This window comes from Melanostigma gelatinosum, assembly GCF_949748355.1.
Source record: "Melanostigma gelatinosum genome assembly, chromosome: 8".
Taxonomy (NCBI): Eukaryota; Metazoa; Chordata; class Actinopteri; order Perciformes; family Zoarcidae; genus Melanostigma; species Melanostigma gelatinosum.
The window spans coordinates 12,389,681-12,678,038 of NC_136641.1; the positions used below are offsets into that span (position 1 = coordinate 12,389,681).

Genomic DNA, 288,358 nt, shown 5'->3' on the forward strand with positions numbered 1-288,358 from the left:
CACAGAGCCGAATTTACTTACTTTCAAAGAACACTAAAAATGATTGAATTCATAAACTTCATCAAATAATAAATATCAGAATAACATGACATTTGTAATAAAAACAAACACAGAGCAACAACACAGCCACTTCAGAATAAACCAACACATCCACGTACAATTAAAGCAGAACCTGGAACAATCAGCACTAAAGGCAAACACTTTAAAATGAAACCAGCACAGCGGAAGTACACAGTGCAGTGTACATCATGTGGTAAAATACACAACCTTGTTTACAGTGTAGGACTTTGTTGGCTCCATCAGGGGAAAAACAAAGCATGCAGGCCTCTCTTCACACCCTGGAGCTCGCCCTCTTGCTACAGAAAGCACACAAGCACAAAGAATGCATCATTAAAATGATCTGAGTCATAAATTCTCTCAAGACTGCATGTTCTGTACAGGCATCCAAAATGAGTGAAGGACACACAATGAAAGCTAGTCTAATTGTTTTGGTGTAATCTATGCTGAAGGGTCACCTGTGTCGTGTCTACTCACCATCTCGCTGAGGAGTCTGTCCTGAACTGACTTCATGTCATTTCGTATCATGCACATCTGAGGACAGCAGGCAGAGCAGCAGGGTTTTAGGGGTGGTAACATAGAATATGACAGTCGGGACAAATGGGACGAGTTGACACACGGGACAGTGAGATAAGCAAAATGTTATTCATGCAACTCAGGGAAAAATCTTTGAACAGACAAGCTGACAGACAGAGGTAATGGGAAAAAAAATAGATGAGCTATGAATAAAAATTCAAAGTTGAAAGCCACCTGAGCTTCGGGTTTACCCAGCAAATTAGAAGCTAACACTCGGGCAACACAATGAAGCACATATTAGATTATGGTAGTTTCAGTCTGAGGGGCACACCTGGGAAGTGAAGATCCTCTCCTCGTACTCCACACTGTGACACACGTTACTCTGCAGGGCGTTCTTCAAGGCCTCATGTCTGGAAGGAAGGCAACGGACAGTCACACACCAAATGAGGGAGGTGGGAAAACACAAACGCTCAAGGTAAAATAAAAATGGCAATATAATGCGATTCAATGGGAAACACTGATAAACATTAAGTGCACTATTTTCTAAAAACTGCACTTGGTGTGGAAACAATGTCTGGTAAAGCAGAGAGCCTATGATTAAGTCTAGGAATGGATCGGATCACGACTGAAAATCTACATTTTTGGCTATTTATGTGTGCGAGTTGCCAAAATAAAGCAGCTAACACACCTCACACATCACTTCTTTAAGTGTTTTTTTTAGCACTAATTGAGAGATTTATTAAGAAAGAACAATTGTAAAAAGAAGAACTTGTGAAGTTCAGAAATAATGTTGACATTTTCTGACCAGACTAACATGTATGACAGGACACTGATTGGATCATGGGGTTAACTGTCTTCGACAGGAAGTTCATGAGATCGGTCACGTGTGCGCCCTTCTGTGTGTGTGTGCACCTTTGTGTCTGTCCACGGCTAATCTCGCATTGTGCTGCAGCAAACTGCATAATATTCAGATTTCCCAGTTATGGCTGCATGCTCAAGGACCCCCGCGTGGTTTTGTTTTTGGCAAGATTGTATGAAGTGTCATATGTACGACTTTAAGCTGATTGCTTGCATTAGGTTACATCGTCGTTTTTTGAGTTTGATTGAAGTGTGTTTTACACTTTACATCCCACTGGTTGGTACATCACTGGTTGTTAGTTCGGCCTACTTTTATTATTTTGTATGGCGTTTGGCTAACCGCTCACGGAACTACCAGTGCACACACTGCTGTACCTCTCCGCAACTCAGCTGCAGTTTAATTTTGTTTTTGGCAAAATTACATGACTCGTGTTGTACAACGACTTGGAGCCGATTGCCTGCATGTTTTACCGCTTGTTTTGGAGTTTGTATGAAGTGTGTTTTACGACACCTTACAGGCCATCGGTGTCTAGACGGGGGGTTACTCGGTTGTGGGTTGTATTTATTCAATCATACAATACAGCAGTGATCAACACTGTACTGAGTGCACCTTTCTAGTTAAAGCATGGAGAGAGGAGAGGCATGTTGATGAATCAAATATCAGTGAGCGTTGCTTATGCTGGAGATATATGCGTTTTTGCATATGCACGACACTGCCTCGTGTATGCTGCCTCCGTTTGGAGTGTTGGTTGTATACATAGTCAGAAATAAAACATGACACGCACAACTAAAAATAAAGTATATCTCCGTTGTTAGTCATGAGAAGAAACACTGGTCACAAAAATAGCTTAGGGTGCATATCTAGTGTCTGATGATAAGCTTGAGGAAGAACTTATTGTCCAGGCTTTTCAATTCACGTTCCACTGAATAATCAGGAGTTATTCTACCTTTTACAGAGTATTTGTGTTCAAGCCTGTGGGAAGAGCATTGATCAGTGTGGCAGGAATCACCGCATCAAAAGAACAATATGGCTCTTTCATGCTCACACACACACACACACACAGAGGCGTAAATTTCACCTCATGGTTCCCCGCTGCTGGTAGGAATGGAAAGCCACGGCCTGCTTTTTCCAATTCATCTGTGAGAGAACAGAGACCAAACAACAACTGGTCAAATCAACACCAAAAAGGCATATTTAGTGGCATCTTCATTCAACAGAATACCGTATGTGGACAGTGTTTCATGAGGTCTTTTGAGACTAATAATGAATATAGCTTTTCTTTTGCTACTTTAAGTATATTTCAATGGAAATACAGTTGTTCTTTTACTTAATTGACATTTTGAACGCAGGACTTTTACTTGTAAAAGTATTTTTACACTGCACTCTAGTCAATTTAATTAAAAAACACATTGGCTGTATAGTTATGATTGGCATGAGGCATGGTAAACGGGACGGGTCTGTGATTCAAGGGGGGCCTGATGGGTTGCTGACATTGGCACAGATCGTGCACTGCGGAGAGTCCGCCATGTTCAAGAGTCACGCCAGTAAACAAGGGGCTCCGTCACTCCCGGTAAGGACAGAGGTACAGCGAGTACTGAGTTCATGGCCTCAGGAAGCGGTGAAGTCCCGGTGAGGGGTGCTGTAAAGCTGACATGGCCAAAGCCACGAGTCGCTTTTACTTTCCAAGCCAAACTACAGCCGGTTGCTGCACACGACTGAGGAGGAAATGTGTCTGGTGTGGGTAAAAATACTTTTGGTTCATTAAGAAACTGTGGCCACCAGACTCTAGGTCATTAATGTGAAACACTTGGATATTTTGGTTGATGATATTACTTGAGTGAGTGTGTGTAAGTGAGTGAGTTAAACTGAGGGACATACAGTCAGGTCTTTCTCCATGCTTTTGAGCACAGTGTCATCCTGCTCCAGTTTGTGGATCTCTTCCAAGAGGACGGTCTGAACCTGTTCAAGCCTCTGAGTCCTGTACAAAGGAGGAATTAATAAGTGAAGTGGAAATCGAAAATACAAGGCAGACAAAATAAAATACGATGTGTCCTCAGATTGCAGGGAGGCACAACACTGTAGACTTGGAGCATGTAAAACAAAGAAGTACTTACATACCAACAAAGTACACTTAGAACCGCTTTGGGAAATGAATACTTGGTATACCTGCTGACTGTTTAGTAGTTTCCTCTAAGGACCACATTGGCGGGCAACCAACCATCATTTTTGAAGTGATCAAAATATTCAGCGATAACATTGAAACTCTTTTAGACAACACCAAGCTACGCTCTCTTTACTCAAACACAACAAACCCTGTCTGGCCGACACTCACTTTTCCACCGTTGTCTTCCGGCAGCACATCACCTCGTGAGATTTCAGAAAGTGGTTTCTCTTTGAGCGAGACTCTTTCCGTAATGTTGTCAGACACATTTAATAACAATCAGAGCCTTTCAGTGGCACGAACAAGCACTTTTAATGGACGGTGCCAGCTGGCCTCTTGCAAGTCCGCTAGTGGCTGCCATCTACAGCGCACTCGCTCAACACTGGACCAATTTAAGAAAATGCTGTCCCTATTGGTCAGTTCAGGAAAATGTGGTCACGGTTAAATAATACCATAGTTACCCGTGAAGCTATATCTTGACGGTAAAAAGAAACGTAAAATGTGCATATAGATTTTGTAATGTATTCGCCAATATGACCAGTGGATGGACATGTTAGCTTTACAACACTAACTGACCTGTATTTGGCAACTTGAGTGTTGAGGGAGGAGACGTGTTGTTGGACGGTCTTCAAGGACTGCTTGTTGTAAACTTCCACCATATTATAACGGCTCTGAATACAAACACATTTAATAGATAATGGTTCAGCTAGGCCATTAGTCAAACAACATTTAAGTGGCTCAGGGTTATCAAACTAGAAGTGACAAGAGACACAAAGTGCTCAAGAAAAATCTGCCTTTTGAATTTCCGTCAGCAAAAGGGGAACTACTTAATGCAGAATGTCAGTAATGCAACTACTACGGCTCTTCTCTTTGCTATTTAAATGTGTGTCATTGTATGTGCGTGTCCTACCCGGAACTTCTTCTGCAGCTCAGCGCTGAATTTCTTGCATAGGTTACTTGGGTTTACAGCAATTTCTGGCAACTGGAAATCCTCATCCATGTCCATGTCTCCATCCCCCACTTCAGCCTCCCAGTGACTGGAGCTCATGGTGTGGGAGGAAGACATCACCCGGCTCATCTCACCATCAGCAGACACCTCAGTGACTGAGGATGACAGAAAGACCCACTGATCTGTTCGAGAAGAAAACACCTCAAAGAAATGTATTATTTAAGTTATACAGTTTGTAAATAAAAAAATAAGAAATATTTTGCGGTTGGTATACAGTTGTATATAATTAATATATAAAGAATTTATCCCACGAGCAACTGTAACATTTATTCTAAGACAACTTATCCTTTGTGCTTTTTTGGCATTTCTAATTGTGAATGCCAGACAACAGTCCAACAATAGGATACTGATCACATCTGTTCCTTGACAAATCACCGGACACTGAATGTGATGTGTAGTCGGGGAAACGGGTACCTGTGCAATTAGTTGTCTTATTCTTAATATTCTGATATTCTTCTCTTATTCTTTCCTTAACTTTGAAAGTTATATCCATTGGCCTGCTTTCCTCTTCATCTAAACTACTTTGCTCTCCCCAGTTCTGGGCTTGACCACGAGGTCCGGTTGCTGAAACAATGAGGAGATGCTATATGTGCATCATATCACGTAGGAGTCACTTCCAATATTAGAGGCAAAACACTCTCTATTGTGCTAATTGTGTAGCATATAGAATGTAAATGATGAGCTGATAAGTAACTTATCACTAAGATTCCTCATGGGCTCAAGCTTAACATAATTATTACAGAGTACCACAAAAATGGATCAAATCAACGAAAACAGTATTGTTGGTTTATGAAATGATGGCACAGACTCATGTTCAAATGTGGCGACAACACTTAATGAGATTAGTGCACATGTGTATTCCTCTGCATAGATAGGCACCGATTTCTTGATCGCTATTATTCTAGCCGGACATTTGGAAAAGTTATTCCAACCTGAATCGGCAGCTAATTTACGTAACTGCTGATTAACAGTTAACTGCTGAGTAATATGTCTTACAGGACTTGAACAACTTCCTCGGTTTCATCCGAGGAGAGCGCTGTCCGCTCATCTTGCTTTTCTTCCTCTTCTCCTTTTCATCTTCCTCAGAATGACTGGACGAGGATGTTAACTCAATAACGTGGCGCTTGCGACTGGGTCCTGTAACAAGAACCAACAGTTATAATACATTACTCGTGTACGACAGGAGTGTTCCTCTAAAGCAGATCAGTGATTGGACCGTGGAGCCCCATTTGAGAGAATTCCGAAACACAATGACTATTTCATTAGATTACACTAATGTAAAAGGGACCTAGCTTTGAGGACAGCCTGTATAGCAAGTAGAAAGTCCATTGTACACCCGTCAACGACCAAGTTGAACACAAAAGGCCTCTTACCTGAGATATGAAGCTGTTCAGACTCTCGGTCTCGGTCTGAAGATGGAGTTTTCTGTCAGGATGGGCAGTAATGCATTAGTCGTTTGTTTGATTGGTTACAGTTTTTAAAAATCACAATAACTCACTGTATCATTAATAGTGTTCTCATCCGTCCGTCCTTTATCCATCCAATTATAATCAATCAATCATAAAAGATAAAGTGTGTTAAAGCCCTACCTCTTTTTTACGAGACACAGGAAGGGCAGCAGCGGGACTGTCCTTAACTCCACTAGTGAGTACTGATGACTGAGTGGATGCACCCCAAGATACTGAAGACACTTTACTGAAGCTGTAATGGCTGCCATGGTTCACAGTGACTTCAAGGAACGGAGACTGACGAGGAGAGGGCATGGACGGCTTGTCCAGTTCCACAAACGTGGATGTCAACAGGGGCCGAGCGGACAGAGAAAAAGGAGACTGAGGTGCTGAGGGTAGACTCTGCTCGTTTGGACTTATCTGGAAACAAATGAAAGGAATGGAGAGAGGGCCAGAAAGTGATGAACAAAATAAACATGGCCACTCATTTAATGGTGAACTAATCACCATGTCTGTAATAGATTAAGCACAGTTAAATGAGAAGAACATTGTCAAGAATGCATGAAGAGGCACAGATGAAGTACTGCAGCGCTATTATCTGCTCTGCCTTGAGTGAAATAGGTCACTTCAATCATTCCACTTAATCATTCAGATCATCATGTGCAATTCCAACGTTTACTACTTAATTACGTTGAAAATTTATCTCGGACAGTTGAATCTCTCAAATGGACACGTCAGACTCATGGTTACAATGTGGTACTGTTAGCAGTGGAGGGTTTGGCAGTTTGAGATTCAATGTAACCAAACTGCTTACAGAGAGAATCTCAAATCTCAAAAATGTTTACGGAGGGAAGTGTTCATCCTTTACTTTCTCTGCACACATTTTCTCGGTTGGCCTGGGGATTTCAGCCATCAATGCTTAGGTTACAGACCTGCTTCCTTAAGTTCTTCGTTACTGTTTCTGAAGTCCTACAGTCACATAATAATTCACACCTCCATTCACGTCACTCTGGTGATTCTCATGTGATTGTTGCGTGACCTCACATGCCATGTAGCGTAAAGGTGTGTGAATCGCTTGAAGATGTAAAATACCAGTGAACTCTACACCAGTCATTAAAACTGATGAAGACTCTTGAGGTTTGCATTCGACTATCTTTAAAATAATCACACCCAGCTGCGATTGCCTACTACAATGACGACCACGGATGACTACAACATATTCTCGGCTACACTGCCCAGATGCTGAATATATCTTTGGGGTAAAAGGCAGCATGTGGTATTATGCTGCATTAAAAATGTGATTGTAACATTTAACACAGAATCCATATATGGCAATGGCACCTACATAAGTTGTCAGAGAAGTGCTGTTTTACCTCTGCTGCACTAGGTCCAGTGGGAGCAGCGGGTGCAGGGGTTTGACTGATGGGGGTCAGTGTAGGGAGGGAGGGTACAGACTGGTTGGATCGAGCCTTCGATGAGCTGCGCTTCTTTTCTGCACTGTAGAAAGAGGAGGGTCTGAAGTGTCCTTTACTGCTGACCGTAGAGCGAGGTTTGGGTAGCAGCAGGATAGGTGAGGGGGTGTCCTCGCAGAGTGGGTCGGGGGAAGCAGGGAGTGGGGATCCCCGCGGGGTGAGGAGAGGGGAGCAGGTCAAACTCAAGGTTGGGGCTGACCTCTCAGCAGCTGTGAGGGTCCAAAATAAGCACAGATGTTCAGGCAGCTGCCCTCAGAAGTTGGACATGGAGTAGAAGGTCAATATATATACATGCTTTGATAAATATCCATTTACAGTTAAGAGTTTGGAGAGCAATGGGGTCATTTATGTAACGGTTTCAAAACTCTCTGCATAAAAGGGAGTGAAAATGCATCTAGAAGAACAAATGTAGATAAATACACAATGTTTTACATTGAATACAATATCTCAAGGCTGAAACTTAACAGACAAAGTAAATGCTTTACGTACAATAGGTGCAACAATCTGGGTTTTAGGTGAAGAATAATATTTTGTATGTGTATCCATCTGACAAATTCAAATTTTCATTCTCGCCTTCAAAATAAAAGTGATAGTTTGTTCTTTTTTGACAACAGGACTGCATTATAAAAGCCACATGAGGACTTGACTGAGATGAAGTCAGGCACCCCATAGGCCTGAATCATTTCTAAAGACAGATGCTTTTACTTACGCTTGAACAAATTACTACACTAAGTGAAAACCAAACCATTTAAACCACTATGAGACATGTAATAGACATTAAGTGACGTCAAAAGAAATGAGTGTTATGTAATTGTTGGTGATTGGCTTTCCACAGTCTTACATCTCATCCTCTCGATCAAAGGAGGGGACGGACAGAAGACGGTCTGGCGGGCAGTCCAGGAATCCTTCAATCCGCTCATTTGTTCTTGGGCAGGGACGACATTTTTCTTATTTAACTTCCATGTTTCTGACAGAAGATTCTCAGGCCTCTGCTGCTGAAAAGCAAAGTGTTTCTGTTGTCAACAAGCATGAGGACAAACTGGGACAATCATGTAAAAGTTCACGTTCAAGACCAAGAATCTTTCCCAGCTTAATACCGAAAAAGTAACATCTCGATATTTGTTTCACTTTTTGGTGTGAATGACATTCAGTATTCTGTATCTAGATATGTATACATGTTTACTCAAACAGCTTTTGGGATGTTTATAATATTTCTAACAGCCATTAATAAATGTCGGAACAATTTGCATTGACCAGCACTTTTGCTCTGCATTATTTTAGAACTACATACTGTATATCAGCAATGACCCAAATGAAGGACCTTTAGACCCACCCGTGGCTTTTTCAGATCCGACTGGTTGTTGCTGTCCGATCTCCTGTTTGCACCTGTGGATTGCTCAGATGGAATGTTTTTTCTCCTCTTTACCTCCGGAACCTCTAAACAGGTCTTTTCAGTCTTCCCCTGTTGGCCAATAAGGAATTAATTGTTTTCAATAACAGCCATGATGTTAAAATGAGTTACATATTCTACAGAGCTCAGTAACGGCAGACTGACGTGTGGATGGGAAAAGTCGCCCGTGGCTGAACTTTTCTTAGTCATTGTGTGCCAAAAGACAATTTGATTTCCACCCCTTGTTATTTTCCAGCTGGTGTGATTTTGTTTAGAAAACAGAAGCTCTAATAACACTGAAGCTTGGAGAACTGCATCCACCTGGGGAGTTTAAGTGAGCTCTGATGTAATTGTTTTTGTTATATTCTGATAGATGCTACCTTATACATGCTCACAAACTAGATTTGTTTCTCATTAAAATTATGTAACATTGTCAATATCAATACCAAAATCTCATAAAATAAATTGTGAGCATGTGGTGATACGGATATGTTCACTGATATATTCAGAGTAACAAGATGCTTTGTGGCATGCAGAAAATACAATCACCTGATCACAATAACATGAGCTATAATCTCAATGACCTCTACCTTGGAAGTGGGTGGCTGCCCAAACATAGACTCTGAGTGGCTGCTGTGATGGCTGCCCTCTGGTATCATATAGCTTTTGGTGCGTTGTTTGCTGGCAGTCTTTTTCTTTGTCACTTGAGCAGCCTCGTGAGTTCTCTCAGCGTTCTCCAAATGATTAGCGGAGGAGTACTGTTATTATGCGGACAAAGACAGGATGATTTTAGTCTATTGGCAACAGCACTATAGCACCACAGACATTTGTTCCCAATGACATGCAGTGAATCCCAGCAGTGTTGTGTTGGGTAGATGTAGAATCCCAGGTAACCCCCCCCCCCCCCCCCCACCCCAGATACCTTGAAGGACTTTAACAGCCTGGACACAAATAACAGCAGGAAGAGTAGCTTCATCCGAAAGTCAATTATCATCGGCGGGGACACAATGTCGGATCAATCTATGATACCTTTTCACTGAGCAATACATGTGTGTAAGAAAGTGATCAGCATAAGTTTGTCTGATCAAGACAAACCTAGTCTCTTCACCATGTGCTTACACAATTCGAACAATAACTAAGTTATTTGTCTTTTAAAAGAGGATAAACAGTTATCATACTTTTAAAAAGAGAAAGTAACGTGAGATAAAGGGAAGTATTTTGCCTTGGAAACAGCGGGACTCGTTGACTCTGATAGGCTGTCATCAGTGTCTGGCTCCATGTAGCTCTTGGTAGAGATGGCTGCAGCTCTCTGGGGCCTCCTGCCGGCTGCATGTGGTCTACTGGGTGCTGGCTTCACTGCCTTGTTTGGCTGCTCCACTCTCCCCTTCACGTCAGGCCTCTTTTGATTAAACAATGACAGTGTCGCTGACTGGGATATTGCATCACAGAGTTAAAGGACAGCGTCTAGAATAAAAACAACGGTGCCTTACCTTGTTGACTTTGGTTTTGCCCTTTACAGCTTTTGGAGAGGCTGGGGGTAGATCTGGGGATTCAACTGTATTGAAAGAAAGACAATTTTTTTAATGGAAATATTGATGTCTTGAAATAATTGTATCCACATCCATTATTAATGAGATGAATTACAGATTGTGAGCAGTATGACTGTGTAGCTTTAATGGCCTACATGAAGTATGAGGTGACATTGCTCTAGGCTTGACAGGCGCCTGTCTGGAGTATTTGGTAGCTTTGGGTTTGGGTTTCCTGCTCGACTCCCTCAGCCAGCTGAAATCTGTCGTGCTATAGTCCGTGTCACTGAACAGATGCTTTTTCACATACCGCTTCTCCTGTAACACAGAAAGCAAGGTAGTGGGAGACAGATAGAGACGCATAGAATGAGATGGTTTACTGGCTTGCACATGATGTATTTCTATTTTGTGATTGCTGCATAATAATTGCATAGTGACTGTAAGCTATTATACCATTTGGAAAGTGGGCATTCCTACACTACACAAGCACACATGCAGTAAGCATTCACACATGCATGTCTACAGAGACAGATACACACACAGTGTCTTCAACTTTGAATACCTATAATTAAACACTACAGTACAAAAATGTATACTTTTGCCACAGGTTTTCCTTTCCTGGTTGTGCTGGGGAGTGCTGGTGGGTCATGGATGCTACTGTCAAACAATATAGAGAGTATGAAATTAGAGTGTTAAACAGAAAGGTTACTGTTTCAGAGGTTGCATTTCTTGACTGTCAGACCTACCTGCTTGATATGGCAGAAGTGTTGGAGAATGTTTTGTTCTTTCCCTAAAGAGCAATAAAACAGACTTCAAACACTACAGTGGCATGTCAAGTACTCAGGTATAACACGACCAGGTGTTTAAGTACAACATAGGTAACATTAGTAATGTTTACCTTAGCACTCAATGGTGCATCAATGGTGAATGCAAAAATATCTTTTCTGTACAACAGAAAACAAAAGCATTAATGACATCCAAAAATACAATGAAAGCCACTGAAATATCCAAATGTAAACCAAATATTTGAACTGAATTGTAGTACCTCTGCCTCGTAGAGTTAGTTGTGGTTTTGCTGTGTGATTTCATTCGGCTTACAGCTCCAGATTCTTCTTTCTATAGCAGATTAAGATCATGTTTAGTTAATCAAGCAGGAGAACATACAGTCAATCCTCCATATATGAAGTAATGATCACTTACTTTAGCACTTGATAACCAGCTCATATTGAAGATAGGCCTATTACAAAAACAGTCAATAAGCAATGTACTTATGTTAGCGATGACATTTGTTCATTAACATAATGTAGCCCTACAATTCTCAATCTGTGTACCTGTTGACAAGAGGAGGAATCCAGCTCTGAGGGATAACTTTTGCAGTATCCTTTGCTGTGGATCGAGTGTCAACGTCATAATGACTCGAGATGAGCTTCACCAGGCTGCCTGCAACCTCTGCATCTCTCTGAATAGAGACAGTAGGTATGAGAATCACAATATACACACAAATAGCCATAGAATCGACTGCAAAGGCCCAAAAGCACTGAAAGCATCCGACGTGTTTGGCAGGAAATATATTGTTTTAAATGGCCGTACATGCATCACAAGTTTAAGATTGGATATTGGATATTGCACAGATTAGCTGTTGCACCAGGTGAATGAATTAAAGTTAAAGTGTTCAGAGTGTTCGTGTTCAAAAGTTCAAAAGTGTTCAAGCGTGTTCAATCTACCTTCATGAATTAGATCACGTTAAAAGATTATTGGTATCTGTAATAAACAGAAATGTTGCCTTAATAGTGACCCTTTTCCTAAATACTGCTGTTTCTGTGGTGTTGGCATTGCAGCGCGCCACAGCAGCTTTAAAAGATGCCTGTCAAATGAGGCTTGTCCGATATTGCTCTGTGTGTTTGGGCCTCAAGATGCTTGAAGCTTACAGAATTCATACCTTCTCTTTGTTTGAGAGGACACTATCAGTTTCAACCTTCACATTGGGTGGTACTCTCTTCTGCTGAGCTTTGGTTGAGGAGGTCTTGGCTGGATCTTTGGTTACAGCAGCATCTGCCTCCAGTGACATCAGGCGTTTGCTCTTCCCTTTGGTGAGGCCATTTCTCTGGGTCTGCTGCTCTTTGGGGGTACAAAGTACTGAAGCACACTGAACCGCAGAGCTTCTGCCTTTAGAGTCCTCTCTGATTTCAGGCAACTTTCTCTGGGGTGCCAATGCAGGATCTTGGTTCCTCTCACTGAGGACCTTCTGCAGGCGCTGGGTCAGTTCGGTATGGAGTTGCTTTTGGCTGGTTGAGCTTAAGCCTGGAAGTGGCAATCTCTGTGCTGATGACGGGCACTCCTGCTGCTGTGCCAAACGAGGCTCTAAAGAGAATAAATAGTTTGAAAACCATGTTAAAGTTTGAGGACACTAGTTTTTTTTTAAAAGCTAGGTTTTATGTGTGTTCCTAGCTTTTAATATCATGACATCTTAGAGATGGTTAAATTATTTCATGACTTCTTTGCCTACCAGGTCTTGGCAGAGAATTGATTTTCTGTGTGGGCATCATTAGCGTTTCAGAAACTGACATTTTGTTCCAGTTAAAAGTTCTGCAATTTGAACAAACAGATGTTAAGATTACACTCATACACATACTGTATAAACACAAGATTTACACACAGTGTGGAAGTTCTTCACAGTGCTTACATGTTCCTCTCAGTTCTGGGTTGGGTGTCAGGCACAACACTAGACTCTGTAAGTAAAAAGATCAGTGGTGGGTTCAAGCTTTTCTGAAGAATAACAATGCAGCTATAATTCCTGGCTAAGCTAAAGTAGCAATTACAATACCCAGAGACTGTTCTTCTCCTTGTCCAGATAGAACCATATCCACTGCTTCTGCCAATGGTATGTTCTGTAGAAAAAGCAGAGACAACAAATGCAACGATATATTTTGCACCACAAGGTTTAATCATAATAGTTAACACTGAAATGATTCAAAGCAATATTGTCGAGTTCATAGTTCAATCACTTCATACCCTCATTCATGTATATTGAATACAGTTCAGAACGATTGTGCAAAAGTAGACGACAGATACGAGCTCAACTCTATTCACAAACATGTGCATTTGGTGATCATACCTTTTTGTGTTTGCCAACCTTAATCTTATCGGACTGTTTGGAAGCCATGCTCTGTAGAGATGTAGCCCTCTGAGACAGACACCATGACATTAAATAAAATCACATTTAGAATACTGTAATGTCACATTTTGGACTTGCTGAGCTTAAGTATTCAGTATATTTCATACCTGCTCTGTCATGCCACCTGCTATTGTGCTGTTAGGTGTTGTGCCATCACTGCAGGTCTTAGCAGTTGTCCTTAGCTCTCCCAGGTAAAGTTCACCTTGCCTATCACATGAACGAACCATCTCCAGAGATGGCTTCCCTTTACCCTTGGCTGAAGTGTTTATAAGGAAGAAAAGAACAAAAGAACAAAGTCATAATAAGATCTGAGTTGACAAACCTCTCTTTAATTCATCTTAATGGACAATAACAAAGAAAGACAGAATAAATAAATGAACTTAGTTTGATTTATTGTAAACTAATCACTTTATTTCTCTCAATAGATGTGACCTATTAGGATCCATCCCAACTGTTTCCTCCCCCCAAATTTCAATTGGTGTGACAGCAATTCTGGACAATTTCTGGTGACACCCACCTGAGGACATCACAGCAGAGAGGGAACCGGCAGCATGCACACTTCCTCCTGCACTGTTGCTGATGAAGGTGGTGGACTCTGAAAGCCTCATCCTGGTTGGGGTCACCATCTGGATGGAAAATCAGAATGTGTCTGTGAATTGTCAATTTACATGTAACACTAAAATGACAACTAAAACTAAAATCTTTTTTTAAATGTGCAATCCCTTTCAAATGAAGGTAATGGCACAAGATCACCAGAATAATGGAACAATTACAATTCTACATTGAATAGAGCGCAACCTCTTCAGGGTCAACAGTTCCTTGGTTGGGAAAATACTCGCCAGCAAAAAGGCTTAAACCTGATATGGCTGGTTCCCTCGCCCTTTACGCCACCTGCTGGCCTTTGCTGGTAAGACGTCACCTTACCAAAGACACTGCAACTAAAAATTGCACTTTTTGAGTGATATATTAAATCATAATAACTTGTTTTTAATGTAGCCATGACACTGAATGGTAGAGTTGTTACAAAGTACATTCATCACTTGACCACAAATGACCACTATTTGTCAACAAACTGCTGAAGTCAATCAAAATTATAATAGTTTGACACTTTAATGTTAATGTCTTCTTTACAATCCTTAATTTTCTTTCTCCCAAACAATCCGATCATTGGAAGGCATAAAACAGAGCGGTGTTATGTAATGTAATGTTACATTAAATCACTTCATACTAAATTGAGTAATACCTGGACAAAACGATTGTTTTGTCTTAACGTATATTTAATATACTTGGAGTAAGAAGAAAAATGTAATATTTTAACAATTGAATTTGCAAGAATTACTTCTGTAATCACAACAATCCAAAATACCAGGAGAGCCTGGTTATGTATGTTTATGAGCTCATTGAACTGTTATTGACAAACTTGTGCATGGTTAACACACTTAAGTATGTTTAACTGACACATATTTGACTTAATATGGAGTACAAAACTGTTTCACCTGCACATTTGCAGACCGGGCAGGCAAAAGGTAGGGGGCCTTATCTTTCTCACTTTCACCAAGGGACATCTGACTCTCTGGAACAACCTGCATGGAGAGTGGCCTGCATTCATTGATCACATGATAGATGCATATTGAGAACAGACTAGTGTTAACAGACCATTCTTTACCTGGGAGATGTTGTCTGTCATTATAATTCTAACTGTGGGCTTCACTACCGATGTGCGTGTCTTCCCTACAAAGCTCTGACAGGAAGAGAAGCTTGTTAAAACAAACAAACAAAGACTGACTAGAGCTAGAATGCTGTGATTATAAAAAAAAAAATACACTTTTCATGGGAATCCAAGTTCTTTTCAATATCATTTTTGTATCTAGAACATTTCATGGTTGTGTACTTTGGTGCCACAGGAAGACAGAATCTTCTTATGAACATATTGTGGTCATTAAGAATAGAGTAAATACGCCATGACCTACTTTGTTTTTGCACTGTCCATAAACAATGCGAGCAGCCTGCAGGATGTCCAGGGAGGAGCTGAAGTGGACGGTAAGACTCGATCCTTCTATCCCTCCCACAACTATTACCTCTGACAACAGTAAATGCAAGACTTTCCTCTTGCCCTCCTCTGGAAATAAAAAAACACACACACATATTTAAAATACATGGCCAGTCACATGATGTAAATCAAAAAAGGATATGTTATCTTCCAGAAGTTTAGTGCTCTTTGTAAATTCGTTATGCATGCTTCCTGACTGTAGAAAATGCCTTTAAAAGAAATAAATCTATCAGTGCCATCAAAATCAAGTTCCACCTATTTATCAATACATATACCGGAAGACAATATATATATATATTATTGCTTTTTATTCTTTATTATGTGCTTTCTTATTAGAAACGAATTACTACTTCTACCACCACTACTACTACTGGTTGACTGTTTGGGTGAACTTAGCAGCTCGAGGAGTAAATACAGATGCAGCGCTCTCTCTGCTTTGGTTACCTATAACAGTGTAGCTTTGGACTTCATTCTCATTGATACATATTGTTTCCCATTGGCCTTCCTACACACAAAGGAAACCACTCCACGTTAAAAATCTGACAGATATACATCTTCTGTGTATGATGTAAATGTTGCACTTTTTAGACTTTGATTTTCACTTTCATGAATGATTGAGAGGTACCTGTGACTCTCCATCAGACAAAGAGAAGTAAAAGGAGATGCTGTGGCTGTCAAGGTTGAAGTCAATCCAAAATTCTTCCAGCTTCTCATCAGCAGGCATCAGCAGCTGACAACAAAACCAAAATCCTTCAAACACATCTACGAATACACTTAAACTATTTTAACAATTTAACAAAGTTAACAGCATTGCCTTGAATTGACAGACAAAATCTGTATTTGTTACTTTGTTTTTTTACCATATAAATCCTGTTAATACTGACCTCATGCTTGTCCAGATAAACCTCCAAACAAGGATAGGAGTACACCCTATAGTACAGAGAGGACACAGTGATTATGTGCACAGAATTACACAAACATTTTTTGTATGAGAGAATGATACATCATCGGGTAAAAAGGCAGAACTATGACAAAAACAGTGCTAGATTCAAGGGTGTGAGATGACAGTTCAATTTAAATATTCCTAACCCTAAAGGCCCCTCAGGTTACCCAGACCATGGCTGCAGTCGAAATTAATCTTTTTTGCTTAGGAAGGTTCCTAACTGAGTGAAATGACCTGGAAGTATTCAAGTGGCTGCCATGATAAGAGCTGCACTAATTCTCTAAATTCTCAGTAAAGGTGCAAGAACATCTACCATCGCTCTCTAAATTAGAAATTGAAAACATCCTTCTTAGGGTTTGTGATTCTATTTTGAACAGGAATCCTTAATTGAATGGTATGGCATTTAGTTTGTCACTCTACTCATTTTCGAAAATAAAAAAAAAAAAAGATATGCCATTGCATCGTGTAAGTGCAGTTGGACTGCGGTTGTTTTTTCCTGAGTCCTTATGAATCGTTTTACACATCTTTTCTTGACATTATGACATTTTCCATCAAAGTCAAGGAAACGTGGTGAGGAAGACATGAGGACGTAATATTTTTGACTATTCGACTGCAGCCCATGTCTTGGGTGGCACTGCATTATGGTTAGTGTTTACCTTCTCCTGTCTCCCTGCATCCCATTCACCAAGTTCAGAAACTTGCGACAATCCTGAAATCACACACACTTATATTCATTTCTATGTAGCTGAGCTCCTGTTGTACTGTTATTACAATACATTACCATTGTAGTGCAAAATAATATAAATGCTAATGAAAGGCAATGGTGATGCATGTTTTTTACCGTCTCAAACTCAGAATCCTGGATCTTGACGAGGGCACTGGCCACGTGCTCCATGCTGAACCATCGATCGGCCAGTTCCTTCCTCTGGTCGGGAGTTGCCATTCTGCACAACGCCTCCATCAGGGCTGTCTGCAAGTCGTAATCTGACGCAAACAAAGTGTGTTGTACATTTTTGTGTCCATGTATGGTTCTGGGTGAAGTGAGATGGAACTATTCAAAAAAAGATACTTACCACCACCCTTCATTATCTGACCAGCCAACTTCATCCTATAGAAATGTAACGAACAGGCAAAAGTTCAAGAATGTGTAGTTACAAAAGTGAATAATAATGGTCCTTACTATGAGGAAACTACCATGACATACATGATATCTGAGTCCTCCTGTGATGTTAGGATCTTCCTCTCTTTCTTAAGCTCCTCTGGAATTTTGTCCAGAATTAAGTTAAATTTACGAATTGCCTGTCAAGACATTGTTTGCAAATTAATTCATAAACAAACACATGATTTACAGTTTGTAATGCTACTCCAAAAAAGGAGTTATCAAAACCATTTCAAACCTCTTTTTGGATCAGGATGTAGATTCTGGGGTCTACTGCCAATTGACCAACTGGATACAGGAAGGACTCTGTGATTTTGCATGTTCCTGCAAAAAATACATGTTGAGGCAACACTGTAAATGAAGAAAGTGTTTACTTATATCCCATAATTCTTCATGAAAGTTGATGTGGTCCTAAGAAGCTGTGTTGGATAACTAAAGAAGTTCTTAAACATTTAGCAATTGAAGTTTCCATATACTCCACTAGGGTCCTAAAAAGGGCTAACTGAAGATGAAACACATATTGAGGACAAATAAGGAAAAGAAAAAGTACAAGCATACCCTCTTTGCATGCTTCATGAACCACCTGTAACGAGGAGGTAAGAAATAAGTTTGACATTATGGACACTAACAGTGGTCCATTGTTGTATTATACAAGGTGTGTTTTACTGTTGGACATCAGCTCACCATTAAGGCATCAAAGAAGTCCTCAGACAGATTGAACAAGGTTTCATCCCACTGGGGGCCACACTGGATCCACAGCTGCCTGCATTTCCCAAACCACTGCACCATGTGCACAAAACCAGGTTTAATAAACAACTGACTAACTCACACACTGTGTGCCTGTGTGTATTCGATGTATACTTATCTTTTTCAGCAGGCCTTGGGCTATTAATCCTGACAGCCCTTGACAACCACCAGGTAGTTTCAGTTGTTTCCCACACTTGTAAAGGACAACAAGACCCAAACTGGCTGACTTGGAATCTTTTTGATCCAAACTCTACATAAACAGTAAATATATGGTTTAATTAAACCCACACAACAGAGCAAAGTGGCATATCAAGTGTAGCTGGGATACATCTTACCCTGCTAACAAGTTTATCCAATTTGGTGAGAAATTGTAAGGAACATTTTATAGGGGGCCCTTCATATATGTTCCTTTGCAAGAATACATCCAGTGCTTGGACATCTCCACTCTTCAACACTTCATCAAGGACTTTCTCCAACTGCACATGAAAACAGTTCATCAAAGTTAACTGTTCACTTCTACAACAACACATATAACGTAACGTGACAGGAATGGTAACTTGTGCTTTTTTAAAGGTTTGCATTCTCACCTGAGTGTCGTACCTCGGAGCCATCTGTCCGCTTGGCCTCTGCTGTCTTAAAAAACGCTGTAAAAGGTAATTTGCAAACAACTTGCCATTTAACGTTACTTGCGTCCGCACTTTGTACGTTTACTGACTTTGTATTTAACGTTAACCATTTACAAGCTAACCGTATCACATAACGTTATATCTGTCAAAACCATTTACGAAACGTGAACCTACATGAGCTAAAGTTGCTATATGAAGCTAACTAACTGTAATCATTGTACACAAAGGTTGAAATAAGCTAACGTTAAGCTGAGTTAATGTTACCTATAACTTAACGTTAGCTAGCTAACGTACAGTTTACATATGGCTCCGTTATTGGCTTCACCACTCCGTGGTTTAACGGTAACGTACCTGCTGCTAATGCCAGCTAATGTAACCTTTCCTCCCAACGTTCAGCAGGTGATGAATAGCTACCATCGTTGATTTTATTTTTAGAACGTAACTTACCGCGATGTCAAATGTCGCCTAGAAATATGACTTGACAACTATTTTACACTACTCAGCTCGAAACGCGCGAAGCATTTTCCTTCATTACGCATGCGCTAAAGTCCAGCGCGTGAGGAACGTTTTCCTTCATTGCTTTCTGCCAGAAAGGGTTTATTATTTGAAACAAAAACATGGTTTGGGCTAAACTTAACAAAGTAGTTTGTTACCTGCAGAAAGGGCAAAGCTATTACTTCTAATCCCGTGCTGGATAGTACATTTAGAGCAAGTCCTCGCCTTAACAAATAGAGGAAAACAAGGAAAATAAGTGAATACTCAACTACATTTCCCATGAGCTTTAGCGGCTACTGGGATCTGTTCTTGTCATGATAGCAGCAACTGAGTAGTTTAATCCCGTTTAGTTAAAAACATAGACTAAAAACTATGTTTTAGAATATTATGCCACAAATAATGTGTTTTGAACAGTTTTTCAGAAAGGCTAACAAGAGAAACTGGTTGGAGCTAGCCGGCAGAGGATCTTTTCAGCCTTCAATAAGAATATAAATTACACTGCTACAAATAATAACAACCTCACATTAATTGCAACTGTGTTTTATTGTTAAACATGATACACATCTGAGTCATTCAAATTGTAGATATTGCATGGTTATGGCATTTGGTTTGACAACATATGATGAAAAAATAAACTCTTGATTACAGGGTTAGGTTTTTTTTGCCTGTGTCCAGATCTTTGAATCGGCCCACTCCACCAAGTATGACGAGTTGACAATTCTGTCTGATAACAGCCAAGAGCAAAATAGTTCTGCAGACAAAATTCCTGCTGTGTATAAAAACTATTTTCTTTCTACCCAGCTGGAAAAAAGAGTGGACTGATGTGAAATAATTTAAATTTGACTCAATATGTATATACTGCTCAGTGGGTGTCACATCCATTCAAAGTGCCCACATTAAAGTGCTTTTTTTTTTTTAGACCAGTAAAATAAAATTGGAGAGTGCATTTTTTTTTAAAGAAAACGAAAAAGTGAAACAGTGGCATTAAAGTTGGCGTAAGGTAGAAATGCATTAGTGTTTGTGTTATTGTTCACTCTGACTAAGTCTATCCTGAGTTGACAGTTTATCTCTAATCTAACTTGATTCAAAGAAATCCTCTGTTAGTCTAACAAAATCAACATTACATGTCACAATGCAGTTATGCATATTTAGCCATCATCAGGTGCTCTAAATAGGTTTCATCTACAAGTCAGCATCCTAAATGAAGTGCACCATGCTATCCTCGCATTCTTTGGGCACAGTGAGCTTGTACTTATGGCAAACTAACTTATAATTCTCTCCATCATTGCTGTCCCAGTATTCAGCCCCACAGACTCTGTATTTAATGGCAAACTGTAACACTGCTCCTGGCTGCAAGAATGGCGGGACAGGCAAGTGGAAACGAAATGTATCACAGCTGACTTGGCCCTCTCCTCCTTCCCAGGTCTTGGTGATGGTGGACACCCAAGAGGCCTTAGTTTCTGTGCTGCTCTTCCAATCTGTAAATGAATAGCGAGCTACGACATCTTTCTCAAAATCCAAATTAAGGACCTGGGTGATTCCGATGACACCCAGTTCAAAACACAAGACTCTCTCGAGACACACTTTCTGCTCATAAAGGCGATGCAGGAATCCGTGCAGGTCACCAGGTTGTTGGGCAAAAACCGGCTTCAAGTATGGCAAGGATATCTCCAGATGTCTTCCATCCGCCAACTCTGCACCCATCAACAATCTATAGGCAACATGATGTGGTACAAATGGATCTTCTCCCGATTTGAAAAGCTTGATGTTTTCCAGGTCAAGCCCCAAAGAATCAATAAAGCGTACGCCAAAATTTCTGCATTTCTTCTTCTTCTCTCTAGCGGAGGGCAGAGAGCGGGATCGTTGTCTGATGATGGGTTTAGGCGGGGGTTCACAAGAGAGACCGCAATGGAACTCCTGTTCCTTCTGCAGAGAGACTCTGGGGCTTGGGGGGCGGATTCGAATTTGTTTCTTTACGGCACTAGGTTTGTCAGCTTGAAGCATTTCAGTAACGTTAATAGTAACGCAAGGCCTTGAGACACTGCTGTAAGAGGTGGACGTCTCCTCCTCTGGAGGGGGAATCCTCTCCTGTCCAATAAACCACCCTCTGTCCATGTTCGGTGAGAACTGGAGTCCTGCTTTAACCTGTAAAGAAAGTTGTGAAGCATTGTTTATTATCAGGCTCCCTTATGTCATATTCATTCCCAGAACATAATGCCATTCTTATCTAAAGCATAATGACCCAGTCGTAAAATCAATGTCCCCTTTTTACCAAATTTGACAATGTTGTTGTTGTAATTATGACAAACCAGAAACCGTCCTAGCAGGAAAGAGAGTCGTGTACTCTGGGAGTACGTGCCTAAATGCATACGACCCCTTTCTCTCTCTGTACAACTGTGCATTACTCAAACAAACTACATTTAATATGCTTCAATATAATTAGATCTTGATATCACCTCACCATATAAAGATATAAGGCGTCAGTTGCGAGCTGCAGGACGTAGCCTAAACTGAATCCTTCATTTAAAGTAGTATTTATTCGAGTTGCGCGTTTCCGTGCGTCATGCAGTCTCCGCTGTTGCCCACTGCCATATAAACTGATCTGCAACTGATCTCCTAAAGTTAATCATCTTCATAACTGTTAAATACACATACATGCCCGTAGCATGTCCTCGATGGAGATCGGCCAACCTGCGCACAGTTAACCGGAAGCTTCAAACGGTCCAGAACATCACAGAGGTTCCATGGGAAATTGAGTAATTTAAGATGAGCAGTTGCGTTTGTGTGCATTGTTTTGAACTTTTTCCTCAAACACAGTGTTGGACGTTTATCCACTTAACGTCTCCAATATGTATGCTACGTAGTATCACCAAAGAGCAATTGCGTATTTCGTTTGACAGAGCGAGTGGTAAGACTGTACTCCAAGTCCCATGATGCACCGGTGGTGCCCACTTTGACACAAACTGCGAGCCAGTAAGCAGCAGGTAAACAAACCTATCTCACTGGGACGGAGAGCCAAACAAAGCGTTTGCGCTGTCTTACCGTCTTGCATTTGTAATGGCGAGGAGGATGACAGTCGAGAAAGAGACACGTCTGCTGTCAGCCATTCATTAAAAATAATCGCTGAATTGTAATCAAACGGATAGGCGAGTCGACGGCAAAAGGAGGGACGAGTTTAACCTACAACGACTGTCGCTACTGGACATCTGCGCATGATGCATTGCACCACTTTTGATAAAATGGGTGTTTTTATTCTCATTCTCAGAATAGAGTATATGATCCGAGATGTCGGTTGGGTTCTTTAGCTTTAGGACAACATCCCCTGTGGCGACCTGCAACATGGGGCCCATCATGCAGGAGCGCACAGCATCCACGACACTGAAACGCGTCGTCTCCAAAGAGAAGATTCGGGTAAAATATACTGAAAACAACGCACCTGTAACCAGGTAGGCCCTACGTTTACGGTGACACGAATATGACTAGATTAAACCTCTTATGTTCTGACTCAGACATACAGTAGGTTAGAGGGGAGCCTGACAAACCACTATAATGTTTCCACAGTTCAAAGAAAAGTAACAAGATGAAGAAAGCAGTGGGCCAGATGAAAAACGGCCCCCCAGGACCAGGTCAGGATAAGGACACAGTGACAACAGTGCCGAAGGTGAGTAAATGGCATCCTGGTAAATTAAAGATAAATCATGTAAACAATTATTGTCCTTTTACAGGATACGATGGCTATGTAATGTATATCATAAAATTCAAGACTGAAATAATCACACAATTTCTATCATGATTGTTCAGGGTGCACCGTCAAAAGGTGGCAGGATGAAATCTGGCACGACACGCAATACAAGCAAACTCTCCAGGTATGTGTGGTGAGGGGTTTGAATTCTTACTGAATGTCTCCAATAGCTTTTCCTTACACTCGTGTGTCTCTCTTTACAGCCCTGAAGAAGGAGATGTGAGACCTCAAGTCCGCAAACATCTATCTGTGCACAGGAAAGAGGAGCAACTGGAAAATCAACGGATATCACAGTGCAGCAACGAGCTACACCAGAATCGTGGGGGGATGGGGAAAAATCGTCGAGCCCTCTCCCTGCCTATCTCCCCAATATCAGGGCTACGACACATGCCAGCACACCCACTAACACCCTCCCCAGCCCTCACCCCGGAGGTACTACAGCGGCACTACCACCAGAAGGATGAAGACACCGACAGTGCCAGTGATCTGTCAGATTCTGAGAGGCTGCCTGTACTGCCCTCTCCCTGTACCCCTTGCACCCCTCCTCACCTCAACCTGAGGGCCGAGGTCATCAACACTGATGACTTTCCCCCGGACTTCCCTGGACCTCATGGGGCTGTGGGTGATGAAGATGAGAGTGAAAAACCCAGCTACAGTTACCCAGACTTTCTCCCTCCTCCTTTTAACACTTGGAGCCTGAGACAGCTGGCAGTGTTTCTTCATACTGAGGGCCGTGGCGCCCCCCGGCCCAAGCCTGTCGGGCACTTAGAGAAGTACCTGGAGAGGCTGCTGCACCTGGAGTGGCTCCAGATCCAAACAGTGCAAGCAGAGAGCAGCCGTCCGCCTGGGAGCCGTACAAGGCCTCAGAGCTTCCCCGCTGCCACCACTGCTCACCAACCGAGGCCTCACACAGCTCCACCATCCCGACTCAACTCCCCTAAAGGGCAGCGGCAAAGCCAGCGAGCCTTCCCGTTTTCACCCGTCAACAACCCCCCATCACCTGCCTCAGTCCAGCAACAGCATTCCCGCTTTCCGGTTTGCCCTCACTGTCACATTCGCTACCCATTGTGCAATGGAAGCTGTTCCGCCAATGCCTACCAGCGCCACTCAAGGCTCAGCCCGCTGCTTGAGCGCAGAGCCAGACCTGGAGCACCAGTGAAGAGGAGCAGCAGTGAGACCCGAGCACCCTCAACGGAAGGTAGGAGCCCAGGAGGACAAGGCGGAGGACAGGGCGGAGGACAGGGCGGCGGACAGGGCGGCGGACAGGGCGGAGGACAGGGCGGCGGACAGGGCGGAGGACAGGGCGGAGGACAGGGCGGCGGACAGGGCGGCGGACAGGGCGGAGGAGGAGCCCAGACCCTAGTTAGCCCCTCAGCTGGAAAAAGTCATCTCAAACACATCCAGGCTTCAGGCAATGCCCGTAAGCAAACCCAGGAATCTGGAACTAACCCAAACAGCCGAGGTCAGGTCAGGAAAAGCCGCGTTCGAGCTAACTCTGAGACCGATGTTAAAAAAGAGCCGTGTGGCAGTAAAACAGCTGGTGCAGAGAAACGTGTTTTTGCCGCAGGTAAGAGAGGGGTTATCACCTCCAAGAGAGTAGAGAAGGACTGGCAGAGGATAGAAGCCGTAGGTCAGGCCTCTAAAACTAACATGAAAAGAGCTGCTAAAGAGCCACAGCCTCTCTTCAACGCTCCGCCTACAAGTAAGAATGGCAAAACAAAAAATGTGCACTTTGTTGCAAAGTAACGCCTATAAACCAGTACAAAGCTATACTTAGTGGTTACTTGGTGCAGGAACTTGAAGCTTTGCTTGCTTTCTGTGTAATCTGTGTAATACTAACACGTTGTAACTGTTGTACAGCAGTCTGACTCAGTCAGTGATGTACAGCCTTCTGTCGGTAAAAACTAACAAGAAGTTGTGCAGCGAGAATAAAGATATAACAGCAATGAGTTCAAAGCAAAATATGACACTTGAATAGAACACTGTATTTAATTCAAAATGCATAGCAAGTATACAATCATACTGTTGGATTATGTTTTGACAGAAGGCTCATTGCGATCCAAAGCACTACGAGGATATTAAAAACAGCTTTTATGTCAATTGAATTCTGCTGCACTGCACATCATCTCTGTGTGCTACTAATGTTGAAATAGGCATAAAATAAGCATCTACTCTTCCCTTGGACAGCTTTCAGCACAAGTAATCCATAGTGAAGTTCAACACAGATCATTACATTTCAGTCATCAAATACGACCATCGCGTTACTAGTGGAGTTTGTGAAGTTGGAATGTATTTGTTTCAATGCTTTTACTTTACTTGATGTTGCATTTGATCTTTTCTTTGGCGCCTCATGTTTTAAGATATATTTGTTCAATTAAAGCATCTTTGGCTGAAAAGGAGGCACAATGAGTGGCGGTGCGCTGGAGTGATGTACCGTAGTTTGTCTCAGTCATATTTGAGCAATGGTTTGAATTGTTGTGGTTACAAGGGCTTTTCATGTTTGAACAGCTTGAATTGTAGTCTTATGATATTATGTATTTTGCATAGAGCTGAGCTCTTTCTGTCATTGAAGACGGTGTAATGTTTGCTACGAATGTAAATGCATATTTTTCCAAATTTTATATGCCATAGTTATATTTATGAAAAGTGTTGTAGTTGACTTGTATTCATCATTGTCATTATTTTGTTTCCATTGTCATGCATAAAAAGAAACGATTTAGTCAAAAGAGCTGGATGTAACTTGGTGTCTACGGCGTTGGTCATCCCTGTGATTCAATGATTCCACACGTCATCGCTGTTATGCTGCAACATGGTAATGTTATACATATCACGTCCGTATCACACTGCATACTTGAAGTCTGTAGAACTGTGTTTACATTGTCTCATCTGTTTGTTGTGATTCACCATGTGCACTTGATTCATAAGAACACTACGTCAATGTAAAAAATGTGATATATATATATATATATTGAGATTGCGCCTCATTACTTAAACTCATGTAAAGTATCAAAGCCATAGGTAAGGGGCCAGGAGGGGCAATATTAGTGTACATTATGTTGACATGCACGCAGAAAGATTGTGCTGTGTATTTTCTCAATGTTCAAATGCAAGTATTTGTAAGGCATAGAAATAAATGTTTTGCACTCGAGGGATATTGATGCACTGGCCATTCTTTGGGACACATGAAGAAAGGATATACAGTTGACCTGTCCTTGTTTCTGAGACTTTGCTAAAATCCCAAACTCAACCAGCCTTAACTCTGCGATTAAAAGAATTACAAGGTTTGTCGTAGTTTAAAAGAAATGTAGATTTCATTCATTTGCATGTTCAAATTTCAACAAAAGTGCTAGGAATATGATCAGATCATCACAGAAAGCTAATTTTGTATGAAGTATTACCAATGTTTTTCAGTTTATTTGTGTTTACCGGAGCCTTTCTTCTCCCAGAAACATACAAAGTACTCTTGGTGGGACATACAAATGATACATGAGTTACATCCTCTTCTGTCCTGGAAATGGTTTTAGAAGCTGGCGAAGCTGTTTCTCCCTGTCATTCACGCACCCTGCAACAAAGAGCAGCTATGTATTTGCAGCTATATATTATTTATATGTAATAATAGCAAGATAAAGGCTTTTCCACACGATCAAATGCCATGGTCTTAATTATATATACTTTTGCACATTGTTGCCTCAGAAAGTTTACACCAGCAGCACAGTCAGGTTACCTAAGTGTGTGTTGGCAGTCAAACATGAACTGCCGAATATTTCCAGGTTGACGTCCTCTCTAAAGACAGGCCCATCGTTCCACATGAGGTCATAGCCACCCACCCTTTTCTCCTTGCCAGTCAGCCTAATGAGAAAAAACAAACAGTTAATCAGAATGCAGCACCGGTGTGACAGAAAGAGATAACAGGAACTCATCGTCTGCTGTGCAGCATTCACCTTGTGAGGGAAATTGTAGCGAGATGTTTATTGTTGCAATTGAAATGTCTTTCGCACCATGTTTTTAATTTCTAAATATACCACAACCCAAGATTTTAATTCCAAATTTGTATAGATTGGTGACCATCAATAAAGACTGATGACTGTAATGAAAGAAGGGACAGAGAGCCCTCGCAGCTGGTCTCCGGATGACAAAGAGATCTCTACCTTCCCTCCATATCAACAACATTCAAAGTGTCTTGCAGCAGCCGGCACTTCATCTCGTAATCCTCTTGATTACTGGGTGTGTGTGACGGGGAGGCGTTCACCTCAATCAACCACCTGCAAAAAGACGGAGGGTGATTACATTCACCAAACGTTTACTTATTCTTTTGAGCCGGCATTAGGCTAATCCATGAGCACACAAACATTGTTATTTAGGTACGAGCAAGGGAATGATTGTTACAACATTTGCATTGGGAGAGGCACTATAATTGGTGTGCGTCTTATTATTTACACCACATTTGTAGCATACCTTCCAATTTGTTCAGATATGCTGTGCAGATTTGCACAGCATATCATGCACACAGCATATCATGTTTGCTTGTCTGTGCTTGTCTTTGTGAGCATGCATGTCTTAGTGCATGTTTGCAAGTGGATATGTGTCGGTGATGATGCACTTTGTTGCCATGCGTACAGTGTATGACCGTGTGAGAACTTACGGTTTGAGGTTGTGATCCAGCAGAATGTCATACCCATAGAGCTCAAAGCAGTGTTTGTCATTGATAATGACCTTTTGTACACTCTGTAGACTGCGGACAAAGATGTTATCCATCTCTTTAAACAGGGATTCTACAGTCTCTCTGCCATGTTTCGCAGTCAGGTATCTTCGAAGCTGTTGCATCTGCCACTTACATCCCTATTAAGAGATTAATTAAAAAAAACAATGCAGGAATAAAGTGGACTAGTTGAAGGAGAGAAAATTCAGAAAACAAATGACAAAAATATGCAGCAAAATTATCATGTTCTTGAATTACACACCTTTTCGGGGTCATAGTCTGGCGCTGTTTTCTGAACAGCCACATTGGTGAGGTGCATATCTGAAGAGCGGTACTAAGTAGAATTTGGGAACTTTAATGACGTAAACACACCTTCCACAAGGATGTGGATGAAAGCGGCAAAATTTGGAACAATATCCTCCGAAAATGGGTTAATATAAACTAACTTTGAATGAATATTTCATTCGAAAAAAGGCTCAATTTGTGAAGGTATGACCCAAACAGATCACATACGTGTATCAACATTTAATTGAATGGAGAAAACATTTTTATGATGGTGAAAAAAAGGATACATTTGTCATCAATACTGCTAAGGGAGAAGCGGGTGCTTGAGAAGCGGCCAAACCCATCTCGATACAGCCAGGCCTTTAAGGGAACATACTGAAATACAAACACACGTTGATGCAAAAATGCCAGAATTTTTACAATTTGGGTAAATATTGTAATTTACAAGGTTCAATACGTACGGATGTGACCAGCACATAGACTCGCAGGTCAAATTTTCTGCCTGCAAGGACAAAAAGTAAAAAAAGTAAACAGGAATATAAATCTAATTATATTTGCTCACTCATCCTCCTGTTCCAATTTGTCCATTTTATGTTTTTGTTCATCATCTGTTAGCACATTCAATGGTTTTTAAATTAAATTATAATTATATTTTTCGTTCAGTTTATTCTAGCATAACATAAAATTATATTATTATCAACTGGATATAATTCTTGTATTTATCTTTCTTTAACTTTTAAATAAACCTTTTAACATTCTTGGTTTTACAACGCTGTATCGCTAAATCAAAATGTCTGTGTACATTGTAAATTTGGCAATTCTGATTGTGACAACCATTAATTAGGTAGGGGTTCTCTATGTAGCGTTGAGCTACATAGCTTTCCACTTGAGCTGCATCCTTCTGTTCCTCTGAGCGGGTGCCATCCTGTGTAAACACAATATTATGAAACTGAATATGTGGCTGTGAATGTAAAATATCCATTTTTAGTAATTTAATTTACACCTAATTCCTTAAATTAATAAATACACCTTTACCTTTTTCCAATCCATGATGTCTTTCAGTTTCCTGAACAGGAAAATGCCTTTCCCTTGAGATTTTGCTACCTAAATAAGCATACCGGGCCGGTTAATTTTCACGATTTAAATACTATGTGGTGCTACCTTTATTAAGTTATTAGGTCATTTTATTGCACTGGATCACATGCATGGTCTACTTTTGCTAACCGGCTTCATGATCCAGATGCTACCAGGGCTTCTTTTGAATTCTTCAACAAAGAGATGATATTCGCTGGGCAGTGTAAAGGTGCAGGGGAGGAAATCACATTTGGATGCCTCCATGCGGTCAACATCCCTTTCAAGATTTTTCCGGTATCTTTTGAGGTTTTTCACCATGAGGTTTTTGCGAGTCAACTGTAACATAAAAACATGGAAACACAGAAAAAGACAACATGACTTTAGATTATATGAATGATTTATGCTTATTACAGTTTCATCTCTCTGTGTATATAATTTATTGACCCTAGGGTCACATTGTGTTTTTTATGCTTTTAAATGTCTGTTCTGTTAAGCACTTTGTGATACTATTGTCTGTGAAAAGCGCTATATCAATAAAATTCATTCATTCATTCATCTCCAGTTTATAGTCTCCAAGCATGCTAGATTGATGCTGCCTCACCTCATAATGGTTGCGAAAGTGGTTTACCCTTACATGTTCCTCCATGTATGAATGATCAAAATTCTCCCTGAGCCAGCCCACATCACACCAGTTGAAGTCCCACTCTCCTTCACTGTGAGAAAAAGAGTAGATACCAGATTCAAGCCACAAATATGACAAAGAAAGCTGATATGATGATGAAGAGACAACACTACTCACTCTTTGACTTCAACCCAACCTGGTCTTTGGCGCAGGACATCCTGTATGGTGTTGAGTTGGCCACATTTGTAATGCACACATCTTCCCCCCCTGAGGAGACATTGTAACTTAGTGACTGTTACGAGTATTAGTTATTAGCTGTTCATTTGCAACCTTATAAAGAACAATACTCACCGCTCCTCACTTTTGTTATAGTCATAAGGACCTTTGTATGCAGAAGTCTGCAGTGGTGAAGAAAGCAAACCAAGATGTAATCTATTTAATGCTGCACTTTAATGCACAGCTGCAAACGACACATCTATAAGCAACTCCTCTGGTTTGCTAATGCTAATTACTAGCTAGCTTAATTCATTCAAACAGGTAACTATCTTACGTAGAACCTTGTACTACGTAACAGTTAGTACCCATAGGTTAATAAAGAGTGCTCTGTTAACGTTACGCTGTGACGCTAGTTGGAACTTTGCTAACGAGACAATCAAATTAGATTAGCTAACCTAACCTATAACATAACATAGTTAGCTAAGCTAACGTTATATCTCGTCAGTAAAAAAACCAACAACACAACAAAATATAACGTTACCGTTACACAGTGCGTTGTTTACCTTGTACTTTGACATGGAAGCGAACGTTGTGAAATATTTTAAAACTGTGATAATTAACTGACGTAGTGTTAAAATATGCGTAAGTAATAAGTGTAATCTAGTTAGCAGTTAAGCTAAGCTTGCTAGTCATGGTAGTGTTTTACAACTGATGCCATGGTAACCACGACAAACGGGGGATGTCCTGTTGTGCTTTCCGTAGAATTGTTGATTGTGTCAATTCTATCCTTGTCAGGTTATTTTAATATTCACAGTGTCAAATGAATCTATTGTGAGAAAAGAAAAACACCGTTCAAGAGCAGACGTTTGCAGTCATGACTATTTATGATAGCCTATTTTTAATTTTCAAAAGAATGTAAACATCTTGAATTGAGTTATAGATATGACAACCATGACCTGTGTATGTCAATTTTAGTGTCGATTTGGGTCTCGTTAATATGATCTATAAATGAGGTTGTCATTTTATTCAAAAGTCTACCATCAAAGCAGCTAGTCTTAATTAAACACATCTTAAAACACAACAAAACCGTTTCATCACTCATCAACCCTCAACCCTACTATAAAATCACCACTTAGTGGCGCCAAAACCTCATCCAATTGAGTGTCTCTATTAGTACATAATGACGATATATTGTTTTCTCAAAAATTGTTACTAGATTTTTCTTTCTGCATAAAATAATCCGTGTTTAATCAAAGCAATTAACACATCTACATATTGACTTATGTATGACATTGTATGTATTAACATGTTTCTTTCTTTTGGTTATGTGCATGGATTGCAAAATAGAATTCAGAATAGCTCTGTCCCCTTGTTGTTCTGTGAAGTGCCATGCAAGTAAAATTGGTTTAATTTCAGGCTGATAAATAACACAAACGGATCAGTTCGTGAAACTATGAAAGAGGAGCTGATCATTGCAGAGATGGCAAAGATATTTTTTTAAATGCTCAATTTATGCTCAAATGCAGACACTTAGAGACTTCTATTGTTATTATTAAACCTGCATATTTATATATAGTTCACATATTTTCACTCTGTCTGGCCATAGATATGCAATCATTGCATCAATTTGTTGGAATTAAAAATAGAATTTGCCAAAACTTGTTTTAACTTTGCAAATGCATAGAAAAAGGTCATTGCCAACCAGTGTCAACATGACAAATGTCAAATTAACACAAATCGTAACATTGTTCCGTATTAGTCCCTAATTTTAAATTTATTATTTTCTGAAATTGAAAGCCAAATTTGATCCACCAATGAAATAATATAAAGAGAGAACATTTCTATATGAATTAAGATAACAAAACATGGCTGAAGAACAAATGACCCAGTCACTGCATTCGGCGATTTACCAAGACAGGAAGATTTTGAAGGAAAACATTCTGGAGTGAGAAAGAAGGATCATCTTTGACCTTTGACCTCTGATAGACCCTCCATAGAACATTGAGAAAGTTATCATCCATTGGTCAATGGATTGCATCTCATTTGTTCATGTTCACTGTCTTTTTTTCTGCATTACTTTTCTTGAATAAATTGGCTTAAACATGTCTCATGGATCCTTTCATTGTCATTTATAGGGTAAAGCCATGGAGGGTTGGGGTACAGGGCTAGGGATTCTTCCTTCTTAGGGAGTCATGAAGCATAACAGCTGAATATATACCCAATTTGTAAAAACATTTACATTTATTGTTTCAAACGCCGTAGGTTCCATTCTGTAAAAGGATCTTACCCCTGAGTCAGATTCCAGTGCAAAGCTAAATTAATGTAAACATTACCGTTACATATGCTGTTGCTGTGCCTTTTTTCTTACTCAGCCATCCACAGATAATCAAACAATCAACCATAACTTTATACTCTGACATAAATAATCAGAGCAGGCTAGAGTAACAGGCTTTAGATTGTATTTGGCTGAATGGGTTAGCTAGCTGTTGAAGTGTCCATAGTAAAGAACATATTGGCCAGGCCTCTCAGCAGTCTGTAAAATGATTGATCTACTGAGCCAAAACTCTTAAGTCTTAAGACTTCCTACCATGCATACCAATAGAACCAAATACTTTATTTATGTAATTTCATAGAAATTACAGCTGTTACAAAACATAACATATTTGAAGAACAGAATTTATTGCTAGTGCTGTCATATAGGAATGTTGGTATTATTTCTAATGATGGCAAAGATAAAGAACAGACAAGAAAAGTGAAATGTGGCAGTGCTAACACAAAACAGCTGTATATAAGATGACATAAGTTTCTTTCAAACTGCATCAACATCATCTGCTTGGGCAAGCCTCAGAAGAAAAGCAATCCCTGGCATCTTTCCTTTGATCTTGTTTTTCAGCAGAGGAGATGTTCGCCTACATGCGTGTGTTAATTTAGTCTGTTAATATAGTCTCTAAAAAGTGTCAATAAATATTTCCATCTCCTCCAGATCAGCTAAACGTGTCATATTTAATAATGGCTGGTTGGAATAAACAAGAATGTGAATGTTGCAATCAATCAAAATATCAACTTTGGCATGTGTCTAAAGCCTATCCGAGTATCTCAGCCAAAAGTTATCATTTCTCAGCTGCTCACAGTTATTTTCATGACATATTTTTAATTGTACAGAAAAAGAAATATTTCAGCAAACCACACCATACCCGTGTTTTCAAACACAATATAGTAAAACTACTGCATTACCCTATGCAGGGGTTTCCCTTTACATCACCACCGCTGAGCAATATTCATTTTCAAGTTATGTGCTTTATGTTTCATGGTAGTGTCGAGAAGAGTTGAGCTCACAGAGAAAGCCGCCTTGGATACATGCATATGAATGTATATATATGCACATGCATTCAGGGGAAAGTCAGGATATAAAAGCACGAAGCATATACTCAGAAATCAATAGTTAAAGTATCATCGAAAGATAAGGTTTATGATCATTATATAACGAATGTTTAATGCATAGAGTGATTTAACAAATGTAAAAACTGATTATAATAATGATCTGTGTACCGGAGCTGAGATGTGGAAAAAGTGTTTGTCATGGTGTGTCAGCAGACCGAGTGAGTCAGGAACAGATGTTTTTGGGCGTAGGTCGGAAAAACAGACACGCGGCAGCAAAGTCTGTTGCAAGAGATGACTCATAGAAGCAAGAGGAGAACTCCGGTACTTTCCATACATAAGCACACACACATAAGGGTGGGATAAGGATCATGTATTCAGAATAGGAGGGGGGGAACAGACAGCCCAAATCAAGGATAAAAGGAGATGCTTGCAAGCCGCAAGCTGTTATTTCTGCACGAGCCGTCCAGACGCTCTGAGAAGAAGATACGGACGATCGCCACTGAAGTATTCGAGGACTTCGTCTCTGTTCACGGAAAGAAGACCGCTGTTCGTGGACAAAGATTGAAAGACGGATGTTGGAGCTATTTATTTGATATTGTATTTTGTTATTTCATTTATAAGTAGTATTGTTTAATTATTGTAGATGTTTCATATGTTAAGATTATTTTTCTCTTTAATAGTAATTTGTTTGTTTCTATTATTTTTTGGGTAATTACTGTGGGCACCTGTTGCTATTTAAACAAGTAGAAAGGTAGGACCAGCATGCACCGGGGTGGGCGTATAGTTTTTACCAGCTACACAGGACAGGAGAGACAGCACGACAGGAGTTTGTTAATTAGTTTGTTTTCTTGTTTTATTTGCTTTATTTAATAAATACACCAAAATTGAATCCTGCTTGGACATTTGACTCTCTTCTGGCTGCGTAAAGATACCGACCACGGTGCATCAGTGGCGTTTGATTATTATTTGTTTAAGTTTGATTTAGCCGACAAATGGCCACTACATAAAGTAAAAACTACGCCCTTGGACTAAAGTAAAAACTACGCCCTTGGACTAAAGTAAAAGCTTAGCTCTTGGACTCAAAGGACCGATCCCACCACAGCCACAACTGGTTGGATCGTTTTTGGATTTCGTATGGATGATCAAAGAGGATTGTTTCATTCATCACTCTTGGATTCAATATCAGCGGGACAACTGCTTTGGACCAGATCAACACAGCGCTGAAACATCTCAGAAGAAACGGGTACGTGATACGACTGCCGTATAGGAAGACGGTGAAACGAGTGGAGTTTAAAAGTCTGTATTCACAGTGATGTACGTGCTTCTGGATGTTTAAGCCTGACTGCGTTGAATCGCTACAAAGGACATTGCGCAACACCCGCGCACCACTATCGGCGGCTTTCATTCATTAAAAAGCCCGACTTCAGTGTGTGTGTGTGGTGAATTGGAGGAGCGGCCTGTAAGCGCCTTTGCTGTTTTTTGCTGCACTTTACCTGCATTCACGTCCGACGGATTTGATTGATGTGTGACAAGCAGTTTGGAAGAAGTGTTCAAAATGTCTGACGTTCAGGCAACGGATGTTGAAAGGCCGTCAGCAAGAAGAGACATTACAATGACTTCTAAAGGCTTGGAGTTCTACACGGAAATGTACCAGCAAAAGAGGACCGCAAAATGCAAACAAGCCAAAAAGTGTTTGAGAAACATAAGTGATTTAATGACTTCCAATAAAAATGTAAATTCAGTGAATGCTGAGCTTTTTACATTCATCAAGTGTTACCAAGATGCAAATGACATGCATACATCTTTTGTGAGCTTACCTGTACCTCAAGATGAAATTACAAGGCAAAATCTGTACTTCAAAGAAAAAATGACAATGTTCTATGACTTCACTGAAAAGGTAAAAGGCTGGCTGTCTGAAATGGGTTACCCATATGTGCAGCCATATAAAGATTCTCTCGACCACCAAAGTGTTGCAGATGAAATAAACCCTGAAGATAGTGCTTCTAATGTGTTAAGTGTAAAGATGAACTCTGTAAAGACACATTCCCAGCTATCACGGATTTCATCAACATCATCTGCACGCATTAGAGCTGAGGCTGACAAGGCAGCTCTGATGGAGCGTGTTGCTGCTCTAAAAAGGAAACATCTAATCGAAGCTCAGGAGGAAAAGTTGGAGAGGGAAAAGGAAAAGTTGGAGAGGGAAAAGGAAAAGTTGAAGAAAGAAAAGGAACAATTGGAACTTGAAACGGAATTGGCAGCTACAAGTGCAAAGCTGCATGTCTTGGAAATAAATTCATCCCAGCGTGGCTCAAAATGTTCAGACGGAATGAACTCTTATGTTGAAAGGAACAAGTTCAAAGAAGCAAGACTATTAAATCCCCATGCCTACACCTTTGTTCCTGTTGAAAAGGATGTTATGTCTGTGTCTGATCCCATAATGCAACCACAGGTTGTTAGGCCTAAACAAAGGTCAAACACACAAATTGATGAGATGCTCGTAAAGACTGATTCTCCAGGTCAAACGACACAAACTGTGAATGAAAGTCAAGCAGGACTTGTGCAACCTCAACCCCATCAGAATGACATTGTAAATGTGATGCAAAGACAAAATGACATCGCTGCTCTGCTGGTCCAGCAAAATCTGTGCTCTGTCCTGCCTGTAAGAAACATTCCTGTGTTTGATGGAGACCCTCTTCAGTACAGGTCTTTTATCAGAGCTTTTGAAAATGGAGTGGAGGAGAAGACAACTAATTGGAGTGACTGTTTGCACTTTCTCGAACAATACACCAGGGGGCAGCCAAGAGACTTGGTGTGCAGTTGTCAACATCTACCTTCAGATCAGGGATACCACAGAGCCAAAAGTCTTCTCGCAGAGCACTTTGGAAACGAATACAAAATTGCATCTACGTATATGGAAAAGCTTCTCAGCTGGACGCCTGTTAAAAGTGAAGATCTTAAAGCATTGCAATCATTTTCCCTGTTTCTTCAAGGATGCTCAAATCTAACAGAGCAAATGATGCATATGAAGGAACTGGACCTACCATCTAATATGAGGAGCATCATCTTGAAACTTCCTTATAAGTTAAGGGAACGGTGGAGAAATGTTGCTTGTGATCTGCAAGAGCGACGTGGCCAGAGAGCACTGTTTGAGGATCTTGTTGCTTTCATTGAAAAACAAGTCAGAATTGCCTCAGATCCACTGTTTGGCAACATTCAGGACTCACAACCTACCAACTTGAAGGTCTCCAACGTTAGTTACTTGAAGCAAAGGAAAAAAGGAAGCAGCTTTGCCACCAACGTTACTGCAGTGAAAGAAGGAGTCATCACTCAGTACACAGGAAACAAGACGTCTTCCTCTCTTCACAACTGTCTGTTTTGTAAACAAAGTTGTCACTCATTGGATAAATGCTCACAGTTTAAAGTTAAAGGACATCGTGATAAAATTAACTTTATCAAAGAACAGGGTATTTGTTTTGGTTGCCTGAAAGTAGGCCACACAAGCAAAGACTGCAGGAGTCGCTTGGATTGCAATGTGTGTCACCAAAAGCACCCAGGAGTCCTTCACATAGAGTGGCAAGACAAAAGAACAACCTTTCAACAAGCCCAACAGTCTGTGAGCCCTCCAAGTGTCTCAACCACCATGTCTCAAACCTGCGGCCATATCGGGGCTGGTTATGAAGATAATTCCATCTTTTCTATTGTCGCAGTCAAAGTCAAGAGCCAGAGAGGTAACAAAACGGTGCAGACATATGCCTTCTTGGATCCAGGGAGTTCCGGCACATTCTGTACAGAGGACTTGGCAAGAAAACTGAACTTGAAGGGTAAAAGGACTAGTATTCTGCTGAGAACAATGAATCAAAAGAAGATCGTAAATGCACATATTCTGTCAGGCCTTGAAGTGTCTGGTATGAGCACAAACGATTTCATTGAGTTACCTGATGTTTTAACTCAAAGGAGCATGCCTGTTTCTGCACTCAACGTCCCACGGGAGGAGGATCTTGATCAATGGTCTTACCTCAAGGATGTTAAGCTCCACGACATTGACGCAGGTGTTGAGCTACTAATTGGAACTGATGCTCCAAAAGTGATGGAGCCTTGGGAGCTGATAAACAGCCAGGATGAAGGGCCTTATGCGGTCAGAACCAGAGTTGGTTGGGTCATTAATGGTCCACTTCGCGGCGAGAGCAGTAGGAGTAAGAGTGGCTGCCCTGCTGTAACAGCCAACCGAATCTCTGTGGAACATCTGCAAGGAATGCTGGTTAAACAGTATAACCATGACTTTAATGAGAGATCATCAGAGGAGCAGATTGAAATGTCCAGAGAAGACATCAAGTTCATGAATGTTATGAGCAACACAACAGTCCTTAAGTATATCTCTAGTGAAACCAGACGATTCCACACTTGTGTGGCAAACAGAACTTCTTTCATCAGAGAAGCAGCAGATGTAGATCAGTGGAGATATGTGGGTTCCAAGGATAATCCAGCAGATGAAGCATCAAGAGGAATGAGAGCTGAGGATTTCCTGAAAGGCAGGAGATGGATAAATGGACCTGAGTTTCTCTATCAGTCAAAGAAGGAGTGGCCTAAACTTGATGGGAATCTTGATGTGATTTCTGCAGATGACCCAGAGGTCAAAAGGGACTTAATGGTAAATGCTATCATCAAGGATTTGGAAAATGCAACCAACCACCTGATCTACTATTTTTCATCTTGGACTAGACTAAAAACATCTGTGGCTTGGTTTCTGAAGGTCAAGGAACGTCTCTTGTTATTGGGACAGAAGAGAAAGGAGTTTTGTGCTTCTGCAGGCCTCAGAAAGGACGATCTGAAGAATCAGGAGCATGAAGTGGAAAGAAAAGTTCAAAGCTTTAAAGCCACACTCAAAGGACAAAGAATAACACCTGAAGATCTTGCTAAGGCAGAGCAGTCAATCATTCAATATGTACAACGACACAAGTTCAAAGCTGAAATTGCCTCACTGAAAGGATGCTTTAAAAACATCCACAAAGAAAGTCCGCTGTACAAACTAGACCCAGTAATGGATGATGAAATTCTCAGAGTTGGTGGTCGGCTGAGTAAAGCAGCACTGCCAGCAGAATCCAAACATCCAGTTATTTTGTCCAAAGACCTGCATGTATCCACGCTGATTTTGCGCCATATCCATCATCAGCTGGGACATGCTGGAAGAAATCACATGCTGTCAAGGTCACGGCAAAAGTACTGGATCATCAATGCAAATTCCGCTGCCAGGAAAGTCATATCTGACTGTGTTGTTTGTAGACGCAACAGAGGAAAGCTTGGTGAACAGAAGATGGCAGACTTGCCGGAGGAGAGAGTGTTGCCTGATAAAGCTCCTTTTACAAATGTTGGAGTTGACTATTTTGGGCCCATCAATGTTAAAAGAGGAAGAAGTCTTCTGAAGAGATATGGAGTGCTTTTCACCTGTCTTACCAGTCGTGCTGTGCATTTGGAAGTGGCATATACACTAGACACAGACTCCTGTATAAATGCAGTACGAAGGTTCATCTGTAGACGAGGTGCAGTCTCCACTATCAGGTCGGATAATGGCACAAACTTTGTTGGAGCCAACCGGGAGCTGAAGGAAAGTCTGGCTGTTCTGAATCATGACAAAATTCAAAGGGCTTTGGTCCAGGATGGCATAAAATGGAACTTTAACACCCCAGCAGCTTCCCATCAAGGCGGCATCTGGGAGCGCCTGATTCGTTCAGTGAAAGGTGTTCTCACCTCAGTTCTGCAACAGCAAATTCTGGACGATGAAGGGCTCCAGACTATTTTCTGTGAGGTTGAAGCAATTCTAAATGACAGACCCATCACAAAAGTCTCAGATGACCCAGATGACCTTGAAGCTCTCACACCAAACCACATTCTAATGTTAAAAGGCAAACCAATCATGCCACCAGGACTATTCATTCAAAGTGATCTGTACATCAAGAAAAGGTGGAAGCAAGTACAGTACATGGCTGAACTCTTCTGGAAGAGATGGATCTCTGAGTACCTGCCTATAATGCAAGAGAGACAAAAGTGGACAAGGCCAAGAAGAAGCCTCACTGCTGGAGACATTGTCCTTGTTGCGGACTCCACAGCTCCAAGAGGATCTTGGATGATGGGAAAAGTTTTGGAGGCAAGACCAGATACAAAGGGGCTGGTGCGGTCTGTGCGACTTCAAACCAGGACCAGCATTCTGGAGAGGCCGGTGACGAAGCTCTGTCTGCTTTTGGAAGCAGCAGACTAAACATCATGGACTGATGTTTTCTCGACCTCTATTTTCTCTCTCTCTAATCTTTCTTTTTGTTGTAGGAGTCAAGAAGAAGATTAACTTTAGGTCATGTTTATTATAGGAATAGCTCGTTTGAGAATAATAATTGTGATATTATGCACAATTAGGGGCCGGAATGTTGGAGCTATTTATTTGATATTGTATTTTGTTATTTCATTTATAAGTAGTATTGTTTAATTATTGTAGATGTTTCATATGTTAAGATTATTTTTCTCTTTAATAGTAATTTGTTTGTTTCTATTATTTTTTGGGTAATTACTGTGGGCACCTGTTGCTATTTAAACAAGTAGAAAGGTAGGACCAGCATGCACCGGGGTGGGCGTATAGTTTTTACCAGCTACACAGGACAGGAGAGACAGCACGACAGGAGTTTGTTAATTAGTTTGTTTTCTTGTTTTATTTGCTTTATTTAATAAATACACCAAAATTGAATCCTGCTTGGACATTTGACTCTCTTCTGGCTGCGTAAAGATACCGACCACGGTGCATCAGTGGCGTTTGATTATTATTTGTTTAAGTTTGATTTAGCCGACAAATGGCCACTACAACGGAGATTTTCCTCTCCCCACTGCTCGACTTTAACAACTGAACAACGGAGGAACGCGGCAGTCCTAGAAAGACTTTGTACTGAGCCTTGAGGACTGTTGAACGGACTCCGCTGCGAGAGCAGGAGGGCCGCGGGTCCGGCCGGACCTTCGCTCCTAAAAACTCCAAAAGCACTTTTTCACCAAACCATTGAAGATCCGGCTCCAACCGAGCATCAACCACAGGATATGTGTTGTCCCGATCTCTGAATAACATCCATTCAAATATCATGACACAATTTCATTCAATCGACCGTAGAAGCCTAGAAGACATTATACAACATCTGAAGTCATCCTCCTGCTGCTTGGATATTCTACCAACACACTTTTTCAAAAATATTTCAAACTGCATGACCACTGATCTTTTACAAATTGTAAACACATCCCTTCTCTCAGGTGTCTTCCCACAAGCCCTAACAACTGCAGTTATTAAACCACTCCTAAAGAAGGCTAGTTTAGACTCCGCAACGATGAAAAATTATCGGCCAATATCAAACCTCCCTTTTTTAAGTAAAATAATTGAAAAAGCGGTTTTCCAACAGCTGACCAACTTCTTGACCGTAAATAACTGCTTTGATGTTTTCCAGTCAGGCTTTCGACAGCACCACAGAACTGAAACTGCTCTTGTTAAGGTTTTCAACGACATCCACTTAAACATAGACAATGGCAGAAGTTCAGTCTTAGTGTTACTAGATCTCAGTGCTGCATTCGACACGGTCGACCATGCCATACTCCTAGAAAGACTAAAAATCTGGGTGGGACTCTCTGGCACAGCACTTAACTGGTTTGAATCCTACTTGAAGGGCCGAGAATACTTTGTGTCTGTAGCTGATTACACATCAGAGCTGACTAAAATGACATGTGGTGTTCCCCAAGGTTCAATACTGGGGCCTCTTCTGTTCAACATCTACATGCTTCCACTAGCTCAGATTATGGAAAACAACAAAGTGTGTTATCATAATTATGCAGATGACACACAAATCTACATAACTATGTCACCAGGGGACTATAATCCCATACAAGGGCTGGGTAACTGCATTGAACAAATCAACAACTGGATGTGCCAGAATTTTCTTCAATTAAACAAAGATAAAACAGAAGTAATTGTTTTTGGTACCAAGGACGAACAATTGAAAATCACCGCTCAGCTTCAGTCACTGATGTTAAAACCCACAAACCAAGCCAGAAATCTAGGTGTAGTTATGGATTCAGACCTCAACCTGAACAGCCATATCAAGACAATTACAAAATCAACAGGAAAAACTTGTCCACGCATTTATCTTCAGCAGACTGGACTACTGTAACGGTGTGTTTACAGGTCTCTGTAAAAAGTCCGTCAGAAAGCTGTAGCAGATTCAGAACGCTGCAGCTCGAGTCCTCACTAAGACCAGAAAGCTGCAGGTCTGCTGAGACCCTCAGCTCATTTAAATCAAGATTGAAGACCTTTCTGTTTGCTGCTGCCTTTAATTGAACCACATTCAATTAATATATTAATTAATTTCCTGCATTTCTGCATTTTACTACTGAATTTTATTTCTTACACTGTTTCTTTAATTGTTTTTAAATCTCCTTTTCTTTTGCCTTATGTTTTGATGCTTTTAATGGTTTTATGTGAAGCACTTTGAATTACCTTGTTGTTGAAATGTGCTATACAAATAAACTTGCCTTGCCTTGCCTTGCCATAGTGGGCTTCTTTAAGTGTCTGTGTGCACTGGTGACCTCTCATTTATTACCATATCTAATTAGATCCGTCTCTCTGATACGGAGGGTAGTAAATGTCAGCCTGGTCTTTACGAGGGTAGGACAGAAATAAAGAGGAGTGCGGCTTTTGTGGATGTTGAAAAAAGTTTCCATGTATCAGTGACTCTGTATCGCAGTTAAATCCACTTCCTTTCTGTGCTTGATTTTCGTTCATTTTACATCACAGATCCTCGTGTTCATTGCAACATATCTGCAGCCTCTGAGATGTTAATTCCACCTGTATATTGTTTCAGGAGCGCCACAGCACTCCGTGGAGTAATGACTCAGTAAATCCCAGGTTTTGAACACCCAAAATGTTTTCTTCTAAAACATACGAGGAGGTCAAGAAAAACAGGACAGAGTGGCAGCTGACATTCCCACATGCCTGCCAAATAAGCAGAGAATCCATCGTGATGCGTTTCCTGCTGCAGCCCTATAATCAGCACTTTACAAGCTGTGGCAGGCAGAAAGTGCACATATATATGTTGACAAATGATGTGAAGACATATGTCTTACTTCTTGAGATAAAGAGGGGAGAAAAACAGAAGGAAACACAAAAACAAAGATTCTGTAGGACTATTAGTATACTCCAGTAATATTGGAAATACCAGAAGTTTTGGGAAAACTTGGTGGGTCCAGAATTGATTTTTACAATGGCATTGCTAACAAACAAGACGTAAACAATTTAAGTTGTTAAATGTGTTGCATAATGCAATGAGTATAAAGTGAGAAAGATGGAATGAAATGAGGCCTGTACTAGCTTTCATTCCTCAATCCATTTCATTACTTTAGTGTTAATAATCATCCATGACCATATGGGCTCACACTGCAGATTCAGATTCACCAGACCAGGTCCTTCACAGAAAAAACTCCAGAATGATACCCTGAAGGCATGCATGTATCACATAACTGCTAAACCACACACAGTCAAATTTCTAACCGCATTCTGTTTCCACAACTGTGGTCAGAGGAAATAAAACAAAATATGATCTTCATTCATCTGGAATTCTCTCTTTTTCCCAGCGTGCGGAATGTGCCAGAGATTTGGGGTATGACACAAAACCCTGGCCTGAGGGAATTTGGAAAGAAACAGAGGGCAATCATGAGTCAGACATATTTAGGTTTAAGCCTCAGTAGCAAATCACAAATCCAAGACATTTATAGAGAGTATCAGAGTGAGAGTGAGTCTGGGGGACTTTGGATCATCATGCCAGAGCATCTAATGCCCCAATCTTTCCATGAAGGTGTATGTATTTGTTTCATGTCAGTGCATTTGTGCTTATATGTTCAAATATACCAATTTGTCTGTACGTAATCTCAAACTCAGCAGGAAAGATTTCATCTTTGAAATACTTTTATTGAAAGTTATTTGCATCCTACATCTCTTAGTTCATCTTTGGATAATTATTTCAACATGTTATGGAGTACGGTGAGACTATTACAGGTTTCCTCTGTTATCCTCTGTTCCAGTTGTTTATGGCAGTCTGGTGTTTGATGGTAATGATCGCCCCAGGATGCAACTCAAAGTGAAAGGAAATTGTAGCTAGAGGCTCACTGAGGTAAGTTTGTTTTCATAACAGCGATCTGAGAGCTTAAACTACACCTTCATATAATCTGTTGGTTTTATACTATCTGACCCCCTGCCCAAATATGTAGATTGCGCAGACTCCAGTTTCCACAGATCCCCCCCCCCCCCCCCCCCCCCCCCGCTACCTCGCACACCTTGTTGTGTGGCGCTTTTGGAAAACCGCAGTTTGCTCTCACTCCAATGTGCATGTTCCAGGTATGATTAATGGCACGAAGCTATGAATATGAAAGGAACCATTCTCTGCTCCGTTATTTGACACCTGGACCGCGTCGGATTAGCTGCACATGGACATCTACACAGAAGTAAATGGATTTTCACTCGGTGCTGGTGGGAGATTAATTTGACAAGCGCGCTGCATTCTTGTCGGGCTATGATTCATTTTGGGAATATCTGACATCGTAATATTATCCGTCGTCGCGAGAACCATGCTTTTCAAAATGCTTGCATTCATTATCTTACAAGGTAAGTTACGTTTTATGTCGGCAAGGTGCACCAAACTTTACCCCCCCCCCCCCCCCCCCAATATTTACTTAGTTTATCTATAACTTGTTTCTTTGTACAAGGCGTTTTGACGTCTGACGCCTCGGTGACATCCGAGGTCAACCCCGCGCGTCTGCCAGATTCCAGCAGGGCGTTTGGCTCCGGGAGATCCGCAACGGAGGCAAAGTCCAGACCCAAGCGCTGTACCTGTTATTCTTACAAGGATAAAGAGTGCGTCTACTACTGCCACTTGGATATCATCTGGATCAACACTCCCGAGTAAGATATGCTTTGTAAATACTATAAAATATATATTGCCTATTTTACCAACAATACACTTGAACGTGCTATTATTGTGCAAGCTTGGTTTAGACACTGCTGGGGACCCCCGACAATTTGAGTTAATAAACACTTCATTTTTTGCATTCTGGTGAATTTTTCTGCACTCATTTCGGCCTTTCCTCTATATTTTTCTGTTGGAAATGTCTTTATTTATGTAAAAGAAAACACAAAATTCAGATAGGTGACAATTCAAAATATAATAGAATGTAATGCAGTAAGGCTTTCAGGTATTCTTTCCTTCAAATATGTATTCTCAACTTCTCAACTCATTTCATATTATCCCTGCTAGGTCAACAGCTCATTAACTTTCCCATCCTCTTTGTGTCTTTTGTTAGAGGAAGACACCTCTTTAAATGTGCATGTGGCACTTATTCACGTCAATTATATTATTACATTTAAGTTAATTTACAAACCCCTGGACTTTAATGGCTGATGGTTTTCGGCAAGATCTCCACTCATGTTAAAAACTTTCTGCATATTTCAACATAACATTTCAGAACACTTGGCGAAGTTTCATTGTGAGATTTATTAGTCAATTCGTGAACTCTATTCACCTGTAGTGTATCGAAAATGTATGGCATTTTACAATACCTTTAAAAGCTGTTTCAGCAAAATTAGTTTTGACTCATAGTCTGAGTCAGAAATCTCCACTTCAGTAGCACTTACATACACCAAACTTTCCAGTTTCTTTCTTTTAGATTCCCTCTGTAAAAAGCTTTTGACTCTAAATGTCAACAAAATGAAACAAGATTGTTTTTAACCCGGCTCTATCCAATGTTCAGAATTATTTTCTGGAAAAGTATATGCAAATTAGCACATATTTAATAAGGTAATGCATCATTTGCATGTTTCAACATACCATTTCAGAAAACCTGTAATACAAATAATAATTGCCTTAATAAACTGGGGTAGTTTCATGGTGATATTTATTAGTTAAATTTAGCATCCAGGTGTCTCTCCTTAATGAGAATGAAGTCACAATATTTCAAGACAAAATCCACGTGCCCTATAGTCTTCTGTGCATTACCTTTTTCAGACCGCCTGACAGACAGACACACATAACCCTATTTGGGATGCAGATCTCTGCGTGAGACAGATCTCTGTGCTGCTCTTCATTGGAGGTGGAAAACTGAAACTAACTGAAAACACTCATGATCAGGCATGAAATCTCACTATTGTGTGGCTTATTGTCTACACACAAATGTAACTTCACCACTTATGATGAAGTGCAGCTCACAGCCGCTTCCCCAAGCTTTTCACTGGGAAGCATCTTGGAGTAGAGAGACAGTCCCTCGAGCAAAGGTGTGTAGTGTCTACAAGCGTCGGGGACACACAGACAGTGAAATGGAGCTACCAGTCGGAGGAAAGGCAGACTGATGTCCAAACCTTTTACCAGTCAAAACAAATGGAGCACACTGATCAGCTCTCGCCTCCTCCATGTCTGGCAGTAATCCTCTGAGCAGTAATCCTCAAGCAGCAGAAGTCTGATATAATCTGGCATATCTACGGGGGAAAGACATTTATTTCAAATGTCTTCAAAACAGACTTCATGGCTTTTTGCTCTGATCGGCAGAGCTTTCTCAGCTATGCACAAATGTATGGGGTGCTCTGACCGACCCTTCTTTCTCTTTGGCCTTTTGTATCTTTCTAGTTTACAAAATCCATTACAGAATGTAAAAAACAGATGAGTGGGAATAAGAGAAATCGGAGAGACGATAAGTAATGCCATCTGACACTTAACAGCATTACCAGTATACAGTCATGGATTTTGTCAAATGTTTATTGAATCCATGGAAGTTATATTTCAGGTGTACTATTTACTTAAATGTCAGCCTTAGTTTTTACATTACCAATACCTGATGGTCACTTAACTATAAACAAATGTTCACTGGCAAAAGGTTTCATCAATAACTGAATGCCAAGCACAAGCTGTTCAGTAATGTTCACTAATGTTGTAAATAAAGAGATGTTCTGCCTAGATTGAGAAGCATGTATCATGTGCATGTTTTTTTATTGAAACCTAAACTGAACATGATCTATTCAGATCTCTCACTCTATAGTGTGAAAGCCTATGACTGCTGGCTTGAGGGTGACTAGAAGATATGTTAACGTTTGGGCACTCTCTAAAACTAACAATATTTAATACCTTTTGTTTTTCTTTGTCCCCAAGAATATGATTTGTCTCACATTTTACTTTTACCGTCTGTTTTTTTTTTTACCTTCTCAGGCGCACTGTGCCCTATGGAATGTCAAGCTACAGAGGACCTCAGCGAATCAAACGTGCTGTCAGTGGAGAAGCAACTGACCGTGAAGAGGCAAAGACTCAGCGCTGCATTTGTGCTGCGCTTGATGCAGACCCTGAGTGCCATGATTTTTGCCTGTCAAGGTCAGTCTGATTCATCGGATCCTTCTAAGTCTCATTCTTTTTAGATCATAACATCATGCTAATTATAAGTGTAGAGTGAAATTAATTAACCCTGATAAAAACGCTGGAACTAGCCATTTGTTAAGATATTACAGGTTTAATGTGAAATATTCTCTTTAAAGCCCCCTGCGGACAGTGCCAATCAGGAGTCTCCACAGAGTCCCTGGTCCTGGATGACAGTTTGATACCTCTCCATCGTCTGCTCTTCTTCTCTGGAGAATGGACCTTTCCCTCCTCTTCACCCTCTTCCCTCTCCATTTGCAGCTCTTGCCTTTACAATTACACATTCAAGGAAAACAAAAAGTGCCACAAGGAGCCATGTAAAGTAGGAGCAAGGGAAGATATTGTGATATCTTGCCATAAGAATATCGAAACATGTGAACAAAAGAGGGGAAATATTTTGGCTTCCTGTGCTGTGCGGCATATTATTGAGCTTTGATTTATGACTATTTACAGTCAAGTCTGGAAAGTGTTCACACCCTGACATAATCTGGCTGAACACACTTTCAGCAATAATGTAGAATTTGTGCTCTTTGCAAGCAAACTATGAGTCATATTTGTTTTGGTTTTACCACTGGTACTCTGTGGAAACTGTATGACAGCTTTAGCTGTAGTACACTTTATAATGAGCCATCCATTGTTGTGTCCTGCCCAAATTAGTCCAAAAACGTCCATGTTGTAATGTAATAAAAAGGCATGCAGACATCCTATCATTAAAACCATTGCACGGAACTGTGGAATACTTTTATGTTAAAAAGTAACTTTGTGATATACTTTTTGAATTTTCAACAAATCCCATGAAAAGACCAAAACCAGCAATGAATTGTTTCTATTAGCAAGGTTTGCCTGTGCAGTCAAAGCCTTGTGTATCTGATCCCCCTGTGCCCGACCAAATTATGAAAAATAATCTGTTACAAGTAAAAGTCCTATCTTGAAAATGCAATTGAAGTAAAAGTATGTAAGTATAATCAGGAAAATATATATAGTATTAAATGTAAATGTACTTCATACAAAATGTCTCTGTCTGTATTGTTACATATTACATCATTAGATTATTACACTCATGCATGAATGTAAAATCACAAGTTTAGTGTTGTAGCTGTTTGAGGTGGAGCTAACATTTAGAACTATTTCTCTGCAATTAACTATTATTTTCATTATGGACTAATCTGCTGATTCTTTTTTGAATAATTGTTTCAAATGTACTTGTGTATACTGTTGGGTGGTTTAATTTATAACAGAACATCATATTTTACATATTTTTCTTCCACACCTGCTGCTTCTGTGGAGGGGCCCACACAAGACCAACCTGTCCCCACAACCCAACCAAGCACAGCCTGTGTAAGTATCTCAATACACCAATTATTATCCATGCTCAAGCTTCCGCCTTAAAGAACCACCCAGACCAACAGTTCATTGGCTTTATTTTTGATTGTTTAGCCGAAGCACTCTGCTGGATCCTGACAAACATCCATAAACTCCCATACGTCATCAACCTCTTAGATGACTTCTCCACCATTACACCACCTGTTTGTCACAGAGACGGGTAAAGGGGCCACACCGTCCTGGTTTCAACCCCACGTCCGCCATATCTAACTTGATATAGCAGGATTTGCAAAAGAATTGCAATGCTAATTAACATTTTTTTGTCTTTGTTGTTTTTTATACATTACTTATTTTATTGTAAGTGAGAGAATGTATTTCACGTCACAGAGCTGCATTTTTGCCATACGAACACTATTTCCCTCATAAGACAACGTGAGACCAACTTGACCCTTTGAGGCCTGATGGCAGGGAGGTGATGAAGGTTAACCTTGTTAACTTCTCCACACGGCATGTACCGCATATGCATGCATCCATAACCTTCACCGGTTTATGGCGCATGCGGTTAAACTCTTTTCTTTTTCCTGTGACCCGGAGTGGTTTCTGGTCTCCGGGTCCCTGCCATGCAACGGCTAGGGTGGTCGGCAGCAGGCAGACCACACAGTCATTCTTAATTTCTCTCCATTGCAACACTTCTTTTTTCTCCGGAGAGAAATCACTTCTTGCATAACCCAACTTCCTCAGGGCTCTTCCTGCCCAGAGCCCCATAGTACTCCTTCTCATGGTAACCACCCCTTTGACATTGGCCACTCTGACGTAGGGTGGTGAATCTTGTATGTTGGTGGCCATTCTTGAGTTCCTGGTTTTCTCCTAATGCGGAACTGGCTTCAGCTGCCCTACTCCTTGGATTCCTCTTTTCTTAATGGTGAGTCCTCCCCTCCCTTTGTCCTCTCCTTCCTGCGTTGTATCGACCACACAACTCACAGTTTTTTTAGGATTCTGCGGACTTCTTTTTCAGGAATCCAGAGTCGCTGCTTTTCCAGTTCCCTTTGCGTTGGAACGGTGCCTGCATATCCTAGTGCGCCATGCACTGCCTGCACCACCTCCTCCACGCTCTCTTCTGGGACTACCCTTCCTTTGGGCAATTCTTCCCACTTCTCGATCCCAACAAAGACAATTTGTGTCATCTGGACGAAACAATCCACTTCTTCGTTTCCTTGCCAGTGAATTTCTTCTCGCGTGTGGGCCCTCTGGTGCACCACTTCGAGCTCCATGCTTAGCCGTAATTCGGCTATTTTTCTCCATAGGTCTTGATGAGCCACTTTTTTACTTTTTACTTTTTCTCAAACCCATTTTCCTCCCATATGGACAGGTCTTCGTTAAGGGCCTGAGCACAGTAATAACTATCAGTTATGACTCTAGCTCTTTTCACCCTTCTCTTTGCACTGCTGTTCTACTTCTCCTTTAACCGACGCCCTACTTTCTTCTTGATGTAGGTTGGTTAGGTGTTGTTGGATGGCAGCGCCCCAGGTGGTCCATCCTCTTCCGTACAGGATGACCTGATGTTGGACGTTGCCGCTGTCGTCTTTATCCAGCGTCGGTCCTCCCGATGCCGCTCTGCGTGCTCCAGCGCCGTCCTCCTCCTGGTCCTCGCTGCCGTCTGCTGCCGGGTCCTGGGTCGATGTCGCTGGCACGTCCTGCTGAGTCGTCGTCGTCTGCGGGCTGCCTTCGTCGCCATCGGGTCCTCGCTGCCGTCCGATGGCGATTCCTTCATCAGGGCCGCTGGCTCGTCCCGCTGGGTCGCCTCCGTCTGCCGGCCGGTCCCTGGAACATCTGGTCCGTTCTGCTGCACTTGCATCTTGGACTTTGTCTTTGTCTTTGTTGTCTCGAGTCGCCTTCCTCCCAAAGCCTCTCATCGCGCGTTGAGGAAGGGATGGGATCAGGCTCTGGCCCCTCTACAGGTCGGGCGAGTCTGGTCGATGCTCCCCGTCGCCTGCGGCTTCTCCTGTGCTGGCTTGTAAATACCACACACAGCTTCGATTCATGGATGTCTCGCAATCGGACTTCTTCGAGGCTTGGGCAGCTTTACTTTCTACCCAACGCAGCTTCCCTCTTATGGATCCGTGCTCTTGGTAAATGCCAGGTTAGGTTTTAACGGCTAGGATTACTTCTAAAACCGTAAGGGATTGTTAAGTGGATTCGGTCTCTAGGATAACCTTACAGAACTCAGTTGTTAGACATACAATGGCTTTAACTTTTTACTGCCACAAGGAACTTTTTACTACTTGAGCAAATGAATGCACTTGAGAAATTTACTTTAAATGCAGATTAGATATTTATTGCAGGTTATATTTAGTTAGTTAGCAAGGGTTAAGCTACAGCTCACATAAAACGTTACTACACTTGATTCGTTACTTTAATTTTCTTCTTCGATTATACTCATTAGTTTTAGATGCTGACACGGCTCGGTTGGAGCTGGATGTCCAATGGTGCGATGAAAAGGTTATTTTGGAGTTGTTAGGAGCGAAGGTCTGGCCAGACCCTCGGTCCTCCTGCTCTGCAGCAGAGTCCGTTCAACAGTCCTCAAAACTCAGTACAAAGTCTTTCTCGGGCTGCTGCGTCTTCTCCGTTGTCCAGTTGGTAAAGGCGAGCAGGGGGGAGAGGTGATTCTCCGTCTTTCAATTTTTGTCCACGAACGGCGGTCTTCTTTCCGTGAACAGAGACGAAGTCCTCGGACGCGGCTGTCGAACGAGGTCCAGTGTTTCTCCATGGATGGCTCGGTCGGCGTCCCATCGTGCTGTTTGCAAGTTACTTCTTTTATCACACTTTTGGGCTGGTGTTCTGCCCCCTCCTGTCCAACACATGATCTCATCTCCCCACCCACTTGAGTGGGCGTTTGGTCCTGGACATGTCCAGACAAGTCCAGGCACTCTTTTTGCTAACTCATCCTGACAAAACACTTTTCCTACATCTCGGCTCCGGTCAGACAGAACATTTGTTAATCAGTTTTTACATTTGTTAAATCAGTTTACTTAGTACACATTTGCTTATAAAATGATTATTGATCTCATCCTTCATCATTATTGTGCTTTGTGTCTTTTCTTCTCAACCATCATTATTTCCCCATCCCTTGAAGCAAACACCCTGCTTACTTCCTCTTTCTCCGTACTTTCTACACTCAGACTGCACTATATTCAGATACACTTATTATTATTATCAGGTTTACATTTGTTAAATCACTCTATGTATTAAACATTTGTTATGTAACGATCATACACTTTATCTTTCGATTACACTTTAACTATTGATTTCTGAGTATATGCTTTATGCTTTTTATATCCTGACCTTCCCCTGATCGTGTATGCATGTTTTCGAGGCAGCTCTGTGTGCTCAACTCTTCTTGACAGGCCGTAATGCCACCTATTATCCTGGAATGTCGCGCTGAGTCGGCCCTAAATAAGCTTCCCCTGAAGCCTCAGAATGAACCTTCTTCAGTGTGCACCAATAATATTGTTTCAGAGAGGAAGCCCTCATTCCCACAGCTCACCCTGGAAAATATTTCCGTGCAGACATCCTGACCATGCAATGGCAGGTTCAGGACTCCTACCATGGTTTACAGTTTGTTGTTTATATTCTGGTTTATTAAATGAGAAGGCACCTTGCAGTGGACTTTTGCTGGTTTCTGACAATTAAAAGACAACCCTTGCCTCGGTCACATAAGCATTTCCAGACACAATAACATCCTGTTGATATTTGGCAAAGTGTGTATTCTGTTTTTGAGTTGGTGTATCAAACATGTAGCATTTACCCTAATCCATTCTAAAAGCATTGTATGATCCTGTGCACAGAGATAAATGCAATTAGGATTTAAAGCTGCATTAAAGTCTCTTGTGTTTTGAGCATCTAAGCTTTATCTTCAAATAATGTGCATGTGAAACAATTATGTTGTGTTTGCGTACATATTGTTATGTTGTTTGTTAATTATTTAGAGTCGTGCTTCCAGTTGAACACGTTGACTACACTGACAGAAATCACATAAAGGAAGCATATATAAGGTGAACAAGATTGGTCCAAGCACAGAACCTTGTGGAACTCCATAACTGACGTTGGTCTTCATCAAGGCTTCATCATTTACATAAACAAACTGAGATCGATCCGATAAATAGGATCCAAACCAGTTCAGTGCGGTTCCTTTGATGCCAATATAATGTTCCAGTCTCTGCAACAGGATGTAGTGGTCTATAGCAGGGGTTCTTAACCTTTTTGACCTCGGGGCCCAACTTTTCAAGTACAAAGTGTCCCGGGGCCCACTCTGACTATATGCATCAAAAGTGTCAGACAACCTGTAGGTCATACAGAAACAGAGCAGTGGGCCTTTGGAGTCAGTACAAATTTAAGATTTTTGTCCGCATAAAATAAAAAAGTATCTTTCAGGATAAATAACTGCTGGTGGCTGTATCTGTACAGGTAAAGGATAGTATAGGGCTGTAACTACACTATCAGTGAACAACTGCCTCAGATTTGAAGAAGATTGGACAAAGTATGACCATTCTACAGTCTTTCTTCCATGAAGAGATCCAGGCGGAGCTCCAAAAGGACATTTGGAGACCCAAATGGACACATGGTAACCACATGATATTCTGACACACTAAAGGTGTTTCTCCCTTTATATTTTGATATTATATTATTTTCCTTTTATTATTAGCCTTTGCAAATTGCAAAAACGATGTATATATGGCCGAAGACATGGTGTGTGAGTAGCGGACTTGCTGTGCTTAATGGCTGCGACCGAGCACACGAACGAGAATGAGAATAGCTCAGTTACGCAAACGTTGGTTAACGGCTTATGGAAGAGGAAGATACGGTTTGGACTATAAGTACTAGCGTTTTCTGAAGGCAGTAGCTCCATGGTAACATCCACTAGCACGTTGTCGGGTCTGTAATGTGTCTTTTTCCGTCGAAATGCTGCAAGATACGACTTGCAGCGGTTATGGCGACTTTGGACAGTGTGTGTGGGCTCCTTTTGTGGAGAAACCATAAGAAATGAAAGACAATCGATGATTTCTTTGCAAAGATGAGGATTTTGGGCATGCTGGGATACCAAACACGGACATGTTTTGTGACGTATTTGCGCAAACAAGCCGTAGGAACGGAAGGGGAGGGGATCGAGGATGCCGGTGTTGAACAGGCAAAACCCGTGTTAAATAAATGAGATGATACAATGTGATGATCACAAAGACATTTATTATCATGTGTATGGAAACCTGCATACACAACAAGAAGCCCAACAGACTTTCCCACGAGCGTTGGATGTTTCGTCGCTTGGTGTCGCTTTATTTTTGAAGGCTTCAGTGCTTCGTTTGATAGCATTAGCTCACATTCCACACACTGAGCCCTCTGCTCTGCCTCGTTGCCTCCGTTCACAAAGCCGTACTTAAGAAAGTCAGGGTTGTACTTGCGCACACATTTAGACTTTTGGGGGGTATGGCACCACTGTCGTCTTCATTTTTTCTTTTTAATAACTTATCCATAACTTTCGCTACAGGCTAGCGGCTAGCTGAGTGTCTTCTTCTGCTTATTGCAGCTTGTTAAACAACTGACTGACGCATTACCGCCACCAGGTGGTGGGAAGCTATATTGTAACTGAGCGTCTCATGGATAACAGTGATATCTCTGGTGTCTTCAATTGATAACCTATGCGGTCCCGCGGCCCTCGCGGCCCACGGGTGCAAAACTGAAAGTTTTTCGCGGCCCTCTAGGTGGCGCTCGCGGCCCAATCATGGGCCGCGGCCCTATGGTTAAGAATCACTGGTCTATAGTGTCGAACGCAGCACTAAGGTCTAACAGGACAAGAACAGAGACGAGTCCTTTGTCTGATGCGATTAGAAGGTCATTAGTTATTTTTACCAGAGCTGTCTCTGTGCTATGATGCTTTCTAAATCCTGACTGAAAATCCTCAAATAAACTATTGTTACACAGAAAGTCACACAACTGATTTGCAACTGCTTTCTCAAGGATCTTAGAGAGGAAGGGAAGGTTAGAGATCGGTCTATAGTTGGCCAACACCTCTGGATCCAGAGTGGGCTTCTTAAGAAGAGGTTTAATCACAGCTACTTTGAAGGACTGTGGTACATGACCTGTTACTAAAGACAGGTTGATGATATCTAATAAAGTTGTGCTAATTAATGGTAGCACTTCTTTAAGCAGCCTAGTCGGTATAGGGTCTAAGAGACAGGTGGAAGGTTTAGACGTTAAAATTGTTGAAGTCAGTTTGTCACCACTCTTAACCGGCCCTTGGCCGGTAGGGGCCGCAAGTGATAACACACCTGATTGCAGATGAAAGCGTATCTGTTGGGTGAGATGTGCAAGTAAAAAAGACGTCTGATACACTTCGGTCTAAACAGGGTGTTAGGCATTGTAGGTTGTATTCATTCAATCCCTCTGTACAGCAGTAGTCGTTGCAGAGCTCCACTCTACTGAGTGCACCTTTCCAGTTAAAGACTTGTGATTGGAAGTAAACTGACCACACACTGCACCTGGCATTTGCAATTTAGTATCTTTATCACAGGGTACATGCTCAAGCACAAACTTCCTGGCTGCATGAAGGATGTGATTTGTTTCAGAAAATTTGAGATTGCTGGCATGCAGCTGTAGGACGAAGGTAAATGATATAGTGCCAAGTCTTCCAAAACATTTGTGTAGTCAAGCAGCTGACAATCTCACTTCAAGGAAAGGAGTAACATGCGAACACTGGTTCATTCAGGTGCGGAATGTGAGGAGTGTTCATGTTTGAGTTATTTCTTCACACTCAGTGACCTCAAACTTATTTTCTTACTCATTTGAAGCACATGAGCGATGGGATCATACATGAGTACACAATTTTCTGCAACAGTTTTAACCGTTTTGGTTATTTCACATCAAATATTTATGGATTTTTATTCTTTTCTCACTGATGGGGTTTGGTTTGAAAAAGGTGATGTCATATACTTACAGGCAGGGTCAGGATTTAGCTAAATTTGTATAAGAACCTGATGACAGTATAGGGTAGTTTCTGTCATTGTCAATCAACACTGATAAAACCACATCCAGTCAGTCCTGACAAAGCAGATTAGTTGTGGTTTTTGAGTGTTAAATCTTGAATAAATCATGTTAAGATATTTCTTTGTTTACAGGGCATTTAAAAGAAGATTGAATGTTGGTTTGCACCCTGCTATCAGATTAATTTATTTCCACATATTAAATTATGAGGAGATTATAAAGTCTGGTATGTGGAAGATTTGAGTGTGGTAAAGTTGTGACAGAAGTAAGAGCATCATTGAAACCTAAAGTGAAAACATCTTTAATGGCTGCAATAAATAGGTTCATACTTGTATAAATAAGGCTGTTCTGGATGATGAGTACACTCTTATTTATCCGAATAGGCTTGTCTGTCACAGTCTTTGTTGATGGCCACAGGGAATTAAGAAGTGTATCAGTGCATGTTGTAACACCTCACCTGCTGCAAGCATATATAATTATGTGTGAAGATTCATGAAAGAATTTGATACCATGAGCTACTGATTTGTTGGCCTTTGGAATTGATTATTGTTTGCCTCTAACAGCTCTATTCTACAACAGGTGTCTGCCTAACACCTACTGTATTTTCTTCCATTTCACTTTAGCAGGACAATTCACAACTTTTAAGGAATTACATATTCCAACAGCTCAGAAAATAGATAATCTTGTTCGCTCAGACCCCATTTGGAGGTGGTCTGGGCCGCATATGACCACATTCTTTTAGCAGTGATACGCGAATGTGCCCTGGGTCATATTGAAAGGCCGCCTACTCAACTGACATCTTCTGCGTAAGTTGAAGTACATACTATATTTGCGTGGCAACGGCATCATATTTAAAGTGCTACAACAGGCAACAAGAATAACGACAAGAATAAAAAGAAGAACACCACGCAAAAGGGATTCTTATGGATAGAGCACACACAGTGACACGGTGTCTGATTTTCAATTGTGCCAAAGAGTCAGCACAACGAAAACTGGATGATTCATATCGCAACCGGGTGATTGAGGAGGAGTTTTCAGAGAAATGGAGTTACAGTCAATCATAGCAACAAGACCAACTAAAGTCAAACACCTCAGGAAAGCTTTCAGAAAAACCAAGAACGAGTGCTCAGAGGCCGAGCTGCATTCTGTACTGGTGAAAGTGACGCTTTGAATCCGAACTTGACTCTGACCATAGTGATAGCATGTACCTATTTTGAGAAACAAACTGGAGAGTAAAAAACTCAGTGAAATTCCCAGTAATTAATTGTCAATTGACATTTGTTTACAATAAAAGTATTCTAACTGTAAAACAGTAATTTATAAGTAATATATGTTTGGTTACATCAGTAGCCTTTTTGACAGTAAAATAAACCACAGTAATGTCCAAGTTACACTACATGCAATGTCTGTATTTATGCCTCTGGGTGGGACTCTTGACATGCTGACATCCATCTTAAATCTTAAATAAACACTGTAATCTCCATTTAAGCCTTCCAAAAACACATTCCACAGTCATGTATGCACAACTCAGTCTGTACTTGAAATGCCTTTGCTCTTTGGGGAGCTGTCCATTGTCAGAGAATCTCTTCATTAGCCGGCTCAAGAGAGGGTATGCAGGGTCTCCCAAGAGCATGATGGGCAACTGTAAAACTCCCATTTATCGTGTGTCCTTAATTATAAAAGCAAAGAACTGTCACTCTTGGGGTTAATAATTATGTTTTTGTTGCAGTTAATGCAAGTAGAAATGAATGAGCAGGCCACCTGTAGAACATTACAAGATTATGCCTCACCGGTAAAACAGGTGGTCACTCTCAGCGAGATCAAACAGTGTGAAGTTTCTCAGCAAGCCCATCCAACGTTGATATTGGTGAATCTGTTGATGGAAAAGAAACAGGAAACAGAAAAGCTTTGATGACCTACTTTGATTCTATGAGGCAGGCAAACAAGTACACAACTGTTTACATCATTTCGTACATTACAGTACAAACTCAATATAATGTTACCTCAAAAGATGTACAGTATTTTAAAAGAAGCAAGTCTTGGCCTGTGTGTTACTCAGCTTGTAGGATGAAGGGATGACTTCCTTTGTGATTTAAGTTATCCTTGGCATTCTTGGAGGGGGCAGTGATGGGGATGTAAGAGCCATCAACACCCCCCCCCCCCCCCCCCTGCAATGGTGGAAGTTGAAGCTGAAGTGTGCATATAGCATGTCAACCTCCCAAACATATTGGACACTGTTGATTTGCCAATACCAAACAGCTCGGAGAGTGTTTTGGAGTCTGTACCCGATGCAAGGTACCAAATTGCCACAGCTATCCCCTTTTCCTGTTGTGTGGCCTCGCGCAAATGTGTACTTCTTTTGTGTAGCAGAGGTCACAGTTTCCCACAAATGAAATCAAATGTGTGACGTTGCATGTGAAGATTAGCTAGCCATTGATTGTCAGTGAATGTCCCAATTATGAATCTGTTCCACCAGTCTGGACTTCTTACATGCATCCTGCATGCATAATGTCCTCTTCGGTCTTGTGGCTATCAAAGCAGAGGCTCTCCTTGTGTTCCTCCTTTTTCTTATCTCTTGTTGGTTCTCGGATCGCGTAAACTGACTTTTTCCATGATGTATGTAAATGTCACAAAGCCCATAGAGATATATTACGGGCTGGGTTTCCCTTAAAAAGGGAAAGTATATATTTATCACTGGTGGCATAGACCAGTGTCTATGTTTGTCCATCCAAAGAGAGGAATCCTTCCTATGCTGCTCTAAGGGATGGATACAGATGGAACAGCAGAGCAGAGAGTCTGCATGGAGACAGAGAACTGAACCAGGGGAAGTGAAGAACTCAGAGATTAATGTCAAGTTAACTACATCCACGCTGGTTGCGATAAAACCTTTGCAAGTAAAAAGCTAATCCTTTATCATTATACCTCTTCAAGTATAAAAATGTAAATATGTAGAGAAGTGATATTTCAATCTGCTCTATCCACCGCCTCTATGTTTACGCGAGCACAGTGCACTATAGCTCTGACAATAGTGATTTGTTACAAACAAGCAGAAACAAGCTGTCTGTAGTCTAACTGATTAGCTTAGTGTGCCTGTAAGAAATTTGAGCATATAACTGTGTTTAGTAGCTATAATAAAAGTGTTCAATGATTCATATTTAAGAATTCATAATTAGTCATAATCATAAGGGTTTTGGAAATGCATAATTAAGATAAGCATAAAGTGTTTTAGGATTAGTAGCTAGAAGTAGAATTTGAGACATGAAGCTTTTGCCAAAGTTGCACGATTATACTGAAGGATTATCATAGAAGGGATTAAACCGTAACTGACGGTCATTGAATGTGTTAGTAAACTCAGGGACAGAAAGGCAGACAGGCGAATACACTCCTGGGAGTTAGCCAATAGGAATTGGGATAAACGGAAGAGGAGGTGTTTCGAACGGATGTGGGTGGTTTAATTTCAAGTCTTTTTCTCTCTCGCGTGATGGCTCTCAGAGGACGGACGGGTTTTATACCTGAGGAGCTGAGTTGAGTTTTTTGCAAATGGGGTTTTATTGATTTAATATTTCATGAAATAGTGTACTTCACTGTAAATACTGTACTTGCATCAGTGGGATTAAATTCCTTTTAATTGTAAACCAGTCTTGATAGATTTCTTATTGCAGCGTGTCGACTGTACAAAGCAGCCGGACACGTGCTCTGGCCTCCTCGCTGTGGAACAGACTCAAACTTCCACAGCCACGTATCCTAAAGGTTGGCATATTCTTGTTACCTCCTCCCTCCTTCTTCTACCAGCCGCAGTGATTTACATCAAGCAGAGGGAGGAGGACAGGAGGAATGATACTGACAGACGTCTGTTTTAGACTTCACTCGCTGCTCTGGAAACTACATTTAGTTATATTGTAAATATAGATATATTCAAATTCTGTTATGAATCAATACATGTTTTTATATGTTTTTTTAAAAACAATTATTTAGTAAGAGTATTGATAAAGAACTGAACCGATAAGGAGTACCAACAAGAGTAGTAGTATCAATACAATCCTAATGATACCCATCTCTCGTTGCTCTGGTGTCTTCCATTTTTCCTCGTTAAAGTTTTTTGTAAGGTAGATCTTTGCAAAGAATCTCAGGTCAGCCTTAGATCAGAGTTAATTGTAGGTTATATGTTCCAACTCATCAGCCAATAACTGATGTCAATTAATACAGTGACGAGTGCCATAGCTATGTCTCCAGTTATAAATCTCAGGGCTGAATGGTAGACCACATTTTGAGGCTTGAGGGTGGATGTTGACGCATGTCTGTAAATCATGGTCGACCACTAATCAAAAGATTGCCTCAATCTTTTGTCTGCAAGACATGGGAAGGAATCAAGCTTTGTGCTTAATGGTATTATAAGTGCATCAATATGTGGTTTAACAGTGAATATTTAATAAATCCAGATGGCTAAACATTTATACTCTTTCAAGGACTTTTTGAACAGACGAGCCAGTTTTCTCCCAAAGGTAAAATATGAGCCGTCTTCCACACTTGAGGAATTTTGCAAAAGTTACAAAAGTTCTAGATCATGAGAAATACTCTGAGATTATGCTTGTCTTCCAAAAGATGGCTGGCTGATACAAATTGTTTGTTGACAGGGAGAGTTAATAACAGCTAGAAACATTGCGGGCCAATTCATTCATGTTTAGGATGTGGCTGTAGTCAGATCTCCATTTTGAGATTGGTAAAATTTGGTAAAATTTTGGGGAAAAATGTTAACAGCTATTGTTGGAATTGAGAAAAGATTGCAGGCCAGGTTTTTTTTTTCCTGTGCGTGACAGTGAAAGGACGTCGGCTACTGATTATGTATGTCCCAATACAACTTGAGAGCAGTATGAAGTATATGGACTGTACAGTACTATTACTATTATTATTTATCCTTTCAATAACTTTGAGAGTTTGGAATGTGTTGTAATGCTACTGTGATGTCCATATGAACTAAACTTAACATCATGCATCTGATGAATCTCAGAAGTGAAGTCTCATTCTGTAATATCAATTGAGACAGCTTCTGCGAAACCTGGGGAGGTAAACACAGATCAAACTACGTGTTGGTGCATGACAATTTCCCGGTGTGATCAGTTTATCTGCTTGTTGTCTGGATGTTTTTGTCTGAATTGATATTGGCACCCTTGAACAAGCTTAAATGCCAATGTTAGCATTCTAACATGCTCACGATGACAATGGTAACATCTTACATTAGCATTTTAGCATGCTGACATTTTCTATTTAGCACTAAACACAAAGTACAGCTGAGGCTGAAGGGGATGTCATCAGTCTGGCTGCTGTTTGGTCATAAAACTGAAGCACAGCCCCCACCCTCCGGTTCCCCCTCACTGTTAGCTCTGCAGCACTTTCACCATCGTTTTGTCAACACGTTAGGAGCCATTGATAGGCAACCTAAATGCTCCCAATCTCGGATATTGCACCTTTAAAAGTACACAGGAAGCAACAAAATGTTCTGAAAGTATCAAAAGTAACTCAATTTGCAAAATAGCACCATCCAGGATAAATATTATGATGGCATTTTGAAGTGCGGAGCTATATGGTTTTATCTAACAATATAAAATGATCATATATTTGGTATGTAAAATCTGGAATGTAACTACTATAGCTGTTAATGTAGTGGAGTAAAAAGTACAATCTCTCTCTCTCTTAACTGTTGTGCAGTTGAAGTACAAAGTTGCATTAATTGAAAATACTCAAGTATAAGTACCTCAATCTCACAGTTTAATATAGTACTTGAATACATGTAACATTCCGCCATATGGTCACGACCAAAGTGGTCGACTGACTAGATCTGGCCAACATACAATCCCAGACTTCTGGTTTAATTGAATCATTCTCATCAATAAAAAATACTTTCTGTTTTCATCCATTTAGCTCAGGTTATGGTGAATGGCTAAAATTCTTGAGAGCTGACGCCTTCCAGCTATACAAGCCCCACATTCTACAGTAGGAAGCCACGTACAGCACATTTTACTTTCAAAATGCACACATTAGCAGGTTGGTGGTCTGGAAACAAGAACATGTTGTGGGTCATGACGACCAACATGTTTAAAAGAGGGAAAACAGTGAATGCATGTTTCTTTACACACGTGTAAGGTTGGGATAAATAAAGCATCTCACTGTCAAGACATCTGACTTTCCAATCATAATTTCGAAGTCAGTTCTTCATTTGACACAATATCTTACAATTTTGTTTCAGAATTTGTACAAATGCAATACAACTACACACTTTATTGTGACATTGTTAAATTAAATAGTATACTGAAACAGGAACTTAATCTTATTAACCATGGTTCACAATGTTTTCATTATTATCAGGGGAAATTACCATGACTTCATTTGTATTAAAGTCACACAGCAAGTTTCCATCACATCTGTTGTCTTCAAATTACAAAAAGAAGGGTATTTGGAGAGTTTAAACTCTCAAACAGTGCATGCTGGAAGTCTGCAAATATGCTAATAAAGTCAATTTAGATTCAATTCAATGGGCGATATCAACTCTCAGTCGTAAATGTATGTGCAGAAGTACTGCACAAATGATGATAGTGTACATGTGAGACAAAGCTTAGCATGATGGTCTGGTGATGGTACAGTAAAAGTGCTGTAACTATAGCATATATATGTTATTCGATGAAAATGCACAAGCAAAGCATATGAAATGCTGACTGGAAACTATTGTGAGGGTGATGCATGTGCAGGCTGTATGCTACATTCTACACTGTCCTCATGGTTGTGATGGTGGTGTCTGACCGCCACCATGTGGAGAAATCTCCTGACAACTTAATAATTCTTATGTTAACAAGAAAATGTAATATTTATACCCGAATTGATTTTAATAAGGGTGTCTGGCTATATATTCAGTTTATTCAATATTAACCTCATTCATTACAGGGACAATCGTTTATATATCCCACAGCATTAGTTCAGTTTCAGTTCCACAGATCTTCCCCATATGGCAATGAAGTCATTTGGCTGCTGATTTTTGCATCCTGTGAGCAACGGAAGGAGACTCACTGAAGCGTGACTGGAATGGATTTTCCTGTTTGCATATTTGCATTTGAAAACAGAACACTTGTGCGTGAGAGCCAAAGAGGGCGTTCAGCACAGAAAGAGTCCTATGAGTCAACAATGCAATACATCACCCACTTAACCTTCATCCAACATGCTGCACTATGCGGTATCACTGTTTTATACTTAATGTGAGTTGAAGATATAGGCTTCTGAATGGGGATAAAGCTTGTCGGATGTGTGATACTCATAACTTAGTCGATATAGTTTCTAGATTTTCTAGCAAAATGGAACCGGATAGACGACATTTATCTTAACAAACAATACTGATCTCACATATTATATATTAAAGTACATTCCTTTAACATAATGTATTTTTCTAAGTTGTGATCAAAGTAAGACAAACGTTTTATGTTACATCTTCTTCCTCGGCTGGCCAAATCCATCCTGTCAACAACGATCAATAACACTCTACATTAGTTTTACGGACAGCCAAGAGCATTGATTTGCAATTAATTATGTATAATGCATATCAAATTTGGACTTTTAGAAACTGCCAGGTGCATAAATGGCATCCGAGGGCGCTCTAACACAGATAGGCAGCAGTAGTCTATTGTACTTTTTCTAAAAGCTCTGGAGCAGGAACTCAGCAGGTTTCCTCCCCTCTTCATTTTAAAGAGGTGGGGTAGGCTTATTGAATTTGAATATACAATTCGACATGAAATTGACAATCGGGAATCCTTCTTACTAATGCAGAAAAGTAATTCAAGGGAGAATATTTATAAAATATGACCTATTCAAGTTCTCAAATTCTGTGTTCAAGAAATTATAACAGGCCTTATTCAACTCGCAGTGAGACAAGGATACAAGTCTCTATGTGCGTTAGAGCATCTCTTTTTTTTTGCACGCGGTATGCCAAAAGCCCTCAACATCGTGCTTTATGGTGGAAAATAATGACCCGAAAACCAGTAAGGCAAGTGGTGAGAGGCGCTGCGTGGCATAAGCGGAGCGGTCCTCACATATCACGCACGACGTTAGGAGTTCCCTCGCGTTACGGTGAAAACGCCCCTCTATTCTCCGACTAGCCCTTCCCGACCGTAAGCATCCCTGCCGGCTTGAGCCTGTCTGCTGTCCCAGCCTGCAAGGGTACACCTCTCGTGGCAGAGGAAAGGCGCTCCGGGGCGGTGGCGGCGTCCGTCTTCCAGTTTCCTGCGATCTCAATGATCAGATTGTGGACTGAAGCTTGACAGCCGCACCTGACAGGACAGGTACATGCGTTGTATTTGTTTGTCTGACACAGTGACAGCGGAACAGGTGCATGCTGCATTTTGCCGGTTGTTGGGAAATGACATTGTAGGCGAGGGACGGGGAGCATCTTACCGGTGACAAGGATTTGAGCATAAACCGTGGTCTGCATGCTCTGCAAAGACACCGCTTTGTGCCTCAAGTGTCGCGGACGGATTGGGAGTGTTGCCACAGAGCTTTTTAATCTGAGCAATATGGTCGGCAGGCTGGTTTAATAGGCTGCATAGAACCAGGGCATCCTTTTTGTCCATGCATATCAAGGCCCAGTATGTCAGAAAGAGTCAGCAGGTGCACCTTTTTTTATCGTCTACTGGATCACATAGCGCCCGATCAGCCCTGTGTCTTTCCGCATGAAACCTCCATACAATTATTGAGAGCTATTCTTGGACACGCCAGTGTGTGTGTGTGTGTAAGGATTGTGATTTATCTATGTGGAGCTATAGGCTAACAGCTGATGCTCAAGATAATGAGCTAATTGAAGACGGAGTGTGTTCTCGCGGGTGTGGCAGAGGGGGCAGGCGTGGGCGCATCAGTAATCGGAAGCTTTATGTGGGAATTGCAGTGTGGGAAAGTGGGCTATTGCACTGGAATTCCTCTGGAACTAGAATTAGAGGAGTTCATTTAGAAAAGAAACTTCACATTTATCTGAATTATTTAAAGAAAGGGGGACAAACTGACCTTGATCTAGCCTATCAGATTGCTTTCCGACTATATTTTATTTTCCAGATAAATGTTTATTAGGAAATAGGTGTAGGTAAATGTCTGTTCATAAAAAAATCGCATTCATATTTCTGCAATGGGTTTGAAATATCCTCAATATTAAAAGCTGTAACTCCAAACTCACAGTCACATGGAGTCATTTTGGGGTGTAATTATTTGCCATATGCCCTCTGTGCAACATATTGGACAATGTTTTCTTGAAATGATACACACTTTGAGTTACAAACATATAACTCTAAATATAAACAAAAAATGAATATATTGAACATATTCAATTTTGCGGTTATCACAGATACAGTAGTCTGCAAGAGACAAAACTATGAAGCATACTCCCACATTTTGGAGACAGAAAGAAATGACTCGCAGTAAAAGTTCTGTAAAGAATGAAACAACCAAGAGAGTTTATAACTGCACCGTTCAGCAAGTTTTATTTCATCAACTTCAGACAAGTCAGACTGTAGAAGTTGCAATTATCAGTAATGCATCCTTCTGTTCGCCCTCATCCTACTCACACAGACTGTCAGTAGCCTAGTCGTGTATCTGGCTCCTTTGCAGCCACGCCACAGGCTAACTCCAAGACTGGAGGCAGAGTCAGGGAGGGGGCAAATTAGATCTAAAATGCATCCATCTCTCCGTCCGTGCCTCAGTCCCTCCATGCATCCTCCAGTCTCATTTTCCTTTCTTTCACCTGCTCCACTTCCAGCCTCCCTGGTGTGCGTTACAATGGTGCAACCACAAGCAGTGTGTGCCCCTCTGTTACGCCTCTTTGCTTGTTCACATCAAAGAGCAGAGTCTCTTACTGTGGATGCATGTTGTGTTAAACACCTTTTAGGAATAATTATTGAATACCTGTTTTCGAGGCTGTTGTCAAGGTGGTTCAAGGAGTCTCACTGGAGGTAATACAATAATGGAATTACATGCGACATTTCCAACGGAACAATTTGCGTCTAACCATGACAGCTAAGATGTAACAGATAGTCACGCAGACTCTTCAGTTAAAACAAGAAGGGATTAGCATGGTTATACGGCGGATACACCTTGTGTTTGCAGGCGGCGACTCCATCACTTTCCGGTCAATGCGGAACCTCTGTGCCATCTGTCACCGATGCATGTGCCATAAGGGTAATGGTCAGTTCCCATGTTGTACGGCTGCAGGATGCACTTTCATGCGTGCGTTTCTGTGCACGTTAATTCAGCGTGCTTGCTTGTTTAAGGTAGCACACTTAGATACAATTCTCCCTGGAGTCCTATTTCAAGTCATCCTGTGTTCGATTTGTAATAGCTCAGTGAAGCGGGGCCAGTGGTCTGTTCACAGCCAAATTGGAATTCTCCACAAGATAAACTTGCGTCGCTTGTGAGAGTGAGAGCAGCAGCTTTCAAAGGCGTATTAAAGATAATAGCATTGAATACACTGTCACCCGCATTATCACCACAAGTGATGTGTTGTGGGACGCAATGCCTAACTCAGCAAGACATCCCATATTCTGCCGATCTAACATGATATTAAAGTTATGACTGGTAAGTTAACACAGTTTGACATAGGTATATTCTATTGGCCTCATGAAATCCTAAACCACAAATCAATTGCAATCATAAATTGAGACAAAGAAAAAGTGCATTTTCTGAAGAGAATTACTGTGATTGCTGAGAGTTATTATAACACATATGAATACCTTAAGTTTGCCTTAAACTGTAGTTACCTGCTTAGTTCATGGCAAACCATTTTAGATCAGACTGAGCTGACATCCAACTTGAAACTGTTGGTCATCCCCTTCCACCCACCACCAGCGTCTCCACCGGCTCCCTTCAGTGTGCCCACCTCCACATGAACTGTCACGTTCTTCGGTACAGTGTGACACCATGTGATTGTTCACCTCTTCTTTAATCACACGCGTGTGATATGTGTCAACTAGCAAAATAATTCCTACATGCCATTCTCTGTCTCTCTTCTTTTGTCTTTTTTCTTTATCTTATTTTCGATATGCTTGGCAGACGATGTTAGGCGAGGGTTCCCATGGTAACTGAATTTTGAACAGGCTCGCCTGATGATGTCTCTTTGTTCACCGTCGTTAGTGGTGACACTCCTCTCTTTGGTGGAATTGATGGAAAAAAAATTGAACTGAGCTGCAGGCACAATGCGGTGCCTGTAATTTTCCTGTCATTGTGGTGAAGGCAGAAGCTGTGTTTTTGTTTTTCTTCTGTTTGACTCTGAAAGCCAAGAGGGAAGTGGAGGAATCTTCAGAGTGTACACTGTGAGCATGGGGGAGATGCGTTTACTGTGGGGATTAGAGAAAGTGGTTGCCCTCGATTTAATTGAGCGTGACTCTTGTGATAAAGTGTAATAATCTGGGAGTTGTAGGGCTGCATGTTCATGGATGAATTCTGCTTGATAGAGTTATTTTCCTAGGTAATTCATTATTCAATCCTAATTTATGCAACGTATTGTATTGTGTTCCTCGTAATTAATGAGAAACATGGACAATGTACATTTAGGTACTTCCGATACTTTCTCCTGTACTCCGTCATGATGATTACCAGCCTGCATAAATAGACTAAAACAAGTGTACCGATATGATGTAACGCAATACAGGAAATAACACTGAAAGAGAAGCTCATAATCTTCAGATTCTGTTGTGCCAAAGAGGTGCTGATTCCACTCTATGGTTCAGTGTTAAGGTCGAGAAGTTGCACACACACACACATTATAGACTGTTGTGTAAAAATAAATGGTATGACATGTAAAGTCTACAGTCTGCCTTGCTCTGACTTATTGTTCATGAGGTGCTGCAGCATGTTTGTAGGTCAGGACTGGTTTGTCGCTGAGTGTATCAACATGTCAACATGTCTCAGAATCAGTGTCATCGACACTTATCTGTACAGTGATGGTTGTTAGAATAATCCTATTTTTGATAGAAAAACAAATCTAAATATCCAATCTTAGCATACCAATCATGTTCTCGGAATTCAAATAGCTTTTGACCTTCAATACAATGTTCCCATGCCTTGTTACATATCCTGCCATGACCCCTTCAGTAAATGGATGTGAAATTACTTTGTGCTGTAGAATGGAGGAGGTTGGCTTTTCCGCTTGGGTAAACTGGTTCATATTTAAGATATTCATCTCATAAATCAAACGATGCATTCTGACAGCTCATTTTGAGAGATTTCACTGCCTGATTTGTTTTAATCAGTGAGGATTAACTCTACAATGACCCCCTCCTCCTGCTCTAATAATTTTGATATGCACATTTTCCACCTTCTATGGCTCCAAGCCATAATGAAGCAGACACCGTTTGATATCACACAGTCTGTCTTTTCATATCAGCTCAAGAAGGGGAACTTAGTACTGCAGATGTTGAAGTGTAGAAACTATCCTAACCCCTGCACTATCCCCTGCTGTAGTGCAGACCCTTCCCACGAGACAGTGCTGGTACTATGTCGACGCAGGAAGCACAACTTCCTCTGGGCTAGCGTTCTCTTGGGGAGGATGAACTTGCAGCCTCATTGGTTCCCGAGTCGTACCATTTATCTCTGTTGTGGCGTGACATGATTTGCAGCGGACTTAACAGGTCGTGCTACACAATCTGCTTCCAAGACTGCTGAGTGCCAAAGGTTTGGAGAATGTGTGTATGTGGTTTATCCTAAACAAGGACATCTTGCCACTCCCACTTCCCCAACCCCCACAGTCATTACCTGATTTCCAAGAGCCAGCCTCTGGCCAGCAAGGATTGATGGACTGGCTGAGAAGGGAGCACTGATTATAAAGCTGAGATATGGAAGGAGCTGCATGATAAAATGCTCATTGAGAAATGTTCAGTGATTGGCTGATGCAGTGGGTGGCTTCTGTGTCATATGAAACTCTAGTGTGAGTTCAGACAGGAAGACTTTACTCTATCACACCTGGGCCTGTTGTTTATTTCTTATACGTCTGTCATTTACTCCTCTAATGCATGTTCACTCATAATTTCCTTGCTGTCATTGTTTGGGGCTGTCAATCACAATATCAGATGTTCTGATCAGCTGGTCTTTTCTATCCTATCGCACAACGACACAATGACATCATTGGCCTATCATCTTGCTGCCGCCTCTTTTTAAATATGATTGTCTCTCTACCTTCAGGACGTTCATGTTGCTGTTACTCGCCCATCCACTTTCCCATCGCCGCCCAATCTTCGCAGATTCATCAGCTTCATCAACTTCATCAACCCATCATTCTATCAGCCTCATCAGCCACCACCACCCCCACCAGCGTCTGGACTCCACAGGGGGATTTATCTTGCTGCTGCTCAGAGCAGACGCCCCTCGATTACAAATCTCCCTGTAGAGTCTAAGCGCCAAAGACTCTGTCAAGACTTTATCAGCAAATATCATCTGGTAATTATAAAGAATTATATTTTCTTCTGGACTGCGGGCACTGTGGATGTTTGTACCTAATTTCATGGTAATCCAGTCAATAGATGTCAAGATATTGCATTAAAAAGTAAATCGTAGAGTGATGCTCGAGGAAATGTCTAGAGGGATCGCCAAAATCAATAGGATTTATCTTCTGCTGGAACATGAATGTTATCACAATCCCTCTAATAGTCCATGTAATATTTCACTCTGGACTAAAGTGGTTGAACAACCAGTATTGCAATCCTTAGAGCTAGTGTGGCTACAAAACATACAAAGTGATGGGTCATATAAAACAAAACATTCTCCTTAAGGGGGATTCTTAGACATTAAAATCAATTCATCAATTTTTGCATGTCAAAGGGCGCCATGGAGAGGGATTAACCTCCAAAAAGTGCTATGAATCAATTTGTGCGGCCAACCTGTCCAGTTAACACCCTGCAAAAGATCAAGGATACTTTTACACTTGGCAGAAAATGAGGAGGCCTCAATCCATATTTCTGGTTGATGAGAATTATCGCTTCAAACGTTCTGAAAACAGACAGATGGTTTGGTTGGAGCAAACCGCCTTTGTTTCTAGGGCAAAGTAATATCCCTTTAAATCTCCAAATTAACGAACAACCTAATTAACAGGAGAACAGTTTGGAGCATGCTCAGTTCATTTTTGTGAATGATGTACTCTCAAAAGACATTCTGGTAAAGGAAGAACACTTGCCGGAGATCACAGTAAGCACATTATCTGTGTGTCCCTGTCTACTACTTATATCACTACTTTGCTTTTACTTTTGTTACAAGATTGGTGATGATTTAGCTACTAAATAAAAAGAGAGAAAAAGCTTGAATGAGCAAATATTGATGATAAACATATATTTTATAAAAGCTTTTCTGTAAAAATTAGCATTAAATGTGTTATTATAACCCACATCCTAATTTTGTAAGCGAATCTATCCATAAACTGATGCACCTTGATGTAAAAAGACCAGAAATGTAGTGGACTTAAAATCGAACAAGCTGAACAAATCAGTGTCTTCATTACAAGGTCACTTAGCTCTAATTATATAAAAAAAACATCACAACAACACACCCTCATGGCATCTAGCCATCCAGTTCCTGTGTAGCCAGATCCTGTACCAGCATCACTAGTTGCTAAGCATTTGCATTGCATTTGAATTGCATTTGAATTGCATTTGCATTGCATTTGCATTGCATTTGTATCGCATTTGCAAATAAGATTACCAAGTGGAAATAGAAGTAATACTGCAGTGCAGTATGGGAACTAGAACTCTCGGGGGATGTTGTGAGAAATGCTTGAGAGGCTTTTCTTACAACAACAGCTAACTGTCAAGAAAGGAAGAGTACAAATAGGTCTCGTTGAAGAAATCAGGTCTCATCTATGGAGTTAAAAGCTGCACTTTGATCCAAAAGCTGTACAATATAGCCATCAGTGACTTCCACCGTGAGGGGGGAGGTATAGCTGATGAGAGCTCTAAAACCGGACACATGTTTGAGAGATGTTTTTAAAATCTCAGTGGGTTTTTATTTAGAGATAACACAGGTTTTCTACCACCAACAGTAAACCAGACTCCCATTTGTCTCCAGTAGGCTAGTGCAGTGCCAGTTCAAAACATGCCTGTTCTGAACAGGCGGATTGCAGCTTTGTCGAGAACCTCATCATACACGATTACTTGACAGCATACTGTGTTGGCCTGTTGGCAACTGACGCCTGCCTGAAGACGCAACTTTGCGATGAATGGTGCATGGTGGGCATCGGTCTGCCCTAGATGATCAGCCATGTGTCTTTTACTATCTGGCAATATATCTGAGCTGCCCCGCTGCAGACCATGAGTGTTTTCAGGGGAGACATTGTCTGCATTTGGCTTCCTTTTGTTGAAGAGGCGTTGACGGTCTGCAGTTTGATACCTCGTTCCTCTTCAGTGACTGCGGTTTCAAAATCTTGCAGTTGATCCATGCTTACATCAGGACAGCAGGGATGCTCAGTAATGATGACTGTGTATCTGGACGGACTCTGAAATGTAGAGAGCAGAGAAAATCATCTCCAGAGATCATGACATGGCAAGGCTGATAGAGACCCGAATGAGCCGACTCAGTGATTGGGAAGTCTATGTGTACCTGTATGTGTGTTTTATACAATAGAGGAACGAGGCTGAATCTTGTATATCTGTGTCTTATCTTAAAAGATGTTCACTAGCAGATCAGTTAAGCACCAGTTAAGCACCAAAGCAAATACTTTGTCGCAGAAAAATACAAGTTTACAGATGTCTCATATTCAGTCTTGGACCATCTGTACAGTCTTCTATGCTTTGAGAGTCAGCCCAGGAGGAGTGAATGACTCATTGCTCCCTCCCATGAAGGATAAATTGCAGGGTTTATGCAGGTGAATTTGTGCTGAATGTTAAGATGCAGCAAAGACGATCGGGTCGTTTCTTCTCTACCTCAAAGATACACATGGTGAGACTTAAAAGCTGAACAGTTAACTAAAGGAATGAATGACGTTTTTCCATATATGGTCACATTTTCGAGGACGCGGGGTTGCATTGGAAGGACATGGCACATCAAAAAACGTGGCTTCACCCCTGGCACAAACAGACAACAGTGACAAACTGACAAAGCTTTTTGGGTGTAACTCACACAGCACACACTAATGTGTAGACTGTATTTAGATAAAGAATGTATTCACCTCAGTGGTGACTTGTGAGGTGCAATGCCGTATGAGACAACTGACCCAGTCAAGATAAAATCACACTTTAGAAGCCTTTAAGCCTCTGAACTCTCACACAGGTGTTTTCAATGAATCTGGCTGATGAGACATCTTCTCGGGACTGTGTGGGCAGACACTAATTTATTAACATCCTCCTGAGTCTCCTGTTGGCTTTACTGCACCTGTAAGGGCAGGACATAACGTTATCAGTCTTATTGGTAGATGAATTCCCATCAAAGGTGAGGCCCGCCTTTAACCTAAGCAGACATCTGATCAGCCAGTATACACCTGTGTGGGTGTTCAGAGGCATTATGTATTGCAGGTATTCATGCCATTGTCTCCTACCCCTGCACAATTTCATTTATTGGGATTTATCACTGAAGAATTTAAGAGAATAATGATGTTGTTCCCACCTCTTTCCAACAGTACCCCGCCCACTTCTGAACTTCTAGCAAAGACAGCAAGATACATGATGTGAAATGGTTAACATTCTTGTGACTTTAGTTGAATAGGTTTTTTTTCGGGACCTTTAACATCGTGAGTAATGCTCATTCAAACAGTGAGAATGGGCTGCAAAGCGTCCCCTGTTTTTCTATCAATATCACATCGACTTCTGTGTCTTCATGCCTTATGCAATTACCATCATTGATAGTTTGGGACTGACGCGACCTTTGGTTCCTTGTAAATGCAATCCGTTTTCATCAGAACGGAAACACACTTAAAGCTCACCACACACACACACACACACACACACAGACACGTAAAGCACAATGCCCACACAGTTTGAGATGCATAGCTAAAAATAGAAGTAGACAGGAAGGTGTCTGGGATTATTTTGGTAATTTATGACTTAATTAAATGTGCAAACCTGTTGTACAGTATCACAGCTTTGTCGAGTGTTATGATATACACCAAATAGATAACCATCCACTATATAGGCATATTCTCAAATCTAGTCTGACACTGTTTTCATTTGGGCCATACACTTCTGAAGTATAAATAAAAAGTATTAATAAAAATGTATTTCCGTCTTATTTAAGTAAATTAAGCCAAGTAATGCAACTATTTTCGGAGGGCTTCAACCCTGCACATTGTTTTCAGAGCATCACCCACCCCGATGCTGTCATACTTCACAAAGACTTTCCTTCGCGTTTGCTCTTTGAAGTTCAAGAACCAAAGGAGAAGGACCTTCAATGGGAGTCTGTTTGAAGACAGTGACTGCATGTTGAGTGTAAGCAGCCGCAGCACCTCTTACTTCTTAGTCTCCATCATCTCCCTCACACAGATAATTAGGTGTGCGGAGACCAGAACTGATGTGAAGCAGGAGTGATTGAATCAAATTGACCCAAATGAAAGAATTGATCGGCCTCACTGTGAGGTGTGTGAAAAAGAGCGGCCATTGATCTATTAGGATTCTTCTCAGGTTTGCTTGTGATTCACTGATGCATTGTTCAGATAGCTGCTTCATTAGGGGGGGATCATCTTTATTGTGTTCCTTGGTATGTAACAGAGTGTATGAAATGAGCTTTTGTATCTTTTTAGTATCAACGTTGGTTAAGCCAGGTTAAGATTTGCAGCTAGGTTTAGCCAGTTGTAAGTAATTCAGTTACATGCCCGGTCACAGCTTTCGTCAACAGATCACAAGGTTGATCCCAGATACCTGTGGCATTTTAATGCTGGTTGATAAAAATAAGGCGAAGTACATATATAAGCTCATGTAATAACTGTAATAACCAGCTTTATCTGTTTTTGTGAAATAGCCCACTGCTTGGCTAAATAAACCAAGCTATACTCATTAAAAATTAGCATTGGGCAAAGGATAATTATGACGTTATCATGATGAGTTATAATGTATTCTTGTAAAATTTAGTTTGTACAAGCTGTTGTGACAAAACGTCCGTTTATCTGCCGATATGGCTCATTGACGATCTGCAATCGGTGGCAAAAACGTGATCGGGCCGTATTCAATTATTAAATTATTATATACCTTTTAAGTTTTGTTATAAACTTTATATTATACTTTTGGTTTAGACCAAAGTGGTGGACCACCCGACTTTGCCAATATAGAGCCATAATACTTTGATTTCTCTTTAAACAGGTATTGGGGAAAACATAATTTTACAAAACAATACCATTAAATTCTCAAAGCAATACACCAAACGTTGATATATGATAATATTGAATATTTCCCCAGCTCTAATGAAATATGCAGTTTCATTCTTGTTCGTATTGAGCTCGTGAATCGACACCGTGACTTTGAGATATCTTTGGACGAGCTGACATTCTTGAAGAGATACCTGAACAGGTTGACTCGTCGGTAAGCTCCATGCAGCTTTAAAGTTCACTTTCACAGCTTTTCTACCTCTTCAGTACCTTATATGCATTCATGTAAATTGTCTGCGGCCCTTTTCTGACTTTGACATCGTCTCATTGCATAAACGTGAGTTGCATGAGACAAAGATACACACAGAAATCCGCTTTGGAAAATATATAAACCTTCATTTTATTTTTCCCACTTAAACCTGAAACACTACAAAATGCTGTTGGTGCATATAATATACAGTCATAATGAGAATATCTTTTGAAATCAACTATGTTATTATTCATTAATTAGATTAATCAAACCCCCAGGCCCTTCAAAGTTGTGTAGGAACACTGCACAGTGTGAGTGTGACATCTGCAGCCTCACTGGTGCCAGACAGCTCGCCTCTTTGATCCAGCGTCCTTATGCAGAGGGAGGCTGACCTATCATGAAAGCAGAGATGTGCTGCGTTCCAGCTTCCCAAAGTGTAAACACAGATATGTAGTCAAACAGGTTGAGAAAAAAATAAGATAACTAGGACCTCTTCTTTGAGGAAAAATACCATTATATCTCTTCCTGGTTTACCAACACTTCACTGGCCGTTATTAGAACAAATCAAGCTTCTGTTTTGCTCCTCCCTAATGACAGTTTTCCCTGGAAGCTTTATTCTTTTTTTTATTTTTTATTAGAGCTTCCCATGTCCCCTCCTCACTAATCCCTTCCTCTCATTAACTTCTTGCCTTATTTATCGTCGGGCTTTAAGGTTTATATTACAAACACCGTCACAGTAAGTGTGTGTGTGATAAGGTACATATTTAGAGGAGTTGATATTTTCTCATGTTTAAATCAACAATTTTAGAGAATAGTTTAATATTAGATGACAGTTTACTTTGAAGTGAAAAGCTCTTTGTGGCTTTTAAGACATTTTACATATAGTTAGTCATGAATGAAGTAGGCTTTAAACAATATTACACATGCCTTATGCTGACACGTTTCCTGGAGTTACTTTAGAATAGATTGTTACATTATACAGTAGAGTTTGCACTTGTTGCACGCAACATTTCACTTGAGGCTGAAAAATGTATATAAACAATATACTTGAGGAAAGGAACTACTTCATAATTTGGCTATTGCACCTTATACTCGGAAAAGAAAGCACACGCACAACTCTGAACCCTTACCAACAGTCACAATCCAGTCCCTCTCAAAAATTCAAATTAATATCCGATAAATATAAAATTCAGCTGACATATGAGGAATATTAAACCTGTCACCATGTGCTCACTTCTCAAACTAAAGCTACAGATTGACTCTCGGATCATTAGTTTATCTGAGCTGTACCACCGAATCTGAATATCTGCTATTGTACTGTCACCCGCCGAAAGAGCAAAGGAGGAGTCCAGCTCGAGTATTAGCGGTGGTTACCTTCAAAAGTCAAGGTTCATCCAGATACTATATCAGCTTTGTTTCATGTCTCACTCTCCAGCCACGATCTCCTTTCCCTGGTGTGTCTCTCCTCATAACCTCTGCCTTTGATTCAGTGCTACTCTTTCCTTTACCCCCCACCCCTCTCGCTCTCTCTCTCTCTCTCTCTCTCTACCTCGGTGTGTCTGCTGTCTTGTGCCATGCCGCAGGGCTCTCTGACTGATGTAATTTATGCTATCTGCTTTGCTAGTGTGTCAGAGGAGAGCGCCATGAAGCCAGCACTCTTCATGCAGAGTGCTCCTGTGGGAGTCTGTGAGCCAGCACTGGCTGAGCTAACCCTCTTTCTCTCTTTCACCATCTCTCCATGCACAGTGCAATTACCATGCGTGTGAAGAAGACACTCAATCTGCATGGCAGTACAGTATAATTACAGATTCTATATCGCAGCTGTCAGCTGCAAAGCCGTATTGCATGTGATGTCCCGCCGCAGGTATCTGTTCTGTGGTCATTAATTATACCTAAAGTCAGTTTAAAGGAATACTTCAGCCACAACATGATCTTATATTTGTAAATTACTCACCCCGTGTTACCTTGAATTATTGAACAAAACTTTTGTTTTGCAGAAAAGGTGATGTTAACAGATGACAAATTGCTGAGATCCAGGTTGCTCATCAATACAGTTTACTACAAACTCAAAAGAGTTCGGTTACTAACCCTGAATGAAACACATTACATTGACATGGGGCAATACCGCTCCCAAAGAATACATGTTTATTCTTATTTAGAGCCAGATAACATATCTGTTTTAATATATTTGTTCCTATATGTTCCCAATAGAGTGTAAATTGGTAGAATATTTTTTTCAGTGGATTTCATTTTGTAATACTGTGATATGATACCGTCACTGCAAACACCACCAAAAATACTGTGTAGATTTTAGGTCATATCGCCAAACCCTATCCCGATCATGTGCATTTTTACTAAAACCTCACTATTCAAAACACTTCTACGTAAACAGTCTCATGCTTGAGCAAGCATGCTGTTGTCCTTTTGATATTATGCTGTTAAACGCATCATTTTCTTTAAATATTCAAGGTAACAGGTTGAGTAATTGATAAACAAATGGTCTTTTCTTTGGGTGAAGTATTGCTTTAAGTGAATGTTCTGTATGCTGTGTATAGATGGGGAAGTGTTTTGCTCATGTATCAGGAATCCATCGTTAGACTGGACTTACGGCAGCAGTAAACACCCAACATTGTTTTTTTGACAGGAAAATTGTTTATGTTGCAGGACTGCAATCCATTTCTATGACAACAGAGACGACTTTGGCTGGGGAACTGAAGAGCGCAATGGAAGTTGACGCCATGAGAACCAATCAGGTGGGAGTGCTGTTAAACTCACAGCAGCTGTAGATCATTTTACTCAGGCCTTTCAATCGCTCGGGGGCCTTCCGGCATGTTTGATATGCAAGGCAGCTAGCCCCGTCCGCCTGTGCCAGCAACTTAACATCTCAACATCTGAGAGCGGCAGCTCATACTACATCATGCATTTGATGATTGCCTCACATAATCAAAGATTTGGGATTTAAATCACTTTGGAAGACAAGCACATAATGCCCGTTGAGACTCTGAATTCAGACATTTAAATAAAAGTCAAAGCATGGTGATTTAAAGTTCACACACTTAGAGGAAGGATTTTCTCTCTCCAAGGTTCCAGAGGACCAGGACGACATGGATGATAGCTCAGAGAAGACCCCCAGCAAAGCCTCCAAATCCCCCCAGAAAAGCACCAAACGGCCCAAGACCGTCCCGGTCAAAGTCACTCTACTTGACGGATCAGACTACGAGGCTGGAGTTGAGGTACGCTACTCGCTTTTCATCAGCAAAGGATGGGGAATATGGCTGATCAATCCATGAGAAAAGATTACTATGATTAATACAGGCCTTGTATTCATTTATATAATTTATATCAGTAATATTAACATTTTACTTATCAAATTATTCGTTTGAGATCTGAGACAGGCAAGGCATGAGCAGTCAGACAATCACAGAGGTTTGGACCGAAACAACAGGTAAACAATAGAAACGTTACCCAAATGTTTTACAGACTGACTTCTTTGTCCAACTTTGACTTACTTACTTGCATCAGTTGTGCTCGCACACAGCATTCATGTGCAATGAGGGATTATTATAACATTTTTAGATCCTTATAATACTTATAAGGACCTTTTTTATGCATATTTTCAATTGTTGCATCAGAAAACCTGAGTGGAAACGCCAGAAATTTCAAAATAAATTACAATCTTGCAAACTATTTTTGCACTTGGCCCAGGTGGAATAGTTGATTGAAGAAAATACTGACTTAAAAATGGAAACAGACTTAGTTGATGTATCATGATGTCAAAAAAAGCCTGCATCACTCAAGCTTTCACTTTATCGAAGAGATGAACAATAGCAAAGGATGAAAATTGAGACTGTAACATTCATCAAATTAACACATGAAACACACTGACACACCATGTTTTCTACGTTGTATTTACTGGTTGCTCTCGCGCTCTTTAATTGTGTGATTTTGTTGCGCCCCCTTCTTCTACATCGGGTGAATTAGGGGCAACCGTGGCTCAGCGGTAGAGCAGGGTCGTTCTTCAATCAGAGCATCGGCGGTTCGATCTCTGTCTCTGCTAGTCCATGTCAATGTGTCTTTGGGCAAGACACTTAACCCCAGATTGCTCCCGCAGCCTGTGCCTGCTGTGTGTGTGAATGATCACATAGTCCTGAAGGTAGCACCTTGCATAGTAGCCCCTGCCATCAGTGTGTGAATGGGTGAATGATGACATGTAGTGTTAAAGCGCTTTGAGTGGTCGGAAACGAGAAAAGCGCTGTACAAGTACAGTGCATTTATCAATAGAAAATGAGTGCACCAATTGTTTATCTTGACACATCTCCTACTATTATCATAAAGTAGACGATGGAAATGCTTTAATTAGCTTTTTTTTTGCAAATGTCTTGAAGTTGATTTAAGATTTGCTCTACATATTGATGGAAACTTCACTCCTTAAACGTTTACCTCCAGATAAAATGGTTTAGATGATCTAGCTAACTCAGACTCAGACCCTGACTCAGGATTGCATACTAGCATACTTTACGGTCCTGCATGACTCTGTCCTGAAACTTTGACCGGCACTGATCTGCTTGGAAAATTTGTTCCGGGGAATAATGTTGAAAAAATAGGAAATCTTTCTTAGCAACCTATAAGCTGGGGAAAAAACGTGAAGATTGAATTCTGCAAACATAATTACGAATAACAATAATGTTGTTTTGCAGTGCTATTAAAACACAGTTCAGCTGTTTCTCCTCACTAAAATGCACACCGGCTTAAATTTCATATCTCGCTGTACAGGCTGACCAGGAATATAGCATTTTAAGAAGCTGTTGTACATTTCCCCCATTTAAACACAACCCTTGACTCAGCACACCACGGTACACCTTAGTGGGATTTAGCCTCCCTCGGTAATACATGCTACTGGAAATGCAGCTCTGACGGGTGGCGCGAGGTAAAACAAGCTCTGCATTGTGGGGGATGGAAAGGCTCAGATGAGCAATCCCCGGCTTCCATAAGTCGTGACTCCGTAGCCTTTTGTGTTTGTAAACAGACGGGCGTAGCTTTTGCTTTATTTGAATTTCACAGCAGCCCAAACGCTCATCACGATCATACATCGCAGAGAATTCATGTGGGGCGAAACGACTGGTAGAGCGAGGGATGTCGAAGGGGGTGTTTCACGTAGAGGGATATCCTGGCCAGGACTTACAGAGCAGCGGTGAATCACATTAAAGCCAGCACCGAAGCCCCATTGACTGCTGCTGATGATGGAGTGTGATGTGTGACGGGAATGATCTTGTTGGCTCGACCTCATTCATGTCACTATTCCTTTCATGGCGTACTGCCTCTCACGTGACTTCACATATTTGACTTCTGAGCGGAGAAATATGTCCCGAGTAGTGGCCGAGGCATCACACGCACATTCTCCTTCAGCTCAACTCCCCCATCTCTCCCTCTGTCTTGATTATTTGATCATGTCACCTGGCCAGTGACACTGGAGGTATTGGGCTTTGACAGGAAATCCATAGGGTTGACAGACGAGTGTTTGACGAATGTTTGACCGGGGAGAAAATAGAATGGGAGAAGGAAATAGGAGGAGGAAAAGATGAAGAAAGTGGGCGAGGAGGAAGAGAGAAAGATGGAGTGCTTGCTCCCTCGTGTACTGTAGTATGTATGTGACTGTGTATGCAATGGAGAAAAGGCAAGCGGGGACACTGATGAATGCAGTGAAATCATTGATATAATGACGGTCATGATGTCCACTGAGCGAGCGGGGACTGATGATAAAAACAAAGAGACACAGCCGGAGCCTCCTATTGATGTTTGGCTCACACCATTATAGATATTGATCGAGCGCAGTGCATTTGTCCAGTCCTTAACCTAATGCCATCCTTTAAAGAAAGATCTTAAGCACCATGCTTACAAACGAGCTATTACTTTTCCCTTTAATGAAACATCCGGAGATGGAGAATAAAATCCTGAGGAGACCATTGTACCAAATATTTTAACTTTGGCTGAACAGAATTTTCTCTGCAGGTCCATAAAATACGAATGCTCATTTCCACTCTTCACTCATTTCTGCCGGTTAACCACATGACAGTGATTCCACTTTATTGGCGAGGCATTGCTGTTTGGGGTCTGCAAAGCATTCCGTGCCAACGATATTGAAGAGCTCAGCTGCTGATGTTGACCAGCTAAGCTATTTATACCTTTTGTTTTCTTTTCTTTTTTTTACACAGTGATGGAAATAATATCTACGTTGTACTGGCACTGGTAGAATGTGATTTTTCAACCACTAGCTCCATAAATGTGAAGTTCTTGTGGTTAACGAGTTGAAACCAAATAAAAGATTCATGACACTGGGACTAAGCTCGGCCTCCTTAAAGAATAACAACATCACTTTATCGTCAGTATATTCAGTGTAATTTCTTCCCATTTAGTAGCACCCATCGAACTTGTTTCCCTGCAGCATATCGCTCTCTCGCGTCAATGGGTAGCTGCCAACGCTGGAGCACAAACTGTCTGGTTGAAGGGCAGCCTTTCTTAGAGCCAGCTCGTATCGGCTACGCTTCGAGCGAACGAGACTTTTATTGTTTGGGAACTTCAAAACCAATTTAATATATTTCTGAGGCTTTCTTTTCAAAGTGGTCATGAACCAGCCTTGGTGAACGAGTCATTGACGCTTTTAATAAAATGACTCTGGAACCAGTACCAGTATATGTTGTGTCCCTCTGACTTCAAGTATTGCAATTTGAATGTTTATTGCATTCACATGTTTTTAGCCTTGGCTGTAATGCTGCTGCATGTAGCCAGTGTGAGGTCTGCAACACTGTTCGTTTACTTCAACTGAAATGTAAAATAGTGTGATTGTGAAATGCAGAGTTTATTGAAGGGCATTCCACCTATTTCACACGTAAAGCTCAGTTTACTCATGACAAGGAGAGATGTCCAGTGAAAAAAGTTGTCGGACGTATTTTGTGGCTCTGGAGGGAGCTTTCTGAATTCTGAAAGAAATAGCCCCGGTGATGTCATCAGGGTGGTCTGAGCGCTGGCTTTTCAGGCTTCAAATTCATGATAGAAAACCTGTAATAAAAACTGAAGGTGTTGGATTTAAAAGATGATATCTAATATATGGGTTCCTGCATTTTGTGAGCTTTACCCATGATAGGGACTGAAATTCAGGATATCTTGGCCTCCGATGCTTTCATTTTGACCGTTTAAGAAAAAAACTGTCTTCATCAAACAAGTCAATTTTGTGAAAGTGCCTTTGTACATCACAAAACTCCTCTTACCGCTGAAATTGTTCTGCGGTGGGATTGTTTCTCATTCGTTTCACATAATAACCGAATAGTAAAGTTAATCACTGTAGCTCACAACAAAGCCGTTGCGTAATAGCAGCAACACCGACTCATGTTTACAGTTTTTCTTTAGTTATTTGATTCCAGTGTTTTCCCTTCCGCTTACATTACTTAAAGCGACTTAGTTCGACAGATTTACTTTCCCCTCGGTCAGCCATTAACCCATTCACGCACACTGTCTCTCCTCATCTTGTTTTCATGGGCGAGGCGATCAGCGAAATGGATTTCTAGGATTACACCAAATGGCTGCAAACACAATCAACCCACAGAAATAGCTAAATAAATGTGATTGGAGCCAATTGGAGTGACAAAGAAATCTCATCAGCAGATCCAATGCGTCAACTGGTTGCCATGCTTGAGGGACCACCTGAGATGTGCGTTACAATTCAATTTTGTAAGAAAAATCAAATATATGCGCTGCTCCCCGAAACAAATCCCTGAATCTGCCCCTGCCTGTTAATCAGCATTGTTCTCTCACTGCTTCACCCGTAGCAGCCTTAGTGCAGCAGGATATACATGTTATTAATATGACTGAAAGATGGTTCCCTTTATAATGGTTAATTAATTAGTCTGAAATATTTAGATGGTATGCTGACTGTACTGCTGGCGTCTCCTGCAGCAGATGAACAAAGCTCTGCTGTGGCCTTGTAGTAGCCGGAGATGGAGAAAGTGAGAGGGGGCGCACGCACATCCAGAAGGGACCTATTACTTCTGTTTCCATGGTAACAGCTGCTTGGCTGCTTTGTCGCCGTAGGAGCCAGGTTTCCCTAGGAGATTAATCTGGCCGTGTGTGTGTCTGTGCATGTCTCTGTGGAGATAGCATTTTGCCAAGGCCGTCGGTGCATCCCACGGAGGCCGTGTTTCCAGCCCTCGAGGGCTGGATGGAGAATAGGTGTGGTCTGTTGAAACGCCACTGATGCGAGATGCATTTCATCCCCTTATATAGACATGCGACCAGTGTAGCGCCTCCTGCTCCACATACTGGAAGCTTCTCTCACACCACATTTGGGGTGGATTTTTATGTCACTGATTTTTTTCTTTTTTTTATATACCGTCATGCTATGAAATATAATTAAAGACTGTAGTAAAATAACAGCTAGCTTTATTTTACTTGATAATTACCACATAAATATATAATGAATACAATATTGGTTTAGAATAAACCATTTTACAATAATTTTCTTCCTCAAAGATTTGCGGCTTGCTAATAGGGAAGGTGTAGACAGGAAATATGGGGAGAGACAGAAGGCTGTGACATACAACAAAGGTTCTCAAATGGAGGTGAACCAGAGACTGTGCATTTATACTGAATGGGTCTCAAGGACGAGGCCATCAGACACAGTCGTATACATCTTTATTGACTTGCATTATTACACTCTATCTTCTTCTTGTTGTCTTTTACAATACATGCTGTTCAAACAACCTGAACTTGCACTGTGTCACCTGCCCACTCGCTGTGTGTTCTCGTGTGTGTGTGTGTGTGTGTGTGTGTGTGTGTGTGTGTGTGTGTGTGTGTGTGTGTGTGTGTGTGTGTGTGTAACAGAAATTTGCCAGGGGCCAGACCCTGCTGGACATGGTGTGTGGCCATCTGAACCTGCTGGAGAGAGACTACTTTGGCCTGACTTTCCAGGACACGGACACCGCCAAGGTCAGACGCTGACACACAGAAACACAAAGACACACTCACACACACACACACCCACACATGCATTAAGATATCTTACTTGAGGAAATTTTACTTGAGGAAGTTGAATATAATCATTTTAAGATCCAAACTGCTGTAGCTTGAGGCAAATGCAGCTGCAATTGAAACAAATATTAGGACACCAATTTTGTCCCAAATTAGAAACTATCTTGAATCGGATTGTGTGAAGTTACAAATGTGGCTCGTAAAAGTCCTCTCACATACACACAGAGAAGGTGCATGCGTGTTTATAACATGAAGTTCTTACCCGTAAAATGTAATGAAATAAAACCCAAAGAATTCTCATCTGTGGTTTACCGGACAGCACTCTGGCAGAGAAGGGTACTGTCGCGCATGCATTTGTATTTGTTAACGATGTGTTTCTGGATCCATTATGGTTTGCAGGCATGCTTGTTTATTGTGTAACATTGTATAAAGTCACTTTAATCTTGAGTTCTGATCCTTTGTTCAAAAGATTCTTCTGTGCTGGGCTGATGATTCATGATATTTGGGGTAATTAAGGTTTCTCCGTGGTGAATAGCTTTGTAGAGTCCAAGTCCAAATCTATGTGTTGACATTGAATTTGCCGTGTTTCTTTATACCTTCTAATAGTTTATTTACTTTTTTTTTGGGTCACTGATTTCAGAGCAAATGTCAACCAGCCTTTCAGCCAAACAGCCCATTTAACCAGACTGTTTTTCCAGGTGTCATGAAGCAGTGAGTCCTCAGTTGCCCTTTTAACCGTACTTTACCACTTCCAGAGTGGCATACATGACCTTTATCCTTTTAAAATGTTATTAGGCCGTATGGCCTTTTTAAAAATGGTGCACAGGGTCTACAGTGCACCATGAAAGCTCTAGTGACATTAAGCGTAGGGAGCCGGACTCAACTGTCATTCATAGCCTCAATATTGATGCTTTCAGCGTTTGTAGAAGCCTTCATCCTTTTTATTGTATACGAATATATTTGTCTTTCAACTAGGGAATAGATTTGAAAAGAGAAGAGCAGCCATTGATTTATAGTTGTTAAAGGGGCACTTAAAATGTGAATATGGATGATTTTGCTGATGTTAAAGTTCTCTAAGGGGGATTGTCTCTTTCTTTCTTTATCAGCATTGGTTGGATCCCTCAAAAGAGATTAGGAAGCAAATTCGGGGTAATTGCAGCAAACACACACACACACACACACACCTATCCACACACACATAGAGCAGCCATTTGCAAAACAACCTTTCTGGTAATTTGTCCACAGTTTGTTCCTGGATCTTTGGATTTTCTGTCAAGTTCTACCCCCCAGACCCGTCTGTTCTTATTGAGGACATCACCAGGTAGGTGTGAATAGTGTGAATAGAACCAATACACCTTTTGGTTATTTAAATGAACTACCTTTTATTAGATGTAGATCAATTAGCTGGATCTATGTCCTGGGTTCCAGATCATCAATATAATGAATGCATAGGATACTGACTGAATCATGAGGCATGAGGATGACAGGATTGTCATGAGATTTGCTGATATGTTTTGTCATTGACCAGTATTGGTCAGAGTCAAATTTGAAAAATCTAGCAGTGGTTCTTCCAGATGTTTCGTGGTGATGTAGATTCTTGAAATGTCAGCAGCATTTCTGCCTCCGCCTCCCTCATTTCTTTAGGTACTACCTGTGCTTGCAGCTGAGGGACGACATCCTGTCTGGTCGTCTGCCCTGCTCATTTGTCACCCACGCCCTTCTGGGCTCCTACACTGTCCAGGCCGAGCTGGGAGACTACGAGCCAGAGGAACACGGCCCAGACTACGTCAACGACTTCCGCTTTGCACCCAACCAGACACGTGAGCTGGAGGAGAGAGTGATGGAGTTGCACCGTAACTACAGGTCCTAGAACATATGACTTCATTAATGTAATTGAAGGCCATTAGGATCATGGCAAATGCTGGTAGTTTTGATTTGTTGCATGAATATGAGAGAAGGGATAAATCGTGTTTGGTATAATGTGTCGTAGGGGAATGAGTCCAGCAGAGGCAGAGGTGGACTTTCTTGAAAATGCCAAGAAGCTGTCAATGTATGGAGTGGACCTGCATCATGCTAAGGTACAGAGACAAAACGTAGGTACTCCCAGACTGTTCATCTGGCAGCACACTTTTGTCTGAGGTTTTTCTAAGCTCAATGCCTGTGTCAACCAGGATTCGGAAGGAATTGACATAATGCTCGGTGTGAGCGCCAACGGTCTGCTCATCTACCGAGACCGTCTAAGGATCAACCGATTCGCCTGGCCAAAAATCCTCAAGATCTCCTACAAGAGAAGCAACTTCTACATCAAGATCCGCCCAGGAGAGGTAAATCAAATCTCTCCTTATCTTCTCTTTTGCACCTTGCTTTGGCGTTCACTGCGCAGTAACTGCACACACATTCCCAATAGAATAGCTCATGACAGTCATTCTGAAAGAGCAGAGGCAACTGGAATGATGGATCATTTTGTAAAAGCGCCAACTCCACATTTCTATTTCATGGTTTCACAGTTGTTAAAATTACATCATTGTCTCTCTTGACTCGTCCCAAACAGCATAAATAGTCATTTCATGGTTTGATAAAAGTGTTGCTTCTGAGATTTATCTGCAGCAAAACCATGTGACAACTGTCAAGGACATTATGTATAGCCCTCACAGATTCTGTTCAAAGATTAGGCTCATAGGTCATGTTTTCGTTCCTCTCCTTCTCTCTTCCGCTATGATGTATTTAAAGTGTGATTAGCCAGTCAAGAGGATTTGCACTTTCATCAAGGATTTTACTCGCAAATGTAGGAGCCACATTATGCTCGCTCTGGTTTTCAACTCCGAATATTTTTATAATTTGCTGTTTTTTCCCCTTCATTCTTTGGCCTTCGGGGTATCTGCAGTGTGTTTTACATTCACTGTTAAACTGACATTGACGTCTTTATAGCGAACACCAAGGCCATTCTGTGCATATACTTTGTTCTGCAGATCTATCCTCTTAAGTCAGCTGTCAATTTAAATTTGCCTGCAGGGTTATCATTGTGTTCTAAAACCCTTTTATTCTAAACCATCCCCACAGATTTTTTTTTTTTTTTTTTTGTGACTGGACTAGTCCTTATGTTTAAAGACCTGTTATATTGCAAATAACCTATTGATTTGAATGCGTCTTCATCTGCTCACACCACGAAACAGCTGATGGAGTGAGTGCATGAAAGGCTAATTTGTAGGTTGGTTAGAGAAGGAGAATCTCCCTGACATGGCAGTGTGAGAATATATTTCAAAGAGTTAACAAAAAAGCATCATTGATTTGTCCATTGCTGCAGAGTAAACACAATTCACCCTGCCACCATCCCTCCATCTTTCCCTGCACTTGCTCCCTTCACTCTCCTTTTCTTCTTCACCGCCTTCCTCCTCCTCCTCCTCCTCCTCCTCCTCCTCCTCCTCCTCCTCCTCCTCCTCCTCCTCCTCCTCCTCCTCCTCCTCCACCACCACCACCACAACATCACTCCTTTCCCTCACTGCTCAGTATGAACAGTTTGAGAGCACCATAGGCTTCAAACTGCCAAACCATCGGGCCTCGAAGCGATTGTGGAAGGTCTGCATTGAGAACCACACCTTCTTCAGGTAGGACCTGATAGCCACAGATACTCAGACAGACACACTTTTTCTGCACCGTAGCTGTTGGACCCTGCATGAACTGTTAACACTGAAGATACCCTTGCAACTCATTACATAAATGTGTTGAGTTCTTTTTACGGTAAATCCTCTTTTTTTTCTTTACAGGTCCCATAGTTCTGTATAATGTCCTTGCATGGAACAGACATGATATGTAACTGTAAATTCATAGGAAGGTTGCTGATTCTTGGTAATTTGCTACTAATTATAGGTTAAATGGGGACAGAGAACAGTTGGTACACTTCTAATTCATTTGTTCCTATTGTAAGCTAGAGAGTATCTTAGTCCGTGCACAGCAGGTCAGCTGAACTTGCAAACATGTGAAATTTGTCTCCAAGCCAGCACACAATTCAGCAGTTAGTGTAAAGATTCCAATTATAACGGATTATTTCCTTTATTTTTCCGCTGGCAACCTCAGATTCAGAGCCCAACTAAACTAAGATCTTTGTCTGTATTTGTACTACCAAAACACAGACTGTAGTTCTTCTCAGGAAATGATCAGAAGATTATTACCAGTAGAATAACCTTGTCGAAGACTCTAAACTGTGTAATAAAAGATGTCTACAAGGGGCAGCATCTGAGCACTTGTGGTCGATTTACACAATCCCGAACCTTCCTGCAGGTTGGTTTCCCCAGAGCCGCCTCCCAAGGGCTTCCTGGTGATTGGCTCCAAGTTCCGCTACAGCGGGAGGACCCAAGCCCAGACCAGACAGGCCAGTGCTCTGATTGACCGGCCTGCCCCACAGTTTGAACGGTCTGTTAGCAAGCGGTACATGCTGCCCCGAAGCATTGACGGAGGTAAGAACCCAGATGATTTCACCGTTCACACGGAGGGTCACCTATATTTCCCAGATTAGCATCTTTCAACTTGTGTATCATGTTGGAGCACAGCCTATTGATATATGCTGTACATGGCCCTACACTGACTGTGCTGTAGATTATGTCATGTAAACGCTTCATCACTTGAGTCCAGGTTGATTTATGTTTCCCTCCCATTGCACTTCACCAGCCTCAGCTCTAGGCTACAGTATGGACCAGCTGTCCCAGCGGAGCTCCAGTGAACGCACACAGTTCATGTCCAGAGAAGACCTGGACCAAGAGGGCAGCCTTGACCTGGACCACGATCAGTACCATTATCAGGACCAGGACCAGTACACAGAGCAGGAGCTGGAGCAGCATGATGGTCAGGACCAAGATCAGGTTCAGAGGCAAACTTGGGGTGCTCACATGTCAACAACCACCAAGACTTTGGAGCTCAAGGTACAAGATGGGAGGAAACATTAAAATACACAGACACCTGTTTTCATTGCAGCCTTTGCTACCTCAATGTATAGCTGGTAAAGAGATATTTTAAAAGTTAGTGATGTTAATCAACAAAGTCAATAAAACAAAAAGTTCTCCAATGAAGACAGTTTCATTGGTTCAATTGAAAAACTACCAGGCTTTGCACCAACTCTGAAAAATCCCTCATTCAACTTCTGACTAACGCTCCTCATCCTTCTCTCTCACATTCCTTGAGTGTAATCACCATCCCTACTTTTTCTCTCCTTGGCCCAATTTCCTCTATTTTCTGCTCCTCTGCAGACCTATAAGACTCCTCTACATTTCTTTAGCTGCTTCCCAACACCGAACCTAACCTAACCTGACCTCTTTGCTGCCGTTGATACTTTTTGTTTTAACCCAGAATCCTGCTTCTAACATATCTTCTCTTCTCCCGGCTGTAATGTTAACACACTCTGCTGACCTCTACTCTCCTCCCCGTCATCCACCTCTTCCTCTCCTACAGGGTGAGGAGGAAGGCTCGCCTATAGACTCAAAGCCAGAGGTATTTTGGCCTTGGACCTTAGTGTCTGTGGTTTTGGTTGTTGTAGGTCATGCACGCGTGCTCTGTGTTTGTTAAACACAACCTATCCTTTTTCTTGTTTGTTTGTCTCTGGAGGAAATGTCATTTCTTTTCATTGTCATGATTTCAAGGATTCAACTGGGTATAATCCATGAAAACTGCATGAATCGATCTTCAGATGAATAGACATGAAATGTTTAATATGGATTTATTTAGGCTCTTTCTATCCTTTTTCCCGCTGGAAAAATGATATTAGATTTTCTTCATAGGCATTAAGCTCGTATCCAGAGTGACTGAAACAGAAGGAAAAAAACTATTTGTCAACACATCTTCAACAGTGTCCCCGTGTGTAATTACAGGGATTAATTGTTATTAGCAGGATAAACAGAAGGTTGATTTTTCAGTGAATCAGTGGATCCCCAGTTGGCAAATCTCCTGGTATTTCAGCTGAGAAGTGTAAAGTCTCATTATCATGGGTGGCAGAGCTCCATCTACAGACGGATTTCCGTCAAAAGTGAATCATTTGTTCCATCATACTTATTTTTTACCGCTAACACAAATAAAGATTTTACATGTAATGCGGAACCACAAGAAATAGTTCCACCCAGAAACCTTTGACTGTACACCATTAGCAACGGGTGCTGAGGTTTGCACAAGCGGATTGGCCTGCGAGTTTGTCACGCTATGGCGACTGCAAATTTAAGGGTGAAGCCGGAAGACCCTCTTCAGGGTTCCCTGTCAAGAGCAACGATAAAGAGAGAATTGACCAATTGTGTGTCAGCGTTGCTCCTCCATCGCAGGGTGAATGGAAACGCATCAAACATGCACACTCGACTCTACGGCCTCATACGTGGTCATATAGTTTAGTAATCAATGTGTTTGCACTGCTACGGGTTTCAAGGACAAAACACGAGATGTAAGCAGACATCTCCTTCATAAAAGAGCAAAATGTGGAGTTATAACCGACCAGTCTGGTGTGTGTAGAGCTCTGCATGGTTATATTGTAGCAGCCTGGGGTCGTTTTCAGGTGTTTTAATGGAGGCAAACACAGTGAACATCCGTGCGTAATGGCACTGCGCTGTGACGCAGCACTTGTCGTCAACTTATCAGTCCTCGTATCCAGTCCGTCTGACATTTGATCGTGTGGTCAGTTGTAGTTGATTAATGTACGTGAACTTGCCATCGGAAAAACAGCCGTTACACAACCTTCGAAACGAGACACAACCATGCATACTCGTCATAGGTGCGCTCCGAATACATCATGTGCACTACTTCATAATATGCAGTCGGAATAAGAGCCAATGTGCAGTCACATGTTAACATGAAAATAGCTTTTTTTCTTTTACTGACTTATTGACTTAAATTATTTGATGAAACTGGTGGTGTTATTCCTGCAGGTATATGTTTGTTAGTATTATTAAGTACTTCAGGAAATATTGCCATTGCCTTTGTCACTAAAGGGTTTGCTCTTTTGTCGTTTTTGTAATGCCATCTCACCAAATCTTTGGATGAAGAAGTATGGGAATAATCCCCCTCTCCAAACACTTCTGCTCAGTCACTATATGACTGCATTAATTATCAATTGGCTGACACATGAAATGGATTGTCCCTGTCTTCTTGGCATAGCTTTAAATGGCTTAACAGTCTTTGTCAGAAGCCCTGGTGGTGTCAACTGTTTGTCCGGCTGTCTGGCCCCCTTGCCTTTTTGACTCACCTGCAGCACTTTACCTCTTTGTCTCTGCACGCATCTGTTCTCCCCCACCAATCCTCAACCTCCTGCTTTGCTCAAAACCCTTCACTCCATCTCACTTGCCCCACCTCGGATTTGGCCACAAGGATGTGGCCACCCATCGGCCCAAACAGGAGGTACTGCTTGCCCCCTCTTTTTGGCATGTGCTGTGTGTGTGTGTGTGTGTGTGACCCTCACCAGGTCTGATCCATAACTGTGACTCTCTCTTACTGTTAGAACACAGCCATCGGCAACAGCAATGGAGCGCACATAGTCTGAACACTATTTATAGTTCATGTGTCTGTTATCTTTCCAACCTTTGATCAGTGAATAATTACAAACCTCATGTGTGGGGCTTTGTGCTCAATCTTCCAAAGATTGCTCGGTGTTGACGAAGGCATTCTACCAGGGTATTTTGTAAAGTGCAGCAACAGCAAAATACCTTTGGAAATCATACAGTTAGAGTCTGACCCCCCCCTGTAATTATGATATTTTAAAACCTCCAGACATTTAATTTTATTTATTTTTGACTACAATGCTACAGCATCCAGTAAGAGACAGATTGTGGAAATAATCGTGATCTGTGTGTACAGTAATGGGGTCATTACATTAAGACCTCTGTTGTCCAACCCTGTGTGACAGCCTGTAATTCATCCTACAGCACAGTTACAAAATAGAAAACATAAACAAACTTAAATCCACATTTAGATCAGCTGTAGAAATGATTGTTGCCAAATTCAGAAGATCCAGATCTAGGATTTTCATTTAATTTGTTTTTAATTTGTGTTCCTGGTGTGCCCTTCACTGTGTAAGCAGCAATTCTTGGATAAGCCAGAAGATGTTCTTCAAAAGCACCAGGCCAGCATCAATGAGCTGAAGAGGGCTTTGAGGCAGCCCAACAGCAAGATGGCCCAGAGGGAGAAACGCCTCTCCTCAGCCACTCCTCCTGGAGGAACCCCCGAGCGGAAACCAGTAAGAACGGGATCCTACTACCAAGTTATAATACTCACTATTTTATACTACAATCAGTGTCAAACATATTAAGATATTCTAAATGTTTTCAAGTTTGTCAGCTCTTTCAATTCTCTGTCAAAAACATTGATCCAAAACAAAGAAAGCATCTTGAAATGCATCAAAGTTTGAGGTCCCTCACAACTGTCTACTCTATGTCAACATAGGCGACCGGTGATGGCAAATTGATTGACAAGCAGGATGCTTATGAAGGAGAAGTGAATACTTACTCTAAAGTGGAAAAGAGTAAGCCCTCTTCTTTGGGTAGAGACATGTTGTCTGTGACACCTTGGACTGAATCAAAGATGAACAACTGTCAAACAGCCAGGGACTCTTTAAAAAGTCTTCCTGGGACCTCTCCGAAACAAGAATCAGACTTTAGAGCGACGGGACGAATGGATATGAACACTGGGGAAAATACAGTAGCAACAAATTGGCATCGTGATTCTATATTAGCGAGGAATGCCATTCAAGAAAATGGATATGGATCTCCACACGACAAACAGAGGAGTGGAATGATCAACAGAGATATGAAGCATAGCCAATATGAGCACAACATTCATCAAGAGAGGACAAAGAACTTCGAAACTCCGGTGGCTGTGGATTCTCTCCCAAAAGGCAACAAATGCGATAATGAGAGTGACCGGAGACATTGTGAGACTTGGGGGGAAAAAGCCCCAAGCCCCACGGTAGCGCAAGATTGCAATAAAACAGCAAACTCACACTCCGAAGTCACCAAAATAGTTCCTCTCAAGCCACAAAGATCAAAGAAGTCTTTGAATAAGGAGAACACAGGTGTCGTAAACACTCAAAGTTGGTCTGATAGAGGCGTCTTTGGTGCAACTGGTGACGTACAGATGACAAAATCAAAAGACGGCTCCCCCGAGGCAGGAAGGAAAGTGGATGATACTGCTGTAGTGCAGCAGTCTGCTGTAGATGTTGTCAAGGAAAACACGGGGGCCTCCAAATACCACAGTGACGCTGCAATGTCATATCAACAGCAGACTGTACTACATCAACAGATTAAGAATGAGTTGTTTGGACAACCGGAGCTCAGAGACTGCAGAGGCACTCCAGGACAAAGTCTGCGGACGAGAGGACACGAAGACCATTTTCAAAAGAGCTCTGAGTTTAAAGAGAATTTCCTCTCTAGCTCCAAATTTCCAACAGCTCCCCCTCGAACTCTCCCTCTGAAATTGCAATGGTCCCGAGACAGGCAGAGCAACGTGGACAGCAGCCACATCCACTACAGAGCGCCCGGCCAAGAAACAGCCAAGTGGAAGCAAGCGGTAAAACCCATCTGCCCCCTAAACTGTTTGTCAATCATCGGAAAGTAAAGCATTGCATGAGCTTCAGGCGATGTCGTGCAAATCTTGTTTTTACCATCTAAAAACAAAAAAACAATCACACATACTTTCAGAACTCATGTGGCTGTGTATGAGAAAAGCAAAAGGTTCACGTTCCTTGGCATCGCATCATTGATCAACTCAGTTAATGTCCATGACCCAGAAAGCATATCGCTTTCCCTTGTTCCCCTTCGCAAAGCAATGCATCTGCTTGGCCATTTCAGAATGCCGCGGGCCTTTAAGCAAAGTTCCCTATGCCTAAGTTTCAGCCGTCCCCTTGTCACGTTCACGCCTGGTCTTTCCTTCCAACGCCCTCACAGAATAAAGCTGGCTGCTGTTGCAAGGAGCGCGAGACCTTTCCACCATTTTTCTTTGAAAAAAACCCTCTTTTTTTTCACATCTTTGAAATCCTTTTGGTAAATGGCTGTGAAGGACATTTAAAACAAATGTTTTGCCTTGGCACCTCAGAAAAACGAAAAAAGGCGATTTAGATGTTCACACAAGCTGCAGAGCTGCCAAACCTCTTCAGGGCTCAGGCATTCATATGCTGCATGTGCGGTTATGAATACCTCGTTCCTGAAAGGGATTTTTAAAAATCTAACCTTTCAGTGCATGGCATTACCATTGCACTTGCGGTCATTTCTGATGATGTCAACCTGTGAAATATACCCCGTGTGCATGCTTTTGACAGTAGCAGCAAGCTTTACAATCTCTGGGAATTCTCGTATGTGTGTAATTTTAACATAAGCCCTGAAGTTGGTGAATGAGTTAAGTGTTTACATTTATAAATAATAATGCAGAGAACTATGCCCAGTACAAAAGCAATTGGCTTAAAAGCTGTGAATAAAGAACATCGCACATTTTCAGATTTTCTCTAAATATGATCATGCGCTGTGTTGTGCTACTAACAGAACATCATGTCAATGCAGTGACAAACAAAGGCTCTGTTTCAGCTCTCTCCTGAATGATGCAATAACACTCATTGGCTAAAGTATAGATTGGTGTCATGGTTTGTTGTTGTTGTCATTTTGTATGACTTGACACGTTTTCTTCGTTTCACGTTAATGTTTTCTTCCTGTTTGTTCTTCCTCTATAGGACACACCTCCCACACCTGCTATTTTTGAAGAACCTTTCAACGAAGCTTCAGTGAGTCGTCTCTCAGCTCCACCAGTCTCATATTTGTCTTTCCCCCTTTTTAGCCACTTCTTTGTAAACAAACTGTACTTAGTTATGAACACATTTTCTTCAATTTTTGTTCTTTTCATTATTTTGTGTTTGGATGCAAAAATGTGGAATTAATGTCACTATTCTTGTTTCATCGCAGGCACAGTTTATAGATATATTACTAATTAAATTAACAGGGAAATCACACCAGCACAATTCAAAACACATGATTTTAACTAAATCTAATTTATAACGTATTCTGATTCTGTTGATTTTGTTTTTATGGGTAATTTTTTAGAAAGAAAAACACAAAAATGCTTTTGTTTGTTCTGCAGCTCACATTCTTTGGTTTTATAAGTAGACGTAGTTTACGTGGTCTAATGAAGTCTTCCCTGCAGAGAGATCTGTGGGAGAGACGCCTCGGCTCCGTCTCAGAGGATGACCAGGACCACGAGATCCTGTACCTGAAGGAGACCCACCTCGGCATTGAGCGCAAATGTTCCAGCATCACAGTCAGCTCTACGTCCAGCTTGGAGGCCGAAGTAGATTTCACCATCCTCACGGACCTAAACACGGGCATGGAGGAGTTCTCCAAGTGCATGACGGAGCTTGGGGAGAGGGATGGCTCACCCGATGTGGGTCTGTGCTTTGGCATGGACTTTCTCCAGCACCAGGGCCCCTCTGAACCACCTCCTCTATTGGTGTCAGCCCCTCTGTCCAGAGGCGCCAGCGGCAGCAGCCCTCCAGCCAAACACATCCAGGCTGAAGAAGTCCGACCAGAGGTCAGACGGCCCGATGTGCAGGTACACCAACGTTTTTACATCAAGTGTTGTTTGTTGCTCCTCCTACTTTAGTTTGATTTGTTTTGATTTGGCAGGTAAGAAGAACCATGCTATTTTTAGGCACCTAAAAATACGTGTCCTCTTTTAATCAAACTGCAGTGCAGTTGAGTGTGCGTGTTAACGTGAATGATCCAAAAATGGCCACAAATCATAAAAGTGTTTTATATCTCCATGTATTTTTTAACAAGAAGCATATGAGAACTAAAATAAAGATTCAGGCAAGTGTCCTTCCAAAACAACATGAAGTTGGACTGGATTTCCATCCTCCCCAACCCCCCGGTAACAAACTGGTGTGTGTTACTGCACCTGGAGTGTTTGTCAGACATTTCAACTTGTTTTTCTATGTTTAGTGTTTTTTTAATGTTTTGTCAAAAAGCTGTATAACCTAAAGGATTTGAATATATATTAATGCTTATAATGCACTGAAATTAAGTCTTGAGCAGACAAAGGACACAGTGATTGGCTCTTTATCGATTAGTGTAGTGTAATGTTCTCCTCCCTGTTTTTCTTTCTTCTTTTATCTTCATTTTAATACATAATATATCTCGTAAGCACTGAGCTCAAAATGCATTGTTCATCCTGTTTTACATTACAGTCACTTGTCTTTAAGCCTGTAGTACCCAAAAAACCAAAGAGGTCAGTGCCGGTGTCGTCATCAGTGGACAGAGAGTCGCACAGAGAAGCCAGCCGCATCTCTGCCGTCACACCGCTGAGCAGGGAGGCCAGCGATGTCATGCCCACACCGACGGTGAGGAAGACGGACGTCAGGACCGAGACTCAGCCCAATGGGTCAGAGGTCACCACCACTATCGTGGAGTTCACGGATCAGGTTAGCTTTGTATTTTAGCGAGGAAAAATTGTCAATTCAAAAAAAATATTTGATGCAATTAGAACTAAAGTATTACTAATCACACGATGAATGTGTCTGTTTCAGGATCACTGTATCACTGGCCTGAGTGAAGGTTCTTATTCTTCGAGACACAGTGTATCCCCTGTGAGTACAAACACGGGGACTTCTCCAATTTGAACTCGACCTGCAGCACACTCCCTTCTGCTCTCTCGGGTTTAAACCTACTTACCATACAAAGACCCAAATAAATGCATTTACGAATATAAGCCTGGATGTCCTTAAATGTCAAAAGATAATGACTTCTAATCTGTAATGATTTGTACATGCGTGTTTAATGTATTTGCTAATGCCGCCAGCTGTTCTGCTTTCTCAGGTGCATATGAGCAGTTTTGGAAGAGAGGCGTCGGGGTCGCCCATCCTCCTCACTGAAAATGTTACCTCGGCAACCACTCACGTCACCAAGGTAGAGAAGCTTAAAGGGGAATGAGGCCCATTTTCAAAACTCATACATGATTGCTGTTGTCAAGACGACCGAGACCAAGTCATGACCAGGACCAAAGTGTATCGAGATCGAGACCAAGACTTTGAGGGGGTTGAGACCAAGACCAAGACCAGGACAGTGCGAGTCCAACACTGCATGACACACTTGCGATGAAATGGGGAACAAGTGGGGATTATGCAAAGGCTCCTCAAATTTATCTAAAAGATCTACATTCCCATAAAAACACGCACAGAAAAGAGTCTCCTGATGAGTCTTAAAGTCCTTTGAGTCCTTTGTCTGAGACCGAGGCAGGACCGAGATCAAAATAACTTGAGACGGAGTACGACAACACTGCATGACACTCCAAAAATATTAATAAATATTAACAACTAGAGTTGTAAAACTCTGTGATGTCATCAAGTATAACGTGTGGAACTGCTTCATAGACAATAAATGGGGTAAGACATTATAGATGACACTGAGAGGACCCAGGGGAATGTTCTGAGTATAAGGGTACATGTTCTGCTTCAGAGCTGAGGACACTACAATAGAATAAAGCTCATTTGGGTAAAACAAAGAAAAAAGAAAGAGATTCGTTCATGTTCACAAATATTAACTATTGAAATATTAAATAACTTTCCTAGGCCATGGAAATAACGTATAGAAAATATCATTCTTAATTTAGGTGGTGTTTCCCCCTAACAACGTACAAAGTGCACAGTTTATTGTATGATGATGATAAAGTGGTATCATCTTTTACGTCTGAATACAGTTAAATAGCCGTACTTCTGCCATTGTGTGTTGTAGACGGTGAAAGGAGGATATTCAGAGACCAGGATTGAGAAGAGGATCATAATCACAGGAGACGATGATGTAGACCAGGAGCAGGTGAGCTGAAATGAACTTAGGAAGTCAAATCAAAAGAGCCATGCGCATTGTGGTTACTGGTTGTTAGCTTTGGGTGTTGTAGTTTGTGGGACATTTGTAGATGTTGCATATTTTCAGGTATGAAATGATGTACATTTCTAAAAGTCTATTCTCATTTTTTTATTTTTATGTTTGTTTTGGAACTGTTTCTAACCTGTATTCATTGAAGCACTTAAAATCCTTTAAATGAATTAATCGCCATGCCAAAAAGTCATGGATTCTTGCACACAGTATACCATGCATATATTTTTGTAAACATTAGACTATCTCAGATCGGCTCAACAAGCTTATTTCCATTATTTCAGACATGGAACAAAGACATAACATACAATACAAACAAGTGAATAAATCAGATCAGCACACACAAAAAAATTGTTCTTTTCAAGTAGGGCTGCCACTAACCATTATTTTCATTGTCGATATGTCAAATGTAAAAAGAGAAAAAAATGCCTGTTTCAACCCAATATCTAGTCAAACCACATATATTTATTTTACAATAATATTACAATACTACACGACAAAGAAAAGCATCAGATCTTCACATTTGAGAGGCTGGAACAAGACAATATTTGGCATTTGATCACTATTTTTTTAAGCTATATGCTTGATAAATCTAGCTCTATTTGCAACCATAAAATGTTTAAAATTGACTTTCCTAATGTAGAAAAATCTGTGCGTTTCTTAAACCGAAATCCTGTTTTGTGTGAATTTCAGTTCTATTCTATTATTGAATAAGACATTTAAGAAAACTCTTGACAAAAGTTATGCATTTATTCCTGTTTTTCACTCGATAGTTCACTCTTTCCTTACAGGCTCTGGCTATTGCAATACAGGAAGCCAAGCAGCAGCATCCAGACATGCAGGTGACCATGGCAGTTGTTGTCAGGGAAACAGAATCATCCACCGAGGATCGGCACGGCACATCAGAGGTATGGTGCCATCTTGACTCCAGACGATAATATCTAGCCAGGATTTGGCCTCACAACCCTCCTTTTGAGATTAAGGGATTTAAGGTTGACCATCTCTTCTTTCTTCACCTGCAGTCCTGATTTCTTGAGAGGAGAGCACCCCCGTTTGGACAGAAAGTGTCACTGCCCGACCTGAAATTGCCACCTGCCATCCCTACTGATAGACTACTGCCAGTGGCGCTCAAATGGAGACGCACACATTCACAAACACACAAAGCTGGAACAAGACTCCTTTCTAATCCTTATGCTTTATTGTTACTCAAGCATTTTACTCTTGAAATCATACATTTTGGATGTTGATTTTGGCAGTCATGCTGAAAAAAAACCAACATAAACGTCACTTCGATTGGTCGACAGTATGCCACCAGAATTCCAAACATCTGGAACAATTAAAGATATTAGATCTGAATCCAGCTAAATTCCCTGCAAACCTCTCAGGGCCTCTGTATTTAAACCACTTGCTTAAGTATCTCTCAAAGGTCAAAGGGCAATCTGTGCACTCATTCACACTGTGGAATAATCCAACGCCCCTGTGCAATGTTGGTACCCATCCCATGCAGAAAGTATTATTTGGAAATAGAAAAAAAATGGCCGTGCACCTAGGAGTGTCATTTACATGTCTGTGCTGCTGTACTGAATAACAAAAAAAAAAAAAAATCTGATTCCTGTTGTGAGTGCTCAAAAAAACCTACTGTGTGTGCGTGTACTTACTCTTGATAAGAACAATAATCCATTACATGTAGCTCCAGTACTGTTAGAACACATCTATTGAAGCTTAGGTTTAGTGGGAGCAGAGCAAATCCTGCTTTGGATTTTCACTCTTGCATAGCCAGTCTAATAAATGAGCTTTGTCCCGCCCCCGTCACCCTGACTGATGAGGATGCACCGAGTAGAAGGGATCATGTATAGCCAACAAGGTTCTCTGGTGGTGTTTATTCAAGTGTGTGTTACGGGCCAGAGCGAGTCTGATCACGATACTTCCCTCTGTCTGTGCCACCTTAAGGATTTTACTTCTGTAGAATGTATTTGACGATGATGTGTGAGTTGTTGCATCATGATGGACTTGATGGACTTTTTGGAGAATTCTTTTGCATATGTGTCTGGACATTAGAAGCTGTTAATATGCACAGTTTAACCAGTTGTATTTATTCAAATGATGATGATGTAGTTTCTGAGCATGCTGATGTTTCAGAATGAGCCCAGTTTCTCTCCTTTCCTGGCTCTTTAGATATGCTTTCAGAGTTCAGCTGGATAGAATACCACTTTGGCCATTTTGTGGAATCAAAACATAGAGTAGGCTGTCCTAGTTCTAACGATGCAGCAACCCGTTCTGTTTACTACGTCACAGAACGGTGTTGCCGCATCGGTAAAACTAGTATCTGAGATAATGTTTGCATGATCATATTTTTTACCTTATTGGATTATAATTGAGTAATATGTATATTACGGTAACTCATAAGAAATATAGATCAGGATGATCCGGATATTAAGGCCAAATTGTTCACAATCGGAAGTTGAATCTGATCTTTGACATTTCAAAAAGGAGATTCAGCTTCCTAACAGAAAATGGAGAGTATTCATAAGAAATGGGAAACATCAAGCACACAATACATTCAGTTTTGTTATTCCCAAAATGTAATCACAGCACAGTGGCTTCAGATTCCTCCTTCCGTTACAACCCTTTAACAGTTTCATCAAATTCAAGCCATTGGTGCTGTTATGCGTCTTTACTCTACATATCACTCTGCTTTTGATTTAATATCCCAGCAAAGAAACATGAAGTAGGCCTTTCATGCTTACAATAAGTTATGGTGACTGATTTTATGGTACAACACATATTCATCGTCTTTCAACATGCTCTGTAGAAATGGGATTATGCATCAGAGCCATTTTATTTATTTTTTTCAACAACTCTGTTAAGCGAAGTACAGTGTTATGAATAAATATACAGTAGGAGCAGAATCTCTGAACTTTTACTTTTGTGTTCTTGGGTTCATGAATGTTCGAGGGATGCCAAAGTCATCATGTGGTGTTCCAATTAAGGTAGCAGTTCAATTGTACAAACTGATTTTATATGAAAATATTTGAATGAACAAGCTACTTTTAATTACAGAGATGCCGGAGAGCCAAATGCATAACATTGACATTGCAAGGTTTCCCTTTAATTATGGTGTCTTTAACATTACCTGCATAATTTCTCTTTCCTTGCAAAAAGTCATATTTCATGTGTAAGTCAATACGGGAAGCATCAAAATGCATTCAGAAAAACAATGTTTAACTGTCATGTCAGGTTGATGAGGGTGTTACTGAGGTATAACTTTGCTTTTCAGATGTGTAGTGTACTTCTCATAGTATTTCATACTTTGGGTCTAAATCATTTAAAGTGATGATTAATCATGGATGTGGGTGTCAAACTGGAAGGTGAAAAAAATGCAGCCGTGCATACCTTGTCCTGTATAGTTGGTGCTGTTTGGTGGGTTGTGAAGACGTAAAGTAGTTAATGGCCTTGGGTTTGATGTACACTAGGGGGCACCAGTTACCAGAAAAGAGAGCTTTGCAAAAGCATACAGCATATCCATGTGGAATCCTTCTCACCATTCTTCACGAAGGGCCAAATATTATACAAATCATACTGGGATCCACCTGTAAGGTCAAACGTATCTTCCTCTGCCCTGGAATGAGCTGCCCATGGACGTCTGACAAGTAGGAACTCGACTGGGATTAATCAGAGACATCCTGGTGCCAAAGTCTGACCCTCAAACCTAGTCTTTTCCTCTCTGTGCAGAGTCCCTCTCCTCAGCAGCTTCATCTCTTCTGCTCTCCGTTGCTTGGTGCCGTGTCTTTGCCGTACATTGTACTTGCATTCCTTCAAAATGAATAAAGAAAAGAGAACAAGAAGAGAAGGGAATCCTTCCACATGTTTCTTTTATTACAGCTGGTGTCCTCTAGGCCCAATCATGAACTGCAGCTGCTGTATCAATCTGGAAAAAGTGCAGCCGGCTTTGCTTAGGAAAAGGAATTTATGAATACACTTAAGATGGCATGTGTCTGAATGTTATTTTTGCTCATTTATTGCTTAATTTAGATTGTTTGCAAGCAGGGGTGGAATTTTCATTTCAAAGGTTGGGGGGACACAGTTATTAGTACAGCCACAAATCTTCCAAAGGGCTCTACCCAAGGTAGAATAATTGTGATGATGAAATCATCAAAAACTGATTAAATTGATATCTTGACTCACCCCATAAGCTAAAAAGAGCGGAATAAAACCACTCTGGAGAGGATGTTGAAATTTCCCACCTATTACTTGGATTTAGTTCAAACTTTCATTTGGTGTGAACACGGCATGATGCAGTGTGCTTTCAGAAGGCAATAAACATGTCATTGTATGCTATGCTATAACAAAGCCATTAGAAAAGCGCTAGCCATAAAAATGTCATAAATATAGTATAGTATGCCAATAATAGTGTCATAAAAAGTCATTCAAACGTAATTTTATCAAATTTCATAGGAAGACACCCCATAAAAATGTCATATAGTATGTCGAAAAAAGTCATCGTGTACTATATAAGTAATAAAAGTGAGAAAGTAATATAGTGTGTAGAAATGAGTGATAAGAAAGTTGTATTGTAGGTCAATAGGTCATAAAGTATTCTATGTCTAGAAAGTAAGAGAAAAGTAAATGTAAAGTATGTTGAAAAACTTCATTCAAAACAATTCATATTTTAGTATAATAATAGTTAGAAAAAAGTCAGTGTAGTATGTCAAAAATAGTGAAAAAAGTAATATAGTATGACGAGAAGAATGAATTATAAAGTCATAGTATAGTATGTCAAAAAGAGTTTGTTTTTTATTTGGACTAATATCATTACTTTTTGCCTTGCATCATTCGGGTTAATTTGACTTCTAGGTCAATGACACAGTGGGTGAGAACTGTACCCACAACGTCTCTCTTAGATTAGAGCAAACATGACGTATCAGTTACCTCTTGTGAGGTTGCATGGTGGAACATTGCTCAACTGTTTATCATTTCTTTGTTCCTTTAATCAGAACCACCACACTGCACTACTGTTGAGGGGCCTGCACAGCATCGCCTGATATTTATTGTGTTGGACTGGTGGAGAGTTTTTCTTTCTTGTACGAATGTTTCTTTTGTTTGCTTTTTGCATTGTACAGTAATGTGTGAGTATTACTTCCCTGTTACCTGAACACGCTGTGTAGTCCAGTTGGGTTTTTGCTCCTGGAGAGGGTAAGAGTGAGGCCACGTTGCCATGCACACACACACATAAGTTTGATTTGCGTTGGAGTAATTTCCTTGAATTTGTTAGTTTGCCTGAGTTACACGTGGAATGGAGAGCAGTGTAAATAAATATTCACCTCTGGGAACTCAAAATGTCTGCCTACCACCTACCTTGACATTTGAGCCAGATTATGGTCGTTTGTTTGTTCATAGCTGGAGATGTTCGTTAAATAACACGGAGGCCTAAAATAATCCACAATGTCATCTATGGCTAGCTAATTTGAAGACGTTTTCCATCAGTGAGCATCCTTTATGTTACAATAGTGCCTCCTACTGGCTTTAATCATCCACTGTTATTCGATTATATTACAGCCTTTTAAGATTGCTTTCGAAGACCTAAGTATTATTTTTCGTCCCTCCTCTGTGTCTACACTTTTAATCACATTTATTGCTGGCCTCAACTTGTCATAGCCCCTGTTAGTCCTGCAATAATAGCCTCTTCATATTTCCTGCATGAAATTAGGATGTGCTTTATTGTCTCATTTTCTTGATTAAAATGACCAGCAGGATGTTTTCCCTGTGAGAAATAGTGTACTACTCAATTTGCTGTGACCAATTTTTAATCTACTCATAATTACTTGTTCTTTTCTGTTGGTTCCACTACTTCTTACTTCTTATGTTTAGTATTTCATCTCAGTTGCTTTCTTTTGTCGCACTGTCCCAATACTTTTGCCACCGTTTGATTATTTCCCTACAAACTCGGCTTTTCCCCTCTGATTTTGAAAGTTTAATATTTACTTTCACATATTCTCGACTGGCCTCCTTTGCTAACTTGTCTACTGTCATTCTGGGCGTGCTAACACATGCATGCTTTGTCTTTCCCCGGGCTGGTTAATATATGAATTCATGAACAGTATTTTGTATCGGCTTTCTAGGTCTTGATTTCTGGCTGATGCTATTCTAATGCTCGACAGCATTACCTAGTGGCTGCTGTTTCTCCTCCCTTCCTTTCCGTACTGTGACATTTTTTTTTCTGTAATCCACAACAGACACTTGTGAAGTTTAACACAACCCAATCTTTTCAGAGGCATGAAGAAACTCAGCATTGATGCTCACCTCCGCGTTAGGGCAGCTGGTGTGAAGATCACTGAAGAGTACCAAACAAAGCTCAAGAAGGCAACGCGGTCAGTTTACAGGTACAGTTGTGCAGATACTGATTGCACTTTTGAGGATCTGCTTTCAAAACATTGACGAGGAGCATCCATTTAGGGAGAACAAAGAAGAAACCCTGCTCTCTCTCTCTCTCTCTTGTATGATTTGAAAGGTGTTGGGACACAACAGTGTGAAGATGACCCCAAGCACAGAATGTACAACAAAGGATGTTGCAGGTGTGAAACACAGCTACAGGATATGTTTGGTTCAACTCAGTACTCCAGAGTTTCTTATAGTTTATATATTTCTCCCACCCCAAACTGTCAATACTTTGTTCATCTTCCACCGAGGTATGTTAAACGTATGATTTGCTTGTTGAGATTGCACTTAGCTGATCTGTTATCAGTCACTAGAATAAAACCAGAGCATGTCATTAGTAGTTTCACTGACTTTGTTTTACAAACTGAGTAGTAGAAGTTGTTGCAGGTTTATGTGCAGTAATACAAACTGAAAGTAACTATACTTTACTTGACTTTCATGGTAATTTTCAGCATCAACTGTAACCACTTTTTAAAGTATTATCTTCATGCCAAATCAATGAACCTTTGACGGTTCATTCCTACCTCAAAGTCCACTTACGAGCATCTTTCCAGAGCAAACTCCATCTGCTAAATAGCACCAAAAGATCTGTACTTTACAAAGCACGGCCTGATGAAGCTCAGCCTTTCTGTCTCTTTTGGCCTCTTTTGACAGCAAAGAAAGAAATGAGGAAAATGTCATTATGTTTATTAAATGCAGGTTGATCCATTCAGACATCCTAAGCAACGTACACACTGACCAATCTCATGCCAAATAGCAGCTAAACAGTATTTTACTAGATAGTAAAATACCATCCCTACTTTGTAATAAGCTACTTTAGAAAAGTCAGTTATCACTGCCACGTGTACTGTATTACAATGCACATCATGAAGACTTAGGAGAAAGGCATGTTGTCTCGGAGCCCAAAACGCCCAGAAATATGATCTAAAAAGTGAAAAATCAAACACATAGCATACAGTATGGTCAGTTATTCATAAATTATAGCATGAGTGAGCCAAAATACAGGAGGAAAATAAATGAAACTCTTGAATTATAACAACGTGGATCATAATCATAAGACTTAAGGCTCATTTGGGACCTGAGGATTTCATACATACAGTGTACAACAATGCGGCTCAAAATGCTCAGCATGCCACACTTATGATGGATGAGAGAGGACGGTAAGACATCAATTAATCAACACGACGCTGCTGTTTACAATGGAAGCCATAGTGGGACTGTAGGCGCTGCATTTTCTCACAATGATACAACAGGTGGCATTGAAGCAAGTTGGCTCAAAACCTTTGGTTACAGTCAGTTTAAATAGCAACTCTGAGGTTTCAATGTAATGTGGTGGAACATAACAGCATGAGTAAAATCCAGGTAAAGTTACAAAGGTCCCAAATTCTGGTTTGTCGTAAAGCAATGAGGCTGAGCTCCCTGTATTGGGCAGGGATTAGTAACAGGGTTTTTTTTTCCTTAGACAGGTCAGGAAGCTTTCCAAAGACTACAGTCTACAAAGAGGAGGGACATTACTTCATCCACTGCTTGTCTTAAACCGAGCATAAATATAACTTCACTCACATAGATATGAGCCATGTAAGGTCTCCAACCCCAGTTTAGATCCCAGCATCCAAGGAAAGTCCAGAGGTACATACGATATCCGCTTAAAGAAACCGTTAAAAAGCATAGTCCCGCAGAGGAAACACAAACACATCCTATTGTGCATCACAGACAGCTGGGCCTCCAAGGTTACACCCATATGAGAAGATCCACCGGCTAGAGGGGAGCAAAGAAAGAAACGTCTTCAAAGAGACTGCAGTCGCGTCACGGTGTCCTTTCACTGCCAACTTCTGAAGGAGCCAGTTCCTTTCAATCACTCTTAGAAAGGTGGAGGGGAAAGAGTCTTCCTCACAAAGAGATCTTTGTAGAAAAAACAGGAAAGACAGGAGGATGGGGAAGGGGAGCAGGTGGGAATGTGGCTGCCAGCCTCTTGTTGTCTCTGACCTGCCGTTTCTCCTCTTACTGTAATGAGCAGCTGGAGTGCCTGGTTGATGCAGATGTTTGTCATAGTACAGTCCTGGCTGTGAGGATTACCGCTGCAAGGTTGACCAAGGGAAATGCAGAAGACTCTGGGGCTGCTCCTGTGGCGATGGAGCCTGAAATACACAAAACAGGTCAAAATCCAACAGGTGTACGTCTTGTCTCCGCTAGTCTGCAAGTGTTGCTCTTTAAACATGGTTTGACTAGGAACTCTTGGCGTGAACGTCTCATTATCACAGTAAAAAAAATACAGCAAGCAAAATATAAAATGTATTCAGTGCAAAGGACTATAGTGCTGTGTGAGTACACAGATATGTCGATAGATGGCACTGGTACGCTGCGCTCAACTATGGCTTCCAAGGAGATGGCTGTCGTAATGTGCAGCGGACTAAGTTTGATAAAAAGGAAAAATATACTCTGAAACAACCAGCTACTGTCAACGTTCTTTTCATGTCTGAGCCCATTTTGTTGTTGATGATATGTATATTTCTCAGTCTGTGGATAAGAGACTTATGTTACAGCTGAGACAAACTGTAAACAAAACATTCATACTTAGCTTCAGGGAGAAAAGGCTTATTTAAAGACTCACCATTCTGCAGCAACATTTAATTAGGAGGGAAAAAACCCTCAGAGAGGTGTCAGGGATACCAATTTATCTAAAGACAGCAGCCTGAAAAGACCATAATGCAATGCAGCTCATGCTGTGTTTACAGTGCATATTTGTACAATTACAAACTGGTAGACAAAAGAAGTTGAGGGAAAGACACCAAATAATATCTTGTGTGCTCAAAACACCAGTTTACAGGTGTTTGCTGTTCGATTTTTCATGAGACTCAAAACTAACTGAACTGAACTGAACTGAACTGACGTCTCACAAACGGACACAGAGTTGATTGTCATGTTTCATGTCTCAGCGCTGTCCCAACCTGCTATCTTGGGGATGGTAATCTGGCGGCTGCTGCTGCCTTCCCCTCCCTCACTGAAGGGTTTAATCTGGATTACGTAGTCCTGGTTGACCGGTAGTGACAACTCCAAGGAGGTGGTGTTGGTCTCCACCACACTGGGGTGGCTGTGTTTGTCCTGGCTGTACATCACCTGCAGGAGGCAGAGAGGTACAGATGATGGCATGAAACCACTTCAGACACAATGAAACACACCAGGGGTTTCAGAGTCTCCTTGTTGATGCACTGACAAGAACATCTAAGTTCTGGCTTGCGTTTCTTTCAGACGGCTCTGTGAGATGCAATGTGCTACCACTGAAACTAACAAGATGGATCTTACTGCAGACAGCCGCACATGGCTGTGATGGACCACCAGAGTAGAGGGTGCAGCCGAGATAAGGGGAATGTGGAGATGCATCAATCCAGGCAGCTGCAGCTTGAATTAATCTTCCCAATTTCACTATACAGTAAGCCCCACACTCCTTTTATGTAGTGAGAATAATGTGCAGCATCGACATCATAGTTTGATATTCTCAACCTATGAGAACACAGATTTGTGTCTTTTTTTTATTGATAAACCTGTTGGGGCTGGATTTCACCCCAGAGAGAGGAGGCCAGAGCGCGTGGCCAGCTGCTGTCTGCAGTAGAGACGCTGCGATAATAAATCTACTGGTTTACAATTAAAAGGAATTTAATCCTACTGAAGCAAATACAATTATACAGTTAAGTACACTACTTCTATGGAATATGAAACAATAAAAACCCTTTTGCAAAAAACTCAACTCAGCTCCTCAGCTCGTAAAAAACACGTCTGTCCGCTGAGAGCCATCACGTGAGAGAGAAAAAGACTTAAAAGAAACCCCCCACATCCGGTTTGAAACTCCTCCCCTTCCGTCTATCCCAATTCCTGTTGGCTAACTCCCAGGTGCCCGCTGTAATCGCCTGTCTAAAAGACTCTCTGTCCCTTTTGTCCTTAACACATTCAATGACTGTCTGTTATGGCTTAACCCTTCTATGATAATCATTCTATAGAAAAGATAAGCCTGTGCAACTTTTGGCAAAAGCTACATGTCTCAAGTTCTACTTCTAGCTACTAATCCTAAAACACTTTATGCTTATCTTAATTATGCATTTCCAAAACACTTATGATTGTGACTCATTATGAATTCTTAAATATGACTTATTAAACACTTTTATTATAGCTTCTAAACACAGTTCTACACTCACATTTCCTACAATAAACCAAATGGCACTTCAGAATAATTCCGAACCTTAAATGTAATTTCTGAAGTAATCATTTAAAATATGTAATTATGCATATGATACTGCCATGACAAGTCAAATGTCACAATCTAAGAAGATGGCAGTCAATCTACTGGTAACATGTATACAGCACATTTCCTGCAACATCTCCCCTCTTGAGAAACAACCAGAAAAGTTGTGGATCTTTGTCTGTTGCTGAAATTAGGTGGCAAAAATAATAGGATGTGGGCGTTGCGGTTATCAAGGGACTGTTATTGTAGGAGAGCAGGCAATTTGTGGAGATCTTCAAAATTGAATGAATACGCAGCTACACATCATACCACCCCAACTAACTAAAAAAAACAGTGTTATCATCTTGAATAAATTGAGCGAGTGACTGTCTGTCATTCTCTGTTATGTTACAATCTACATCACCAGACTCTCCACTTCTTACCTTGTATCCTGTGACTTCTGACTCATTCTCCAGAGCGTGCACTTGGTCCCACCTCAGGATCACCTTGGAGTTGGAAGTGTTCCACATAATTTTGACCGGGGCTTGACTGGGCGCTGGAGGAGGACGAGGGGAGTAAAACAACAAGCCCCCCGGTCGATAAACAGTAAAGTCCAGAATCAACTCGGCATGAAGGAGTTTTCTCATTATCAGTTCATCACAGCGTCACCGTGAAATTAAACAGCCACTTACATCAAAGATTTGCCATGTCTCTCTTTCTATCAAATGACAAGTGAGTGCGACATGACGTCCCTCAGTTTCACACTATTCACGTTTGTAAGACGGGGGGGGGGGGGGGGTCAACAAGGGGCGAGGCAGCAAAATAAATAAAAAACGGCGGACAAACAATAATCCTCCATATGGTACCTTTACGGTGCTCTTGTGTGGAGACTATTCCCTACTTTCACTCTAATTGGTGAAACATTAATGTTGAAATGAAATATATACTGAACGGCCCATGCACCTTTAGCCAGAGGGGAAAAAAGAACATGCACAACAAGGCAGTCAGTCCCCACACTGTGTTGAGAGTCCTTACGTGGTTTCTTGGTTGTGACATTGACTATGATGCTCTGTGGACCCACTCCAGCGCTGTTATAGGCCCGCAGGGACATGTAATAGGTACTGCTGCCCTCCAGATCCCTGACGAGTACGGAGGTTTTATTCTCCACTGTCCTGATCACACTGCCGGTGTCCTGCTTCTTCCTCTCACCCCAGTACTGCAACTGAAACCACAAAAAAAAATACACAGATGATACTTTAACAGCTCGTATCTGATTTGTTACTCAATACCTCCATCTGTAACTGCACCAGTATGGGCATGAATCCTGGGGGGCTTCATGCTGCTCATGTACTGTAGTTGACTTCATGCACGAATAATCATGAAGACACAAACAGAAAAGGGTCATTGCATTGTTATCCAAGATAAGACACTAGCTGTTGGCACTGTCCACTACATTTATACAATTCCTGTTGTGTGGGCGTGTGTTGGTTTGACCTCATAGCCCAGGATGCGTCTGCGGTTGTTGCTCCAGGCCAGCGGCTTCCAGGTGACCTCTACCTCGGACGCTGATACGCTCTTCGCCCTCAGCCTCCCTGGAGCTCTGCTGGGCTCTGAAAGGCACACGGGACAGTCAGGATAAAGAGGAAGACACAGATTCACTACACCCACGTCTAAGGAATGGCTTTTTGAACACACTAGCTCCATCCAATCTATCCATATCACTGTGTGAGGAGGAGTGAGTGATCCAAAATGAAGTCCTGGACGGTCCACTGAATACAACAGTACAGCGCCTAAAAACTGAGGTCCAAATCTCTAGTATTTCTCTGTAACATTAAATATATAATTAACAATTTAACTTTAAGTTCAGAAGAAATCATTTGTAGTCATCATTTAAGAGTTTGCCAGACACAAATGTATTTGATCTACTTTTGATCTGCAGACTGTGTGTGTGTGGTTTGATGTCACTTTAAATATTAGTGAATCCCAATTGGTGCATGAAAATGTGTGACATCGTCTTTTTTTTTTTCTTTTCCATGAGTGCAGCCCACTTCAAACCAGTGAAAAGAGCGCAGACAAACACACAATGTGAAATGACCCAAATGCTAACTTGGGCAGAAATGTTTTGTGTTCATGTGGGACCACATCAGTCACATCATGAAACTGTGAGAGGAAATATGTTTTCTCAGGGCATCTTATGTACATTCCCCAAGCTAACGCATACATAGTTGGCTTTAAAGTTGTAATTGTACGCACCTTCCTCCGCTGAGTAGATGGTGGTCACTGGACTGAAAGGGCCTTCTCCCTTGTTGTTGTAAACCCCGACTTTGACTTGGTAAGGGGAAAAGGGAGGGATGCTCTCATTCTTGAAGACATATCTAGAGGCGTCCGGAGACGTGACAGCAGCCTGCATCCAGCCCTGCGCCCCCAGTGGGCGGAAAGCCACCACGTAGCCAAAGCCCGGACCACTCTGCAGCTCCTCTGGAACAGTCTAAGGAGGTAGGAGTCAGAGGGATGACTCAAGATGACTGATCCAACAGATGTAACATGAATACCTAAAAGAAATGCAGCTATGCATGGATAGGCCTTGAATGAACCTGTCACACTGTCTAGTTAAGTGGTTTTAGACTGAGGACAAATCAAGTTAAATCATTACTGTATGTTTCAATTTAACATTAAAATAAATGAATATAAGAAATATTCAAACATTAAGGCCATTACCGTAATGTGTGTGTGTGTGTGTGTGTGTGTATATATATATATATATATATAAATATAAGTCTACCTCCCAGGTGATGACCAGCTCTGAATGTCCCCCACCGCCACCGTTCACTCTGGACGGAGTCACCCTGGGAACTAACAGATCAAACACAGTGTTAGAAGGACCAGTTTGTATATTAAATTCGCTGCAATTTGAAATGACAGTATGGAGTATAATGCTGCTCACTATTAAATATCATGTAGTTCGAGATATTGAGCATGTTCAACATTTTCAAGAGTTAGACCTTTCTTAAATTCTGACTTCAAAGAGTGCTCCATCGGACTCATGATGGACAAAGATTTTGTATTTATTCCATGCATTCTTCTTCTTTGTGGAAACGTGGCCCCCACATTGGGTCAGAGATTCAGATAGCAGCTGACTGAGTGTCTTTTTATGGGTTGGTCATTATGAGACAATATATTGCTGTATGTTTTTATATTTATCCATGTTGGTGTATATGTGTGCACTTATCTATGCATCTGTATATGTAGGCACCTGCAGTTATGTATCATAACTCTGTATGTATGGTTACTAAATTACAAATTCAAGGTGAGTGATTCAATTTAATTGTATTTCATAATTTTAAATCTCTTTTAAATCCACTCTGTTGACTAGATTTGATTCATGTTGGTTCTGAACCAAAGATACTGTATCTCTTAGTATTTTCTATGCACTGCCCGCTCTCCACACACACACATGGATGAAACTGTGTGACTAGAGCTGCCAGGCATCAACATATTTATTGTGTACTTAATTCATTCATGTGTTGTGCGCCCTGAAGAAGCGGTGAATTCTCTGAAATGCACTGGTACAATAAAGGTCTTTGAAGGGATCTAATTGCTGTCCTTGGCATAATTCGCTAACAATTTGTGCCACTGTTGGCAGCAGAGGAAACGTAAGGCGCTTCTGATACGTACGCATTTCTTTGGTGCGGGCCTTTTTGGAGGGTTTGCTGGGCTCTCCTGTTCCTATGCTGTTTGTTGCCAGGACTCTGAACTCGTACTCCACCCATGGACTCAAGTCAATGACGGAGGATGACAGCTGCTTCCCCCCGAGCAGCTCAGGAACTGAGAGACATCACAGAAATAACCTTTCATCAAAACCCTGCAAGATCTGTCTCTGAAAGTTAGCCAAGCGGATGATGTGTTATTTACTGTCACTTCATGTGTGGTGTTTGAAAAGGATACCAGTCACATCCCCCCTTCCCTCTTTTTTTTATCTCATAACTTCACATTCACTCAACCTACAGTCAGATGAAACCAGCCTACCGGTGGTAACGGCTTGCCACCCGAGAGAGAAGGGCGTTCTGGCCTGGATGGTGTAGCTGTGGATGGGGCTGTGATGGTCCATGCCGGGTCCCCAGGACAGCGAGGCAGTGGTCTCTGTCATCGCAGTCACCTGACAGTCAACGGGGGGGCCCGGGGGACCTGGAAGGATAATCAGTTAGAGTTCATTTGAACGGGAAGATATATACTGTAGAGATTAATGGAGAAAAGAGGCAGAACGGAGACACATAGTTGGTGAGCCATAATTAGAGCAGATGTTACAAACTGATTAGAGAGTATTTGGACAGCTGTGGGTGCAATACCGAACTATGACTAGTGCAAACATGATATTAGTTTACACTAGTAGTAGTAAAGAACAACGTTTTTTGTTTTTCTGAAGTGCAGTTTATTGTAATACACTTAAGGAAATCAAAAAAGATCATAAGATGCCCTATAGCAAGTGTTCCCCACATGGCGGTTTCCCAGGTTAATCAGAGAGGGTATGAAGAAAGAAAGAAAATACCTGAACATAATTTACTGTTCTCTAATCTTTGCTTTATTGTGAATGACTACATAGTTTAACATTTTCTAAAGATTCAAATGAAACAATCTAAGGAAAAATCACAAATTCACAACTCCTGAACATATGTAAACGTTGATGAGGGGTCATATGTAAACCAAAAAGGTCGGGAACTAATGCGAGGGGTTTATGGGGGAGAGCACGGTGGAATATTACTGTGCGTCTGCATCGCGATGCATGCCGGTCCCACAAACTTTGCCTCCAACACTGGAATTATATATCGCACAGTGACTTTGTTCACATTCTTTCGTTCACTTTGTGATACACTTACAGTGGTAACAGGAAGGTTTGTTTCTTTCAGTAGGAGACGACTGCCATTCAGTATTTGTGTTTAAATGTTTTCATTTACTATGACAGATGGTGACATTCTTGGCTAGCAGAGGGTTTGTAGTAGGAACGGCTCTGCTAAATGAAGCTACAGTACAGATGTTGCGTGTAAACACCATCGTTGTGCCAGAACTTCTTAACACAGAACAACAAATCTGACTTTAAGGTTTGATACTTTCTTTTTTTTTTAACATGTTTAAGTTTGGGAGACATCCTCACCTCTGACTACCACATCAGTGGCAATAGACACACTGTCCACCTTGGTCTGAACAGCACACGTATATTTCCCAGCATGCCTCAGCTGAATGTTCCGGATCATGATGTCACCAGCGGAGCGCTGTTGGTGCACAAGTTTGGAAAAAAAAGACGACAAAAAGAGTAAGAAAGTAGAGTAGAAAAGCAGTAAAATGTTGCGAAATGAACTAAAAGGACTGCAGGAACGAGTGCAATGTCACAGTGATTTATTTTGGCATTCAATTTGTTACATTATGGAAGAGAAAGGCAAAGCACAAGTCCAGGGACGCACCAAATGACTGAGTGAAGGTTTTTGTGATCATTTATGAGGACAGCTCTTTGTGGGAAATTAAAAAGCTGTTCTCTCTTCTTTCAGCTCCATCCCTTTTATTCCTTCTGATTCAATTTAATCTGGAGAAAACCATTCAATGCCAAATGCATTATTAGCTTTGAACTTTAAAGTTAGAGCTAATGTTACATTGATGGCTTATCTATGAAAGTAAGGGACTGTGAAACAATATGAGCCTCGCTAATTACTTTGATGTATAATCAGGGACATTTTCTAAAGATAAAAATGCAGTTGCTGCAAGTCATTCACTCCCTGCCATCATTAAAATAATATAACTGGGGATGGAGCGGGTTACAGCTCTCTCACTCTGGCAAATTTGATAGACAGCATGAACAAAGGAACCTCCGAGCATGCTTATTAAAGCAAGTGAGACTGTAAGAAGTCCTGCAAAATACAGGAACCATCTGTTGTGTGGCTTCTAGACATACAATAAAAAGGCCTTTTCTTTCCATTGCAGGTAAAGTCTGTGTCTACAAAGCAGTGCTATTGCTTTGTGGTAATGCTGACTTGTCATAATTTATGGGCTGTTGGGTTACATGGGAAAAAAACATGATAATTAAATAGATGTACAGTAACATTCAGGTTTTTTCCCCCAGTATTTTTCAACTAAATACTGAACATGCTGACTGGGTTTCACTGGGGTTTACCAATGCATCCTTCAGTCAGCCTTTTGGCCTCCCTTTCATCTTAAGTAGTATAATCTCATATCACGCCAAAAATATTCAGCATCTCATTTCTGCTGGAAAGTATATTTCAGTTTATTCTTTACTGTTCTTAAAAATGTCTTTCAATTCCAGATGGACCTTTTTTCCAGAGACCATGAGCCCCATCATTTTATCAATCACAGCTCTGGCAGCAGCAATAAGCTCTACAACATGCAAGGAGCAGATCTCTATTTGTTGTTCAACACTTGCAGGATACAGTATATTCTTTCCAGCAGACTTAAAATTAGGTTCTTGCAGGGTTTTTTCAACGTTACTCATCATTTTAATTGTAAATTCTAAAATAACAAGCCCAAAATATATAATTGTTCCAAATCTGTTTCTATTTCTGAGCCCTAAAGTTTGTTGTTTGATGTTTACTGAAGCTTTAAAATGATAATATTACAAGGTATTAGGATACTCAGTTATTCTGCCGAATGCAAAAAAAAAAAAAAAAGCAAGAGGTGATAAAGAAGCAAAGACCTCATAATTGCTTTTACTAATTAAGAGAGAAAAAATGCGTGGTGTTCGATGATCAAGTGTAACGCATGGCTGGGCATTGCGTAATAAATTCCTCGGTTGCTGCTTTTGTCAATGTAGGAAGAGATATTAACAAGCAAAACAGGCAAACAGGGGCTTCTTGCTCAGTCAAGAAGAAAAATCTCATCTGTATGATTCATCATGAACGAGTGTTCAATACTTGGCCCCTTAAAAGATGAAGCTGAAATTAAGCCGTATAGAGGAATGAGACGTAAATATGTTCGAGATTATTTTAATGGAGTTCAAACAGCTTATTTCCTTATGAGTCACTTTAAACCAGGGGGTGTCAAACGATACGGCCCAAGGGCCAGAACCAGCCCACAAAAAAAAAATAATTAAAAATAATTATATATATATATATATATGCCCACCATACCAGCCAGGTATAGAGTAGATGTTAATTACAATTTTCTGATATTTGTCCACTGGCTGTCGTAATAAGAGTAGCAGGCCCGATGCTGAAGACGCTATTTTAGATCCCACGTGATTACATACAGGCTATGTAACGCACAACTGTCAAGACTCGGCTACTGTTCATGCAGGTTACGCCGACGGGAATAGTCTTTGTCAAAAAAGGAGAACAGTGGACTCAGACACACAGCATCTTTCAGTGCTCAAACAATATAATATGCAGTGCCGCTATCAGCGGACACATGAGTACAGAGAAGGTAGAGTAATCGTTGTCAGGTTTGAGGAAACAGCAGTCTGTTTTTAGTCAAAGCTGACAGATCAGCGAGACATCTCAGGTTGCTCATCATCCGTTTTGCAAATGGAATGTTTATGAATTGTGAACGTAATCATAAATTTGCTTTATGATTACGTTATGTAGATACTGACGTTCTGTTAATGATGTAACTGTTTGCATATGGCTTTGCTTTCAGCCATGCCTTCAGATACTGGAAGCTAAACAACACGTGTGTATGATTTCTGTAGCTCACAGTTCTCTTGCAACATATCATATACCGTATATCACAAAGACATTATTGCACTTACTCCACCAACTTTTTCAAAATACGCCCAGTGGCTTCCAAAGTGGATCAGCTGCTCGTTGAAGAACCAGGTAAACTTGAGGTCCAGCGTGGGGTCATGAGAGACCTGGCAGGGCAGCACGATGCTCTCCCCCACGGTCACGTCCAAATGACCGGCTGGACTGGTGATCGCTGTTGGCTCTGTAGGCAGACAGCACCGAGTTAGAAAGGTGGGCATGTAACAGTGTCGACATAACCTTTGTTCTGTATGCATAGAAAACCACTGTTGTTTTTTAGCAAGCTTGTTTTATACTGCTTTATGTTCCCGGAATATTGAGAAATAATTGCAATAACATGTCACACTCAAAAACAAACCCTGCCCTTTGTTCAAATCCTGTCCTGAATGTTAAAATAAACAAGATAAATTACTTTTGAGTCTGCCAGGGAGCTTATATTGCATCTCTTTCTTTGAGTTTAATAAATCAGAGTACGGTCTGATGTATCACTGAACAACAACAGAGTGAAATAAACAAACAAAAAGAAAAACTCAACCATTACGGCGGGTCAGATCCGAGACTATAATTTGGCTCTGTTTGTGCCGAGACAAAAAGCCATCCCATTTCATCCTCAGCGTGGTGCGCATCAACATAATCTTGCGTCCATCTCGGCTGTATGTCTCATTCAACAGCAGTGCGGCGCACAGAATGTAGCGTGGGCTGAGAGGTCCATACACGAGTCCACTGTGAATTATGCATGCATGTCATAAGCAACTAATGGACAGGAAAGCCAATGCAGCATGTCAGAGGGAGGAAAGGTCTATATTCAGCTCTGTCAAAACAAGCCAGCTTGTTTATCTCACACCCCCAAAGGAGAACCGACTGGTCATGGCGGTGCATTCCAGGTGAGTCTTAGGGAAGTTTGGCACCAGATGCAAAATGAGAGGGGCAAAACTTTCTGCTTCCGATTGCTCAGCTGTCACGCTCATCTGCTGTTATGACTGGAAGGACAATCACAAATTGGCTCCCTCATTCCCTTCAGCGTATTGTGAGCATGTCCTTGGTTTGTATCGTATGTATACATGCAGGAATTTTATGTTTTCAATTGAATTACCATGTGAATTGCTGAAATGTGTTGGTATGCCCATTTACTTTAAACATATTCAATATTTGATTGTATGAAACAATTTAACTGATTCATCTTAACTTTACATAAACTGTTTACTTACATTTTTCTTATCAGTTTAATCAAATTCAATAATTTGGTTGATTAAAACGTTACCTTGGGCTGTAGGAAAATGAGATGACATTTTATAGACAAAACAATTTATCAATTACTTGAAATAATATCTTCAAATATTCTGTAGTTGCAGCCCAAATTCGTTTTTTCTTTTTTTTATTGTTAATAATGTTTTCTTTCAGCGTTAATAATTAACATACACTGACATGTAAGCAGCAGGTAACATAATGGTGGCTAGAGCAAACTCACAATGACTAATATTTTGGGAGATCACTTTATGTTTTTTAAGTCTTTCTTACAAAGTAATGTGCTTCAATTTATACTTAAGTACAGTATTTAAATAAATATATAATTAAACTCTGTCCAACACTATTAATAGACCCACATAGCAAACACACCGTATAGTAAATGTACAGTAAGGCAAGGCAAGTTTATTTGTATAGCACATTTCAACAACAAGGTAATTCAAAGTGCTTCACATAAAACCATTAAAAGCATCAAAACATAAAAACAATTAAAAAAAAAACTGTGTAAGAAATAAAATGCAGTAGTAAAATGCAGAAATGCAGGAAATTGATGAATATATTAATTGAATGTGGTTCAATTAAAGGCAGCAGCAAACAGAAAGGTCTTCAATCTTGATTTAAATGAGGGTCTCAGCAGACCTGCAGCTTTCTGGGACTTTGTTCCAGATATGTGGAGCGGAAAAACTGAACGCTGCTTCTCCATGTTTAGTTCTGACTCTGGGAACAGAAAGTAGATCGGTCCCAGACGACCTGAGGGGTCGGGATGGTTCATAAGGTAGCAGCAGATCAGAGATGTATTTTGGCCCCAAACCATTCAGTGCTTTGTAAACCAACAGCAGGATTTTAAAGTCAATTCTTTGCTGGACAGGAAGCCAGTGCAAAGACCTCAGAACTGGAGTTATGTGATCCACCCTCCTGGTCTTAGTGAGGACTCGAGCTGCAGCGTTCTGAATCAGCTGCAGCTTTCTGACGGACTTTTTACAGAGACCTGTAAACTCACCGTTACAGTAGTCCAGTCTGCTGAAGATAAATGCGTGGACAAGTTTTTCCAAATCCTGTTGAGACATAAATCCTCTAATCCGTGATATATTCTTCAGGTGATAGTAGGCTGATTTGGTAATTGTCTTGATATGGCTGTTCAGGTTGAGGTCTGAATCCATAACTACACCTAGATTTCTGGCTTGGTTTGTGGGTTTTAACATCAGTGACTGAAGCTGAGCGGTGATTTTCAATTGTTCGTCCTTGGTACCAAAAACAATTACTTCTGTTTTATCTTTGTTTAATTGAAGAAAATTCTGGCACATCCAGTTGTTGATTTGTTCAATGCAGTTACCCAGCCCTTGTATGGGATTATAGTCCCCTGGTGACATAGTTATGTAGATTTGTGTGTCGTCTGCATAATTATGATAACACACTTTGTTGTTTTCTATAATCTGAGCTAGTGGAAGCATGTAGATGTTGAACAGAAGAGGCCCCAGTATTGAACCTTGGGGAACACCACATGTCATTTTAGTCAGCTCTGATGTGTAATCAGCTACAGACACAAAGTATTCTCGGTCCTTCAAGTAGGATTCAAACCAGTTAAGTGCTGTGCCAGAGAGTCCCACCCAGATTTTTAGTCTTTCTAGGAGTATGGCATGGTCGACCATGTCGAATGCAGCACTGAGATCTAGTAACACTAAGACTGAACTTCTGCCATTGTCTATGTTTAAGTGGATGTCGTTGAAAACCTTAACAAGAGCAGTTTCAGTGCTGTGGTGCTGTTGAAAGCCTGACTGGAAAACATCAAAGCAGTTATTTACGGCCAAGAAGTTGGTCAGCTGTTGGAAAACCGCTTTTTCAATTATTTTACTTAAAAATGGGAGGTTTGATATTGGCCTATAATTTTTAATCGTTGCGGAGTCTAAACTAGCCTTCTTTAGGAGTGGTTTAATAACTGCAGTTTTTAGGGCTTGTGGGAAGACACCTGAGAGAAGGGATGTGTTTAGAATTTGTAAAAGATCAGTGGTCATGCAGTTTGAAATATTTTTGAAAAAGTGTGTTGGTAGAATATCCGAGCAGCAGGAGGATGACTTCAGATGTTGTATAATGTCTTCTAGGCTTCTACGGTCGATTGAATGAAATTGTGTCATGATATTTGAATGGATGGTGTTCAGAGATCGGGACAACACATATCCTGTGGTTGATGTGGAGGCACTGTCTAATTTTCTGAATTGTGTCAGTAAAAAAGGAGGCAAATTGATTGCATGCCCAGATGGATTGGAGTTCAGCAGCTACCGACACTGGAGGGTTTGTTAGCCTGTCGACGGTAGCAAATAAGACGCGTGTGTTGTTCTTGTTCTTGGTTATGATGTCAGAGAAGAATGAGTGCCTTGCATTTCTAAGTTCCAAATTATAATTGCGAAGTCTCTCTTTATAGATGTCACAGTGAACCTGGAGATTAGTTTTTCGCCACCTGCGCTCAGCTTTCCGACACTCTCGTTTCTCTATTCTGACCAGCGTGGGATTTCTCCAAGGAGATCTTTGCTTACCCGAGACAACCTTCACTTTAGTGGGTGCAATGGCATCAATAATAGTTTTTACTTTAAAATTGAAGCCATCTACAAGCTCATTGACTGAGAGACAAGAGAGGGCTGGTGTGGAGAACTTCTGAATAAATAGTTCACTGGTGTTTTCAGAGATGTAACGCCTCTTTACATGGAAAAAAGCTAAGACTGTGCTTCTAGGCGAGCCAATTTGCAATTCAAAAAACCTGTGAAGTGGAATGACCAAAAGGCATTTTAATAGAGCACTGTTGTTGACTCCGCTCTTTAGAAAGACCTGGAAAAAACGCATTGCTCTGCAGAAGTGAGTGATTTAAATGGACTGAAATCTTAAACAAACCCAGCATGGCTATGAGCCACGGTGCAAAAAGTATGAATTAAACAGAGGCGCATGAACGCAATGAGCTTCATGGCTCGCTTCCTCCAGCCACTGCCTATCAACTAATTGGACTGTATATCCATCAGGTAAGAAGAGGGTCGTCTTTATAGCAACTCTGCTTCTCTGTGTTTGTTCATCAAGTGTGCGGTGAGGGTCAGCGTTGGTTAATCTTGACTGCAGCACTGGTACGGTTGTGCACACTGCCACATCTTGTGTTCTGTGTCCCTCCAAAATACTGACAAATGTAAATGATGTGCTAGTTTATTAAAAGGGCTGAATAAAACACCTGCAGGAGTCCTGATGTTCAAATGGATTATATATATACACACACACACTGTATGTATTTTTTTAACACATAACCAATCCCATTCCTAAAATACATGACAAAAAGCTGTTAATGTTTAATATCTTACATGTTTGGTGTCGATGTAATTGTACTGTTTGGTATAATCGCGATATTGTCTGAATCGATGGAGATCGTTGCTGTATTAGTTACTGTCTGTGTAGTTTAGGAGCAGTTATAACCAAGGAAACAGCATTGGGGATAACATAAACAATAAACAAGCAATATCCAGCTGCCATTTACAGTAAACCAACAAGTGCTGATATGTGAAGCAGAGTCAAGAAAATAATATTTTACCTTTAACCAAAAGGCTGCCAGCACTGCTCGCTACTCCAAACTGGTTTCTGGCTACACACGTGTAGAGTCCAGCATCCATTTTAGAAACATTGGAAATCCGTAGGCTGCCATTATCCAACACAGTAACTCTGTGGGTCAAACAAACAAACACAAATATCACCGTACTAGGCCAGTGCACCAGTGTTGGGTATAAAGATCTATTCTAAATGAGAGAGTCCAGTGTCCTAAAGCATTTGTACTTTAGCCTGAATTTATCTCAGTGAATTTTAATTGGCTTCCTGTGCGTCAGCGTGACATCACGACAAACTCAGTGTGAAGAAGTTACAGTTTGATGTCTCAGCACTGAGTTGATAAGAACAGTGCAGGCTCACTTTGCGGGAGGAAAGTCTCCTTTTGAGTTCAAGGGGGTTAAGACACCTTACCCTGAATACACCGTTAACAAAAGAGGCAGGTGCAGCACAACACCCAATAAAAAAAGACTGTGCCTAAAACAACATTTAACAGAGTTGCATCCCGAAATAAGACAATTAAAACCAGATTTGTTAAGAAGCAATAATACGATTTTTTTAGTTCATACTATTGTTTGGTTCACATACATAATGACAAGCAATGACCACTAAGCAGTCTGAAGCTCTTCATTTCTAACCTGGAAAAGAAAAAAAAGAGTTAACAGCAAACGACAAGCACTACTCCTCAGATCCAGCCCACACAGTTATTGGATTTTAACTGATAGAGTCTTGCATGTCAGTAAAATTTCACCAGCGGAGCAACAAACTCGACCCGCCGGTTGTGTGGTTATAAATTGAACCACTCGTACAGATTGCACCAGACTCTCATTTCATCTGTTGGTGACATCAGTCAAGCCTGACAGATGTCTTCCGACAGACAGAGATAGTTCTGCTTCTACTTCTACTTCACCAACAAGGTGCTTGAGTGACGTGAAGCCAAATATGAAAGATAGGTCAGCAACAAGGCACTGCCTGAATAAAGTGCTTATGCTTCCTGTCTTCCATGTTTAGATTCCATCTGAAGAGCATTATTTCATCTCACAGCAACAACCAAATTCATACATGAGCTTAGTTTGTTTTCTCATTTCACTCACTTGAACATTATCACACATTTGAGCTGAAAAACTAAACTGCACAAAGGATGATGGCCACTGTTGAAAATGTGAAGGAGGATGGATCCTTAAAAGCATATCAGCAAGGCGTCGAATACAGTGTGTACAAAACGACGTGCACAAAGAACACTTAAGGAGAAACACTTTACATTCATGTTGCCCCTTTTAAGCACAATGTGAGCAGTCAAGGATAGAGGATAAAAGAAGAAAATAGTTTAAGTGAAAGTAGTGAAATCCATACGCACTGGTTTATAAAAAGGAAATGAATGGCAGGGTCACAGGTGACTGAGGCAACAAATAATACAAAATAAATAGTTTGATTTATTATATTTACTAAAATAATTCTCTCGCTTTTGTGGAAATATGCCCACAGCTGTCATGCTGCACAGAATGCTCCGGTTAAAAGCTGAAAGGGTTTATTCAATCAATAGATCCATTCATTTTAAAACCTCATTTCATCAATTAATGATCAGATACAAATGATATTAGCTTGTTGTGATGTATCACAAAATGACTCATCTTAGATACCTGCTCATGTTTGATCATTTTGCCTTTCTTGTTATCAAAGGAATATCGCAGTGTTCAAATACATTCCCTGGAGCTAACAGGAAAGCCACTGCCTGTTGAGCTAATAATTCATTTGGCCTTGTGTTGTCAAAGTTATTACAAAGTAGCCTCATGTGCAGAGATATTTCCTGATGGGAAACAGTTGTCAGGCTTACATTGTGATCCCACAGTTTACCAGACAAAGGCAGGTTGTTCACGATCATTGCCGTGTGATTTATGTCTTGAAGAGTTATTTGTCAAAGACAGAAACTACAACACTCAAGTAAAAACATTCAATGCTCGTGGGAGAAATGTGTTATCGACTTGGTTTTGATGGACGCAAAGCACAAAGAGCTTCACCTCTTTTACAAAGTCGAGCCACGGTAGAAAATCTATCTCCAGTTTATTTCTTTGGTCAGAAAAGTCATGGCAGTGGATCGAATTGTATTTGACCAATCTTTGATACTGCCCGTCAATCGCGGCTGTACAGTGAAACAATTTCCTGACCACATTGGACTCCTAAGAAATAATTAGCGACTTGATAAATGCCGTGCCCTGCAAGTCCTCACTAGGAGCTCCCATCTCTTCTTCTCAACTGCACAGCAGTGTAATAGGGTTCAGCCGGTGTTTCAAACATAAATGGTTTGAAAGTAGAACTTGATCCCTTTTTTTCTTAAAGATCCCTTGAAGGCAGCCCTTGGACCTCCCACAATGATCAAAAATGACCTACATCGCCTTAAAGGCTGAAAGAATTAAACATACTCCCGTGGAGCCGGGGGTACATTCTCCTAACTGAACTAAGGGCCTTCCTTTGTAATGGGCTATAACAAAGAGTTATGGATATGAGATGTCACGGGGATAAGACTTGCCATTAAACTGTGCAGTAGCCTATATCAGGCCTCCTCCTCACCAAAAGCAAAAAAAAAGATAAAGATGTAAGGTGCATTATCTGTCTGAAATGCCTTTACTTTGTTTGCTTTCCTCTCAAAAGGTTGCCCTGGAGCAATTAAGATATTGGGGGAATTTGTGGGGTACATTAAACTTGAGCAGTGTGATATAAACAAGCACTTCACCTCAATCTTATTGACCGCTGTTCAAGTGAGCTATTGGCTGTCATCTAAAAGCCTTCTCTGCCTCTCCATGGTGTAACAAAAACCTAAGAGACCAGGCCGTCAATGAAAAAAACATTATTTTAACCACATAAGAGGGATTGCATAATTAACTCAGTATATTACCAGGAACTGTTTCTTTTATTCGCCAGCACGGCGCGTTCTGTATTGGCAACAGATCCAGAAAGCTATTGCTGTTTTAGTAGCAGGATTATAAATTGATTCACATTACATGATGAAGCAACACATGTTGTTCAGCAGAACAATCTTAAACACAGTGGTTCAATCTAAAGGTAATATTCCTGAGAGCTATTTCTTATATCCGTTTTGCAATCGCTGGCATCGGTCAGCAGCTAAATTTAATTAAGGTAAGCGTTTTATCGTTAACCTCATAGCTCCCTGCATAAGTGCACAGCAACCCTGTTATGAGGCAATCTTGTGATACATGCCTGGGATATGAGCTGATATAGGTATCACCGCAACGTGATTTCATTAACTAATCAGATCCTGCCTTGTTCTTAGTTGATTTGTTCTCCCCTGCTCCAGATCCTTGAAAACATTATCCCTGGAAGATTAGAAGGAATTATGGGTATTTTAGTTGAGCCAGTGGGATGGATTAGTGTTGTGCCACCGCTTTAATAGCATTGGTAGCAGCCCCATTTGCGATGTGGAGGAAAGTGAACGCTAACGAGCCAGGGACAGGGGAATAGGTTTGTGAGAGATGCTGCAATAATGTCAAAGTCTAATGTATTGTATGCAGCTCACCCACTTCAGGGTAAGGCTGTAACGTTAAATCTCAAATGGGAAATCTCACCATTATGAGCGCGATGTTGGATGCGTTTTCCTTTCAATAGTTAAGAGGAGGACAAATCTGAAAGATGAGCGCAACATTTAGCAGGTGTTTGCAACACAAAGTCTTTATGCTGATTCTGCTGCTCGCCTCAAAAAAGCCTCTCTCTGCTGTAACCAAATAGTCTCGGCCTGGCATCTTTACTAGCAATTAGATCGCACCTTTAGTTTCCCAAACATGCCGTCTGACAGGGTGAGTTGAGACGAAACTAAACCTGCTGGAGTCCCACCGTGTTGGTGATGGATATCCCAGAGGTTAGGTATAGAAAATCTGCTGAGCCAGTCGAACAATTAATCCCTAATCAAATGAGAAATCTGGACCCCCACTACGTCACCACATGTGCCCACAGGTGGGCTTTGCCTCCTGCTGCTACATTCCTGCACAAAATAAAGATGTTGTCAAACGGAATGTGGAAATGCATCATTGAGTGATTTGTGAAGACAACACTTTGTTTTATACAATGACGCACCAGAAAATGTAAGATATCCAACAAAAGTGTTCCTGACAGAGCAACGACTAAAAGTGCAATAGCACATCAGGGCATTTTGGCTCTTCCAGTTTGACTTGTTGAATGTTTTGAGCTCGTGAGAACTGCAACAGTGCAAATATCATCAAATGGCGACATTTCAGAAAATGGAGACATAGAGGTATACAGTCTATTTCCTGTAATTGGTTGTTTGTGCAAGTTGACTCAGCATTTGAAGCCGAGCAAACATACGTATATGTCCACTTCACTTCTAGTAATGCTGAAGATATGAAGGACATGTTGTTCGAAGGTGCATTCTAGCATCACTGCATATTTCCCTGATTGTTGCCATGTGAGAAGACACAGTATGAATCCTGATCAATCACTGACATCCCACTGGTTCTTTGAGGGGGGAGTAGGTGTTCCTTGTCTGATTAACATTCCTTTTTCCTCTCCTCTCCAGCACACAGCGGCATTGCATTGATCTGCACTTAACCTGATTTCTAAACAAACAAGGTGTCCAGCGAGTTCCCTTGGTGCACCACCACTATCACACTAGCATGTATGCTGTTCAGCGGCTAGCCATTGATCGGTCCTTTTGGGATTTTCACCTCCTTCTTCCTTGTCTCGATGGTGGCCTGGATCATCGTCTTGTGCTCTCATGACCTTCCAGGCCTTACACGCTGCTAATGAGCTGATGGATCAGTGCATTGATCCAAGTGCCGCAGTCTACGAACGGCCAATTACCTCAAATAAACAGCGCAGAGACCGGCTCTGAGCACAGCCAGGAGAGAAAAGGACAATGGAGTTGAGGGAAGAATTGTAGATAGCAGGAGGAGACCGTGTTATACAATTCAAATTGTATTGTGTCACACTGTGGTTCTGTTCTTTGCAGTTTGTCGCCATGAATACAAAGTAGGGAAAAATAAAACAACAAGTCGATGAAATACGATTCTGCAAGTAAAGCCGACAAAACTTAACAATTGTGGTCCCACACACACTTGTACTGACTGCTGTACACAAAGAAACCTGGTACCTGTGGCTCTCTCTCAGGGCTTCCTTCCCCTTCCTCCAAGAGATTACACCCCGAGGAGACATCCTGGGCTTGCATTCGATCAGAACGTCGCCACCCTGTCGGGCCAGAGTTTGGGCCTTCAACAAGTTCTGGGAGAAGTCTGGAGCGATGGCTGATAGGGAGAGTTGAAAGAGATGAATGTAAGTATAGTGAGGGAGACGGAAGGAGGAGAAAACAACAGAGCCGAGGTTTAAGTTGCCGTCGGAGGAGACAGAGGAGCAAAGAGGCCAGAGCTATCGAGGAAATGAGCCTGAAAGAGCGTCCTAAAAACATGCAGGTCACTCCATCCATTCGGTAGGTCAGCTCTCACATCCTTTTCTTTCTACACACATATGCACTTGTTTGCACACACGCAGACATCCACAAATGACTGCAGGAGAACAGACATGGTACATCATTTTTCAGAAGACATTTTATTTGACAGACGGTGGTGTTTTATTCAATCCCATGAATTTTCCTTGGGAGGACATTATGCATTAAGAATTAAGACGTGGCGCTCCGAGGCAGAAATGAGAGAATGTAAAACAAGAGGGAGGCTTTGTTGCTGCTCCTCTCGGCCTTAATTACTAAAGGCGCCGCCGTCTGGAGCTGTTTTGTATGCGTACCGACTCAGCGGAAAGCTCTTTAAAGTGAACACAGAGCCTGGCGCCAGTGACATGGCTGAGCACCTGCCAAGGCATGTAAGTGCACATCAATACACACTATGATACATATGTAATCATACACACATGGCATCTCACAATTATTCCTTGACACTAAGTGTGAAATGTCAGTGTTTTCCTCTAACAACAGACATTTCTCCTCTCATAACACATGAGCGGCATATATATGAACTCGTATCTTAAAGCAGAGTTGGAGGAATTGCAGCTTCAATAAGATCTGTTCCTCCTCGTGTATATTACGACTGTGGCAAGCTTTCAACAGATCCTCTAGTCTGTAGGGGGCCATGTACACCAAGTAAGACATTTATACCATGTATTCTTTTTGAGTTATGTTTTCATTTACCGTATAATAAAGAGACAATATGATGGTGGATGGAAAATTAGAATAGTTTAGCAACACACTCAATGATAGCAACACTAAAGCTTTACATCAAGGTTGAGCCTGTCGTATGACAATGTATTTCATGACTTTTGATTCAGGGATTAGCAGATTATCGACGAAAAAATAATTAATTCATTTTCAATTTTCATGATCTATATAATATATTCAAATTGATAGAATTAGGCCAAACATTCCCTTGTTCACGTCAACTAAGTGACGGGGATTGCTGCTTTTCTATGTTTTATACATTTTTATATTTTTGGATTAACGACTTCTGCTCAAGATGTCACCTTGGGCTCTGACGAATCGTAATGGGCATATTTCACAAGTTTTACTACCAAATTATTAGCTGCAGCTCAAACACACTATAAACCACTGTGTTTTGGTCTTAACCTTTAGCCGGTAGACTGACAGAATATCATTGTGAGGAGGTGAACATTCAGTAAATCATGAGGAATCGTGAAGTGCAGAGCTGTCAATCGATTGCTCGACAGAAGAATAATCGCTAACCATTTTGATGAATGATTAAAAAGAAATTCCTTTATTAATTATGAGGGTAGAACTAGTGCACACTTCTTCTCAGTCTTCTCTACAGAACGGCTTTGGAAGAAACAAACCTTGCTCAGTTTTAATTCATCCGTCAGATGTGCTAAACAGCCCTTTTTTTGGCAAGATTACAAAAACAATTAGCATTAAGGGAACAAATGTTTTTGTAAAATTATCTTGGTGATCCAACCAGCAACAATTGCAGACAAACAGAAGAACATGTGTAGCAAATGATCTGCCAATATGACTGTGGGTTTATAAGATAAATGTCGATCTTTAATTACAGCGACCCCACCAGGCTATTTTGGCATCTTTTGCACATGAATCATTTTCATGTAAGTGTCTTTCATGCACCACCTGACAGCGATTTAAGAGATGGCATGAGGTCAACTCCACTGAATGTATTTAGAGATATCAACAAAGTCTTGTGCGTTTGGTCTTACCTATGACTCGGAGCTCAGCGTTGGTGAAGATTCGGCCATGCTTGTTCTCTGCCACACACTGGTACATGCCAATGTCAGCCAGATTTAAGCTACTGATCGTCAGCACTCCATTATTCGCCTGAACCCTGTCCTGCTAAAGATACACACACACACAAACACACACACACACACAGAGACACATTTAGCACCACGATTGAAAACGGAATCTGCTGGGCTAACCTGTCAACAAACACTAAACAGGCTTAGACAAGCTGAAGAGTCAGCAGGAGGCTTGAGTGGTTGCCTTCAAGTACAGCCCAAGGTTTACATCCAATCAGAAAGAGGAACAAACACACACACAATATATATATATATATATTGTGACACATTATTGCCATATAAAATCAGTTCTATGTCTAACGTGTTGGTAACAACCGCCTATTTGTGAATGCACCAAACATAGAGCAACTGTAGCATTAATTTGGAGTCATGTTTGTGGCCACCTGGTTCCAATATTCACCATCTTTTTAAAAAATCTATTTAGCAAACTCCTTAGAAAGCTATTACCAGCTAGTCAGTAACTGTGTGTCTGCTGTTGCTGCGGAGGTCGTGTACAGAGGATGACAGATCTCTGGGATTTTGTCACAGACAGTAATCCACTTTATACATGCAGTCATTGGATCCATTGCCATCGTAGAAATATTGATTAGTGGAGCTAAGCCAGGAGTTTAATCAGCCTCTGTGGGAAAAGGAAGATACAATCCTCAGAGCTTCCATCCAAACAGCATATTAACAGGTTACAGTAACCAGCCTCAGATTCACATCAGCCATTCTGGCCCTTAAAAATGCTGTCTGAGAGACCTCAGTGGATGATCCCTTAGCAAAGCTGATATTAATCCCTAAAAGGGCTGAGACCTATTCATATAACATTTCCATTAAAAAAACAGAACACAGTACAAGCATACTAAATTGAAGGTTTTCTGATACACAGGCCGCTACAGGCGGGGCTTTGGCGTGTGTGACGACACGCACAACAATGGTGGCTCCTGAAGAGGTCAGCGTAGATGCTGCAATAGCATCAGTTATATCACAACTGAAGAGTACCTCTTCATTGAAAGAAGAGCAAAGAACGACCCTGGAGGCTTTTCTCGATGGAAAAGATGTTTTCACTCTGCAGTCATTTCATTGACAGATGGTTTATTCAATAATATGCCAAAGTGCCTGTCCTTTTCCAAACATGTTTTACTGACAGCTTCACAGATGGTTCCTTTTCATATGTCTAGTTTGGAACAGCATCTGGAGCATTTACCGTTAATTTAGACCAACTTAAAAGCCATGGTTAATCTCGTACGCTTGAGTCAGCGACCACTAAACATAGCATAAACATATTTTTCTATTTTCAAGACTTAACTTTATATGAAAAAAAAAGAGTGAATCTGCTTTAAGGAAAGCTTATAAACACTGCAATTAGTGACAAAACAGCATCACATACTAGGTGTTAACAGGAGAGACTACTGTACTAAAAAACCTTTGAGGTAGGCAATTATGACTATATATGGGCATGTTAAGTACCACGATGCCAGCTGCGTTCATTCTGATGAATGACCTGATCTAATTCAAGCTTCAGCCACACTTTTTCTCTCCTCGGGGGTGTTGATAATTGAAACACCGCTAATTTTCTGTGGTCTTAATAGCCCCGCAGTGACTAGTGTAACCCCCCTCTGCTTAACATAGCACTAAGACATTATCAAACCGGTGGTTGGAATAAAACCTCGGAGGAATTAGTTAGGAATAAGCTGCAGCAAGCTGCTTGGTTATACTCCATCCACCAAGTCTTGTGGAGTTTTAGGTGGCACAGGGAAAAAAATATATTCCGCATTAGATGGTGTTTTTTTTTAAATGACTCCATACAATTTTGAAAATGCCTACAAAGAGTACAAATAATAATTACACCCGAGCAAAGTACTTTTCTCCCCACTGCTTTTGACCTTTACAAGGATTGGCACTGCTTTCTGCTCCCTTTTTATAGTTGTGTCAATTTAAGTGTGGCAGCACTCATTGTTCTTGCCCTTGATCTTTTCCATTGAGTGTAGCCAGACCTTTTAATGTCACTGACAAAGTAGTCCAGAGGGTCCTGCCGCCAGTCCGTCTGTCGTCTGGAATCATTACAGCACTGCCACTTGAAAAGACAAGGACTGTCCCTGAACATCAGTCAGGGATACTGTTGAGGATCTTCAAACAGGGCTTTCTCTGAGGGTCGGGCACACTATGAACACATGGCTGACCTGGCGCTAAACCCACCGCCAAAGGAGGTCTCGTGTGAGGGATGTATGCAGCAGTTTTCAAGTGGAACACAGCAAGTACTTAGGTTTTTACTGGATGCGTATACACGTGTGTTCAATGGGATGATAGAGAGAAAGACAGAGAGAGAGATAGTGTCTTTGAATAGATGATAGATGGTCCTTTTCAGGTTACACAGTGGAAGGGCCCAGAGGGGGAGAAAGAGATGAACGAGATCTGTGTAAGTGCATGGGTTGGTGCCACACCACGCCATTCTGTACCCAGTGCCCTCCTAAAAAGCCCTCACGGACTCAGTGGTGACTCTATCTCAATCTCTTTATCACTGGAGACAAATGGTGGCATTTGGCTGCTTTATGGCATCATTAATTATTCTCGACTTTTCTCTGATACCATCACTGTTTTAAGTCGAGCTGTGAAAAGGCAAATCAATTCTCCCTGACTTTGGGGGTCAAAGGTAGGAAAAATCTCAAAAACACACTCGTGGTATGAAACTGAAAGGGGAGCTGGTGGTAAAGTGGAAAAATACAAGCGTGAGTGGGTCCTTGTTTCACCGGTATGACATTTTGAAGTGACAGCCCTCCTCTGCGCCATTTAATTCCCATGGAGGTGGCCCAAAATGAGTTGGAGAGAGAGGGAAACGAGAGAAAAAAAGCTTGAAAGAGAGTCAGAGATGTTGAGATAAATAGAGAGCGAGAGCGAGAGACAGGGAGGAGGACTGATCCATTCTAATGAGGAATAACAAATGGCCCCCTTGGCCTTCCTCGCCTTCCCTCTCTCTACATCGCTGACCTTTGGGTTTGGAAATTGATTTACTGTTTGCCGCTGTTGATGGTGGCATTTTGAAAATGGTAACACACCCCACCTCATTAATATAGCCACATGTACAGAGAAAATGTTACCTTGGCCAACCGCCAAAGGAATTTTTACAATGTTATTTACAAATCAATACTCGAGATGCACAGGTGGAGTGATAAGGGGTTCCTGTGGTCCAGGATGTGTGGCAAAACTCTGCAATCTTTTTCACCGTGTCAATTGTGATTCAGCTCTTTAATTTAAGTGCCCCAAATTTCTAATATTATCTCAACCGTCAACTCAAGTCACAGGAAACCTAAACCCACCTTCCTCCTTTAAAGACATGCCAAACGAAAACAGTCTGGTTTTGGGCTCATTGCCCAATCCAAACACTGAAAATATCAGATTCACAGGGAGCCGTTCTTTTTAGGCAAAAGGTACGCTCACTACAGCAGCACAATAACACCAAACAAGGCAAATTGCCTGACTGTGAAATGTATTTTGGACGATAAGGCATTTTCACCCTCCCCAGAGAGAAGAGACTTGATGACTAAATTGAGAGAGGCAGATAGGACTTATTGAGCGCAAAATTGTTGAGTCCCTGGTTGATGACAGGCAGAAAATGGCATCAGTTTGGTTTCTTTGCAAAACACATACAAATCCCCCCCCCATCCCCACCCACACATACACTTTTAATGCCACATTTAGTCCCAAGCAAATACAGACATTTCAAAGTAGTATATTCTTGCCAAGTATAAACCGTTGAGTTGTGACCATTATGTGTTTCATCAGCTAAACGGTGCAGTAACGCTGTGCATTCCTTTAGTAAGATGCTGCCGACTCTACTGTCATCTTATCATCTCACACATTGTGTTTATCTACAGCCACTCAGCTGCCTAAGGGCGGTTGTAATAAAAACAATTATTGACACTCAGTGAACAATACAATAGAAATACAAGCCTGTGAGACTGAGCTTTGCAGATTTCAGCAACTTCAACGTGTTAGTAACCTTCATAAGATTGGCTGTTGATTAAAGTTGGAGAGCACAAATGAACACACTTTGCATCGATTGTTTTCATACCAGGCACAGGTCTCATGGACCCAGATGTACGGTATAGTAAAGGTGTGCGCGTGTGTGTCTGGCTTCTGGCTTAAATGTGGATAAGAACAACGAACAACGAACAACCTACAAACGATGTTTGAAATGTCTACACCAGCTCAAAGTAGCAGCTGCAGTTCAAACATAGTATCACAGTGAAGTTGGCGAGAATCCCAGAGGTGAAGCTTTGGCAGCAGGTTATTTACACAACCAGAATTTGAAGTAGTTGTCTGGTTTGAAAATACAGTCAATGCATGATTATTGTACCAGACATACTTCATTCTTTGCTGCTGCAATAGGAAAGCGTGGGGGATGCTCTTGACTGATTATTTGACGGCGTTTCCTTCTTTCCTTGTTGGACTATTGTGGGTTTAGTGCTGCATGGGGGGTGAATTATGGATCATTCTCACATTCATATTCTCTATATTTGAGTTTTTGTCATTAAAAGTGATTGAGAAAAATCACTTACCTCCATGGGGTCCAGAGGCTCTCCGTTCTTCAGCCAGCGGTAGGAGGCTTTGGGCTTGGCGCTGGCTTTGCACTCCCACACCAGCGTATCATCAATGGTCATCTGAACATCTTGAGGCTTCTCGGCCAAGTTAGGTGCCGCTGTGAGGTCACATAGCACATACTGTAAATGAACACTTTCACGCCGCACCTATGCTTGAGTATTTCCAGCGTGCAGCAGTTTTAGAATAAATCGATGAACCAACCAAGCGGGCAATTAGGTCATTAAAGAGGCATCCAAGGCACAAATCATAAATCCACTTCCAATTAACCCAAAGCTCACCTCCAGTTGAAAAATATATAAATTAAAACAACTGCATGAACTTAACACGTGGAAGGATCGATAGCTTAGTAGAAATCCTTCACTGTAAGGTTGAAAGCTAAAATACATCTTGTGGATTTACTACAACCAGCTTGAATAAGTTATTTTGATGAAGATCTTTTACAATAATTGGGTTTACTGACTGTAATATATGCGATGCATACAGTACAATAGAAGGCTTGTATTATTTAGCAATGCTGTTAATAACAGATTATATTCTTAGTATGTGAATGAGAAAAACCCTCCATAGAGGAAGTGTTTGGCAGCCCCATATGAGAAGTGAGATAATATTTTGTACAAAAAAAACACATAATACGTTTGGAAACGAGCAAGCTACTGAATTGAAAAGACAACACTACACAGAAACCAACACTATAGTGCATGACACCCAGTTAACAATATTACAAATGAGACTGTCGGAGATAACATAATGGAAGGGAAGACATGATGCAAGCGGCTTCTATTCAAAGTCAATCTGATCGTGTCTAAGCTCATTCAAATGCAGTCATCTGCTAAACCATGATCTAATTTCATAAATCCCCTGGATCTACAGAAGGACAATTAAGTGGGAAATCGAAAGAGAGGCCACCCCTTATTGTTCCTGCGCCCGCATTGGTTGGGTGTCGCAAACACCACATCCCCATATTGATTCTCCTTTGCTTCTATAGAGTTGATGGATGTTCCTCTATGGGAGTTTAAAATGAGATTACAGATTTTTATCACCTGGCAGCTGGCCAGTCTGCGAGGCTTTCAGATGAGACAGGCCTTAAATCTTACACGGAGAAACATGACTTCCACACACAACTACAGCAAAGGAAATGTGCAGAGGCGACGCAACACCGTACCAAGACAGCGATAGCTACAGGTTGTTGGAAACTTATGACCTTGTTAGCAGAATGACTTTAACATGATCATGCCATTTTTCACTGTTTTAGGGCCTCTACGTCATCAAGAGCGATGGTGTGACGCTACACTGCTCCATGAATAGGCGCTTCCCTTTAAAGCAAAACATGTTTAATTCTGAGCCAACCTACAGGTACTGTGAGCATTTCTCACCAGACCCACAGGTGTTGCAAGAAACTCCATCGGCATTATCATATCAAAGGCACCCTTCTTCACAGGAAAGACAAATCTGGATTTGATGATTTCACTCAAGTACATCCCTACAGGGCCTTGTGGGCAGACATCATCAATGCGTAAACTGCAAAATAATGTAGAGAGAAACCATAAAAATCCTTCATCAAGGGCCATTAAAAGCTTTCCTCGGAATATGGGCCATGAGTCCAGTGTTGGTGAGGGGAAAAATCCCCCCTCCCTGAAAGGTAGTATAAATCTGTGTGCGGCCTGGGTTAGCCTCTGGCACAATAGAGAGCTTGTCAGAAATGAACTACTGGTAATAGGTTAATTTATTACTACATTGCACTATATGATGCGGTTGTATATGGGTTCTAATAAAAGCTACAGATTGCAAGACAACGAGTAAAACTTTTTTGTAAGACTCACACCAAAGCTACACTCTTATTCTGCAAGATTTTCAATCAGGCTCAGTTGCAGTGAAGCTTTAAAGGGTATGAATCAATAGCTAGAAGATTTAGTGAAAGTCTAAGAATGCACATGATATGTTGGGAAGAAGACTGACAGGTTAAAGGCATACCATTTGATTTGTTCCCAAGACAAGAGGTGTGAGGTAAAATCTGTTTTAGATCAAAGTCAGCAAAATCATCCTCCTACTCACCATAGAAAGAGAGCTTTCCTTTAGCAGAGTTTCTTCCTCTGCTGTTTTCAGCCACACATTCATATATTCCTGCATCCTCCTGCTGGAAGTAAGGGATTTCTAATACTCCGCTGGCTTTATTTATGTCCACCTTCCTGCCAAAAGAGGCTCCATCCACTCTCCTCCAGCTGATGGTTGGCACTGGGCTAAACGCATGGAAATAAAACACACAGCAAGGCCACAAAATGAAAAATACTCATGACGATAGTGTTATCTACACATTTAGCCCAGGCTAACACACATATATGTTACCTGTGAACACGCATCTATAAAGCATGCCGATGTTTAATCCATCGGAAACATTAACTAGTGAATGTTTCTTCTGTGTACTGTGGGTGTACAGCACAAGAAGGACTTCAAATGCAAAATCTTCTCCTCTCAAAATCACTTGCAAGGGTCCTCACACATTAGAATGATACAGTAAACAACGCATGGCTGTGGTATAATAACACACAGTGGGACGTACTTTCCAAGTGCAAAACATTCCAGTTTGACAGTTGAGCTCTTAGCAACAGGGACGACTTCAGGGAACTGCACTTCGATCTTTGGCTCATATTCACCCATCACACCTGGAGTTACAAAGAGAAAACATACAAACAATGACAAGCATGCCTGAAGGGAATTATTTCAGCTCAAGGCTAAAAAAGGTCACATAGAAACAAAATTTAGGTCACTCATGACTGTCTCAGCTAAAACAAATTAAAACTCTTTCTTTGGACACTAAACTGTGTCCAATGACCAGTGACCACCATTGGAATGCAATGCTTTTTTTTGTATTTATAAATCACACTCCAGTCCTGTAGTGATGGTCTACAGATCATCAAACATCTACACATCATAATTACAAGCCTATCTTGTTTCAACATGAGAAGAATCAGATGAAGTGATGCGGTGGCCTCGTGAGGTTGACACCAGTCCTCAGTCGGATAAAAGTCTACTTCAAAGGAAGCTTTGATGTCATCGGCTAGATTGTTTCACCAAGAGACTCATCACTCTTTCGGACGTATTGAACAGAACCACACCACCATAATAAAATGTGCTGGCAACAGTTGGCCAGCAGCCGGCAAAATTTATGTTTGCCAAATAAAACTCTCACCTCCTGAAACTTGTCAACTTGCCAGGCTATTGCTAACTGCACCAGCAATTTCAAAGTTGTACTGCTTCAAATTTGGATTTAAATAAATAATAATAAATGTATCACTCTTCCCCTACCTTGTACTCTATGTATAATAAGTAGGGTAAAAGTGTCATACCATCAACACGCAGCACTAGAGGAGTTGGCGGTCCTTGAACACTGCTTTTGGTGACTGTGTTGGTGACGACACACGTGTAGTTGCCCACATCGGAGGACTCCACTTTGGCGATGTAGAGGTTGCCTGTCTTCTGGGACACAAATCGTCGTGTGTCCCGAATGACAAACGACGGGAACTCATTGAAGATCCACGTGAAGGTAAGTTCTGAGGACAAAGTGACAGCGACGCGTCAAAACCACATTTATGCATCATCTATACCTGTGTAAAGATAATGTGTACTGCATCAGCAGTCTTATCACTTCAGTGTGAGCGGGTGCCTTCAGGGATAAAGCAATTTGTGGATTGGACTGAGTGCCAGCCTTCCGTGATTAAAAACACAATGTATAATTGAAGAGCAATTACTCTTACTCACTGTCGGATAAATGCCCCTAATATGATAAAGGTTTAACAGGTTCACTATGTTGGAGAGATGGTGTCGAGGACTTTTCAGGGAAGTCCATAGTTACATCCACTGCAGAAATGTTGGGTCTTTCTGCGGTGGCCCGCCTGTGTTAAGATGAGGAGTGTGGTGGTGATTTAACAACTAACACTCGCTTTCTTAAAACCAACACGTCAACCTTGTCCAAGGCATTTAAGTCCCATCTGTTCCAGTATTGCTGCTCAGTGACATCCGGGGTAATGCCATGTTCACACTGACCGCACGGCCCAAGTGAAAATACAAAAGCAGCCCTCTCATTCATTCTAACGAGACCACTACCTGTCGGTCAACAATCACGGACATGATCGCATGAACGATTATCGCAATGGAAGAAACGTAGGTTGCTACAGTGATAACTTTCCAGAGCTGTAACAGACTTTCCACTTTCCAGTGTTTTGGAATCTGGTGAGCCTTCCAACGCTTAACTCAAATCAGAATTCCTGGATCATATTTCCTCGTCTGTCTGGTACCTGAAGACAGCTAAAGCCTCTGGTGGTTCTGGTGGTTTCAAGGTAAATGTGAGGAGAGCGTTAGATTTGTACGAAGCAAACTCACCCAGTGTAAATTAAACTTAAGATTGCATGTCTGTGATTGTATTCGCATTGCATCATTCTATAATTCCCTGTTCAATAAGTCCCTGTTTATTTCATTTCATATATTTAGTTTCATCGACTTCCTTATCTCTTCTTGGGATTTGTTACCTAATTTGAATATATTTAAAAAAGACAAGAGACAGTAGTTGTACATAAAAACAACAACAACAAGCACCTCCCTTTGTGGCTGTCGTGTAGCAGCAGAGGACCTTAAATCAACCCTTAAGCTGCAGCTCCTGCATGAGAAACTATATAATGCCCAATAAAACCAATGTATTACAGATCATGTTATTCAGTATGGTACCACCTGGTCGACTATTCATCATCCTTGATAACAAACTTCTGGGAAAGACTCGCGGTACTATAAACCAAATGGAGTGCAGTCAGAGAGGCTTTGTACTAACAATGAGCTGCATTTTAAAAAGGAATGATGATGTTTTGACATATTGACACTCGGATAGATTGCTCTGGACCATATTGCATCCCTGTCCCAAAAGCAATCTTGGCCGTTGGTCAAAAACTTGTATAAGTGTTGACTCGGCACTATGGTACAGGGAATAATTGAGGCACGAGTTGGACACTCATCTACTGACTCAGTGTACTTCGCTTTTGCTCTTTGGGGGGCAAGAGGATGTTTGGGATTTTTACATATCACTGCAAACCTTGCAAATCATGACGTGGCAAAGAATCTTGAGATCTCGAGATGTTGAAAAGGCTCCAGTACAGAGTGGGTGTTTTTAAGTGGGTTGGACTGGTAAGAGGTGACCTTGTGATCATCCCAAGAACACAACACGAGATTGAAACTTGGACCACGCAGTGTAATCACATCTGTCGGTCTGTTTCGTGCCAATGTTGTTTTCTGCTTTCCAATGTGGCACATTTTGAGAGTGATGTGTATAACAACTGCGCGGTATTATATACAATCTAGCGCTGCTGTTAGCTTCATACGTCTGCTGGACCAGTTTTTGGCTGGAAGCAGTAACTTCCTTGAGGGTTGTTGTCACCCTGAGGTTGCCAGGCAACCAGCAGAAACTCCCATTGAAAATGTTTTAAGAATTCTTTATTTTTCACTTTAGCCAAAAAAAACAATTAATTGAATTATTTGCTTTTTAAAGTTTTTTATTTTTACCTTTGGACAGAGCCTGGCTAGCAGTTTCCCCCTGTTCCCAGTCTTTATGCTAGGCTAACAGTCTCCTGGCTTTAACAGATTGAGAGTGGTATCAATCGATTCTCTGCAAGAAGGCGAATATGCGTTTCCCAAAAAAAGTTTCCTTTAAGGACTAACATAGACTGATATAAGACAGGTAATAAGAGGAGTGGCATTTCAATTACAATGTTTATCTCTTGTGGTTTCCACTACTTTGAAGTCCACACTAGCCTTTGTCATTTGTACCAACCATAGCTTCTTGGTTCGACCCAACCGACCCACAGAGAGAACAGCTGTAATATCCTCTCTCCCCTAAATAATATATCCCAGCTCCCATCATCACAAGGTCATGTATATTTAATGTCTGTTTTTGAAACAATATCTTCCAAAAGGTGCATTGCATGACGAACTGGAACAACAGCAAATAAGAGGTTACTAATTGGTCAGTTAAAGATTCATGATGAGAAACAGGAAGGAGGAAATAGGAAGTGGAAAGTACCAATGGTTGTATTTGATGATTTGACTTGAGAGCCTCCTGCGGATGGGCGGTAATGGAATAATGCAATCATGACTGACAGTGAGTGGCAGATTTCCATTGTAGTTCCATTTAGCCCTTGTATAATGAACAGGCAGCATCAATTGCCCCTTAATGATCTGAGAGGAGGGAAGAGAAATGCAACATGACAGGCCAAGGACATACTGAATCCAGAGTGTGTATCGTATCAAAAAAAAGAAAAGAGTATGCACAATTTGTCTCAAAGTTGTACTCGCAAGTCTATTCCCTAGACAGTACCAGCCATTAACCAGCGCTAGCTATCTGTATTCATAACACAGAACAAGTTCACTCTATGAAATGGCTTAGGAAGAATCCCTGCAAGCTATGTGTGTTACTTGCCAGCGAGCAGCCTCTGTTTTGAGGTATATGCACTGCAAATAGAGAACAAGTGATTTCAGCCTTGAGTAAATCTAAAAGGCCCGATTCCATTCGTGAAAGGAGGTCAGATGCATTAGGTCCTGGACTAACCAAAGTCATTCAGACCCTCTCAACGCAGATCATGACACAGACTGACATCCAATGCAAATACAGTACACTGCAGTGAAACAACACCACCGGAGCTCCTCTTCGCACTGACAATATTTTGGTCAGTCTTTAAGTGCAACCTCACACTGCCTTACAGTTTCAAAGCATCCTGGCTGCACCAAACTACGTCCTGCAGCTGTCTTGAGGGTTTTGAGGCATCGTTAAAATGAAATAATGGCTTGCTGAATCATGCATGGGATACTGAAATCGTTTAAATGGGAGATGAGGCAGATCCTTGTCGAAGGCAGCATCACGCTGATCATGAATTGTGTCACACTTTACTTTATGAGAGCATGTTTCTCACTTTTCCAACACCGTGTGAGTCTATTGAAATGACAGTCAGGCTTTTCTGTGTTTCAAATGTGCAACAATACATTAATAGTGCTGTAATTAGAGTACAACATTTGTCACGTATTTACCACAACTTTCTTATGTATCCATATTTCTTTTATGCATGTATAAAAAGACTAAACTTGGATGCTAAACTAAAAAACATATGGAGGCAAATGTGTTGATACTTGAGCTTGAACGTATGAAGCTGGTTCAGATTATTTTTTCCTACTTTTTAAAAACCTTTCCTATCATTTATACTTGCATCAATATTACACATATATACACATATAGACATATATATAGACATATATATAGACATATATATATATATATAGACATATATATATATATATATATATATATAGACATATATATATATATATATATATATATATATATATATATATATATATATATATAGACATATATATGTATATATATATATATATATATACATATATATCGTGACCAGGTGCAGCATAGCCATTCATAGTGGTAGTCTAAGAAAGGGGCTTTAGGACAATAGAATGTGATTATAAGGTGTGTGGGTATATGTATAATTGTGTGAGCATGTCACTAAAACTAGATGTTACATTATTACCTAGCAGATATGGTCAGGCTAACCTTTCAGCAAAGATGTTAGAAAATTGGAGACAATTAATCCTACAGCACATCTCAGAATCCTCAACATCTCCATCAACAAGAATAATCTACGAGGACTGCTGCAAAACAATATTGTCAGAAAATGGATCATTGCAAGCACTGTGCAGGGTCTCCAGAGAAGAGCTATGATCCACAAGAAGGAGTTGAGGGGTGCTTGGTATAAAAAAAGGCAGCCTGAACGTTACTGGTCGGTCAGACAAAAGCACATGCCCTGAATGCGTTTATTTGTTATGAGAAAATCAGCAGGGGAGCAAACTGACCTAGTTTGAATGAATTGAACCAAAATTAGATGTGTCGACAGTCTGCATAACAGATAATGCATAACGGATTTTGAACATCCTTGTCCTACATGTTATGGTATCAGAGGTCTTGCATGTCTTTATTCATGATCAACATTTAGTAGCACAAAATCTGCCCCCTTATAAAGAAATAGCTATGTTGTCTATAACATAACCTTTTCATCGTTTTAACAGTATATTAAAATAACAGACTTGGAAATACTTTAATATCAGCTTGACCTTTCCCCAAAAGGTTTTATTATATTTTCCAAGGAAAATTTAAAAGAAGAAAAAATGACTCTTTATAAGCAAGGAAGGAATCTGTTCATGGTCTGTTGCAACTAATAGTTCCTGGAAAAAGACGGATGCATGCATTTGACATGCTCATAAAACTGCCATACCTATTTTGGTTAATGTTGTTAAAAAAAATCATATTTATAATTCAGTCATGCACACAAACTATCCATTTGCACTGCAGTGTTTGAATTGAGGATTATTATTATTATTATAAGAACGTTCCGTCTGTGAGAAAGAGGGTGAGACGACATCATTTGTCACATTTACACTGTAATCTGTAGCAGTGCAGATCTCATGACTTGCAGTACTATCTCAGGTTTGTTTGTCTTCAGCATTATTGATGGTTTTAGTTTGTTGACAAGGGTTAAGTTGTCCTCAGTTAAGCGGAGTTTTGTTGCACTGTGTAAATAAAACCTCTTTAGTCACGCTTGTTGCCTCCTACGGCACAGTGGTGTACCAGTTACCACTATCGCCTCACATCAAGAGGGACTCAAACCCCCTGGCCGGGTCCCGTCTGTGTGGAGTTTGCATGTTCTCCCCATGTTAGCGTAGGCTTCCTCCCACGGTCCAAATATATGCAGGTTAGGATAATTGATGGCTGTAGATCGCCCCTTGGTGTGAATGTGAGCGTGATTGGTTGTCTGTCTCTGTGTGTTGGCCCTGTGACAGCCCGGCGATCAGTCCAGGGTTTACTCTGCCTTTGCCCAATGTCAGCTGGGATCGTCTGAAAACGATGCTGGCAAAACATTTGGCAATTCTAGAGATTTCATATTAGCGTCGACGTAGTTCTCATTCCTTTTTGAGAGCAGGTACAGGCTTTGTATGAGACTGGGTGTGACAGATATGGGCCAGGTGCAATGTAACAGTGTTGGTTACTGACAACAACCCCCTCCAGTACTCTAGTCCCAAAAGATCAGTGTCATGTTGGAGGCAGGGTCCAGAGGGAGTTTGGAGTCAAAATAAAAATAGCACGTTTTCGCAACAAATGACAGACAAGACGAACATGAATTATTGAAGAGAATTATTGAAGAAGTCTATTAACATTTCCCTGCAGACGAAAACATCAAGACCCAGATAACATATCTCCAATGACTTAGTCAAATTCTTTACCCAAACACACTGTGGCATACATCTTAGTAAACATCTGTGAAGTGCGGCGTTGTCAAATGTGCACGATCGCAGTCAAAACAAAGGAGTTTTTGAGCAAAGTACGACATCAGAAGCTGGGGGAGTCTCCTGAATGTTGTGAAAATGAGTTCATAAAGAGAGATGTTACATTTTGAATGCCAATTTCAATAAAATGATGTCCTGATATCCCCTTATTGCACTAAAGTATAGCAATAACATATAGAAACCCCCCTGCTGGTTGAACCATCTGTTAGTTAAAAGGTTAAACAATACATTTCATCACCAATAAAAGAAGAAGAAGAAGAAGAAGAAGCTGTGCCATTAGTAACACACTATATGTGAGAGGAAATAAAATGGAAATGATTCACATGATTAGAGGAGGTGATTTTCAAAGGTGTGATGTTTCTCACAGGGGTGAAGCTCCCACCTGCTGTTAACTTGAATAAAATGAGATTCATCATCAGACGTGTTCCTACGCTATACAATGAAGGTGTGACTTTTACTCATTCGACACTTCCAGTCCTTCCCAGAGCCGAGCAGCAGCACTCCTGAATAACTCTTGAGGTTTGAAAATGTGAGTGCCTCTTGGCCCCGTTTTTCAATGCAATGCAAAATCTTCAAATAAAAACAAAAAGTGTTGTACTTGTCTCATACTTATATGTACTTAAACGTAGTATGCCATTATGTCCTCACTAGATCACATTTGTTCTCACACAATAGCAATACAAAATTAACAAATTCATCTTTTGCTCTGAATAGAAACAATTACCAGCAGATATTAAAAGTCCAAGCTATTACAGCTGTAACTCCACTTTGCTTGACTTTCCTTACATATATTTCATACATAACGGTTCAATACGAATACACGTATCGTTACACCCCTAATATATATATATATATATATATATATATTTTTTTTTTTTTTTTTTTTTGCTGCTGCCTTTAATTGAACCACATTCAATTCATATATTAATCAATTTCCTGCATTTCTGCATTTTACTACTGTATTTTATTTCTTACACTGTTTATTAATAAAATGTTTTAATGCAATGAATGTTCTTAATTGTTTTTAAATCTCCTTTTCTTTTGCCTTATGTTTTGATGCTTTTAATGGTTTTATGTGAAGCACTTTGAATTACCTTGTTGTTGAAATGTGCTATACAAATAAACTTGCCTTGCCTTTTGTTTTTTATGATTATGTGTTGCTAAGAAGACACCCCAGAAGATGGGTCACTCAGGTATAGTTCCATCATTGTTCAAAGTCAAAGAATAACTTTATGATGTTCGTTGTAATGAATAAATATATTTTAAAATCAAGTACATTTCTCTAAGTGAATACATTGATGCTTGGTTACCGAAACATCTCCCACTTCTTCAGACTGGCTTGCAAACAGCGCTTCCGGCCTGTTTGTGTATGTGTGCAAATGACCCAAAACATTTTGCAACATGTAATGTTTCCAAGGAGAAGTCAGTCAATGTCGAATCATTTCTGGACTCATCGCTAAAACCCCCAAAAAGGTTGGCCCGGGGAGCGCCACACTCCTCGTCAATGCAGTCACATAAAGGGAGCAATCTTCCTCTTCCAAATTACAAACATTAGCCCGGTGCGTGCACAATGGCCGTCACAACAGACAATGCATTGAGAAGAAATGAGACCGGATTTAGCATATGGGACATTGCCACGACTGAACTTGTGCCGTTTCCCTACGAATCACGAAGAAACTACTGTATTATTATTGCCAAAATCGTTGAAAAAAATATTTTTGGACCCCGTCATGACACCGCTACTACAGCCCAACACTCCTGACAATGCTGCGGTTTTGTTTTTAGCTGGCTGGAGTGCATGTTGGCATTTGGACACCTTCCACCGGGGGATGTGTCTAAAAAAGAAAAAAAGCCATTACACTACGAGGCTGCCAAAAGTGAGCATGTGGCTCATTGTCCCAGCTTCTCTTGTCAACACAAGATGGGATGTCTCATTATAACATATACAGAACAAAGCATTACAAATGTGAGCCTACGCATAGGTTTGCAAGTAAGTGTGTGATGATGATAAAAAACAAAAGCATCTCATCCTATTGTCAAACAAACAGCATTCCTTTTGCACAGTAGCACACAGTATGAATCAGTGGAATAAAGTTTCCCTAAACGACACGAACAACATATAGTTCATGTTAAAAATGACATCCAGCAGCAGAAGCTTGAAGTACTTGTTTTTCAGTTTGTATAATATTGTTTCAGGCAAGCCCTTATTGGGCTGGGCCACATGCACAACTCAACATCACAGCATTAAAAGGTGATACATCTGAAATGCATAGCATTAATAGAGCAGCAAACAACTCTTTGCTATGTGAAGACACAATGGAGTAACGTCTACTTGAGCAGAGATGAAGTCGCCCTCCCTCTGTTTGTGTTGTTAACCAAGCTTCTCTGCGCTTTGTTGACAAAGTCTGTCCGGCTGTTAGTGCATGCGAGTCCCAGTGGTTGCCCTACTGGCTAGCTAATCGCCGCCATTCTGCACTGCACTCATACGGCGGGTACTGCTGATAACCCATTCTGAATATGATGTATGAAGAGAACTGGATGCAGCATCTGACGTGGGCCCCTGTTCATTAAAAGTTAGACTTCTCAGTGTAAAATTCTGATAAAATGACCCGGTTAGAGGAAACACACTAGCGTTTCCTCTAACCTGTTATGGGAAAATATGTCATGGTCTTATGCTTTAGGATTGAAGAATGTAAGTATTTTAAAGTGCAGGCACAAAACCTATTTGAGTAGATGATTCTATCAGTTTTGCATCCAGGTGTTTTGTTATCTGTTATCTTGTTATCTGTTTTCCTGTGCATTGTTTCTGTCTTCAAAGACGGCGACACACAGGTCTAGATTACGGTACTTCCTGATCAGCATCAGCTGAAGAGCATGACCCTCTGTATGTATGTGTGATGTGTGATGGTAAAACAGGCTTATTCAGACTCTGTATTTCTTGTATCTGAACCCTTTGATTGGGTCACAGTGACCCAATCAAAGGAAGCAGTATAAATGTCCATGTATCTGACTATGTTGTCAGAGCACCTCTAACAGATGACGGCGATGTGTCTGTGAGACTGTGCTCTCTTTGCTTGCAAGACATGCATCTGACTGTGTTATTCAGAGCACCTCCTGCAGATGACGTGATGTGTCTGTGGGACAGTGTTCTCTTTGCTTGCAAGCAAATAAATTGACTATTACAACCTTGATCATTCATCCAGACTCTGTTTCATTTGACATTGATTTGATAACACTTTGACACTCTTCTCCCGACTTTTCATAGAAATATTCCACAACAAACCTCACCTCCATCTGTCCAGCCTTGTTCTCGGGCTCATTCACATGAACAGAGGAAGGAAAATAACTCTGGATTCAGCTATTAGTGCAGTATACAACTTTTAGGACCTAATGATTTAAATAATGGCTATTCATGAGTTCCTACTTGGAAGTTGAAAACACTGCTCTGTGAACAGTTACCTTCCTCAATAACTCATTTAGGTTGTTTTTTTTAAATTCCAGTTTGCCATTAATTGGGCAACATAATTGAGTAAGATTATAGGATCAAATTGTCATGATAGAATTCCACCAAACTTTGTGACAAGATAATATTGAATAATAATAGCCTTAAAAGAGTCAACTGGAAATACCAGTATGAGTTTTAACACCAGTTCCTTTTTAACATCACATAAGACATTGCCTACAAAATCTATTTAGAAGGACAATTTGGACTAAGCCACTGAAAAAACACTATCACTGAACTATCATATGCTGATCTTTAGAAATAATGGCTGAAAGGTGGAGAATTTCATTCAGCGCTGCTCGCTGGTAGAATAAAAGCCCCATCTCCAGACCCCTGTGTGGGAGTTAATAGCACTGGATGCTAACTCCCAATGATAATGTCATGGAAGCAAAGGGCTGATGTGAAGCACAAAAAGCGCCTTCAGAGAGAAGCTCTATTACTCAGCCTGGCAGGGCCCCAGCCACAGACAGCCTCTCCAGTCTGCATGACAGAGTTTTTCCTCACCCCCATTGAAAATCAGGCTGACAGGCCAGTGTCCCAAAGTAAAAATGACTCACTCCACTGACCCCAATAACACAAACAAACAGCCAGGAGATCTGAGGGGGAGAGCACAAATGTACGTGACTTCCACTTTGTCCAGATAAGCACGGAGCGGATCCGTTCTCACTGATGCTAAGCTGTTGTTGAGCGGCAGCGCAAATGACCGAATGTGTGACGTAGCAACTAAAATGAAAGTCTTGACAAGGTAAAGAACTTCGAGATAAGGCCGTCTTACCTCCGGAGTGGTGTGGTGGGCCACACAGTAGGACCACTCCTTGACCTTCACGGACCCTCACTGGACTTCTCTTCTGTGTCTTGAAGTTCTCCAAGTCTGTTGACCACAACACACACAAAAACAATACAGCTAAATAATGAATTATTCTCAAACGCCATACGCACACACACACACAAGACATGCAGAGTTGTTTACAGAAGTAAAAAATGCACCGCGGGTCATATCTGTGGCTGCTCAATAATTTAATATCTGGTCAGAACACACAGCTATACAGACCAGAGTTCAACAGTGGCACACGATGCAGAACTTTTCCATATTTCCATAAAGCCCGCTATATGTTTGCATAAATGCTGTAAAGACCTAAACACACCTGACTGGTGCAGAAAGCAATTCCTCAAGTATAAGTCACACATGAGTGAATTTAATTGGAACTGTGAATTGTTATCACTTTCTGTGTTTCATCCACTGCACACAGACCAGTAACAATTAAATGACTAAGACTGAAACATCATTTGTATGGAGACCAATTACTTGTTGACAACCTGCTGAGAAAAAGCAAATAAAGACAGCAATCCTCGCACATTCTGCCTTTTCTTGCTGTGGCTCTTGGAGATATCGCAAGCCGTGCAGCCAAATACGCGGCTGCCATATAATGACATAATCAAGACTAAATGCGAAAACAGGGAGAAAGAATGTAAAACTGACACCTCCTGTCTACAAGCACATAGCAGGATGAGGCACCGCATATTAAGTACAGAACGTGATCTTTTCAGACCTTATGAGTAATTGAAAACTGCACCCAGCAGCACAGCATGTACATTATCAAAATCAAAAGAAGATTTTTTTTTGGGTCCGCAAATGATTTAGTGGGAAAGCTTCAGAATGGCTTCACAAATTAACAAGTAGATCATTAAGTTCTGTTAATATTTGGTGCAGACAGATTGTGCGGATGCTTCAGTGGCCAGTTCTAAATCTATGGCCGATCCATGGGTAACAATAGCATGGAGCCTCTCGGTGGAGGAACAGATTGAGCACAGTCAGGGTCCCTCTGGCAGCAACCCATCTTTACTGCAGATCCCTCTGTTAAACTCCTCAGTGAATGTGAGAAATGTATTCATTTATAACTCAATATTCATTCATCAAAAAATATCAATTTGTAAGTTGATGCTTTGTATGTGAGAAATGTTTGTAAAAACAATGCTTTTCAGGCCTCTGCTGATGTTCATGCTCAACTTGATGTCTTAATGTAACATTCGCGAGTTAACCACAACATAAAAAATTTAAAAATCACAATAAAATGTTTTATTGAATCTTACTCGCAGATATTAACAACCAGCATTGGAATCCCAGAGCGGCAGAGATAACGTTGTCTTTCTGTTATTGTGGTATCACCTGCTAACAGAAGTCATTTCAGTCATGTTCATTTTTTCCATTAAAATTCATTATATTGGTGAGTTGTTTAATTTCAATCAACCATTTTGCATGAACTCCCACCATATTACCTGCTTGTCGTGGGTCCCTAAATACCTTTAACAATCATACTTACATATTTAGCTAGCATGCAAAATACCAGAACCCTGAAACATAAAATCATTAATCTTAAATTTAAATCTGTGGTTTTCTTACTGCGACAAGACAAAATGCCTGCTGTGAAAAAGGCCTACAGTTGTTGGGACATTTCACTCAAAACCACAAAAGTCAACCTGCATGTGGTGCTGGAGAAAAAAAGCCCAAATGAGTGCGTCGTATTAACTGCAGCTCCATGTTTTCCCCTGCCTCGACATGCTATTTTAGCTTTGTGAGGAGGCAAACAAGCTATCTTGGAGAACTATGGCTGCTCTGGCAGGGCCACTTGCTGAGTCAGACAGTATGTCCCAGCAGCTGCAGTGGCACTGCTTCTGAATGGTTTGATGTTGTGAATCGTTTGGTTTGAGTTATTTTTTTTTTCTGCAAACGGTTGTCATCATAAATGCTGATAAGAAATAATACAAGATCCACTGTTGCTCGTCTGTGGTTTCAGATTTGCTGCAATTTTTTTTTGCATTTTGGGTGTTCAATATGTGTGGTTCCTTAGACAGAAAATAGGTCTGTGTTTATCTTCTGGCTTCAGGAGTCTGCGGAGTTTATGGTTTTTATTGGAAAGAGAAAAATAAAGAAGAAACTAATATGTAACAATGTGCAGTACTTGTCTCGTAATACCAGACAATCGGAGATTAATGAGGCGGTTTTAGCAGCCAAACTGAGGAGACGTGCGTTATAAAAATTTAAAAAATCCTGAATAAAACAGACTTTTAATTTAATGTCAGTTTACCAACTGCACAGTCAAAGAAGGTTCTCAGCTTTGAAAAAAGAACAGGCTTCATTCACAGATGAAACGGTCTTCTCTGATTAAACGGTTTGCACAATTGCCATGCAACAACTCCTCTTATCCACTCTTTACCACCAAGTTAAACAGCTCACATGAGCCATCTACTCCAAACAAGCATGTGTGCGTGTGCGTGTGTGTGCGCGTGTGTGTGCGTGTGTGTGCGTGTGTGTGTGTGTGTGTGTGTAGGGAGCATTGGGATTGAAAAACAGTGTGTCAAATCAAAAATGTTACCAGAAATACAGGGCCAGATTTTGGGTGCCTTTTTGCTCACCATGCCCAGTCCATCATTAGGCACAACATACAGGAACAATTAACTCCTTTCTAAAATCTGACTCATACATTAGAAAGTAGCAGAGTTGCTCAACTCACACTGAGAGTGAAGCTCTCCTGATCAATATTCCTTTGGAGTATGGTGGAGCGTAAATGAGCGAGACACACTAAAAGCCGACAATGCCTGACAACCCAAGCTGTTCCGCACCCCGTGGATCATCTTATCAAGCCCATCACGGCTCTGCACCTCCATGTGCTGCTCCGTGGCAGGGTTTAGGCCATTTTGAGTGCTTTCAGATCCATGAAATTGGATGTGGATTTGCATTTTTGTGCTAGCGTCATGAATGTGACCCATTGTAATGAATGAGAGGTGATAGGGAAGACAAATTTAAACCATTCTGTTGGAGTGTGTGAGCTCGAGGGCGATTTGTGATATGGTTACATTTGTCACCTAACTATTAGACAAAAGGCTTGACTAGTTTAAAAAAACTTTCCTAAGTGGGCTTTATGTGACCTCTAGCTATGGTATAATTTGCCTCCATTCAGGGGATCGTTCATATTTCTGATGTGAGCTGACCAGTTTGGATATAATATACACAAAGCTAAATAAATAATAATAATAAATGACAAACCCTTAGGCTTTCATCCATACAATAAGTTGTTTACATGTATATTTAAGATGAATTAAAAAAATATTTAGATATTCAGAAAATATTTCGTAGAAAATTGTCTATACAGCAGCTCTGTCCCGCTATCACCAGATTCTATGATGGATTTTACGCTTGTTTATAGTTTTTATCTGTATTTTAATGTCATCTCCCTGCACTGGACAGCTATTTGTGCAGTTTGCTTGAAAAATGATTGTCAATATTATCATAATCATGACTTGATCAGGCTTTTTGGAGTCTTTTTTTATTCGGCTAGATCGTGATTTATGTAAATTCTGAAAGATTTTGCTGAACTTTATTTATCTCTTAAGTCTCTACTTTCTCATTGAAACAAATACACATTGAATTTGTCATGAAACATTTAACATCAAAGACAGAATGTAGGTTTGGGGAGGAACAGCAAAAAAATGTTCATGCGGTCCTAATAGAAAACTCTGACATGCAGCCAAGTACAATAGCCGAGTCAAAGCCTTTTGTAATTACGTGAGAATAAAAAAAATGATAAAACACTTGAACACACTGAAGCAAGCTTTAACAACTAAATGGGTAAACCCTCAACAATTAGAATGTAAGATAAATGATTGTCCTAATTCTTATAAAGTACACAACATCTGTGTGGTGTTACATTGAAACCCTTCAAAGCTGTAATGTACAGCTAACCCATGCGATACGTATTACACGTTATCGAGTGGTCAGTCAATATTCTTACCATGCAGTATCTAGTCTTTTGTTAATTACTGGATAAACTGACTGTGGTTGTAGAGTGAGGTAGGAAGGCTCACTAATCACTCAGTAAAGCTTCGTCTGCTTCTCGTCTTCCCTCAACTCACCTCTCCTCTGTTGTCAGAGAAGCATCATGCAGTGACCAGTGAGACATCTGAGGAGTGATAAACATCAAGAGGGGCCTAATTCTTACAGAGCGCTGCTGCCGTCGTCTCCTGACAGTTACAACACTGTTGTGAAGCGCTTCATTCAGAATATGCCCACTGTCACCCTCCCTCAAAGAGGATTTGAAGCCCAGATTGAGCACCTAGCATCGCAGTGCTGACAATAAACGCTATTGTCCCTTCCTCAGATGCTCTCCGGCTCAAAACAGACTTAATGTTCACCCAAGGCAAAAAGCAATGAATAAAGAGCACAGAGCTGATGGAAATCAGAGAGGCAGGGGAAAAACCAAAAACAACAAGCGATAGAAATCTTGCAAAGTAATTACACAGATAAGGCAGTTAGGTTAGACTCGAGCCGGTAAGAAAAATAAAAATGCAAATTATGTGCAATTACAGGACAAAATGTGATAGGAGAAATCATGAGAACCAAGATACAAGGGAGTCACATCCTGCATTGCTTTCATAAATACACCTATTTCACCCTTCATTAAACACGTGGTTACCCTTGTGGCTCTATAAGCAGCGCAGCATTCAGGCTGCAGCACATCCCCTCTTCAGGTCAGGCGTCCTATACACGTTGCCTATACTGCAGGCCTTGGGATCTGTTGTATAATGTTGCATCTTGCGTCAGTGAAAATCCTTAGTTACACCATAAATACCCCTTGGGGATTAGGAAATTCAATCTGGCTCGATAACCAACTAGATTATTCCTTCCAGCACTTCCAGCAGGCGAGCAGAACCTTTTAAATATTTAAGTCTGTATTGTCAACAGGATCAAGGACCTTTATACTTTCAGAGCTTTAAACTCCTACCAGATGGCAACAGACACGTTACGTCATCCGTCCTCCAGAGGATTAAACATGTAGGCTACGCACTGCACAGCCATGCAATACAAATCTGATGATATGCGACATCATTAGTTTGTGCAAATCGTAGACATTGATCTCGGTCGCCATATCAGCAAGGACTTCCAAATATAGATAAGACTGTTAAAGAAGGTGGTGTTTGATTATGAGCAGGCTGTAATCACTGTTCTACATTTGTTTTTAGCAGCAGTGCCCAAAAAGCCTTCGCTTTAGACTACCAGACCTAAGAAGATTACCCTCTACACGTTACTGTAGATCCTTGTGTTTTCCTTATTAATGGCCTTTGCTTTGGCCCCTTAGTGTGTGAAAGACCATACCGAGCTCCTCTGAGTCAGAGTCGGTTACCAATGACACGATACGGACTCTCATAACAGGCTGCTCCTCCGTGAATTATTCCCTTGACCCGAGACCCGCTCAATCATAGAGCAGACTTAATTAAGTTAAACAAGAGCAATAAATAAGACGCACGACACGTCGGCACTGATGTTTGTCCTCATCTGTTGACAACAGCAGCGGGTCCCAGGTCGGGGCCCAGGCAATGGATGACACCAATAACGATGACATACAGTTCAGGTCGGGGCCTCGAAAATTGAAAGGAAATGTGAATATGATCAACAGCTTGCCAGCAACTCAGGGCACCGATTTGCACTTTATGTCGAAGATTTAATGCTGCTTTGTGACAAAGAAGCACCAAATCGGGGCAAGATAGATACCTCTGTGCTCTCCCTGCCAAGGATCATCCCTGGGTCGGCTATGGCAGCGAAACAGACATCAGAATTCAATCTAGCTGCACCATCTGTTCACAGATATCAGGGCTGTCATTTGATATGGGCTGCCCATCAAGAGTGGAGGCCTCAAGTTCACCTTGCCATCAGAGATGCCTTAGACTCTGGTCTTATAAAATGTGATGGATGAAGGCTGTAAAGCATGAACTATACTGTCAAGGCCCAGCACACAATCATCACAGGGGTGTGAGACGTTTACTGGAGTAAACAGCGGCGCTGGATCTTTAATCAGGGTGAGAGAATAAAAGCGTGACAGGAACACCGCCGGTTAATTTGTGTTTTCTCATTGGCAACTTTAACAGTATCAGCCTACTATAAGTGTCTCTCGTCGCTGGTTGTTATTTTTAGTTCGAGAAGATCAGGTCTGACAACAAACACTTTCCAAAGAATCCTACTGGGTCATTATACTTTCAGAGAACCAGAACGTCTGATGTTTAATGAAACTTTTACTTTAAGGGGGAAACAAAGACGGAACTGATCTCAACGGAACTGTAGTTGAATTGAGGTGAACTAAACCCAAATGAAGTCAAATAACAAAACTGCTTTTGGTTATTAAAAATCATAGACGCATTACCACATGGGCAAAGTGGAAACTTGCCCAGGGCCTTGAGGGGCCCTTAATTGGCCTTAATTATTATCTTTTTTTTCATTTTGGTCATGATCGTCCGTCCATGTTGCAAATCCTTCTGATAAGACACATTGTTTGGTGAAAAATAATATGGACTTACATGCGATGTGCAGACTGGCCTGCCTGCTGACGATGGTACCAAAAGAGTTTGATGCCAGGCACTGATAGATGCCGACATCTTCCTCTTTATTCAGACGGCTGATGTGTAAGTTTCCTCCCATGAGAGAGTAACGGGACCCTGGTCTGGGCAGGACGAAGGAGTCATTGAGCTTCCACCTGTGAATATAACAGAAAAATCCTTAATACAGAGAGTAAAGATGCCCTGTATTGTATCTTGCCTATTGTTCAGACGAACTTGATGCTGTTGCAAAAAGTCAAATTAATGTCAAATAGAGAAAAGCCAGTAGCCTAAGCTGGATAAAAGCAGACAGAAATAACACAGTCTGATGTGCGTTGCTGCAAAACCCAAATTAATACAACTAAAAGGATAAGCAATCAGCAGCAGTCATTTCAAAAGACTGTTCATTTCTTTTCAGGCTTTTTCTAACTTCAACTTTTTCAACACATTTCTTACTCACCAAGCAAATGCTCTACATTCCTCTGACATCTCCTTTGTCTTTCCAGCCTGTTTGTCCATCAATGACAACCGCATGAGTGAGGCCCTTTCACCATGAATCAAAGTCCGCCCCTCCAATCATAGTGATTATCAGACAGGGGGGCCAAGCACCAGCGGCCAGATTCATCCAACTCTGTGCAGATTCACAACTAAAACTCTGTTCTAATTCTTCTTTCTCGTCAGATTCAGAAAGCTGATTCCGCAGTATGAATCTCAATCACTGTGGAACTGGGTGCACTTGTACGAGCCTCATTGCCACACGCGCAGTTAGCCATATATGGATGTAGAAACACTATATTAGACCTGTCGATGAGAAATATGCCACAGAAAGTGCAATTTCTCCAATAGCTTATTACACTCGGCTGTGGCTATTTGTAGCGTCAATACTGCTTATTCATCACATTTCTGCAAACCATCATTCTCGTAAATTCTCAATCATCAGTATTATTAAACGTCTCGGGTGATAAATGATTCACTCATAGCGCTCATATTGAAACAGACTGATTGCTTCACAATTCAGGATAAAATGAACCGACCATTAACAGGGAGATGATGGCTCGAATGTAACTAAAAAGAACAATGGAATTCAGCTCTCATGAATACCGTAGTTTTAAATGTTGATAAATGCAGCTTGACATTTTACAAAATGCTGCATCGCCTGCGAAAATAATCACGCAATCTGTGAATTTGTTCAAACAACCTAAAAATATTGGAGCAGGTCTTTGAAATGCTATTCAATCTCTTCCTTCTCAAATCACCCACTGCTATCTCAGCTAAACCTGGTTGATGCCTGCTCTGTTTTCTGTCCCAAGGACTGCTTAACACATATTTATATTGCACATTTATGGGAATCCAGCAAGTGTGTGTGTGAGAGAGCGAGAGAGAGAGAGAGAGCGAGAGAGCGAGAGAGAGAGAGAGAGAACGAACAGAAAGATGCAATTGCCAGCAATCACTTTTTAACTGTACGCGATTCAGGAGATTTAATGTTGTTCACTTTGCATAATTAAAGCTTATGGTCTAAGAAAACCTGCTGAGTTGTAGATGCCAGTTCAACCGAATGCAGCATGTGATCATATTAACAACCCAACTGATGATATAGACTACAAGACAGACTTTACACAAAAACACTAAAGAGTTAAACCTGTTTTGCAGAAAACTTTCTAAATGTATTCAGACACATTTCATCAATTTAATAGCTTGTTGAAATTGTCTGTATTATACCCAGGAAAATGGCAAATGGCACTTTCGTTCTCAAACCGAATCACAGTCAAAGGGAAAGAAAATTAGCAAAGACAAACAAGAAGAGTGACACTTTCTTGACTCTGAAGAAAAAGCTTTTCATCGGAGGAAATAAGACACACATTAAGTTGAATGTTAGCTCCTTGGTCTTGTTGATTCGATTTTCAGAGCTCTCTGAGAAAGAGGAGGCTGGGGGTTTCTATTTCTGACCTTCTTCCTCCTCCTTCAGTGGGAAGGATTAAGACAAAGACAGCGGCAGAGCGGGGCTGAAGGGAGGGAATGGAGGGACATATGCAGCAGAGCGGTGCTCAACGGCAGATTGGCTGATTAGATTGATTTAGTGATTTGGTGTTGCAGCTTGAACCGCTCCAAGAGCTCCAGATGAGACAAATCAAGGGTGCACGGTGACAACTTGGAGTGGGGGCTTTATGTTGCTAGGAGTCATTGGGTAGTCTTTGGGCAAATTAATTTGTCCTTGGCGACCCTGAAATAGACCTGCCTTCATACGCAGCAGTCAAGAGCCACTCGGCATATGGTGTCCTGCTGCTGAACCTCACAAGGACCCTCAACTCATTCCCAAATCTGGCACAAGTGACCTTTGGTTTGAAAAAGGAGAGTGCAAAAGGCGACGACAGCCCTATGATGTATGCTGACTGAACTAACGACACAGCAATATGTCCATCTGAATATCAGGCCCATCATTAAAAGGGATACAAGTATGAACTCATAACAGCTTGTGATTAATCTGAAAACCACTTCTTAATGTGCTGTATCGACTGCCACAGTCGGTGGCACTTGCAGTAATTAAAGAGCTCATCAAAGCCAAATTTGATTCGATTTGGAGTCGGACATGCTCTCAGAATTTGAACTTGCAGATATGAACTCGTGAACTGGTTTTCATTTGAGAAAGTAGGACGATCCAGATGGTGAAAGAGCGACTGATTGCTTCATACGTATTCCAGTCGATCCCAGTGATAAGATCTTGAACATTCATTTCAATTTGTGCCCATTAGGCATAACACCGAGGATCTTCAAGCTACATTAACGGCTGCATATGCTGATATTATGAAGGATCGTTTCAACCTATTACACATTAAATGCTTGGCTCTGCAATTTGCATTTAATTACACTGACAGGAGTACAACAGCTATGTGGCCTCATTTGATAGACTATAAATTAATAGCTTATGCGCTTGATGCACTTTAAAGCAAATCATTGTTTGTCATTTGTTTTCATTTGTTGTCATTTTAGCAGCAACTGGGTACCAACTCGTTTCTAACACAACTGCCCGCTCGACCTCATAGTGCAGGGGTCTCAAACTCCCGGCCCGCGGGCAGAATCCGGCCCGCCACGTCATTTTATGTGGCCCGCGAAAAAAAAAAAAAAATCTTTTTTTTTTTTAAGTTAGTTACTTGATAATAAAAATATCCCCATAGTCGAAATTATGAGATAGAAAGTCTAAGTTATGAGATAGAAATGATGAGATACTTAAACACAGAAGCAGCTCTTTGGCTGGCTACTGTACATTTGACATGGAAATGTATTGTGAGTACATTGAAGACTTTAAACGTGGCTTTAAAACACATGAAATACTTCATGTGGGATTGTGCAAACGCACCCTTGAAAGGATTTTAAGCATTGAACAAAGTTATTGTGATAACTTGTTTGATATTTGTCTTTGCTATTTTCTTCAATAGTTTGATCTTTGATAGAGTAATGTGGGTTTCTTAACCCTCAATTAAAAGAATTTAAGTTATAATAACAGAAATGTGCTTAAATATAGTTTTACATTTATATAACTACATGTACAATATTTTTACACTTGAATAAACAATAATCAAATGCAGAGACAGTTATTTATCAATATGTTAGGAGTAGTTACATTTACACCGTCTTACATTTACAACCGGCCCTTTGTGGGAGACCGTGATGCTGATGTGGCCCGGAGTGAAAATGAGTTTGAGACCCCCGTCATAGGGCCAGAGTGCCGAGCATCAGTTCCTCCGCACCTCCGTCCGTCACGTGATTACAATCATGCGTAGTGATAACCTCCAAAATCAGATGCCCTTTGGCAATGTGGGCACAGCCGTGGGCAGTGATGCTGCACACAAAATGTAACTAGAGCTGTCCCGAAGCGGTGATATGGTGGGGCATCTTCTGCCACATCATTTCTGGCATGTGAAATACACTCCACTGGTGTTTTCCTCCCCACTCCATCTCTGTCATGATAGCAGCAGAGGTTTGGTGCTGATGACAGGAAGCTCTACAGCAGATCAATGCCCCCCCCCCCCCCCCCCCCCAAGGCGAATATACAATAGACCAACAACTGAGGCCAATTAATTCATCATTCTCAAACTAACCATGACTGACAGGGACGCCGAGTGCTGCAGGCATGTGAGCAGCAGCGAGCCATAAGGTCCACAAATCTTCTCAGGGCAATAAATCCAATCTCACTCGGGGATTTTTTAAGGAAGAAATTCTGCACTTGAAAGCTCTGAGAGAGTTCTGCGTAACAAAACCTGTGTGCATAAAGCAGTGCCTGGAGGAGTTACCTGTAGAAGGGCGGCGGGTGTCCCTGGGCCTCGCAGCTAAACACCACCTCTTGGCGATTCTCACCCGCTCCAAGGGGAAAGACCACACTGCCGGGTTGTTTGGTGAACACAGGCCTCAGCAAGACTCCGCTTCCTGGGTGGAGAAACAACAAAACTGCATCAACTTTGATGTCCCGGTGAGCATGAAAAACATTTTTTTTTTTACATTTTTCTGCTGGCAAGTAGATATTGCAAGCTTAGACAGGAAGGAAGCAAGTGGGAAAAGAGTGCAGCGCAAGGGAAGGTTGAATCACTGTAAAATCTCTGTATAGCGTGGATCCATGTGAGCAGAGCCCATGAGCATTTTTCATATTCGTCGTAAAAGGCTGCGAGATCCCCCAAGAACTGCATAATCAGCTGGTAACCTTCATAAAACTTTAATGCAAACATCTGAATGTACAGACTTGTCAAAAGCACACTACGCTGCCACCGCGCTTCAGCACAATTTCATTTAAACCCTTCAAACGTATCACCATCTTCCCAGGGGGTGTCATCCAATAGGAAATTTGAAATAAAGTGCCACGACAAATGCTGAGAGCAATTTGGTCTTATTTTGAATCAGCTCCTCTCATTTGAGCCATCCACATGGTGTGACTCAGATGGAGAAATAAGCCAATCATTTCCAAAATTGGAGGAAAAATACTTGGAGGGTTGTTATCCTTCCTGAAGTACAAAATCAAAACAAAATTCTTGTGCTCTTTCCAAATAGTTTGTATTCCACTTCCTCAGAACAAAAAACAAACTGACTTCATTCTGAATGTCATCCGAACCACTTATTATTATTATGTATAATGCACGTTCGAGGAGCACTTTCTATGACGTCCATGTCTATAATGCAATAAAAAATACACTTATAATACCTGGTAATCTACTTATAGCACTCTATAATTAGTTATAAGCACTCATGAATATGCATAGTGCTATACAACTATAATCATAAAACACAACAAGCACAACTTCATGATTGCTGGGCATTCACTGACATTTTTGTTGTTGTTGCAAAGATCATATATTATATTTCCCATAGTTGTATATGCATTATAATCACTGTTATAATGTGATTAGAAGTCACTGTGGTCATTTAATGCTAAATGTAAAAAAAAAAGTTTTGTGTGTTCTTGCATAGATTTAATTAAACTTTTTTCATTCTACTTAAAAGAATCAAACGACTTTTAATCCAATATAATGCATTTTGAAAAGGGATAATAATGCATTAAAGCTATGGGAATTATAATACACTATGATCAGTGAGTGACCAGTAATTATGATGTATTACGATACTTTACCTAACAATAAGTTTATTTATTGGTTTATTTGAACGGGACAGTGCACATTAATAAAAACATTTCTGCAAATGTGCCAGAGTTAGCCAAAAGGCTATTTTTCATCTGTAGTCCCAAAAAATAAAGTCATTATAAAATGTTTTCTCATGTGTTTTGATTATTGTTATCAATAAAAGAGTATGTTTGAGTATTTACAACGATAATTATACAGTGCAATAAAGCAGATTATAATACATCATGAGAATGTTTATAATGCATCACAAACATGGGTGTTATAGTTTACAATTATACAATAAATCACCAGTGCAGCTTGCAAATACCTCAAAATGACACTGAAACAGTATTTCTGCATACATGCCATGTGTGTACACGTTATTAATATCAGTATTAATCATCGTGTGGTGTTCTGCAAGGAAGGATTACTTTTAAATATACAACAGAGCGCAGCGAATAGATTAGTACCATAACTCTAAATGTGAGTGACATACAGAATTGTCTTTGTAAGAAGAAAAAAAGAAGAGAAACAACAAAGACAGCAGCATGTCGAGTGTGACATTTGTTTTCTTGTTAATTACGCAGGCACAACAGTGAACGTATGTTGTGAAAGCAAAGCCCACAGTAACAGTGACCCATGGGGCAGTCAACTCTTCACAGAAGTAAACATTCCTTTCTGAGAGGGAAGAGAATTCATTTGCATTTCTGTAACGACAAAGAAGTGGGAAGATTCCGTAGGTAGGGTAACTCATGTATACGAGAGGCAGGTATCCTTTTCAAGTCTCTGGCGCCATGGGAGTACAAGTTTATCCTCAAGACTCAAAAATAACTCTCTGAGAGGGGCGGGGATGTTTGACAAGGGACCTTGTACGCTGATTGTTCCTCTCCACAAGGATAAACCTCTCGGAAAGTTACGCGGAATAAAAGGCCGCCTAATTATAATCGTTGTTAGATGAAGCGTGTCCCTCGAAGCAGCTTTGAGAGATGATTGATTACCAGAAGACACCTCTTCCATACTCAAACACAAATCGGATAAAGCCTGAAATAAACACGAGATGAATCGCTGTGCCTTATTACATTGATGAATGAGTCCAGTTATCAAGTCACAAACATTTACATTCTGCATCATTTTTTTTATAAACATGCTTGAATGCAGCTGGGAGCCCCAAAACATTACCCAGCCCTTTAGTTATTAATTAGCGCTTTAAGTCGCATCAATTCAAAAGTCAGAACCCAAAGACTAATCATTAGATTCAAAATGTATCGTTCATATCCCAAATGAATTATAGATTTGTAACTAATCATAATAACTAATCAATGTTACACGAACAGAACAGTATTTCTGTGTTTGTTCTCCCACGTGAATAAAAGCCCAAAGGTGATCTTGCATTCCCTGATGTCCAGTGTTTGGAGAACCCTGTTGAGTAGAGGATTCGTTCATCATGTATGGTCGAGCTTACTTCAGAGAATAATGTCAAAGACTGATGATCTTACAAACCCAATGAGATCTTTAAAAAGGTATTCAGTCGCATATTTGAGTTACTGTATGGCACAATTGTTAAAATGTACTGTTAAAGTGTGGCAATTATAAGAGTAACAACTTCGGGGTTATCATATTTAAAAGAATTGTAAACGATTGCCATACTGTTGTTGTTTATGAACAGTTGCTTTATTATTCAGGGCTGCTGCAGCAGTTTCGTGTGTCAACAGCTCAATGAATCCTTGGAAACTGTAAAAAGAAAATGCCCTGCTCTGGCTCGTCCTCAACTTATTTTCATGACCACCTGATTAAGAATGTGGCTAAACTGGGAACAGTGAGTGATTCATGGCGCTTATTTATCTGTTGGACCTCGCACTCATCACTTGCTTAAAGCACAAACAACTGCTCAACAGAACCACCTGCATTACTCCTTCTGCACCCACAAGCAAACACCCTGAACCATGTCTGTCAGAACAGTTCTTGCCTTGGTGTGCATTGCACGAACAATCAATCCCTAAAACGACTGCAATGCAAAAACCTAACCTGATATTCAACTGGAAAGGTTCAAAAAGGTTCAAAAACCAGCGGCGATGTTAGGTTATGCAATGGGCTCCAAGTTGTTGTATAAAACACAAAAGTCGTAGAAGCACTGAGCTGTGTTAACACTAGCGGCCGCTACTGGCCCGGGATCGGTTGATAGTGGTGAGTGAGGAATAAACTATATATATATATATATATATAAATATATAAAACAGGCTGTAAAAGGTGTTCTGAGAAAGTGTGAGCGACCCAACCACGAGAGGTCCTTGAGCATGCAGCCATAACTGGCCATTCAAAATGTTGTGCAGCTTGTTGCGGCACATTGCAAGAATAGCCGTGGACAGACATAAAAGACGCACGCTCACTCAGTCACAGGCTGTGTGCCACACAGGCACACAAAACGACCGAAGACATAACCTCTCCCAGGGCTGTAATACGAATGTAATCAACGTAGATATTTGGTTGCAGCCTATACTCTGAACTGATCTGATCTTTGGTAGCACCATGGCAACTGTTAGCCTATAATAATGGTGACTAAGTGTAATGAGAAGGGATTGAGCTCTGGAGGCTGTGCCTGGGGGCTCAGCTCAAACTGATGCAAACTCTCTGAAACCCTTGCGTTGCCTTCATAGGAGGGAATGTGAGATGCAGCAGGAAAAAGCTGAATCATTTCCGAGCCCGCTTTCTGGTAATCAAACACAGATGTGCGACACACTGCACCAGACATCGAGGGTATTTACTCTTTTTTCGGAACGATCAAATTTTGGTGGCATACCAGTTGGCTCAGCCAGATCGTAGATGCATACTGGAAAGACATCTGGTAAATGTTTTTTAAAAAATTAGCTCAACATGGACACTCCAATTGGACAGATTGGAGGGAATCAAGAAATGATGTTGAAACCAGAATATCAGAATCTGATGGCGGATCCAACACTGAGCACCCCAGAGCACAGGCAGCAACATAATGAAAAGCTCTATCACAGAAGTATACTCATCAAGAATCCTAACAGGAAGTCGACTGCACAATACCGCAGGACAGAGATGGAGGTTATTATGAAAGGGTCTTTAAAAAAAAAGAAAAAGAAAAGTGGGCCGTCTACATTCATATCTGTCAACTGCTGCCAGATGCAGCCGTTTTCTTTGGAAAGCTCTTCAGACAACACAAGACTCAGCATCGAAGCACAAGTTCAAGGCAGAGGGAGCTGTTTAGGAGGCTGAAATAAAAACTAATCTCAAATTCAATACTAGCTGACAGCAAATGAATTCCTCCAGCTTACCTCAGCATGAATAAACAGGCACACGGGGAGTCGGCTGTGGGGGAGGTATCGGTCGTTTGTGAGGTCCCAAATCCATTCGTTTCAGCTCAGGGTTTTATGCATCAAATAAAAAAATAAAAAAGCCAATCTTGCTTTTTAAAGCATCTTTCCCCTCTGTCCAGGCCGATAAGGTGCACCTTTAAGGTCTCTCATTCAGGGGCAGCAAATGTTACTCCAGAGCAGGAGGAACGTTGAGGTGGTTTTGAGCAAAGTACAGATTCAATCACTCCTCCAAATATTTGAAATATCCGTCAAACCTGTTTTTCAAGGCCCTTGAAATACAGCAACATTGGTAATACACACAATTATAGGCAATAAAACCCTCAATATTTAAACATTTCATCAGTAAAATTGGGGAAAATGTTAAAGAACTATTGGAGATGGACACATTGATGTGATTGCAGTACTAAAGAAGTAGTGAGAAGATATATTAGAAGCATAAAAAAGAAATAGCACAAGAGTCGAACATTCTTTACTGCTATGACTATCAGCTAGGGTGTACTGTTCTGTACTGCAGACTCTCGTTAATTAAATTAATTACATTTTCAGCGACACAGTCTGTGAGGAGAGGAACGCGGCCAACACATTCCCAACTAATAGCCAACCGTGTCACAGCCATTCTCAAGCTAATCAAAGCTAGCGCATGTGAAATTCAATAACACCCTTGTATCCAAGGTATCCAATGCCATGTTCGCTGGTGAAACACAGAATTGATTAGGTCCCACACTCCATTTGTGGGAAAGGCAAATTAAAGCCATTTCTTGCTGTTCTCTCTGTTGAATGTCTACATAAACCCAGAAACATATTGCTATTCGTCATCTAATTGTAGTAATATTGCAACCGTTTCCTCCTCGAGATTGGTTGGAAGGTTGTTTGTCACTTACCTCCTGCTATGGTCTGCACTAATGGAAACATTCATCATGGTTTAGAGCTATGCCACATTTCCAACTATAGTGACTTACAAAATGCTTGATTTGGCCATCAGTGGTTCCTTTCTTGAAAGTGAAGTTTGAATTCCTGTACTCGAGCTGCAACCAACGAGTATTTATATGTTTGTATTAATCTGTCAATTAATCGATTAGTATAAAATGTCAGAAAATAGTGAAAAATGTCTAAAGTGATGTCTTTAAATGTCTTGTTTGGTCAGTCAAATAACCCCAATCTATTCATTTTAATATCATGTAAAATAGAGAGAAGCAGTGAATCTGCAGCTGAAAACAGCTTTTTCTGCCATTTTTGCATGAAAAATTACTTTAACAATAAATCAAAAGTAGTTGGCATTTTCTGTCAATCGACCCATCCATTAGTCGGCTCATCGTTCCCTCACTGTAAATATCTCTTATCCAATGTCACGTAAATCTCATAAATACCATCCGTAATATCATTTTTATTTTGTTAACCACCACAACACACTTTTATATTCTCTAAATAAGCTACTGTGATAAATGTTTAACACTTTCTGATGAATATAAATCGTGAGATGAGAGCATCATTTTTGAGTGGCCTGTTCCCGCTTACATCTAAGATAAAGCAGGTAAAATGTTCACATTAATGATGAGTCATCTTTACAGACTAATAACGGCAGCATCAGAAGAATGACACATGCCAGGAAAAGCAGCTCACGGCACTGCGTCAAGCTATTGGGATGTATCATGGCGCTAATATGGTGTATATACTGCTGTTTAATTGATAGTGATGTATTTACAAGAAAAAATACACAGTACAGATGAATTATTATGAATCTATAATCAACACGCTTCACAAACACATTTAAATTGGATGATTTCTTTAAACCCTGGATGAAGCGAAAATACAGCCAGCCATGGGAGGAAGATTCACTGGGGAATATTCCTCATCTTCATATGAACACAACTTCAAAGACGCAATTAAATCCTTGCTTCTTAAAAGGTTTTGCCTTGTTCTGATGAATCAATGAGGGTAGTCAATATTTGAAACTCCAGTCGTCTCTGGGATGCACACGAAGCAAAGTAAAAGCAGCTCCAGGAGATGTTAATGCTGGCCAGAAGCAACCCTTCATATCAGTGAACAGTGGGGTGGTAAAAGTCATGCATTGTGAGTATTTACTTGGGTTGACCACTGGCTGTGTCACATTAAAAAGGATAGCATCACATTATTATAAATCAGTCCTAAAACTGTACTTGCACAACCACAGGTACACATTTTGATCTCTGTGATTATCCCTTCTGATATAATCGTCCTCCTGTTCATACAAATGCTATTTCAATGTGTTTCAAAGCGATGGTCCTCTTGTCTGTGTCACAATGCATCCCATCATTTAACCAAAGCTGATACGAGAGCACACCAGTTGCAATTAGACAAATTAAGGAATTATCTTACAAAGTTTGTACTCTTTTCTATAACTGTGCCTTCCTGCAGCTCAGAACGGAAACACCAAAATCCAGACAACTTGAAGATACCCACTCTATTTGACCAACTCAGACTGCTGAAGGCTCATATTAGCTTCAAAACACATTTTAATCAGAACAAAAACTTAGGATTTTGTCCTCCATTAATATACATTACCAAAGGAATTCTGATTATACCGAGGATATCTTCACAACCAGTATGGACACTTACAGCAAAGAGTGTCTCATAAGGCATTTAATGTACATGCAGGCAGTATTGTATTAAGGTAGAATTATAAAATGTGAACTTATCCTTTAAGGCTTACAGGAATCAAGTTGCACAACCACAAACTCAACTCATCAGTCAATGAAACCGTCAAGCAAGCGTTTTTTGTTTTGTTTTTGTGACTCATTACTGCTTTGTTGAATACTTAGTTCTGATTGGCCGATAAGCACTGCCTGAGGTTACTTCTGAACACTGGACATCTATTAATCATAGCCCTCTACTTTCGACAAGTCAGAGATTTTGTTGATTTTTTATCACACCAAAAAGCATCACTTCTCTGAAACTGTTGGCATTCACTGAACTAACCATGGAAGATGTTCGCCATATTCATTCTGAATTATTCTGAATGCACAGAACATTTGGTTGCTGGTTAGACCGTCAGCGATAATCTTACTGGAATTGTTTAAATTTCTGCTTGCAGTGTTGCTAAATTGTAGGCTTTCAATGCAAACGACAGATGTTTCTATGACTGCACTCCTGCAGATGCTCGTGCATTCAGTGAGCTTGTAGTAAAATGTTTTGAAATCAATGTTTTTTTGTATCAAATGATTACATTTTTTGGCAAGTGGTTGTGTAGTAAAAGGGAATATGGACAGCGAGCTGAACAGCAGGGGCTTATTTTTTCTTCACGACCAAATTGTCGTAAACGGTCTCTCTGATATAGATACTTTTTTCAACATTGCAGTGTGGTAATTGAACAGAAATCCCATCTCCTGTCTCCATTCTTTACAGACAATGAGTTACTTTCTAAGAATAAAATAAACAACATCCAGCTGTACCTCAACGCCTCTTCTTTGCTCCCCCTCTCTCTCTCTCTCTCTTACCCACACATTAACAAACATACAAGCAGAGCACGCCCCTGCATCAGGCCGTTCAGACCCTCTGGGAGCAATGGGGGGAGAGCCGGTTAACTTCAGATGAACTTGCTATGGGAATGACTTACTCTCGGCCCCATTGCTCTCTCACACAGCCGATGCCCACTGAAAAAAGAAAAGAAAATGTGCCTACTTGTGGATGAATAAACCACCTAGAAGCACCTATCTCAAAGTTCAAAGTTCAAAGTAGCTTTTATTGTCAATTCTTGCATGTCAGGACATATAAGGAATCGAAATACCGTTTCCCACTCTCCCACGGTGGAACATAAAGTGCAGCACAACACATAAAACATAAAACACTTCCTAGGCTAAGTGACGACAGATATCCTAGTTAAAACATATACTATACTACAATAAAACATTCAATACACATAAAAACGGGAAAAGTGGGCAATTGATATAATAAATAATTAATAATGTAGGGGCAGGTGGGCAATTGATATAATAATGATGGGAAAATGGGCAATTAATATAATACTGTGTGTGTATGTGTGTGTGTGAAAAGTGGGCAATAAATATAATATAAATATAAATATGAGTACATATTTACAGTACTTCTGTACTTTCAGCTTCAGCTTCCCTCAGGCTAGAGGATATGATTGGGGGGAGTGAGGGGAGAGAGTTCAGTGTCCTGACAGCTTGGTGGGTAAAACTGTTCTTTAGTCTGGTGGTGCGGCAGCGGAGGCTCCTGTACCTTCTTCCAGAGGGTAGGAGGCTGAACAGACTATGTGCAGGGTGACTGGTGTCGCTTGCAATTTGAATGGCTTTCCGGGTGAGGCGGGTGGTGTATATTTCCTGTAACGAGGAGAGTGGGGCACCGATGATCTGTCCGGCTGTCTTTACAATGCGTTGGAGTGCTTTCCTGCTGTGTTGGGTGCAGCTACCACCCCACACAGTGATGCAGCTGGATAGGATGCTTTCAATGGTGCCCCTGTAAAATGATTTCAGCACTGATGTGCTGAAATCACATCTAACACATCTAAATCACAATCTAACTTCCTCACACAAGCTCCCTCTCTCTCTCTCTCCCCAGCATTGCAGGTCTGCATACTAAAACGCTCATCAAGAACACAGAGGCTACGGAGGTCTATCGCTGTATTGCGCCATACTTGTCTTGCAAGCAGAGCATATGTAATGTAACCCCTTACTGAATATTAATGCCGAGTTACTTTGTTACACCAACTGTGAGTGTGAGCCTCAAGAGTGAGGCAAGGGCTGTGCAACACATTGCTTTTCAGAAGCCATTTAACCTCTGCTCCTTTGTTCAGCACCAATTTTCCTTGAATAAATAAGCCTGAATGCGGTTTCTGTTTCGTGGCTGGGATCTATGGTACAGACTGCAGCCTTGAATTGTGTCCTTGAAGCTGTCCGAGATCAAAAATTCCACCGATGTTGAAGACATTCTCTTGTCTGTATATGTAACAGAAATGCTTACGTTGGACATAATATGTGATCCGGACTTGTGCTTTAGTTCCTAACCCTATAGCGAGTCACAGTTCCCTGAGGAAAGCCTCGTTAGACGTCCACTGATGTGTATCGGATTCAGTGATAAGTGGTGCTAATTGCCATGTCGGCAAATTTAGGTGCCGACGTGTTGTTGTGCGTTTGCGGAGAGACACGCATGCACAAAGACATTTGTGTCAGTTTCAAGTACACACGTGCACACATGTGCGCACACTAATTATTTTAGGTCCCAGCTGTAAGGAGGGGCTGCTGATTTGGAGCGATACTGCGCTCATGCGACAAAGCCCGTACTCATCTTGTTCTCGTCTTCAGACTTTGACATTCTGAAGAGAACTAGCGTTTGACCCTAAACATTTTGTAAAGGGAGGAAAATCAGGTCTCTCATTAAAAGCAAGATCAATGACAAGATTTCTGCGCTGCTGCCGGTGCAATCTCAATTAGAGCAACAATTGAGGGTCTCTTTAAAATGAATGACTACACACTCAGCGGCTAGATAGGAACCTGGCTTATTCTTCTTCCAACAGGAGTCACTGCTGCTGTAAGATAAAGGTAGCTGCTATGCAGAACTGGAGGAATGTTAATTTGCTGCCTTGAGCCGACAACAAGGTGAACCTTTCCTGCCATTTGTAAAGAATTGGAGGAAAGCTTTGGGCGCTCTTTGTCATAAAGTCTTTTCGTTTTTTCCTGTTACTTTTAAGTGCTATCTGATATGTATGCCTCACATAATAAAAATCTATAAATAACAATTCATAACAATTCATAACCCCTATGCTAACAACATAAGAAAAAAAAGTGCACATTTGGGCGGCTTACCTGCCAGACACTCCGCCAATGACAGCAGAAGTAGAAGTTTCCATAGCAACTCCATTTTAATAGTCTCGGGTCAATAGAAGCTCACATCAAATCACAGGTGTGTAGAATCCTGGCTTGGTCTTTTCCAGCACTTTCACCGTTCCTCTGTCAAATGAAGAGAGGGGGGGGGGCATTAGACACAGCAGTCGTGGGCAGTACTTGTCCATGCTTGCGAGGCAATGACTTGTATGATATAAGACACAAGAGGATGGTAAAATAAAAAAACATTTAGTCTTTGCAAACACTTTTCGGGTCAGGGTGGCAGTTGACAACAGCAGCTCTATTTTGTAGTGCAGACACTGATAGTCTGGGTACAATCTATATTTGTAAGAATAATCAAGAAACCGCTCTGTCTCCCACAAACAAAACACAAAAATAAAAGATTTGCCCAAGCCAAGCACTCACAAAACACTTGTGCAGCAGCGCTTGCTTAAGTGTGCTTAACATTGCATAATAGGGATCATGTCTGCGAGAGAAACATAAAGGGATTGCTTGTACTCAAACCTGCTGAGACAAAACAAAAAGCAAGCTGCTTGTCAGACACTTCCCTGGCATGTAATAAAGCACTGTCCTGTCTGCTGGAATTCATCGGAGCTGGAGGGATTATGTATTTCTGACATGAAGAGATGACTGTAGGCAGGGCAAACCCATTTTCAGTCCCCCGGGAGACACACACAATTGATTTTCTCAAGGACTAAAGCGTAATTTATCCCCGCTTAGACTCAAATGAAGTCCCGGGAAAAAAAAAGTTGTGAAATGATAATGAGGCGGATTCCTCTTGTAAGAAATTTGAGTAAAAAAACTGTAGTTAGTAGATATAATAAAAGTGTTTAATAATTCATAATTAATAATTCATAGTTAGTCATAATCATAAGGGTTTTGAGAATGCATAATTAAGATAAACATAAGCATAAACATACATGCAGAAGCATGAAACTTCTGCCAAGTGCAGAAGTGTAGCTTTTATTTTGAAGGATTATTATAGATGGGATTAAGCAATAACTGACAATCATTGAATGGATTAGCTGCTCAGGAGAGACAGATGTGAAGACAGGCGTCTGCTGAGCTGAGGGTGGGTAGCCAATAGAAATTGAGATAGACGGAAGGGAGGAGTCGTGAATTAATATGTGGGAGGGGTAATTCAAAGTCTTTTTTTCCTGGCTCTCTCTCACCTGAATGCTCCCGGACGACAGACGTGTTACACCGGAGGAGCCGAGCGAGGTTTTTTGCAAATGGGGTTTTATTGTTTTAATATGTCATAGGAGTGTACACTCCAATGTATAACTGTAAATGTACTTACATCAGTGGAATTAAATTCCTTATAATTGTAAACCAGTTTGGGTAGCGTTATTATCGCAGCGTGTGTGTCGACGGCACAAAGCCGGCCACATGGCAGTCACATGTGCTCTGGCCTTCTCTCTTGTTGTGAGGTAAAATTCTTCCATAACAAATTTGGCGAACCCCAGATGGGACAGTCTTGCCGGCCTCGCTGTGTGTGCTGACGGCGACGTTAGTCAAGCAGACAATCCTGGGCCCACAATATCGGTCGGCAGAGCCGTTTCATGAAATCTGTGAGTTAGCTACTAGATCTTAGGGGAATCTCTGCTTGGCTAAGCGCTGCTAACGGCTAGCGCTGCGTTGCCGGTGGGCATGTTCCACGAGGGAGGCCATGTTCCACTGAGGTAAGTACGATTTGCTGTCTGAAGTATGATGAACTTAAGGGATTAGTCAAGAGTATAAGGATCCTAAGAATTAATTAAAGACGGACAGCGCTGTGTAAGTAAGTAAATCACCACATTGGAATCAAGCAAGCTGTGGTACGGGCGATACTGCTTTGCTCATGCTGGGAGCCTCCTTCGGCCCAACATAAGTATTGTTAGGCCTGCAGATAGCTAGTTTAAAGCAGTTATGTAGCGAGGCGAACTGAGATGTTGTGGGCTTTGAGGGGCTTAGGTGTGCAAACCTTTGTGGGCTTAGTCCACAAATGTCGGGTCACGTCGCATAAGTTGCTTAGGGAGCTAGGCTAGCGGGAGTTAGCTTCTGAGGCCGCAGGCTTCAGGAAAGACACTCTTGCTAGCTTTGGCTGTGAATATAATTAGTGGATCATGTGGTGATTCAGAGGGCGTAGAATAAGGGCTTTGGTGAAACTAGACAGACTGGGTGAGTGGTTTGTGGCGTTGGAAGTGAATAACTCGCGTTTCATATACGTAACAGTGAGCTCAGGTCCGGCGGAGCTAAAGCCCGTTAACCGGAGGTTTAAGGGTTAATAATAACAATAATACGTGTGACTAGTCTGTGTTTTAGCAGCGTGGAAATACGTTTAAAAGGATGACTAAATAAGTCCAATAATACGTGTGACTAGTCTGTGTTTTAGCAGCGTGGAAATACGTTTAAAATGATTGATATTGCATGACCGCGCTGTGGGGAGCTAACGCTAGCTACGTGTAGCTCCGGCGTTGCGGTACGATGTATGTAAAATAAGTGCTTATAAAATAAAATAACGGCTGGATTGAGAGAGGAGACAGAAGGCGTATGAGTGGAATTAAAGTGTGGGATTTTGGTGATACTTGTGTGTGCGTACGCTTTATCAGAAGCTCCGTTTTTTCGTTAGCATTGCGGATAGCATATCTGTAAAAAAGCCGGTTTCATGACAACTTCCGGTTTGGCGCAGAACAACTTCCGGTTCGGCGCAGACGGCAAGGCAAGTTTATTTGTATAGCACAGCTCAAAGTGCTTCACATAAAACCATTAAAAGCATCAAAACATAAGGCAAAAGAAAAGGAGATTTAAAAACAATTAAACAGAAGGAATAACTGCAGGTGACCGTAAAGAAGTGTTTAGAATCTGAATATTTCAGAGATTCATTGTCTAAGAGCTGTGAGCTTATATCCTGACCTTAGTTTTAATTAAGCATTATAACTTTAGTCGTTGACTTTGGTTTTAGTTCAGCATTTTAACAAAGATTAATGGTTTCAGTTGTGTTTCTTCAATTCTTGAACTTAATTGTGACTCAGTATTGTGCAGACCAGAGTGTAAGTGCAGTTCAACAGTTTGACTTACATTGGTATTTCTGGTTGAATATCTTTGAACACAGTTATTGATTTTTAAAGTTGAATTTAATATTTAATTGATTAATTATTCATTGTTTTTTAATTTCATTTTACTTCCAATTTTAAACCTTTCGAATTCTGATTTGGAACTGGATTGTGATTGTGATTCGGATTTAGATGTTGAGTTGATTTCGGAATTCCAGCTTCAATTTTGGATTCGAGATTCCTTCACATATCCAGTATTGACTAATTTTGGTACATTTACTATTTTACATAGTTCCTAAGAATCAATATTGACACGGACGGCGCAACATATTTGAGAGATCGTTGACCTCTCTTACACTACAGACGTATGCTAACATTTACTGCTGAACTTTTGGCAGTTCTGTGTTTGTTTCAGTCAAGGTGCGTGGCTGAGGGTCCAGACCTGGGAAGTGGAGCAGCGGATCCCAGTTTTGGAGTCAGCGGCCACACGCCATACAGCACAGAGGGTGAGTTGATTTTGATTCATGTGATGACAAGCATGCACATGTAATACACACATTTGAATACTCCTAGGCTGCATAATGTTTACATTAAAGAAGCAGAGTAAGGAAGTAGGAGAGTTGGTAAAATCCAACGGACAAGCTGAGTTTGTGCCATGGGGACATCGAGACATGGACGCACTGGAAAAGGCGTTGCCACCGCTGGCAGGTGGAGCCAATCCGTGGATCCGTGTCTTTGAAAAACTCACAGCAGCTGATAAATTGGCATTGGGAGACATCCGTGCCGTGATGATCCACACCGAAGGAACAGCCAAATTGAACATTTTGGAGGTAAGTACAGGAACGACCAACAGGGGGGATGAAACCCCATTTGACAACTTTCGAGGAGTTTTCTGGTCAGCAATGCGGAGAATCTGGGCCAAAAAACCAAAAACGAACTCTCTTTCGGGACTGAAGATAAAACCAGAGGAAGAAACCCATCAGTACCTGAGGAGAGCTGAAGAAGAGTGGCAGAGGGCAACAGGGGGGAGACATGACGGCAATGAAGCCACCACTGTAGTATGGCGACACACTGTGCAGATGGGCCTGCCTCCACCGGTACGGACAGCGCTGGGAGAAGTAGTAGGCTTGAGCAACATGAAAGATGCCATGTGGAGGAAACACCTAACTCACTACAACCAGCGACAGCTAACTGAGAAGACAAAAGGACAGGAAGACATAAAGAGCATGCAGCGGCGGCTGCTGAAACTTCAAATAGCGGCGGCTGACAGAGAGATAAGTAGAAAACATCTGGCCAAGAAACAGATGGCCGTAGACAAGGCTCAGGCCTCACAACAGCCCCAATATCCAGCTGCACCCCCGACCTCATACCAACCAAATCCAGCAGTACCAGCCCACACAGTGGTGTACTACCAACCTCCACCACATTATAGAGGCAGAGGACGTGCACGTGCATCCAACAGAGGCAGAGAATATGGAAGAGGCAGAGCTTACCAAGCAGGCGGATATGGCCAACCAGGAAACAGAGAAAACCCTGACAGGTTTGGTGAGTGCTACGTATGTGGGAGATGGGGCCATTGGGCCCGAGACTGCCCAAGGCAAATGGGAAGAGGAAGACAGATCAGTGCAGCACCACAACATGCTCCGTTCCCACCACAACATCAGCAGTACCTACGACCAGGTCCAGCTGGACCTCCTCCCGTGAGACATCAACAGATGCCCATGCTGTCACCAGGACCATGGGGAGGTTCAGGGTATAGCCAAGATACATAGATGGTTGCCATGTGATCCCTTACAGCAGAGATATCGAGGTGAAGGGGGAATATGGTAAGGTGACAAACATTTATGGTAAGGTGTCAAACATTTTTTGTAGATCCACATTTAGAATCGTTTTCAGTAAAGGTGCTACTCATAAATTTTGAGATTTAATAACGTCATGATAAACCACAACTAGACTTGCTAACTCTAGAAATTGAGAAATATACGGGAGCTCGAACTAACATGAGCCGAGTGTTGTTTCCTCAGGTGACAAACGCAGAAGCAGCAGCTGACGAAAGGAAGCAGGCTGATGTGTCACCAGGCAGTCTGGTGTGGATAAAAGTCCACAAACGCAAGTGGAGTGAACCAAGGTGGACCGGTCCATGGGAGGTAGTATTGGCAACCTCACATGACACCACCTCACTCACTGTGCAGCAGCGAAGGTAACGAGTAAGACACTCGCAGAGACAGGATGGAACATCAGACAGGAAAATTTGAAGCCAAAGACACCTCAAAAGAGGGGTTTAGACAGTACTGAAGATGACGTTTTCCCCACAGTTTAAGCGAGGGCGTCCATTAGGAGAATCTTAGGGTCAGTGGGTTATGGAAGTCTGTAATTAGTTTATTCCTGAGTTCAGTAGTTTCCCTCTCAGTATGTGAAATTAACCACAGACAGGAACCAGATCACATGCATGACTACATCAGGATTCGACATTTAGCCTCAGTAGCTAATCAAACCGATCTTAGACCACGTAGAGAGGCTTATCTGACGACACTCACCTATGAAAATGTAACTCTCACTCTTACGTTCAAAGAAGGTACAACATCAACGGTCCAGTTCGACTTCTGTGAAGTCGTTTCCGGTCCCAGGTATGAACACATCTACGGGTGGATGTCCAAAACCTTGTGCATCATAACTGACGAGTGTGGGCCTGCCACACAAAAGTATGGGAAGCTGTTATCATATTATGCCTGTGATGTGTACAAAGGGGGTGGGTAGATGTAATCCTTTAAGACTTACCTAAATTGACTGACTGAGGACTTTACGTAATACAGGGAAAGGCTACTGATAGTCCTGCCCCACAAGGGCTCATTAGGATTATTGTTAAGCCTGTAAAAAGACCAGGTTCGACATACGACTGACGCAGAGGATGAGGTAAGGGGTGGAAACTGGAATGGCAGATGGGAATGTATGGTGGGTACAATATACGGCTTCAAGCCAGTAGTACAGATTGTATTGTGTGTTTAGGATCTAGACCCATAGCAACACCAGTTCCTTCAAGATTCAGACTCCTAAGTCCTGAATTAGTTGTATTTTAACTCTGTTTACTGATGACACTTTGCCCCTCCAACACACTTGTCAGAGGCTACACTGGCATTACCCACCTGTAGAATATAATACCCCACCTCTGTTCAAAGTTACAGAGGGTCCATTTGATTGTATAGTCTCAGATACCGCTAAGGGCCCAATGTAGGTAGTATTATTGCAAATTAAAGCAAATTGTAGCAACAGTCACCTATATCTTGCCTGTCACTGATGCAACTTATGGAGAACTCATCTCTCCACGCCCACATGCTAACAGAAGATCCAAAAGAGATGCCGGCGGCCCGAAGGGGGCCTTTGATGACCAAGTGTACATAAGATGTCATAAGACTGCCAAGGGGGGTGTCTAATGACTTTCAAGCCAGAAATCAAATAGCAGCAGATTTAGAATCTGTTTTCTCTCAGAGGGTGATGATTAATAAAAATGTCGATTGGATCAACTACATTTACTATAACCAACAGCGTTTAGTAAACTTCACCAGTGACGCCATATCAGGACTGCATGCACAGCCGGCGAAGACTAGTTTAATGACCTTGCAGAACAGAATGGCATTAGAGATGATTTAGCAGAGAAAAGTGGCGTGTGCCAGATGTTTGGGTCTGCGTGCTGCACTTTCATTCCAAATAACACAGCTCCTGATGGATCGGTGACCAGGGCTCTGGAGGGACTGACAGCACTCAGCCAAGAGCTAGCAGACAACTCTGGTGTCACGAATCCGTTCACCGACTGGTTGGGAAGTATGCTTAGCCAGTGAAAACATACATTTTTGGCAATCGTAATTATTCTGTGTGCTGTCATCATAGACCGCCTAGTTGTCTGTGGATGGGGGTTCCCGTGCATCCGTGGACCTCTACAGGGGTTTATTGTTTCACCGATGAGCCAGACACCAGTCCAGGCAACCAGTTATGTGACGAGGATGAGGACGAATTGGAGCTTCTGATGGCCACAGTCTAGATGAGGCCACCAGAGGGACTTCACGAGCGGTTCCTGACCATCCAGATGGACTTCTAAAACATCCAGTGAGATGTTGGAAGTTTGGGAAATAGACGGATTGTTTTGGATGAGTATTTGGAGATTAAATTTTTTGTTTAATTGGGTTATAAAGGGATTTTAAGGTGTAAAGATTAAGAAATGCAATTTTGTCAAGTGTAAATGAACAGTCAAGGCTTCTCAGTATGTGTTCTCTAGCCTACAGGCTGTATCCTGATCCTGCCAGCCCCAAGACATGGAAGGCAGTGACTTTCAACGCACTCTATCTTGAAACGAACTGAACAGAAATACTTGAATTGATATCTGTGTGCATGAATTCTTTGCCTCTGTTTAGATAGATAGGGAGCCTCTCCCTGGATTGAGTAGGGGGGAGGTCTCCAGGGACATTTGCATAACTAACTACATTTGAGTAGCTAACTCACAGTGAACTGTGAGTTAGGGGGGAATTGTAAGAAATTTGAGTAAAAAAACTGTAGTTAGTAGATATAATAAAAGTGTTTAATAATTCATAATTAATAATTCATAGTTAGTCATAATCATAAGGGTTTTGAGAATGCATAATTAAGATAAACATAAGCATAAACATACATGCAGAAGCATGAAACTTCTGCCAAGTGCAGAAGTGTAGCTTTTATTTTGAAGGATTATTATAGATGGGATTAAGCAATAACTGACAATCATTGAATGGATTAGCTGCTCAGGAGAGACAGATGTGAAGACAGGCGTCTGCTGAGCTGAGGGTGGGTAGCCAATAGAAATTGAGATAGACGGAAGGGAGGAGTCGTGAATTAATATGTGGGAGGGGTAATTCAAAGTCTTTTTTTCCTGGCTCTCTCTCACCTGAATGCTCCCGGACGACAGACGTGTTACACCGGAGGAGCCGAGCGAGGTTTTTTGCAAATGGGGTTTTATTGTTTTAATATGTCATAGGAGTGTACACTCCAATGTATAACTGTAAATGTACTTACATCAGTGGAATTAAATTCCTTATAATTGTAAACCAGTTTGGGTAGCGTTATTATCGCAGCGTGTGTGTCGACGGCACAAAGCCGGCCACATGGCAGTCACATGTGCTCTGGCCTTCTCTCTTGTTGTGAGGTAAAATTCTTCCATAACACTCTCGTCACTGATAAACAGTGATGTATTTATTTGTTTGTTGTCGTCCCCGTCCCCCCGACATATTGATAGCCATGATCCTTTCTGATAAAGCAGCAGATAGATGTTTGCGTATGATAGGATGGAGAGAGGAAATTAGCCATCGTCTTTGCTCAAACCGACTCCGGTACATTTAACTGACTGATGGCACAGTTTCCTCTGACTACACACCATCAGCATGCTCAAATTAATGAGGAAGAAATGACTCACAACATACAGTATAGTCCATCAAAAGGCAAGTGGCAAGAAAAAAAGAAAGAAAGCAGACAACTGAGAGATTACACTTTCATAGTTTCCCAGTTATCGTTACGCCGCTTATCTTTGCACCACTGAGAGGCACGACAGAGCACACTGACACGTTCGCCAACACCCTCTCACTTCTGCGTGTACTAAAGCATTCAGAGGAAACGCTTTTCCCCTATGAATCCCATCATGGAGATTGGGTTTAGAGTGTCATCTTAGTTACCAATTTATCTTGCAGTTATTCGGATGCAAATGTCATGAGTTCACGTTGGCTTTTAATAAAAAATGAAAAAAACAAGAGTGACTTCAAATCCCTTTTTGTGCTCTTGGATATTTTTGGAGTGCTCCTCCTTCGAGGAAATAATTGAGAGATGCGCTGAATAAATTACTCTGCAAAAAATGACTTTAACAGAAGAAAAAGAGGCGAGTTTATATTCCAACTTCACACGTATGCCATGTTATCTAAATGTATGGTTAATGTCTAACATTTCTATGACACTAAATCAAACAATTCAAGTTTTAAATTTGACTTAAATACAAGCTGCAGTTCGCTCTTGCTCACTGCTTCGTGTTTCCAAACAGCGTTAAGCAATCGACTAAGCTTGTGAAGCTGGCTTTCAATGGGAGTCCTTGGCGCTCCCATTGAGTTACAAATCCTTTATGTGGAAAACCAAAACTTACTAAATTCAACATCACTAAGTTTCTTGACCCAGTGCAGCGCTCCCTATTTCCTTCTCTACCGGGTCATCTAAAATGAATTTATCTGCCTTGACAGCAGCACAAGCGAACACAACCAGGACATGTGAACCACTGAGACGCCCCATTCAGAAAAAGCAGGTATCAGTTGGCCTGTAACAGCAATCTCTTGATCTCTATTACCCAGCAAACCCTGAGACACGAGACATCAGACGACGGGTTAGCGAGGGATAAAAGACGGCCTTTTGATCCACAGAACTCAGATGGCGGCTGGGGAAGCCGGGGAGTGTCCGCGGCGGTATTTGACTTCCTCTTCATCCCAAATGAATTACCCTTGTGACCTTAAGTGGTAGTGACAAGGCCAATGGCTTACTTTCATCCCAAATTGATTGTCTCATTTGTTTGCTGTACGAGATGAAAGTTAATGATAGGGATTGGCGTTCTAACTTTGCCTTTCAAGTTCCACTCGCTTTCATGTCTCTGGAAAAAGCCAGCAGTTGAAAAATGGAATGAGATGAAAGCTGGAATTCGTTGAATACGTTAAGGATTTAGGACTGTTGGTCAGACAAAAGAACCAGTAGGAGGAGCTTACTTTAGGTTACCCTTGCTTTGGGAAATTGTGATGTGCTTCTTTCACCATTTTCTGAAATTTCATACACAACAATTCCTTATATGTCAGAGAGGCAGTCAGGGTTCATTCCTCAGTGTACTAATTGGACTTCGTCTCATCAAATCCAAAACCAACAATTTGACTTTTGAGGAAACGCAGCAGCTTTGAGGGAAGCCTCAGACAAAGCGCTCATCCAAATTTCAGTGTTGTCAAAGTGACACCTCTCTTTTTCCTCCTCTTCTTCTGCTCCAACAGCACCAGCTGGAGTTGATAAACCACAGATTGTAGTTTAGTCAGCCAGAGAAGCTGACAGTGATGTCAGCTGATTCAACCCTGTCCACTACACCCCATCTCTCCGCTGCCATTACATTTTCAGGGCTCAAAAAGGTATTAATAGAGGGGTACTCCAGGCCCCCTTGGTTGAAGAATCCAGATGAAGATAAAACTCACGCTAAAATACTTGAGAACCCCCCCCCCACACACACACACACACACACACCCGAGCTCTGAATCATGAATGAGACCAGACTCTCACACTCTGCAGGAACGAGACACGACCAGGACAAATAGCATACAATGATGCATCTTTAATCACCTGAGCTGTGACTGCATATGATCTGCAGACGCCGGCTCGATCAGTGTTTTCCTGCATGCGAGGCTCATCTCAGCTCGGAGTGCCTCCAGTCATTTAAAATTCATTATCTGCTAGTGCTCGAGTGGACTCGTAGTAGTCGGGAACGTGAAATTCCTTCCGAATCCTGCACACTTTGATTCACCACACACGTGAATCAAAGATTCACCGAGCAGCTCTGTGGAGGAGTGCCGGCGATAATGATATTGAGTCCTAATCAAATAGTTTTTTACATTAAATATTCAATTGTTGAACTAAATATACACGCCATCAACTAAAGTAATCATATTCTATTTTCTTTTTTGACTGTGAGATATATATATATAAAGTGACGAAGGCTATAGCTGCTTTTCTCTTGAAGGTTTGAAAATGTTTTAATTTTTCCCATCAAACTGATGGTATCATCTGCTGAACCCAAAACAACTTTAACGTGAAAAATAAAGTATTTTTAAGGTATTTTAAAAAAGGTGCTTACTTCTTCTCGTGCTCAACGTAGACATTGAACTCACGGAACTCTCAAAGTTGCACAGATGTGGAAAAAGCCACAAAACAACCTTAAACTTCCCTCTGCCAATCTCGCCCTTCAAGAATCTCTGCGCATATAACCGATGAGCTCAAAGCTTTCTCGGAGCTTTCATGTGTGCCAACCCAAGTATTTTTGCACACCGCGGGAGTCAAGGAAGAGCCAACGTGTTCCCTAGCCAAGACGCTACCTCAAATAGTGGCACAAGACAAAGAGACTGATGGTGTTTTGATCTGAGCACACAAGCCGCAGGGATGACATAACACATGCCAGCTTCTTCATTTCTCCAGACCACACCAGGGGCGCTCCACGAAAGCGCTCGTCCCAGTCTCCCCTGTGACAGCGCGTTGAAAGGTTCTCCCTGTGCGCACGCATGCTCCAAGCCCAGGTTTTACACAATGAGCACAGTATATGGGAATAATTATCAGACCGTTAAAGAGATATGGGTCTTAACTTTAGTTAACGCTTCTGAAGTATTATTTATTGAATGGTTAAACCTCTAGCGATGCACTCATTGTAAATGTCCTAATAGATTTAAGTGAACTGATAAATCACCGAGTTGATTTAATTGGAAATAAACTAAATGTGACTGGAGTGGACTAGATTGTAATTACTCTAATGAGGCACCTGCAGCAAACATATTGTGCATAAATTGTCTTGCGGTTGATGCTAGCTCTGACTCAAAGCGGTTGACAATTCCAGCGCACCTGCATTTACTGAGGCACTAATTAAGAATCCCATATGGATTTTAGAGCCTGCCAAATTAATAGTTCCTTAAATACACAGATTTAGATCTTTGGTCAAACACTTCGGTTGGTGGAAGCTGATCACAAAATAAAGGTTGACATAGAAAAACACAAACTGTGGCCCGATTCAACACTACATCGCATATGTGCTCTAATGTTGGCAGTTACAACGCAAGAAGTTCATTCATTTTCTTTTTTCGTGAAAAAATAAATAAATAATGCTTCCAGACATATCAATCAAACTGCAACTTGAGAAAGCTACTTTCAATTTCAAAAGTGAAAACGTCACAAGTAACAAGCAACAATGTATTTCCTATGTTTATTCCCTTACTTTCATGTTTTCTGTGCTTTCCCCTGGAAACTTCCAGCTGTAATGTCCATGTCCATGTCCATGACGAAAAATTGGAGAGGGAATCATTTTTCTGTGATTTGCATATTTCTCTTCCAGCAGAAAATGATGTTTATTGCTGGTCTGAAGATGTCACTGATTTAAAAAGTGGAGGAGGTTGGAATGTGGACTTTATAGACTTTATACTACCCCACTGAGCTGGTCTGCATGAGAAATGGGAAGAAAAAAAACCAGCAACACATATATAGCAAAAGACTGAGTATGGACTGATATCTGGTGCAAGGAAAAGGATCTGCAGTCTGATTAGTACAAATCAGGGTTTCAACATGTCCAGGTAATACTTAAGCAAAGGGTTCAGAAACAGGAAAACCCTACTTTCACCCATCAGTGAAACTGTTTTTGCCCGCATCAACCTTCGTCAGTCTATGTGCTGCTCTTTCTACTTCTTATGCAGACCTGGCTTCGCTCAGTGGGGTACGATAAACTTCATGTCCCACCCTCCTCCTCTCTCTGAGCCAGTGACATCATGGGAAACGTGTCCAGCCATAAGCACACTTCCCCGAGGAGACCTGTAGTAGATCTACTATTCCAAACCACTCGGGTACTAAAAAGGTAAGAAGAGTAAGTGCACTCCAAAGTATAGCGTTTGTGTAGGGAATTAAACCACAGCTTCTGGTAGAAACACTGTGCAGGGCACATCCAGCGTAGTAACTTGTTAGAAGAACCCCCTCCTGAGCCACTGCTAATTTACTTAATAGCAGAATCATAATGTGCAAGGCAGCTCCCTGTCAAACATATGGACACTTGATTGCAAGAGGAGTTATTTTCAAATGGAGTCCCACGCTAAAGGACTTTAGACAATCTGAACTGCAATCAGGCTCGGCAAGGATGCAATCAAAAGGAAGGGAGAGATGATGAGACTGGACTGAGTCCAATCCCCTGTTGATCGCCGACAACAAATGAGTGCTGCTAGAGTTTTTAAATGACAAAGAATGGATAGGTGGATTCGTGCCCTCCTACAGAAAACGTGCATGGTGTAAACGATGGTCGTGGCAATTACACACGGAATTACACACGGAAAATGTCATTATTTCTAATGGGTTGTGGGGAAATTGTCCAACTTAATTGGGAATTGGTATATCAACGCTGTTAGTATTCTAATTGGCAGGTTGGACACATATAGTGTATGCCTTGACGTGCAATTTCACAGTCAGTAGGCAGCGCACACATATTACACAGCATGTCCAGGATGTGGGACATAAAAAATAAATGAGCTTAGTCTGGAAATCCCAGGATATGACGGGCTGTATGTTGATACGTCTCAGTAAATGTCTAAAATATTTAGGTTTTACACCATTTGACTTGTTCATCCTCGGTGCCAGAAGTGGAAGTTTCTGCAGACTGAGGGTTAAGAGCAGCCTGATGATTGCGCAGACCGAAAACAGGCGACAATGTGTTCGGGATATTAAAAAGGACAGTTTACACAGACAAATAGAGGAAAGCAAACAGTTGTAGATATTTACCTGAGTGGGCTTATGTTCCCTGCGGTGTTTTCTGCTGTCTACCCCTTCTCGGATATCCATGTTACACCGCGCATATCTATTTACTCCGTCAAGTCGACGGCGACAGTGAAGTTCCGTCTCTTCTAAGTGCAGATATTGTGCTCTCGTAGAAATGGACCCAAAACTCTCCTCTCCGCTCCGCTCGCCTCTTCGGAGGCGGGCTGCTCTAAACGCAGGCGTTCACTCTTTTCCCCCTCTGAGTGCCTTCTGTGTTTTTAGAGTCCCCAGGTTCTCCACAGTCCAGTCCCCCCCCCTCCTCAGCACATTCGTGTATAGGGCACCGCGGCAGTCCCGCTCGCACCGCCGCCAGGCTGAAAGGAACCAAACCCGCAGCTGTGGCGTCCGACAAGGAGGAGGTCTGCGGTGTGAAGGTTTTTTTTTTTAGATGACGGTGTAGGAATTCATTTTAGGAGCAGAAAGTGCAGAAAGTGCTCACGGTCTAGTTGACGGTATGAGGACTGTAGTTGCCTGCGCGCGCGGGGCGGCAGTGGCACATGGGGCATCGGAGATTGGTATCCAGTGGGCTGCCGTAGGTAGACTGCAGGTTCACGGCACGTTCTCCTCCATGTCCCATCCTCAAGATGACACGAAGACTAACGAGTCTACACATGATCTGAAAGTTGTGTTGCTATTGTTTCTATTTTTTCATTTTCTTCCTAATGATTTTAAATATAAGCATTAAACATGTTTTACATGAAGTAGAAAAACCAATTTGTATAAATATGCTACAAGTAAAAGCCCTGCATTTAAAATAGAAGTCACGTGGAGAGTAAAAATACATAAATGTTATTGTAAAATGTCAAAAAGTAAACGTTATTGCCTCCACACCCATAGTCCACGCAGGTGTTTTCACTTGTCTAATTGGAGCTCTTCTCAGAACTGTATGATTGACATACTCCTGGCCCTTGTTGTACTGTATCTGTACCAAGTTATCAGTTATCTTATCAGTACATAGAGTTTCGTGGCATAAGGTTACCCAACGACATACACCTGGCAAGGCTTGATTAGCCAGAGGAATTGAAAAAAACACCTTTATAAGTGTGCAGCGCCTTTAATCTGCAAAGCAACTGGTTAATTACAGCTGTCAAGCAAATGCAGCAGAGTTAGTTGGCCAAGAACAAAGAAATAATCATGTAAATTACAGGTACCTCAGAATTGTACTCAGTAGTTATTATCAGTCTCATGCCACTGTCAAAGAATGTAACAGACATGGATGGGCAAAATTGCACAAAAAACATAAGACAAAACTGCAGCAACTAAATCACCATCACAGAGGTGGCAGTATAGCCTCTACAGTAATGTCAAATATTGACACTGTGCACTGTATTATTGTTACAGAAAGTAAACAAGACAGCTATAGTTTATAGTTACTCAAGTTACATTTTGTCTGGTAGCCTATTTGTTCCATTTTCATTTGGTAACAGAAGCCTTTTTTCAGCTCTGTTGGTTTGCCTCCTGCTGCTTTGAAAATCACAGAAAAAAAGTGATGATTAAGGTATTCCACTTCAAATAACCTGTACCTTTGTAGCAGAAATTATTCACAGCAATTCATCATGAAGTGTACGTGGTATGGCATGGTAACACAAACATTTGGAAGAAACAGATCTGTATAATGGGTGTGCATTTGTTTCTATCATTTTCTACTTCTACTCAACAAAACTGTCACCTCATGAAGTTTAAACAGTCAGAACTTGTTATATGCACTATGCCTGTGGCTCATAATCCACTCATAATGTTGAGTGGGATTTAAGAGAATCTACTTCAGTTTGAGCCAATGGGAGAGTGATAATTACAGCAGAAATCACTGAATGCCCCGCTGCGCCTTGGAAAGGCAAAGGGGGAAAAAAAGAGTATTTGGATTAACTTACTGAAGGAACAATTAGTAGAGTCACCCAGACACACAGCTAATAATGGCACATCAAAGCTCCTAGTATAGGCATCCTAAACACAAATAACTGCCACTGGGCTGGAACATTTCATGAATTCTTTAACTCTCAAGACTGGAGGGAAATTTTCTTATCATTTTACTGTGATGATTCCAACCAAAAGAAAAACGAATAGAATTTTACCTCATGCAGCTTTACTCATTTCCTCGGCGCTGCAGAGACTGCACAGCGACCATCCCTGTGCGACGATGAGCTTTGCATTGTTGTTTGGAAGATGTCATTTAAATACATGAATTACGTTTGTTCCGAGGCTGTAAATGAGATGCTGAAATGAGCAACTTGTCAACGCCACCAGGAGTCAGAAAGACCAGCATGTCTCTCTGAGAGCAAGAGAGGGCCGATTATTCTCTGCAGTGGTGTCACACTGCCGCACGCCCTTTCAGACACACTTAAACCGATGATCTTAAATAAAATATTGACTTTAATTTCAAACATTTTCCCTAACTTATTCATGTCATACTGTTGTATGTCAAGCTCCTTTTACATCCGCCTCTGAGAAAGGCTCGTTAGATCTATAAATCCTAAATGAATGAATTAATATGCATCAGATAAATATATAATTTGTAATCATCTCTTAATTCGATTTTCAACTCAGTTTCACTTCAGAATAAGTGTCAGTCTTGCAGACAGATTACCTTTATCCTTGTTGCAATTAGGTAGCTTCTTTGTAGAGGCTTATTTGGAGGCAGGGATTTGTCTTTATCCAAAAAGCTAAGTAGCCTGCAAATACCTGGTTCTTGACTCGCTAGTTGCTTCTTCACAGTATAGCAGCTGAATTGACCTGTTGAATCTGAGATTATTCTCGTGTTATGTAGCACAGTAAAATAAAACCTTGTTTTTACTTCTGAATTTTACATTTTTCTTTCTGCCTTTTCGGTGGGACTGGTTTAATCGGTGCTTGTGTGAAGCGACTGAGGTGAAGGGGGTAAGAAACTGGACATGAGCGGCCTGTCAGAGCAAAGTTTTTTTAGGCACAGATGGTAGGCTGGGTGTGAATTGAGTGAGTTAGGGCAATCCTCCCTGCCCTTGTCTCTGCATGGTGTCACTCAGTTTTAATCAAATGAAGGACAGTCAACAGCTCAGTAGCCTGCTCAGCAATGCAGACAGCACACTGGAGCCTGAGGGTCTTGGGCTGATGGTTGGACCGCATAAGCAATCCAAAGACATCATCTTGGGCCCTGGGAGCTTGTGGTGATAATTTTTCACTGTTTGTTGACATGTTATAGACTCACTGATTAGTAAACGAATCAACAATAACAATTCAGTAATCGTTAGTTGCGAATCTACACTGAAAAAAAATATAAGGAACATTTACTTGAAAAAAGCTAGGTAACAATTTGCACGCAGAAATTGTGAGTAATTTTTACTCAGATGTTCTCAAGTTAAGGTTACTTACTAGTAAGAATTGGTTTTTATCCAAAATATGCAAGTAACTTTTACTTGCAAATTTCTCCCTGAGACATAAAATGTACTTAGCCTTCTGACGTCACTCCCTGAGTACGCGCTATATGTTGCCAGGTTTCACTTGTATTACCCAAGTACAATTTACTTCGTTGTGTCAGGTAGTGCATTCAATACAGTAGTTTAGTAGATATTACTTAGTGTGAATGATTACAATGTACTTGTAAAAATGAGGATACATAATTACAAACAAACACCAAGTAACACATTAAATAAAAGGTGATATTTTAAAGTAAAAGCACTGGAATGATCATTTCTTGTAAAATTTACAAAAATAATCGAGGTAATAATTACAGGGCCAAAAAGTCTTTTTTTTCAGTGTATAGTCCCTAAAGAGTGAATTATCTTTTCCACAGTTTACAAGTGTGCTCATCTCATGGGTGTTGAGTGGTAGATTTTAGGAGCTGAAGCTCACAAGACAAGTGTTGTTCAGAAAGTAAAGAAGCTTGATGGACACATTAGGTTGGACATAACCACAGATGTTCAGTGTGTGTAGTACACTTGTGTTTGAAGCCTGGGATTTGACAGGTAGCTGCCTCCAGTCTGTCACAAAGTCCGATATCCACCCACTCATTGAGGGAGCAGTGTCGAGCTGCCACACATTGCCGTGTGGCAGGTCCAGGATAGTAGTGTTGAAAGCAGAGGTGATGATAATTTCAGAATATAAAGCATGATATTAGAAATGGAAATGTAGATTATGCCGTCACCAAATATATTTGAAGGAAGCTGAAGCGCTGTTTAGGTTAATTGGAGGTATCGAGTTAGAAAGAGGTACGAAGGTACAATCGCTACCTACTACTGGAGCCTAACACACCTGAATCTCCAAACAAAACTGTCAGCTGTCAGGCTGCATGACATGGAATATAAATGTTGTCATCTCTTGTTCTGCTGCATCGATTTCCCATTATGAGTTCAACAAGGGGATATTGTTGAGAAAACAAACACATTTATTTTTGCGGAAGCATTCAGTGGGAACATCTTTTGATAGCAGTGAACAGTTTCTATGTGGGTTCTACTGCAAATGTTTCCTCATTTTGTGAATAATAAACATAATCTGGGTGGCTCTGCATTTCCTCTAAAGCACATTTTCTGATAGAAGTTTGTTTTCAGGAGACAGGGTTGGAAATTTGGGTCAGCCACTACTCTAACATATTTTGGTTTAAAAGAGTCTTGCCTTCCCAAAGTGGAGGCAGCGTCATTAAACTGCTAATGAAAAGAGAGCCGCATAATGGACATATTCACACCTTCAGTACTGTAGCGCCTAATGGTCAAAGTGAGGCAACAGAGTTGAGTCCATTTTTATGATAGAATAATACGTAATATGTCTCTTTTTTGTATCTGCAGGAAATTTACCTCAATTTCGTAAGAGTTGAGCCACACAGATCTCCCTCGCCCACCCTCCCAATATTTTGTCAGTATTAGATGTAATTTACACGCCTGATACTGCCAAGTCTTCTGCCAGTTGTAAAAAAAAAATCTCCTAAAATCAGTAGCAGTTTTAATGAATACAGCTGACACTCAACACTCAAGCGTTTGTGGACATGTCTCTTGAGCCTTCCGTGGAATCTTGCTTCTAGCACCATCATCACTTGATGCTGGGGTGGATCTTTTCTTGGCTTGATCTTTTCTCACCCGACCCGCCGCCCGGTCTGCATAGCACCCGACCCCGATGCATGTCCCTGCGGGTGGTGGGTCCACAGGGTGGCCATGGTGTTTATTCGGGCTGAGCCCGACCGGGCCCCATGGGCAAAGGCCCGGCCACCAGACGCTCGCCTACGAGCTCCCCTCCTGGGTCTGGCTCCGGGAGGGTGCCCCACTTTCCCTGGTCTGGCCGAGGTGGCTAAAGTCTGTGGGCTAACTATCATAGGGGTCGTTTTGAACCGCTCTTAGTCTGGGCTCTCCCCTGAAACCTGTTTGCCTAGGGCTAATGCCCCGGACAACATAGCTCCCAGGATCACTGAGCCACTCAAACTCCTCCACCACGATAAGGTGGCGATTCGCGCAGGAGATTTATTTTTTTTATTTTTTTTTTTATTTGCCTCAGAGGGTTTTACAATCTGTACACATACGACATCCTCTGTCCCAGAACCCTCTCATCGAAACAGGAAAAACTCCCCCAAAAGCCCCTTTAACGGGGAGAAAAGAGGAAGAAACCTGTGGGAAAGCAACAGAGGAGGGATCCCTCTCCCAGGATGGACAGAAGTGCAATGATGTCGTGTGTACAGAATGAACCCTAGGGGCGTGGGGTGGGGGCGTGGGGTTATTTACTGCACGGGTACTTCTACTTTTAAGTACACCTTCTAGCAACGTGTATGTGTGTGTATGTGTGTGTTCAGATTTGTTTGTTTTTTTAGTAGATTATTAGAACATCTGTTAACTTCTACTATCACAGTAGAAGTTATCAGATGTCCTAATAACAGATGTCCTAATAATAATACTACTATCACAGTAGAAGTTTTTAGATTATTAGAACATCTGTTCACTTCTACTATCACAGTAGAAGTTATCAGATGTCCTAATAATAATAAAATTTCTACTATCACAGTAGACGTTTTTAGATTATTAGAACATCTGATAACTTCTACTATCACAGAAACCGTAGTCAATTATATTATAATCAGCAAGGTGTACTTAAAGTACCAAAAGTAGAAGTACCTGTGCAGTAAAATGTACCCCGTCAGTGTTTTACTGTCTGATGTTTTGACAGTAGGGAGCCGGGCATTAGAAGAATTTGAACCATTTTTTCTTCTTCTGCTTGTTCTTGATCTGGCTCTGAAGATCTTTTTCGGTGGCCTGAAGATCTTCGGTGGCCTTTTTGCAATTTGTTTTTGAATTGGATATCTATTTTCAGCAATGTTTTTGCGATTTCAGTTTTCAGCATTCCAACGCATTTTCAGCAGGAAATGCATTTTCTAGTTACTCATGTTAGTTTGAAATAGTCGCAACATCTGGGCTTTGATATTGACTTGCTTGGCTCCACGGGCCAAATTATCTGTGTAGGAGATATCTCACAGAAAATCAAGAGTTTTTTTTCTCTTTCCACAAGCCTTCACTTGCTGCACACTAATGACTGTCTAGCCAAAGCATTTAACCTTGAACCAATCTGTCTTCTCACTGAGAAAAGCTGCGTCCTTGAACCATGAAATGGAGGTACTTGTCCCTCTGAAAGGAGGTTACAACCCAGACTACTTCAAGTTTAAGCAATTATTACCATTATTGAAGTTGTCATTATCAGAACTTTGTTGTTTCAATCTGCTTTTTATGTTAAGTGTCACAATAAATTCCCAACATATCATTTTAAAACACTGGGCAGACAACACTTGTGAAATAAATCATGATGGTACACCTTTCCAAACACAGCAGATGTGATGACAAATAAGCAGAATTTATTTGTCACACTCATCCTGATCCAAAGTACTTCTGCTGCCAGTCAATGTATTTCTCAAAGTGTGGGTATGATCCAGTGCCTATGTATCCAGCTGTCTCAATGCAACCGGAGAGCAATGTGAAAGATTGATTGAAAGGGGATGAAGGAACGTGGCAAATCACCCACTGAATGTAACACAATCAAAGCAGAACCTGCATGAAGAAATGCCCTCTGCATTTTGATTTGTGTGTGTGTGTGTGTGTGTTTGCTCCTATGCAAATTAAATATTTTCTGAAACACGTCACACTTCTGAAGGAGGATCTGAAATACACCAAAAAAGATTTATATGATACATATCCCCTGGAGCCTTTAGTCACAATGGTATTTAAGACATATTCCAAATTTGAAGTGACAGCTATTTCTTCAAAGAACAAACTGACAGTGACAAAATGACAACCTTTGTATTTGTGTGTCGTGTGTTGCGTGCCCTCGAGGTGTTTTCACTAATTTGTATACGAGAGATGTATGGGAGATTTGCTATTATTTTGCGATTCTGTATTTTTCATATGTTGTTGATATTTGGCAATCTCCTGAAGCATATGAAGGCCAAATACTTGCGGGAACATTTTGTTTAGCAACATGATTAATACATTCATATATTCAGCCCGAACTCAATGAGCTTGGGTAATTCAACAATACATTCTTCTACTGCTGTGATGATCAGTGAATATGAATATGCTTTTATACGCAGCTTTTCATGAGATTCCTCGCTCTCATCTCACAGCTTGAAAATAAGTTATTCTCTGTGAGTGAAATGCAAATTAAAAATTTGCTGTGATGACACAATCAGTGAGAAATCATCAACGAACATCTGGATATTGGAGGACATGTGGGTATATATTTGCACCTGCAAATACATGAATTATTTCAAACGCTTGTCTCTGTGTCTGACTGAAAGTAAGCACAGAACCAGCAGAACCTCAAAACAGCCAAGTTAACTGCACATGGATCTAACATCAAGGGCAACTTCCCTTCCCTTTCTGTCAACTAGCGTTAACATTGTAATGTCGGATCACAGATAAGGAAAATGAATTACCAGTTAATATAGTGTTTATTGCTGATGGGTCAAGCATACTGCAGTTCCTCACATAAAGATGCTTCGAAGCCTCACACATGTAAACAAATCTGCGTGCGTGGATGAATATGCAGGGAGACTAAGTCGGAGACTAAATAGTTTGAAATGATTCACGTGAAAATCATGCTAGCCTGTCCACCTTTACCTTGTCCACATTTTGCCCCAGGAAAAGGCCTTTGCCCTTGTTTCCATTTCATGCAGGTTTACATTACCATCAGAAGCTGTATTGTACCCGCTCCAACAGAGGATGCGAGAGAAAGCGAAACACTGGGAATTGCAGCACTTGTGCTCTGAGATTTAGGGAGCGATATGGTTAAGCTTTCATATCCTTTGTCTCCAGTACACCTCTGCAGTGGCAGCAATTGTGTCTCTCCTGTCTAATGAATAATGCACACTAAGACATCCTGAGTTATCCAAAACCAAGTCCCTCTTATCCCTGCTTGAGTGCATTGATTTCCTACCTCTCATCAGCATCTGCAGAGGCTCAAAGGCTGCTCCCGTGCGTGTGGTAGGGGGATAAAAGAATAACAACAAGGCAAGCGTGGAGCTTGTAGTGCACTCGTGGATACTCTGGAGTTCACTACCTGGAGCTCAGATGAAAGCAGAGGCCGCGTCATCACGGTGCTTATGATATCTGTAATTAGATATTCAGTTGAACCTGATCTGTGGAGACTGTCAACTTTGCTGTGATCACCTACAAAACAGGTAGCTGACACTTGGCCCTGGTGAGGCTTACCCTATTTTAAGGCGAGGGCTTGCAGTAAATCCTTTGTAATTATCTACTGGCACAAGGAGAGAGCTTTTAATGAGCTGCGGACGAGGATGCCGAAACAGCCTCTGTACTACAGTTGAACCAACCAATTCTCATTTTTCATAATCGGTAACATCACTCACCCAAGGGAAATGATTATGTGCAACATCTATTGTAATCATAGCAGCGTATTAGTGAGGATGAGAGCAGCAATGGTTTATTAATTTGTAAAATATTAGAGTGAGGAAAACAACATGAATTCACACAGACATTTATTTTAGATCAACAAGTCGTACACGTTTTACTGTACTCCCCCAGGTGCAAGCAGTTTATCTTATTATACTACATTTTGCAGGAGCAGCATACATATTTTCCAGTTCCAATGCTGCATGACAAATCATTGGTCTCACAGTGTAAAGAGGTGCGAGAGGTGTACAACTATATGGTTATTTCTCACTACAGTCTCGCTCAGTCCGCTGAAGAACATGCTGCAGTCTCCAAATACCACGTCTCTATGCAGAAAAGAAGACAGACAACAAGAAAAAAACCCAGCATATTATAGACAACGGTTTCAAAATTCAAGGTCTTTCTACTGTCACCATCTGTCCCATATTTAACAATTTCAGATTAAATCAATATTAATCTTCTGCTGACCAAAAGGGACTTCACTCTCATTTAAATAAACCAATTCAATTTGATAAGGAGCCAGACTATTTGGATAAGCATGGCGAGCAAATCAGCACGAGATACTCTCTTGGAGATTGTCTATTTTTCTCCCCTTTCCTTGATTGCTTAAAGGACTTGTCGGCGCACAGGAAAGTTAGTGGAGTTTCATCACTGCTGACGACAAGGCGTTTCACAAAGGCTTGCCGAATACTCAAATAACGCAACTATTTAAAGGCCACCAGTGCAAGGTATTTGGTATAATCTCACCTCTCAAGTCAAAAAATATAGGAATCAGAGAAATGAACGCCCCATATAATCCAACTCAAGGGAACGTTTTTCACTGTGTTCCAAAATGCATAGAAATCAATATTTAATCTGCACCAAATATTGGAAAATGCACAAAAGAGCCCAAGATACTAAAAGCTAGACTGTCAATGGAATGACGAATCTTTTACAATTGATTGGAAATAAAGTTTGGAAAAGCATCGCTGTTGCATTAAGTGGACTTCAGAATGTCACACCTTGTGTTTACAGTCGAACCCAACACAACCTCAGGGACGCGAAATCAGTTTACCCTTGACAGTCACTGGATTCTCCGCTGTCAATTGATGAATAGGCATTTGCGGCGGCGAAGAAATACATTCCCGTGGCTAGAACAAAGCATCAGCGTTGCAGACAGAGACTTGTTGTCTTGTTGAAGGTGACCTCAGCATTAGACAGAACAATACGTTTGCGTGACATTGCGGCTGCTGTGGGTCTGATCAAGATGGTAATTCATGCCTGCGTTGTACAATGTGTTGTCTGCCTGAAAAGGGTGTGTGTGTGTGTGTGTGTGTATTCACAGTCTGAGGGATATGTCTTATGCTTGTTCTAATAGGCTTTGCTCCAGTGAGTTCTGGGCTTACAGGTGTACTGTCTCCTATACCAACAGGCACACACACACACACACACACACACCCCACACACACACACACACAAGGTAACATTAGATTTCAGGAGTCATCTCACCTTTCTACTTTGCATGCAGCTTAGTTTGTCGCTGCCTCTAATGGGAAGCCGTTTTCATATTACTAATCCGCTATACTGTATTGTCCAATGCAGCTACTTTTCAGGAACTATGGAAACATGCGCCATATTGTTTGTGATTTCACTGAAATGATGCCACTGATCACATATCATGTAATTTCGTGTAATAAGTATTTTTGGAGGGAAATCAATGAGCTGAATTTGATAAAAAGCCAAAATGAGCACATACATTCTGCTGAGGGGTCTGAAACTACAGACACAACCAGACCATTGCATTGGTTACCTCTGGCCCATTCAAATCTGCATCCGCACTTTAAAAACGGCTGCTTTAGCGTTTGCTTGAACATGCTCTATGTGGCATCTCTGGGCCAGAGCACATGAAAGCCTGGCCACCAACTGGGACACCTGGCAATCCAATCTGTCACAAATGTGTCACACACCTCATGATCTGTCCCAGAAAGGACCAGCAGAACCACAACATCCGATGTCACTAACAAGGTAGTTACAACGTCAGCATGAAGAAGATTATGTTTCACCAGAGGGGTCTCAATTTTCTTGCGGTTCTTAAAGTATTCGGTTTAATTTGGCCACAAAGATGTGTCATAATAACTTAATGACTGCATTTCCCTTTTTTTTAATACTTTTTTCAGAAAAAAAAGGAACGTGTTGGCAACATTTCCAGCCCTGTCTCTTAAAGAAAAGGGCCCAGTGAGAGACGGACAGTCGGCCTCACAGTTGGTCACTGCATCATCTTGCCAAGGTTAGGAAAGTTCAAAGTCGCCACATGCCTCCTAACCAGAGCCATATCACTGACGTACCTGTTAGATGCACAAACAAAAAGAAGGACATGTGTTGAGACCCGATATAAACTTCATGTCTGGAATTAGAGCAACATTATAATGTTGATGTCAGAATTACACGTGTAGTAATGGGTTCTACAAATCACCAAGAAAATAATAGTTTTAGCATACAAAAACACCGTGCCCACGGACACGTCTGATTTTTCCTGATAGCTCACGTCTGATTTTTCCTGATAGCTCAGTAATGACAAATTCACAAAAGACGCAAAGCGTTAAGACTTGAAACAGTCTGCAGGAGACTCGCTCCGAGCACAGCTCTGTCCCGATGAACACTTAAGCCCCCAACAGACTCTGTGACAGCATGTCGCCAATAGACCATGGATTAATATTTCATGCATATTAGGGCCCTTAAATTATAACGTGTCTGTAATTTAAATTAAGCAGAACACCAATAAATGAGAGGATTTTTTTGGCACTTATTTCGCACAATCACACACATACTGTACACACATAGTATGTAAATACAGTAGTAATTGCCTCTGCATTAAAATGGTATGAGAATATGTTTAAACATTTTCCATTTTTATTTGAATAATGAAAAGGCAACTCATCCACTAGTTTATCATCAAAATCATCAAAGCTTTCACTCCACATAATATAATGCTAACTCACTAAATCCTCTTTTCTGCTGGCATTAAGTCTCCACCATACAAATCAGCAAGACATGCCACTGCCCATCATCTATTGAAAAATACGTGTAATCCCAAGAAATATGTATTCATTCATGTAGTTCGCCTTCTTTGAATGAGTAGAGCATTGAGCAATATCCTACAATCCTCCCATTCATCTTAAATGATCAGGTATTCTGGCATCAATGCAATTTACATGTAAATGTAAAATGTCAACTATTTCTCAGTTGTTTAGATCATGGTGCAGTGCCTTTCTAAAAATGTAAAAGGGAAGAAACAAGAATCTTTTTTCTTCCACGTGTTCCCAGCAATTAGTCATGTAAGTGTCACCAGAGCCTCACTAACTTCTAATAAAAATAGGTGCTATGTCAGTCTTCTTCCCTCCAAAAAAATATTCCAGCTAATGCATTCTATTCTGAAAAGCAGGAAGGACGGGGGAGGGAATAGTGTGTGATTCACTGGAGTGGACGCTCGAACTGCGAGCATGCAAACACGGGTCAGCACATAGATCCACTCAGGAGAGGAGCCCCCCCCCCCCCCCCCCCCGCAGGCTACAACATCCAGCTAAAGGTAGAGAGCGCTCATTGAGGAACATTATAATGATGTTTGTCACTGCCAATGATTCTGCTTGAGTAGAGAACAAGAGGGGCACGAGTGGCTTTGTACCCAATGGAGCAGAAGAATGGCTGAGAGAGGTGGGGGTAATTGGGGGTACGCTGAGCCGGCCAACGCTGGCTGTGAAGTGTGATTGTGTGGTGTGGGAGAAGGTATGTATTATGCAGTAACATCTCTGCTGATGACCTCATTACATGAACGTCAGCTAATGATGTAATGGTATGCAATTAAACAGATGTTGTTTGTGATTGTATAGTGCGGTGGTTGGAGACTCCAGTGATGTTGTGGCATACTGGTCGTTACTGGCATGGATTTGTGTCTAGCTGTGGGAAATGTCAGACGCATCCTATTATGTTTCCTGTCCAGCTGCGGCCACGAAGTAGCCACAGGTCACACTGCAGCACGGACAAAAGGCCGGAGGAGCTGGACTTTGATTTAGTGTTCATCCCAATAACCTCACTTTTTGACCCAATTCAGTCCCATCAACTGTTGGCTAAGCCAGACTTGGGGATGTATAGCCCCAAGGCATTGTTGTGGGTCAGTGGCTTGACCCAACAATATCATCGTCAACAATACTTTTTCTGACCCACTGTAAATCCTCTGACCACACGTTAGACCCAAAACCACATGAAATAACTGACAGCGAAGCAATGAGCTGACAGCCACTGTGAAGCGCCGTAAAGCCAAGAGGAGCTGCAGGTTCTTCACGACAAACAACCCCTTTCACATTGACATTTGATACATTATTATAAAAAAATATATAGATTACAGCCACCCTAAGCTTGCGGCGAAAAAGGTTTCTCCACGAGTGTATCAAATTATCTGATGTATAAAGCCCAGTGAAATATGTTCTCAGAGACAAGGAAGAGGAGAAGGTCTCTTGCCTGTCAGTGTAACTGCCGGTAGCAAAATTTCAAAGAGGTAAACTTGGATTGCTGATTTGATGTTTTCAGAACCCGGAGTGTGAAAAAGCCCAATAATTTGTCGAATACGATTGTGGTATTGGTGAGAAGAACACAGTGATTGGAGGGCTGTTGTGTCAGCTACTCTGAAGTTGCTACAGCTGGCCACTTGTATTGGCCGGGCTTGAGGGTAGACACACGGAGAAGGAGAGTAGGATCAAACACCGAATGATAAAAACATCACAGAAGGTTTGGAGGTGCTCCCCTGAGAGGGTAGTGAGTTGATGTGTGTGTGTGTGTGTGTTTATTGTCCAAGAGTCCGTGCGCTTGTATGCGTGTCTTGTTGTTAATCATCATCACACCTCACCGGCTGTTTTGGTGTCATTCAGGTTTACTCGTCTCCAACATCTCGACACAACAGCTCCATTAGTTTCCAAATGGAAAGCTGTTGGACACATGTTGTTTTGCTGCTCACCACAGATTGACCAGTGTTTCTCTTGAAAATGACTTTCCAGCAGTGCGATTCAATGTGGCCGCCAATTTCCATCTGTTCCTCTGTGCTGTTAAAATCAGTGAAGCATGGCTCATGCGGAATTTGATTTTAATTTACATTTGTTCTTCTGCAAGCAATAATTGTGGGTGTTAACGTTGACTAAATGAGGTGAAGCTCACTTGTTAAGGTGAAATGAGTTATTCTGGGACTTTACCTTTGTCGGTCTCCACCATCAGCTTAATCAAGAACAATTCCGCAGAACAATCCTCATGCGTGAAGCTGGTAGACACAGTAAGTAGATCTCATTGTGTTCAATTGCAGATACAGACAATTGTTTCTTTTCAACAGACTGGGATCCAAAGGAAATTTATTTGACTCATCTTGACCAGAATGCTCCTCACACTGTAGTGCAGTCAACAGCGTATTGTACTTTCATGTTGTTTTTGAGTGTTTCCTTGTTATAGTTCAGAGCAATCTTTCCCTGTATCCAATCCCATGACACTACACCAGCAAAGCCATATTATCAAAACACCCGGAGCTAACGCTTTAAAAATGGGGATGTTATGATAAATGTGTTTTTGACTCATAATATTCACGCAATTTGCAATTTGAATTAGAAATCAGTCAATTTGTACTTGAATAGGTTGAACACATCTAATTGGGAATGAGACGATAATCGAACTACAACATTTACAACAACAATGTCGTGATAATTGCTACTTTGTTAAATAATGAATATATGATACTGAATTTGAATGTGTTTGACTTGATTACAGTATATTTATGCTGTGCACTTATTACCTGTGCAGCAAATGCTGCTGCTATGTAAATGAACATTGCAGTATCAATTACTTCTTCATTTTTAAGCAAAGCAGCAGACCATAATGATGTGTTTTTCCTGTGAGCATAGAAATGCTGATGGGCTGGGCTATAAAGACAGCAGCAAACTGCCATAAGGTTTGACAAACTACTATTGTGTTATTTGTGCATGTCTGGAGGCCCAGCCAATGCTAGGTTTATCTTTTTTAGACATATTAGTTTCCCTACAGTTTTCTATCTTTTGATGGATTGGCGAGGCCTCTGCTACTGTTTTAGGTCACAGAACACACACAGAAAATCAAATGACTTCTCAAGACAGTGTGACCATTCCTGAAGATGTCCTATCACACATTTTCAGCCACTCCCGGAGCTTAATGGGGTCTGGCCAATCTGAAGTGTGTGTGTGGATGACAAGAAATTGTATGTTATTATTTTGTATCAGAAGAAATAAGAGGGCAAATGTTGAAAGATGGTATATTCTACAGACTCATCTACTTCAGCTTCATGTCCCAGAAATAATGTTCAATTGAAACTATTATTCATCAGAAAAATGTTTTGGAGTTTTAGGAAAAAGAAGATAATGTTCATGACCAACATTTTTAAATATCTGTATGTGGAAACAAAATGTATAAAATGGAAATTTTCAAATTGACCATGGAAAGAATGGAAATATTTGTGATGATTAGCCAAAGTAAAGTAAATTTTCTCCCTTTAATTAATATTCTGTGTTAAATCAATTTCAAAACACATTGGATTGGATACAAATAGGAGCTACAAACACGGCCTCACTTTTTAGATCAGCAGCATTGACCGCTAGCCATTAGCGCTTTATTTTATTGTGATGATGGCGGTTTATTGCTTTCTAAGGTGCTTCTATTATATGATGAGAAACAAAAGTGGGCTGCCAGCTTTGAAAGTAAATGCTTATTGGCCATTCCCCCACCTTGACTTTCACACCCTTACTTTCACTGCACTACGAGCATCACACTGCTTCCTACATGAACATTTGGTTTCTGACTGTACTTTTAGTTTTCTTCGGGGAGGACTCAAACGCAAATAAATAGAGAAGCAAACAGTAAACAAAGGCAAGGTCCATTCTTGAAATATAATTATTGCTTTTAATACAAGCACCTATCATTTTAAATTTGCTATATTTTCGCAAGGAAACAATTTAGGCTTTTTGCTGACATCAATTTAAAATCTATTTGGAAGGAGCAGGTCATCTTGCATGTGGATGAGGGCCTGGCATACAAAAATAACTCCCTATGTTCCTTTAGAAAAACTGCTCTGGAGACAGAAGCAGCTTATTTTGACTCCTAGATTACTGGGACAGATGGTAAGACGGGGAAGGCATCTGTGTGCAGGTCACAAAAAAAGCTATAGTACTGACAGAAAGAAAAAAGGAAGGAAGCATTCGTCAGACATGCAGCCATAGGCAATATTACAGAGACTCAGCAGTGATGTTTCCAACAGAACCTGGAATGGCTAAATCGCTCCATACATAGAGGTGATACCACTGCGCCGCAAGTTCCAAAACTCATCTTGGTCTGCCAGAGTCAGGATTTGTCAAAGTCACAACCACTGTGGAGCCACATGGTCCTGTAATGCTCCTTATAACTGAGTGCTGATACTTCAAATAGCAGTACAAATCTATTTACTGGGCTAGATTGGTTCTAACCCTATAATAGTGGCTTTAAAAAGCACCTTTCAAGCTGTAGAAAAACAGTCAAGTGTCTGATCAGAGTACTACCACAAACTACCATCATGATATCATCCAAATGACATTGTATTTGGCCAGTATACCACACCCAAGTTTCCATCCAAATTTGGCGCGAATACATTTTAAACAAATGTGCAACTGTTGTGGAAATATTTAAGAAGTTGGAACTGTGAGACACATTTTTCTCCTTAGATACACCAGCTTTTCCACCTCACTCACTTGTTTTGCTGTTGTAATATTTCAACTTTTGTTGACTTTTTGATGTCTTAACGTGGTAGACATGCATAACAAAGTAGACTTTAACAGTATAGGGCTCTATATTCTATTTAAAATAGAAGTTCTTTCCAAAATATCTGAGGACATTTCTAAAATTTAGGGTATATCAGCTTCTTACTAACTAAATTCCAACTCCTGTATTTGTATTTGTATTCTTTAAACTGAAAACAGACAATAAACTGACACCACACAGTTGTTTGTGCCTTCACATCTACATGATCACTTGCACCATATCACTGTATATGTGCAGAGGGCTCTTAGATCCCTCTGATATGATTCACCAGAGTCGGCTTCACATAGACTGCAGTGTACTCCCAGCACAGCCCTGGCAGTGTTGGAGAAAGCCTTGTCATGTGTGTCAGGGTCCTGACGTGTTGCTTTGATACTGATGGACCCTCATGGGTGGCAGCGGAGGAGTCCTACAACCCACAACAAACAAACTAGCAAAAGCATCGCAAATGACAGAAGTGACATAATGAGGACAATGCGAGCACGTCTCTTGCAACTGAACCACCGGATGCCATCTGTGTCCATGAGACATGGTCGGAGTGTTAGAATTGCATCCCCTCACCTTTGCTACTTTGTAGCAACGGAAACAAAACAAGGTGTATTGACATTGTCCTGGCTCACATCTTTATATAAAAATCGAATCAAGTGCAACTTAACCATGAAGGATAATCGCAACCTGGACCTGCTCCAGAGCCAATTAAATGACCATTTATGTGGACGATGACTACATTAAGGTGCCGCCTCAGCGCTCCTGTCTGCTGTTGGGAAATGGGATTCCTATGGTATAAACCCTCAAAACATTCCACAAGTCTATAAAGTCAGACGTTGATAGTCTGGGGAACAGCTCCGGTGTGTGTCTGTATCAATCATCTGTCCCGTTTGCTTCTAGCATCTGAAAAACGTCTTCATGTTCACGAGCTCTCCACGATAATTGGGAAAACATACTGCATGTAAAATTTCATCACAATCCTTTTTCTTGTTTGACATCTCTTTCTGCATATTTTATGTCTACTGTGATACAATCATTTAAAACAAATGCACCTCTCTCAAGCTGCAAAGTTGTATTTGTACACAAGGGATAATGTGGGATGAGGGATAACAGCTCAAAACCCACCTTTTTAGGCTGGCGTTTGAGTAAAAACCCATGTCCTAGACCTGCTCTTAAAATATGTTTTACATTTTTATTTTATTTTTTATTGTTTTTTATTTTTCTCTGTGTATGTATTTTATTGACCCGAGGGTCACATTGTGTTTTTTATGCTTTTAACTTTCTGCTCTGTTAAGCACTTTGTGATGTTATGTCTGTGAAAAGTGCTCTATAAATAAAATTCATTTCATTTCATTCATTCATTTCATAACAGTAAGGCAGCATATTATTAAGGAGCATATACAGAGTGACATTGAAACCAATGCTACTCAGGGAATTTTGGCTCCATTTGTTTATTAGAATATTTTATCTGTTGAAAAAATAAAGTGTACTTTCAGCACAGCTTTCAAACAGTTACTTCAAAGGTTGAAATGTTGAAGTGCGTAAGGGCAACAGCGCATGAATCAAACAACCAGGCCTTTATTAAAATGCATGGAGTAATAATGACCCTTAGCAAAAAAGAGTAGAGACTAGGTCATACATTAACAGAAGCAATTGTTCAGCGGACGAGTCAGTCTTCTCCCACACAGGCGACCTACGCTCCCACGATTCTACTCGCCAACCCAGGCAGCCCAATCACATCAGACTGGGCCAGAAGACGGTGGAGGTTTATATTTTAACTTTTGTATATTCAAGCAAAATGGTCAACATGTGTTTCAATTTAAGGATAATTCCAAACAATGAGCAAACTTATGAAAATAAGTTTCAGGTTGAATAAATTAACAATTGAAGTCCTTCTGGAAACCTTGTCGGACTTCCACTGGTTTAACTTGTCACCTTGCTGCTGCGATGAAGCAGTGTGCTCCAGGTTGTGATAACAGGGTAGCCTCTAGGGAGTTAGTGCTTCAAAAACAAGCTTTAAAAAAAATAAAAAAGTTATTCTTTTCATTTTGTAGGATTTGCTCAAATGTGGCCAAACTAAATAAAGAACGAGCAATGAACGAAATACAGCTATTACAACATAAAAGACAAAAGATTACATTCTCTGATTTCCATCGTCTTCCCACTCTTCGTGAAAATGCCATTAGTCGATTGTATTTTACAGATGTCTTTTTTATTTTTTTATCTTGTTAGTTCAGTTTCATGCAAAAGCAAATATTACATTTCCAAGACAAAATGTTTCGACATAACTTGTGAAAACCTTCCCATTGTAAATTATTGTACAACAATGAACAAGGTGGTGAATATTGAGAAAATGTTATTGTGATACAAATATAATGAAATACACCATCAGAAGTTGTATTCTTTGAAAGTGAAAATTGACAGTGATGTTCTGAACTATTGCAAAAAAATAAAAGATGAGGCTGGATCTGGCAGTGGAATGGAGGAGTAAAACACTCCAACCATGAACAGCTCCTCTCAACAGTGTTTGTCAGCTTTAGAATTGGGATTTTACAACGCCGAGCGGCAGATGGAAATGCACTGTGTTTTGTGTGAAAGCCCGATAAGGCAGCATTTCATGTGGGGTTACAGCAGAGAGGTGGTGGGGGGTTGAGCAAGAGTGTGAAAGTTATGTTGTCAGAGGGGAGAACAATTGGAAAGGACAGGGGAGCCGAAGAAGATAAGAAGCACAACAAAAAGCATCATGTGTTTGTCAGGATGCCTCGCTGTAATGCTCCACTAAAACGTATCGGTTTCTCTCATGTGTCAGAAGCAAGGCAGCAGAGCGGGAGGGCGAAATAGAGCAACACCTGTTTGTGGTGTTGACACCCACAAAGAACTTTTTTTCTCTCTGTATTGACGTCTGTGATTTGATCATGAAACACTCCCAGGGGTGCAGCAAAACACACCCATAAGCTGCGACATAAACACTTACGCTGCTTAATATTACACCCTCACTTTATTGAAAATGTATCTGCACTCGCGCATATATTTGATTTAGTACCGAACCCAACCTAATCTTTATCCACAACTGCCATCATTAAAACCTCCAAGCGAGCCCACATGAGACCACTTGATTGGATTGAAGTGGTGATGTCAGTTTTGGTTTCAAGGGAGGATGTCTCGACTTTGTGTGGGGGGCAAATTGATGTCAGGAATGGTGGAAGGAGGGGGCAGTGGTGGAGGGGGGTCTCCTGATGCATGCTAAAGTGCCAGTGAGTGGACTGGCATCTATTATTTATCTCCCCCTACCCACCATCAAGCCTGTAAGGAGCTGGTTTAATTCACTGGGCAAACAGGCTTACAGCAGTCATGTATCAATAAATGTTAATTACCCTGGCTCCTGGTCGCGTCTCGGAGTGCCCCAACGCTGCAGTCCTGGTCTGATCGCTCCAGCATGGAATCCAATATGTTAGATGTCAATGCCGCATCAAATGAGGAATGTGGTGTGTGTTGTTTAGACAATCAGGGCTCCCCTCTAGTCCTTGGTTTAGAATAATGTTGCAAGCCCTCTTTGGCTCCAGCAATGCTAGTTCATCTGGATTCTCTTTCAGAACGGCTTTTGATCTGGTGATGCATCAGTGTCAAAACATTGTCTTCATGCGCTGAATTATGGATCAGGTATTTTGAATACACCATGAATCACTGGTGGAAGGGTAAAAAGTGGACTCAATTTAAGTTTCTAAAAATGATTTATTGGCAGTGAAATTGAGCATTAAAACTTAAAGGAGCAGGGTGTGGGATTTAGTGCCATCTAGTGGTGAGGTTTCAGACTGCATCCAACAGAATACCCCTCCACTCACTCCTCCCTCTCCAAGGGTTTAGAAGACTACGTTGGCCTTCAGCAAGGGTAAAAACACAAAAAGCTCTCTTTAGAGCCGGTGTTTGGTTTGTTCAGTCGGGGCTACTGTAGGAACGGTGCAACAGGGGGGGACTCCATGACGTGAACCCAATCACGATGTAGATATGAAGGGCTCATTCTAAGCTAACGAAAACCCAACGGTTCTTGGTTATACAGTAAAAACATAGTTATGAATAATATATTCCATGTCTATCAATAAACACTCTTAAATCCACGCTGGTCCTTTAAGCTGCTTATTAAAATGTGAAGAGATCCTTTTTCTTCTACAGTATGCTGATCTAGGACATTAAAACTGGGCGGATTACAATAAAATCCATTGCTTTTGACAATACTTCATGTTCTCATATGAGGTGTTCAGTAGATGTGATGTACGAATTAATCCTTAAACTGAATTTACTATGCTGAAACACCATTGACACTTGCTGAATCAGTATATTTTAGCCTTGGAGCTCTCATCTGCTAAGACAAGCTAACCAGCTGCTGACGGTAGCCTGTAGCCTCATATTGCAGCAGACAGATATATAACTGGTACAGATACTCTCGTCTCTCTTTTAACAAGAAAGCAAAATTACACATTTTTCCAAAATGTTGAAATATTTCTTTGTGTAAATGTTGTGTCTCATTGAGAATTGAGTATTGCGATGACTCTTATATCTTAATCTGATCTTGTAAACACGTAGAGAATCCCTCATCTGTTTCCCCTCCAACAGCACAGAGAGACGAAACAATAGCCTTGTGTGGAAAACAATAAATGTAACTCCGAGCAGTCCAGTGAGAGGACTCAGCTCTTGAGTCAGTAAAGATGTACAGCTCAGGCACCCACGGATCACATGCCTCCGATTTTTTCCGCTACATGTCATTTAGTTTAAAAAGAACAATGCCTTCTGCCACTTCACTCACATTTTGGGTGAAGACTGAATGTATCAAAGCGTCACTTCTGAAACAGAATGTGATAAATCTGCGCCCACTTTGCCTCTGTCAGGTTGAATCAGCGAGGGAAAAAAAACAATGTTTGGGATTAAGAATTACTTCAGAAAGAATAACATTACTAAAAAGGCAAGCATATCCTCTTGGACTGTATTGCCAGTGAGCCAGCAGCACCGCACTTTAATCTCTCTCTCTCTCTCTCTCTCTCTCTCTCTCTCTCTCTCTCTCTCTCTCTCTCTCTCTCTCTCTCTCTCTCTCTCTCTCTCTCTCTCTCTCTCTCTCTCTCTCTCTCTCACACACACACGGTTTTCTTAAGACATGTTGTGGTTCAGCTGGTCGTTGCACTGGTGCATTTTTCCGGTTCAAGTGCAGTTCAGCCCCCCTTATCCCCTCACCCTGGCGTTCATCCAGTGAGAGATGCATGGCATGATTAATGGGCAACAGAGGTGGTTGATGGGAGAAAAGGGAAACGCAGCATTAGGAGAAATAATAGATGAGGCTAGATGAACAGCTATAAAGTCAGTACAGGTGAAAACGTCCTTCAGTAGATTTGCACCATCACCTTGAAGAAAGATTTCTAAAAATGTTTGTTTTAAAAATGTATCTTTTTATTGTAATATTTGGGAACAAAGAAATTCATTCTTTTTCTGAAAGATGGCTTGTTCTTCGAGTGGTTATAGTAATAATATCTGCACATGGCAATATGGTAGTCAGGTCTTGGAGAGTACTGCTGCATATAAGAAATGAATTGTATAAAGCCATTCGTGATGACTGAAGTAGCGACGCTATATCTGAAAAATGTCACTTAAGTCAGCATCAGTTGGTCCTGAAGAGTACTAAGGGTCCTCTTTAGTACGCTACTCATCTCTGCGGCTCGAGGCTACATTAACCGCTACTAGCACGATTGTGTTGCATTGTGGGTAATGTAAGCGTCAGGTTTTGGCCAGAATTGCGTGGATTGATAAAAATACCTCTGGTTGTGCTGCATCGACTTTGATTCTTCTTATACTGTTGTAGTGCAATGCTGCATCAGTAAAGTGCTATTCTTAAGTATAGTTACACTATACATGCAGTTACAACACTCACAGTTGATAAAAACATGATAATGACATGCTGGTCTGTGACGAGAGGTGAACCCCAGTCAGATGGACCCGGATTAGCACTTCGTGTTTGCATTGGATTGTGAGGTGTGGAATAATCCATTACGGACTTCATTTCCAGGGGGCTGGTTTGGAGCTTTGCTGTGTTGTGTTGCACCGGTCTGTCTGACAATGGCACTGCAGTCTACCTCTCTTACTTCAGCAAATAACACATCCGAGTTCACCTTACCTGATCCAGTAGACGTAAAATAAGGTGAAACAGACTCACAAACATGACATCAAATCAAACGCCCCATTATCCTTGATGTAATCTAAACCAGCAGTCAGCATATAAAGAGAGCCAATTTGTCGACATCTCCAGCACAGATACACAGTATATGTTTTTGATGTTTTTGCCGCTGCATTATGTGTGTCTTGTTTGTGTGTCTGTGTGGATGTATGTGTGTGTGTTATATGACAGAGAGAAAGGGACAGGGTGAGACAAAATGTGTCCCTCTAGCCTTTGTAATTATCTGCCAATTTTCTCTCCATCAGTTGCCTTTATCATCCCTTTCAGATCTCACCTAGGGGTCGGAGACTGTCACTCTGTGGCACCTCCATCTCTCAATGTTTGCCGGATGAAATGTAGAAGTCCTCCCATTGACCTCTGTCTGCCAGCTCTCCCCTTATTTGTTTCCTCGTAACAGGAGACATTTGGAGATAAGGATAATTATCAATCAGCAATCTCAGCAGCTATTTATGCAGCCACTGAAAAGGAGGCAGTGGATGGGTGTTACTTTCTGACACCGACTCAAGATGGCACGATAGATTGTCTCTTTTTTTTGTCCACAGTTCTCCTCCACATTTTTCTTGTCGGAGATTTGGCCATTAGGACCAAGTAGAATAATAAGATTGCAGTTTCTTTCCACGTTAAGAAAAGCATGCGACGGCTAATTGAACCGAGCATGTATGCCTCGCGATTGCCTCCAAACAGTTCTGTTGCAGTTTACATCCACATCGGTCCAGAATATCATTTTTAAAAAATCTAACAACTGTGAAAAGCTCGACTTTTTGGGGTTATTTCTCAAGTCGCCAAGTAACGTGGCATTTTGCAGGCAGACCCGTGGGTTATACTGATGTCAGCGGCCTTAGACACATGAGACATGGCAACTTTCACCCCAGTACACCCCACCTGGTGTGACATTTGCACAAGAAAATAAAACAACAAACATATAAGGCATGAATTTAGAGCATACATTCTGGGGTGAACACAACTTTCTTTCCCATAATGCAACTCAGGGTCAGACATTAGGACGCAAAACTACTCTAAGCCTTAATTGTCTGACGTCCCTCATTTTAAAATGTCACAACTTTATTGTGCACAAAATATTTCTGTCAGCCAAAGGGGACATGGCATAATTAGAAAATATGTTCAAGCTCAGGAAAACATGATTACGCTAAGATGCCTCTCGAGGTTTTCAGCTTCACTTGTTTTCCAAGACACAGTCGGGGAATAATGTCTTTTAAGCAGCAGTTAGTTTTGGGGGTAGCTCATCTGGTTTATTTAGGGGTTTTTTTCGCCTTTTAAAAACACACCAAAGTTGAATTCCATAGAGGATTCATCTGAGCTCAAAGTGAGACAAGTAGTGGTTTTCTTGGTAACAGACATTGACATGCCAATTAGGTCAGCTTCGCTGCATGGTCAACCAAATGGGCCCCAACTGTTCCTATTACAACAGATTGATTTCTGTTTTGGCTGAATAGAAAGACCAATTGAGCTTAATAGTTTGTTGCTGTTGTTGTTTTCAGACACCGAAGGCAGTAATCCATGTCATATATTAGCCACTGGCCATCAATTCTCTCAGTTCTATATGTGATATAGAGTAAAAGATATTATTTCGTCTAATTGCATTCAAAAAGCCTAACGCAGATGTCAAGTGATGCTAATATGTTTGGGAAAAAGTCTCTTTTTATTCGTGATTCTGACAATAATGTGAAATATATATTCACCACGTTTAAATTCTTATTATCTTGCAGGCCTGCCAGTTAATGATGCATTATCAACAAAGAAATATTCAAATTGAGTGTCACAATTTTAACAATTTAGTTTGGTCACTGTGCGACTTGGTGAATCTCCATGATCTCCTAACTTTCAAATACAAGTTTGAATGCTTGAATAGCCGCGTTGCAGTGGAAGGAGTTATTAAAAGGCTCGCTGCCTTTCAGGTAGAAATGCCTGCCTCTGCACTGAGACGAGCCAGCGGGGTTTTTGACAGTTTGGATTACAACAGGTTGGTGTAGTCCATGCAGAGAGGTGGTATTATTACAACAACCAATGTTCGAGTCACATCCACCTACTGACTGTCAAGTAAGGGTGACAAACTCCAGACGGCAGAATTCTGAGTTTTAACTTTGTGTAAACAAGTAGTTTGCTGAAGGAAAGCAGCTACACAACTTTCTGTATACAAGTAACTTCCATTCTCCCAGAGCCTTTTAAATCAAGTGACGAGTTTGAGACTCAATTATGTCTTTACTTAATTCAAAAGTAAATAATAGGACAAGTTTGCAATATATTTTTGTAATTATTAGCCATTATTTCTGCAAGTCAAGTTTATTTGCATCGCACATTTCAGCAACAAGGCAATTCAAAGTGCTTCACATAAAACCATTAAAAGCATCAAAACATAAGGCAAAAGAAAAGGAGATTTAAAAACAATCACATTGATTGAAACATTAAAAACAGTCAATGGTGCTGCACAGCACCATCCAATGCATGTTTGTTTATAAATGCTGCTTTTAATTTGGTCAGAAAATCTTTTCACTCCTGCCCCACGAACCTGGATTTTGTGGGTCTATTCTCACCCCATGCTGTGACCTGTCGTAGAGCTACAGCATGTAGATCTCTGTCGCCTCCACCATCGTGTCATCGCCATCTGTTTTTACATCTGGAACCCCATTTCCCCACAGAAAAGCCGTCGAACATTATCCCGCCTATAGTTAGCGGGGCTAATATCAACTGCTGTTGACATTCCCTTCTCTCATTACACCGTTATCACAACCTTGCAACCTTTGAATTAATTAGTTGCTGCAAGTCAATTAGCTTTCTCCGCAAACGCACCCAGCCTGTCAAAACACCCTTCAAACCTCCGAGCTCCAAAGAGTTTAAAATAATTACTGAGGGGGTTGATGGTGGAAACTTAAATTTGTTGCGCATTGTTCGTTTTGCTCACCATGTGTGCTCACCGTGCTCGCAGCAGATGAGGGGAGAAGCATTTACTCTTCGCTATGCCTTTATCTTTTTAATGAAATACTTCTTTTTTTAATGATTTCAACAGAATTTAGAAATCAGTGTGTTGACAGATTTTGCATCAACATGCAGGATGCGTCTCTTGTTTTTTGATAGGAGCACATGGGTTTGAAGAAAGCCCCTGCTGTGAACTCGAAGCTTCACCTGCAGTAAACGTTTACTCTCAGAGGACACCTCGGGTGTCCAGCTGTGTCCTCGGTCGCTCGTATTGAAGAAGGTGCACAGCAATTACCCAATTTCTCTGCCGCTAATAAAAGATTCAGGACCGTGCTTCATGCTGCAATAGCTTCAAACACACTCTTTGAAAAGCTTTCCTGTGAGAAACGGCATCATTTATAAATATAACTGTGTCAAGGACATGTTTCCTTTGTGGTCGACATATTTTCACACTGTTTTTCATCCCACACGTGAACCTAATCACACGCCCCAACTGGGCCACTTGTGAAAGTCAGCATTATCAGGTGACTTCTGCGCTTTGCACTTCTACCCATTGGACTTGGAGAGTCGCGTATCGACCTTGTAAATTAGCGATGAGTTGAAAAAAATCTTTTTTGCCGTTTCAAAATACAATAGCCGAGAAGCCTGCAGTGACAGGGGGAGGAAAAAAAAAAGGCAGGAGTACAACTGTGAAAAATAAACCCACACAGAGAGGTGAAACTCAAATCATAAAGTCCCAAACCGAATATACTTTCTCCAGGATCTTCCAGGGACACTGAATGACTGCTTTGGGTTTCAGGTCATGCTTGCAATGGATTTTTCTCGCTGTTACAGTCACTGAGAACATGCCTCAACTGCCAAGAGCTGGATGAGAAATGGAACCATTTCACCTACAACAGCATAAAACAACTATTTGTTATATCACCACTGGTTTTACAGCTGGATTTATGATTCTTTTAACCTGTCTCTCCAAAAGGCAGCGCTGTCTGAACCCAGACATTGTAAAACCACATTACACTCTGTCGGATTCTCTGAAGTTGGGGACGGGCACAGATTAAAAAAAGTATATACAATGTAACAATCTTTAGCAGCCTGCCGTGGTACTTATATTACTGAACAATCTAGTGTCACTTGAATGTGTTCATTATCAGTTTTATACACAGTAAAATATGCATATTAGTATATCTTAATGTCAGAAATCATTTTTGAACTGCATGGCTATATTATGACTTTCTCTAACAACTAAAACCTCTTGTGCTTTTTCTCTTTCAGTGGCAGAATGTAACCGACTCAAGTACTGTACCTATACAACATGTATTTACACTACATGTTCACTTTTACTTGCTTTAGCTACTGGTTACTTTAAAAAAATAAGATAAAATCATATGAAGAGGTTATAAAATATGATGCTTTATAAACTACCCAACCGAAACTCAAACAGTTCGTTAATTAATCTATTAGTCGCTTGACAGAAAATGTATTTTTCATGTAAAAATGCCAAACATTGAACTGTTCCACCTTCTCAAATAATACGACAATAGATTAATAAAGAAATAGTATGCAGATGCAGAGTATTTGTTTATAACAGTTACCGTTTTTCTGCATTGAGAACTTTTAATACGTGCATTTTCCTAATTATCTTTACAGGCTCCTTTCAGAGCAGGACATGTATTTGTAAAGTACTATTTTGACATTATGGTATTACCGGTAGTACTTTTATTTAAGTAAAGGATGTGAATACGTCCTCCACTGGTCTCTTTTTATCAGGTTTTGCAAATCATGATATCATAAATATGATATCAGATATATACTATGTAGGCCTACATATCAAATGCCTTATGATTAAAATCCAGATTTTTCAGTGTAGAATTATGAAGCAACATCCACTTTTGATAGGTGCTCCTAAGTAACTGCAGTATAACTGCATATCTGATCTATCATATTTTGTCATTTTGTGCCTCATTTGAATTGGTTTTATTTTCAGGTTGGAATGTTGTTCTGATGCATTTCTTCTCTACATGTACAACACTTTGAATTGCCTCTAAAAGTGCTCTACAAATGAACTTTCCCTTCCCCTGCCTTAGTAGTGTATCACTTATATGCTCACCTGGCATCTTGGGTGATCCGGTCACAAGTGGACAGCTCCAAGTACAGGTGTGAATGTATCCAAGACGCGTTGGGACGCATTGAGATCCGATCGCCCCGAGTAAGGGGAAAACACAGTGTGGAAAAAAGTAGTGAGAGTGACAGACAGTTAAAGGTATTGACACGCCTCCCAGTGAGAGCTACAATACATCTTGACCTACTTGTCAAAACAGAAGCGCTTATTTTTCTACTGACATGGGCTTTTTGCGGAGAATCATAGCCATAGAAGACTTGAAATTCAATTGAATTGAATGAGTTTTGTGTGAGCCAATCGGTCTTTTTAGGGTTAGGGTTAGGGTTAGCACGCCATTTAGACGTGCCATCGCAGGGTGAACACAGGCGTAATTGATCAAATGTATTATGGTCCCATTCTATTCAGTGTCTCACAGTCATTCAAGCCCTGGCCCACCCAAATGGAACAGGGCTATTATTAACGTTATTAATACACACGTGTTTACCCTGCAATGACACGTCAAAAATGGCCGCTGTGAAAAGGGCCTGTTCAATATTCGTATGGTTTAGTGCTTGTCAGAAGTAAGCTTCCCAACTACAGACTCGCCCTTGTGCGTGCATTCCTCGCGCCCCCCCTGCCGCTTTTAATCGAATACATTGTCATTTGAGATTCATATCCATTCCCTTCCCGCACTACCAGGTGCTATCTAAATGGCTCCTTTGTATAAACAGCAAATCTTTATCCGGGAATATAGATCAAGACGGGGAGAATGCAAACGCACACTGATGAAAAAAATGGCACGGGAAAAGAGATGGATTTAGTCATGAATTTGAATACGTGTGGAGGGAAACGGCACAGGCTAATAACAGGGATAAATCACATCCTTCTCACAGCTTGGGGCTGCGGCTTGTCGATCCTTCTGTGTCGTTAGTCATCCACTCTCAAAGTCCTGACAAAAATACAAACGCAGAAATAGAGGAGACGGAAAGCTTTGGAATTCTGACCTTGCTTCTCACAAGATCAATTCAGCAAAGTGGCGTAGATTCGAAAGTAGACAGAGCGAAGGCGTTTTGCTCATATCTTCACACCAGTTTTGTCTGTTTTCAGTTCTGTTTCTGTTTTTCCGTTGTCAGTTTTCATGTTCTAGTTATTTATGCAGAGCAAAATGGGGTACTCCTAATGAACACAATGTATTCAAGAAAAATATGTTTTTGTCTTATTCATGAGAACTGCTATTTTTGTGAGAGAAAAGCAACAAAGGGAGCTTTACCCCCCCCCCCCCCCCAACACACACAAATCCAGAGCAACATTGAAAATAAGAATGTCAGAAAAAATAAAAAGTGTAAAGAAAAACACTTGAGGTTCAGCGATCTAATTACATCATACTGTCGGATTTATTTCATGCTCTAAAGTCAGATGCTACCCAGGGCAATACGATACCCTTATTAATTTTGCATGGCCAAGGATTCACAGGTAGCAAATTTCACAGCTTATCATCGCAAAGATCGTGTTTCAAGCAGGAGTTAGCAGGAAACACAATCGCTCTGAAGAGATGCGATCTCCTCTGGGGTAAACCGGGGTTAATAATGATAAAATGCTGTGGCTTTCTTGCGTCTTGGGGTCAGACTGTGTGTTCTCAACGCGGTGAGGATCCGCTAAACAGATTCATAAGCTGAGTGATGTATGTGGGCGTATGGCCAAGGACTGTGTTGCTGATACAGAAAATAAAAATAAAATAGATTCGCTGCAACATCCCGGGATGTTGTTATCTATCAGACCTCTCAGTGATTTCTCACTCTGAAGCTCGTGGTGCAGCTAAAGCTTGATTCACTGTCAAACATATCTCAGAGCTCCAGTCAAGGGTTCCTTGCTGAGGAGAGCAGAAAACTTCCCAGCGCTGTATATGTCACCGAGATGATGTATACACACGGCTGGAAATATCCAAGCTAATTAACTTAGGGTCATCCTATCAACATGCCATGCTGTATCTGTGAAATATCAACACTGCGACCCTCTGAGATGCTGCTAATAGCCACAACCTAATGAAAGCGCGTGCAGCAGCATCACTTGAGCAGCGGCTATGTATCAGATTCATCGAATATATTTATAAGTAGTATGTGTTTTGTGAGTAAGCTCGCCAGCATACATCAAATCACACTCTTTTGTGGACTTACAGTAAGTGCAACAGTAAAATAAGTGCATTTTCTCTGTGTCTAAAGGCTAAGCAGAAGAAATAACAAGTGTTGCATCCTCAATCAGCAAAAAACAAAAGTAAGACCGCGCCGTCTATGCAACAGCAGGAATTGCAGATACAGCCTATGAGCGCGACCTGGAGAAGGTGCTAATTGACACATTTCTCCCCCCGCAGACCTTTAACAATCGTCTGTGTCTATGCGTTCCACACTGGCTGGAAAGAAATGTCAAAGCACATTGATTGGAAGTGAGGTGAAGAATGGAGATCGGCCACAAACTTTTAACAAGCGAGTTTGATAAGATGTAGCTCCAGAATGATGTTTGAGCCATCATGCCTGCAAAACCACACAAGACAGACTTTCAGTCACACACACACACGCACACACACACACACACACACACACACACACACACACACACACACACACACACACACACACACACACACACACACACACACACACATACACACACACAGACTGACATTTACAGTTTCCACAGCAACACATCTTTGATTTTTGTGGCGAAAATATGACTTTTTTGCCAACCCCAAATGTAGTGTGTGCATGGATCGAGATCATCATTGGGATTCATATTCAGTGTGACTTGAACTTTCAAACTCCAAAGAAACTGATGTGACACCACAATTCTGTTGTAACAAAAATAGAATCACTGAGCACTTAATGAACCACATATCGTGAGCGGGACTTCTACCTGCTTTATGAGTGCACGCTGCGTTTCCTTTGTGCATTGGCCCAAAGTTGTTATCTCTAAGACGTGTGCAGTGCGAGTCGTGCACAAACCAACGAACAAACACAGATCCAGGCTCGGCATATGTTCCTCCTGAGCAACCACGCTTTTGTTTCCACTGCACAAATATATGTCTTGTGTGACGATTGCCAGGAAACTGTCAACGTCAGGATTCGACTAAGAATGGATGCTAGATGGTTTGATGCCTTTGGACAGAGCCAAGCAAACTGTTTTTTTCCCCCCATTTCCAGTCGTTGTGCTCAGCTAACAAGCCTTTTTGCTGTATCGCTTCATATTAAAAATCATACAGATATGACAAAATGTCAAACTATTTCCCGGAGTTGACAGTCTTCATGTGGTGAAAGCATGTGAAGAATTAAAGTCAACAGGTGCAGTCTGAAGGAAGCTGATATGAGGCGGGGAGAAGAAGAATGACAAAGTGTGATGAATTCTATCCAGTGGTGTTTGATAAAACAAATGAGACGAATAAGACCGCTCTTTTTCCAAGCCTGCCGTCTCCTCATGAATATCAATGAGGAGGTGGTAGGAGGTTATTTTATAGTTGAAGATTGAATGCGGGGTCTGTCCCTCTGCCTGATAATGCTGCCCTGTTTGTCTTCATGTGGAGATGGAGAGATGTTTACGCTCACAGCTACGGAGCCCCGACACAGAAGGGAGGCAGAAAGGACGAAGAGAGCGAGAGGGAGACTGAGAAAAAAGGACACATTGACACAAATAAACACGGGCACAAACACACAGCAGACAGCCGAGTGCGCGCTAATGCGGGCCACGGTGCGTGGGCCATGCCCTCTTGTGACGCCGGCTCAGTGGACACACAGCATGCAGGAGTCATCGTTGGCTGCCATGGATAATTACCATAATGAATGTAAAGGCCTGGACACACAGGCCACTGCAAAAAATAGAACACGATCGTCAACAAGACAACCATACTGATTAGGGGTGTAACGGATCACAAAACTCACGGTTCGGTACGATACAGTGGAGCCACGCTTCGGTACGTTTCGGTACAGTAGAAAACTATAAATGCCAGAGAAATGTACTTGAGTTTAAAATATATTTATTCATTACAACTAACATCATGAAGTTATTCTTTGACTTTGAACAATGATGGACTTGATGAAGACTTGTACCCCCTCTCAAATGCTGAGATATTACCTCTGGGCTCCACAGGACATGCCTCCAATTGCCCTGCCAATGCTTTTCAAAGTGTAAATAATCTTTAAGCTTCACATATCTTACAGCGTTGCTGAATAATGCATGCCTGAAATTACAGTTGCTCTGATAGTCGCCTGTGTTGTATCAGGACATCCTCTCTCTCTCTCTCTCTCTCTGCGATTGATCACAACCCATAATTCCCTCTGTCTAAAAAGTGGGATGTCACAGAGAGGACGCCGATAAGAGATTTCTGCTTCATCACCCTTTGAGTAAACGTCCCCTCCGTCTGCGGTCGCACTTGCAAGCGGAAATTGCACACTCCAATCCAAGAGTGCAAGGTTTAGAAATAATTCCTTTGGAAAAGCCTGAAAAAACAACTCAGAATAAATACATACTGTTGCTGCGGGGCAGTGCCTCTGTATTTAACCAACCTGTTTGCTTTGTTTACGATAGATTGATCAACCGGAGACTTTTCTCCAGGTAATTCCACAACTTCCCGCAGGATATAGTGCACAAACAAAGCTATAACTTACCACTGAGGGCAGATTATGAGCAATTCAGAAGAGTGGGAGGTTGGCAGCCAACTTCAGTTGTAGTCTATAATTTAGTGAAAAAGATTACATTATAGCTTGTGGTATTGATTACTTTATTTTCTCTTCCATCTTTTATTTGCACTTCGAAAGTGAAACGGACTTAGTTTGTCAGAATGATAATATTTTACTCCTAATACTATATTTATAATTCATTGCTTCTCTTCCCTTTGATATTCGCAAACAAATATTTCGAACAAATTAGATTAGATTAGAAAAACTATACATACTTCACTATACAACAACTATACTTTACTAAATAGCAAATGCTATTTGCAGTAAGTAGTCTTCCACCTAAAATTTAGAAATCAGCTTTATATGTTTAGTACACTCAGATTCAGAAAGCCTTCGTCGTTATAGTTTCGTGAAATCTAATTATTTTCTTCTTTTCATTATTTGCATTATTTTTTTTCAAGCAGTACATTTGTCACAGAGTTTAGCACTGACAGCTAAACTCTGCTGATGCATCTACAAAACAAAGCAATGGTCATATTTGGCAAATTCTTTGACCGCTGAGCAGTTCAAATATCGCAGGGAAGATGGAAAGAAAGAACGACCTCCCTCTGACTCCTGAATAATGTGTCAATTACTCAGTGTATAATTGAGAAATGACTGCGCTAACAACATAATTTGTTGTCACTCTGTGTGCAGGACTTCCTGGATGCCCCTGCCACGAAAGTATTGATGAAATTGTAATTGTGTTGAAGGCTCCGGAAAGTTTGCTCTCCGCTCTGTAGAACAGAAACGACAGCACCGCGGTACAGTCAACACATTTCTCTGTGATGGCGCTGGGGTTTTATGACCTGCTGTGTTCATTTCTGATTATACTCCACTCAGTAGCGTGGACGCGTTCCAAAAAACTGTATATGCCGCTGAGCTACCTGCTGTCAGGGGAGGGAGAAACACATGGTCCTTCAATAAAAGATAATAGAAATGACAATAAGATTTACCATCTTCATTCATCTTCTTCATTACCATCCTCAAGATACTGGGAATAAGCAAACGCGCAAGCCTCACCAGCCCACCAGGTGGAATACTGGTTATGTAAGGCAGCTGGTAATTCATTACATTTAATAGGATGCTGCACTGCAGTTGGACTTCAAGGCTACAACTCATTCAGTCGTTGATAAGAGTTATACAATCTAGTCCCGATGAGTTCCTCTGTGAGTCTTATACAGCGAAATCTGTGAAGAACTGCTCTGAAAAATCAGCTCCTGTCTAAGAAACTTTCCTGTTGTACAATAAATCAGATGTACGGTATGCTTACACAATAAAACAAAGTAGGTATGTCAATATATTTCGCAAACTAGGCTTATTTCTCTGTCTCAGTGTGCGGTGCCGGAGAGCAATGACGCCACAGTAGCCCTTTCTCGCTTCCTACACCACTCAGCAGCAGACGGGACAAAATTGGTCTCGGAGGGCAAAAGCAGCATTAATGTACTGTAACAACAAAAAACAAAAGGTACAGTGAAGTATCCTTTCGAAGACACGACCCTGTGGAGGTGCTAGTAGCAACTGACACAAAAATGCCAAGCGAGTGCCTTCCCGCTCCTACAGCTTTTCAGAGTAGACAACAAAGTTTACACCAACGAGGTCCGAGAGTTGAGTTCTTCACTGGATCAAGAAGAGACTCAAAAAGGGAGGGGGGGGGGGGGGGGTCAATGACACTGTACCTTGTGATTCTTCCTTCATGTTATGGAAAGGGTTGTTTGCCAAGCCTGAAAGTGTCCTCCAATGCCGAGCCACAAAAACATCATGTTCATTAAGTGTATTGTACTATACACACTCATCAGTCTTCTTTAGGGCCGATTTTTGTATGCGTCAAATGAATGAAGACGGAGGAGGAAATGATTGACTGACTGCAAATTGCCGTCTACGTACAGCAAATGACATATAGAAAAGACTGAATTTCACACTCCGCCTTCTATAGAGCAGAATTAGGCTCCATCACAGCTGAATAAGTATGATGGGAAAGGACAGGGAGAGGCTTTCTAGTAATCGTGCATGTCAGGAGGGATTTCTCTCAGGCAGAAAATGTGTACGAGTTAAGAAGAAGGGTGATGTGCGAATAAACGAGGTAGGCAGGGCTTGATGGATTCCAGAGGAGGGTGACTGACCGCTAATTGAGGAAGAGGCGCCACTGTTGTGTCTCACTACATGTCGCCAAGACAATGGAGGGCAAATTAGGTTTCCTGAAGTCATGCGGGAGGTATAAGGTGTGATGGAGTATAATGGAGGCAAATGAAATGAGGTGATTTCGACTGAAAGATGCAGAGGACACGGATCCTTAGCGAAGCTTGCAGTTACTGGAGTGTGAAAAGTTATAAGAACTTAGGTGTTATGATCCCCGGCAAGTCAAACTCTGTGTCCCTAACTTCTTATCGTGGATTGTAGAGATGTCGAATCGAACATTACAGGCCAAGTTTGACACGGAAGCCAGTTCCATCAAGATCACGCAATGTCAACAGTGTTGGGTGAGCCATGAATATGTCGTTGAGTGTGTGTGTGAGTGTGTGTGTGTGAGCTTTGCATGCGTGTGTGGTGCATATTAAAGTCGAGTCAAGTTTAGTTCGAAAACCCCAAAATGTCTCAGTGGGCGTTCAAACAACAACAGATCCTGACCCACAAAAGAAAAACTCAACAAAACACACGAGGGTGGAAAAATTAAGAAAACTTGTGAAAAAGTGTTTTTTGTAAGTTATACAAATCAGGACAAATACAATGTTCAATGCTATTATAATCCAATAATAGGATGATAATAGTCCAAAGTCATTGTTTGTGCCTTCCAAACCTCTGCAAATATAAACATTGTCTTATCATACACAGCTATGATATGGTTTGGTTAAACAAAACGGACAATTAAACAGAAATGACAGACAATAAATAAAAAGAGTTGTGGACACACAGAAAGTAAATAGGCTGGCAGCTCCACATGTGTGTATAGAATCAACAGCAGAACAAAACATCAACAAAGCAGACAACACAGGCTGATGGACAGAACAATAAAGCCTTCAAGTGTGTCTTTACGCACCGTGTAGCGCACAGCACATGGTTGACCGTACAGAGGAGTACATTGAGCCAGAATAGTCAGTTTGTTGTACTCACCTGTCTGAACGAGCCGTGTGCACTGCGTAGTCCACCTCCATCTGCTCCAGGTTTAACGCCTCTGCACCTCATACTGCCAGTCCACTCAGCCTCTCTGTCCCAGTATGAAAAATGATGAGATGACTGAATGCACCTGTTGGTGACGCCGCGACGTCAGTTTGATTTACGTCGCTTAGAGTGCTGGCCAGGTCGCTCATTCAATTCTTTGTTAGTGATTATAATTTTTAGTTTTATTAAACTTCAACAAGGTACGACAATGCTAATACTATGACTTTTATTGTGAAAAAGAACAGGAAACGAAATTCGTGGCCAAGCCACATGCATGACCTTTTACTGTCCCCTGGAAACTGTTTTTGTGTTTTTAGTATTCGCAGCTATGAGTTGTCAAATTCGTAAAGGTGTTAATTTGCTCGTGTTTGTCGATTTGCATGTTTGTTTTTTTTTATTTGCCACAGGGCCATAATTAAAATGTCTATGAAAACAGGTGGATGGAAACACTTACAATCAAGCAAACAGAGACACGAGCAGCAGAGAATCACAGGAGTAGAGAAGACTCTTTTGCACTGCAGTAAAAGTTTTTGCTAATTGGTTCATTACAACATACCGATTTGAATTATATACATGATCTATAACTGTAACAGAACATTTTGGCACGGGTCTTGTATCCCCCAGATCCCAAAGGGCTTTGCTGAACAATGAATGATCTCTGAATCTAAACCCAATGACTGTAACTGTTGCTCGTTGCTGCCATTTAGTTGAGAGTGCATTTAGTGAGACCATCTTGCAATGGACTCATGCTAGCTGCGACGCCGAATGGAACCAGGGGCTTAAACTGGTGGTGGTGTGAGAGAAGGGGAGGGGGGCAATGGCCCCTTTCCTACGTCCTATACCCCCTTCGACTCGCACCCTTGCTCGGACCATGCCCATCGTCAAACTCTACCTTCATTTTCGTTACTGGTATCTTGCACGTTTGTGACGCTGTCACAGAATCTGTCCTGCAAAGTACTCAAAAGTGCTTCAGTCGTTGTGTCTCAAGGACCATATTTCGCCATGATGAGACACAAACACACGCATGGACTCAGAAGGTGAAAACAACACCAGCCACACACTGTCGCAGCTGGTAATTATCGTCCACATGTCGCAGCATCAGCATTTTAGAGAGAAATCAACCAAAGACACACGTTTGTCCACGCAATAACATCCATGCTGTTGCACTGCAGCACAACATTGTTCAGGCTACTGCTACCACTATCAACTTGAGCTATTAACAGATAAAAGTATTTGAACTGTGCCTTCAGGGGAAATCACGATGATAATAAAGATAGTGATAAAGAAAGACAGTGAGAGATAGAAACCCCCACTAAACGCATAATACCCATCTGCGCTTATTGCTCTAGTGCGTACATGTGCTCGTGTGTGTGTGTGTGTGTGTTTGAATGCTCAGCAGTAATGGTACACAGCATGTGAAAGGATCAAGTATTTTCATGGTGTAGAGCAGGACAAAGCCATTACAGTAATCAGTCTGTGTTGAGTGTAATTGAAAGAACCAGATATGCAGGCTTTCATGTTCGTGTTCCATCCGGATTTAAGAGTTGATTGTGCGATTACGTCTGGCCAAATGATGCCTTTTGCACCAATTCTAGTTGCCATTTTCATCCATTACTCCCTCTCACCCTTTTACAACAAATTGTGACGTAAAAGGGACAACACAATTCAGAGAAAACATTAAAACCTCACAAAAGCACATTTAGTATTGCCCATGGCTGTACAATGTCTGCTTTGCAAACAGTCAAAGGAGGACAGGTCGGGGGAGGAAGTAAACAAATCCAATGACAGATAATGACAAAGAAACATTCGGATATGGTCACACTGCAGCTGAAAGTGGTCCAAATCCGACCCTGTTTTTCCGTTGCCAACCATCCCCAATTGTGGAACCTACTGGCTTTGGTGAGCCCCTGAAAGTTGCTCTTCAGCTTATCAGGGTCAGCACACACAATATGAGATCAACAAGTCATTTTAGTATTTTAGCACGACTTGAAATGTGTTACATCAACACGTTATGCTTCTCAGCATTTCAATGAGTCACAATGCAAAACGTGTTCATGCATATGTTGACGTGAACGTGTTACATTTGTGCGGCACGCTAAGCATATCTGTTGTAAACAGGCATGACGTTTCACAACTTGCAGCAGGATTGAGCCGCTAAGAAGGCCCCCGTCAACCACTGAACCTACTCTTAATAGATACATGTGGAATCAGTGTCGCATATGCAGACACACACAGGCGAACATGGCTCTTGCTCAGAAGCTGGCTCTTTGTGTTTGTGTGTGTGTGTGTGTGTGTGTGTGTGTGTGGCAGATGGCAACTGAATTTACACTTGACATGTCCCCAGTTGGAGCTACCAGTGTTAATTAATGAAGTTCAGCTGTAACTGTGTTTTGGACAACGAGGTGGGTGGTTACACCTGTCTTTCCAATGCGGCTTTTATCAATCAATCTGTGCTCATTAGCCTGATTGCTGCAAGTGCGGAGGAAAGCATTTAAAATATGATGGATGTTCAGATGAGTGTGTCTGGAATTAGGTCAGTGTAGGATTGCAAACTGGTGTGACTGAAATTAAAGTTTAACAAAAAATTGCTTTATAGATTAATCTGCAAACCAGCATTTGATAAACACCTGTCATTGCCTCCATCAAAAATAATTATTGTAATAAATCACAACGCTGTAGCTTCTCCAGAGAGACACTAATGACCTCCAGAATCATACTTTATCATACTTTTATTTACTTCTTCAAGTGGGTTATTGCACTGAAGGGGTCCACTCTGACCCACTTACATCTCTGCATGGTCATTTTTCGAAAGCCGAGTAAGGCTAATTAGAGACATTTGGAGACATTTGAAGGCTTCCATGTTGCAGGGCTTTCTGGTGGTCCGGTTCTGTGTTAAATGATTTGACATGTACACTAGCATCAAAAGCCTTCTTATGCGGCCCTGTGTGTTATGCAAATGGAGGTGTTTTAATGAAGGCGCAATGAATAATTCAGGAGTTGTGGTCCACGAGAAACGCACCGCAGGAACAAATTCATAGAAAAATAATTGCTTTGGAAAAATAAAAATTGACCATTATGGTGTCTCTCCCCTCTGTTTGATATCCAAGGCAGCTTATCACTCGCTCATTAACAAGCATCCGCAAACTGAAATAACCCATTTGATTCGTTTGTGACACACAGGAGATGCACTGAGTCTGTGTCCACTTCTTCTTGCCGCCGCCGCCGCCAGCCTTTTGTACAACACTAAAACAGAATATCGGAGTAAGGTTTCAAATTCAGTTTGTCTTTTATGGGGGGATTGGTTGTCTGTACAATACCGGAGTCTGATTAATGACTACACAGAAAAATAACAAAGGGAACACAGTCTGCAGCACTTTGTCTTCTGGCAATTTTTTAAATAAACCACTTGAAATGCTATGAACAAGGATTTTGATTTACTAAAAATAACATTAAAAACATCCCTGCGGTTGAGCAGGTGCGATGTTCAATCGTGAACAAACAGGAAAGTCATTTTTGATTATGCTCCCTTCGCTGTGTGCAAGTTAAGGGTGCCAATTTACACATGGCTCCGTCGCAGGGACTTCCAGCTGACTTGCGTATTGTGTGTGGATTGTGGTTTTTGCCAAGTTGTTGCTTTGTCAGCCCCCGGGCTAAGAAAAATTATTCACCACCCACACAACACTTACGAGTCTCTTTTCTAATCCTCCGGCAATATGAAATCCTTTGCTGGATCAAACTAAGGACGTGTTGACCTTAAAGGGCTCACACTGCGTTCCTTAACGATACGCACACCTGAGTCGTTTCAAATCAGCATTCATCAAACTCCATTTTGTTGATGTGAGCGTTGGCATCATTTTTTCACCATCTGCAGCCGCTGCCACTCACTTACAGGTAGAGTAATGTAATGCAGACGCAGTGCAACGGAACAGCCCAGTGTCCACTTTGTCCTGTGCAGATGTCTCGAACGCATCGCCCTGATCTCTGACACAGTCAGGCTGACTTTGTAATCATATTACCGATGCATGTCTCATTAGTTCCTGCCATGGCTGAGTGTCCCTGCCTCCTCCTGCTTGCTCTCTCTCTCTCTCTCTCTCTCTCTCTCTCTCTCTCTCTCTCTCTCTCTCTCTCTCTCTCTCTCTCTCTCTCTCTCTCTCTCTCACACACAGACAAACACATGCACAAACATCCACTCAAATGCTGGCTGGCATTCCAGAGTGTCTGGGCTTGCATCTAAAGCAGTTTCCCAGGGAAATAATAGCCCTCTAAAAGGATTCTCTGTATGCAGAATCATCCCATTCCATTTGCATCCTAGTGAGACAAATTCAATTTTAGCAGAAGGTGAATGTAACACCATGTTGAGATGACAAAAGAATGAGCAGGAGCCAGAGGACGACTGAGACCTGAGTTATCTTGAGTTAACCGATGAATCGTTGATAACGGGCGAAGTTTAAAAGAAAGTAGCAGAGGACAGGTCCAGAGCAGAGGCCTTGGCTACTTCAATTATTGTTTCAATGTATGTTTTAAATCTCCTCTACTTTTTGTGAAAATTACCTTATCAAGACATCAAGTCTCCGGACACCAGGATTGTGGGTAGCGTCCAGTGAAAAAACATGATATCTCTGCTTAGAGTATCCTCGACGGAGTTTCTGTACGAGAGCGCAAATCTTGAGTTAACCGATGAATCGTTGATAACGGGCGAAGTTTAAAAGAAAGTAGCAGAGGACAGGTCCAGAGCAGAGGCCTTGGCTACTTCAATTATTGTTTCAATGTATGTTTTAAATCTCCTCTACTTTTTATGACTGAATTTGATTTCTTACACTGTTTCTTTAATTGTTTTTAAATCTCCTTTTCTTTTGCCTTATGTTTTGATGCTTTTAATGGTTTTATGTGAAGCACTTTGAATTACCTTGTTGTTGAAATGTGCTATACAAATAAACTTGCCTTGCCTTGCCTTGCCTTGAAATTAGAAGGGAGTTCTTCTGGGTGCTTCTGTGACTGGGGGGGGGGGGCTCTTATTTCAGATACTGATGCATATAGATGTATTCTAGATTAGGTTAAAGTGAATCCAATAGAAAGGCTAAAACGCATTTTAGACTTTTGGAATAGCGGCCTCTTGAATGCGTGTCTAGACTTTGATGTCTCACTTAGCGGTTGTCGATTTCTTGTTCGTCCGCCTTGGCTTTCAATAGAAAAGGTAAGCCCGGCCATTCATCCCACATCCCCCCTTAAGAAATGCAGACAAAGAGTGAAGGTCTTAGATGGAAGATGCATTATGAAATACCGCCACTCTGATTGTGAGTCAAGGTCATAAGCCGCCTTTCTGAGCTGCTTTTCTTCATCTGAAATGTTGCTGAAGCAGGTTTCAATAATGAGCCCGCAGTCAACTCCTCTTTTCTCCACCCACCCTTAACCCCTTTCTCAGGTAAAGTGCTCAAAGCTCATCCTTGAGAGAGATTGCTTGTGTTGCTCTGAATAGGCCTGGCTGACTGTTTGTCCCTTTTAATTTAAGAAAGTGGGAGCCATGACACTGGTTTACCGCCTGATGCGGATTTGTCTGTAAATTGCTTGAACTGCATTCCTTCAAAAACCACCAAAGAGAGTCTTCCATAGAAGCATCTCCGGAAACACTTGTCACAGTTCCCCTTTCTGTGAACCCAACGATGTTCATTATTAATGAGATCCTCATGGCCATCGTGCTATCTTCTCCTGCACTGGGTAGATACAGCGTTAACTCAATATCTAGCTCCCTGACAAAATGTAAATCCTCCCCGCGTGCTGCAGTCTTTGCAGTGTCCTGTCCTTGGGGCGGCGTCATTTGGTTTGAGGTTGATGCAACGCTGAGTGGCTACAGCCTGTTGTTACTGGGCTGAGCTCACAGCTTGTGTCAGTATTCTATTGATTTCCTCCCACCAGGCAATGTCCAGGGTACTTAGCCTAAATATCAGCTCTGATCAAACTGCCTGAAAGCGAGTGATCCCCTTCGAGCTTGATTCTGAGTTTGTGTGCAGCAATAACGTGAGCAAAACACCACGCGGCAAACATCGAACATCAATCCGAGAGATGTAAACATCCCGACCTTTGCTTGATCTAAAACGGGGATGGAATGATTTGCACGAAAGGGTCACCTGCATGTCCTCCAAAGAGATTTAGCAGAGAGAAAAAAAAAGCTGCTTCTGTGACACTCAGGGGGGGTTCTGACTGGAGTAATATTTTGTTGTTGTTTAGAGGTTTTAGCGTTCCATGGAGAAAGCAATTTTAAAACGGATGAGGGCATAATCCCCGACAATACAGGGATTATCTCTTTAAATGACCTTTATCTTGCCATGAGGCATGGAGTGCTTTTCAACTCCTCACTATCCCAAGTCTGGTTTGATTACGGCTACAATAATCACAGCTATTTATAATCACCGGGCGATGGACACACTGTACAGCTGCAAGGAGGCTGTGCATTCAAAATGAAAGATAAGGGCCTCCGAGGTATTTTAGAGATACGCAAGAAGTCAAGTGACCGAAGTGAGAGAATTTGAACAATGGAAAGCTGAAAAAAAATGTCTTTCATGGTATGTTCTCAGACTGAGGATATTCTGCAACTATGTGCATCTTCCTGCTTTGAATATGCATGATCAATTCAAATGTTTTGTTTCAGTCACAGCCGTTCACTTAAGGTTTGTTTTGGAATTTTGGGACAAACAAATACGGTTAATGAGGGAAAAAAAACCTCTGAACCTCTGAGCTTGTTTTTTTAATTGAAAGGCTCAAAAGTAAAGGAGTGAATCAGAGGGGAAGTTGGGCTGCTTGGCTCCCACCAAATGATGGATGAGACGATCATCTCCCATCTTTGTTCGTTGGGATTTCTGCCTCATCAAAGGTGCTGTATTTTACCCTGAGAAATTGAAGGGGAGAGCAAACACTGCTCAGATAATTGGAGCCATGGGACCTGGCACCAATTATCTGAACCAAGTAATGGGAAAGAGATTGACTAAAATGGTGACTATATTTCACAGCAGAACTTTCTTCCATGTGACCTTTTTTTGTACTTTTGGTTTGAAGTGAAAACTCTCTTTATTGTCAACTATTGTTTTCTCATGTTGTTTACTGTTTGGGAGGATCTTCTAAAGGAACTCATACAAAATACAGTTTGGTTAAGTTTCTCGTTTTTTGCATTTCTATCGACCAAATGTCCTCTTTCTAAATATGAAATACAGTCCGGTGTGATTTGACAAAGTGAAATGTATCTAACTGCATCTCTTTGGTTTTCAAGAGACTTCTTTGTTTCTGAAGAGGTCTTTATAAAAGAGCTCAGTGGAGAATCTTCAAAATAAAAAATAAGCCTCGAGCCAATGAAACATTTCGGACTTTGGAGCCGGCTCCACTGCTCCATCTTGTTTTATCACATCTGTTTCAGTAAGGTTGTTGAATTGGACAAATCTAAACTTTACTTACATCCTTGATGAATATTTCAGGAGGATTCACTGAATGCATTGCGGAGATACGGGGAAATTGTTTGGGAATTCAGAATGTGTTTGACTTTTGAGAATATTGAGCTTAATTCAGCCATGTTTGTATCATTTGAATGTTGCTTTGTGCTTAGTTTGTAAACAAATTTTGCTGAAAAATGTAGTAAATAGCAAAGTCCCAAGGAAGGAATTTGTTTTCTTAAAATGCATTCACATTTCATGTTCAGTACATCAGGACATCTCAACTTGAAAGTTAACTTACCGAATAAGTGGGCGCTTTTTAAATGACAGAAAAGGGAGCAGCAAATAGAAACTGATGAATCAATGCGTACACGTTTAAAATAAATACTCGGAAGGAAGTAAACCATAATAATTTCCAGATAACAAATAGCCCAGCTGCCTGATCATTTTAAAGGAATGTGGAGTGAATCATAGTTTGCCATCCAGCAGAATAAAGTCACATGATTAATAAAGCCCTAACACTCCAAAACAAATAGGTGTGTGATGAATTGCTTTCGTTTCAAAACTTCATCTTCCTTAATGTGGCCTTAGGGTGAACGCTCACCAATTGGGAGTTTTGAAAAGTCCCTTTGATAAATGTTTTCATGATTCCACTCCAGATATAAATGCAGCACTACACTTATCAGTTCAACCTCTGGATCAACAACTTATATATCGTTGCTGTAATTCCTCCAACCGACCAGCGGCGTAGTTGGGAGGATTTGATACTTGAATCTGTTCTTGAATTGAATTCTGTTATGTTAATGTTATTTTAATGTTTATATTTTTTTCTCTCCTGTTTGATGTAAAAAGCAATACAAAATTTCCAAAATGTGTTTGATGTAATTATACAAAAGCTATTGGCAGCATTTTGAATACAAACAACTTTCACACATTTACATACTAACAAAAGTCAGAAACACATACATAAAGTAGACAGTAATGGACAGTAAAGCACGTATGACTGTGTATTGATTCAACTGTGATTGAACACAGGCTCGATGCATACGTATTTCTACTCTATGTATCATTTTTCGTTCACTGTGTAAAGTAAATGCATGTACAGTGACATTTTCAGTGTTTTTTTGTATTGTGGGAAATAATTGTTGATCTTCAGCCTTTTGTGAAAGAAGGCGATCAACATGCACAGCTGAAGATTGTGGCCTATAAAAGGTACAAAAACACCTTTATTACAATTAATAAAATCTTGAAAAACTCAAATGATACAGGTCATTCTCTTGCAGTATGTACAAAGACTTACATGGTGGTCACACCGATTGTGTCTGGTGGGAGCTCCCTTTCCGGTCCCTGGGCAAAATGTCTGCACGTTTGAGTCATCTCTCCGCCCCCCCCCCCCCCCCCCGCGCCCATATTTGGCTAGTCCTGCTCTATTTAATCCCAGGGAAGCTGAATTTAAAAAAGTATCTTGAAAATATTTGAAGTCGACCGTTAAGACCGGAGCCTGGCTTTATGCAGTGACTGGTCTGGGTCCACTGGGCTCGCTAACAGAGCCTCCGTGTGTGCGTCCAGAATATTCTCCGATAAATGAACCGTCCTCGTTGAATTCTCCTTCACCGTCGGCGTAGTCAACCATGCTGTCTCTGCTGATGCTGTCCCCCAACGCGTCGTCTCCAGTCAGGGAACGCAAGCTGCTGCCCTTTAGCGGCTTCTTCTCTTCGCTGTCACTGCCACCAACAACAACAGAGAAGGATGGTCAGGGTCAGCGGTACAGTGCATACGTTCAACAGCAACACTCATGGCACTAAGAGGCTGACACACAAGCACACAGCATCACGAATAACCACACATACAGATTATTACATTCTTGGCTGCACTAACACACAAGCATGCTCCCAGTCACAAAGCGAAGACTTCTTATGGTTCTTATACATCACTACGGGAGGCAGGCAGGGGAGGCAGGCAGGGGAGGATGCAGCGGCTGCACATCAGGAAAGGGAGCACGAGGGAGGCGGGGAGGGCTTGCTACAATCAATTCACTTATTGCTAATTGCCAAGGCTTCAAGACCAAAGGCAATTTCAAATCTCTTTAGAACCAGCGATGGAAATTGCCAGAGTGCAGTGAGAAAGAAGACGAGTGGGAGTTGTGTGAGAGTGTGTGTCGGGGGGAGGTGGGGCGCTGAGATTGAGAAAGGGAAAGGGGGTAGAGGTGGGGCATATGCAATCCCAGACAAACAGCCTGTCATTCCTGGTATTCCCAAGGGCCCACACGCAGGCCGAGAAGATTAGATGCCAATTTAAGGCTGGGCAGCTCGCAGGTGTCTCACTGCGAGACGCAGGGTCACCTCAAAACATTGAGGATATTTGTCCTCCCTGTCCTCTTTTCTAATTCCCTGAACCGTCCATGTTTGGTAACACCTCTCTCTGTCCTCCGCTTTGGTATTCGTAACGCAGAGCGTCTGCGTTCAGAGACGACGCTCTGGTGGCCGGTATCTGATAGTGCCATTTGAGCCATACTGTAGTTGACACCTTTGTCAAATACAACCTCGACATTTTGAGCAGCCTTTTAGAGCAGAGGCACGGTTGACGCTAAGATTACAAATCGTGTCTCCTTCACAGGGACTTTTAATAACCAATCTTATCTCCACTATTTCATGAGGCCGTTTACCATGCAAGCCACATAAGGTCCGCATTTCAACTCTTATCAAACCCTCTTTCTCTTGACGGCTCTGCAGCGCTGGAGATAAGTGGCTGTTATCTCAGAGCAGTGGAATGCCATGGTCGCCGCAGCCCGCCCACCGTGACTTTGAATAACGCGATAAAATGGGGCTGAGTGCTTTTGAGCCCCGGCTCTCGTTCAGGTAGCTGATCTGGATCCTGCTCAGCCTCAGTCTCAGCTTTTGCTGTGAAAAGGCTTTCCTTCAGCCTCACAAACAGGTGAGGGATGGGGGCACATCACCTGGCAGAAGGTAATGAAATTTGTCTTGCCACTGACCCATGCTGACTTCGTTTGAGGGCAGCAGTGAAACATCAGGTGGAAGGAGGATTTCTTTTCTTCTCTTTGCACCTGCAGCTGTATTTATTTTAGTTTCAAAGTGTCTGCACAGCAATCATTGGGTGAATGGTATCGATTAACAACCCTCTCCATTCACACAATAAAGTCATTTAAAGCTATGGGGAAGTACAAACGTAGTTATTACATCATTAAAGAAATAATAGTCTATAAACAGGGCTGTGTAGACGATGCATTGTGTCTTGTTCAACAGAATTATAGTCTTGGCAAGAATCACAAAAATGCAATTGGCAGCATCCACACGGTTGTGAGTAATCATGTTTTGAATAATATGATGACGAGCATAATCAAAGCGGACAGAAGAGGCTATTTTAGGGGATTTCTGTTGGGTGTGCACAAACAAACACGCTATTGTCACGCAGTTGCTGCAGTGCTGTCAAGCAAAAATAGGATTGAGTCGATTTCCCTAAACTGTCACCGTAGCGGCGAAACAATGCAAACAATGGAAATTCAACAGCTGTTATAAAGTACAACAGCGGAGTGCTTTGGGCTTAAAGGCTCTGTTTTCCCACCCATTTGCCATGCTTAGTTTATGCCTGTTTCAATAAGTGCAATATATTTTGCCTCAGGAACGACTGTACATCTAGAATCAGCCTGCGTGTCTGCAGTGAAAGCTTCTGAGAAGTGTGGCCTGCATTGGAGGTCTTCCACAGAACCCACACCATACATACACCTTAAGGTCACAAGGTGAATCAGGGTTTAAAGGAAAAACATCCGTCAAAACACCTGGTAAGCAGAGGCACTCTGCCTAATGTGTGTGATATGTTTGACACATGTATACAGCTCAATGTGTTGACTTGCTGTATATATATATACACATATATCCATACATATATACAAATACATATATAAACACATATATATATGTAATTTATATATATGAACACATATACGTATATACAAACACATATATATATATATATATATATACATACATATATACATATATATATATATACATACATATATACATATATACATTCACCTATATATATATACACACATATATATATATACACACATATATATATATACACACATATATATATATATACACATATATATATATATATATATATATATATATATATATATATATATATATATATATATATATATATATATATATATATATATATATATATATATATATATATATATATATATATTTATATATATACACCTACTGCCTACTGGACCAAGCTGAATCACACACTCCGATCATAATCTGACAACAAAATAAAAGCACATAATTCCAGCTAAAGGGGGGCAAAGCTCAAGTTCTTGTTACCCACTACTTTTAACTACACCGTGTGATTACCTAGCCCATTTAATGATGAGAACAATGGCTTCTTGGCTGATCCAGGCAAAGCTCATGAATGCATGGTTTTCTTTTGGGATGGGAGAGAAAACATTCCTGTGACACATGACAAATGAGTTTCTCAGCCAGAAAGCACTTAACATATGGTTGTTCGATTAATATTGCTACAACACAATGCATTTCAAGGAGATAGGAAAATTCCTCAGCACACTTTGTCACTGCAGCTCTCCCATGCAGAGCAGGAGTACAGCTCACCTGTATTCACAGAAGGTGTCATCGTTCTCTCCTTGTGACTCCGCATCAGGGTGCAGGTCCTCCTTCGCTTTCACTGCAGGAGGAGGGACGAGACAGACATTTCAGCAGCATTGTTAAAGAAACAGATGTGATTACATATTACTTATACTGTTGGGACACAGTATCATTTGTAATGCTTCTAATTCAAATAACTGTAAAGGATTGTGTCGTTAGCATTTTCCAAAAGGGAAATAACTCAAACAGTAGCATCCGCCTTTTCTTAGTTTTAATCAAGCACAGTTATTTTCTGTCAGACTATTCTTGGAAAGTAGATGTCCAAGAATAAACAATCTGAACTTTTTCATCACTTGGGTATATATGGGAGTTGAATTTAAAAGTCAGAAACAAAAAGCTTCCGAGAACAACTAAATATGACTGTGTAAACATTATATCAAGCCTGCACACTGAAAGTCTTTCTTCTGTTGTTCCGCTCCAAAGTGCGACACAGCAGCTCTTTGTGTAAATATGCTTTAAAAGAAAATACTAGTTGTTTTCAAAAGAGGGGTTTCATGTAAAGAGCTGGATGGGCAAAAGGGGAATCCAAAGGAGCTGATGAAATATTCAGTGCTTCATGTCAAAATCTACTGTAGGCAAAGAGGTGGAGCGGCGCGGTGGGGAGAAGGCGGCAAAGCAGGTTGAGAGGGGAGAAAGTGAGGAGACACTTTGCAGGTACTGTATGTACCATAGTGAGGTTGAACTTGGCTCTGATACACGACAGCACAAAGGTGCAGGGGAAGAGACAGGAGGTTCTGCACAGGTGAGGGGGTGGGGAGGTGTGAAACAAAGCCAGCTGGTTCCCACTCAACTGGCTTGACAAGGTATGTAATCAGAGGAGGCGAGCAGAATCAACGGGGCCACACCAAATATTTCACAATGCACCAAGCATCTCGTGGAAAAGTTCATTCGAGGTTAATGCTATTTGGCAAGGCAGGAGTAGCATGAGTACGGTAGTCCAACATTCATGCACGATGCGTTTCCAAACGGGGTGGGGTGGGGTGGGGGGGGTGTGTGTGTGGGGGGGAGGGTTGGGCACATTATCATTCTTTCAGGAGGTCAACCTAAATTGAATTAAAGTCAAATCAAAGGGTCACCCTGTACCTCTGGTGATATCTAAAGATTTAGGAGATCGTTACGTTGCTTATAATCAAGTCAGACTGATATCTCATTCATTTCGTGAGGCGACCAGGGGGACCCAACCTTGGCTAACTGACCTTTTTCCATGAAGAACATGTCTTGTCGCTGGGTCGTCGGCGGCGTACCTGCATACTTGCCACCTCTGTTTCGCCGCACAAAGCAGGCCATGAGCACGACAAGGGTGAGGAGCGCCACAGCACACATGGTCCCGATGAACCAGCCCTGGGTCGAAAAGTTGCTCCGTTGACCTGCCGCAGCTGCAGACAAAAACAGCAGAGAGAGGCACAGAGCTCAAGAATCGACTTGACTCGGTGGTCTTTTCGATGACGGTCCCCTCAAGCGCTCCTCACACAACTTCATCTTTGACTGAAAACAGAAAAAAAACAACTGACAGGATGTTCTCACGTTTTGACATATTTGACTCACATTCCCTTCAGCTATAACACTCAATCTCTTATGAAAGAATATTAGAAAAAACAAATGCACAGAGAGATGCAAGACAAATAAACAAGCTCACACATTCACCACATTCAAATATCAATTTGTCAAAGCTATGCTTGTTTTGTTATGGCAGGCTGGAGCTCAAATCACTAAACTCCATCGACGTCGTTTCCTCCTCTCACCTTTGACTCGGGTCTGGATAACGTCTTCGAAAATGCTAGCATTATCGAGCAGCCGCTTGGCCATGAGGCGCACGGTGTACACTGTCCCAGGTTTGAGCCCATCAATAACGTGGAAACTTCGAGAAGCGTTTATAGCCTCTGATACCAGCCAGTTACCATCACCTACACAGCCAAGCACAAGAAGTGCACAAGCAGCACGTCTGTGTTAGCATTCATGCAACAGAAGATGAAGATCGGAAGTATTAAATAGCTCTTAAGCTATGAAATGTATTTGTTGTACCAAATATAACTTTAAATACATTGTAACACATTTTGAGGCAATCATTGAAATGATGGATGTAGCCATGCAGATGCAAGGTGTTTATATAAAACCTTCCCAGTTGCACCTACACCATGATGCCAGCTGAAATTCCTCTCAATGTTGAGCAAGACGGGGACAGGAAAAGTAGCTTACGGTTATTCATATAAGCCACATAAAGCTCAGAGTCCTGCTGCTCTTCCCTGGCAGTCCAGCTGATTTTGGCAAAGGTGTCACTCACATACAAGCTTATGTTCAACAGCGCCGGCACTGATAAAGAGAGAAAAAAGAAAATAGGGAGGAAAGGAATAACACAGACAAGCACAGAGAAAGGGAGAAAGAAGGCAAGAAAAGAGGATTAGGTTCCCCTGCAGCTTGAGAACACTGCAGCTAGCAGAAACCCTTCAAGAAGACAGTTCAAAAGGCAATGCTGGGCCCCAGACCTAATTGAGTGGAGCTCGATTTTGACTCATAAAGAGGAGATCTAGAGATCGTGGGCGGGAGTGACATCTGGTCTTCACTCCATGTGAAGCAAAACTGGAATTTCCTGACACCTCCCCGCCATGAGCGCATATCAGAATAGATTGACACGACTCCCATGTCTCGAACCCCATTGTTAGTTGAAAGTTGAAGGTACATCAAGATGAGATCACAGGGGTATCATTGGCTCAACATGTGCGAGTGAGAGCTATATACCTAAAGTAGGATGAGTAGAATTGCCTGAGATAGAGCTGGGAGGAGAGAGAGATGTCTGCTGCAATGCTGTCAGGTCTGATACTCTATATTGTGCAACAAGCAGGCTCTGTAGATGACACCAAGGCAGGATTGTTGAAGCAACCGGGAAAAGTGGATTAATAAGTAACGGCGCAACTTCAGTGCGACTGATAGTAAACGCACCGTTACCGCGGTAGGGTTTGGGTCCACATAACAAAGCTGAATTGCAAATTCAAACTACGACTGTCACATTATGACATTTTTCCAAAAGTGTTCGTTAGGAATCACCCAAACTATATCTCTACAACGATAAATGACAAACGGTTACAGCAACACACCTACAACCATGTCTATCTCTACCACTACGTCTATGTTAGCGAGCTGCAGCGGCTGCAGGCAGTGATACATACTGATCTGAACTGGGGCCACAGCTGGAGTCGGGGACAAATCTTCAGCGGGATAAAAAGAAAATGAAATACAGCAGAAGATTATAGACATATATGGAAAGCCAGCTTTAAGGTTTATAGACCAGGCACAAACACAAACACACACACACACACACTGACAGATGCATGTACATCCACCCACACAGATACGTGGGCGGTACGTCCTCACAAATACAACCACACAGGTGCATCTGTGATCTGCTTTCTTTTTTAGTGGTGTTTTGGATTTGATGACTTGTGGAGATCACCAGAGAGCATTGTGGAGGGAAAAGACCAAACTCTTTCTCAACAATTACTTACGACTATTTTTACTTTTGCCGAATAATTCTAAACAACAACCATTTCGCTTTTAGTTTTCACATTTGTGATTGTCAGATTCAAAAACCACATTCTAATCGATCACTTCTATTTTTTTAAACCTGCATCAACTGATTTGTTTCTTTACCGCTTGGGTCCAATTAATGTGTCTGTTTGTAGGATACAGTGGGTCTTCAGAACCGAAAACAGCTGCCTAGAAAACAGTGTAGGAGTAGAACGGACATACAACGTATCAGGATGGTCAGAGCAGCGGCCATTTTTATGTACACGTTGCCGTTGCAGCCCGGCGGGCTAACTTTCATATAAACCTCAGCTTCTAGTGTGTGTGTGTAGTCCCCCCCCCATACCAAAAGTCTGAGTGGAGCTCCAGATTCAGGTGATAATTCTCTGTAGTTTCATCTCTACGAGCAACACGTTGCCAGTTGAAACATTGTTATTATAAAATGATTGATGACAGTATATTGTTGGAAGCCTTTTAGAGCACATCTCCGGTCATAGTGTCCTCCTATTTACAAAGTGAAGTGTTCAGAATTAGGTGTCATCTCGCTGTGAGGTTGCAGATTGCAACCAGTTGAACCTTATTTTATTTCTTGCATGCTGACTGGCAAACAGTACAATACGATTCATACAGAGTGAATGAGTGGATTGTAGTTTAACGTGACAACAAGAAAACACTTTTTGGATCTGATACTGAATTACTATTATTATATAATTGTTCTGATAAGCTGTGCTGGACTATTCTGCTCTGATAGCTGAATCCTGAAGTGACTGCAGTGAAGATGAATCAGCTTTGGATCATTATGTTTCTGAACCTTTTCAAACATTAACTTCTAACTATTAGCAAACGTATCGGCGAATTCTGTGCCAGGGAGCAAATAATATAATCTCTGGAGGAGCTATTATTTTTGTCTGTCTTAAGAGGTACATTCTTCTTCGTGCTTGTGTCATGTTTGCAGTCCGCTTTAGCTCTGCTGCTTTGTTATCTCATGAGACCTGATGGAGAAAAATAGATATTCTTTCCCTCTGTCTGCCACACTCTTCTGCTTTGGCTATTAGCTGTTCTCTCGCAGTCTTCCCTGCTCCTCTTTCTCGCTGATGCCTCACCCGATATCCTTCTGTGGGATTGTTGTCTGTCACTCACCTCAGCCACTCTCTTTTCATGACAAGCCTTTCAAAACAAAGACACGTGAACGCACATCTGCTGATACCGCTGTGGCTGTTTCCTGTCTGTTTGTCCAGACAATTCTTTTTTAAGCTACTGTTTATCCCAACTAAATGGGGATAAGCATTGAAAGCTCATTTAAAGGAGCACTTCATAGCCTAGGCTCACTAACACACATGCAGTCATTCCATTACTCCCCATCAACAACTCTGAATTCCTGGTGCCCCTGCTTCGTGCTATTGGCATCCATAAATCTGCACTGCTGCATTGTGACTAACATGCCCCGAGGACAGAACCATTTTATCTCCCCGCCGAGCCTCTACTCAGCCATATTTACAAACAATGCATCTAATGGCTCTCAGGCTGGACATCCACCTACAAGATGGAAAGCCTCTCAAAGGAAATATCAAAGCCAGAGAGCAATTAATAACTTTCATTAAAACAGTCAGAGATAGTGAAAACATATTTCCTGTTCCGTTCTCTTTTTTTTTTGGGCTTGCCAAGTAATGGAGGGAGGAGTTTTCGGGGAACTTTGATCTGTTTGGAAATTCTAGCACTCACTTTCACTGATCATTGTGTAATTATGGAGGCTGACGCTAACATGTGCCAAATGCAGCTAATAATGTCAATCTATTAGCGAGATTGGCCGACTTAAGTGTTTAATGAAGTGTTAACAAAGAGCTTAACTAAAACAGGCAGAATATGCATATCTTTGTTTTATGTAAGATCCAAATTAAAGCCACTGGGTGTAGAATCTGAACATTCTTGACTTTGGCACCCCCTAGTGGCGACATGCATACGCTGAAAGAAACACAGATGGCAAACTGCACCAATTTGCTTTGAGAAGGATTGTCATATTTTTCTGAAAACATTGCAAATAAAAGAAGAACAAAATATGTGATGAATGCTACAATCAAATACAATTATATAAATATTCGCTTTACCCAATTAAAGTCATAACAAAGAAAGAGTTGCATGTATTGGCTCAAAACTGACAATGTAGCTGACTAGAACTTTTTAACGTTCACAATATGATCCGAGATGCCAAAGCAGAGGTTTTGTTCTCTGAACTTATCAGCTCATTAATTCCCTCAGTGAGACCGCGGCTGTGGGTGAAATTGCTGACACCCCGAACAACAACCTGATGAACACTCAAGGTCATTAAAGGAGTGTGTGACAGAACATCACCATGATTTATCAACTCTATTTGAGTGCATAAGAGATCATGGAGAGCCACTGACAGGAAATGCAGAAGAGCAGAACTGGAGGTCCATGTTTAATTTATTACAAGCCCATAACTACTTACAATAAAGCTGTATGCAAAATCAGAGACAACAGTGGAGGTTCCACCACATTGTTTTCTATGATGGATCCGCTGTTAAAACCCGTCCCGACCTCTGACATTCACTTTCCAGACCGCACTGCAGACAGTGAAGAATTTACTAAATAGTTCAAAACAATCAAAGCTGGTGTTGGAGTGAACGATGACAATCCCTGCATTCACTTCTTCAAAAGGCTAACGTTTGTCCATTTCTGCCAAAAAGCGATTCAAAGAGGAATTTCACCCACAAAATGATTTGCATAGTAATTACTCAACGCGTGTCACCTTGAATTCTTAAAGAAGACTGTTCTTCTTGCATGCCTCTACGGTCAACGGAGAACCAAAAGATGGAGTAAATCCTTGAAGAATTGAAGTGATTGTGGTCCAGGCTTAACAACCACTGCAAGTCCGGACGAATAGTAATGTACAAAATGGTCAGTTTGTGGGTGAAGTATTCCTTGAAGTTGGATTATAAATCTTCGATGTGTCTTAATTCAGCTATAATAGTGCTTTGAAGGTTTCTTTAACGGTGTCTAAGATTATGTCATGAACTTGTCTCATGAGATTGAGACTTTTCTCAATCCAGTTAGACTTTAGGACAAACCAAATGCACCAAATGCCAAATTTGACACAACATGGTCGTCTTTCTGCCGGCGTTTTAAATGTGTTTTGTGCATCTTTACATCTTGACAGCTTTTCAAGTTGTTCAGGAAGTCATCTTTTTTTCAATTGTCACAGCTATGCAGATGGCACATGATTATAGATTTCAGAAGAGCCTAATTGACAAACTGCCTTAATCTCACTCGCATGCTGTCTTTCTGCAATCAAAAACTAGATAATGTATATCTACTGCTCAAAATAAAAAAGCTCTGCATGGCTAAAGATATGCTCTATCCAAGATTCTTGGATCTCTGGTTCCGTAGATCACATCAGACGTCATACTTTCAGCCTGTGTCTTTGAATCTGAACCAACCTTTAAATCGCAGGTTTCTGTATCAGCCAACATCTCAGACATTGTGAGAAATACTGCCAGGGTACAGGCACTCCTCAGCGAACAAGATGCCACGAAGCTGATTCATGCTTTCATCTCAAGCAGAACACTGCAACTTTTCAATTGTCTTTTTTAAAAGGGTATTTAGAGGATAGAAGTTATTCACAATTCTGCTGCTAAACTTCAAAACAAAACTATAAAGAGGAAGCACAGCACTCCAGTTTTAGATGGGCTACACTGGCTCCCGGGTATCTTTTAAAAAACTGCCAAAAAGAAAGTCCTTTCGCTTTCATAGAAAGCTCTAAATGACCAGCCTAAACTGCAGACTCCCTGTTGTTTTATGTGACTTCAGGTTCACTTGAATCCTCCGCCGTGGGTTTGTTAGATGTTCCTAACCGCTGTCATATTGAAAACTGGAGCTGCACCTTTTTATATGCAGAGAGTGGAAAAGCATTCACAATTAGGGACGCAATCACACTGAGCATTTTAAAGCAACAGCTTGAAACATAATTTACCTATTTCACTGAGGTCCCTTCGTGGCTTATATAATAATAATCAAGCCGGATGTTATGCTGATGTGCTTATTCCATTGTTACATCCTTATCTTACTTATCGTTGTTTTTGCTCAACCATTTTTTTGTTTCTTTGAAAAGCACATTAAGCTTTATTTGTGTGAAGGGCGCAATTTGAATTGCCTATTATTATTATTATTATTATCATTTCAGCTTTGTTCAGCTTTTGAAGTGAAAATCCAAAGAGGTTAAGAATGTGGAACAAAGAACTGAAGCAAAAGACCAAAATATATGATAAACTATCCTGACTTTTACTCCGTGTGGGCGTAGCTCCAAACGCACAGGTCATACTATTCCAACAACGCGCTTGAAAGAGAGTCTTTTCACTGGACCTTCCATGCCATTGTACTGGTGCCATGACATCATCAGTACAACGATTCTAAATATGCCCACTTTGTGTGAAGTATTACAGTGTACAGACAACAACCATGTCTGTAGTATGATTCAAAAAACACTGGTGGGGCTTTTATACCCAAAGCAAATCGAAATGCGATCTTATTAACCAAGACAAGTGCGCTGATTTTATCCACTCACGTGCTGTAGTGCCTGGAGTGCTGCTCTCCTGGGCCAGCGGAGGTCCACAACCTGCTCGAGTGCAGGCTCTGAGATGGAAGCGGTAGAGGCTGCCCTCCTCTAGACCCTGAAGATGCCAATGGGTGGTGTCAGCGCCAGTGATGTTTGTCTCCTGGGACTCAACCACCTCCAGTGTGGTCTCATTAACTATAGAGGAAGGAGAAAAGATGTCAGGTCAGTTCACGAGGCATGAGTGAGCCTACGACGGATACACGCAGAAGAAGTCGCCACCGTTGGCTCGTGTTGTATGTTAATGGAGCACGACTGTAATGAGGGTCAATGGTTGAGGGAGGGGGAGGCGAAGACATGTCATGCTAGCTCAGGCAGAAAGTGAGTGTAGCAGATACGTGTCGTGACAGGTGAGCTGAGGAGGAATACATGATGAAGAAAGGGGAGAGGAGATGAAAGGAGGAGATAGAGAGCTCAAGAGGAGCTGGGGGGGCAAGTGGCAATCAGTGAAAAGATGAGGAGGAGAGAGGAGAAAGGAATACAGGAGGAGGAAGAACTGGAGTGTGTGTGATAGAGGAGAAGCTAAAAGAACTTTGTGCAAAGGGAAGAAAAAAATGTTAACGCCAGGTGCACAAAAACAGAAGCAAGACAGAGACTAAAGAAAAGAATAAACATAAGGCAGACACAGTAGAAGGACATCAGAGGAGCAGCAATCACAAGCAGCATCATGTATCACCAAACTTGCATTATAGATCAAAAAATACAGTATGTGTGCAGACTGTAGAACGCTACACACACACACACACACGTTGATGTCATTACTGTGCCAATGAGACGCAGATGAGAACCGAATATGTGCCAAACCCGTGATGCCGCTTCGGAAAATTGATGTTTGTTTACAGCACAGAAAGCTGGATATCCCATATGTTTGTGAACACTGTCAGAAATATCAATTGGCTAATTACACAGCGGTTGCACGACTCAACTGGATGTGCTGCAGTATAACATATAACATTTAACTGGGTTGACATAAAACAAAATTTAAGAGCTGCCTGAATTACATGGTGAATCAATCCAACCCACAAAAAAAGAAAAAATCCTCCAACACCCACGGACTGCATTGTGTGGGAATCGCTGTGTCAAGTCTGACATCTGATATGGGAAAGAAAGCAGAAAGGACAGGGGGGACCAAGTGCATTGAAGAGCTGGCCAGACTCCGTGGGTTGCTGGTGGAGGCGGCAAAGGGCTGTCTCTGCTTTCACGTTTCACACAAAAGATTTCAGAAATGTCAACCAAACGAGAGTGTCGGCTTTGAAAACAGAGAGCGCGTGATGAAAGCCCCTCACTCACTTCTTCACCCTCACTGTGGGGGTTTTCTTTTTTTTGCAAGGTGAAAAACATCTTAGTGATAAATGCCAAAGACATTCATTTAAGAGGCACAAAACAGCACTGACTTAAATGCTCCTGTTGGAAGCGAGCCTGCGGTCCAGGAGGATACCAGATAAGAAGCACAGAGGAAGGAATCTGTGGCCTGCACAGTTGGACTGTTGCAGACCATGGTGGTGGCGTTCAGTGTTAAACAGTGCAACCTAGTGTCTGGTATGATAACACAAGAGAGGAGAGGAAGAAGTGTAGATGATTGTGTGTGTGTGTGTAGTGTATGCTTTCATCTTTTCCATTCCCTACAACCTGATGTATTCTCACCTACTTAGCTACACTCCTGCCTACACTTCGCCCCCACATTTCCTCCCACGACGGACAAAGCACTGAGCTCCAGCAAGGAGACATCTATTAATGAAAAAAAGCTCACACAGGGCCAGAGGTCTGCAATGAGTAATTAGTCAAACAGCATTGTGTGTGTGTGTACATACTGAGGTGGTGCTGCAGGAGATAACCGGTGAGGACGCCGTTTGTCTCCCGCGGTGGGCCCCAGACCAGCAAAATGGAGTCTTTCTTAGCGTTGGAGGCCGTCAGAATGGGCACTTGCTCAGGAACTATAAAATAAAATGACAGTAATGTTAATGTGTCTACTGTCTAGACAGCTGTTCTCCAGCAACTTGTTATTCATGTGGAGGTGGTAAAACATTGCATCAAAGCAAGTTTGCGTTGGTTTTTTTCAGTCATGTCCAAATAAGGTGTCTTTTTATGCTTGATATTTATTCCGTGCTTTAAGCTTTCTTTTCACTTTTATTTTTCAAACAGATGAAAGACACACTGATCGTATGAGCATTATGACAGTTTGCCTGTTTTAAGCAGCTTTGTCATTTCACAAAGCTTGTAACATTAAGCAGCCTTTGATAAGTATTTTCATGATAAACCACCTTTGGTGACTTCTTCTTTCTCTTCTGCCCTCAAAGCTAAACATTGTATTTTATCAATTTTATTTAAGATATGCTTCGAAACATACAAAAAAATACTTTAAAAATATTTTATTCTAATTTGTGTCGATGCTGCACATTTATTATGCTGCAACGTGAGCTCAAACATTGAGACTTTCATGTAAATGAAATAAGTGCTTTTGTTTAAATTCCTTGTCTCGTTGCCTGAGTCACTTTCAATGTCCACCATGTTAGTACTGTATATTTCTGCAAGCTTGAGTTTTTTCAGTTGTTGTATACTTAGTGCCAGTACGTATAAGTGTGTGAGGAGCACACCATGTGTTGTGTGTTTGCGTCAGCTCACCTCCCTCTGGAGTGTTGAAGGTGACCGGGTCACTGTTGGGCCCATTGCCCTTCTTGTTGAAAACATTGACAGTGAGTCTGTACTCGGAGAAAGGCTCAAGGCCCGGCACGATGGCGTGAGTCCTCTTCCCGGGAAAAGACAGCGACCGGCGGTCATCTAAAATCTTGTCGGGCTCCAGCAAACTTCTTTTCCTCAACCAGTGAACCTGTGAGATGGAACATGGGGATGAGGGACAAGTTTGAACAGAGTCCACAGAGAGGAGGGAGGGAAGAGACGGATAGAAAATGTTGAGGAGCGGCAATTGTTGCCTGGTTTCCCCTTTAATTAATGAGGCAGATATGTGAAATCAGATATCTGTGAATCTGAGATGTGGCTTTTGTTGCCAATCACCTAAAGTAAAGGTGTGTGACAGAGTAGCTATCACGTTGTCATTGTCACTCTGTTAACCACTGTAACACACACATCATTTTTACAGAATTTGAATCATATCACCACATTTAAAAATGCCTTTTAATTGAACTGTTGTCATAACATTCGTTTCATTAAATGATACATTCATGAAACTACTTCTTCTCTCAAAATTGAGATGCCTCTGTGAGCACATGCAGAGATCTCATCGTTGAGTTCATCAGGTGGATGTTTCTTAATGACAAAATCACTGGACCGGAGAAGATGCGCCGTTTGGAAAACGGGCCATGAGGAGAGTTTGAAATACACAGAGTGGAAACAAATCCAGTTGGGTGAACCTCACCAAATATTACATTTTCAGAGAATAATCTTTCTCTATTTGCTCATCACAACGATGACCAAGTCACTGTCGGATCAGATACAGTTGTCAAATTGAACTGACATATCCCTTTATTTTTAGAAAACTGTGTGTCTTGTCCATTTTTGTCCAACAAATGTCAATGTGTTGTATACCTCTCTCATGTAAACACCAAGTAATTGCTGTATTGTAAGATACTGTAAAGTGCTACAAAATGTGCTGTTTTGCCATTGAAAGTCTTCAGTTATAGAACGTAGTCTGGAAGAAATCAGGTTCCAGGACCATCAAAAAAACTCACATCGTAGCCCCCGAGATGACCTCTCACTGTGGCAGGTGGAGCAGGGGTCCAGCTAACTCTCAGGACAGTGGTGTTGATCACCTCCATTGCTATGTCCCGTGGTGCTGCAGTCGGGACTGCACCGCACATAGAGGATGGTCAGGAATACAGACAAAACTGCAAACAACAGGTTACCACTGCCGAAACTCTTTAACACTAAAACATATCAAAAGAAAGGAAATAAACTGACAACAATAGATTGCATACACAGTGGGGGAAACAACACAATTATCCTGTTGGACAAAAACAGCCTAATTTGATGGTCTGAGCTGTTCTCTTGTTTAAGGCTGTGGAGAGATGAGCTGTTGCTGGTATATCAGCATAAATATGCACAAATACAAACTCAGCTGGACACCAAATGAAGCAGTTTCTATTTCTTCTTCTCAGTAGGGACAAATACAACACCAAACATGGAATGAAAATGCTCTCAATATTTTCTGCTCTACATGCTACTGAAGTAGAAGTAGGAAAAGCACAGCAGACACGACAGAGAGAAGCAGCCATTGTGCTACAGCAAGAAGTGTGTCGTGATCTGTCAAATCTCTCACAGCTTCTGAGACAGAAGTGGAAATTTGACATCCCTCTGCTCTACAAAAGGTGATCTGCCACCTGCTGGATTTAGTCAAAGATGTTTCTTTTCTTTTTTTTCAGAGGGGACTACTGCACAGCCACACAGGGTTAAAAACCACGAGCAAAAGGACAAAAGGAAAGAACTTAACCTGAAACATTTTCCCGCAGACAATGCCAAAAGACGACTGAAGACAGGGTGGGATACGATAGCACAGTAAGTCACAAGCAAAACAAGAGCTGCATGTGCTGCTTCAGCCTTAGGCTTTTTAATATATATATATTGAGAATCAAATATATATATGACAGGAATACATACAGTAGAGCAACTTTTAAGTGTGCAACTCACCGTCTTCTCCAGAGTAACCAGTAACGATTTTAGGATCTGGTCCCCAGCCGTTGCTGTTCCTGCTCTGAATTTTGATCTCATAGAGGACAAAAGTGGACGTGTTCCTCACGGCAAAGGAGTGCCTTTTGACCAGATGTTCCCTCCAGACATCTTCCACGTCCAGTTCCCTGTAGCTCACCATGTACTCGAGGCCTGGGCCATTGTGTTCAATAGGCAACAGTGGCTACAACAGGAAAGTGTACTGATGACTTAAAGATCTTGCTTCCATAATATCATGGTTTTCACAATCTTACAGATGGATATGCACTGTCTCTTACCTCCCAGCTGATGTCCATTTGATGAGGGAGATGGCCTTGAATTTTGATGTTTTCTGGGTTTCTATCAGGAGCTTTGAAGAGAAGTTGTATAATCATATATTTATAAATTGAAGAGAAAAAAAGCACAAAGGAGTACATCTTACTATTTTTTGATTTCCTGCGAAAATGCAAATATGTATCCACGCCGATAAGCGAAAACTAAGAGCTAAGACTCTTTGACAAGTATCCTCATTTCATGCATAAGTATATTCATATGAGAGCCAAGATCAAGCAGGAGCTAATATACTCCTCAGACCCAAAAATATCTACACCCCATACTGCTACAAAATCCTGTGGCCAAAGGCTGGCCCCTCCACACAGCAGCTCTCTGCACGCTTCAAAAGAAATGTTAAAACTTTGCATGCTTTCACAATCAACAAATACAAGCAGTATTTAAGCAGTATGTAAGTAAGCAATTAATGTTAATTAAAGGGAGCGAGCCTCACCAGCAGGAGGTGTTTTGTATCCCTCAATGGGCTCACTGGGGGGTCCAGGTCCAACAGCGTTAACGGCATACACTCTGAACTTGTAGTTAAGGTGTCCTTGTAGTGCAAGCTCGGCTGTTGCCTGGTTACCGGGGACTTTCTGTAGCTCCTTCCACCTGCCGGGCTCCCATTGGCTCTCCTCATACTCCACTATAAATCCTGTGCTCATGGAGGAGACGAGACAGACACATTCAGTCATCACTGCTGAGGAAGCACACATGAGACTCCTATTTGTTTCACTCACTGCACAGGCCACTCAACATCACTAATACGATTATCTGCAGCACACGCGAACACTTTCACGACACCAATAAAGGAATAATTCAACATTCTAAAAATGTTTTTGTTTCCTTTGCTTTCTTTCTGAGGGTAAGAAGAGGGGACTTTCTTAAATGTGTCGTAAGTACAAAGCTAGAGTCAGGGGCAATTAGGTTGGCTTAGCATTTAGCTTAAGGTCTGTTGGTTGGCAGATTTGGGTTTTTTTTACTTTGGAGAGGCTGGCTGTTTGCTTCCAGCCTTTCTGTTAAGCTCGGCGAATTGCCTCAACAGACAGCGGTTTTCTTCAAAAAAAGCTATAAAAAAAACACTGAACACTACATGTTCAGCACCAAACAGCGGACAGGCACAGTAAACGAGCAGCGGGTAAACGTAGCGGAGCATAAAGCCGTTGAAGAGCCATGCGTTTCGCTCAGGAGATGGTAGAGACCAAAAACAAAGTGGAGTGGAGTGGATTGAATCTTGGACAAGTAGCCAGAAACATGACTAAAATACACGATACTGTTACTCTCTAACTTCTGGATGTGTAACTTAGCAGCTGTTTGTTGATACATTTGCCATATCAACTTCAAAGGTAATGCTCTGTCATTGTTGTGCTCACAACTTGCTTCCATTGCCCACAAGTAGCCAAATAAAGCTATCATTATAGTAGGGTTAAATAAACTATTCTACTTTTCTGCAATTGTTCCTGAAATGACAAATGTGTAAATTCATTAAGCCACACTACACCTGTAACTGTGATGAAAATGATGATGATTCATGTCCGAAATCTAATTTAACTACTACCTAACTGAATATTTATCATGCAGAAAATAATAAATAAGTTTAAAAAAGGGAGCAATTTCAGGTACAGCCATAGTTTTTTGCAATTTTAATTGCAAATGATTCACATTAAATGAATATCATCACACATATTCATCTGGTGCTGAGCCAAACTGATCCACAGATAGAAAAGAGCTGGCCTTACAACTGAGGTCTGTTGCACCAAGATGTTTGATGAAACAAATAAAATGTCTGCACATTTCAGCACAACAAAGGACCTTCTTCAGGCATGTCTATTCTGATGTCTGATTCCAGATAACACACATCCAAGCTAATAAACACTACAAGGACACATTTATCAATTGATCTTAATTCTTAACCGCCAACTTCCAAAAATAAATGAGTGTCTTTTTGAAGCACAAATGAGACACAATCTTCCGTGCCAGGATCCTCGGGACTTCACAGCTATTTGCAGACAGCGCTTGTTCAAGAACTTTAGCTAGCGCAGCAGCTGAGTCTGTTAACTCTCAGAGGGGAACATGACAGCGTTTTGTGATGTACAGTAACTGATTTCTTTTTTTTTTGCATTTTCGCCTTTATTTGATAGAGGACAGTGTAGTAATGGGGCAGAGAGAGAGAGAGAGAGAGAGAGAGAGAGAGAGAGAGAGAGAGAGAGAGAGAGAGAGAGAGAGCAGTGTATGACATGCATCAAAGTCCAAAGGCCAGAATCAAACCCATGACCTTGCAGTTGTATAACCACTCGGCTACCCAGGAGCTCCCTAAAGAACAATTCTAAACCCGTTTTAAATGCTAGTCTGCACACTTTAGGTAATGCAGTAAAGTGCCAAGTTCCTGGGCAGAGTGTGTGCAAGTTATTACTTTGTTTATGTGCTAATATACTCTTATGTTGTTTATTGTCTGAAAACTTCCAGCTGAACAATAAAGTTGGAATCTCGTCTATTCTACGATACTCTATTATTACATTCCTTCATCCCAGTCGTGTCTTATGGATGGCCAGAGTTGGAAAGGGCCTACATGCCTAATTTGCTCACTCTAGTTATTTTGAAACTACAACACAATTACATAGTAATTACATCATCACGTATGCCGTAAATTTAAGTGGAACAACTGACAGCCACAACAGTACGCAGTATGCAAGCAACTGTTGATGATCTTCTCGAAAATGTTGTTTATCTAGCACCGCTACCACCTCTTTCAGACCTCAGATGTTGTTGTTCTTCTTCTTCTTCTAAATTAACTTCCTACCTGTTACAGAGCTGTTGTGATCACTCCCAGGTATCCAAGACAGGCGAACATTTCTCGGACTCTTCAGTTCAGATACCTCTACATCTTTTGGAGCATCGGGAACGTCTGCGACACAAAATACAAACAACAGTAGAAACTGTCAATTTAACACCCAAAACATCTGGGGGCGAAAACATAACAATGACATCCAAAACACAACAAAACCACCAATAATTCATATAATTGTTCTTTCAAAGAACTCATAATGAACAATGAAATACTCTCTCTACTATATGATTTACTAAACCATCTTACCCAGCACAGTCAGCAGTGCAGTGGCATTGTCCTCATCTAGGCTGGTCCTAGCAATGCATGTGTATATTCCCTGATCGCTCAGATTCACACTCATGATCTGCAGCATGCCATCGTCCACAAAGTATCTGAACGTGTAAGCACATTCGTTAGTACACAGCTGTAATGTAAATGCAATCAATCAAGTACTCGGTGAGCGTCGACAGTACCTCTGCCAAAGCTGCACAATCCTCTGCGTTGTTATTGATTTTGGAACAGGAAATGTTTAGATTTTTTTTCTGTCTACATCTAAATCGGGATCTGCATCAAAATGCACATAGCAATAGCCAATCATGGCTTATACGTGCCAGATTATTTTCCCCATTCAAGTAAGTGCAGTAGCTTCTGTTATGGCTGAACTTTCTGACAACTGTTACTAAAACGGTTGCATTTTTTTTTTTTTCTTAGATAGCGAACCAATAACCAGGCAAAAAAATATAACATCCTTGGCAGAGGTAATCAGTAAATTCATTAAGCAGACAAAAGGAGAGCGAAATCCCCTGCCGTTGACCCTCTACTGAGCAGAACAAGGCACAAAGCTGTTGGGACTTCTCATGCATTTTGTCTTCCTGAGCATTAGCATAGAGATAAAGACACTGGACAAAGCAATCTAAAGCACAACCACACCTGAAAACTAATGGGAACACTATCAAGTCACAGCAACCTACCTGGAGTTTTCCTCAGAGGACAGTGGGATCTCCTCGCTATCCTTCCTCCAAACCACCTCAAAGGTTCCCCGCAGGCTTTTATCAAACTCTGCCTGGCACATCAACTGGGCTGTGGTCCCACTGATGATCTGCACGTCCTGAGGTGGGTGGACTATTTTTGTAGGGTCTAAAGACAGAAAAAGCAAGGGTCAAAACAGATAAGATAATGGTTGTTTTGTTAGGTTGCGGCCAGAGAGAATATCTATTCAAAACTCCTGCGTGCTCTGAATCTCTTTGAGTCTACCTTCCAGAACTTAAACTGTTTTTGTGATGTGGTTTTGCATACAAGCCAAAGCCTTCTACTGAACGGGAAAAAAAGATGTTACTCCATCCAGCAAAGCAGATAGAAACTGGGCGAACTGGCACTTGCTTTAAGAAAGCACTAATCATGTTGCTGAGATACCTTTCACATCCAGCACAGCGGTGACAGATGACTGTCCCTCCTTGTTAGAGGCAACACACACATATTCCCCGCTGTCGTTTTTTCCGGCGCTGATGATTTGCAAAGATTCGCTCACAGCAAGAAATCGTTCCCCTTCGATGGTCTCTAGAGTCTCATCTTTGACCCTAGGAGAGAAAGATTTCTCCAATTAGTTTCGTTAATTAGTTAATTAGTTCATCATGCCTATTTCATTTTTACAATTGTCATTTCAGGAGGATTTGAATTGACTGTAATTTACTTTTTTGCCAACTAATTGTGAAAAAATGTGGAATATCATTTTAAAGAAGTATCCTAATATTCTGAGGGGTAAAGCTAAGAGTATTTTTTCATGACTGTCTGAGATCCTATTTTCCTTTGGTAGAACTGTAGCAGAGCTTAATTAGTGCCTTAATTAGCCCAATTTCAAGGAGCAGGAGAGGATTATCTAATTAAATAGACACAAGTGTCTACATCTATGTCCTGCAGACACCTGAAGCAGTGTGGATTAAGAGCACGAATCACTGCTGTGATACCGTACTGTATATGTTCACATCTGTAAACTGCACAGAACTGACTGATATAGTGACATAAGCTGTTACCCGTAGAAAACATATTACACTGAATGAAGGCGTGAAGTTCTTTTGTCTTAAAATGTAGTGAAACTTCTCACTGACAAATGTCACCGAGACTACCTGTTGTTCCTGATAACCACTTACCAGGAGATGAGGGGAGGTGGAGAGCTGAAAACACTGCAGTTCATGACGATGTCCCCTCCAAGTACCACAGCATACTCTTGGAAGTCCATTGTCAGTATTCGCGGGGCAATATCTAAGAGAAAGGGGAGATGTCAGCTGCTTAAATGTCAAGTTATTGCCTGTGAGAATTTATGTCCCGCAAGAAACAGGGACAGAAGAGCAGATGACTGAAAACACAGGTATAATTCAGACGCAGGCATCACACCTCTTGTAACACTTCAAGAGATGTACGATTTCTTAAAGAAAGCCAAAGTGCTGAAGTGAGAAAAGCTCATTCAAAATCCCATTGACATTTTGAGTGGCTATGTCAGATAATGGCTGTAGAGCTGAAACGATCAAACAAAAAATCAATTCAAGTCAATAAAAAAGAAAATTAATTAATTAATTGGCAACAATTTCAACAATCCACTAGATCCATCTTGTAAAATGAGAACATTTGCCAGATGTCTTAGTCTTCTATGATGGTAAATGTACTCAGACTAAACAAGCAATCTAAGTATGAAACCTTGGACTCTGGGAAATTTTCTTTTTACCACTTTCTCACACTTTATGAAATAATAAATGAATTGGCTGTAATAACAGCAGGACATAGATGGGTTGAACACTATATTTGTTTAACACAGCAGGAATTACAACTAAAAGATGAGAAAAATGACTGCTACTGGATATCATGGACATGGAAGGAACCATGTTAAGAATGTGCGCTCACCTCTGAGCTCACTCTCTACGCTGACATATAGGCCTATTCATCTGGCAAACCTCCATTTGACTTAACATCTACTCCTCCAGATGGTGACTCGCACACACTGTACTACGAAATTTCAAAATGTGAATGGGTGGATGAGAGGCACATTTCAAAGCACACTGGATAAAATCACTCCAAAAAACAACAACTGTGAAACGCTATTGAGCCAACAACACGACATTTCCCACAGCCAGGTGGAGCTGATGAAGTGGCCGTTGTGTTTATGTTCCTGGCTGGCTGTGCAAGGTTTAAGTCTTGCTCTAATACTCACTCATGACTATGATGTTAATGTTGGCCAGGATGTTGCCATGAATGTTGGAGGCTTCACACTGGTAGACGGCACTGTCCTCTGCTCTGGCGTTATGGAGCAACACAGTGTCATCAAGCACTCGCCTGCTGCTCCCTGGGTCATCTGACAGCAACACACACACACACACACACACACACACACATAAAAACATGTCAGCAGAGTTGTTTTACAGGACTACACAAAAGCACAACCAACATGGCTTGTTTAGCGTAACACTGATGTCAATGTATGAACGTTTTAAAAAATCGGATACAAATAAGAAACGATTAGTTGCTTACTCGAAAGAGAATTGGAAAGGATTTTAAGAATAAGTAATTTTTTATGCACAAATAAACATTCCCTGGTGCCAGTTTCTTTTAAATAACATGACCGTTTGCACATTTTCTCTGATAGAAAATTATATATTTATATATATATACTATATTTACCAATTTGAAAGACACACAGATGTGTACGGAGGCAAGACATTTGCCAGTTAAATAAAAACCTAACCAGCACATACGACATAACAGTAAATATAAGATGATAAATCTTGTACATCCAACTTTAGTAGAAATATATTCTTTTAAACATTTTTTTAAAATCACTTATGCACCTAAACAAATCATATGAATACATAAAAAGCCTTTAAAACATTTACAATATGAATCTCAAGACTACACCACTCCTGCAAGATCGTGTTGCAAATGTCCCTGCTAAGAAATGACCTGCTCATAATTAGAATACATAATTCATTCATCAACATCTTTTTCCACATTTCTTACATGAACTCATAATCAGTAAAGGAAAGACGATTACTTTTCAGGTTAAATTGGGAAAATGTGCATGAACATTCCCTGTCAAGGATTCGAGTCTGTCCCTTGAGCTTTGAAGGGCACTTGGCAGAGCAGCTGCTTGTCGGCTTTCCGTTGTGTGGTTGAAGATGTGGAGTAGCTGCTTGCTGCACTGTCCTCCTGCCCTTTGTCAAAGATGCATAAAACCACAGCTAGAACTATTCCCACTCACCTCTGAACAATTCTCCATTCCTCCTCCACGTTATGTCTGGCGATGGTTTTCCACTGACCGAACACTTGATGTGAACATCAGTCCCAATCGCAGCCAGCTGGCTTTGAGGAGGCTCTGTGTCCCACTTTGGCAGATCTGAGGGACGTTAAGAAGAACCATGTTGGTTTGAGACAGCTTTCTCTTTGAAGACAAAAACAAACACAGCCACAAATACATGTTAGCTCCTACCTTCCACTATTACATCAAAGTAGTGGACAGTCTCTCCGGCAGAGTTTTGGGCTTTACACATGTATTTCCCGCCATCCGACTCATCTACAGACGATATGGACAACAGCTTTCCAAAGTTGTTAAATTGTGTCCGAACAGGCAGCTTGTCTCCCATTTTCATCCATGTTATCGTTGGAGTGGGACTACGACAGGAAACGACACGGAATGAAGCGCAACAGCAGGTAAATATGACAACATATTATTTAAATATAGAGATAATGTGATGATACGGCATGTATACATACTATCCCTGTGGTATACACTCAAGCTGCAGAGTCGCTCCCTTCAACAGCACTTTCTCTGTCTGAACACCAGAGGGCAGCAGCAGGCCGGGAATTCTCACTGGGGGTGCTTGAGCTGTGTTGAACACAGACCGCAGTCTTCCTCAGTCAGATGTATCATTTTGATCAATGGTTAGATAATCAACACACAAGATAATAGTCAATCTGCTGTCTGCAGCTTCTTGCAACATGAAACCCAGCTGTGCTTCCTGTTCACATGAGATGCACTTTGATTTGTACTGTGAAGGCGTTGATGTGTGAATCACTCACTGGCATTGCCGCTGTCAGCAGACTCATTGCCAGGTTTCACTGGAAGAAAAACAAAATAGAAGGATAATGCTGGTAGCGTTTCCTTGAGCCTAAGCGTGATAAGGCACGCCCTGCTTCTTGGTATCCGATGGAGGAACAGCTTGATAACAACATGTTTGTCTTCACTTCTCAAGAGAAATGTACTTGATATCATGATTTACAAGTGGTTAAGACAACACAGACTATTTTGTAGACCTACAGCTCTTGACCAAGACAGCCATGGCGGTTTTCTGGACGATGGTGCGTATTGTGAAGAAGGCAGCAAAGCAACAGTAGTCCAGACGACTGTCTTTCGGTAAGGCATTAGAGAAGTACAGGTTGCCATCAGTGCCCATGGAAACCCTCTCATCCTGCTCAATGTGCTGGAGACCTGGAAAAGAGCATATTTACATCAATGATATGTCGTCAATGTGGACAGTGTCTGCTTTTTGAGATTCATTTTGGCTGGTAAGAAAGCACAAATTGGACAGAACTTCTTACATATGTCCATCAGGTGCACCAGAGTGCAATAACCTCATAATGATACTCAGGTCTCATGATAGCAGATTAAAATACAGCCTCATGTACACTAGACGTTAATGGAAATGCCCTGAAGGGTTTCCTTGTATGGAGCCAGTGAACTCGGGGAAGTGCACTGTGACAGCATATTTGGTTTACATAGAGCCATCATTCATGTCTCGGGTCAGTGGTATCACTCCTTGGTCAGCCCCATTCACAGTACCTAACAGTTTCCTTTAAAACACCGCCTTAAGTCATTGGTTGTTTCGTCAATGTTCAAGGCAAAACATGTACAACACATGGCACTAATACGAGGTGAATGATATTTTTCCAACTAATGCAAGGGAAGATGCACATCATCGCTGTTTTCTTTGAGATGTTTTTGTTTGATAGACATCAAAGTATCTTTTATCATGTGCAATTTTTTTTGATTGTTGTGACAATCCCTGGAAATATGAATGTGTGGAACTGAGACAAAGATTTTAAAAGTGTTTTCATTCACTCTGCTCCATGCCTCTAGGGCCCATCCACCTCAACACCTAAAAGACTGTTTTTTCTCTCTGACATCAGTCAAGTTTGTTGAAGGCGGTTGAGGAGCTCTCAAGGGGTTAGACAGAAAACTCAGCCCCTATTGACAAAGCACTTCACACAGAACCGAGGTGACTTTTTTTACACAGCAAATGACTTTTCTTTGGCAGTGGTGGGAAGAAACTTGTGGGCCTCAAGTGTGTACCTTTCCTTGACTGTCCTTCTTATTGTCACTGCTAAATTCCCTGGTGGCCAGTAGAGGGGGATGACAGCCACGTGCCTCTTCCAAAGCACATGGTGTCACCCACTACTCCTTTTCATCTGGGAGAAACTTTAGGAAGGTGTGACGCAAGCAGACCTTCACACTATCCATACTATCCCGCGCGAGAACCCTGCGCGGCGCGCCTTTCGCAATGACACAAACGTGATCCCTTACCTGTGAAGACTGCAGTGGTGGGCGAATGTTTTCACCCCTGCACCATCAACGTAACAAAAGTAAAACATAACTGAAAGCGACGAAGTGGCTTGAAGAGTCTTTATGTATCCATGAAGACTTACATACGAAGAGTATTGACTGTTTTCTGGGGGAAGTCAATCAGCCAACTAGCTAATCCACCATTTAAATTCCAAGCACAAACAGTTGCCTTACCAATAGTCATCCAGTAGATCTCACGTGGGGCCACGCCTTCTGGAGGGTTACACTCCAGGGTGATTGGCTCTCCCTCCATAACTAAAATGGGGAAATTCAACTCCTTTGGAAACTTGGGGTCACCTAATAAAAAAAACAACATCAAACAAAAGGAAAACCTTATCAAGGAAACTTGAAAAGGAAATTCACTTACATGGTGACTTTGAAAGGCAATAATCAGCAATTGCATGTAATAGATGCATTTATTTATTGATGTAAAGGTTACTCACCGGGAACTCTCAGTTCAATCTCCTCCGTCATGGCAGTTCCCAGCTCGTTAGAAGCGTAGCATCGGTATTTACCCACAAACGAGACGAGATGCTCTTTGTGGAGCATAAAGGTGCCATCTGTGTGTTCTGTCGGGATGTAGGGAGGGACAAAGTCTTCGCCATCTTTTGTCCATCTGTATCTGTCGGAGCAAAAGCAGGTTTCCATCAATCAATGAAATATTCAGAAGGTTATGTGCTTTGCCACGGTTCATCTTCAGGTCATAATGTTTGTTTCACTTACTCTGGTGGTGGGTTGCCCCTGGCTTTACACCCGATAGTAATGGTGTTGTCAAAACGAAGGGCAATAATGGGACCAGATGTGTGAGTTATTATGGTTGGAGGCTGCTCCACTGTAATATGAAGACACATAAAAGTGTTAAATGTTAACATTGGTGACGTTTCTGCTCCAAGATTACACCGCAAAAAAATAATGCCTCTGCCGTTTCCAATTTTTTCCTACTGCCTACTATATTTCCTACTATATGAAGCTGAGAAGGCAAAGTTGTATGCCAACAGCCCTATCATCTGGACCAATAGGGAGTCTGAACTGAAACAGCACACCAGCACTCCATAGCCCTAAACAAAGACACCTCTGCTGCAACACTGCTGCGACATAAACTATTTAGTCTAAGTTGTTATTGGTTTGCCACAATTTTAAAAAGCTGCTAACATTCACACTCAAGCAGGGAGGACAGCTAAAACTATGAACACACACCTTTGACAAATGTCAAAACAGAGAGAGGGATGAAATGAAATATTACACATTAAATGTACAAGTATAAGATAAAACCATGTCAATCAAACCTTGTAAATCGATTTCATATTTACTGGAGATTAAGTACTGATTTAAGTAAGCAAGACCTGAATCGTTATCGCGACACTCCTACCTTCTATCGGAATGTTGAGGCCTGTGGCTGTGGAGGTCAAGGCCAAAAGCAGAACAAGCTGCAGGCTCCCCTCCAACCTCATCTCCCTCCTCTATGGAGACGGTGGAGATCAGAGAACGTGTTGATGCAGATCAACTGGCGTCACTTGGGATGTGTAAGGCACAGAGGACCTGGCAGAGTCAGATAAATATTAAAACATCAGTTGATTTCACTTGGCAAGGAAAAAAACAGCAATGGCAAATGAAGAGCCTTACAAGCGTCTGTTCCAATCACAGATGCGGCACTGAATTAACATAGCAGAGCGAGAGTTGTTTTGTCCTAAATGAGCTGCGAATAATCACACTTAAGGTGCCATTGTTGAAAACAGGCACCTTTATATTGTGGCTGACATCCAAGTGAAAGTAAAGAATACCAGAATGGAAATGCTTGAACAAAATCCGACACCATAAAAACCTGTCAAACCCATGCACTTTGCAGTGTTTCTCTTCATCTCAATTGAAATGCATTATAGATTCCTTCTGTTCTGTTTGGATGATTTCCTTGTCCTATGCTGTGCCTCAGGGTAAGAATGATGTTCCTCGTGATGTTTTGCAAGTAAATGTAGATTACCAAATGGGCATTTATTGAATGGATATAAAAGGCTTCGCACACAGAGGCAGAATGGTCACAGAGATGTAGTAGTAGAGAGCAATGGATACAAAACAAAATCTAATGAAATATCAACTTTTATTCTAATTAAATCAATTAAATTGCAGCAGTTTGCACATTAAATATCTTTGATTTTTCATGTATCAAGAAGAAGAGAGGTAAAGTTCTGTATCAAGGCTAATTTAAAGAACCTGTGCCTTATGTACGGACTTGATATTTAGCTTTAGTTGTCCCTCATTGTTTTGGTGTCAGCACACAACACAGCACAACACGTGTTTGGAGATTACCCTTTGAACTGTAAAGCCTGACTGGTGGCATCGCATGGCATGCTTACAGTAAACCCGACTGGCACAAAGCTGCTGTCTGCTACAATCGCTAGATCCAAGATGGCAGCCTCTAAATTGGTCAAAGCCCGTCAGTATTTCACGGCTTAGTTCTCACAGTGCTGAGACTGTGGTGGCAGCACTGGCAATGCCAAATGGGTTCACCCTCTAACTAATCCTGCTATCAGGAGAATGAAGGCGGGGAGCTCCGGCAGTCATACAGTACGCTGCTTAGCAATGACTGAGTACTCGTGGTTCTTCTGAGGACGCAAAGCTGCATGCGTTGTCCCTTCTTAGTGAGAAAGGTTAATATGGTAATTGTTCTAGACTAGATGCAGGATTAAGCTGCTTGAATTTAGAATCAAAACAAATTGAGTTATCGTGGCAGAGTATTATTTGCAATCAGGACTTTTTTGTGATTATCTTCCACCGGATTGAATGGTTAACAAAGCTGGTGAGATGTTTGTTCCAGTGGAGTAAACATGCATTCTCATGTCATCATAAAGCTGTAAGCCGCTCTCATTCCTGGTCTGGTGCTATTGTATACTACAATTCACACACAGAGGCACACACACACACACACACACACACACACACAGCCTTGCATTAGAGACCACCTACACTACAAGCATGAGTAAAAGGTACGGTGTTGTGATTTAAATCACAGGCAAGAAACCACCATCAGCCCAGCAGAGTGTGTAGAGTCCTTGTTGGGTAGGAGGCCCACAGTCCACCAGTGACATGAGAAGTAGGACCTTTTATCCAGATTTGTGTTGATCCGGCAACAACCAAAACGGCAACCTTCATTCACGCGCAGCAAAACCACTGCCTGCATCCACGCCCAAGGAACCTTGTCGGTGAGGCACAGGTGGAGATCTGCAAACCTGCCACTTTAATGATAACTCAACAAAGCTGACAGAGTCCGTTTAAAAGGCCAAGTCTTTAGAGCATGAAATTGGGTGGAGTTCCTATGTAAACAGACAACAAAGCGTAAGGATCTATTACCTGAACACATGGCCGATCATAGCCACAAATCCGCAGGGATTTTGTTTCCTAAACCAACAGTTGGCCGGGGCACTAAGAGTGTGACTACTACATGACTAGGCCTAATCCTTGCCAACACACGCCATATACAATAACACCCTTCCTTTCTTGAAACTCAAGCTAAGTCCAAACCCCCCTCAGACAAACCAGCACCCCGTCAGACTGAATCAAAGTGTAGCTGTAAAGTAAAGACTGCAAAGTAATGCAGAAATGATCTGCACACATGTTGTTCGACTCAAATACATATACAGTAAATACAGAAAGGGACTAATGACAACATACTTCTCAAGTAACCAATACTTACTGGCTTTTGAGTCATTCTACATCTTAAATCCACCTCTAGCAGAGACCCAAGGCTGCTGCACTACAAGTCCATGAAAAACGTACAGGACAGGACCATCAAGGGATCATTCCGACAACTCTCTCTGAAGCAACATCTCTGACATGTCCTTCCTCCTCAACCTCACGTTGTCCCTCTCGTGGTGCACAGACACGCCTCCCTGGCTGCCCCTCCACTCATTCGGCTAAAGGAGCGACAGGAGACTCACTCAAGTGACATATGTCACACGAAAGCCTCTCACTTTGCAAAGAGACTAAGCCGGTGACAATGACTGGGGCAAAGTCTGCACTGCAGGGCTACTCAGTGAGCATGAAAGAATGGGCGGGTAGGAAGTCCATGCATGTCTCTCTCTCTCTTTCTCCCTCTCCCTCTTTCCCTGGATCCCTCCATCCTGCCTTCCACAAACTATGCACGCCCATTAACACCCAGCTCCGTCCCAATGATTTTAATGCAATGTGTCTCCATTGAAAAGAGATGGGAGTCATCTTCTCTCAGAGGACCAGAGCTTTTGTGTACTTTCATTTCCATGCAGTGCTCCGGGGGTATTGATAGATGGAGGCATGGGAGAACATGCCTGAAATAGACAAAGTTGTTGATAGCAGGCTACTAGGATTTTTAGGATTTTGTTCTTCCTTCTCGTTTTCTTTTTTGTGTGCAGATTTTCATTGTGCAAGCACAGTTAGTTATCTGGAGATATGTACAGAAATTATTCAGTTGAATCTGTGTTTCCCCTGAAGCTATTCAAACAACATCAACATTCCTTGTATGCAGAGGTCTCCGCATGTTATCTGTCTGTAATTATCTCAAAAGACACAATTTATATTCCAAGGAGTAAAGCAGGGAATTGCAATACAGGTGGCTCAACAAACACCGTTCTGAGGTTTAAATTGTTTTCAGATAGATGCATTCGATTTGGAAATAACGGAGATTGTATCTACAACATCATTTTCTCAGCCTAATGGAGACACAATGGCGGCGTCAAAAGGGTAAGCAATGCTCACGCTGCCCTGCAGGAAAAAGAGTTTACATTCAAAGCTCAGTATATTAGAGTCTGAAATTAGGCAAGATCTCTGCTGTTCATGGAGAATGGCAACTAGCAATCTAATGAAAGCTTTGGTGAGCAGTTCCGGAGGGAATGAATCTTAATTGCGTTTATTCTGCCTAATAAAGAAATTAAAGGTGTCTTCCAAAATTCAATCTTCCTTTCAATCTTTTTCTATTTGTGGATTCAAAAAAAAAGAAAAGACATGAACCAGGAAGCTATACTTTTTATACTGCTCTACTTTGTTTACTTTTAAACCAGTGACTGTTTCAGACTTGCCTGCAACTTATTAAAGTCATTGTCAGTGCAGAACAGCTGCAGATAATAACGCAGTCAATCTAAGACAGTTGTCATCACGTCAAATGGACTTTTTCCATGTTTAAGAGGGCATGGCTTGTTTAAACATAGAGAAACAAACCGAAGGGGCGAAGCCTTATAGAGTTGCACTTCCACTCAAAGCTTGAGCTGCTCAATATTTTATGTAAATATTAAATGTAAAGTAAAGTAAGTAAGTAAAATTGATTTATAAAGCGCTTCTCACAGACAAAAGTCACAAAGTGCTGAACAGAGCAGAAATTACAAGCATAAAAAACACAATGTGACCATGGGGCCAATAATTTACAAACACATAACATTACATAAAGGAGATTTTGCTATTTTCTGTCACAACAACTAATCCAGAAAATAATCATTGCTGCCCTATACATGTCTGACCTGCAATACCTGACTGACGATGACAATTTCTCCTTCCTCTGTGTGTCAATGTTGTGGACTTCTGTACTTTGACATGTTCTGTGCCGATAAAACATGTATTACTAAAATATACATATAAAATACATATATCAACATATTTCAGATTCAAAATCTCATCGTTCTAATCACGACTCGCAGCTGACCGATTACAACCAGGCACTCACACAAGGACCTAAACAAAAGAGAGTGGACAGGACTTTGCCAATTGTTGTCAGGGTCTCTACTCATGACCAGTTTCATTGTGCTTGTTAAATTACCATGAGTGCTAAAACAAACCAGCGACAGCATCATTTGTGAATGCCGCCTTCATGTCTCCATCGACATCTTAATCCCCTGTGGCGACCAACCGAAAAGGTTGCCCTACCCCGAGCCTTTGTCATGACGCATTTCCTCCCCAAACAGATAATTACTGGTCTTTTGCTTCTGTCTTCATGCAAAGCTCAGAAACACATTGCAATTACAAAATACCTTCCAAACAAACGCTTCGCATATTGCAACGCAAGCTGACTGGGTTAAAATATCCGTAAACATATATGTGTGTGTGTTATGAGTATAAACAAAGAGAGGATGGAAGGTAACCAGGACACACCTAAGTATGTCCTGTAAATCCATTACAACAGCAGCTAAGGTCGTGACCTATTCAGAATGCTATTACATTCTCAAACATTGTCTGAAATCACAAAAGAAAAGATTTCCGTGAGTGTTAAAGCCCCGCAACACGATGTTATGACACTTCACACAAGCAGGCATACTGCAGATAAACCAGTGATACAGTCAAAAGACTCATATCATGAAAAGCTTTACTGTCAATGCAGACAATGGCAGCAATGATGGATTTATGACGTTTCAGATGTCCATACAAATCAGCTGGGACTGACAGAGAAACAGCCAGCCTTCAGGCAAATTCTATAGATGAACTACTACCACCAGCTTTGGCTAAAGGAAGGGGAAAACACGTCCCCGTTTACTTTGGTTTAGCAAAGTACGCAACTTAAACCGAGTGGGTTGGGCTACATTAGTTCTCATTCTTAAAATTCAAGAATAAATGTGATGGTGAAGAATGTGTAATCAAGCTAATTTACTGGCTGCCTCAGGAAACCTCTCATGCATGCATTCACGCTGCTGCGCTATGCAGTGAAAACCATTACATTGATCTACGGCAGAGCAAAAAAAACACATGCAAATGAATAGTGGTTTTGAGGAATGTGTTTGTGAATGTGTGCTTTGTGTGTTTTACTGGTACTGGTACTTTGCTAGATGTTGCTATATGAGCGACACGAATCGTTAGTTCTCTGTAGATGTTGACTGAGTACTCTTTGTGAGGCAAATACTATCTGTGTATGACAGATGTCTCACTTACTGTAACACTTACACACACAGTTCAAAACAACAGATGCACTGAGCTAATGCCAACGTCAGGCACATTCCTGTAGTGCTATTTATACCTGTATGATTGGATCAAATACATTTATTTTGTGAGTAGCTTACTCACTCAGGACAGTAATCAATTATTCAGTTTCTGTTTCCATCAACGAGGAGAGAAAATGTACGTCATTTAATTCTCAAAACAAGTTTAATACAATATAAGCAGCCGACAGCAGTGTTACCCTCTCAACACATCAAGGTTTTAACCGCAGGGTTTGGTAATCTTGCAAAAAAAAAGAGTACGCTCGATAAAAAAAATTATCCAACCAAAAAAACACAGCCCAGTGTTGACAACCCTTCTCCAATGACTGCTCCAAAAGTTGCTAAATCTTACAAGAAAGTCGCCAAGTCTGCAACACTTGACAGCCCGTCCGTAAGGCCTCCCTCCAAAGCCACTCTCTCAAAATGATCATCATGAACGTAAACCAGATACGTGGCTTTTGTTGTTATTCACAGCTGTAAAGCTATAGCAGCTTGTAAAAGACTCCGCCGATGAGCAATGCGTACCTGCAAGCAGGTAGGCCGGCAGGTATAGCCAGTCCAATCATCTTATTTGGCGTGAAGGAATTGATTGTCAGGATGTAATAAAACTTTCAACAAAAATGTTTTTGAAGAAGATTATCAACACTGCCATAAGTCCCCTGACCTCTGAGCCCAACTTAATGGTCCAGTATCGTGTCTCTGTTTCAGTCCACCGAGCAACCTAGTAATCTTGTGAGCCTGGAATTCACACAAACAACTCTGTGACGCACATCAAACACATCCACATCAAACCTGTGCATCCAGTAGCATGTTAGGAGCAGGAGCACTACACTCTTACTCTGTATGGAAACAAAACCGGTTTAAGGCAAAAGTGTGCAACAACAAAAACATTGCAAAGCAAGTTGCACTCACCCTGCTATAACTTTCTATTTCATACTCCACTGGCATGTGATATATTTAAACCTCAACACACATTGGTTGAACGGGGGCTTCGTTCACATCAGAACGGGGGTTTCGTTCCTCCATCTTTTAAGGTAGCTGTTACTTTTTGCAGTGTGGAAGTTTGTTGAGGCGTGCCACTCACAGCTTTATTTAGTTTCCTGTGCTGCTGGCACACACTGCATTGTGAATGGCATGTGAAGCGTCGCCTCTATAAACAGGAGCTAGCCTGGCACGCAAACAGTTGACACGCTATTACAACCTTAAATTCCTGATACCAAAACACAGAGCATCAGATCAGGTATTTCCTGAACGACAACTCTATACTCCGTTAGCTTTTTTGGAAAAATACTTCCCACTCACAGAGACCATGGAGATATAATGATGAATTATTTCTGTCGAGTGCCACAAGCTAGGAAACAACATGAATCACTATAGAAACACGTCCCTCGCAGGAGTGAAGAGTGACAAAGAGTGGCATTCAGGAGCTTAATCGGTTTTCCACAGCTAGCAGCGCAGGGACAGACAGTGCGGAGACAAACAGTCACACACAGCTTCCTCCCTTCAAACACTGAGGCCTTCGAGAAGACCGCTTCACACCTTCCTTCACCCTGACACAATGTGCATCACTGTTGCAGAGAGGCAGATAAGGGAGCAGTGCTGTGCTCCATGGCCTGAACTAAGCTGGTAATTAGTTTATGGGATAATCTTGGAGGCATAAAGTGGTATTTAGCTGGGTTGGTGAAGTCATTTTTGAAGAAGTCCCAAAAAAAAAAGAAGAGATTTTGCTTGAAACCCAGTGTTTGTATCGGTCCAATCCTTCAGTATTTTGGTCAATATTAAAGTTTGACTTCAAACATAAAACATACAACATGTTATGGGACAACAGCCTGTGTTAAAGCTATCAATGCAAGTTACAATGGAATTAAAACTTTCTAATGACCTCAACATTTCATTTTATTGTGTTAGGCCATGTTATTGTCAATCAGCTGTTGTAATGGGCTCCAGTCCTTTGTTTTGACTTTTGGTGGTCGCGAGACTATTTTCTGTTTATATACACACAAAGGAATATGTCTTTAATTTACTGAACAATGATTTCTGTGTGTTTAGTTACTCAGGGCAGAGGACCTATTAATACAGTGCTGGCACATTGTGTGGGTCTATTTATGTGCAGGATTAGCGCCAATGGCATGAGGCACTAGACGTGAGAATTCAGTTTTTAAACACAATGCATTTCTCCGAGAGAACTTGAAATGTGGGGGAACTTGTGTACATGTTTTCATTCTTAAGTTATTTAACTTTTTGTTGAATGGATCAAGTGGGTTGGGATGAGGCTACGTTTCTTATGTAGCTCCACTTGTGAGTGAGTACATACATGGGCGTAGTTATGACAGTCAATGGGGGGCACGACAGGATATTCTTCATTTAAATAACCCCTGAAAGCGCCATTTCCTGCAGGACAATTTAACCATGACCGATACTGCTGCTCTATCACTATGAATCTCAGTTTACATTACACTCTATATGACAGTGTTTCCCACACTTTGAGAGCACATTTAAGAGGCTAGATCTTTAAAGAACGTTGTGCTATTCTACACAGTTTATCATAAACACATTGGTTGTATAGATATGAATGGTGATGACAAGACAAAAAAAAAGGCAAACCCACATAGCACAGTGAAGGAGACAGGGTTGGCGTTTCAAGACAGGTCAGGTGGTTTGCTGACATCGCCGCAGATCCCTGACACAATGAGGACAGTCTGCCCAGTTGACTGTCGCGGCGGGAACAGGGGGCCCCGTCCTTCCCCGGAAGCCATTAGGTCTGGGCAAGAGTTCAAATGAGAAAATGGCTGAGGTGGAAAATGCAATTTTTAATCTATATACCAACAACCAGAACTTTTTGCTCCAAGCAAGTTCAAATGTTTAAAAATAGCAAAGTGGGGTTGCGAAAAACATGTTTGCTACCCAAAGTCTAACAGTGGGGGTGCAGCACCTCCGCTTGCTCCATTGCTGAGGCACCTTTGAGTATATATAAAGACTTTCTTATGCATTTATTCATCAAATATGCTAACTGCTCTCCAGCTATGAGTTTAGCAACAACAATAACATTCAAGAGCACACAACTACGCAATACATGGACTCTGTCCATACGTAATGGCTGTACATTTTCTGTCTGTCTGAGACGAAGGACAGTGAATACACCTGTTGACGCACTTAACTCCTCTCGTCTCACTATTCCTCTGGAAAGAAAGAACTGACAACAACAGCCCCCCAAGAAGCTTCAGAGATATCAATGAACTTAGTGAACTTTTTTATGAGGTTTAGAAATAACAGTTTTGCAATCCTGGGGATTAGCCTTCATCTCCAGAGGGCTGAGACACAGAAAGTAATGAAGCCTCACCTCAAGGTAAGACCTGCCTGGTCTTGTAGCCCACAAACACCATTGTGAACGCCCTCACTCGCCCCCGTCTTCTCTCCCACCCTTCCTTTTAAACACCACAAAAACACCGTTTGTGGATGTCATTACGCAACATTTAGCCAGACTAAAAGAAAAGGAAAAAAAGAAAAGAGTGATTGTCTTGTCACTTCTCACAAAACACATTTGGGCCTTTCTTCAGACGCCTTGCACCTGCAGCTTAGATCCTTCTCAAACGAGGCAGAAGAGGACGAGGAGTAATATTTCGACCGTAACATCTGTTTGTCTGTATGAAGAGAGTCTGAGCCAAGGCTCCCATCCCGTAAGTGTGTGTGACATTAAGAGGTATCATGCATAATCTGTAAAGATTAATGGGGCAATAATTCACATTCAAATAGCATTCTACAAAAATGTTATAAAAATGAAATATTTCTGAAGTGTTGGCAGTTAATTGTTAAAATGCTCAACACACTAACCGTGTGCAAAGGCAATTTATCTGGCATGGTATCCACTGCATTTACAAAATCACCACACTTGAGAGAAACTCCTCAGAAATAAATGACTTACTGACGCATGGCGCACTGGCAGTCGATTAGTTGTTAAGCATCTGCTGCAACATGTCAATAGACTAGACTCATGAGGCACCTCACCAAGTGCAGCCGAGCCCTTGCCCCAGGAAATAACCGACTCAAAATGAATCAGGAAAAGCTCCTCAACCATGAGTCTTGTGAAATACTTCTGGTCTCCTTTGATGGATAAGAGGCTAAGGAATATGAATTATACTGTCAGTAAACCTATTTCTATTACCAAAGTAAATGAAGATGTTCATGCTTGATTAGTACGTAATCTAATTTTCAAAGTCAGTATCACCATTCTAACCCATGGATAATGGAATGTATTCTACTACTCTTTACGACAACTGTAACTTTTATGAATATAAACTAAAATACAACTTTGGACTTTTTACATGACAGTTCACTGGGAGTTTTACTTTACGACATCTATTTCAGTATAGCCATCTTACAAATAACATAAATTAAGTTTGTATTTATATGACCTTATTGTTAAAATACTTCATAATGAGACATAGTTTGGACAAAATACACTTGGTTTACAGATTCTAAAAGCTGAAGTCCCCATGCTTTCAAACAGTACAACATGTTGATCTTCCACAGATAGACCATCTTGCATTGTGACTTTTTGTAACGACGCCACAGGGGTGGACAAGGTATACCGGGTCTGTGGGGTTTAACAGGTGAAAGTGTCACGGGAGTTCACAGGTAGGACCCAAACGCAAGACCACAGGCGACAGAAGTTAATGGAAACAGGTTTTATTTAGCCTGACTAAGACAGGAAGGTGTGGAGCCCGTGGTCCGACACCCGAGTGGCAGATCGACGGTGTGAGTCCTGTGGCTCGACACCGGAGGGCTGGCAGCTTGACGGCGTGTGTAGTCCGTTGAACACAAAGGAGGGCAGAGAGGCGGAGTGTAATCCGTAGAACACAAGGAGGCCAGAGCGGCGGAGTGTAATCCGTAGAACACAAGGAGGGCAGAGGCTGCCACGGGGTTGAAGCAGGTGAAAGACGGTACGAGCTGACAACCCCAGACTGCAGGACCAGAGTTTATATAGAGACATGGGAATCATGAGTGGGACCTGAGTCTGGTGTGTCAGGCTGCAGGAGGTGATCGGCTGGAGTGTCCTCAGCTGTGCACAATCCAGGGTGTGGCCATGGGAGGTGTCTCGAGGCAGAGGACAAACACAGAGCACATGGCACACAATAACAAACAGGGGAATGACAGAACACATGAGAGGAGATCAGGGGAAACACACACCGGGTCAGACAGGGATCCTGGATCCTGACAGAAAGCTATTCATTAAACACCATTACATGTGAAGCAAACTCTGACAGGACAAGGCTCACAATACATAACCGATCCTAGAAGAATATACCATTACTGAAATTGAAATGTAATGAAGAAAAAAGACCACTGATCCTTAATTTAAGACAGATTATCTCAAATAAGTGAGTACGGTCAACTAAAAACACAATCGGGATATTTATAATGTAAGAGTGCGTGATGGTGAATAAGATATGCTACTATTACAGCATTAAAGGCAGCTGAGGCTTTTATGTGCCGATTCTGGAAACTGACATCAATATTCTATTTCAGCCTTTTTTTAATTAGTTTGCCCTTAATCTGTTACATCAATACTATGGCTCAGAGAGCCAATGGCATTTGAGGACACTCATCAGATTGGTAGGTCTTGTATCTTGTAGCTTGCATCACCCCGTGTGAGTGATAGCCCCACTGCTGTCTCACACAGGCCCGTGACAGGGGTACCCCCATGAAGGTGTTAGGGCCGTGCTTCATTAGCATTTCTGGAACACCATGAATGAAAGTGTTTGTTCTGGTCTGCGCGCCCAATTGAAAGGGTCCATTAAAGAGTGTTTTAGGGGTTCCACTGTGTTGAGTCGGAAGTTTGGGAGCTGGTGTACAGAGGGAAGTGCCAGAGCAGAGAAAAAATACTCGGAAGGGCACGGTGGCCCGGATCAATCTGTATGCAGATGATACACCGTTTGACATCTTTCAGCGTGTGAACAGGTGGGCCACACAAGGGACAACATCAATCAGGTTAATAAATGTTTCAATATACACAGTGAATGTGTTGGCAGGTTGTGGTTAAACTCACTCATGGAGACTGGTCTCACATTCAGAGCCAAGTATCAACTGAAGCCTATTTACTGTAAGTCAGAGATTGCAACATCCCCCCCTGGCAACTCTGCTGACTAAAAATTAACAAATACCTCGTACTCTCACGCAAAAGTTGCTGCTGGGAGTAAGGAGGACATTCAGAGGACACCTGCGGCACAAAGTCCAACTATTACCAAGTGTGCAAAACTGTCATACTTGAGCAATAGCTAATTTGTGATATGTTGTGATTATATCAGATATCCACTTTGCGTCAGGCCAAACAATGCCCTCATGTTGTAATAAAAATCACAACATATCACATCCTGTCGTGAGCTACTGCTTTAGTATATCATGGTTAGGTTAAGGACACAGAAGTCTGTTGCTATGGTTAACTGTAGTTCACCATACTTTAAACACAGATTAATGACGGTGATTCAACCGTTTTACCAGAATTAAGTTCACAATGTTGTCGATACAATTCAAACAGACCCCTACAAACAATCACAAAGTATTTCTGGATTTCTGTAAACTATTTTGCACTTCGATCGGCAGATTCCTTCCACAAGGAAGTCAGAAATTCAAGTCACCTAAAAACAAAAGTCGATCTGAGGGAAAGGTTTTTATTGAGGGAGATTTCAGAAAAGCAAGGGGATGCATGCTGATTTGCCTGAACCTCTGCGAGGCCTGATGCAGGATGATGCAGATTCATATCAACACCTGCTTTCAAGGTAGAACTGCAAACAAGAGTCTTGTGTCAGATTACTGTGAGCAAGGTTACGACCCACCGAATGCATGAAAATCAGACAGCGCGAGAGAAACAATAACAGACGGAAAACAAGAGGGGGGGGAGGCCGAGTTTTGGGGGTGATATCTACGGCACAGGAGAGAGAAATCCATGGGAATTCATCTCATTAGCATATGAATCAAATTCCAGCAGCAGGAAAAGACACACATTCAGTTCAGAGCCCGTGTTAGGAATGCCAGCAGTGGATGAGCAAAAGCATTGGGCTGAGTGCAAGGGTCAAAGTTAATTCTCCCATGGTGTGCTACAAAATAGAATTTAGGATTTCAGGGGCCTGGGGAAAATATGATAAAACAACATTACAATGGCATTACAATGGCACACTGCTAGTACAACACTTGCGCAACATGCTCACCATAGGGGTGAAACTCAAAGCATAAAAAAGGCTGCTGCTTCTAACGGTTGTCAAAAAAGCTTCTAGATAATATTTTTCAACATATGTGTTGATTTGATCTTTTTCCTTGCCATAAATGAGAATATTTTGAGTGAGTTTTTTGATTGTTGGTTGAACAATTCAATACATTTGCTGTTGACACGTATTCATTTTTACACAATTTGGAATGCAGGACATTTACTTGTAATTCAGTATTTTTTTATCATGATTGGACTTTCACTTGGGTAAGGACTAATACTCCTCCCAGAACTGTTCACTCTATAAGTTACTGAAGATCAAGGAATACACTGGAAATCGTACATGCAGAAAAACAAAAACAACATGTTATGCCGACTATTAGTTTCTCATCAGTGGAACATCTCAGTCTTAAAGCAGCAGAACATGTATGAACATGAACATTGTGCGCCATAGCCAAATTCCGTACTCCCGTCAAATACAGAAGACATCTTATTGTTGTTTCCACACATGTGGGCCTGGTGTAAAGTCAGAACTAGGGTTGATTGTGAGACATGTCCTGATTTTGAACAAGCCTATCTGAAGTTGCTCCCTCGCTACAGGTTCCAGGACCAAAACAGAACAAAGTTTGCAATGATCCACTCAGAAATCTGCAGGGGGTGACCCACACGCAGGGAGGATGTTTACTTCATAGTCTTGGAAACTGGGACACGCTGTCGCTGTCAACAAGACAATGCGCTGCATGTGTCACAACTTTTTTTTTTGTCGTTCTATCTCAAAGTGAGCGTTTGTCTTGAAAGCGGGAGCTTAACAGTGAGGGCACTGTTCAAAAGCAAGAGTCCATATGAATGCTGCGAAGAGCATTTTCGAGTGCCAGCAAACCATGTTCCTCACTTGCTCGGAGGAATGCAGCCTTTTCTCAATTGAACTTGTACAAAAGCTCCTGAAAAGTGCGGCACGGGGGGTAGAGGGAGGCTGAGGACAACATACGTGACCGCCCTCAAAGCCAGATCATCCTGCTCCTCTTGTGCTCGTTGGAGAAACTTCAGTTGCTCCAATTCAGACAGGGTGCAAAGTTGTTTGTGTCCCCTGTGTGCCCCCTGTGTGAGGCGTTGATTTCACCAAACAGTTGGCGGCTGGAGCGGTCGGGACCTTTGCTCCGGGTTGTTAGAAACTGCAAAGAGCTGCGATGCAGAAAGCCAGACACCATGGAAACAGGACCGCTGGTATCTATGCTGGAAGTATTTACTGGGAATTTTAAAGACTTTTCCACAGGATACAAGCGTAATCCCTTGACGGGGGAAGAGTTTGATGCTAACAACAAATGTCAACAAATGTGAAAAGATAGACAGGCTGAAGACACAATCAGTTTCTGACAGTGACCTCTCTATTTTAAACCACAGTGTTGATGGCGGTGAGTTCCTGTGTCAGTGACTCCTGTAAATATTTCACAAGCATTCCAAATGTGGACTGGCCGACCTCGGAAGAGAGCAATAAATCCCCACACCGAATACACACGTCGGTGCTCTCAGCCCGTTTAGTTTCTCTTCCACGGTCGTCTTCCGATCGAGCCAACACAGCATCATTAAATTATCCAGCGAGGAGTGCGAAAGGGATTCCAATCCTGCATGTCCTTTTATGGCACAGAAGCAGGGAGTTACTGCACAAACGAATACTCACAGCAGGAAAGACCATGGGAACGACACAGCAGAGAGCCACCTGCCATTTTTTTAATCACACGTAAAAATCTCCCTTTAGATACTTTTGGGGTTTTTGCATTGGCAGCTGGTTGATGATGAACGTGGCACTGTGGTGCTGAAGACTGGACCTCAGACAAAAATAGGAATTTAAGCAAATTTCAGTTTCGACATCAATTAAACATTCAAAGATCCATTATGACGGTGTGTTTCTGACAGCTGCTATCAAGTACACACACAGGCTGCTGAATTTATTCATGTCTGCAGTATTCTCAGATTATCTTCTTAGACAGTCTTTAAACAGTTAATCCACTGGAACGCTTTCTCCGAGGCTATTGATATGTAAAATGTGTGATTATTGTGCTTCTCCAAAAAAGGCAAACACAATCACCTTTTTTTTCCGATTCATTCCTTGCTTCGGGAATACGAGATATTTTTCGCCCTTTTGACACCTACTTTAAAGCAGTCTTTGCATTTTGTTTGCCACAGACAATTTTGTTGAATTGATCATAGTAATGATGAATGATTTGACGCTGAGATTGTAAGTCTCATTTAAAATATGTTAATTTAGACATAGTTGTTGTTCCTACTGCAATTAGAGAGCTTTGCACATTGAATAATTTCGCATCTTATGGCTGTTTAACGACTTTCGCATTTTGCAGGGGTGAGAAGCTTTTAATCGCTTTATACTCAATGATTGTCGTGTGTGTTCGCCTCCCTTCCTTTCATTTCTAATTAAGGGAATCCCCAACTGTGTCTGCTTCGTCAATAAAGTTCTAACATTGAGATCGATTCCTATAGTGCCTAGAATTTGACAACAACTGCACACATCTAACCGTCTGAAATCCCTCTGGAAGTTATTTGCAACCTAGACGGTTTATTTTACCACAAAATTAGATTATTTGGTGATGTCATTTTCTTCCATGCAGCGGCTGCATGTTGATAGCACATTGTTGTTGACTATAAGTGACTGGCGTGGAGTTGTACTCTTCCCAGCGCGTCACTGATTAAGTGGCTGAGGAACTCGCCCCCTGCCTGGTCAGGCTCTTACACTGCACTAGCTGCTCCTAATGGATCACAATGAGCTGCTCACATGCTGACAGCAGCTAAATATACTCGGTTCTGTCACGAAACATTTGGCTGCATTTCAAATCCATTCAATGCATTACACAATAACAGAATGTTTTATAAATATGATACATATGAAATATAAAATAATAATACAGGAATAATCGAATATTCATTTCACCAAATTGAAAGTTTTGTAAGAGTTTAAGTCAGTTTACCCCTCCTTTTACCTCCAGTCAAACTGCAGCACTGAATGACTAACACTGCTCTGACAGGCTCAAATTATACAATTACACATGTTCCTGAAAGGCAACCATCCCTCCCTTTGTTTTCTGGGAGGCAAAGTAGAGAGGTGGAGACAGCATGCCTCGCATGTGGCAACACATGTTGGACATACCTGTCCCAGGGTGACTGTGTGTACAACCGCTGGTAAAGCAGTCGGAGGTGATTTACAGGGAGGGACACTTTCACAATGATGTTCTCTCATTGTTGCCCCCAGTGAGCCATTTGCCTTGGGAAGTTTTGATTTCCATTTCACGGTGTCAAAGCATTATGACATTTCCAGCGTGAATCCCCTGTCAGTTGGCATTCAATCGCTTGCTCGTAAGAAGTGCACTCAGACAAACCACTCACCATCTGACATTTAGAATTTATCATCCTCTCTCTGCCTCTAAACCAGAAAATGCCGGTGAGCCATGGATTTGGAAGGTTCAATTCATATTTGAAGAGTGCCCTTTAGTCAAAACAACCAGCATGACACAGTGTTTCTTAGAGAGAGAGAGAGGAGGAAAAAAGCTTTAAATCTTCACACTGCAGATAGCAGAGCCAGATATGCGTGTTTAAGTGGGCTGCTTGATTCAACTAGCTGCAATGATCAAAAGAAAATGAAAGATTTGCAGCTTTTTTTTGCCAAAATGCTGAAGATTTGCTGGTTCCTGTTTATCAAATCTGAGGATTTGATGCTTTTCTTTGTCATAAATGATTGTATATCTTTTGGAATTTGGAATTTGAATCCATGTATTTACGTTCAGAGAAACTGTAATGGGTATGTTATACAGTTTTCTGAAAGATTGTGATTGCATACAGTGTTACAACTAACGAGCGTTTCCATTATTGATTAATCTGGAACTTGTTTTCTTGATAAATCGGTCAATAGACATTTAGAAAATATGAAAAAATGCTTCCGATGTCTTGTTTTAACAGTCAAAACAGAAAGATATTGTTTTTGATTTTTGTTTTGAACTATACTTGCTGTTACTGCTGCTGTGACATGACAACCCCCCCCCCCCTCCCCCCGAGAATAAAAGTAGCTATCGCTCAAACTGAAACGATGAGTCATCTGATTACTTTTCCTCACATATATTTCTATACAGCTTAATATAAAGATTGTAGATTGCTATTATGCATACAGTTAGTATGTTAAAATGCTGAAGTTTAAAGTTGATATCAAGGTGCAGCTGAGGCTGATTTGAATGAAGTTATTAGTTTTAAAATGTATCCTCTCGTGTAGTGTGAGACCTGTGGAAAATGTATGTGTGTTTGTGGCACCTCATGACCGACATCCACCCTGAGCCAGGGTCACCTAAGACTACATGACCCTGCACATGTGAAGGCGAGACAATGTGAGCCAGATCACATCACGCCTGAATGAACACACATCTGGATCATTTTCAAAGTAGTTTGAAATGAAAGCTGACCTGTTTCTCATGCTTAAACTTGTCGTGCTGTAAATTAATTAATTGAAAGCTTGGCCCGAACATCACCACAGGGAGCAAGGATCCCAGGATTCCCTAATTATCACATTTCGGTCAAGTTGGGTCGCGAGAGAGACTTCACACATTGCACTATGCCAAAGCGGCTGCGGCTTAAATGGGCCGGCTTCACAGGGCTGAGTGTGGCCAATGCTCTGGGCGACTCACCCGCCACCACTCCTCTTCACTCTGTAAGTGGCCAGACAGAGGAAGAGCCACAGAGAGATGGGATCTCACTGTGAACCGTCTGCATTCATCAGGGAGTCTTACTCTTGAAAGAGGTGGAAGGCAAGTGAGTTTAACATGACTCCAGAATCACCAATGTTTAAGTTAATCGTTTGCTCAAAAAATGCTGTCAAAGCACACTAATTAACGCTCTAATTACATGTGCTGCAGGAAATGAAGAGCCAACATCTCAACGGTAATCAGCGCAACCTGCTACCAGAGTGAAAAGTGGTACAAACTCTGTCATGTTCCAAATGTTGAGACCCCTTTACAGACCATGGGTCACAAAGTCCAATAAGCATTGACTGAGGAATGAAAATGGGAATGACTTTGTATAACTTTAAAGATGATTGGGAAGCAGACAGAATAGCTACATTATGGTGAATGTAAAACACATGAAAGAGAGTACGGATTATAAAGCGGTGTTGTGATGTGATATTAAATATCAATATGAGAATGCATTGCACAGTTACAACAGGTACTAATGCCAGAATGAAATATAATCATTTGAAAAACGTTGTCCATAAAAATGCCTCATCTCCAGAGGGAGGGAGAAGCACATAGTGAAAACACTGAATCTCCCGCACAGACAACGAACAGCAAAGATAAAGAAATCATACATTTCTTTCTTTTTTTTCCATTCACGGCAAGAACTTACACTTTGGCTCCAGTAGCCTGCATCGGTACTGATTCGTTTTTGATTGTTTTGTCTCGGAGCTCCACAGGGAACAGACAGCTCACAGGTAAAGTCTTTACCTGAGACTGCTCCTGATTTACGCTGCCTTTCAAACTTGCAGCGCGATGCTCTGACGGAGTGCGGTGGCTTTTATTGTCCTGACTTTATTCTAACATCCCAATTTACGCATCTGTGTCAACGCCGAGTGCCTTTTAATGTCACAAAACCTCGATAACACATCATTAAGTTGTCTGGAAGTTTATTTAGATGTGCAACTTACCCCAAACTGGAGTGATGACATCAAGAATCTTCCAGGTGTCTCGTCTTCAGTTCCCTCGTGAGAAGCTCGTCGAGTCCAAAGTTTATAAGTGATGACAACTTTTAGCCCGCCACTTGACAAAACATCGCAACTCCTGCAGGAACACTTTGCGATAAGTTAAGCGCGTGAAACTCTTTTGACTAATGTCCAAAAAACTGCTCTGTCAACGACTGCAGCTATAAGTCTCCACAAGTTCGACTCTCTATTTTAGAAGTGACACAGGTCAAAGGACACGAAGTGACTCTGAAGACGGTGCGCGTGGAATGACTGCTGTCATATGCTATAAACAACTGGCACCCACAGGCTTGGAGTAAAATATGTGCGTGGGGAATATTTCGTTGCGCGTGTGTATGCGTGCGCGCGTGGAATGGCAGTCAATGGGGAAGGTGCGTTACCTGAGCACAGTGCTACTTCTGATAGGCTATGGAGGAAACACGTGGTGTGCGTCCTCATTAAAGTCAGTTATATTTGTACAGTGATTTTAAAGGTCAGACACGGCTCATTCATGCACGTTCGCTGCTATTTTTGAATAACTAAAGAGGATGAATGTCTGTTGAAGGGACTGTCCTTTCTCTGCTGTCTGCACAAATGAACAGGTGATACAGCTGGAGTATAAAGTGACACTGTACAATATGATATCTGGCGTGCACTCTTTGAAAGAGTTGGTGCACACACACAAATCGATGCCAGTGTTTATACAAAGCGACACACCCACCTGAGTTGACTTAACGCTCCATAAGCAGCAGAGTCATATCAGCTCCATGAGTGACAAAGCACAATCAACACCCAACAAGAAGGGAAATGTGTTGTGTGTTTCACAGTCCCAGAGTTGAAACGTTCTGACATCCGAAGTGCTTTGTTTGCGTGCCTGAAGGGGTGTGAAGTGCAGGAATGTGGAGAGAGAGAATTCCCGGGAGATCAGCACAGACTTACACAAATTGCCTGAACATGTGAAAGAAGCAACATCATTGTTGCACCCATGTTCAGATGCTCATCGCTGTCAATGTCAAAATCTCGAGAAAATATTGGTACAAATCCAGACCATTTGAGCTCAAACGCAGCTTTATGTAAGCTAAAGCAGTCCCATAATCTGAATATTAATATTAACTGCATTTGTTTCTGTTCTATAGTACCATGAATAGCTCTTGGACTGTTGGTTATATTAAATTGTCCCCCACTATCTTCTGACATTTTACAGATGATTCATTTATTAATCAAGGAAATAACTGTCAGATCAATCACCAATGAAGATAATGATTTACAGTATTGCGAGCCTATCTCTGGCATTTCATGAACTAAAATCAGAACGTTTTGACCCTCAGAAGGCACTCATTTCTTTACTGATGCTGAATAATACCGACAGTATATCCGTTTCTTTTGTATACAGTAACACTATAAGTAATCAGTTCCGTTGTTAGACAAATTCAAGACTTCAAATAAGTAGTTCAGTGACAATCCTGCCTGTTACACCCGTGATTCAGATTTATCTTCACTTTATTCATCAGACACAATACATTTACCTTATTTCGTCATGGATACTGAAAACACGAAGCATTTCTTGTTGATACTCACTGTGTAATCGGAGGATCAAATCACACAGTGAGGACGCTCTGTCTCCTGTAAACACCTGTGTAAAAATAGACCTGTGTTGACAAGTACTCTTACTTGGACTGTGTTTTTGAGATTTCCAAGCATATACTTCAGCAATCAAGGTTAATGTTAGGCCTTTACAAATGTTCTTGTGGCCGGGTCCTTCAATACACTGCAAAAAGGGTTTGATTTCATAGAGGAGCAGTGTGTAAGAGTTAGTGGCATCTATAGTAGTGAGGTTGCTGATTGCATCCAAACAATTTCAAACACGAGCAACAGTGAGTAGAGAGCAAACAGTGTTTACCTGAGGGGGATTGGGGATGCACTTTTATCAGCTGTAACTGGCGTCTGGGAGCAGTGCAGAGCGGAGGCCATGAACTATCCAGTGGGGTACACATGCATGCTCATGTGCACTAAAAGGCAGTGCGGCCAGCCCGGCTATCTGAACAAAGCACAGACAAGCTTAGATTACAACACACACAGAGGGTTAGCGACTTCATCCTCTGCTCAGGTAGACATTATACTCTACCATAGCAAATAGCTGTTGCCATTGGAACTTGTATTATAGAACTTTCAACCTAAATACTTCAAACCTGTTTTATTGTGATAAAGGGACACACATTTCGATTTGAAACACATTAATATAAGATAAGATAGGGTGAGATAATCCTTTAGTCCCACAGCGGGGAAATTATCATTGTCATTAAATGTTAACACTACTTATATAACCTATAAACAGACGGTGGTTTTGTTCAAATTGCATTTGGACTAAACTTACAGCATTTATAAACAGTAACAAGACATGCATCCTAATGAAGACAGATAATTAAACATACTTATTTAATTCTGACTTTCAGTTGGTGCTTTAACTTAAACATAATGAACTTGTTGCTGTGTGTGACAATCTTATCAGAGTTTCTATTGGCCCAAAGCTAACGCAGTTGGGAGTAATGGGCATCATTGCTTTATTGGCTCAAATGGTCCCTATCTGTAGATATTCACGTTTTAACGATAGAGCATTTTTGTTTTTTAATTTATAGCAAATTATTTATGGACCCCACATTGAGAATCACTGGGATAGAGAACCTTTAAATGTTTTCAGTTCAATCTTGATGAGACTTTTAAGCTCTTTATGGATTGTAAGTACACTCGAAAACTAAACTTACTTCCATCGACATGCATGACCAGAAAGCTCTTCACTCTCAAGCTGTACACGCCATGCTCCGTTCCCACAAGGTCCAAACTTAATTGTAAAGCTATAGAGAAGAAGCTTACATTCAAATTGCCACTCGAACCGGCATTGAATACTATGTGCTGAACCTTGACGTTACCCTCCATAGAGAGAGAGACATCGAAGCACGGCTTTGAGATCACACATTTTCACCCATTATGAGGCCATTGTGCTACACTGACCTGTAATCTTGACCTCAAGTTGTGTTTTCTCTCTGGCTCAAAGCACTTCACCGCTCATAAGTGAGACCTACAGATTCCTCTCCATGTTTCTTATACAAGTATTTCTATGGTGTATGGACAAACAATGTGGCCCAAACAAAAGAACGAATGACTCAAATATTTCAACAGTCTCACACCACCACATTGCAACTGATTTTTATCAATATATAGACAGACCCAATGGTAGTTCACGTTGACCTCCGCCCTGGGTTTTTTGTGCTCCAGGGAAAACGTGCAAAATATCGTGTGTGGGAAAATCTGTTGCCATAGTAATGGATGTATATTCTATTAGTGGCAGGTCGTCCCTTCCGTGGTATAACAATGCCCCCTAGTGACATCTCTGATGGCTCTGCACACCGGGGACGCAGCAACACCAGCAAGCTCCGAGAGTTTGAAATAATAAAAAACAGGCTTGAAATGTAATTTCAGGAACTATTGTGCACATCCAAACATCGTTTGACAACAGTCATGTGACTTTAGAGGAGCTGGGGAATGTGGATTGACTCGTTAGGCCAAATGAAATGTTCAATTTCGATATGACGGAAGATGAGATTTATATCACACAGTGTCAACCTCAGGCAAACGATGGACAGTGAGTATGAAACATAATGACCTAGCAGCGGCACCACTGCTTCTGCTTCTCCCAGTCATTTGTTCATGGTTGAATGTGGAAGATCTTTGTGGATTCTTCAGTGTTATTCTGGTGTTTCTACTGCCGGCTTTGTTGTGTATATATTTTATTTAGTGGAGTTAAACACTAAAGGAAGCTTTTGGGGGACATTTCTTTGACATTTCCATGCTGCTGTCCGTTAAGATATTTCAGCCGTCCAGATTGGGATTTGACATGCAATCGAATATTGTATTTAATCACCTCATATACTGACCTTGCACTTCACTCGAAATAAGTCCTCACCGTAGTCTTGCAGGTTGAATAAAGGACAGAGGACTCCCTGGTGGCTTAGTGGTCCAAGAACAACTCAGTACCTACCATCCTATCAACCTCGTAACATCCTTAGTGACCTTCAATTAACGGCCTTACTTTCTGTGTTGTGTTTCCGCCTGACCAGAAAACATCATGGTACTTAATTTGAAATCCAAAGTGTGGCACTGACCTTCAGATAATTGAAGGAAGATGAGTGAACGCAAAGAAGAGAAAGTGTAAAGTGCACAAAACACAGAAGAAAATACTTTTTTACTCTTCAATTTTAAGGGTTTGGGACACATTTAAGCTCAGTATTTAAAAGAAAAATCAACATTTGTGTTTGAAAATCATTTTGATGTTGGTTTTCTATTATAAATGGCAGATTTAGACACCGCATATCAAATGATCAGAATCAATATTGATGCAATAAATGAGTGAGTGTGAGATTTGATTTATGTGGGCCTCTCTAGATAAAATATATCCGGCTGAAATGCAAACTAAATGTGCGTCGTCAAAAGGTTGCCTATGATTCAGATGAAATCTGTACTCATCTGTTCAGATGAAATCTGAATCATATGATTCACACCTATAAAGGATCCTTCAGCCATATAACCAAATATCAAGAGGAATCTGCACTGCCATCTGCTTTTGACTGATAATCATTCTGGAAGGTGATCATTCAGACGGTGATCAGCAGCGCTTAAGGCAAGGCAAGGCAAGGCAAGTTTATTTGTATAGCACATTTCAACAACAAGGTAATTCAATGTGCTTCACATAAAATCATTAAAAGCATCAAAACACAAGGCAAAAGAAAAGGAGATTTCAAAAACAATTAAAAAACAGTGTAAGAAATAAAATGCAGTAGTAAAATGCAGAAATGCAGGAAATTGATTAATTGATTAATATATTAATTGAATGTGGTTCAATTAAAGGCAGCAGCAAACAGAAAGGTCTTCAATCTTGATTTAAATGAGCTGAGGGTCTCAGCAGACCTGCAGCTTTCTGGGACTTTGTTCCAGATATGTGGAGCAGAAAAACTGAACGCTGCTTCTCCATGTTTAGTTCTGACTCTGGGAACAGAAAGTAGACCGGTCCCAGACGACCTAAGGGGTCGGGATGGTTCATAAGGTAGCAGCAGATCAGAGATGTATTTTGGCCCTAGACCATTCAGTGCTTTGTAAACCAACAGCAGGATTTTAAAGTCAATTCTTTGTTGGACAGGAAGCCAGTGCAAAGACATTAGAACTGGAGTGATGTGGTCCACCCTCCTAGTCTTATTGAGGACTCGAGCTGCAGCGTTCTGAATCAGCTGCAGCTTTCTGACTGACTTTTTACAGAGACCTGTAAACACACCGTTACAGTAGTCCAGTCTGCTGAAGATAAATGCGTGGACAAGTTTTTCCAAATCCTGTTGAGACATAAGTCCTCTAATCCTTGATATATTCTTCAGGTGATAGTAGGCTGATTTTGTAATTGTATTGATATGGCTGTTCAGGTTGAGGTCTGAATCCATAACTACACCTAGATTTCTGGCTTGGTTTGTGGGTTTTAACATCAGTGACTGAAGCTGAGCGGTGATTTTCAATTGTTCGTCCTTGGTACCAAAAACAATTACTTCTGTTTTATCTTTGTTTAATTGAAGAAAATTCTGGCACATCCAGTTGTTGGTTTGTTCAATGCAGTTACCCAGCCCTTGTATGGGATTATAGTCCCCTGGTGACATAGTTATGTAGATTTGTGTGTCGTCTGCATAATTATGATAACACACTTTGTTGTTTTCCATAATCTGAGCTAGTGGAAGCATGTAGATGTTGAACAGAGGAGGCCCCAGTATTGAGCCTTGGGGAACACCATATGTCATTTTAGTCAGCTCTGATGTGTAATCAGCTACAGACACAAAGTATTCTCGGCCCTTCAAGTAGGATTCAAACCAGTTAAATGCTGTGCCAGAGAGTCCCACCCAGATTTTTAGTCTTTCTAGGAGTATGACATGGTCGACCGTGTCGAATGCAGCACTGAGATCTAGTAACACTAAGACTGAACTTCTGCCATTGTCTATGTTTAAGTGGATGTCGTTGAAAACCTTAACAAGAGCAGTTTCAGTGCTGTGGTGCTGTCGAAAGTGTAAGAAATTTGAGCAAAACAGGGGTGATTAGTAGATATAATAGTGTTTAATAATTCATAATTAAGGTTCATAATTAGTCATAATCATAAGGGTTTTGGGAATGCATAATTAAGAAAAACATAAAGTGTTGTAGGATTATACAAGGGAGTAAGTCATAACTGACAGGATTTGAATGTGTTTGTTGCAGGCAGAGCGAGATGCAGAGACAGGCGTTTACTGAGGAGTGAGCGTAGGCAGCCAATAAAAATGGAGATAGATAAAAGGGGAGGAGTCGCGAATGAATATAAGGGAGGGGATAGTCAAGAGTTTTTCCTCTCGTTATTTAGGAGTCCTGGGAAGACGTGTTGTCCTGGGACGGGGAGAGGTTTTTTCCAAGGGGGGGGTTCATTGTTTAATATTTCAAAGATTAATGTACACCATTGCATAACTGTAATTGTAACAGCAGGATTAAAATCCTTTCTGACGGTGAACCAGTTTCGGTAACGTTTTTAGCGCCGTGTTGCTGAAAAGCTATCAGTACCACGTGTGCTGGCCTGCTCCACGCTCCTTGGGGGAGGACTTTTTCTCCACAAATTTGGCGAGCCAGATCCAGGAGATAGCTTGCGGGACGAGACACGGATGCTGGACGGCATCGGCCACCTACATCTCCAAGGCGCCAATACAAGGTAAGAACAGCACCTAACGAAGTCTGTCTAGGTAGTTATAGGACAATTTATTTGGAGATGTGGCCGGCCGGTGTTTGCCCTGCTAACGTGCCTTTGTTCTGTGAGGCAGAGGTGTGAAAAAAAAAAAAAAAGGCGCGTGTGTGAGCAGGCTGTTTTGAGCTGAGCTAGCTGCAGTTTGCAATGAGAGTATATTTGTAGCATGCATTAAAGGGACAAGTCAAGAGTAAAAGGATCCTAAGAATTAATTAAAGACGGACAGCGCTGTGTAAGTAATTAAATCATCACATTGGTACCAAGCAGTTGATTAGCTAGAGCGGACTAGCTTTGCATCGCTCTGAGATCTTCCGGCTCTGGGGTGCATGGCTGGGTTTGTGCTGACAACTGTTCAAAAGCAGGTATGTAACTTGGCGGACTGAGATTTCGTGGCATTCCGGCTTTGGCTTGCAACCCTTTGCGGGTCTCGTGCATGAATTTTCGGGTCTTGAAAGCGTACGCTGTGTAGCGTAGCTAGGCTAGCGGGAGTTAGCTTCTGAGGCGCAGACTTCAGGAAAGACACACTCGCTTGTTTTGGCTGTGAATGTATAATCAGAGGGTCGTGTGGATGATTCAGAATACGTAGAATAACGGCTTTTGGCGGTACTAGGCGGACTGGGTGAGTGGTTTTGGCGTTGGCAGTGAATAACTCGCGTTTCATATACGTAACAGTGAACCCGGGTCTGGAGAAGCTAAGAGCCGGTTAACCGGAGGTTTAAGGGAAAAAAACCGGACAATAAGTCCAAGAATACGTGTGACTAGTCTGTGTTTTAGCAGCGTGGAAATACGTTTAAACTGATGAATAAATAAGTCCAATAATACGTGTGACTAGTCTGTGTTTTAGCAGCGTGGAAATACGTTTAACATGATGAATACCGTTGCATGACCTGTGGTAGCTGTGTGAGGAGCTAACGTTGGCTACGACGTAGCTCCGGGTTTATTGTACTGTGTATGAAAAATAAAAGTGCTTGTAAAGAAAATAACTGCTGGAGTGTGAGAGGAGACAGAAGGCGTATGAGTGGAAATAAAGTGTGGGATTTTGGTGAAACTTGTGTGTGCGTTAGAAGCTCCGTTTTTGCTGTTAGCATTCCGTTAGCATATTCCGTTAGCATTTACGTAGTATATTTGCTGGCAAAGGCTGAATGTAAACAGGAAGGTAGATAAACCGTAGAAGAAGAAAACGCCAGAAAGCAACTCCACCAACTAGTGACCAGGAGGAGTAACTGCTAGTTAATGATAATAATAATATTAAACCTAGTGTTTTGAATCTGTCATTACATTAGTACTAAAAAGGCTGACATCTGGTGGCTTAGAGAGACAACCACAGCATAGTTTTATGCCACCCAGTGGCTTCCTAGATAAATTACACAAAACAGTCTTAGAAATTCATTGTCTATGACCTTTGTGCTTACATCCTGACTTTAGTTTTAATTAAGCATTATAACTTTAGTTGTTGACTTTGGTTTTAATTCAGCATTTTAACAAAGATTAATGGTTTCAGTTGTGCTCCTTCAATTCTTTAACTTAATAGTGATTCAGTAGTAAATGTGATTATTATTGTGCTGTGTGGTGTTGCTGAGGTGTCAATGATTGCAGTGTGGATTGTAATTGTAGTTTGACTTACATTGGCTTTGCTGTTTGAATGTTTTGAATACAGTTATTGAATTTAGATTTTGATATTGATAATTTTTAATTGCTTTTTTTTAATTGATTAATTATTCATTTTTTATTTAATTTTAATTCTGATTTTGAACTATTTGAATTTTGATATTGATAATTTTTTTATTGCTTTTAGTAATTATTAACTTTTAATTTCATTTTTAATTTCGATTTTAAACCATTTAAATTTGATTTGGAATCGTAATCTTAATTGATTTTTTTATTGCTATTAGTAATTGATTAATTATTAACTTTTAATTTCATTTTAATTTCGATTTTACATTTGATTTGGAATCTTAATCTTAATTGATTTTATTGATTAATTATTGATTTTTGATTGATTATTGATTTTTTAATTTAAGCGTAAATTTGATTTTAAACCTTTTGAATTCGAATTAGGATCTGATTTTGATTCTGATTTAGGTGTTGCATTTGTTTAAGAGTTCTAGGTTCAATTTTGGTTCAAAAATTTCTTCACGTATCCCGTCTTGACTAATTTTGGTACATTCACTAATTTACACAGTTCCGAAGAATCGACTTTGACGCGGACGGTGCTACGACGGGTGTGTGAACGTTGAGCTCACCTAGGAGATAGAATGGCCGTCTTAACTGCTCAGGAAATGTTGGGAAGAGCCAGAGAAAGGATGGAGGACCAAACGGTGCCCAAAGAGAGGGGAAAGGAATGGGAGAGGATGAGAAAATATCTGAAGAAGTGGCAGAGGAACGGGTGGTTTCCAACGGTGACGGCACCCACGGCTGAACACAGATGCAAAGTGTGGAGAGAAGCTGCGAAGGCTAGGAACAACGCTGTCGCAGATCATGTGGGAGCCAGTCGCCTGAACAAATTAGGTAGGAGCAGGGCCCGCAATATGGAAGAAAAGAGGTGTGCAGATACCAAGCGTCTGCTCACGTACTGGAAAGCGGTCGACCCGAACACCCTTCCAGATGCAGTAGGACTACCTGAGGTCCTGAAGGAGACTGGCTTCAAATCCACCACCACTACCAGACCTGACACCCCTGGCAACACAGCAGTATACCCGTCAGTGCTGACAGAAGCACATGGACAGACTGAGCTTTCCTCACCTCCCCCGCCATATGTGAAAGTGAAGAGAACAATCTATCCCTCAATCCAAGCACCTGTCTACAGAGTCAAAGGGGGAACATTGGATATGGAAGAGGAGAGTGAAGAGGGACGCAGGTCTAGGAACGAGCTTGAAGACATCAGCTCACAGACTGACAGTACAGGAGTGACGGTAAGTACTCCAGAGAGTTGCCATGACCAGCAAGGGGCAAAGAGTGGCAGAGCTGAAGGAGAGACCTCAGGGCCCTTCGGTGATATCCAAGCTCCAGAGATGTTGCCCCGGGAACAACGTCATGACAAACAACTTATCTGGGAACAAGAGTGGTTTAGAAACCATCAAGAATTGACATCAGACAAGAAAGGAAGACAGGAAAAAAGTGAAGAGGAAAAGGAAGGGAATCTGAGGATGGGTGAGTATAAAGCAAAAGGTTACTTGTTCCTCACCCCTGAGAACAGACGGACAGCAATCGCCAGTGGCGATGAAGACACTGATGAGGACAGAAGAAAGAGAGCAGAAGGAGAAGATGGAGGTCGCTCACCTGCCAGACGATCCAGTAGGAACAGGCGTCAACCAGAGCGCTATGGAGATCACATCTATCCTGTAAGAGGTGAGATGACACCATTAGCCCATACCCAACAGTACCCCCTGCTGGTAAAATCCAACGGACAAGCTGAGTTTGTGCCATGGGGACATCGAGACATGGACGCACTGGAAAAGGCGTTGCCACCGCTGGCCGGTGGAGCCAATCCGTGGATCCGTGTCTTTGAAAAACTCACAGCAGCTGATAAATTGGCATTGGGAGACATCCGTGCCATGATAATCCGAACAGAAGGAACAGCCCAACTGAATATTTTGGAAGTAAGTACAGGAACGACCAATAGGGGGGATGAAACCTCATTTGACAACTTCCGAGGAGTTTTCTGGTCAGCAATGAGGGGCATCTGGGCCACAAAACCCAATATGAACTCTCTTTCTGGACTGAAGATAAAATCAGAGGAAGAGACACATCAGTATCTGAAAAGAGCTGAAGTAGAGTGGTTTATGGCCACAGGAGGGAGACATGACAGCGATGAGGCCACCACTGTTGTATGGCGGCACACTGTACAGCAGGGCCTGCCCCCAACAGTACGAACAGCACTGCGTGGAGTAGTGGGATTGAGTAACATGACTGATGCCATGTGGAGAGAACACCTTACTCACTACACCCAAAGGCATCTAGCGGAGGAGACAAGTGGAGAAGATGACATAAAGAAAATGACGCAGCGACTGTTGAAACTTCAATTAGCAGAGGCTGACAGAGAACTCACTAGAAAACTTCAGGCCAAGAAACAGATGATAGCAGCAGAAGCCCAGCAGCCACCAACTCCAGCAGAGCCAGCCCCCATGGTGGAGTACTACCAGCCTCCGCCCTATAGAGGCAGAGGACGTGCACGTGCATCCGACAGAGGCAGAGAATATGGAAGAGGCAGAGCTTACCAAGCAGGCGGATATAGCCAACCAGGAAACAGAGAAAACCCTGACAGGTTTGGTGAATGCTACACCTGTGGGAGATGGGGCCATTGGGCCCGAGACTGCCCAAGGCAAATGGGAGGAGGAATGCAGATCAGTGCGTCACCACGACAGGCTCCATTCTCACCCCAGCGGCAGCAGTACCCAAGACCAGGTCCGCCAGGACCACCTGCACCTCCCATCATGGGACCTCACCGCCAACAGATGCCCATGAGGTCACAAGGACAATGGGAGGAGGCTCACCAACAGAGTGAGTACTGAGGAGGCCCAGAAGATCCAGAAGCATGGGTGGTTTACAGGGCTCAGACAGAACCAATGGTGACCTGTAGCGTTGCCGGAGTTGACACAGAGATGATGGTTGACTCTGGTGCCGCAGCCTCATGCTTACGAAACCTAAATGGGAAAACACCCCCACTCTCGGATAAAACGATGAGAACGGTTGGATATTCGGGAAAAACAGAGGTGCAGAGATTCACAACACCATTGGAAACTACACTAGGAAGACAATGTTTGCTTCATCAATTCCTGTACTCACCCAAATGCCCTGTCAACCTAATGGGAAGAGATTTGATGACAAAGGTTGGAGCTGAAATACAATGTTCAGCAGACGGACTTAGAATTACGTTCAAAGGTCAACCACTGACTCCATGGCAGACACATGGGGGAAGAATTCTCTTCATGACAAATTCTGAACAAGCAGAAGAAAAGACTGAAGTGTTTTGGACCAGGCTGGTGGCAGGAGAGAGAGAACAGCCGAGTGTCAACAAAACATACCAAGACTGGAAGCCATGGATCAACAGCCAGGGAGCATATGGTTCCCCTATTGACCCATTCCATTGCACCTATAATTACTTGAGGACACCTGACGAAGAATATGCTGACGCATGGGAGGAAGAACGAGAAGGAGTGCAAGAGATGATCAGGATCACAGACATCTTTGTGGGTGCAGAAGGAGTTGCAGCACACTGTGAACTCACTGAAACTCAAGCACAATGGTATGAACTGCACCATGAGAGTGAACCCCATGTCACGTTAGCCATAGCAGCAGGACAGGAGGCCCGCTCACTAGGACCGATGATGAAGAGAGCCCAGGAAATAACAGACTGGTGTTCCACTGCCTCACCGCTACTTCATCACAGTCCAGACAAGACAATCTGGAAAATAGCACATTGCAGCAGGGAGAATGGAGTATCGGAGAGGCAGGAATTGGAAAGACATCACGGCCGTGAGTTGACTGACCACCCCGCAGCAGAAGACTTGTTGAATGAAATGCCAGAACATCTGTGGGCAAAAGGCGACTATGATGTCGGCTGCACTCCACACCATTTGGTAACCATAGAAAAGAAATCTGGACAGCCATCGGTGTGGAAACCACAGTATCGTCTTCGCAAAGAAGCTGTGGAAGGGATAACAGCCACCATTCATGGCCTGCTTGAAGCAGGAGTGTTGAGATCAGCAGAATCTCATTGGAACACGCCCATATTGCCAGTTCCCAAAGCTGGAGGAAAAGGTTGGAGGATGGTACATGATTTAAGAGAAGTAAATCAAGCCACAAAGACGAAAGGAATTGCAGTGCCCAACCCATATGTGGCACTACAGAACATAAGCCCACAACACCAGTATTTCACAGTACTGGATCTGGCAAACGCATTCTTTTGTCTGCCACTTGATCCTGCCAGTCAAGAGATGTTTGCATTCACATTTCAGGGACACAGATATACTTACAACCGAATGCCTCAAGGGTTCAAAGACAGCCCCGGCATATTCAATGCAGCATTGAAAGACGATTTGAAGAATTTGAAACTGCCAGAAGGAGTGACCCTAATACAGTATGTTGACGATCTACTGTTGGCAGCGCCATCAGCAGAAAGTTGCCTGGCAGCAACTGGAGCTGTGCTGAGGAGAGTAGCAGAGCGCGGCTACAAGATCAAAAAACAGAAGACTCAAATTGGGAGAAGACAGGTGACATTCCTGGGAAGAGTACTCTCAGGAAACAAGAAAAAGATTTCACCTGAACAGAAATCAGCGGCATTGACCTACCCCAAACCCAAAATTGTCCAAGAAATGCTTGGATTTCTGGGATTGACTGGTTACAGCCGAAGCTATGTGCCAGACTATGTCAACCTCACTCAGCCTCTGCGTGACATGCTGACTAAAGTGGGTAACCGAAACCTGAAGGCAGAATTGATCTGGACAATTGAAGGAGAGGAAGCATTCATCAAGACCAAGCAGTGTCTGACTCAGGCAGCCGCATTAGCAGTCCCAGATTATGGATCTGACTTCCATTTAGATATAGGGGAAAAGCAGGGGGTAGTAAACGCAGTCTTATATCAGATGAGGAGAGAGGGAAGAGCAGTTTTGACTTACCATAGTTCTAAACTAGACCCCATAGAGCTAGGACAGGTAGGTTGCACCAGACATTTGGCAGCAATAGTCAGGGCTGTCCAAAAGACAGCATATATAGTTATGTGCCACCCATTGAAAATACACACACAGCATGGCGTAGTCGCATATCTAGAGACTCAAGCCTTTACTCTAACAGCTACAAGAGGAGCTAGGGTATCAGACACATTGACACAGCCCCACTTATCCTTCACCTCACAGGGAGTAAATATGGCAACTGGATTGCCAAATGATGAAGGCACCCACGACTGTGCAGAAATGGCTGGAAAGGAGACCAAGTTAAGATCAGACTTGGAAGGAGAAAAAGATCCAGATGCAGAGATGACACTTTTTTGTGACGGCTGTTGTTACCGAGGACCAACAGGTAATGTGGCTTCATACGCGGTAGTGGAGCAACTACCTGATGGAACATTGGTGGAGGCAGAAGCAGCAATCATTCCTCAACCTGCTTCAGCTCAACTGGCAGAAGTGATAGGGCTAACTCGAGCCCTTACTTTGGCCAAGGACAGAAGAGTAAACATCTACACGGATTCTGCATACGCTCATGGTGCAGTACACTTGGATGGACCGCAATGGCTGAGAAGAGGGTTTTTGACGAGTTCAGGAGCCCCAGTCAAACACCATGAGGCGCTGAAGAATCTGTTGGATGCTGTAATGCTGCCAGCACAAATTTCTGTGATAAAGTGCAGGGGTCACTCGAGGGAGGACGATCAAGAAGCAAGGGGTAACAACGCAGCTGACCTTGCAGCTAAGAGAGCTGGAGGGTACATTGGTAATGACACACAAATGTTGGTAATAAGTGTAAACGAGCCACAGCAAGCCCCCGATGAAAGTGACCTTGTTTTGTTGCAGAAAAAAGCTGGTGCATATGAGCATTCCCAGTGGTTAGCTCATGGAGCAACCTGCAGGGAAGGATTGTGGAGGTCCCATGATGGACGAATGGTTGCTCCTGCCGAGCTGGTACACTTACTAATGATTGAAGCACATGGTCCATCTCACGAGTCGAAAAAGCGAACATGTGCAGCGTTGGAGAAACATTGGTGGCATCCATATTCTAAAGAGATGGTAGAAAACTTTGTAACAAACTGTGCAACTTGTAATGGGTATAATAACAAACCAGTGTATAAGTGCCCAATGGGGAGCTATCCTGTACCACGAGCTCCTTTCCAGGAAATTTGTATTGATTATACAGACATGGGAGCAGACAACAGAGTGAGAGGGTTGCGATACATGTTGGTAATGATAGATCGGTTTTCCCGATGGGTTGAAGCAATACCTTGCCGAAATGAAGATGGTGCAACAGTGGTAAAGTGGCTCAGGAATGAACTTGTTCCGAGATATGGTCTCCCGAGAGTTATACATTCAGACAATGGCTCTCATTTTACTAATGTACACTTAGCAGCAGTAGAAAAGTGTCTAGGAATCCAACATAGGTTTGGATCAGTTTATCATCCAGTATCTCAGGGAATAGTGGAGAGAGCTAATCAAACTTTAAAAAGGAAAATTGCTAAAATCTGTCACACCACATCTATCAAATGGCCAGACGCCTTGCCTTTGGCACTAATGTCCATGAGAAATACAGAACACAATAGTACACACTTAACACCACATGAGCTACTCACAGGGAGGCCTATGTCTGGCCCACCACGGACCAGTAGCCATGGACCTAGCCTAGACTTGCTAACTGTAGAAATTGAGGAATACACAAGAGCGCTAACTAACATGAGCCGAGTTTTGTTTTCTCAGGTGACAAACGCAGAAGCAGCAGCTGACGAAAGGAAGCCGCCTCCTGTCGTGTCACCAGGCAGTCTGGTGTGGATAAAAGTCCACAAACGCAAGTGGAGTGAACCAAGGTGGACCGGTCCATGGGAGGTAGTATTGGCAACCTCACATGCAGTAAAGGTGAAAGGTAAACCTGGAGCTACTTGGCACCACCTCACACACTGTGCAGCAGCAAAGGTAACGAGTGAGACACTCGCAGAGACAGGATTGAACATCAGACAGGCAAAATTTGAAGTTAAAGACACCTCAAAAGAGGGTTTAGACAGTACTGACAATGACGTTTCCCCCACAGTTTAAGCGAGGCCTTCCATTGGGAGACTCTAGCTTCAGTAGGTTATGGAAGTCTGTAATTGCTTTCTTCCTGATTTCAGTAGTTACCCTCTTAGTGTGGGGAATTAACCACAGACAGGAGCCAGAACACATGCATGACTACATCAGGATTCGAAATTTAGCTTCAGTAACTAATCAAACCGATCTCAGACCACGTAGAGAGGCTTCTCCGACGACACTCACCTATGAAAATGTAACTCTCACTCTTACGTTCAAAGAAGGTACAACATCAACGGTCCAGTTCGACTTCTGTGAAGTCGTTTCCTGTCCCAGGTATGAACACACCTACGGTTGGATGTCCAAGACCTTGTGCATCATAACTGACGAGTGTGGGCCCGCCACAAATAAGTATGGTAAGCTGTTATCGTATCATAACTGTGATTGTGAAGATTGGGGATGGGCAACGATGAACACAGCTGGCGGGGGTTTAGGAAAAGACCCCAACCCAGGTCTTAAAGACCGACTAAAGATGTTAAATGCCCCAGCTTCTTATCACATGTGTAGAAAAGGGGTGGGTAGATGTAATCCTTTAAGACTTACCTTAACAGACCCAAAACTGACTGACGGAGGACTTTACGTAGTACAGGGAAAGGCAACTACTGATAGTCCTGCTCCACAAGGGCTTATTAGGGTCATTGTTAAGCCTGCCAAAAAGATCATGGATGACCAGGTTCGACATACGACTGATGCAGAGAATGAGGTACCGGGGGTGGAAACTGCGATGGCAGATGGGAATTTATGGCTCCGGTGGGTACAATATACGGCTTCAAGTCAGAGAAGTACAGATTGCATTGTGTGTTCAGGGCCTAGACCCCTAGCAACACCAGTTCCTTCAAGATTTAGACCCCTAAGCCCTGAATTTAGTTGTATTTTAACTCTGTTTACTGATGACACTTTGCCCCTCCATCACACTTGTCAGGGGCTGCACTGGGATTACCCACCTGTAGAATATAATACCCCACCTCTGTTCAAGGTTTCAGAGGGTCCATTTGATTGTATAGTCTCAGATACAGCTATGGGGCCCAATGTAGGCAGTATTATTGAAGCAAATTGTAGCAACAGTCACAATGCTAGCGACTATCTATATAACAGTGTGTTAAGACAGACAGCACCCAGAGCTGATTTATGGTGGTGGTGTGGAGGAGGAACCATATATCCAATCCTGCCTAAAGATTGGACAGGCAGATGTGCATTGGTGCAACTTATATTACCATTCTATATCTTGCCTGTCAATGATGTAACATATAAAGAACTCATCTCTCCACACCCACATGCCAACAGAAGATCCAAAAGAGATGCTGGTAGGCCGAAGGGAGCCTTCGATGACCAAGTATACATAGATGGCATAGGAGTGCCAAGGGGGGTGCCGGATGAATTCAAAGCCAGAAATCAGATAGCTGCCGGTTTTGAATCTGCATTTTTCTGGTGGGTAACAATTAATAAAAATGTCGATTGGATCAACTACATTTACTACAACCAACAGCGTTTTGTAAACTTCACCAGAGATGCCATATCAGGACTGCATGCACAGCTGGCGAAGACTAGTTTAATGACCTTGCAGAACAGAATGGCATTAGATATGATATTAGCAGAGAAAGGTGGCGTTTGTCAGATGTTTGGGACTGCTTGCTGTACTTTCATTCCAAATAACACAGCTCCTGATGGATCGGTGACCAGGGCTCTGGAGGGACTGACAGCACTCAGCCAAGAGCTAGCGGAGAACTCTGGTGCCGCTGATCCATTCACCGACTGGTTGGAGAGTATGTTTGGCAAGTGGAAACATACAATTTTGTCAATCGTAATTACTCTGTGTGTTGTCGTCGTAGGCCTCCTAGTCGTCTGTGGA

At 41.5% G+C, this 288,358-nt stretch overlaps 9 protein-coding genes across 11 annotated transcripts; 4 read left to right on the forward strand and 5 right to left on the reverse strand.

The window, feature by feature from the left end:
* Positions 1 to 299: 299 nt before the first annotated feature.
* Positions 300 to 19,123, reverse strand: sycp2 (synaptonemal complex protein 2; the record flags this gene model as incomplete). The annotated part of the gene is made up of 46 exons (XM_079273104.1): positions 300 to 356; positions 535 to 591; positions 905 to 983; positions 2,511 to 2,569; positions 3,311 to 3,410; positions 4,170 to 4,264; positions 4,504 to 4,697; positions 5,599 to 5,739; positions 5,976 to 6,027; positions 6,192 to 6,470; positions 7,424 to 7,731; positions 8,364 to 8,517; positions 8,856 to 8,984; positions 9,503 to 9,670; positions 10,135 to 10,311; positions 10,403 to 10,467; positions 10,597 to 10,756; positions 11,035 to 11,095; positions 11,185 to 11,228; positions 11,337 to 11,382; positions 11,484 to 11,554; positions 11,639 to 11,675; positions 11,770 to 11,897; positions 12,378 to 12,799; positions 12,945 to 13,024; positions 13,122 to 13,167; positions 13,263 to 13,326; positions 13,554 to 13,622; positions 13,721 to 13,869; positions 14,131 to 14,239; positions 15,110 to 15,196; positions 15,280 to 15,354; positions 15,584 to 15,732; positions 16,108 to 16,168; positions 16,289 to 16,393; positions 16,548 to 16,593; positions 17,263 to 17,315; positions 17,448 to 17,590; positions 17,680 to 17,714; positions 17,811 to 17,905; positions 18,004 to 18,089; positions 18,324 to 18,348; positions 18,450 to 18,545; positions 18,595 to 18,762; positions 18,848 to 18,988; positions 19,100 to 19,123. 46 exons carry the CDS (start codon positions 19,121 to 19,123, stop codon positions 300 to 302), a joined length of 4,989 nt encoding a protein of 1,662 aa, XP_079129230.1.
* Positions 19,124 to 20,205: 1,082 nt separating this feature from the next.
* Positions 20,206 to 22,299, reverse strand: ppp1r3da (protein phosphatase 1, regulatory subunit 3Da). The gene is made up of 2 exons (XM_079274348.1): positions 22,095 to 22,299; positions 20,206 to 21,778 (listed from the first exon to the last, which is right to left on the reverse strand). Exons 1-2 carry the CDS (start codon positions 22,095 to 22,097, stop codon positions 20,831 to 20,833), a joined length of 951 nt encoding a protein of 316 aa, XP_079130474.1. The 5' UTR covers positions 22,098 to 22,299; the 3' UTR covers positions 20,206 to 20,830.
* Positions 22,300 to 22,918: 619 nt separating this feature from the next.
* On the forward strand, positions 22,919 to 25,243 carry fam217ba (family with sequence similarity 217 member Ba; the record flags this gene model as incomplete). The annotated part of the gene is made up of 5 exons (XM_079273105.1): positions 22,919 to 23,079; positions 23,195 to 23,294; positions 23,435 to 23,499; positions 23,579 to 25,077; positions 25,236 to 25,243. 5 exons carry the CDS (start codon positions 22,919 to 22,921, stop codon positions 25,241 to 25,243), a joined length of 1,833 nt encoding a protein of 610 aa, XP_079129231.1.
* Positions 25,244 to 26,800: 1,557 nt separating this feature from the next.
* ttll9 (tubulin tyrosine ligase-like family, member 9) lies at positions 26,801 to 30,849 on the reverse strand (the record flags this gene model as incomplete). The annotated part of the gene is made up of 14 exons (XM_079273106.1): positions 26,801 to 26,937; positions 27,100 to 27,224; positions 27,524 to 27,637; positions 28,018 to 28,214; positions 28,337 to 28,395; positions 28,647 to 28,734; positions 28,821 to 28,861; positions 29,194 to 29,284; positions 29,395 to 29,463; positions 29,584 to 29,769; positions 30,035 to 30,146; positions 30,233 to 30,322; positions 30,407 to 30,453; positions 30,835 to 30,849. 14 exons carry the CDS (start codon positions 30,847 to 30,849, stop codon positions 26,867 to 26,869), a joined length of 1,305 nt encoding a protein of 434 aa, XP_079129232.1. The 3' UTR covers positions 26,801 to 26,866.
* A 13,020-nt stretch (positions 30,850 to 43,869) lies between these two features.
* edn3b (endothelin 3b) lies at positions 43,870 to 48,118 on the forward strand. Its single transcript, XM_079273466.1, has 4 exons — positions 43,870 to 44,324; positions 44,426 to 44,621; positions 46,912 to 47,070; positions 47,232 to 48,118. Exons 1-4 carry the CDS (start codon positions 44,288 to 44,290, stop codon positions 47,284 to 47,286), a joined length of 447 nt encoding a protein of 148 aa, XP_079129592.1. The 5' UTR covers positions 43,870 to 44,287; the 3' UTR covers positions 47,287 to 48,118.
* Positions 48,119 to 76,693: 28,575 nt separating this feature from the next.
* LOC306780388 (band 4.1-like protein 1) lies at positions 76,694 to 98,379 on the forward strand (the record flags this gene model as incomplete). The annotated part of the gene is made up of 23 exons (XM_079272745.1): positions 76,694 to 76,765; positions 77,096 to 77,245; positions 82,887 to 82,991; positions 84,140 to 84,182; positions 84,279 to 84,354; positions 84,678 to 84,896; positions 85,024 to 85,111; positions 85,205 to 85,357; positions 86,541 to 86,638; positions 87,312 to 87,487; positions 87,699 to 87,949; positions 88,476 to 88,514; positions 90,369 to 90,398; positions 91,078 to 91,233; positions 91,440 to 92,561; positions 93,715 to 93,765; positions 94,182 to 94,586; positions 95,236 to 95,454; positions 95,560 to 95,619; positions 95,849 to 95,938; positions 96,764 to 96,844; positions 97,696 to 97,812; positions 97,927 to 98,379. 23 exons carry the CDS (start codon positions 76,694 to 76,696, stop codon positions 97,930 to 97,932), a joined length of 3,807 nt encoding a protein of 1,268 aa, XP_079128871.1. The 3' UTR covers positions 97,933 to 98,379.
* A 5,664-nt stretch (positions 98,380 to 104,043) lies between these two features.
* On the reverse strand, positions 104,044 to 180,639 carry cntn3a.1 (contactin 3a, tandem duplicate 1). The gene is made up of 23 exons (XM_079272791.1): positions 180,605 to 180,639; positions 166,983 to 167,126; positions 156,527 to 156,659; positions 152,220 to 152,395; positions 145,648 to 145,743; positions 135,328 to 135,531; positions 134,541 to 134,643; positions 134,036 to 134,220; positions 131,941 to 132,080; positions 127,301 to 127,433; positions 125,229 to 125,379; positions 120,102 to 120,229; positions 115,303 to 115,478; positions 112,705 to 112,822; positions 111,582 to 111,740; positions 111,231 to 111,380; positions 110,338 to 110,408; positions 109,809 to 110,043; positions 109,050 to 109,165; positions 108,591 to 108,777; positions 107,999 to 108,111; positions 106,288 to 106,456; positions 104,044 to 105,477 (listed from the first exon to the last, which is right to left on the reverse strand). Exons 2-23 carry the CDS (start codon positions 167,035 to 167,037, stop codon positions 105,386 to 105,388), a joined length of 3,090 nt encoding a protein of 1,029 aa, XP_079128917.1. The 5' UTR covers positions 167,038 to 167,126; positions 180,605 to 180,639; the 3' UTR covers positions 104,044 to 105,385.
* Positions 170,289 to 172,959, forward strand: LOC306781482 (uncharacterized protein). The gene is made up of 2 exons (XM_079274356.1): positions 170,289 to 171,882; positions 172,081 to 172,959. The coding sequence occupies exon 1, from the start codon at positions 170,638 to 170,640 to the stop codon at positions 171,826 to 171,828; it is 1,191 nt and encodes a 396-aa protein (XP_079130482.1). The 5' UTR covers positions 170,289 to 170,637; the 3' UTR covers positions 171,829 to 171,882; positions 172,081 to 172,959.
* A 44,103-nt stretch (positions 180,640 to 224,742) lies between the features above and the next one.
* On the reverse strand, positions 224,743 to 271,177 carry chl1a (cell adhesion molecule L1-like a). 3 transcript variants are annotated; one of them, XM_079273645.1, is made up of 26 exons: positions 270,922 to 271,177; positions 252,469 to 252,638; positions 251,823 to 251,931; positions 251,543 to 251,721; positions 251,274 to 251,396; positions 249,798 to 249,968; positions 249,560 to 249,598; positions 249,254 to 249,365; positions 248,970 to 249,151; positions 248,742 to 248,876; positions 247,698 to 247,838; positions 246,643 to 246,754; positions 245,909 to 246,072; positions 245,467 to 245,632; positions 244,763 to 244,887; positions 244,469 to 244,573; positions 242,126 to 242,323; positions 241,641 to 241,711; positions 241,324 to 241,546; positions 240,369 to 240,484; positions 239,305 to 239,509; positions 238,494 to 238,616; positions 236,635 to 236,820; positions 229,781 to 229,912; positions 228,483 to 228,555; positions 224,743 to 225,560 (listed from the first exon to the last, which is right to left on the reverse strand). In XM_079273645.1, exons 2-26 carry the CDS (start codon positions 252,548 to 252,550, stop codon positions 225,344 to 225,346), a joined length of 3,489 nt encoding a protein of 1,162 aa, XP_079129771.1. In that variant the 5' UTR covers positions 252,551 to 252,638; positions 270,922 to 271,177; the 3' UTR covers positions 224,743 to 225,343. The 3 variants fall into 3 exon arrangements, with proteins under 3 accessions (XP_079129771.1, XP_079129769.1, XP_079129770.1); XM_079273643.1 differs by having other exon boundaries at positions 229,733 to 229,912; XM_079273644.1 differs by lacking the exon at positions 270,922 to 271,177 and adding an exon at positions 254,788 to 254,888 and having other exon boundaries at positions 229,733 to 229,912.
* Between the last annotated feature and the right edge of the window lie 17,181 nt (positions 271,178 to 288,358).

What these genes read in the sequence shown, in the direction of transcription:
- chl1a (XM_079273643.1), bottom strand. Translation starts at nt 252,550, where the DNA reads ATGAGGTTGGAGGGGAGCCTGCAGCTTGTTCTGCTTTTGGCCTTGACC. An exon ending in CCTCAACATTCCGATAGAAG is followed by an intron (nt 251,932 to 252,468) that starts GTAGGAGTGTCG and finishes TTCATATTACAG; the next exon opens with TGGAGCAGCCTCCAACCATA. An exon ending in CCACCTCCCCTCATCTCCTG is followed by an intron (nt 246,073 to 246,642) that starts GTAAGTGGTTAT and finishes TTTCTCTCCTAG; the next exon opens with GGTCAAAGATGAGACTCTAG.
- LOC306781482 (XM_079274356.1), top strand. Translation starts at nt 170,638, where the DNA reads ATGTTTACATTAAAGAAGCAGAGTAAGGAAGTAGGAGAGTTGGTAAAA.
- edn3b (XM_079273466.1), top strand. Translation starts at nt 44,288, where the DNA reads ATGCTTTTCAAAATGCTTGCATTCATTATCTTACAAG. An exon ending in TGCATTCATTATCTTACAAG is followed by an intron (nt 44,325 to 44,425) that starts GTAAGTTACGTT and finishes TCTTTGTACAAG; the next exon opens with GCGTTTTGACGTCTGACGCC. An exon ending in ATCTGGATCAACACTCCCGA is followed by an intron (nt 44,622 to 46,911) that starts GTAAGATATGCT and finishes TTACCTTCTCAG; the next exon opens with GCGCACTGTGCCCTATGGAA.
- cntn3a.1 (XM_079272791.1), bottom strand. Translation starts at nt 167,037, where the DNA reads ATGGAGTTGCTATGGAAACTTCTACTTCTGCTGTCATTGGCGGAGTGT. An exon ending in AGGAAAGCTCTCTTTCTATG is followed by an intron (nt 132,081 to 134,035) that starts GTGAGTAGGAGG and finishes GTGACCTCACAG; the next exon opens with CGGCACCTAACTTGGCCGAG. An exon ending in GGCCCGCACCAAAGAAATGC is followed by an intron (nt 110,409 to 111,230) that starts GTACGTATCAGA and finishes TTGATCTGTTAG; the next exon opens with TTCCCAGGGTGACTCCGTCC.